Source organism: Oncorhynchus mykiss, chromosome 32 (assembly GCF_013265735.2).
Source record: "Oncorhynchus mykiss isolate Arlee chromosome 32, USDA_OmykA_1.1, whole genome shotgun sequence".
NCBI lineage: Eukaryota > Metazoa > Chordata > Actinopteri > Salmoniformes > Salmonidae > Oncorhynchus > Oncorhynchus mykiss.
The window spans coordinates 31,803,348-32,091,705 of record NC_050572.1 but is presented as its reverse complement, the minus strand read 5'-3'; the positions used below and the strand labels follow the sequence as shown (position 1 = coordinate 32,091,705).

The 288,358-nt window shown below is 42.5% G+C and overlaps 10 protein-coding genes and 1 long non-coding RNA gene across 29 annotated transcripts; 5 read left to right on the top strand and 6 right to left on the bottom strand.

Moving 5' to 3' along the window:
• Positions 1-44,603: 44,603 nt before the first annotated feature.
• On the top strand, positions 44,604-52,027 carry LOC110488307 (tumor necrosis factor alpha-induced protein 8-like protein 2). Its single transcript, XM_021560495.2, has 3 exons — positions 44,604-44,775; positions 49,864-50,188; positions 50,465-52,027. The coding sequence occupies exons 2-3, from the start codon at positions 49,871-49,873 to the stop codon at positions 50,705-50,707; spliced, it is 561 nt and encodes a 186-aa protein (XP_021416170.1). The 5' UTR covers positions 44,604-44,775; positions 49,864-49,870; the 3' UTR covers positions 50,708-52,027.
• A 10,343-nt stretch (positions 52,028-62,370) lies between these two features.
• Positions 62,371-87,430, top strand: LOC110488306. The gene is made up of 2 exons (XR_002468386.2): positions 62,371-62,861; positions 84,004-87,430. It is a non-coding gene; the product is annotated as an uncharacterized LOC110488306 (long non-coding RNA).
• Positions 87,431-123,309: 35,879 nt separating this feature from the next.
• Positions 123,310-136,041, bottom strand: LOC110488302 (GA-binding protein subunit beta-1). Of its 6 annotated transcripts, none has more exons than XM_021560478.2 (8): positions 135,888-136,041; positions 129,445-129,552; positions 129,067-129,234; positions 128,603-128,797; positions 128,063-128,282; positions 127,323-127,496; positions 124,928-125,046; positions 123,310-124,643 (listed from the first exon to the last, which is right to left on the bottom strand). In XM_021560478.2, the coding sequence occupies exons 2-8, from the start codon at positions 129,550-129,552 to the stop codon at positions 124,347-124,349; spliced, it is 1,281 nt and encodes a 426-aa protein (XP_021416153.2). In that variant the 5' UTR covers positions 135,888-136,041; the 3' UTR covers positions 123,310-124,346. The 6 variants fall into 6 exon arrangements, with proteins under 6 accessions (XP_021416153.2, XP_021416156.2, XP_021416158.2 ...); XM_021560481.2 differs by having other exon boundaries at positions 127,323-127,493; XM_021560483.2 differs by having other exon boundaries at positions 127,323-127,493; positions 128,129-128,282.
• Positions 136,012-178,469, top strand: LOC110488303 (CDC42 small effector protein 1). 6 transcript variants are annotated; one of them, XM_021560487.2, is made up of 7 exons: positions 157,336-157,596; positions 167,047-167,171; positions 168,696-168,846; positions 169,443-169,745; positions 173,401-173,505; positions 175,035-175,106; positions 175,494-178,469. In XM_021560487.2, exons 4-6 carry the CDS (start codon positions 169,572-169,574, stop codon positions 175,101-175,103), a joined length of 348 nt encoding a protein of 115 aa, XP_021416162.1. In that variant the 5' UTR covers positions 157,336-157,596; positions 167,047-167,171; positions 168,696-168,846; positions 169,443-169,571; the 3' UTR covers positions 175,104-175,106; positions 175,494-178,469. The 6 variants fall into 6 exon arrangements, with proteins under 6 accessions (XP_021416164.1, XP_021416159.1, XP_021416162.1 ...); XM_021560485.2 differs by having other exon boundaries at positions 167,042-167,171; XM_021560488.2 differs by lacking the exon at positions 167,047-167,171.
• LOC110488305 (protein AF1q) lies at positions 152,993-156,776 on the bottom strand. Of its 3 annotated transcripts, XM_021560491.2 has the most exons (3): positions 156,640-156,754; positions 153,571-153,783; positions 152,993-153,430 (listed from the first exon to the last, which is right to left on the bottom strand). In XM_021560491.2, the coding sequence occupies exon 3, from the start codon at positions 153,422-153,424 to the stop codon at positions 153,149-153,151; it is 276 nt and encodes a 91-aa protein (XP_021416166.1). In that variant the 5' UTR covers positions 153,425-153,430; positions 153,571-153,783; positions 156,640-156,754; the 3' UTR covers positions 152,993-153,148. The 3 variants fall into 3 exon arrangements, with proteins under 3 accessions (XP_021416166.1, XP_021416165.1, XP_021416168.1); XM_021560490.2 differs by lacking the exon at positions 153,571-153,783 and having other exon boundaries at positions 156,640-156,776; XM_021560493.2 differs by lacking the exons at positions 153,571-153,783; positions 156,640-156,754 and adding an exon at positions 155,063-155,103.
• Positions 178,470-181,954: 3,485 nt separating the features above from the next.
• On the bottom strand, positions 181,955-201,639 carry LOC110488301 (BCL2/adenovirus E1B 19 kDa protein-interacting protein 2). The gene is made up of 10 exons (XM_021560476.2): positions 201,422-201,639; positions 200,793-200,888; positions 200,545-200,618; positions 200,211-200,447; positions 199,687-199,884; positions 199,394-199,496; positions 199,177-199,308; positions 186,409-186,495; positions 186,024-186,122; positions 181,955-184,159 (listed from the first exon to the last, which is right to left on the bottom strand). The coding sequence occupies exons 2-10, from the start codon at positions 200,852-200,854 to the stop codon at positions 184,135-184,137; spliced, it is 1,017 nt and encodes a 338-aa protein (XP_021416151.2). The 5' UTR covers positions 200,855-200,888; positions 201,422-201,639; the 3' UTR covers positions 181,955-184,134.
• Positions 201,640-203,282: 1,643 nt separating this feature from the next.
• On the bottom strand, positions 203,283-223,731 carry LOC110488300 (exopolyphosphatase PRUNE1). 2 transcript variants are annotated; one of them, XM_021560474.2, is made up of 8 exons: positions 223,504-223,731; positions 213,815-213,919; positions 212,646-212,851; positions 212,177-212,361; positions 211,773-211,931; positions 210,771-210,865; positions 207,319-207,477; positions 203,283-206,766 (listed from the first exon to the last, which is right to left on the bottom strand). In XM_021560474.2, the coding sequence occupies exons 1-8, from the start codon at positions 223,540-223,542 to the stop codon at positions 206,281-206,283; spliced, it is 1,434 nt and encodes a 477-aa protein (XP_021416149.2). In that variant the 5' UTR covers positions 223,543-223,731; the 3' UTR covers positions 203,283-206,280. The 2 variants fall into 2 exon arrangements, with proteins under 2 accessions (XP_021416149.2, XP_036827074.1); XM_036971179.1 differs by having other exon boundaries at positions 212,685-212,851.
• Positions 223,732-226,008: 2,277 nt separating this feature from the next.
• Positions 226,009-234,910, top strand: mindy1 (MINDY lysine 48 deubiquitinase 1). 3 transcript variants are annotated; one of them, XM_021560473.2, is made up of 10 exons: positions 226,009-226,322; positions 226,622-228,240; positions 229,245-229,302; positions 229,677-229,741; positions 230,915-231,073; positions 231,179-231,281; positions 231,566-231,708; positions 231,930-232,127; positions 232,434-232,583; positions 233,285-234,910. In XM_021560473.2, exons 2-10 carry the CDS (start codon positions 227,524-227,526, stop codon positions 233,363-233,365), a joined length of 1,674 nt encoding a protein of 557 aa, XP_021416148.2. In that variant the 5' UTR covers positions 226,009-226,322; positions 226,622-227,523; the 3' UTR covers positions 233,366-234,910. The 3 variants fall into 3 exon arrangements, with proteins under 3 accessions (XP_021416148.2, XP_036827582.1, XP_036827581.1); XM_036971687.1 differs by lacking the exon at positions 226,622-228,240 and having other exon boundaries at positions 226,009-226,219; XM_036971686.1 differs by lacking the exon at positions 226,622-228,240.
• A 911-nt stretch (positions 234,911-235,821) lies between these two features.
• LOC110488297 (phosphatidylinositol 4-kinase beta) lies at positions 235,822-263,518 on the bottom strand. Its single transcript, XM_021560472.2, has 12 exons — positions 263,044-263,518; positions 250,041-251,317; positions 241,409-241,636; positions 240,913-241,146; positions 240,687-240,796; positions 240,485-240,589; positions 240,087-240,210; positions 239,866-239,979; positions 239,450-239,601; positions 239,054-239,186; positions 238,706-238,826; positions 235,822-238,561 (listed from the first exon to the last, which is right to left on the bottom strand). Exons 2-12 carry the CDS (start codon positions 251,301-251,303, stop codon positions 238,380-238,382), a joined length of 2,766 nt encoding a protein of 921 aa, XP_021416147.2. The 5' UTR covers positions 251,304-251,317; positions 263,044-263,518; the 3' UTR covers positions 235,822-238,379.
• A 1,241-nt stretch (positions 263,519-264,759) lies between these two features.
• Positions 264,760-276,879, bottom strand: LOC110488296 (DNA-binding protein RFX5). 4 transcript variants are annotated; one of them, XM_036971225.1, is made up of 12 exons: positions 276,795-276,879; positions 275,009-275,100; positions 273,632-273,781; positions 273,410-273,443; positions 273,229-273,311; positions 272,619-272,702; positions 270,978-271,115; positions 270,678-270,794; positions 270,267-270,345; positions 269,950-270,148; positions 269,736-269,830; positions 264,760-269,607 (listed from the first exon to the last, which is right to left on the bottom strand). In XM_036971225.1, the coding sequence occupies exons 3-12, from the start codon at positions 273,739-273,741 to the stop codon at positions 268,693-268,695; spliced, it is 1,854 nt and encodes a 617-aa protein (XP_036827120.1). In that variant the 5' UTR covers positions 273,742-273,781; positions 275,009-275,100; positions 276,795-276,879; the 3' UTR covers positions 264,760-268,692. The 4 variants fall into 4 exon arrangements, with proteins under 4 accessions (XP_036827120.1, XP_021416142.1, XP_021416145.1 ...); XM_021560467.2 differs by lacking the exon at positions 272,619-272,702 and having other exon boundaries at positions 270,978-271,118; XM_021560470.2 differs by lacking the exon at positions 272,619-272,702.
• Positions 276,880-277,913: 1,034 nt separating this feature from the next.
• On the top strand, positions 277,914-282,579 carry LOC100135967 (proteasome subunit N3). Its single transcript, NM_001124307.1, is given in 7 exon segments — positions 277,914-278,034; positions 278,580-278,786; positions 280,967-281,113; positions 281,392-281,473; positions 281,877-281,993; positions 282,126-282,214; positions 282,428-282,579. Coding segments are annotated over 7 exon segments (771 nt in total). The 5' UTR covers positions 277,914-277,918; the 3' UTR covers positions 282,441-282,579.
• The last annotated feature ends 5,779 nt before the right edge of the window (positions 282,580-288,358 follow it).

Below are 288,358 nucleotides of genomic sequence, written 5' to 3'. Positions count from 1 at the left end.
GTACCCTTCCCAGGACCTGTGCCTCGACACAATCCTGTCTCTGAGCTCTATGGACAATTCCTACGACCTTGTGGCTTGGTTTTTGCTCTGACATGCACAGTCAACTGTGGGCCCTTATTTAGACAAGTGTGTTTCTTTCCAAATCATGTCCAATCAATTGAATTTACCTCAAGTGGACTCCAATCAAGTTATAGAAACATCTCAAGGACAATCAATGGAAACAGGATGCACCTGAGCTCAATTTCAAGTCTCATAGCAAAAGTTTATTTTTTTTCATTTGTAACATTTTCTAAAAACCTGTTTTTGCTTTGTCATTATGGGGTATTGTGTGTAGATTGATTACGGAAAAAACGTATTTAATCAATTTTAGAATAAGGCTGCGATGAAACAAAATGTGGAAAAAGTCAAGGTGTCTGAATACTTTCCGAATGCACCGTATATGCCATAATGTATTACTGTAAATGGAGATGTAAGTGACTTGAAATATACATGATATGGAAAAATGTTCCATTCAGTTTCATTCTTCATAGCTAATATGTAAGTTTAATTGTCACCTTGGAGGCCTGAAAGAACAAAGGACATTTAAAGCTATTGGGAATGAGCCATTAATTTACAGATAGACACATTCAGTATGTCCCCCAAGGCCTGAGTTCTGGTATGAAAAGAATATCAAGCACACAACTCATCCCAGACGCCTCAAGATTTCCTTCAGTTTTAGGCAGTCTTATCATACCATTATTCAACTGAAAAGGGGTGATCCTAGATTAATGTATTAAGCAGAGGCATCTTTCCAAAAAATCCATTAGCCAATATGTCCATTACACCTGTGCAGACTTGCTTCCAGAAAATCAATATCTTTAAAACTAGCAATTTCTTGGCTAATCGAGTAATTCTGCTAATTGACAGTAATTCTACGCAAATTATTTAACTAGGCAAGTAAGTTAAGAAAAAATTAATATTAACAATGACCTGGACAACACTGGGCCAATTGTCTGCCGCCCTATGGGACTCCCAATCACAGCCAGATGTGACACAGCCTGGATACGAACCAGGTACAGTAGTGACGCCTCTGGCACTGAGTAGACCGCTGTGCCACTCGGGAGTCCATTATGCATGCATGAACTACACATGACACAGCCAGCCCAAAGCGGGAGGTTTAAAAAATATTTAGTAGTCGCCAAAGTCCCGGAGCTTTAAAAGGCTAAGCATTCGCTTTGACTTTCAACTGAAAATTTGCAACCAGACCTGTCATTAATTCACATTAGGTGAAGTCTCAATTCCTGCAGGGCTAGCCTGAGGTGATTCTCACTATCAACAGGGTGAGTCCGAGTGGAGTCTTTGTTCTCTAATTCAAATATGCAACCGAGTGTCACGCCCTGACCATAGTTTACTTTGTATTTTCTATGTTTTGATTGGTCAGGGTGTGATCTGAGTGGGCATTCTATGTTACATGTCTAGTTTGTCTAGTTCTATGTTCGGCCTGATATGGTTCTCAATCAGAGGCAGGTGTTTGTCATTGTCTCTGATTGGGAACCATATTTAGGTAGCCTGGGTTTCACTGTGTGTTTGTGGGTGATTGTTCCTGTCTATGTGTTTTTCACCAGATAGGCTGTTTTAGGTTTTCGTTACGTTCATCACGTTCTTTATTTTGTAGTGTTTGCATTGATTCGTGTTTTACGTTTGTTCATTAAAACATGGATCGCAATCTACACGCTGCATTTTGGTCCGACTCTCCTTCACATACAGAAAACCGTTACAGAATCACCCACCACAAAGGGACCAAGCAGCGTGTCAACAGGCAAGAACAGCCCAAAGTGGAGTACAGTATGGACTATACTTCTTGGGAGGAGATAGACAGGTGGGCGGTCGACCCAGGGAGAGTGCCGGAGCCCGCCTGGGATTCGATGGAGCAGTGCGCGGAAGGATATAGGAGAATGGAGTTTGCGAAGCAAGCAAGGCGGCGCGGACGGAGGCCCCATAGTCAGCCCCAAAAATTTCTTGGGGGGGGGCTCAGGGAGAGTGTGGCAGAGTCAGGAGCCAGACCTGAGCCAACTCTCCCTGTTTATCGTGAGGAGCCAAGGAGGAGACCAGAGCCGGTGTTGGAGGTGAGCGAAACAGAGACTGTGAAGGAGTTAATGGGGAAATTGGAGGAGAGAGAAATGAGGGAGTTGCTGTGTTGGTGTTTTAAACATGGAATTCGCCCGACGGAGCGTGTCGGGGATTTGATGGCACCTGGGTCAGCGCTCCATACTCGTCCTGAGGTGCGTGTTAGTCGGCTGGTTAAGATGGTGCCAGTCTCACGTACCAGGCCTCCTGTGCACCTCCCTAGCCTTGCACGTCCTGTGCCAGCACCGCTCTCAAGATCTCCAGTACGCCTTCACGGTCTAACCCATCCTGTGCCACCTCCACACCCCAGCCCTCCGGTAGCAGCTCCCCGCATCAGGCTTCCTGTGCGTGTCCTCGGCCCAGTACCACCAGTGCCAGCACCACGCATCAGGCCTACAGTGCGCCTCGCCTGTTTAGCGCTGTCGGAGCCTTCCTCCTCTCCAGCGCTGTCGGAGTCTCTCACCTGTTCAGCGCTGCCAGAGCCTTCCTCCTCTTCAGCGCTGTTGGAGTCTCCCGCCGGTTTAGCGCTGTCAGAGCTTTCCGCCTCTACAGCGTTGCCGGAGTCTCCCGCCTGTTCAGAACTGCCAGTTAGCATAGAGCTGCCAGTCAGCATGGAGCAGCCAGGGCCGCCAGTCAGCATGGAGCAGCCATGGCCGCCAGTCAGCATGGAGCAGCCAGTCAGCATGGAGCAGCCAGAGCAGCCAGTCAGCATGGAGCAGCCAGAGCTGCCAGTCAGCATGGAGCAGCCAGTCAGCATGGAGCAGCCAGAGCTGCCAGTCAGCATGGAGCTGCCAGTCAGCATGGAGCTGCCAGTCAGCATGGAGCAGCCAGGGCCGCCAGTCAGCATGGAGCAGCCAGGGCCGCCAGTCAGCATGGAGCAGCCAGAGCAGCCAGGGCCGCCAGTCAGCATGGAGCAGCCAGAGCAGCCAGGGCCGCCAGTCAGCATGGAGCAGCCAGAGCAGCCAGGGCCGCCAGTCAGCATGGAGCAGCCAGAGCTGCCAGTCAGCATGGAGCAGCCAGAGCAGTCTGCCAGCATGGAGCAGCCAGAGCTGCCAGTCAGCAAGGAGCAGCCAGAGCAGCCAGTCTGTGTCGACCAGACTCTTCCAGATCTGCCAGTCGTCCAGACTCTTCCAGATCTGCCAGTCGTCCAGACTCTTCCAGATCTGCCAGTCGTCCAGACTCTCCCAGATCTGCCAGTCGACCAGATTCTCCCAGATCCGCCAGTCGACCAGATTCTCCCAGATCCGCCAGTCGACCAGATTCTCCCAGATCCGCCAGTCGACCAGATTCTCCCAGATCCGCCAGTCGACCAGATTCTCCCAGATCCGCCAGTCGACCAGATTCTCCCAGATCCGCCAGTCGACCAGATTCTCCCAGATCCGCCAGTCGACCAGATTCTCCCAGATCTGCTAGTCGACCAGGATCTGCTGAAACCGCCAGCCAGCCAGGTTCTGGTAGTTTCTACTACCTGCCTGGGCTTCCTCTCAGTGCTGAGCTTCTTCTCAGTGCTGAGCTTCCTCTCAGTGCTGAGCTACCCATCTGTCCCGAGTTACCTCTGTCCCGAGCTGTCCCTCTGTCCCATGTTATCATTGTGGTGGGTAACCTATTTAGGGACGTTTAGGAGGGGGATTAAAACTGTCATGGAGTGGGGTCCACGTCCAGCGCCAGAGCCGCCACCGCGGACAGATGCCCACCCAGACCCTCCCCTATAGGTTCAGGTTTTGCGGCCGGAGTCCGCACCTTGGGGGGGGGGTACTGTCACGCCCTGACCATAGTTTACTTTGTATTTTCTATGTTTTGATTGGTCAGGGTGTGATCTGAGTGGGCATTCTATGTTACATGTCTAGTTTGTCTAGTTCTATGTTCGGCCTGATATGGTTCTCAATCAGAGGCAGGTGTTTGTCATTGTCTCTGATTGGGAACCATATTTAGGTAGCCTGGGTTTCACTGTGTGTTTGTGGGTGATTGTTCCTGTCTATGTGTTTTTCACCAGATAGGCTGTTTTAGGTTTTCGTTACGTTCATCACGTTCTTTATTTTGTAGTGTTTGCATTGATTCGTGTTTTACGTTTGTTCATTAAAACATGGATCGCAATCTACACGCTGCATTTTGGTCCGACTCTCCTTCACATACAGAAAACCGTTACACCGAGTACTATTCGCAATATTGATTGGTTGTTAGTGTGTCTCGCTGCTCCTGTCATGGAAATAACATCCTAAACTACTGTACACCCTATAAGAATCTGAGAGCCAAGAGCGACCAACAGGCCAAGGACTTCGATGTTTATCACATAAGAAGTGAAATAGAAATTATATGAGCAACCTATGGTCGCCCACTTCCTTTGTATTTTGACCAATGTTAAGAGGATGTGATGCAGATGAGGATGTGGTTTCTACAGAGCTAATAGCTTTTGATGTTCCAAAGAGCTTAAACGTGTGGGGGGCATGTCTTCAAGTCTGACCCTGTTAAAGTGAATGCATTGTGCAGTAACACCCCCACACCAGAAAGCTATGGGTACCAATTTGACGAGATGACTTTAAATGTTCTTTTCATCACCTTAAAGTGTCAATTAGCTCTAAAGTAGGAAATACAATTATTGAAGGTTGCGTTTCTTTGATTTTAGCCTTTGACAAACACCGCAAATTCGGCGTACATTAAGATTAGGATTATTACCATCATGCTATCAGTTTATTATCAGTAATGATGCAGAGGAAATAGTGTTGCTAGCGTAACTGTATAAAATACGCAAAAGCAGTTCAGTCATTTTGAATTGCATGAGCAATTAATTTGTGAGCAAGTAGACTATACAATTCCATGCTTACTTCCTGTGAAAAAGTTGCACCTACAATAGCAAACATCTCATTTGAAACCGAGTTGGCCAAACGGGGCCATAATCATGGCTGTTGAACTCTAGTATTAGTATTGTAATTAAACATTTGCCAAGACATGAGGGATGAAACTGACAAAGAGAACATGACTTTCTATTTGTTGTGGTCAATTATACTGTCAAGGGAATGCCAACACGGATCGAAACTAAAGGGGTTGAGACATTACATGAAGAGTTTCCGGTGTAATTATATTTTGATTAATTATGGGGAACATTGGATGTTTAACTAACACCTGTGATGGATACTAGCAGAAGGTTGGTCCTGTACATAGCACATGCCGATCAATACAAACATATTAAGGGAGAATTGATTAAGGAAATGAAACTTTTAATAAAAAATACAGTGCATTTGGAGAGTATTCAGACACCTTGAATATTTCCACATTTTGTTACATTACAGCCTTATTCTAAAATTGATGAGGATTTTCTTTATTTAATCCATCAACACATAATACCCCGTAACGACAAAGTAAAAACGTGTTTTTAGAAATTCTTGCACATTTATTACAAATAAAACACTGAAATATTACATTTACATAAGTATTCAGACCCTTTACTCAGTACTTTGTTGAAGCACCTTTGGCAGTGTTTACAGCCTTGAGTCTTCTTGGGCATGACGCTGCAAGCTTGGCACACCTGTATTTGGGGAGATTCTCCCATTCTTCTCTGCAGATCCTCTCAAGCTCTGTCAGGTGGATGGGGAGCGTTGCTGCACAGATACTCCCAGTCCCTGCTGCTGAAAAACATCCCCACAGCATGATGCTGCCACCACCATGCTTCACCGTAGGGATGGTACCAGGTTTTCTCCAGACGGGATGCTTTGCATTCAGGCCAAAGAGTTCAATCTTGGTTTCATCAGACCAGAACATTTTGTCTTTAGGTGCATCTTGGCAAACACGAAGTGGGCTGTGTGCATTTTACTGAGGAGTGGCTTCTGTCTGGCCAGTCAACCATAAAGTCCTTATTGGTGGAGTGCTGCAGAGATGGTTGTCCTTCTGGAAGGTTCTCCCATCTCTGTCAGAGTGACCATTGGGTTCCTGGTCACTTCCATAACCCTAACCCTTCTCCCCCGATTGCTCAGTATGGCCGTGCGGCCAGCTCTAGGAAGATTATTGGTGGTTCCAAACTTCTTCCATCTAGGAATGATGGAGGCCACTCTGTTCTTTAGGACCTTCAATGCTCAGAAATGTTTTGGTACCCTTCCCCAGATCTGTGCCTCGACACAATCCTGTCTCGGAGCTTTACGGTCAATTCCTTTGAGCTCATGGCTTAGTTTTTGCTCTGACATGCACTGTCAACAGTGGAACTTTATATAGACAGGTGTGGGCCTTTCCAAATCATGTCCAATCAATTGAATTTACCACAGGTGGACTCCAATCAAGTTGTAGAAACATCAAGGATGATCAATGGAAACAGAATATGCACCAGAGCAAAATTTCAAGTCTTATAGCAAATAGGTCTGAATAAGGTATTTAGTTTTTATTTTAATATGTTTGCAAAAATGTCCAAACTGTTTTCGCTTTGTCGTTATGTGTAGATTGATGAGGGAAAAAAATATTTAATCCATTTTAAAATAAGGCTGTAATGTAACAAAATGCGGTAAAAGGGAAGGGGTCTGAATACTTTCCAAATGCACCGTACACAAACAACCCCATGATGGGACTCAAGCTGAGGCGCAAAAACCAGCAGACAACATATTCAATCTGTTATTCATACAAAATGTAATAATGTCTAAAAAGAAAGTAATTCATTATAGAACCAACTATTTCTGCTGTAGACAAATAGAAAAAATATTGATATGCTATTAAAAAAAAAAAAAAAATTATTTGACCCCTTTTCTCCCCAATTTCATGGTATCCAATTGTTAGTAGTTACTATCTTGTCATCGCTACAACTCCTGTACGGGCTCGGGAGAGACGAAGGTCAAAAGCCATGCGTCCTCCGAAACACAACCCAACCAAGCCGCACTGCTTCTTTAACACAGCGCGCATCCAACCCGGAAGCCAGCCGCACCAATGTGTCAGAAGAAACACTGTGCACCTGGCGACCTGGTTAGCATGCACTGCACCTGGCCCGTCACAGGAGTCTCTGGTGCGCGATGAGACAAGGATATCCCTACCGGCCAAACCCTCCCTAAGGTTGCAAACCCAGAGTCTCTGGTGGCACAGCTAGCACTGCAATGCAGTGCCCTTGACCGCTGCACCACCCGGGAGGCCTTTGCTATTACATTTTGTATACAATAAGTCTTTATAAAATAATTCCCCCACAGGTACTTTTTGGTTCATGTTAAATCTCTAGTAACAAGATAGAGATAATTATTACTGGGAAGTCGTTGCAAACATGGCCACAATCTTTGTAATAATGGCCAAATCTATTGATCTAACAGCTTGAATACATTTAGTCAATGCAATGTATCCAAGGTATGTAAATCTGTATTGATCAAATATCCCTCGAAAGCAATTGAAAAGCTAACAATGGTCATGGGCCTGCAACTATAAATACAACACTCCATTCTATTAAACAAGTAATTCCACTTGGTGTTGCTTTCTCGTTCTCCTTTAAAACCTCTACGGGATCGGTGTCCCTATACCAGGACGGGTTAGCTAAAGTGCGCTAATGTGATTAGCATGACGTTGTAAGTAACAGCAAACTTTGTTTACATGTTTTATATGGGCAGAAAGCTTAAGTTCTCCTTTAACTTTGTCACTATAAACTGCGCAGGACTCCCACTATCTCTTAACCAGACACACATAGTCCTGTCTCTCACCTTACCTCAATTCCCCGGTAATTTCCCAGTTGAAGAAAAATGCTACATTTAATTTCAAACAAATGATAGTTCTTTTCTACTTCACAAGAAGTGTACTAAAGTCAGCCAGAGGTTTTTGGGTGGCAATAAAATGTATGTAATAAGATGGAGCTCGGTGGACTAATATTCTAAATGCCACGAAAACAACTAGACAAATAAAGAAACATTGCCTTTTTGTATGGTGCTATTCCCCTGTCTGTGACTTCAAGTGGCTTGTTAGCATGCCAGTGTGTTGTGGCTTACAATGGTGGTGCTAGCCCCCTGGGAGCTAACGGCTGTGGAGTTTGATTTCCTGTGCACACTGTCGCATTAGCGCCAAGGCTAATGCCCTGGAGTTTGTGTGTGCTGCATTATGAGGCAGAGGTTTGGCCGTCTCTCACTGCCAGCTTGAATAAGGGGGGAGTCAACAAGGGGAAAGGGAGATATGATTGATTTTGGAGTATTCACAGGCTACTTCAGGGGTGGCTAACCGCACTCCTGGAGAGCTAAAATGGTATGCACACTTTTGTTGTAGCCCAGCTCTATCACACCGGAATCTAATCAGCTGAATCAGGTGCTTTGTTGCAGGTCTGGAACCAAAGCCTGCACACCCTGTAGCTTGCCCTGGGTTACATGATCTGTGCAAGTATAGAGCACAATGTTTGCAACTGTTAGAAAATGGAAACGTGGTACCCGACCTGACCTTGTCAACTCAAGTCTGACATGAGATGCTTAACAACTTAGTGCCATTAGAAAGACAAGGGATGAGAATGGAGGAGAAAATGATTGTTTAGATACAATTGAGAGCCGATAATGAGATAAATAAGTGCAAACTCTGAACCTTTTGTTTTCACAAATGACAGACAGGAGGTAATTGATGCTTTTGTTAAGCCTGACCCACTGACCTTACCCTTAGAAACGCACTGTTTATGTCTCCACTACTGCAGAGTGGCATACAACTGTCACGGCTGTTGGAAGGATGAGGACCAAGGTGCAACGTTGTGAGCGCACATTTTCTTTATTTTAATCGAAATGACGCCAAACAAATCAATAAACACTACAAACACCAACCGTGACGCTCAAACGCAAAGTGCTCTAAACAAAGTCAACCTCCCACAAATACAGGTGGGAAAAAGGGTACATAAGTATGGTTCCCAATGAGAGACAACGATAGACAGCTGTCCCTGATTGAGAACCATACCCGGCCAAAACACAAAGAAATAGAAAACATAGAACACAAAATATAGAATGTCCACCCCAACTCACGCCCTGACCAAACCAAAATAGAGACATAAAAAGGATCTCCAAGGTCAGGGTGTGACAACAACTATGAATTATCAATCCATAGAGATCGCTATTAAATTACTAGATGGGCTATGTCATAAACCCTCAAAGTTCCAGAATGGGGTAAAAATGGTAGCCATATTGGTCAGGGAGAAATCCAAACCAATGCATGGATTGAGTAGCAGTAAAGGCATAATCCAAATTTTACTAATGCAGGAAAATAAAAGTAAGGCATGTATCAGAAATTGTGTAATAGAATTATAGTCATATAATTATAAATACACATATGGATTATATACAGGTTTAATACAGTTTTGGCATTAATAGCATCTAAAATATATGTAAACAGACCATAAATATCTACATTTTTTTGTTTTTTTTGGAAAGCTGTGAGTGCTATTAAATGATACAACATCAGTACTTGTTTACAACTTGTCTGTCCTATCATCAACTGATTTCAGCCAGTGTATGGTTGTGGATTGACGGTATTGTTTGAATGGAATGTAGGCATATTGGCAGTGAATTTAAAGAATGAATGGAATAATTCCTCTAAAACTGGATGGCTAGCTATCTAACAAACATACAGTGCAGATAGGGCTGTGGCGGTCACGACATTTGGTCAGCCGTTGTTTGTAAAGCAAATAACTGCCGTTCTCAAGGTAATTGAGTGTTAATTAACATGAACACATTTAGCACCCCCTGGACTACAAGCCACTGATGCAGACCTTGGGAACATCTACGTTTTAAAAAGTCTAAGAAATCCATTTAATATTGCCTACACCAACAGTACTCAACTCTTACCCTACGAGGTCCGGAACCTGCTGGTTTTCTGTTTTACCTGATAATTAATTGCACACACACCTGGTGTCCCTGCTCTAAATCAGTCCCTGGTCGAAATCAGTCCCTGATTAGAAGGGAACAATGAAAAAATGCAGTGGAACTGGCTTCGAGGTCCAGAGTTGAGTTTGAGGGGCCTACACCATCATAATAAATGCATTATTTATTTTAGACTGGTCTAAAAAAAACATGAAAGGAAGAAAATGTAGTATATTCAAAAGAGAAAAATAGCATACTATGCCATATAGCTGTGGGCTACACCAGTTAATTTAGTAGACAAAATTAGCTTAGAATGCCGTGGCATTATTTTATAATATGAAGAATACAATTAAACATATCTGAATAAAATAGGAAATATGTTTTCTCCAAAAGATTTCTGATGGAGTGCGAACATGTGACTATTCTGTGTTGAGAGGTTAACAAAGAACTCAGGTCCTCCTATATGCTTCAGTTAGAGTTATTTATGCAACTTCAGTTGTGATACAAATGTTGGGCTATAGGTTTTGATTTTTAATACATTCTAAGGCTGCATGATCTGACTCATGAAAGGCATGAGCACTGCTTTGTTACTTGCACAGGCTGCACACACTTCATCAGTCTCTCATTCACAATTTTACAAGCACTTGATAATGCCTCGAATTTCCCAGTGGCATCCCCCTGGTGTGGCCGTCTCCCTTCTGCGTGTTCTGAAGCACCTCTCACTCGCATGGCTCTCTCAGATCTCAATTCTTATTAGCCAATGCCCGTCACGTGATCAGGTTCTTCTCAAAGACATCTATCTCAGCTCCGAAGTAGGCTGGCTACAAGTGAAGACAGACACATTGGGGAAGCAACTGCTCACATCCTTCTTATCGAAGAACTGTCCACATTTATTTTCGTCTGCCAACAAGATGAGTAGGCCTAACGAACAGCAAAAACACTAGTCTATGTTGATCTACTGCCCCCATAGTACAAATGTTGACCTATTCTATTTGTCAACTTGTCCTTCTGAGCGAGAAATAAATATTCCGAACGTAGTCTGGGACAGTTGTGGTATGCGATATATTAATTAATACAACCACTAGCATCAAAAAAACGTTTAAAAACAACGAGGCTGATGCAATAGATCAGAACGTCTAGCTGAAAATGTTTATAAACTATTTATATTGCTTCACACTATAAGCACAGCAATGTGCACACGGCAGTAGGCTATAAGCATGAATGTTCCAAAATGCAATCAATTAGCGGGAAAACACCGTACTCAAAAGTGACCACAAATATGATTATGCATGTAATCCTGCATGTAAAGGTGTGTTTTTATGGTGAAAGTTATCTTCCCCAAACTTGAAACTCACGCTCTCGATGTTGCAGTTGTAGAACCTGTTGAGGATCTGATGACACGTGCCAAATATTTTTTGTTTCCTGAAGGGGAATACGCTTTGTCGTGCCATCTTCACGACTGTCTTGGTGTGTTTGGACCATTCTAGTTTGTTGGTGATGTGGACACCAAGGAACTTGAAGCTCTCAACCTGCTCCACTACAGTCACGTCGATGAGAGTGGGGGCATGCTCGGTCCTCCTTTTCCTGTAGTCCACAATCATCTCCTTAGTCTTGGTTAGGTTGAGGGATAGGTTGTTATTCTGGCACCACCTGGCCAGGCCTCTGACCTCCTCCCTATAGGCTGTCTCGTCGTTGTCGATGATCAGGCCTACCACTGTTTCAAACTTAATGATGGTGTTGGAATCGTGCCTGGCCATGCAGTCGTGGGTGAACAGGGAGTACAGGAGGGGACTGAGCATGCACCCATGAGGGGCTCCACTGTTGAGGAGTCGGCCAAAATCCCTGCTGCAGTGTGTGCAAACCTGGTCAAGAACTACAGGAAACGTATAATCTCTCCCCACTGTATGTGTGAAATTTGTTTTTAATTTAGAATGGTTCATTATCATGCACCTGTCTCGGAAGAGGGGCGGGGGGGGGGGGGGGGGGGGAGCATGTCATCTATGCACTTAAATAGCGAATAGAGGACACTTTTCCCATGGTTAATTTTCATGCCAGCCAGGTAGGCTATACTCCTGTTGTAAAGCAAAGCAATGTGCGTAATATTAGGAAAGTTGAGAAATAAATATAGTAGCCTAGCCTATAGAAAGCTGATGGGATCCTCCTCTTTTTAATAGAGGCCATCACTCTGTTTACTCACGCAATTGCATAGCCTAGAGAAATGTTGTGCAACATGAGCTCATGGGCTCTCATGAAATATTTGATTTGATTTTCGATTACATTTGCATTGATGTCAGAGTGATTAGAAGGACAATAAAGTGCTGAGTACCAGGCAGATAGCAAGTTTGGTAGGCTACTAATGATCATCAGCAGCATCAGAGCTTGGAGAAGCATATAGTAGTTACCGTGACTAAATGGTCACGTGGAATTTGACTGCGGTCATGACTCGTGACTGCTGGTGTGGCGGTAATGTGGTCACCATAACAGCCCTAAGTAAAGATAAAATCATCAAATTCATTATTTTACACAATATCTTATTACAACACTGGAAAACCATGGTTGACCAACTCCCTGACCAAAATGGCTGACCTTTATCCCATCATAAGAAGATTGATCCATTCTAGTATTCTAATTCCTAATTATATGTATCAAACGACATCCTGAAGTTCAACATGATGAACAACATGAATTTGCCCTGACCTGACTTCAAAGGATATTTGCCAATGACAACATAGTACATGCTGATACAGCTAGATGCAACTCAAAGCCAGCTGTACACTGAAAGACAACTTCTAGAAACTAATCTGAGGATCAATGATTCCCACACTAACCGAAAGAAAGAGAAGAACATCATTGGGTAGGTTTGAGTCTAAAATGTAATGGATTACAGTGTCCATGTTGTCCAAGATGGCTGTCGCAATCACAGTGAAAACATGTTGGACAGACTTTAATTTTAGACTGCCAAATGAGAACCAGTCATATCGTGGAGGTCACACACACATCACACACACACACACCTAAATAGAATTTGGTAGAGGAAGAAAAAGTGAAAAGCAATATCCTGTTCTCACATTATATCTGACAAGACAGTACATTTGAGATGATATTGCTTTCAGTTGAGTCCATTCAGACCAGCTTCATGCACAGAACGCAATCCAGCATCACCAGCCCTATGGCTGTTGATAAAATATTAAATGCAATTTTGCCAGGTATGCTGCATCCCAAAAATAAATGCAGTCATGGCATAAACAACATTTGCATAGGAATACAATTAAGTTCCGCCTCCTGAAGTGAATACATCATTTAGTAATGTAACGCATGAGCAGCATATTGTAGAAATACCACTGCTGACTTCAATAAACACCAGTGCTGGTGGCTCTTTCCAAAAACAGAATGTTGTTAATATACTGTAGGTGGCAGTCATTTCTATGTGAAATATAAAGTATTTTAGATGCTATTCCAAATCTACTCAGTTGATCCATTGGATCTACACCTCTGAATCACATCCTTCACAGAGGGACCAGATACTAAAATTAAGTAGAGACTGAATCCAATTCAAGTACTGGAGCATTTGACCAATGAACCACGTTTTCTGTTGTCAATTCAATTCAGAAGGACAGATTTTTTAGCGTTTCAGCTCAGGGATTTGATCTAGCAACCTTCCGTTTACAGGCCCAACACTCTAACCACTAGGCTATCTGCCGTGTTGATAAAGAAAGGGAAGTCAAAATAGAATTTGTTCATCCCGGATCCCCCCCGGAGGACACCAGGGGGGCTGCTTGGTGACAGCGGGGCCTAGGACGTTATCAAAGCTCTGGAATCAAAGCTGTGGAATTTGGGGTGGCAGGTAGCCTAGTGGTTAGAGTGTTGGGCCAGTAACCAAAAGGTTGCTGGATTGAATCCCTGAACGGACAAGTTAAGAATATATCATTCTGCTGCTGTGCAAGGCAGTTAACCCACTCTTCCCTGGTAGGCTGTCATTGTAAATAAGAATTTGCTCTTAACTGACTTGCCTAGAAAAATACATGTAAAAAAAAATCCAACTTGCTTCAGTTAAAGGCTAAATTGGGGATATAAAATCAAAGGCAGTGCTTAGTAACCTGTTATGCAAGAGTGGCTGGTTTTGGCATCCATTGTTAACAAATAGGGATGTTTCTCCTTTATTCACTGGAGGATAAATAGTATGAGTGAGGCCTATTTTGGAGGAGCAGAGGGAAGTCTGTGCCAAGCAAGAAGAAGTAGATGACCTGTGCCAAAACTGAGTAACTGAAAAGTACTCGCACTCAAACCATAAAGAAACAGAGGCCAAGATACGAAAAAGGCCTATTGTAACCTACCACTAGAGCAGTTGTTTTATAAACGATCAAAACGGTCTTCAAAATGTAAATCAACATTTCTTAGTGTTGCTCTCCTCCTACACAATGTACTGAAGCTTTGTTGAGCTGCAAATGGCAAACATCCCAAAATGCAAAGTGATGATTCAAACATAAAAAACGCCTTATGAGATGCCCAAGACTTGCTGCATTGGCAGGATTTTTTTTTTACTGCCACCTTCAAAAGATGCTGCTTCCTGTTTGAGTGTGCAACAAAAAGGCTTGGCTTCCCTAACCGAGAGATTTCCACTTTAGTGAATATGGAAGAGATTAAGTATCTGTTTTTCAAAGTCTCATAATGAACACTGGCATTGTTAACGTGTTCAATGTAAACACATCAAGATAGTTATGCTGCGAGCCATGATCAACCACAATTGAGCGGAATTAAATGATGTGATTGTGGCCAGACATCCAATTAAAGATGCTCTAGTGACATTGATGAGCCATTGTCAACTCTTTGGGAAAGATGTGTCCTCTAGTCAGGATTAATCACACGCATATTAACGTCATCACATTGTCAGCATTTCCTTTACAATCAATCTTTTATATATGTCTTTGGAATCAGTTTTATTTCAACAGCTCCCAGTCTGTGATGTTTTTCAAATGTAGGTGTTTTACCACCAATCCAACCTTTTTGCAACATTGTGTAATGCATATACTGTATATATATATATATATATATATATATATATATATATATATATATATATATATATAATGGACCACTGAAATTATTGTGTGTCTAAAGAGGCAAAGGATTACAAGTGCGTTCGCACAACGGATCATGACTCGAATTGCCTGAAAGGTTATATTTCGCTAAACAATTCAAAAATTTAATTGGCAATCAAATAAACATGGTTTCTGCTCTGTCCCACCAATATATGAACATTGTTGCAAAATTTGTCAAACGTGTACATCAGAGGCAATGATCTTAAACAATTTAACAAACCCTTGAACAACGCATGGTGCTAAACAAGCAGACTCACTCCCACAAATGTCAACCATACACATGTAGAGCTGTTTCAGTACCTGATCTATAGAATATATAGATTTCAAACATATTTTTCATATAACTCCCCAAGGCTATTTCATCAGACTACTACTTCATTAATTTCCCTGTGATTTGAAAGAAATGTGACATTTATGTCCTCAACAATAATGATTAGTTCCCAATGCGGTTTGGGCCGTTGTATGATCAGCTTAATATGCAGTCCTCAGAGCACCACAGTCACTAATTGGCTGCCAAAATGTCCAGACATTTTTTCTGCCCTTCGTCGCAGCTCTCTTCCCTAATGAACTGTTATTCTCCAAATCAAGATCTATCTGGGTCTGTGCTGACCTCCGACCAAGAAGCACTAGCAGAAGCCACGTAACAGGCGAGGCCGAGATATAATCAAATTTCTTGCGGAAGTGCTATGAAAGGAATTTATTTCTCATTTTGGTAAATACATTAATGTCTGCTCACTTCTCCCGGGTCACCTCCACATAGACTTGGAATGATGACTCAGTATTGCACTCTGGGTAACCATATTGGCCATTATTGAAAAATATATTTAGATTCCATTCAGGAGAAACTTATTACATCAATATAAATTTGCCCTACATTAGAATTGAGGTGGTTGGCAACGCAGAGAGGAGAGTACTCATTGCCATGGTTAGCGGTGCCAAGCTTTTAAATCAGACTTCCGTTTCCTACAGAACAAATCATATTAGTAGTTGTTCTCTCAACAGAATTGTTCCCTCAACTGTGGTTGTATTGTTTTTATATTGTCAAATATATATATAATATAATCTATGCTTAATCATTTCATTAGCATAACTGGTATATACAGTAGTACAATGACTTGGTTTGCAGTATGTCCGTGTAATGGAGAAGTCTGCATATGCTTGTTGACTAGCCTTTTATTGATCCATTTCACTCCAGGTAAGTGCTGTTGAAGGGTTCCTCCATGTGTACTGCAGATCCGAAACAAGGTATTCAATTCTCAGAAAAGCTCAGTGAAAAGCCTAGTTCCAAAATGTTGATTCTGCACAGAAACCGACTGGGAGATTTCTCCCCTTCAGTTCCTTACATGGTACTATTTCAGTAGAGACTTTGTGAATCACACATGCACTGATACTATCACCATGACATCAGATAGACCTAAGTGCCTGGAAAACGAGTGTCAACTACATCCCCGCCCGTGGTCCCAGAGACAATCTTTGTAATGGAAACAAAAGAAGACCAAACAAGGGAGCTCAGTTACAATGGCACCATTGTGCCAAGCTCTGCATCAGTCCCACAGTGGAAAACTGGCATCAGCCAATGATGGCATAGCTCCTGTGGAGCCACTCTCTGCTGGTGATCACCTGGGTCTACGCCCATCTCAGCACTGGCAGGCAGTTGGTGGGTGATGGCAGACAGACTGGCAGAGCATGGCCATCTGGTGAGGGTGGCAAAGCCTAGAGAGCTTTATCTCAGCACTACATTGCACACGAGGGCAGGCTTCCAGTCCACGCAAAGCCACCCCCTGTCAAACGTCTTCATTAGCATCACATGCACGCACACACACACACACACACACACACACACACACACACACACACACACACATCTTTTACACAGACATCTACACATAAAAACAAAAGAGTACTAAAATGACAAAGCCCGATTGCGACAGATAAGATTGAAAGGAAAACTGCAGGGAATATTCCTTGAATCCAGTATGCTGCTGGCCCGTCAGACACAGCTCCATCACTCAATGACTCACACTTAATCTAGAGCCCTCAAGCACAACGATGTCAGCTCTTGATTGTGTGATTGGTTTCCAGCTATAAACTGTCATTAATGTAACTACTGATGATTATTAGAAGAGATATCTCACTGGAGTAAACTGTAGTATTATGGACTTGAGGGAAATATAGAATGTGAATGTGGAAATGATGGCCCATTTAAAGCTCACTGTCATCATTTTAATAACAAAACGTCCAGTATAAAACGATATGTGAATATCCTATTGAGATATGACCAATGATGTATATAAACACTAGATTGCTGATGCTGTGTATTGGCTAATGAGAGGCCATATTGGCACTCCCCAGACTCAGCAGTCCTTCATAGGAATGAATGGAATTCTACAGTATTTCAATTAAATGTTTCAAGGACAAAATTAAATGTATTCAAGTATTTTGGCTGTGGTAAATAAATACATTTTAATTGAAATGTTTTCATATATTCTTTCATTTCTTTGTTTAACTCGTATAATTTAAAAGTATGCATTACGGTTTCTGTAATATAATAAATGTGGCAAAAACAAATGTAGATATCGATAAATGCATTTCTAAAGCTTCCAAAATATAGTTTACAATGGAGTGCCAAGATGGTGGCACGGTGGCTTTAAAACAGCACCGCCTGTTAGTCATCACCGGGGGCAAACTACCTGCCCTCCAGGACACCTACCCCACCCGATGTCACAGGAAGGCCATAAAGATCCTCAAGGACAACAACCACCCGAGCCACTACCTGTTCACCCCGCTATCATCCAGAAGTCGAGGTCAATACAGATGCATCAAAGCAGGGACCGAGAGACTAAAAACAGCTTCTATCTCAAGGCCATCAGACTGTTAAACAGCCACCACTAACATTGAGTGGCTGCTGCCAACATATTGACTCAACTCCAGCCACTTTAATAATGTAAAAATGTATGAAAAATGTATCACTAGCCACTTTAAACAATGCCACTTAATATAATGTTTACATACCCTACATTACTCATCTCATATGTATATGTATATAGTGTACTCTCTATCATCTACTGCATCTTGCCATCTTTATGTGTTACATGTATCACTAGCCACTTTAAACTATGCCACTTTGTTTACATACCCTACATTACTCATCTCATATGTATATACTGTACTCGATACCATCTACTGCATCTTGCCTATGCCGTTCTGTACCATCACTCATTCATATATCTTTATGTACATATTCTTTATCCCTTTACGCTTGTGTGTATAAAAGGTAGTAGTTGTGGAATTGTTAGGTTAGATTACTCGTTGGTTATTACTGCATTGTCGGAACTAGAAGCACAAGCATTTCGCTACCCTCGCATTAACATCTGCTAACCGTGTGTATGTGACAAATAAAACTTGATTTGATCTAGTGTATACATAGTAAATCATTGGATATGACAGGTGATATAGTGCAGGTGTTGGTAGGAAAGTAGGACCAGAAAAATAAGGAAGTAAAACAGGAGGAAGGACACTACAGGGGATCACAAAAAGAAGTAGGCAGGACATGACACAATGGGAAATGTACAAATATGAAATTATTACAAGAAAGTTGAGCGTACAGCATATATTGCGCAACGTTTTGGTTCAACCTTAGACCAAATGGCTAATAGGTCCTACATTGAAAATAGGAATGCGACCTAGAGATAAAGCCGCAAACATCCTTGCCACGGGAGACCTGGGAATAGACTATCAAATCAGTGGATGGGAGATTCATACATTAATGCTGCACCCAAAACAAGTCAACATTTCATCTGATTTATGATAATGACGGTTTGAGTCATGAAAACATGGTCATAAACTGATGTCGGCTGTTATTTCATTACGATGCCAGTGTTAAGTGTACATTATAACAGAGTGAGCTCCATCATTGACTTCCTAGCCTTTTGCACAATGATACAAGGTAATCCAGAGGCACAATCAATATCACTGACCCAGAAGAGTATTACTGGATGTGAAAGTACTTCAGGTCCTAGGAAGGCAGTTGCAATGCTAACTTAGCCAACCCCAATAATATCTAATGCAGAAACTGAATTAACCTTATGGGGTATCTTTCACTTTTCGGACTGTTTCTGAGAGTGAACTTTTGGCCCATCTGAATTATCACTAAAAAATAAACCAGTTAGAGGAACACAATTCACCTTGGCATGATGGCAATGCAAATGAACATTGGTGTTGCAGAGACTGGCAGAGTGTAATAATTGTACACTTTACTTCCAGAAAATGGAGCATATGTGTGACAGTCTTTTGTTTTTTTGCTCCAGTTGGCTGCCGTTGTCAACGCACTTTTGTAAGGCACCACTAATTATCACCCCCGCAGAGCCCTAGCAGATGCAGGCGATTACAGCACAGAACGACAAGAAATGCCCGAGATTACTTCTCAACCATCAAATTTACTCAGTGTTGCTGTTGAAACAGGAACCACTAGTATCCTGAACTCCTGTCACTCACTCCAAACAAACCCGCTGATAGTGAATCATATCTTAGGCCAGACTGCTAATTATCTATGCTGCTGTGAAAATGAAGAGTGCCACTGAAATTTCCTATAGAGAGGAGCTGGTCCTCAAGGGAACTTAGCTTAATGTATAAAACCACTTAGACCCAGAAGGTGTTGGATTTATAAATTGGAGATTGAACTATGTTTAGTTGATGCTGGCATTGTGCATTGGCGTATTCCCTCGGCCCAGGAGTAGGTTATTGATATAATCAATAACAAAATAGATTTTTGAAACTGTGCAGCATATATTTCCTGGAAAACTCTGGATGCATGTCCCTTCATAATCCTCATTACTGTAAAACACATACGGTCTTTTGTTCGCAATCAGATCGATATCAAATACTCAAGCCTAATGGGGAAACATAATGGGGGAAAATAAACATGCAATCGAACAGAGGCAGTTCCAAATGGAGACACACGCTTGTCTTGTCTATTGACTCTGCCACAGTGAATGTAAGAACAAGTGTTTCTGGTGGGAATGGCTCATGGTCTGACAAACATGTCGGGTGGGGGGGAGCAGGAAATGAGCACATCATTAATCAAAGTCCACACAACTGTCACAGTAAAAAGGCTGGCAGACCCAGACACTGTGCCTCCTGACAGATAAAGACGTCTCAATAGAGACACACACACACACAGACATCAGTGTCTGGAGGCTGGCAGGTTCACTTCAAAAACCGAAAAGCTTATCACACGCCAGCCACATCAATTAACACTAATTGATCATTTGGAAGATTTTTCACAAACCTTGTGTTAGATAGAATCAACAAAGGCTCTGCATGAGATCTGTGAGAACAGTTCTCTCTGACATATGCATCAATCCCGTAGTGGAGAGGGATGAAGAGACATAGTGGAACCATTGTGAAACACCCCAGGAGAATCTGCATGTCCTCAGGAATCTGTTTCAGGGCAGTGCCTTCAGTACCAGTACAGACACACACCAGCTTCATAAAAGTAGATGATGGTCATTGATCCTACATCTTAATAATCCTTAAGAGTCCATTGACAAACCCGTGAGTCAATCTAAGTAAAATAATGAAAAAATCCCCATCAAAATCCATCAATTTAAACTAGAGTTTTTGCATGGGCTGGGTCTCAATCCACTGCAACCGCCTATGTCGGCCTTCCGCATCTGAGGCGTTTGTCAGACCATGAGCCATCCCGAAAATCAGTCTTCTCATGAAAACGTATGTAGCGTCAAACTATTTTGACCACTCTATGGAAAGGGGAGACTGAAACGAACACGGTGGTGTTCTCCGTTTTGCTCTATGACCCTCTCAAGTGTCACGGGACTCATCTGACTGTAACCCATACAAACAAATGGAAGTATGGAGGTAGTTTTGTGCCAACAAAAATAAGGGTTTAAATATCTAGTATAGCTAGTTTTCTTATATCTTCTAGATAAAGGACAGACACTTCAAAACCTTGTTCCTTATGATATATTTTTTTTACTGTCTTTTTTGCTATTTATGAATGAGTTATTCAATGCATTTCTATGGGCTATAGTAGGAAAGGCCAAATTCAATATTTAATCATCAAAAATATTTAGATTTTTTTATATACCTTACGGGGTCCTACAATTTAAAATCAAATAGCAAAATGATTCATGGTATGATCATTTAAAAATAATTCCATATGTTAGCTTAGACTTTTAGAGGTTTAACTTACATCTTCACCAACACGGTAAGGCAATTCAGTAGTGCATTCTAAAGATGTGAAAGTGTTAAATTAATTAGGCTAAATGATTCTTACCTCTACTTAACAAACAATGTTTTGCTTAACCCAAAGTTACTTACATATTCTCCATTTGAACATTCGCTAAAGCAAATCACGTTAAATGCCTTCTCAAGGGCACAATAGCAGTTCTACACCTGGGATTTGGCCCGCAACATCCATCTGATCACTAAGTTGTCACAAGTCTATATCCCTAACCGCTGGTTCACAACCTATTGGATCACTTCCTGGGAACTGTTGCCAGGAAACAAAGGCTCTGTCAGGCCAGAACTAGTACAGGGCCTCCTACTGAGAGACGGCGGGGCCAGCCTCTCCTGTGGTTGGTCTTAATTGTGCTGTTTGCTCCAGCTGCCACCCCAGACACACAACGGTGGTCATTACTGCTGTCATCTCTAAACCCCACTGCACTGTCACTGACAGCTGTGCACATCTCGTACTTAGTGGCATGGGGGCACTTGAAAGACAAGGCTGTCTCTTAAAATCAATTCCAGATTGGGATTAAGTAATATTTTGGGACTCTTTGTTGAAGTTAGTTTCTTTTTTTCAGACACATTGGTCATTGTCAAGGAGAATCATGGGCAAATGTTTGATTAGTTGTGCCGATGCTCGTCTAGACTACATGTTGGAATAAATGCAGATTGCTGTTTGTGTAGATGAGACCTTGGCATTGTGCAACATCGGTGCTAGTCTCCAGTTCGATAGCTTTTCACTCCGAGCACCTTTTCCAAAATCGCAACCCTTCAATAAAAACTGACAGATTGAACTACCGACCCCCTGGTAGGTATGCTGGCACTGCAGAAGCGAGCATGAGTGTGAAGCTGGCATGTTGCCCTAACACCTATTATAGAGGCCCTGTCCTTTGCCAAGGTCTCTGCTCAGAGCTTTCCCCCCTCTCCTTTCAGCCCAAATGCATTACTTTGTGAAATGGACTCAGGCTAAATTTGATCACATGGCCCCAGAGACACCAAGCCTTTCACACAGGACTTTGAGGTTAAATGGATTGAGGTTTCATTCATCTCTGAGTATGTGTTTCACTATTGGGTTGTCTGCCTGGAAATAAATAAATGTAATATAAGATTAGATTATAGACTGTCCTCATTACTTATTGTGAGAAAGTGTCTCCAATAGGAACTGATTGGAACAATCAGGTTTGCCTCAATAGCACATCTGCTCATTTGAAGAGGGAGTTTGAGGAGAAGTTCAGTACTCTTGAAACTCGGCAGAAAGCTGATAACTATCTCATCAAAAGTGACATGGTGAGCAGTTTGTTGTTTTTTATTCTACTTTCTGTCCAAAACCATGACTGTCTGAATAGCAGGTGCTAATTATCCCTTGTCCTCTCCTTGGTCCCTGCTGGGTGCTTCAGGGAAAGAAGAGAGAGAGAGAAACAGATGAAGATGGCCAAGGTCAACTCCATTGAGCTAATGAGAAAACCAAGACGGCTTCTGAGCACGCTCACAGATCCACTCCAATCCCCCAAGCTCACCGGGGTTCATTAAATCAATATGTTAATGACACCAACACTACCAACTCCATGGGGGTCAGGAAAATAAGGCATGTGTTAACGGTAACAGGCCTCGAAGGATCCTTCTGGAAAATTCCATCTGCCTAAGTACACACTTCAAAGGTGTGTTCAATCAGGTCCAAAATGATTGTCACCCTTGATAAAGATAAGCAAAAAATAAATAACAAAAATACTGAGCTATATTGTATGTAAAAATTGGAAGATGAAATTATGTTATACTTATACAATTGATCAGTAAGTAAAACAAAATAAAACAAAATTATTTTTAAAAGATAGGGGTCCAAATTATTGGCACCCCTGTTTTCAATACCTTTCAATACCTCACCTAGCGAGGATAAAGGCACTGAGCCTTTTCCTAAAATGTTTTATGAGTTGGAGAACACATTGGGAGGGATCTTAGACCATTCCTCCATACAGAATCTTTCCAGATCCTTGATATACTTTGTCTGCGCTCATGGACTGTCCTCTTCAATTCAAACCGAGATGGCCATCTCAGAATGTTGATTTTGGGATTGTTGTCTTGCTGGAAGATCCACTTGCGGCCAAGTATCAGCCTCCTGGTAGAGGCAACCAGGTTTTCTTGTTGTCAAGGTGCAAGACAATATGCTACTTGAAGGAAATGAGCAGACTCTGAATCTCTTAAGCAAAATGTTTGAAATTCAAGCAGTTACAGGACAGTAAGCAGGACAATCAGGACTGTACGTCCTAAACATTTCCAGTTTAGTTTCCACCTGCAAAGTGTGGCAATAGTACACCATCATTCACTGTCATCATAGCATCAAGCCACAGCTAACAGTTGTGTGACATCTAGTAGCAGTCAACCCCACAACAACACTGCCAACCTGACAACAAATCTTTCATTTAGGCTGTTTTTGGACATTGATAAGTACAGTATTTGTTTTATGAAGAAAGTGGTGGGAAGTGCTATACCACATCGCCCAAGCTGCCACCTGCAGGGAGCTAAATGTCAGGTATTGTGAACATATACTGCGTTCTGGTGAACAGTATGCTAGGCGAGGCATCACACTGCTTTGGACTGACTGCAATAACAAACAACGGCTTCACATGCAGAGAATTCTGACCCGAGTTAAGCGGCGTATGAAATGTAATTCCCGTTTTATGCACTTTTCTCTCTTTGTGTATTCTGACCTTGAATTTAAGCATCACAATAGCTTGCTATCCACCCGCTGTTCGTTCGGGGTGGATATTTGATTTATTTTATTGAACTACTTAAGTTTATTTAGTAAGTATTTTCTTAACTTTATTTCTTGAACTGCATTGTTGGTTAAGGGCTTGTAAGTGAGCATTTCACTGTAAGGTCTACACCGGTTGAATTCAGCACATGTGACAAATAGAATTTGATTTGATTTGATCAAATAAATTAAGGTGTGGCGGAGGGATTCAATGAGATTCAAATCTGATCTCTGGCTGGGACACTCAAGGACTTCCACATTCTTGTTCTGAAGCAATTCCAGCATTGCTTTGGCTATATGCTTGGAGTCATTGTCCTGTACTCTGAAGCAGGTTCTCATCAAGGTTTTGCCTGTATTTGGTTCCATCCATTGTTCCCTCTATCCTTACCAGTCTCCCAGTCCCTGCCGCTGAAAAGCATCCCCAGGTATTGTAATGTTTTCTTTATGTTGTCATTGTGGGGTATTGTGTGTGGATTGGTGAGAAGTGTGCAGGAAAGGTGTGTGTAAGAAAGGAGTACATTTCCTATGTCTGAATATACAGTGGGGCAAAAAAGTATTTAGTCAGCCACCAATTGTGCAAGTTCTCCCACTTAAAAACATGAGAGAGGCCTGTAATTTTCATCATAGGCACACTTCAACTATGACAGACAAAATGAGAAAAGAAATCCAGAAAATCACATTGTAGGATTTTTAATGAATTTATTTGCAAATTATGGTGGAAAATAAGTATTTGGTCAATAACAAAAGTTTATCTCAATACTTTGTTCTATACCCTTTGTTGGCAATGACAGAGGTCAAACGTTTTCTGTAAGTCTTCATAAGGTTTTCACACACTGTTGCTGGTATTTTGGCCCAATCCTCCATGCAGATATCATCTAGAGCAGTGATGTTTTGGGGCTGTTGCTGGGCAACACAGACTTTCAACACCCTCCAAAGAGCCACTCCTTCGTTGCCCGGGCGGTGTGTTTGGGATCATTGTCATGCTGAAAGACCCAGCCACGTTTCATCTTCAATGCCCTTGCTGATGGAAGGAGGTTTTTACTCAAAATCTCACGATACATGGCCCCATTCATTCTTTCCTTTACACTCAGCATTCTTTGTCCTCCAAACACGACGAGTTGAGTTTTTACCAAAAAGTAATATTTTGGTTTCATCTGACCATATGACATTCTCCCAATCTTCTTCTGGATCATCCAAATGCTCCCTAGCAAACTTCAGACGTGTACTGGCTTAAGCAGGGGGACACGTCTGGCACTGCAGGATTTGAGTCCTGGCGGCGTAGTGTGTTACTGATGGTAGGCTTTTTTACTTTGGTCCCAGCTCTCTGCAGGTCATTCACTAGGTCCCCCCGTGTGGTTCTGGGATTTTTTCTCACCGTTCTTGTGATCATTTTGACCCCACGGGGTGAGATCTTGCGTGGAGCCACAGATCAAGGGAGATTATCAGTGGTCTTGTATGTCTTCCGTTTCCCAATAATTGCTCCCACAGTTGATTTCTTCAAACCAAGCTGCTTACCTATTGCAGATTCAGTCTTCCCAGCCTGGTGCAGGTCTAAAATTTTGTTTCTTGTGTCCTTTGACAGCTCTTTGGTCTTGGCCATAGTGGAGTTTGGAGTGTGACTGTTTTAGGTTGTGGACAAGTGTCTTTTATACTGATAACAAGTTCAAACAGGTGCCATTAATACAGGTAACGAGTGGAGGACAGAGGGGCCTCTTAAAGAAGAAGTTGCTTGTTTGTTGGTGACCAAATACTTATTTTCCACCATAATTTGCAAATAAATTCATTAAGAATCCTACAATGTGATTTTCTGGATTTTTTTTTCATTTTGTCTGTCATAGTTGAAGTGTACCTATGATGAAAATTACAGGCCTCTCATCTTTTTAAGTGGGAGAACTTGCACAATTGGTGGCTGACTAAATACTTTTTTGCCCCACTGTAGCGTCACCTTTGACCTCTCTGTAGAAGAGAAAAAGGCATAGATGTGGTCCTGTTCGAGTACTCTTAAAATGCATCTTTCCTTCATCCCTTCCATCCCCAATTATGTCATGTAAGTTCAATGATTACTAAGTGAGGAAGGAAGGATGCATTTTAACAGTATTCCAACAGGACCTAGTGCTCGAACTAATGGAAAACTGAGTGGTAGGAGAAGAAAATTATGTTCTGCAAAAATGTAAGGAGGCAGGGAGGTATAATCAAATCAAATCACATTTTATTGGTCACATACACACATTTAGCAGATGTTATTGCGGGCAATGTCGGAGTGGCATTGACTAAAGCACAGTCAAATAGAATACAGTATATACATATGAGATGAGTAAGCAGTATGTAAACATTATTAAAGTGACTAGTGTTTCATTATTAAAGTGACTAGTCTATGTATATAGGGCAGCAGCCTCTAAGGTGCTGGGTTGAGTATCCATATGGTAGCCAGCTTGTGATTGCTATTTAACAGTCTGATGGCCTTGAGATAGAAGCTCTTTTTCAGTCTCTCGGTTCCAGCTTTGATGCACCTGTACTGACCTCGCCTTCTGGATGATAGCGGGGTGAACAGGTCGTGGCTCGGGTGGTTGATGTCCTTTTTTTGGCCTTCCTGTGACATCGGTTGCTGTAAGTGTCCTGGAGGGCAGGCAGTGTTCCTCCGGTGATGCGTTTGGCAGACCGCACCACCCTCTTGAGAACCCTGCAGTTGCGGACGTTGCAGTTGCCTCACCAGGTGGTGATACAGCCCGACAGGATGCTCTCAATTGTGCATCTGTAAAATTTTGTGATGGTCTATTTCAGATCGTCAGTGATGTGTACACCGAGCAACTTGAAGCTTTCCACCTTCTCCACTGCGGTCCCATTGATGTGGATAGGGGGGTGCTCCCTCTGCTTTTTCCTGAAGTCCACGATCAGCTCCTTTGTGTTGTTGACGTTGAGGGAGGGGTTATTTTCCTGGCACCACTCCGCCAGGGCCCTCACCTCCTCCCTGTAGGCTGATTACCATCATTGTTGGTAATCAGGTGGTTGTGTCGTATGCAAACTTGATGATTGAGTTGGAGGCATGCGTTGCCACGCAGTCATGGGTGAACAGGGAGTACAGGAGGGGGCATACAGTGAATAGGAGAGAGAGAGAAAGGGGAAGAGAGTTTTGTAAGAATTTGCACTTCATGAAAGAAGGAGGCGGAGACACTTCTGATAAAAGTTTCATGAGTACAACTGACTTTGAGTGAATATTTCATAGTTCTACATCTGTTCCCGCACACTCAAAGCACGGAAGAGGCGGCTGCCGTTGCCACTGTTCCTTTCTCACCAAGGTACTTATAAAGTGCTGTGCCTCACTCTTCATTCGAAACACAGCGTAATACAGAGGGATTCTACTCTTGACTGCGAACTTGATATTCAGTTCAAATCCCACAAAAGAATGAAACACTCAAACATGTCAAACTCCGTTCATAGGCGTTGTACTGTAAACTGGTATAAAAAAAAAGAAGACCAATAACAGCTCGAGTTACCATTTTTATTTACTCATCAAACCACTCAGATGAACTTGTTCCAAAATATCTGCATACACCAGAATGGAACGGGCATGTGTTCTTAAAAGAGTCCCCTTCAGGAAAAGCCTATACAGTAAAACACAAACATGCTATTCCACACAAGTCACCAAGGTAATAGCTTGGATTGTATTTCTCTACAGAGGCATCCAATCCTAAACAAGGTTAAATATTGAGTGTATGGTAGCATTATGTTATACATGTGCACCCCTCCTCATACCCCTCTGGCAGAGGTCCCGTCTGGAGATAAGTGAAGCATTATTCACAGTATGAATAATAAAACATGATTGTTATTGCCAAATGTGTCTTTCCAAAAATAAACAGCAGTGATGATTTACATCTGCCCAACAGTAAGGTACTGACTTACGTAAAACAAGCAAACAACCAATGCATTCACTACAACTTTCAATGGCCTACTGTTTGCGCACCTCGGGATGTCAATGACCTCTGGGTGTTGAAATCTCAAGTCAACCAAATGACCCTTTCCTCATGACCTACACCAATGCAGACAATTCATATTTAAATATGGGCCATGGCCATTAATCCAAAATGATCCCAAGAACACCTCTGCATTGACAACAAATCCTTAGAAAACGCTTGCTTAAAATTACACCCCCAAAAATGAATAGTCTCACTGGCTGAAGCAGAGTCCCCCTCTACCCCTTTAAAAGGAATTGGTAAAAGTGGGTCTGAAACATGAAAAGGGACCCAGTACAGAGGCGTCTACTTCTTCTTATCTTTCAAAGGCCAGATAGAAAGAAAATGACACCCACTGTTCTCTTTTAACCCCCTCCCCTCTTCCAGCCATTTTCAGATGAAATATTAATGATGCCTTTTGTGGTGAACCGCCTTAAGAAAGCTCTCTCAATATTTTGAAGGGGGGGAACTGGCGGAACTAATAAAGATGATCAGTCTCTTGTGTGCAAGACTCCTCCGTGAAATACATAGAAAAGGTTTGAGTCAGGGCAAAGTTGTGGGGGGGGGTCAAGGAAAATGAGGGACGATATTACATTTAGGATGTCATGCTTCTAACAGACAGAATATAGGCATCTTCCCAAGCGATGAGACCAGAGAGATTCTACTTGATGATGCACAGCAATAAAGGAGATCTTACTACACTCAGGTACATCCTGTACTGCGTGTCAACTTATGTGCCGCTATGTTTTTCTTTGGTTCTATCTGTTGAGGCCAAACGGAAACACCAGCTAGGGTCATGTTTGCCGTCTCTGTGATGATGAAAGGAAACCGCAACATGGGGTGGTTGCTAACTGATCTCAGGTGGTGTCAGTAGGGTGGTCCTTCAAGACTATCCGTCGGCCCAGAACAATCAACACAGATTTTTTTTTCAAATCACTACGCTTTTAGAAAAAAGGGTTTCAAAAGGGTTCTAGGGCCATCCCCATAGATTAACCCCTTTTGGTTTCAGGTTGAACCCTTTTTGGTTCCATGTAGCATTCTTCTGGGTTCCATGTAGAAGGGTCCTACCTGGAACCAAAAGGGTTCTACTTGGAACCAAAAGGGGTTCTTCAAAGGGTTCTCCTACAGGGACAGCCGAAGAACCCTTTTTGTTTCTAGATAGCACCTTTGTCACTAAGGGTGTATGTTAAGATTTCTCTGGGGAGGAAAATGAGAACCAATGAAATATTGGGTTAGAGGTGGATTTCTGCACATGAATGGTTTCTAATATGCCCTCACCACATGAGCTCAGAGACTACATGCTCCTTTAACATACATTATGCATTATATTATACACTGTTTTAGATTGATCCCAATCATAACATATCCTCTCTGAACAATACATTGATATGTTCCACACCTGTCACTCATGTCCTGAGAGCAATGGACACTATAGGAACCGGTGACCTCATGACCTCAACATAAACACCACAGCTGTAAGCTTTCCTAATCAGGGGGGGGGGGGGGGTATATTGTCTGAAAGACAGAGAAACAGGGGATGGTACTGTTTCGAGAGTCCCATTGATAGCAAATTTGCGATCAGAGGTCATCCATTTTATTATGAAGGGAAGTGGTGGCCATTTTTCTCTTTGTCTTAGTCTCACCAGGACGCCCGCTTTCCAGCCTCACTTTAGCCAGTGCTTCGTCTTGGGTAACCAGAGGATTGGATCGGAGGTACACAAAGAGTCCAGGGCAGATGAGATAAAGTCGAAGTTAAAACCAGAATTAAGGTTAGTAACTGCCAATCTAATGTTCAAAAGTTTTTGCCCATCATAGAAAGTGATAGAGGATACATTTCGTACAAAAAAAATAAAGATAAATGACAAAAGAATCAACAACAAAAAAATAGTTCGGAGCACGCAAGAAAGCAGCCATACAGTACGGCGCCATCTTCATAAAGGTGTCTTCAGCTAGTGCACATAATGTAATTACTGTCACAGCATGGCCACGGGAAGTAGTTTGGGGGAGCGACAATGCAGAAGAAAATAAATCCTTGCATTGATGACGTCTATATCGGTCTGCTAATACAGAACTAGTAAAAGCCCTGATCTGTTTCACCTGTCTTTATGCTTGTCTCCACCCCCCTCCAGGTGTCGCCCATCTTCCCCATTATCCCCAGTGTATTTATACCTGTGTTCCCTGTTTGTCTGTTGCCAGTTCGTCTTGTCTTGTCAAGCCTACCAGCATGTTTTTTCGTGCTCCTGTTTTTCCTAGTCTCTGTTTTCTAGCCCTCCCGGTTCCAACCTGTTCTGCCTGCCCTGACACTGAGCCCGCCTGCCTGACCATTCAGCCTGCCCTGACATCGAGCCTGCCTGCACCCCTCTACCTTTCTTAATGAACTTCTGCCTGTCCTCAACCTGCCTATTGCCTGCCCCTTCTATTCCAATAAATAGCAGAGACTCAAACCATCTTCCTCCTGTGTCTGCATCTGGGTCTCGGCCTGTGTTGTTATAGTACAAACTGGCAATGACTGACCCAGCAGACTCTTACCGGCTCCGCAACGCTGTCTCCCTGCAGGGAACCACCATTGAAAAACTCCCTAATAGCCTTAACAAAAAGGATCAATGGATGTCTACGGGAGCGAAGGAGGGAGAGGAGGTCTGTTTTCGGCCCCATTCGTTCATCCACGGCTGCTTGCTCGCCGCCGAAGAACCCCGGAAGTCCCTGACGCCTGCATTTCCGAAGGGATCCGAATGCACCCGGGTCCCCGCGGGAACGAGCGGCTTGCTTTCTACTGTGCCTAAGCAACGGGGCAGAACTAGGTTGTCACCTCAGCAACAACTACAGAGGCTTAACTCCAACAGTTGCCTGTATTGTGATGCTACAGGGCATTACAAATACGCCTGTCCAGAAAAGACCAGACTCATCAGCTAGGTAAGAGTACTATGGTGAGTCATACTGGGAGTTTTCTAACTCCCATTACTCGTACTCTCTTCCATATTATCCTGCTGTGGGGTGACCAGTCTAAATCTCTCCGAGTGCTCATTGAGTCTGGAGCTGATGAGAGTTTTATGGACTCTACTCTGATATCGGAGCTGTGTATCTCCACACAACTCCTCTCCGTTCCCATGGACGCCAGAGCACTGGACGGACGCACCATAGGCAGGGTCACTCATAGTACGGTGCCCATTAACCTGCATGTATCAGGCACTCACAGTGAGTCCATACAACTTCTTATTGAATCTCCCGATGTTCCTGTTGTTTAGGGATTCTCATGGCTCCAGAGGCACAACCCCGTTATTGACTGGACCACTGGTTCTATCCTGGGTTGGAGCCCGTTCTGACACTCACATTACCTTAAGGTGGTGCAGCCTACCCTGGGACGTCCTTCTGCAGGCTCTGGTAAAGCCTCTGATTTCTCATGCTTTCCCACGGAATACCAGGACCTCCTGGAGATGTTCAGCAAGGCTTGCGTCACCTCCCTCCATCCTCATTGTCCCTATGATTGCGCTATTGAATTCCTCATGGGCACAACACCGCCTCAGGACGGCTATATTCCCTGTCTGGCCCTGAGACCAAGGCCATGGAGGAGTACATTGAGGACTCTCTGGCTGCTGGGAGCATTCGTCCTTCTGCTTCCCCTACCAGCGCAGGGTTCTTCTTTGTGGAAAAAAAGGACAAAACCCTGCGTCCATGTATCGACTACCGGGGCCTCAATGACATCACGGTGAAGAGTCGCTACCCTCTACCACTCCTCTCCTCGGCTTTCGAACCTCTCCAGCGGGCAACCATCTTTTCCAAGTTGGACCTTTGGAAAGCCTACCACCTAGTGAAGAGGTGATTCCGGGATGCTGGCCTTATAGGCAGAGTTCCTCTGTCCAATGTCTTTGTTCTTTTGCCCATCTTAATCTTTTATTTTTATTGGCCTGTCTGAGATATGGCTTTTTCCTTGCAACTCTGCCTAGAAGGCCAACATCGCCTCTTCAACTGTTGACATTTAGACTGGTGTTTTACGGGTACTATTTAATGAAGCTGCCAGTTGAGGACTTGTTAGGCGTCTGTTTCTCAAACTAGACACTCTAATGTACTTGTCCTCTTGCTCAGTTGTTCCCTCGGGGCCTCCCACTCCTCTTTCTATTCTGGTTAGAGGCAGTTTGTGCTGTTCTGTTCTGTGAGTAGTACACAGCGTTGCATGAGATCTTCAGTTTCTTGGCAATTTCTCGCATGGAATAGCCTTCATTTCTCAGAACAACAATAGACTGACGAGTTTCAGAAGAACGTTGTTTGCTCCTGGCCATTTTGAGCCTATAAACGAACCCCTAAATGCTGATGCACCAGATACTCAACTACTCTAAAGAAGGCCAGTTTTATGGCTTCTTTAATCAGAACAACAGTTTGCAGCTGTGCTAACATAATTGCAAAAGGGTTTTCTAATGATCAATTATCCCTTTAAAATGATAAACTTGGATTAGTTAACACAATGTGCCATTGGAACACAGGAGTGATGGTTGCTGAAAATGGGCCTCTGTATGCCTATGTAGATATTCCATAAGAAATCTGCCGTTTCCAGCTACAATAGTCATTTACAACATTAACAATGTCTACAATGTATTTCTGATCAATTTGATGTTATTGTAATGTACAAAAAAAATGTTTTTCTTTCAAAAATAAGGACATTTCAAAATGACCCCAAACATTTGAACGGTAATGAACGGTAAATTAACTATGTTATTGCTATTCCCGTCGAACGCTGTAGGCCTACTGTGCAATGTGTAAACGAACAAACACCAGAGTCTGGTATTCATGTAATTTAATTAGAATGTATATTTATTTTGTTTGGTATTGCCAACCAGTCTACTCATCACAGGTGAGCGTGTGTGAGTCATCTTCACGGCTTTAGCACAAATTGTGCACTTCTCGTTAATTGGTTTCTCCCGTTTCGGGGGTGTTTTCGTTGTCCATCAGAAACGTTAATAATCCATTAACATCATTCCCAGTGGAGCCTAATACAACTGTGCATTAGGAATTGATCTGTTTAAAGATGTGAAGGTTTATACTAGGTTAAGGCAGATCCTTTTTCAGTTAGGAAGAGTTGCTTGTATATAGGGGTTGTTCGTATACTTAAAGTGTTGTCAGACTGTCTGTTAATAAATTCAGACTATTTCCCTCTCTGAGTTTTCAGAGCACACACTGGACACTCTGGCTCAGAAGTAGGGTTGAGCCGAGCATTCTGACCTCACAGATTCAGTTTCAGATAAACTTTATTAGCATGAATGACAAAGCCACCATTGCTAAAGGGAAGTGACATAATGCCACGAACAATATATTTTTTTAATATATAATAAATCATAATAATAATGATAATAATATTGATGGTTATTAGAGAAAGGGGACAATATATATATATGTAAGGCTGTAAATATATAAGGCTGTAAATGAACAAAATGTGGGAAAAGTCAAGGGGTCTAAATACTCTCCGAATGCACTGTATATATATATATATATACAGTGCATTCGGAGAGTATTTAGACCCCTTGACTATACATATACAGTGCATTCGGAGAGTTTTACCCCTTACCTTTTACCCCTTACCTTTTCCCACATTTTGTTCATTTACAGCCTTATTCTAAAATTGATTCAATCGTTTTTTCCCCTCATCAATCTACACACAATACCCCATAATGACAAAGCAAAGCAGGTTTTTAGACATTTTTGCAAATGTATAAAAAATACAAAAATTGAATATTACATTTGCATAGGTATTCAGACCCTTTACTCAGTACTTGTTGAAGCACCTTTGTCAGTGATTACAGCCTTGTGTCTTCTTGGGTATTACGCGACAACCTTGGCCCAACTGTATTTGGGGAGTTTCTCCCATTCCTATCTGCAGATCCTCTCAATCTCTGTCAGGTTGGATGGGGAGCGTTGCTGCACAGCTATTTTCAGATCTCTCCAGAAATGTTAGATGGGGTTCAAGTCCAGGCTCTGGCTGGGCCACTCATGGACATTCAGAGACTTGTCTCGAAGCCACTTGTCACGATTCTTCAAAGTCGAACCCAGAAGCAGACCAGGACAAGGAGAGTAGAAAAAAGGTGAGTATTTATTTACAAGTGAATGGGTAGATATATCCAGGTGGTGTAGCGGGTAGCGGTGATGAGTTGATGGGAGTAAATAGGTGGATCCAATGGGGAAGCGGAATTTTCTGACGACCAGGCGGGAATGGGGTAAATGATCCGGGTGAGTAATGTTCATGGCTAACGATCCGGCAGGGAATGGATGTCAGGTCCGGGCTTATGAAGAGGAGAGATGATCAGGACCAGGTGTGCAGATAGCTGATGGGATACAGGTGCGGGTAATCAGAAACCCCAACTGGCTACATTTCCCGGCAACCAGACAGGGTGCGTTCCAGGACGCCGGAAAAACTCTCCAGGACAGAACATAGGCAAAAAACAGACTCATGAAACGGGATTCGTGACACCACTCCTGCATTGTCTTGGCTGTGTGCTTAGGGTCATTGTCCGGTTGGAAGATAAACATTTGCCTCAGTCTGAAGTCCTGAGCGCTCTGGAGCAGGTTTTCATCAAGGATCTTTCTGTACTTTGTTCCGTTCAACTTTGCCTCGATCCTGACTTGTCTCACAGTTGCTGCCTCTGAAAACATCCCCACAGCATGATGCTGCAACCACCATTCTTCACCGTAGGGATGGTGCCAGGTTTCTTCCAAATGTGACGCTTGGCATTCAGTCCAAAGAGTTCAATCTTGGTTTCATCAGACCAGAGAATCTTGTTTCTCATGGTCTGAGAGTCTTTAGGTGCCTTTTAGCAAACTCCAAGCGGGCTGTCATGTGCCTTTTACTGAGGAGTGGCTTCCGTCTGGCCACTCTACCATAAAGGCCTGAATGGTGGAACGCTGCAGAGATGGTTGTCCTTCTGGAAGGTTCTCCCATCTCCACTGAGGAACTCTAGAGCTCTTTCAAAGTGACCATCGGGTTCTTGGTCAACTGTCAGGTTCTTGGTCAACTTCCACTATTGACAGGTTCCACATAGACAGGTGTGTGTCTTCCCAAATCATGTCCAATCAATCGAATTTACCAAAAGTGGACTCCAATAAATCTGTAGAAACATCTCAAGGATGATCAATGGAAACCGGAAATACCCGAGCTCAATTTCGAGTCACATAGCAAAGGGTCTGAATACTTATGTAAATAAATTTGCAACAATTTCTAAAAACATGTTTTTGCTTTGTCGTTATGGGCTATTGTGTGTAGATTGCTGAGATGTTTTTCTTATATACTATAAAAGTATAGGGGTGTGAATACTTTCTTTAAGAGTGTGCTCCTAATCTCAGCTCGTTACATGTATAAAAGACACCTGGGAGCCAGAAATCTTTCTGATTGAGAGGGGGTCAAATACTTATTTCCCTCAATAAATGCAAATCAATTTATAACATTTTTGACATGTATTTTCTGGATTTTTTGTTTTGTTTTTCTGTCTCTCACTGTTCAAATAAACCTACCAATAAAATTATAGACTGATCATTTCTTTGTCAGTGGGCAAACTTACAAAATCAGCAGGGGATCAAATACTTTTTTCGCTCATTGTATATTCAAATTTTGTTTTATGTATGGAAATGAAATTAAGAAATAAAAATAGGAATATTAATGTGACAAACTTAAAAGCATTTTGCTTTGATAAGTAAGCAAACAAAGTGTGTGTGTGTGCGTGTGTGCAAAAGTGCAAGCACATGCAAGCACACACTACCTCAACAATCTCATGGGTGAGTTGAGGAAACTTTGCTATTGGCCAATTCATTATTTGAAACAAGTTAAGTATTTTTGTCAACTGCTTTTTCCATGATTTTTCATTATTTGTATATTTTGTAAATATCCTCAGGATACAGTCTTTATCATCACCTACAGCACTGAAAATACCACATATTTTTGCCCCTAGATTCTCTGACTAGGTCTAAACTGTTTCTGCTCCACACCAACTAAATAGGCTGCCCGGCTCCTGGAGATAGGCGGTTGTTTTTTATTAGGGCAAAATGCATTTACAAATCGATGTTCTGGGGGAAAAAAACAGACATTTTGAATAGCATTAGGCCTATTAACCGCTGTAGTAGATCCAATCACACTAATGCCGTGAGGGAAATAAGGAGAGAGACAAGATAACGATGAAAAGGCTGAGGTAAGTAATCAGTAGTGTACCGTTTCCTGTAGTATGAAGTGAGTGAGCCAGAAGAGGGACGTAATATGAAAGGTGGGCGGTGGAAAACAGAAGAGAGCTTCAAAATGAAGAAAAACACGAGCTAAAGAATATGAACGGTTGTGGCAAATGGTGTTTCGTCAGTCTATTTTTTTTCCACTTTCAGGTGTCACAAGACTCAACTGGCAAGGTACAGCGATACACAATACAACAATGTGAGGGGACATGGACAGGAATTGGTAGATATTCAGGGGAATGTTGTAACATTTCAAATATGTGTTCTCGCTCTCAGTTTTTGTCAGAGCACTGTGCTCACAGCACCGTCCTGCTTTCCTTACTGTGTGTATCAGTGTTGGTGATCAGGTGTTTTTTCTCTGCGGTGGCGATGAGCCCAGGAGCACTGGTCTGTGACTGGTTCAGCTCTACCACGGACACCGGAGACAAGGGGTGAGTGATGATAACAGAATATGGTGCTGCATGCAGCCAGCAAGTTTTCTCCCCTATCCTTATCCGCGCACCAGGCATTACTATCCTTATCCGCACACCAGGCATTACTATCCTTATCTGCGCACCAGGCATTACTATCCTTATCCGCGCACCAGGCATTACTATCCCTATCCGTGCACCAGGAATTACTATCCTTATCCGCGCACCAGGCATTACTATCCTTATCTGCGCACCAGGCATTACTATCCTTATCCGCGCACCAGGCATTACTATCCTTATCCGCGCACCAGGCATTACTATCCTTATCCGCGCACCAGGCATTACTATCCTTATCCGCGCACCAGGCATTACTATCCTTATCCGCGCACCAGGCATTACTATCCTTATCCGCGCACCAGGCATTACTATCCTTATCCGCGCACCAGGCATTACTATCCTTATCCACGCACCAGGCATTACTATCCTTATCCGCACACCAGGCATTACTATCCTTATCCACGCACCAGGCATTACTATCCTTATCCGCGCACCAGGCATTACTATCCTTATCCGCGCACCAGGCATTACTATCCTTATCCGCGCACCAGGCATTACTATCCTTATCCGCGCACCAGGCATTACTATCCTTATCCGCGCACCAGGCATTACTATCCTTATCCGCGCACCAGGCATTACTATCCTTATCCACGCACCAGGCATTACTATCCTTATCCGCACACCAGGCATTACTATCCTTATCCACGCACCAGGCATTACTGACCATGTCAGCCGTCGCTGTGGAAACAATGCCCTTTTTTTCTTCCACCTGCATCCAGGATTGTTTTTGTGGGACATTTCCTTCCTTCCTTGTCTGTAGGAAAGAGATCTTTCCCTGTCGGCAGCTGCAGCAGTGTGCTGCTGTTACTGCTGCAGGATAGAATACTCCAGATACAATCTCTGTAATTCCATCATTAAATTAGTGGAACAGCTATGGCTTTCTATTTCAAATAAAACTTGCTTTGTTGCAATAAGGCTTCCCAAGTACTGTTACGGTATATCCTACACTGCTTCGCGGTGTTATGGTAAGCACATTCTAAGATGGCAAAGATTGAACATTTTCCCTCAGAGAACTCTGATGCTGTCCCAGAAACATTCTGACAAGTGATTGCCCATTGTCCATGAACCCTGACATCCTGGCCTCGTTGAAAGAGGAAGGAACTTGGAATTATATTCAGTGCCATGGCATGCCTCTGAAAGAATGATCACAAATTGCAGGGGGTTGGATGGTAGCAAAGGTGCTGTTTGCAAATGTCCAGAAGTTCACACGTCTGGTGATAAGGCCAGGCTTGAGGAGACACAGAGCAGGAAACTAAACAGGACGGAGGATGCTAGGTAAAGAATGGGAGGAAGTGAGATGAGAATTTGATGGTGGCCTGCTACCGGGGGACACGCCGAAGGGCAAAAAAACAAAAGCATATCATCATAAGGAGATTGGGGGCGTGCCAAGATTCTCAAAACAAGAAGGGAGGAAGCAGGCGAATAAGAGAAATATACTTTTTTAAATGTTTGTTGTAATGGAGAACCCTGTGTTTTCATGTAGGCTATCAGCTTTGAAAGGTTCAGACAAAATGCTAAGAGAATGTTCACTGGAATCATGATGTCTGTAAAAAAAACGGACAAAAACAAAAAAATCTAGAATTGTTCTAATCACTCTAGGTAGTTCCCTGGAATAAGTATACTAACTGTCTCCAGATGGAACTTTCTCCAAATAATTTGAGAACTTGAGGAATAGACCAAGGATATTGTCAAATCTCAAGGTCTGTGGCCTTGGGTGCATTTCTTCCTCGACATAGCTGAAGTTCCTCAACTGTGTCTGTCTTTCCTCAAGTTCTTTAGCGCTTTCGATTTTCCCTTGAGCATTCAAAGTCACTGTCACTCAAAAGCTTAGTCATATATCTTAATGAACACATCTCCTGCCTCACTCTCTCTCTCCAGGGACCTATCATCGCTATCATCTTCCCACGAGGCATCAAAGTTTGCCAGCAAAGTCTTTTAAAGCTTCCTTTCATATGTAAACACTGACGGAGTGTAAATAGCATCTTTGCTTCCCTCTGCCTAACTGATTCCTCCCTCCAGACTTCTTCCTGTTGACACCCATTCTCGCTTTGTTGGTGGGGATCTTGAGGCGGAATGATTATGCTCCTTATCAAACAGACGAGACACTGTGAGTAATCTGGTGTCAGATTCGTGACACGCTGCATGGAAGTGAAATCAAAGCCTTCTTTTAGGCTCCCCCTACACGCTCCCTCTTCGGTTCCCAAACAAACATCTCAGTTATCAATTAAGAAGGAGCACATCGTCAGGGATGTTCAAAGCCCAAAATTAGTCTGTGGCTAGCACCGCTGTCGTGTTTGAAGGGATGGGACAAATAGGAATGACGGGGGAGGAGGAGAAGGAGGCGAGAGCTGCCGTGGTGGTAGAGCCAACTCCTTCTCGCCTCGCATGAACACAAGCGCCTTTGGTGAGGCAGTGGCTGACGGGACATTTCCACAGCCCTGAAAAACCTCATCTGTTTCGCAAAGAGAGGAAGTGTGAGGGAGAAAAGAAAGGACACGTGGAGATGTGAAGCCAAACACCTGAAACTGTCAGAGCCTCACTGCAGTCACACCGGTTATGTGGAGCTGGAACCGTCAATGTTCAGTTGTGTCAATCTGCTCCAAACCCTTTTTCAGTATGCAGCCCAGCTACAGCAAACAAACTGCAAGCTTTAAATGGTATCATCTGTTTCAACTCACACATTTAATATCGGATTAATTCTGACTGATCAGCTTGTTCAAACAGTTTATAGGCAATGCAGAATGCTATCACTTGTCTTGGCTATTTGTTGACATTATTTTGGAAAGAACTTACTCAATCGATTCATTGCATGAATGAGTTGTAGCCTTCAGGCCTTAAGAATGAGTCTGCTTCAGTATGACTCAGTCATAAACCATAAGTCCACGAGGGTTAATATGTTGAATGCCATGTTCTCTCCTAAAATAATGGGCTCGCTTATGGGAAGGACAGTTGGCTTTCTCCTTGTGAATACAGCATTACAGCATTCCACCCCACACCCACATCTTATTCCCAATTAATTAAGATCCTTAATAATTCCTTTATTGTTGTTTTTTTTAGATAAAGATATGGTAATTAGGAGATATGTTGGACTAAAGAGCTCAGAGATACAGTAGTACTTGAGTCTTCGTTTGTCGCTCTCATCCCCCACAGACTTAGCGTTTAAGCTCTTCCATAAAGGCTGTTGTATTCTTGCATTGTTTGTTTAGTTAAATCGTATTCTCTACGCTCACAGGAGGAGTGCTGGCCTCTTTCCAGTCACCTGCAGGTGTGGTTGCATGAGAGGCAGCGGAGGAGAGTCAGGGTAAGTGTTATTTTATATTGAGTGCAGCACTGGTTGCTGAAGTTAAAGTAGTCTTGCCGGCAGTCTTTCTAAAATGAAAAGGACTTTTCTATCTGTGGGCCTGGATGGATTGGCAAGCCATATCGAATTGGGAAGGAGGGAAGTGGGAAATAGACCAGTTAGCCTGAACAGCTGTTTTAAGCGAAGAGCTACCAGCACACACACACACACACACACACACACACACAGAGCGAGAGAGACACAGGCACACACACCTCATCTGTCTCCCCCTTTCCCTCAAGCTCAGGCTGTAGCCTTTGTGGTGTGAAATGGCATTTACACACTGGCTAGTGAGCTTCTCTACACTTTATAGAAAATCCCTTTCTGTGTGTGTAGGCAAGGCAGGCAGAGGAGCATGTCAGCAACGCCTTACCTGTCAGAGCTACCTCATGGAGAACCTGTCAAGTCTAGGATGAATGGGTATTTTATTTGCTCCATATTCCTCCAGGGTGATGAAGCTGTAGGTCTTTGAACGTTAGCAGAATGTTTGCAAAGGGTTGCAAAATGATGTCTGGACATTGTTGTGAATACTGTAGCTTCCTTGCCACTTTGATCAGTCTTATAGAGAACATTGCTGCAACATTTACAAACATATTTTTAACCAAACTGACCAGTGTATAGGATAGTACGTCACATCGAATGGGAATTTAAAAAGGAATGCTTCCTCTTATGTGTCCTAAATGAATCATTACCAAAGTGTTAGTTGTTTTTCATGTGTTACTTTTTAATATGTTGCTGAAAAATGTGTTAGGCCAAAAACAATTTGAGAATGTTAAGGAAACATTCAATTATGTGGGGCCCACAATGGTTGAATCAACGTTGTTTCCAGGTCATTTCAAGGAAATTACATTGAACCGTTGTGGAATAGACATTGAATTGATGCCTGTGCCCAGTGGGGCTAGACTGTTTCAGATACCGTGTTTATTTACTCAGGCCAACAGCAGTAGTTTGACAGAGCAGACCTAATTAAAATAGAAACACTGCATCGCTAGTGTTCCTCCAGTCACTCAGGACTGTTGGGGCTGGCAGGAAGTGTTGTTCAGGGTTTCCATAAAGAAGGGGAAGCTGAGAGGAGTGTCAGTATAACTGAGATTCTTTGGGGAGTGTAAAGTGCATACATTACTGATCATAGGGGGATTCATCTGCCATACAGAGATTAACGCACATGCACACAAATATGCCCTCTCGAAAACATCTGTGTGCACACAAACACACACATACAAACGTGCACGCACACATCCACGCACACACACAACCATATCTTCTCCCTCATTTGGCCTCTATTCCCCCTGCTCCTCTTACACACACAATCCTAGACAACCCCCGTTGTTGGCTGGGTTCAGTACTGTGCCATCATTCCAAGGAATGCCAAGGTATCAGCTGTAGTTCCCCCTGCAAAAAAGCTCTCCTCCTTCTCCATCTCCACGTTTCCCCTTTTCCACTCTGCCCTGGCAGCCTCTCAGGTTAGCTGCTAGTCCTGATTCCTGAAACAGAAGTGCTGCATGTGGAAGGTCTGCTGTGACCACATCTACTCGCCCACACACACATAGACCAGCTGTCACTCACTCTGGGAGAGAAATGTGTCTGGGAGAGAAATGAATGGTGTGAGTGTGAAGAAAGAGACAGAGAGAGTTTGAGAGAGAGAGAGAGAGAGTTAGAGAGGAAGAGAGAGAGTTAGAGAGGAAGAGAGAGTTAGAGAGAGAGAGAGAGAGAGAGTTAGAGAGGAAGAGAGAGTTAGAGAGAGAGAGAGAGAGTTAGAGAGGAAGAGAGAGAGTTAGAGAGGAAGAGAGAGAGAGTTAGAGAGGAAGAGAGAGGGGGGAGATTCCAAGTGTTAGGGTTTCTGTGTCTCTGTATCAGAAACTCTACAATCCACCTTGACCATTATCTTGACACTCCATCCTCTATCAGATTCCCTGGCAGTTGAGCTAGAGAGTGAGGGTGGTGACAGACGCTACAGTACATTCTGACACAGAGGATGAACACAGGCAGCTGACAGTGCAAAGGGGCTAAAAAAGTAACCTGCCCAAAGCTAACAGATTATCTCACATGCCCTCCTCTGTGGCTTGCTTGGCACAGCTGGCCAAAGAGACAGTGCTGCTAAGAGGACACTACACCACCCTGATAGTGGATCCACTCCAGATCACCTGTCAATCTGAGATCTGTCATCACATAGACCTGGGAACAAGGAAATATACTGTATCCACATCCAACTGGTTCAAGTGCAGAACATGAAAAATGCATACAAAGACATGAAGGATGTTGGTAACTTATGAAGGATGTTGAAAACTGGGAATCATGCAATATACGGAAGTATGTGGACACCCCTTCAAATTGATGGATTTGGCTATTTCAGCCACACCCGTTGTTGACAGGTGTATAAAATCGAATACACATCCATGCAATCTCAATAGACAAACATTGGCATCAGACTTTCAGTGACTTTCAACGTGGCACCGTCACCTTTCCAGCAAGTCAGTTCATCAAATGTCTGCTCTGCTAGAGCTGCCTTGGTCAACTGTAAGCGATGATAATTGTGAAGTGGAAACATCTAGGAGCAACAACGGCTCAGCCGCGAAGTGGTAGGCCACATAAGCTCACAGAACAGGACCACCGAGTGCTGAAGCGTGTAGCGCACAAAAATTGTCTGTCCTCGGTTGCAATACTCACTAACTGCGAGCCAGGCCTAATCATCCATATCAGTGCCCGACCTCACTCTTGTGGCTGAATGGAAGCAAGTCCCTGCAGCAATGTTCCAACATCTAGTGGAACGCCTTTCCAGAAGAGTGGAGGCTGTTATAGCAGCAAAGGGGGAACGAACTCCATATTAATGCCCCGTGATTTTGGAATGAGATGTTCAACAAGTAGGTGTCCACATAGTTTTGGTCATTTAGCGTGTGTGATTCAAAAATGTATAGTATAATCGTTTTATTCACATCAAACCATGTCCATTGATGTTGCCCAAGTAACATTTGAGTCACTTCAAACAGATTTGCTGGCAAAAAAAGGCAAATCCAACATGAAAACAGTGTATGAATTTGAAGCTACAAAGATGTGTGATGTCAAACCTCCTGTGAGTATGGGGGAGTTCAAACAATGGGGAAGAAGTGCAAAATGGAGCCATGAAGTTCCTGTGAATTGAGCGTTTTTTAATCACCTCTTCGCCTTGGTTACATTGCTGCTTAGCAGACACCCGCATAGTCATAGGGTGCCTTTATTTATACTGTAGCAAGACTGGGGTGGAATGACTACAGACTATGGAGGCTCAAGATGTGCGGCCTAATAGTTCTCTCTCTTGGCGCCAGCTACCCTCTCAGGACTGGCTGACGTCCTGGCTCAAGTCCTGTTCCCTAACCTCTGCTCTACACCTTTACCAATGTCTGTACCACACTGTGCTAGAATCCCCTTGAACAGTTATTCCCCAAAAATGACCAACCTGGGTATTCTTGCAGATGAGCAAGTGCCCAGAACTCTGGTTTGGGGTCAGTTTTTGAGGCTTTGAACTCTTTGCCAAATGTCACAGTATTGGTGGAATAAACAGATCTAGCATCAGCAGTAGAGGTACGCTACACCCCTGCTTTCAGTTTCATAAAAGTCAGTGGAGGATTCTAAAGAGCAACAGTGGCCCCTAGTGGACTTTGTATAGAAAGTATAGACACTGAAGCACATACTGTTGGGACCACAGTGCTCTAAAGTCAAATCAACTTAATACTTGAATCTGAGGTAAGCAAAATATGTCCATCAATACCTAACACATTCTGAAACAGCTGGTTGTTTTCTGATGACACAGCTTATTGGGTAGGCTCAATTCAATCATCCTGAATACCGGAGGGAAATTACGGGGAGAAGTGAATATCAGTGCTCAGACCAAGAAGGCCACTGCCATCTACTGGTAGACGCATACTATAATAATGATGTGTAACTGCACAAGGGAGAGTGAAATTAAATGTAGACTCAACAATAGGACATCTTCATACACGGTGGGGAGACTTCCTGCTTACAGAAATTAACAACACAATTCAAAATCTGCCATCACTGCCACGGTTACTACTCCTCAATATGGGCATGCCTCAAGAGAAGGCACAGATTTGGAAGGGACAATAGCGGAAGTCTTGTCAGATTTTGAATTCTGTAGAATTCTGTTGTTGTTGATGGCTGAAAGCAGGAAGTCGCCCCACTTTGTAGTCATATTCCTGAGTCTACCTTTAATGTGACAAATGTTAACTCAATACAACATCAAAGTAATGCACCAATGAGCTGAGAAATCACACAAAAATACTTCATCTTGGAGGATCACAGTTTATGTTCAATCTAGTGGTTTAGGGCCTTTGTTGAAGTAATTGCATGCTGATACTTTAGCTCAGGGTTTTAAAAAAACTTGCCTAATGTGCTGTAGGGGTGTGTCTAAACAGTGTTACATTGCTTCCTCTCCTCATTCATCTGCACTGATATATATGAGAGAGAGAGAGAGAGAGAGAGAGAGAGAGAGAGAGAGAGAGAGAGAGAGAGAGAGAGAGAGAGAGAGAGAGAGAGAGAGAGAGAGAGAGAGAGAGAGAGAGAGAGAGAGAGAGAGAGAGAGAGAGAGAGAGAGAGAGAGAGAGAGAGAGAGAGAGAGAGAGAGAGAGAGAGAGAGAGAGAGAGAGGCTTCTGAGGTAGGCAGAGACAGGGTGGTCGGTATAGCGAGAGGGCACTGTGATCATCCAACCCCTTTATGTGAATCCTCCTCTAGGAGACTTATCATCTGACTCAGGAGCACTGAGTCTATCTGGAGCCAAGGGTCCATAGGCACTCAGGTAAGCATGTCATAGCACTGTAATTTCCGTGGAAGATGATGTGTGGTTTGTGAAGTTAGAGGTAGTTTTGTGAGCCAATGCTAACTAGCGTTAGCGCAATCACTGGAAGTCTACGGGTGTCTGCTAGCACGCAGTGTGTGAGTGTATGTGTTGTTGTGCATACTTGTGTGTTTGTGTATAAGCAAACGTTTGTCTGTGAGTCAGTGTACAGTGCAGCCATGTGCCTTCAAATGAGCTCAGACATTTATGCCCCAAAACAGCATTGTTTAAACTCCACAGCCTCAGTTTTATGTAAGACATTAACCATAATGTCAAACCTCTTTTTAAAGAGTGGGTGCTTGGCTACATTGCTAGAGGTGGAGAATGCATGGAAAATATGAGGTCATATTTTTAGTCCCATCGGTTTAGCGACAATGACCACGTCTGTGATTATCAGAGCCACTTAAAGACAACACAAGACAAAGACAAAACCTTGGAGGGAAAAGAGTGATAATAGCTTTCTAGTAGCTTAAAAATAACTCTGTGGGCAACTGTGTGTGCGTGTGTATACGTTTGTGAGTTTGTACGTGCGCTTTTGGGATTGTTATGCTTATTCTAGTATATTACATTTGATTGCTCCACTTTAAAGTTACCCAATATCGTGGAAGGAAACAGATCATTATAGTATGCACCAATATCCTCAAGCTCCTTGGGTCTCTTACAGATGTAGGATCTTCATTTGAGCCAGTTTGCTAGAGCAGGGAAATTATCTTGCAGCAACAGGAAATGTGAATTACTATGTGGATTGAAATGAATGGACATTTTTGGAGGGGTTGATACTTGTACGGGGGAAATCAAGTCTGACATTTTTAAGTGGAATTTCAAACCTCAAATACACTACAAGTTTGAAATATCCTGAATTGCAGGGAAGTTATGCAACAGGGTGATCAAATTAAGATCATACATCTGTATCAAAACATCCTGTGTAAAGGGGTGGGGGATTGTGGTAGATATCAGAGTTAATCAGCCTTTGTAGGTCTGAATATGAACAAGAGATACAAGTTCAAGGGGATGAGTTGAAAATATGAACTTTGTGGAACTGAATAAATTTGGTGTAAAAGGATGAAGAAGAAAAAAGATTGTCAGTTTGTTCAGCTGTGACCTACAACTAAACTTAGGGGCTGAGTCATTGTGTAAAAGCTGATTTAAACACATTCAATTTGAGGTTATCCAAACATTGACAATGCAACTGGGTGTCCATAGGCATGATCTCAGCTATGATCCCATTCAAGGCAATAGATACAGTATGTGTAGCGAATGAACAAGTTAGCATGCTACTGCTTTCTTGAGACCTGAAGTATGGTCTACCCATGTGCTTCTGGCTAACCCTATGCCTAAACCAATCACTTGTTGAAAATCATTAGATGCCTAAACCAGTCACTTGTTGTTGAAAATCATTAGGCATCAGCCAATCAAGGCAACCAAACATCTCCCATTTCCAAGTCGAGCACAGGCCATGAATAATTAACTGCTTGTTGTTTTTGGCGTTACTTCACATTTAATTGCCCAATATATTTTGTGTAAGATTTGATTTCTACTTGAAACACTTGGAAACAAGTTTCTCCAGGAGGACACCAACACAGAAGGTCATGTTGCAAATTGAAATTGTCAGCCTACGTGTTATGAGTTTCTCAGACAGCTAACTATTAGCTCTGTTAGCTTTAGCTTACATTGACCCAACAGGAAATTAGACCTTCACTGTTTGAAGGAAGACAGTTACAGCATACAGGCACTGGTAGCCAACTTCTTCTATTTCATTTCAATGTCTCCATCTTATGACTGTTTCACACAGGAAGTCAGACACTTCCGTAAAAAGGTGCAACACATTTTGAAACAAAACAGCCAGACTTGTGAAGTAAGTCAGCTTTCATGTAGGTTGTTTCAAGGAATCACACATGAGGAAGGTGTGCAAATGCAGTTCAACATTTGAACTGTTCCCCAAGTTTTAACTCTCTGTAATTATTGGGACAGTGACACATTTGTGTTGTTGTTTTGATGCTGTACTCCAGCACTTTGGATTTGAAATGATACAATGACTATGAGGTTAAAGTTCAGACTGTCAGCTTTTAATTGTTTGGGGGTATTTTTTTTCATCCATATCGGGTGAACCATTTAGAAATCACAGCGCTTTCTGTCCATAGCCCCCCCCCCCCCCCCCCCCCCCCCCCCCCCCCCCCCCCGTAGTCTGAAGTTTAGTATTTGGTCCCATATCCCTAGCATACAATGATTAAATCACATTTTTGCTGTTTGTTTTGGTTGTGTTTCAGATTATTTTGTGCCCAATAGAAAAAGTAATGGTAAATATTGTATTGTGTCATTTTTGAATAAATTTGATTGGAAATAAGAATATAATATGTTTTTAACACTTCTACATTAATATGGATGCTCCCATGATCAAGGATAGTCCTGAATGAATCGTGAATAATGATGAGTGAGAAAGTTACAGATGAGCAAATACTGTATCATACCCACCAAGACATGCTAACCTCTCACCATTTATATTAACAGGGGAGGATAGCATTTTTGGGGAGGTATGACATTTGTTCTTCAGTAACTTTCTCCTTCATCATTATTCACGATTCATTCCGGATTACCCGTAATCATGGTAGCGTTCACATTAATGTAGAAGTGTTTAAAAAAAACATATTATATAAGTGACTCCAAAATGACACATTATTTACCATTCATTTCTATTGGGTACAACATCATCTGAAACACACCCAAAACAAACAGCAAATTGCATCCAACAAGTTTGTAGATTCATAAACTTGACGTAATCATTGCGTGCTAGGAATATGGGACCAAATACTAAACTTTTGACTACTTTAATTACACATATAACTGAATTTGTCCCAATACTTTTCGTTGCCTAAAATGGGGTCAGTACGTAAAGAAAGTGCAGTAATTTCTAAACAGTTCACCTGATAAAGATGAAAATACCCTCATAGGCATTGTATAATCTCAAATCCAAACTGCTGGAGTAGAGAGCCAAAATGACAACAAAATGGGTCACTGTCCCAATAATTACGGAGGGCACTGTAAGTGATCAACATGTTAATGATAATAGAGTCCCACCTGAGGTCCACATTGCTGATTTTATCAGGGTCTATTCAAATCAGAAGAGGGTGGAAATAAGTTGATACAGTATCTGTAACTTTTAGCGGGCAAAACAGGCAGATGCTGATGGGTGTGGAAAATGTACATTAAGTGCAAACCCAGAAGCGTAACCATTAGCTATGCAAACTTGAAGGGATACGCAAGTGAGTTTACAGTGTGATTTCCCCACCTATCTGACCTACTTCATTACGTGTCTGGTTTTATCTTTGTTCGCGGTTTCTAACGTATGTGGTCAACATGAAAGTCCTAGCTACGGTTTATATAACCACGTATGAGTAGGTGATAATACACACAGTCCGGAATCCCCTCTCATTCTCACACAGATTATTGAAGTAACATGGAGCTGACTGGTTGCAAAGTGGGTCTTCATAACGGATGCAATTGGTTAATTACCCTTTTACCATAGACTATGTCAAACACACCTATGACAGAGTCAGTGCATTTAAGGTAAATTGGCAGCTGCAATGTATCTTAGACGTCCTCTACTGTACAAAGGTTTTTACCCTTCAGGGTATCAGAACCATTTAGCTCCAAAGGCTGGGTGATGTGACATGCTTATCACACTTCCTGTTGGTATCCGAGCAACCATGCAGAGTCATGGAGTGTTCCATTGAAAACATCCCCTGAGGAATAGAAGATCCAACAGATTACACCACATTTACTTATTGAGGAGACACCCGTTTCTGGGAGAAATTAGATGATTGTTTGCACTTTTATCCATTTGTGCCACTGGACCTTGAGTGAAGCGATGTTAACCCCTGCAATAACAGGTCATACACACTCCTACAATTACAGTACTTTATGTACTGTGCAATGCTACATGATGAGCTATTCAGAAGATCATAGAGGGAATATGTCATCAGGAACAAGGTCATATGCCAACATTTTTGACATTAGTTCATTTTATCCTCGAACTGCTCCTTTGTTTATACTATACTGAACAAAATAATAAAACGCAACATGCAACAATTTCAAAGGTTTTGCTGAGTTACAGTTCATATAAGGAAATCAGTCAATTGAAAAAGGCCCTAATCTATGTATTTCACATGACTGGGCAGGGGCGCAACCATGGGTGGGCCTGGGAGGGCATAGGCCCACCCACTGAGGAGCCAGGGCCAGCCAATTTCCCCACAAAATATCTTTATTACAGACAGAAATGCTCCACAGTTTCCTCAGCTGTCCTAGTGGCTGGTCCCGCAGGTGAAGGAGCCGGATGTGGAGGTCCTGGGCTGGCGTGGTTACACGTGGTTTGCGGTTGTGAGGCCGGTTGGATGTACTGCCAAATTCTCTAAAACGACGTTGGAGGCAGCTTAAGGAAGAGAAATTAACATTCAATTCTCTGGCTACAGCTCTGGTGGACATTGCTGCAGTCAGCATGCCAATTGCACACTCCCTCTAAACTTGAGACATCTGTGGCATTGTGTTGTGTGACAAAACTGCATATTTTAGAGTGTCATTTTATTGTCCCCAGCACAAGGTGCACCTGTGTAATGATCATGCTGTTTAATCAGCTTCTTGCTATGCCATACCTGTCAGGTGGATAGACTATCCTGTCATTTTTGAGTGAAATATGCTTTTTGTGCCTTTACATGTTGAGTTTAAATTTTTGTTCAGGATATATAGGATGTAATATTGGGCCATTAACTCAAAATGTAATACATTTCAACTGTATATCTGACATGGTACAGTTGTCTTTTTTTACGACCATAACCATGTGTGTGAAGTGTATACTTTTGTGTTTTAAAGTAGATTTGTTTAAGACTACCAAGAATCACTCTGTGTGACCAGATTTAGCCCACTACAGTAAAAGTATAAAGGTAATTTGACAGAGAAAACCAGCGTACATCAGTGAACTAACAGGACTGGGACCAGACAATGAGATATTTCACTTAACCCATTTATTCTGTCTCATCAACTCTAATTCCTTCCCAGAGTCAAAATGGAGTCCTTCAGCTCTAAGGACATGGCCATGAAGGCCCAGAAGAAAATCCTCAGCCACATGGCCAGCAAATCCATGGTGCAGATGTTAATTGACGACACCAGCAGCGAAATCCTGGACGAGCTCTACCGCATCTCCAAGGAACACTCTGGAAACCGCACAGAGGCCCAAAAGGTGGTCAAGGACCTGGTAAAGGTGGTGGTAAAGGTGGGGGTTCTCTTTCGGCACAACCGCTTCAGTAAAGAGGAGCTCAGCCTGGCTCAGGACTTCAAGAAGAAGCTGCACCAGGGGGTCATGACGACAATCAGCTTCCAGGAGGTAACTTTACATCAGAACATTCATCAGAACTCTTCAAAGACTTAGTTTAACCCAACCTAAAGCATGCGTGATAGAACTGACATCTCCCTACAGTCATTGATTATACCTACTAAAATGTCAAACTATCTGGACAAAATCCTAAGGGGACTTACAAAAGTCTATATCCTGAAGCCAATACCATAAACTAGCACCTTAAATGGTGATTACAGCTGTTCTAAGAACTGTAATTACTACTGTGCTGTCACTAATACTTTATTTGCCATCCCTCTGGCCCAGGTGGAGTTCACATTTGATAAGGCTGTCATGATGGAGCTTCTGACAGATTGTAGGGACATCTTGCTGAAGCTCGTGGAGAAACACCTGACACCCAAATCCTTTGGACGTATTCGGCATGTCTTCAACCACTACTCTGACCCAGACCTACTGACCAACCTCTACACCCCCGGCGGCCCACTCTGGCCTAATCTCACCAAGATCTGCAATGGCCTGAACAAACTGGTTGAGGAAGGCAAGCTTTGAGTGGGAATTACGAACAACGCTGGAAAAAGGAGAAACTGTGGCAGGCCTATTAAAGAATTCTGAATTCAGTTTGCCCATGAAAATATCATTTTGGTAGCTTAATGGGGACATTGACTCAGTGTGAGTTGATGATGTAGATATGGATTTATGTTGGGATCTTTATGAGGGCATGGAATCGTCGCCCTTGCTTTACAACATAAGCCATCTGCATTAGGGCTGGGCGATATATTGTGCATTCATCATTATCACAATATGAATGTGATTGATATGCGTAGTCACATTTCACCATCAGGATATTACCTCTGCCTCTGCCTAAATGCATTTCAGTCGAATGCTGTTGGAGCTAAGTAAAGTCCATTCAAACATGACATATGAAAGAAAAAAAGGCATTTTTTTTTTGCTAAAATCACCTGTGAAATCGTCCAAATATTTTTTGTTGACTTCTTTGTCAGGACTCCCTGCTTCCAGCACGATAAGAATGCATCTGTGGTCTAATTTCAATTGACTAGTCCTCCTGTTTTAAGACATTAGCTCTTTTATTAGCTATTTTACGAGTGTGTTAAGACTACAGGATGGGGTTGGGGGGCTAGCAGTTTAAACGTTTGTTTATAACATGTTTTACAGTGTGTAGTATTTCAGCAGTAGCACTTAGTGGATGTTATGCAATGGGAGAAGAATGAGGCAACAATTAACCATGAACCATAACACTTTCCACAGGAGATACAGAACTGCACAGCAAGTGAACTCTAACGGGTGTTCCCTACCCCTTTGCAAGTTATCTGTTTTCTAGAACTGTCTTAGATTTCGAATGGGAATATCTGCAATTACAGGACTTACGGGCCAAAATATAGTTTGTATCTATCAGGCTTGAAAGATTATTGTGAGTTCTGTTTTGTTAAACTTCAGACTACAAAATGTTTGGCAAAGAAGGAAACAGGAACAGTCAAAAAGACAGCACCCTCAGGCTTTCCCCGGAAAATGGCCTCAGGAAATGAGGCAAGCATGCATCACCTGCCTGCATTGTGAGACTAGATATGCAAACATTGATTAACGTGTCATTCCAGTTTCAGTACATGCCATTAATGCAACAGGTTATCATGTTCTTAGCCAAAACTGTGAACAAAGACCAGTTCATGAAGCCATGCTGTCCTCTAGTGGGCTATAGTGAATATTGCACCTGGAGTTGGATTACTTACTGGCACTTGTAATTTACCATAATTCAAGATGCTTCTTTCAATTCTGATGAATATACAATCAGTACTATCACATAGGCAACTGTATTAATATTATTGAAAGCTACAATAAAAGCCTTAAAATAATCTGCTTCTTGTGAGGTGGGACTCCAATTTATCTTGTAGCAGTTAGGACAGAATTATTCTTCCAACATCCATTAGATATAATGATAATTTAATCCCTATTGTTTGAATCAGATCAGAGGCTTGTATCAAAACACAGATGACCAGTAAACTCCATATGTATCCAAAATCTACATAGGGGAGAGTGGGGCAATTTGAGCCAAAAGGATAAGTTGAGTTATCGTGTTAGAGGTTTTATGATGCTTGTATCTAAGCCGAAGTAAATCATTTAAGATTGTTTTATACTTCAGTTGGGGTCTCAATAAGTTTCAATGTGAGGTCCTAAATCTGGCTTGAAAGTAGCTGTGTGGGCTAATAAAATCAAAATATTTAGTCGTGCCAGTGGTTGAGCCAATGTTGTGCTGAAAAGGTATCAACAGGGCCTGGTCTATGTTAAAGGTGCATTTAAAAAGTACAAATTGTTTGTTAGGTGTTAAACCTGTGAGAAAGAGAGAAAGAGAAAGAGAAAAAGAGAAAGGAGAAAGAGAGAAATGTACCTTAACGAGGAGGTAGAAGTTTGGGCGGGATTTCCCATTGAATTCACATTAGTTGACAACTCAACCAAATGTAAATCAAAACCAGACATTGAATTTACATCTGTGCCCAGTGGGAACTATATATCTGGTCTGATGAAGTACAATTCTGAAATTGGTTACCTGCTGGTCGAGCTCGGACAGTCCGCTCAACACCATCCACACAGCGTGGGTGAGGTATTTGAGGGAGGTACTGTCTGCGGATGTCAGAGTCTGTGAAAACAAGTCAGTACATTTACAAATAATCCAGAAATGTTCATCAAGTGAAATACAAAATGTGCTAAATTCACACCTTCTCACCTCCACGTCGGATACCGACTATCCTCAGAGAGAAGTTGGTTGTCCCTTGGTTTGCAAAGTAACCCCTGTAAATAGAAATGTTTAAAAAGAAATGTTCAACCTAGGAAGCTAAAACATAAACCAGTGCCATGAAGTTAAGAAATCATTTTATGTTAGCCTATGTTATATCTGCAGGATTCAGAAAGACCATACCAATGTATGATCTAATTTGATCACTCTTTTGTTGCTGATAATTTCTCTGCACAGAAGGAAATGCAAACTTTAAAAAGTATTTTCAAGTTTGTAATTTCCACTTTGAAATGTAAGACTTGATTTGCCTTAAAGAAAAATGTATTCTGTTGCTGGAGGATTTTTTTCCTGCTGTAGCAAACTGGCTCAAATGAAGATACTACGTCTGTATAACTACGATATTGGGCTGATTATTTCAAAACAAATGTTTTTACTATAAATTTACACATGAAAGCGAACTCACCACAACATTATTTTGCTCCTCCACAAACTCCCCCTCAAACAGATATCTACTAAACGGCATTTCACTTGCAACATCAACTGAAGCAGACAAAACATTCAGCGACATCATGACAATACTTTCATCTTGACCTAACAACTTGACCCTTGACAGACAATACACACCTGTCGATACCAAAATAATGACACTTAGACACACCTGTACACACAAGTACAAATGAAAAAAAAGGGTTATTGACTGTAGAACGAGTTTTACCTGAGGAGTGCTGTCAGGGGCCTGGTCCTGGGTGGAGTGGTAAGGTGGAGGGGGACTGGGAGGGGGAATAAGAAGGGAAAAGGGGAGGAGGAGGGGGTGGCGGAGAATCATTGGGGAAGGAAGGCTCATGAGGGGTGGTGATGATGTCAGAGGTGGAGAGTTGATATGCCGTCATCTCATCTCCTGGAACCGCTCCACCGTGGTGGAGATATCCACCTGCTGTTTAACACACAACATGTGACACTGCCAGCCCAACACTGTGAAAACCACCATATTGAGAACCCCCCAACCAAACTCTGAAATAAACCTGGGCGTCCTCATAATAGGTGAACTCTGACCTCCTCCTTCTACCAAGGTAATAAAAATGAGGCAAGAGATTAGAATGTATCATTTCATTTTCTGTCAACATGTATTTATGCAAATAGGTAAATGGACCTTTGCCACTTATTCAGTGAAAAAGTGCTTGACTGCACCTTAATACCAGTCACCTCCTTGTTGTTGAAGACCACCTGGACGAGACCCTTTAAAAGAGACACAGGGAAACATTACATTTCAGGCAGGAAATATAAGTAGACCTATAGTTTGTGCATCATTTGACACAAATCAGGTGCATTTCAGAGGAAAGATCAGTTGAGGATCTCTCACCCATGGGTCCAGGATTTTTTCCTGAATGACTCTGCTCCACCACAGCTGCTTCTCCACTACACTCAAAATGCACAGGTGATGCATGTCCTCTTCATTTTGCTAACAAGAAAAAATGCCTTCAGACTCCAGACCTCTCTCTATATGTTAGCTGTAGATGTTCATATCATTTGGCAGACGATTTCAGTGTAATCCCTGGCATGATGTTCGTACGACAAGTTTCCCCTAGGTTTCAATTAGGGCCAGACATACAAAAGAAACCCCAGAGACAATTGGGAGTTCAAATACACAGATGTGTTTAGAAATGTTAAGAATATGGCTGAAGTACCAGCACTCATCCATAATGGATCTTCCAGTAATGAAAATGAAACGAACCCCAGTTCCCAACCAGCTGCAATTTCCCATAAGGAAAAGGAGTCTTCACTATTTGGCTGCAAAAAAAAAAACATCACCTAATATTAGAGATTGCTCTGTGATTAATAAGATACAAAATTGTGGCGATAGAGGACATGTTCATGTGTACTATTACTAATCATCTATGACTGTCTAATAATGTGATTGGCTATGTAAGAATATGTTGAAGATAAATACACAACGCAGAGGACGAGAGGATTAGAATTAACGATCAATGGAAATAGTTGTTTTTCAGGTCAACATCTGTTTAGAAATTTTTCAAATTGCCAAATAACAAGTATCCTGCTCCAGACTCAGACCAATGAAAACATAGCACACATAGCTATGAGTGACATCCTGAACTCATAGCTATGTGTGCTATGTTTTCATTGGTCTGAGTCTGGAGCAGGATACTTGTTATTTGGCCATTGGTCCAGTTGTTTTGCAAGGACTTCTAATTGGTCAGCCTCAGGCTAGGGTGGGGGGGTTATAAATTACATCCTGTTTCTTTGTTCTGTGGAGATAATCACTGAAGAGAATCACTGGGGAGAATCACTGAGGACAGGGGAGCATGAACATCTACCATCTACCTCCCCACATGATTCATCCTCTTTGAATGAGAATAAACCTGTTTTCCACCCCTTTATTTGATTTGGGGTCAGTGTGATTGAAGAGTAACATCAACTGCTAACAGCTACCTGTGAATGGCAATCTGAAGGTGCTGACAGTTCGTCAAGCACTAGCCTCCCAGCTTCTGTAAGGTGAAGGGTAGGCTCCTCCGTAACCAAATTGGAAGTCTGTGGAAAGAAAAGGTAAAAGGGTACAGCCATCAAACTAAGTAAATTCTCCCTATAACAGATGAGCTTTGGTTAATAATGTGTTTGGTTACCTGTGTGTTTAACACTGCAAGCTCTGTTACTAGCATTCTCCAAGCAAGGGTGAGGTAGTAGACTGGTTTGGCCTTGGAGAAGGCAGGCTATGAAGGCAAGGGAATATGTTTACAGACATTTTCATTATGTTGTTTAATAGAAAACGAGTGACTTGATGTTAATGTTTAATATCCTCTAAAGACTAAAGAGTATCAGAATGGATAGACTCGTGGAGATAGGAACATAAAAGGGTCCAGACCAAGGGATTAAAGCCAGACAGGTCCACTGACCAACCTCCTCATCCACATACTAAGGAACAAGACACGATCAAATTAAGAGTCCGTTTGAATGATAAACAGGTAGCCTACAGTATAGGACTGACATACTGGTATAAGGAGGATTGCATGAGGAGGCCACTGCATGATAGATTCTAAGACAATCGGCAGTTGAACTACACATGCCTGTGTTCAAAGGGTAAGGAAACATCTGAGGTACCTGCATATGAATGACTTCCTGTTCAATTTGAGAGGACAGTTCCTCCCATACCATCCTCCTAGCAGGAGTGAAACAGATAATAATGGGCTGCTCCATTGTGCAAATCTGAGAAAATGAGGGAACATGTGGAGGCAGGGTAGCCTAGTGGTTAGAGCGTTGGACTAGTAAACGGAAGGTTGCAAGTTCGAGCTGACAAGGTACAAATCTGTCATTCTGCCCCTGAACAGGCAGTTAACCCACTGTTCCTAGGCCATCATTGAAAAAAGGAGTTTGTTCTTAACTGACTTGCCTAGTTAAATAAAGGTATTTCCATATTGTTCTACAGAAAATGTCATGTTTAAGTTACATAAACCAGTCTAAAGACCAAAGAGTATCAGAATGGATGGATTTACAGAGGTCCAGACCAAGGGATTAAAGCCAAGACAGGATTAAATTAGGAATCAGTTTGAATGATAGACAGGTAGCCTATAGGACTGACAGACTAGTATAGGGAGGATCGCAAGAGGGGGCCACTGCATGATAGATTCTAAGACAATTGGCAGTTGAACTACATGTCTGTGTTCAAAGGCTACGGCAACATCTGAGTGACCTGCATATGAATACCTGTTTTAAGACCAGAGAGAAGACCAGAGAGTATCAGTATAGATGGATTTACAGACCTGGGAACAGACACAGGTCCAGACCAAGGGATTAAAGCCAGACAGGGCCAGTGCCCAACCTCCTCATCCACATACTAAGGAAAAAAATCTGGATCAATTTACTAGTCAGTAAAATGACAGTTTGAATGACAGATTGTTATTGACCCAATCCTGCTAATGAAGCAGTGTTGTTATAGCCTGGGTGCCAGTCTGTTTCAGCTCTCTGCCCACTCCTTATGGGTTTGTGATCCAAGAGAGCAGAAAGACTGTCACCCAGGCTATTGATAGGCCTACAGCATTCTTACCTGGACCAGGACTGGGTCCTCCTGGTCCAGAGTGGGCTGATTATCTTTATGAATAAACAATAAAGGATATTTTCTCTAAGTTTAGGAAATACCAGCTACAAGACATCAGACATTTGTCCATGTAGTTAGGCTGATCATATGTTTTACTTGTGTTTTATATTGTATGACATCAAATGTATTTATGTGTCTGCATAATATACTAACATGTTCAATTAAACCTAAAGCAAAGGTTTGGTTTCAAAGGAGCATGTTTGTTTGTTGTTGTTAATAGTGGAATACCATCGCATTTAAGGCTACACTGTAAACATATAAAATATCCTCTGGCCTTTGCTAGTCATCATCAATCTGCATCCAAAATGACACCCTCTTCCCTATTTAGTGCACTACTTTGAACAAGCGTTTGTTGACCATAGAACTATGGGTCCTGGTCAAAATAAGGTATAGGGTGCCATTTGCGACGAAACCTAAATATAGTTTCAGTCCGGACTTAATATGTATCTATTCCTATTTAGACATGGTCAATTAAGTAAACTAACCCTCCTCAACCGTGACTACACGGTCCACCCTCTCCACAGTGGCAGGTGCATCCTCACCGACTCCACATTTGCTATAAAAGTAGACTGCCGAACCGATCGTAAGCACCAGGCCAGCTGCACACAGAAGCCACTTCTCGCGGAGCAATCTCAGCGGGGTCGCTGTCAAAAAACGACTGAACATAGGCCTACTCATTATTGCCCTTCATACCGCAAAACCCGTCTGACCCTTATTTCTTAGAGTTACAGAGTTTATAGGGAACCATTAACACGTCAAATTCTTACATACGTCATGGTTGGCTATGTCACAATGGGCAATGGGATGAACGTGTTAACCAAACTGATTAAAACAAAACTCAACAGTGACATCAATTAAATTGAATTTTGGGCATGATTTGGGAGTTTATAAAAATGGTGTACTAAAAAATACTGTATCTATGGCTCTGAGTAGGAGTAGAAGAAGGGACTGCGCCACAATGCACGCTGCACTCTCCATGGTTCTGAAAAAGGGCAGGTTCATCAGCTCCGTGATGTTCTAGGCCGAACCCACTCACTGAGCCATTCTCCCTTTCACGTTCAAGGTGTCAATTCGTTCAACCACCATGCATTGGACTAAAACATAATTCAAACAGTTACTAAAAAGCACCACCTACAGAATTTTTTTTTTAAAAGTATTTTAAATCCCCTGCATAAATCAACTGAGATAGCCTACTCTTCTCATTTATTTTTTATTATTTCACCTTTATTTAACCAGGTAGGCCAGTTGAGAACAAGTTCATCATCTCTTCGCACTTGCGCCATGGTGGTTAACTGATTGATAATTTGGATAATGAATATCCAAAGTAAAATGCTGATTGTGTCATATTTAAAATGTAGGCCTAGCAGCCCACATTGCATGACACAATCCTAATCCTAAAATAGAAATCCTGGACACACAAAATATGGCTGTACAGCCGGCAACAATAATAAATCCAAAGAGGGTAGCTGTTGAGGAAAACGAGTAGACCAACACAAATCTTCATTAGGAGAGAAAAGTGATCAGAGGCTAAAAGACAGCAAAATGGCAGACAATAGAAATCGAATATGTATGTTACCGCTGGTTAGGGTTATTGTTGTAATTAGGAAGGACTCCCGTAAATATGTTGTCTCTCTAAAAAACTGTAGACTGCATATTGGTGATCAAATTGGTCAAAGCAGGGTAGTGATACTCACTAATATGAACCAGTGACCCATACTACAATTCTCACCAAATTGGCACGATTCGAAGGGTGCTTGCTTTTCACGCCAATGACCTGAGTTCGCTTTCCCGCCCCTCTATTTGCTACAATATTTTAGGAAAGGGACATCTTCATGACCAACAATCTTACTCTAAAAACTTTTGTCAAAAAAATTTGGTCAGTCTGTGAAAGTTAGAAATGGTTGGTTAGTCTGTGAAAGTTAGAAATGGTTGGTTAGCCTGTGAAAGTTAGAAATGGTTGGTTAGTCTGTGAAAGTTAGAAATGGTTGGTTAGTCTGTGAAAGTTAGAAATGGTTGGTTAGCCTGTGAAAGTTAGAAACTTCCAGCATGAATTGACAGTCATCACTCTGACCAAAGGGAATCAAGGTGGATGTACAGTGGGGCAAAAAAGTATTTAGTCAGCCACCAATTGTGCAAGTTCTCCCACTTAAAAAGATGAGAGAGGCCTGTAATTTTCATCATAGGTACACTTCAACTATAACAGACAAAATGAGAAAAAAATCCAGAGAATCACATTGTAGGATTTTTTTATGAATTTATTTGCAAATTATGGTGGAAAATAAGTATTTGGTCACCTACAAACAAACAAGATTTCTGGCTCTCACAGACCTGTAACTTCTTCTTTAAGAGGCTCCTTTGTCCTCCACTCGTTACCTGTATTAATGGCATCTGTTTGAACTTGTTATCAGTATAAAAGACACCTGTCCACAACCTCAAACAGTCACACTCCAAACTCCACTATGGCCAAGACCAAAGAGCTGTCAAAGGACACCAGAAACAAAATTGTAGACCTGCACCAGGCTGGGAAGATTGAATCTGCAATAGGTAAGCAGCTTGGTTTGAAGAAATCAACTGTGGGAGCAATTATTAGGAAATGGAAGACATACAAGACCACTGATAATCTCCCTCGATCTGGGGCTCCAAGCAAGATCTCACCCCGTGGGGTCAAAATGATCTCACCCACGGGGGGACCTAGTGAATGACCTGCAGAGAGCTGGGACCAAAGTAACAAAGCCTACCATCAGTAACACACTACGCCGCCAGGGACTCAAATCCTGCAGTGCCAGACGTGTCCCCCTGCTTAAGCCAGGACATGTCCAGGCCCGTCTGAAGTTTGCTAGAGAGCATCTGGATGATCCAGAAGAAGATTGGGAGAATGTCTTATGGTCAGATGAAACCAAAATATAACTTTTTGGTAAAAACTCAACTCGTCGTCGTTTGGAGGACAAAGAATGCTGAGTTGCATCCAAAGAACACCATACCTACTGTGAAGCATGGGGGTGGAAACATCATGCTTTGGGGCTGTTTTTCTGCAAAGGGACCAGGACGACTGATCCGTGAAAAGGAAAGAATGAATGGGGCCATGTATCGTGAGATTTTGAGTGAAAACCTCCTTCCATCAGCAAGGGCATTGAAGATGAAACGTGGCTGGGTCTTTCAGCATGACAATGATCCCAAACACACCGCCCGGGTAACGAAGGGAGTGGCTTCGTAAGAAGCATTTCAAGGTCCTGGAGTGGCTTAGCCAGTCTCCAGATCTCAACCCCATAGAAAATCTTTGGAGGGAGTTGAAAGTCCGTGTTGCCCAGCAACAGCCCCAAAACATCACTGCTCTGGAGGAATGGGCCAAAATACCAGCAACATTATGTGAAAACCTTGTGAAGACTTACAGAAAACGTTTGACCTCTGTCATTGCCAACAAAGGGTACATAACAAAGTATGGGGATAAACTTTTGTTATTGACCAAATACTTATTTTCCACCATCATTTGCAAATAAATTCATTAAAAATCCTACAATGTGATTTTCTGGATTTTTTTTTTCTCATTTTGTCTGTCATAGTTGAAGTGTACCTATGAGGAAAATTACAGACCTCTCTCATCTTTTTAAGTGGGAGAACTTGCACAATTGGTGGCTGACTAAATACTTTTTTGCCCCACTATAGCTAAAGTGGTGCTATGGTTCCAAAAGTGCTGGTGATAAAATTAACATTACTGGCATACACATTTCAAAACAAAAGTCTATGATCATGTATGTAATTTTGGAAATGTTGTTAAACCCAACATTATATATTCTATAGCACAAAGTTTGATGTCCCCAATGATAAAATGGTATGTTACTCTAATTGTCAGATGTGTTACAGTTTACAATAGGCTACTTAGGCCTACTATACCTTCATCCTGATTAAATAAAGGTGAAATAAAAAATAAAATAAATGAGAAGAGTAGGCTATCACAGCTGATTCATCCTGGCTCCAGGTCATGTATAAATCTATGCTAGGTAAAGCTCCGCCTTATCTCAGCTCACTGGTCACGATAACAACACCCACCCGTAGCACGCACTCCAGCAGGTATATCTCACTGGTCATACCCAAAGCCAATACCTTCTTTGGCCGCCGTTCCTTCCAGTTCTCTGCTGCCAGTGACTGGAACGAATTGCAAAAATCGCTGAAGCTGGAGACTTATATTTCCCTCACTAACTTTAAACATCAGCTATCTGAGCAGCTAACCGATCGCTGCAGCTGTACATAGTCCATCTGTAAATAGCCCACCCAATCTACCTACCTCATCCCCATTTTTTATTTACATTGCTGCTCTTTTGCACACCAGTATCACTACTTACACACCATCATCTGCTCATCTATCACTCCAGTGTTAATTTGCTAAATTGTAATTACTTTACTACTATGGCTTATTTATTGCCTTACCACCTCATGCCATTTGCACACACTGTATATAGACTTTCTTTTATTTTTCTATTGTGTTATTGACTGTACGCTTGTTTATTCCATGTGTAACTCTGTGTTGTGGTTTCTGTCACACTGCTTTGCTCTATCTTGGCCAAGTCGCAGTTGTAAATGAGAACTTGTTCTCAACTAGCTTACCTGGTTAAATAAAGGATAATAAAAATTAAATTAAAGCATTCCGTTTCTAGCATTATCTCCACAAGCAAGGGTATCGTGGGGAAATACAATTTAATGGGAATTAGGCCTAGTTTACATAATTTAACTCAAATATCCACAACTCATGTCAGGGAGCCACATTGTCTGACTGACTCTCTCTCTGGTAGCCTATTTCATTGAACACAATGGCAATAGTGGCCAACAGTACTACACAGTGCCTCTTCTCCCAGGAGACTAATTGAATCAAAGCCAGTAGCCTCTAACATTACTGCTAGATAGCCATGAAAATACGAACCTCAGTGGCAGAGCTACTGAGATCTTGAATAGGCTGTTGTTTACCGTAATCAGGATATTGTTTTATTAACCTTGTCCTTGGCGATACTTTCTTTGTTCTCGATTCGATGGAAACATGTCTCATATGAACACATGTGTGAGTTGCAGGTGGAACTCCAAAAAACAGAGAATATTCAGAAAAATATTAAATCCACTTTCGGTATTGAGTGAGAAATGCCTATTGCATGTGTGTAGATCTTTATTTTGGTCGCGCTACGGGAAGTGCTGTAATTAAGGCTACTACTAAAAGCGCCGCAGCGACTAGTTACTGTAAAGATGTTGGGAAATGCGAGATGTGCAGCAGCTAAAATGCGGAGGAGCTCCTAGCACTATGCAAAAAGTGGATTTCGCGAAATCTTCAGTTTTTTGGAGTAGGCTACCTGCAACCACACACATACGTTTATGATATACACGTTTCTTCCTAGGTTAAGGGTCTAATTGTAAAATAATTGTATTTGATTGAATAACTAGCCTAATCTAACTCTCGTGGTCATACACCTGGACTCTTCATCATCATCATCAACACTTTGAATTACCTAGGAATATTACTGTAGCAACTGGTTGCTAAGGGAACGAGACACCACCATTATCCTCTTGTTGTGTGACTGAGAGGCGGGATTGGAAAATTGCACGAGGAGGGGTGGGAAGCGGAGACGGAGCGTGGTTGAAATTTCACGAAATGGATAAGAGGCAGACAAAGTTTGACACGTTTATGTTTTCAGTGGTTGGCTGACACGAATGAACGAGTAAACGCTGCTTTTAGCCTAGTGGAAGTATCACAAATGAATACCTCCGTATTATTTATTCACTGCACTGAATCTCCACGAGGGCACAAGTCCGCCTGACAATTTTCGCGTAGAGAGGCAGCGCGGGAGAGCTCACTTGTAGCCTGGCAGGTATGTTCTGCTATTTTGAATAAAGCAAGCCATACATGTCATAAGTTTTAGGCTATTATTATTTTTAGTATAGCTAACTAAATAAATGAAGCTATTGTGAAGCTACGCTGTTGTGAGCTTTCACATGTAATTAACTACAACCAGGAGCCTATAACGAATGAAGTCAGCTTTTCAGTCAGTCCTATCGTTTATATTAAACATAGGTTATTATAACACAAGGTAAACACACATTTACAATAATTGTTAGGTCTATGTTATTAGCTTAAAATGTACTGATACAAGTACAGAATCATTCCCTCTGGCATAGCCAGAGGCATTCTAGGCTACACTGCAATTAACACTACTTATTATACAGGCTATGTTCTTACAGTGCTGTTTTGACTCTAAGAACTCGGTTGTTTGCCATAAAGTCTTATTATCTCTGTCTCTATCACAGACATGCATGACCAAGGAAGATAGGCGACATAAACAGATACAAATAGAGAAATAAGGCGCAAGGTAACAACACCCACCCGTAGCAAGGTAGACAGAGGAAAATAATTAACAGTGAGAGGGTAAGAATTGGAGAGTACGCTCTGTGATGGAAATGCCAGAGCACATCTGCTCCGGACCGACGCCTAGTTTGATGTAAGGAAGTAGCCTCCTCGATTGCCTCTCCAGTGTGAGGGAGATGAGGCCAAACCCGGGGCATTGTATGTGATCAGACCTATTGAAGGGGTTCGTGTATGGATGTGAGTATGAAAGTGTGTGTATTCATAGCTGTAAGTATGAGGATGTATCCGTGTAAATACGTTGCCATTTGAGTTTTGCCACAATGTACTAGTATCCGGAGTATTTAAGTGTTAAACCTCATTCCTCCTGTTCTACTTCAAAATGATGTCTTACCATTTCTTCTGTCCTCCAGATATAGGGGTGCATTTTGTTTAACATATGTTTAATCATGAATTCATAGTAACTAAACATGTGTGTGTGTGTGTGTGTGGGGGGGGGGGGGGGGGGGGGGATTAAATCTTATCTAAGTCTGACAAAAATGTTCAAATACAGGTCCAGGCGTTTTGAAAGACTGTTAGACAACTTGGATAGAGGTTACATTTTCTTTGGAATCGACCATACATATAGTTGGCCGTGACACTTCCTCAGGGGATGGCAGTGATATTTTTTTACTTTAAATATTTTATTTCAATACAGTGCCTTAACTTACTGTATTTTGTTGTATTGCTCAAGATACATAACAATACTATTAGTCTGTTCTTTGCATTGCGTTTGAATACACTTTAGTATCACACATATACAATCATCCAATGAGTGATATACTGTTTGAATCATTTGTCATCAGATGCCTATAAGTGTGAGAACAGAGTTTGGGGAGGACAAAGTGCCGGAGATAGGGCCGAGTATTTAAGTGTCAAACCGCATTCCTCCCGTTACACTTCTGAATGATTTCTTAACATTTTATTCTGTCGTCACATATCAGCCTCAGAGCATGTTATTCTCTGAGTAACGACTTGCGTGACCTGAGCTAGGTAAGACCTTTAGCTTGTTAGATGCATCACAACTGTGGCTATAGCTGGTCATACTGAAAACATTACGGGGCCTGAAAACATTGTCACGTGAAGAGAAATTAGGTTGTTCCGCTTCCAGGCTAACTCCATTAATCTTAATGCTGGAGGCTGAAACAGTTGTAGCGTAGGCTACGACTACTTTTTTCCCTACCCTGCAACCATAGCCATGGGAAGTAGTTTGTGGAAAATTCTGAAAATAATTATTACCAGAGCTGAAGCCGTCTATATCGGTCTACTAATACAGAACCAGTAAAGGCCCAGTGTGGAATATAAAAACACATGCTCTATATATGTTTCCCAGTTTCTTGAAATACTTTGCAAATGCAACTTATTTCTACGTGAAAACTAAAATGATCTTACACTAGTGAGTGCATTTTCATACTGGTCCCCCGTGGGAATTGAAGCCACAACCCTAGCATTGCAAGCTCCCTGCTCTACCAAATGAGCCACATCATCACAAACCACCTGATGCCTGAATGTACTCAATTACTGTGCTGTCCATTGTTTTTCTTCATGGTGATGGAAAGTCTACAGGTACAAACCTATAAATGACCAACCTATGTACAATACAGTAATGGACATTTACATTAAGAGGTTTGTAAGGATGCAAAATTAATACAACACAAACAGTTGTTGTTTTCTGAGTGGTGCAGCGGTCTAAGGCACTGCATCTCAGTGCAAAAGGTGTCACTACAGTCCCTGGTTTGAATCCAGGCTGTATCACATCCGGCCGTGATTGGGAGTCCCATAGGGCGGTGCACAATTGGCCCAGTGTCACCCGGGTTTGGCCGGGGTAGGTCGTCATTGTAAATAAGAATTTGTTCTTAACTGACTTGCCTAGTTATATAAAGGTTAAATAAAAAATGTGATCATGAAAAATATTTCATTTGATGTGGATGTTTTGTGTCTTTGCCCATAACTTTGCACCTTTTGATGTAAATGTTTGAGGACAGGGTTTTGTTCTTTCTGGATTCCATTAGAATGGCAATGGCAGAGAAAGGGACAGGGCAACAACTCTTGCAATTCCAACGATTGAATCCTGCCAGTTTCATTAAATAGTGCCCGCAAAACACCAGTCTCAATGTCAACAGTGAAGAGGCGACTCCAGGATACTGGCCTTCTAGGCAGAGTGGGCCAATAAAAAGAAAAGATTAAGATGGCCAAAAGAACACAGATACTGGACAGAGGAACTAGAAGGCCAGCATCCCGGAGTCGCCTCTTCACTGTTGATGTTGAGACTGGTGTTTTGCTGGTACTATTTATTATAGCTGCCAGTTGAGGACTTGTGAGGCGTCTGTTTCTCAAACTAGACACTCTAATGTACTTGTCCTCTTGCTCAGTTGTTCACCGGGGCCTCCCACTCCTCTTTCTATTCTGTTTAGAGCCGTTTTGCGCTGTTCTGTGAAGGGAGTAGTATACAGCATTGTACGAGATCTTCAGTTTCTTGGCACTTATGGAATAGCCTTCATTTCTCAGAACAAGAATAGACTGACGAGTTTCAGAAGAAAGTTCTTTTTTTTCTGGCCATTTTGAGCCTGTAATTGAACCCCCAAATGCTGATGCTCCAGATACTCAACTAGTCTAAAGAAGGCCAGTTGTATTGCTTCTTTAATCAGAACAACAGTATGCAGCTGTACTAACATAATTGCAAAAGGGTTTTCTAATGATCAATTAGCCTTTTAAAATTATAAACTTGGATTAGCTAACACAACGTGCCTTTGGAACACAGGAGTGATGGTTGCTGATAATGGACCTCTGTACACCTATGTAGATATTCCATAAAAAATCTGCCGTTTCCAGCTACAATAGTCATTTACAACATTAACAATGTCTACACTCTATTTCAGATACATTTGATGTTATTTTAATGGACAGTTTTCTTTCAAAAACAACAACATTTCTAAGTGACCCCAAACTTTTGAACGGTAGTGTATATATTTTTGAAAGACTTTTAAAAAAAAGTTAAAGGGGTACTGCAGCACCCATACTTTCCTTGGCTATGCCTGCAACCCACGGTTGCCTGTGTAAGACAGTCTGTGGCATCAGCACTGTTCAGGCCCTCATTCAGTTCTTCAGGAAGCTGTGAGCGCCGTCAGTCGCCGATTACATAAATGTATGGGCCGTTACCGGCTGCAGAGCTCACCATGCTGGCTCACCGTGCTGGCGCCGCATGAATCATCCTAAGTGACAGCTGCCATTACCGCCACAGACAAAGAACACAATGGGAGATCGATAACGACTATGCAAGGCTAATAGCAACAGTGATACATGGCAGCGCGACGTTACCGTATCCCCCAAAGGGCTCGAGTGCGGCTGAGAGGGTCAACCAAAAGCAGTCATACAGTAGCTGACCATTATTTACCACGAGTAACACAAATGTTTTAAGCATAGGGTTTGAAAGGAAAGGGATGTGAATCAATCTTAATGAAGCCAATTCTGTACTCAAACCTTACTGCTGTTGTACAAAATGAAATGTAGTAGAATAAGGGTTGTCCTCGCCTGGGGGGCCCAACGACGATGTGGTTCATCAAACCAACTTTACAGTGCGGATTTAGCCTAATAATGTCAGTATTCTCTGCATTCCTGTTAAAAATAACCATTAGGATATATTTTTATTGTTGAAATTCTCTTCTAAATGCACAGTGTACAGACATACAGAATTGATACACTGGATGAGGGAGATAAAACATTGTAGGTTTTACATGATACATTGGACGCGTATAAATCCCAGAGGAAGAGGTGCGAGCCACGTGATCCAGTGTTCTCAGATGTGAGCCCGCACACATTGTTTTCTTGGAAATAGAGCCAGAGCATAATTTTAAACTCGCAGCACGCAGCATTGCTTTGCTCACACGGCCAGTGGAGCAGGTTTTCATTGACCGCAATGGAAGTGTAGTTTCACTTGCGGCTTACGCCCAGCAAATATGTAGCAGGTCTGTTAAGGTGACCCTAGTCTACATTTACCAGAAGTCATTGATAGTCTGAATATCATTAAATTCGTGGTGCTCTCCATAGCATTGTGTTACCCATAATTCCTATCCTAACCACTGAATTATTCCGTTTTTCATTCCCTTGTGTCTGTAATTGTCACTGGAAGACTGCAAAATCATGAGATTTATATTAGTCTCAAATAGTGGACATTTCCTATGCGTTCTTGTTTCACATTTGACTCACATTTCATATGGTGTTGTAATGCATATCGACCATGAGCCATGAACTGCTGTCGAATTTGTAGAAAAAAACCAAACCAGAGGCATTTATTTCAGCGTTTGTAAAGAGCAGCCCTATCTCGTATGAGCAACTCAAATGCTGATACGTTTTTACATTTTAATTCACTGGACTGAAGTATTGATGTCATATTATGAAAAAGTATAGTTGACCCAGAATCAACTATGTGTATTCTTGAATCATCCAGAAATGCTGAAGTGAACAATATTAATTAATCACACCAATCCCACTCACACATATTCACACACCTCTCCGCATTATAGAAACCTGCGTTCTTTATTTTTTTCACGCGTAAATACTGACTATCTGCAGATAGATATGTATTCTCCCCCTCTCTCTGTCTCCCTGGCAGTGGAATAGATAACGGTAATCAAATTCCAGCCATGTTAATGTATTATACCATACTCCCAGATGGATGTTTGGGTGGGATGCCAAGAATGTGAAGTAAATGATTGGTCAGTATTCTCATCGTCTATGCGCTCTGTTGTGGAACTACATGAATGTCCTCTCAGACTGATCGTGTTGAGATGTAAGAGCCATACTTGATCCACTGAATAATGCAGTGGGTTTTCTGATTGGAAAGGCAAAGTCAATTTTCTATCCAATAGACGAAAACCTGTAGTCTTACAAGTCAGAATTAAGTATCAAGATTGTCAGATTGCCACCTGTTATTGTGAATTCATGGCAAAAATGAGCATTTATTGCACAATAATGGGGATATTAGTCAAATCAAATCAATAGCATTAGTCACATGCGCCGAATACAACAGGTGTAGTAGACCTTACAGTGAAATGCTTACTTACGAGCCCCTAACCGACGGTGCAGTTTAAAAAAAATATGGATAAGAATAAGAGATGAAAGTAACAAGTAATTAAAGAGGAGCAGTAAAAAAAAATAACAATATATATATAGGGGAGTGCCAGTACAGAGTCAATGTGCGGGGCACCGGTTAGTTGAGGTAGTATGTACATGTAGGTAGTGTTAATTAAAGTGACTATTCATAGATGACAACAGAGAGTGGCAGTGGTGTGTGTGTGTGTGTGTGGGGGGGAGGGGGGGGGGGGGGGGGGGCGATATGAATATTCTGGGTAGCCATTTGACTAGATATTCAGGAGTCTTATGGCTTGGGGGTGTTTAGAAGCCTCTTGGATCTAGACTTGGCGCTCCGGTACCTCTTGCCGTGTGGTAGCAAAGATGACTATGACTAGGGTGGCTGGAGTCTTTGACCATTTTTAGGGCCTTCCTCTGACACCACCTGGTATAGAGGTCCTGGGTGGCAGGAAGCTTGGCCGTTCGCAATACCCTCTGTAGTGCCTTGCGGTCGGAGGCTGAGCAGTTGCCATACAAGGCAGTGATGCTCTCGTTGGTGCAGCTGTAGAACCCTTTGAGGATCTGTGGACCCATGCCAAATCTTGGGGAATAGGTTTTGCCGTGCCCGCTTCACGACTGTCATGCTGTGCTTGGACCATGTTAGTTTGTTGGTGATGTGGACACCAAGGAACTTGAAGCTCTCAACCTGCTCCACTGCAGCCCCGTCGATGAGAATGGGTGTGTGCTCGGTCTTCTTTTTCCTGTAGTCCACTGACATCTGTTGTAGGCTGTCCTCCCTGTAGGCTGTCTCGTTGTTGTCGGTGATTAGGCCTACCACTGTTGTGTCATTGGCAAATTTAATGATGGTGTTGGATTCGTGCCTGGCCGTGCAGTTATGAGTGAACAGGGAGTACAGGAGGGGGCTGAGCACGCATCCCTGGGGGGCCCCTGTGTTGCGGATCAGCGTGGCGGATGTGTTGTTACCTACCCTTGCCACCTGGGGGTGGCCCGTCAGGAAGTCCAGGATCCAGTTGCAGAGGGAGGTGTTTAGTCCCAGGGTCCTTAGGTTAGTGATGAGCTTTGAGGGTACTATGGTGTTGAACGCTGAGCTGTAGTCAATGAATAGCATTCTCACATAGGTGTTCCTTCTGTCCAGGTGGGAAAGGGCAGTGTGGAGTGCAATAGAGACTGTTGGGGCAGTATGTAAATTGGATTGGGTCTAGGGTTTCTGGGATGATGGTGTTGATGTGAGCCATGACCAGCCTTTCAAAGCACTTCATGGCTACAGACATTAGTGCTACGGGTCGGTAGTCATTTAGGCAGGTTACCTTAGTGTTCTTGGGCACAGGCACTATGGTGGTCTGCTTAAAACAAGTTGGTATTACAGACTCGGACAGGGAGAGGTTGAAAATGTCAGTGAAGCACATGCAAGCTGGTCAGCACATGCTCGCAGTACACGTCCTGGTAATCCGTCTGTCCCTGAATGCCTTGTGAATGTTGACCTGTCTAAAGGTCTTACTCACATCTGCTGCGGAAAGCGTGATCACACAGTCTTCCGGTACAGCTGGTGTTCACATGCATGTTTCAGTGTTATTTGCCGCGAAGCAAGCATAGAAGTAGTTTAGCTCGTCCAGTAGGCTCGTTTCACTGTGCAGCTCTCGGCTGTGCTTCCCTTTGTAGTCTGTAATGGTTTGCAGGCCCTGCCACATCCGAGGAGCATCAGAGCCGGTGTAGTACGACTCGATTTAGTCTTGTATTGACGCTTTGCCTGTTTGATGGTTCATCGGAGGACATAGCAAGATTTCTTATAAGCTTCCGGGTTAGAGTCCTGCTCCTTGAAAGCTGCAGCTCTAGCCTTTAGCTCAGTCAATGCCATTGGAGGATTCCCGGAACATATTCCAGTCTGTGCAAGCAAAGCAGTCCTGTAGCTTAACATTTGCTTCATCTGACCACTTTTTTATTGATCTAGTCACTGGTGCTTCCTGCTTTAATTTGTGCTTGTAAGCAGGAATCAGCAGGATAGAATTATGATCAGATTTGCCAAATGGAGTGTGAGGGAGAGATTTGTATGCATCTCTGTGAGTGGAGTATAGGTGGTCCAGAGTTATTTTCCTTCTGGTTGCAAATTTAACATGTAGATAGAAATGAGGTGAAACTGATTTAAGTTTCCCTGCATTAAAGTCCCCGGCTACTAGGAGCGCCGCCCCTGGGTGAGCGTTTTCTTGTTTGCTTGTGGGGAAATACAGCTCATTCAATGCTATCTTGGTGTCAGCCTCTGACTGTGGTGGTATGTAAACAGCTACAAAGAATATAGATGAGAACTCTCTCGGTAGGTAATGTGGTCTGCAGCTTATCATGAGAAACTCTACCTCAGGTGAGCAATGGCTCAAGACTTCCTTAGATATTGTTCACCAGCTGTTGTTTACAAAAATACATAGACGACGCCCCTTGTCTTACCAGACGCCGCTGTTCTATCCTGCCGGTACATCGTATAACCAGCCAGCTGTATGTTGATATTGTCGTCGTTCAGACACGACTCCGTGAAGCATAAGATGTTACAGTTTTTAATGTTCCGTTGGTAGTTTAATCTTCCCAATAACTTGTCCATTTTATTGTCCAAAGTGTGCATGTTTGCGAGCAGAATTGAGGGGAGTGGGGGTTTATTTGATCGCCTCCTACTCCTCAGAAGGCAGACCGACCTCCAGCCTCTCTTTCTCCGCCTCCTCTTCACGCAGATCACTGGGGTCAGGGCCTGTTCCAGAGGGAGCCGTATATCCTCCGCCTCGGGCTCGTCAGAGTCGTGAAAGAAGAAAAAGTTTTCTGCTAGCCTGTGGTGAGTAATCGCAGTCCTGATGTCTAGAAGTTATTTTCGGACATAAGAGACGGTAGCGGCAACATTATGTACAAAAATAGTTTAAAAAAAGAAGTTACAAGCAATGCAGATGAACTAACAAAAAAAACACAATCGGTTGGGGCACATAAAACTAATTTTAGCATCATTACGGAGTAGAAGTAAATGTTAGGACATTACGGAGTAGAAAATGGTGGCTGTCTGTAGATTGACAAGATTGCAAACATGACAGTCTCAGCCACACAGGCATGAAGTTGAATGGCATTAGTAACATGTGGTGGGATTGGTTTGGTAGTGTTCATATTTTACAGTAATATATATCTTTCATATCTAAAAGTAGCTTTGAGATGAAGTATTTGCGTAGTTGATAAAGATGGAACGATAGGGCCCTGATTGACCACTATCGCTGCAGTTTGCGCGAGGACGTCCATCGGGAGTTGACCTGCAGGGACACCACCCTCACCTTCGACCAGCTGGTGGACCTGTCCATTCGGCTGGATAACCTGCTGGCTACCCGTGGACGTCCAGATCGGGTTCTGTCGGTTCCATCCCCCAGCACCGCCACTCCGGTGCCCATGGAGCTAGGAGGGGCTGTGCGTAGGGAGACTGGAGGAGGTTCTGTCTCGTGCACCATCTGTGGCCGCAGAGGTCACACTGCCGGTTGGTTCTGGGTTGGTTCCTCTGGGGATCGAGGCAGCAGGCAGGGCACTCTGGCTTCATCCCAGGTGACCCGGCACCATTCTCACCCAGAGCCCTCTGTTGCACACATGTTTCTGTATGTTACTTTTCCTGAGTTTTCCCCGCATTCATCGATTCAGGCGCAGCTGGGAATTTTATAGACAGATCGTTCGCCCTTAGTTTAGGGATCCCCATTGTTCCCGTGGCTGTGCCCTTCCCCGTTCACGCCTTAGATAGTCGACCATTAGGGTGGAGGCCACCGCTCCTCTAGCTATGGTGACGCAGGGGGGTCACAAGGAGAGAATCAGTCTCTTCCTCATTGACTCTCCTGCATTTCCCTTGGTGCTAGGCCTACCCTGGTTAGCTTGTTATGACCCCACTGTTTCTTGGCAACGGAGGGCTCTCACAGGGTGGTCGCGAGAGTGCTCGGGGAGGTGTTAAGGGTTTCCGTTGGTGCTACTACGGTGGAAAGTCCAGACCAGGTCTCCACCGTGCGCATTCCCCCTGAATATGCCGATTTGGCTCTCGCCTTCTCCAAAAAGAAGAATCAATTACCACCCTATCGACGGGGTGATTGTGCGATAAATCTCCTGGTAGACTCTGCACTTCCCAGGAGTCACGTGTTTCCCCTGTCACAGGCGGAGACGGCGGCTATGGAAACATATGTCTCCAAATCCCTGCATCAGGGGTACATTCGGTCCTCCACTTCACCCGCCTACTCAAGTTAATTTTTTGTGAAGTAGAAGGAGGGAGGTCTGCGCCCGTGTATTTACTATCGAGGTCTAAACCAGATCACGGTGAGGTACAGTTACTCGCTACCGCTCATCGCCACAGCGATTGAGTCAATGCCCGGGGCATGCTTCTTCACCAAACTAGATCTCAGGAGTGCTTACGACCTGGTGCGAATCCGGGAGGGAGTTGAGTGGAAGACAGCGTTCAGTACGACCTCAGGGCATTATGAGTACCTCGTCATGCCGTACGGGTTGATGAATGCTCCATCAGTCTTCCAAGCCTTTGTAGACAAGATTTTCAGGGACCTGCATGGGCAGGGTGTAGTGGTGTATATTGATGACATTCTGATATACTCCGCTGCACGCGCCAAGCATGTGTCCCTGGTGCGCAGGGTGCTTGGTCGACTGTTGGAGCATGACCGTCAAGGCTGAGAAATGTCTGTTCTTTTTGCAGTCCGTCTCCTTCCTAGGGTACCGCATTTCCACCTCGGGGTTGGAGATGGAGAGTGACCGCATTTCAGCCGTGAGTAATTGGCCGACTCCCACCACGGTAAAGGAGGTGCAGTGGTTCCTAGGGTTTGCCAATTACTACTGGAGGTTTATCCAGAGTTTTGGTCAGGTAGCGGCTCCCATTACCTCACTGCTGAAGGGGGGCCCTGTACGCTTGCAGTGGTCGGCTGAGGCGGACAGGGATTTTGGTCACCTGAGGGCACTGTTTACCTCGGCTCCCGTGCTGGCCCATCCGGATCATTCATAGTGGAGGTGGACGCGTCCAAGGCAAGGATAGAAGCTGTGCTCTCTCAGCACTCGGGTAAGCCACCGAAGCTCCGCACCTGTGCCTTCTTCTCAAAGAAGCTCAGCCCGGCGGAGAGAAACTATGACTTGGGGGGCCAGGAGCTGTTGGCTGTTGTCAAGGCTCTGAAGGCGTGGAGACATTGGCTTGAGGGGGCTAAACACCCTTTTCTCATCTGACCTGGCCACCGCAATCTGGAATACATCTGTGCAGCGAGGAGACTGAACCTTCGCCAGGCAAGTGGGCCATGTTTTTCACTTGTTTGGTTTTTTGCCTTTCCTACAGACCAGGTTCCCAGAACATGATGGCAGAAGCACTGTCCCGGCTGTATGACACAGAGGAGCGGCGCATGGATCCCACTCCCAAACTCCCAGCCTCCTGTCTGGTGGCGCCGGTAGTGTGGGAGCTGGAAGCAGACATTGAGCAGGCGTTACGCGCAGAGCCCGCTCCCCTCCAGTGTCCCGCTGGGCGTCTGTACATTCCGTCTGTTGTCCGTGACCGGTTGATCTATTGGGCCCACACGTCACCCTCCTCTGGTCATCCTGGGATCGGTCGGCCGGGACGGTGCACTGTTTGATTGGGAAGTACTGGTGGCCTACCTTGGCCAAGGACGTAAGGGTTTATGTTTCCTCCTGCTCGGTGTACGCTCAGAGTAAGGCTCCTAGGCAGCTGCCCAGAGGGAAGCTACACCCCTTACCCGTTCCACAGCGGCCTTGGTCACACCTGTCGGTGGATTTTCTTACCGATCGCCCCCCCGGTTCTCTAAGTCCTGCCGTTTCCTCGCTCTGCCCGGTCTCCCTACAGACTGCGGAGGCCTTGCTTACGCACGTCTTCCGGCACTACGGGTTGCCTGAGGATATAGTGTCTGCTCGATGTCCCCAGTTCACTTCGAAGGTCTGGAAGGCGTTCATGGAGTGAACCAGGATGTGGGCAGGTTTCTGCAGTCGTATTGCCAGTATCGGCCGGGGAGTGGGCAGCATTCGTGCCCTGGGCCGAGATGGCTCAGAACTCGCTCCGCCACTCCTCCACTAACCTCTCCCCCTTCCAGTGCGTACTGGGAGTACCAGCTTGTTCTGGCGCCTTGGCATCAGAGTCAGACCGAGGCTCCTGCGGTGGACAACTGGTTCAGGCGCGTGGAGGAGACATGGAACGCCGCCCATGTTCACCTCCAGCGGGCCGTGCTGCGCCAGAAAGCCAGCGCAGTGAGGCCACGGTGTTCGCAACGGGGGACCGGGCCTGGCTCTCGACCCAAAACCTGCCCCTCCGCCTGCCCTGCCGGCAGCTGGACCCGCGGTTTGTGGGGCCATTTAAAGTCCTGAGGAGAGTGAATGAAGTTTGTTATAGGTTACAGCTTCCCTCTGATTACCGTATTAACCCCTCGTTCCATGTGTCTCTCCTCAGGCCGGTGGTGGTTGGCCCGCTCCAGGAGTCTGAGGTGTGGGAGGTTTCTCCGCCCTCTGGACATCGAGGGGGCCCCGGCGTACTCCTTCCGCTCTATATTGGATTCGAGGCGTCGGGCGAGGGGCCTTCAGTACCTCGTGGAGTGGGAGGGGTACGGTCCGGAGGAGAGGTGCTGGGTTCCGTTGGAGGACGTGTTGGACTCTTCAATGCTGCAGGAGTTCCACCGTCTCCATCCGGACCGCTCTGCACCTTGCCCTCCGGGTCCTCCCTGAGGCCGGCGTCGGTGCGCTGCTGGAGCCGAAGGGGGGTACTGTCACGGTACCCCATTTCTTTGTGTGGGATTGTTTATTGTAGTGCTTGTGTACGTTCCCCGGGAGCGCACGATGGGTTATTTTCTGCACATTTATTCTTGTTGTTGTGGATGCCGTTGGTTTTGCTTAATAAATCTCCGGTTATTACCCAGTTCTGCTCTCCTGCGCCTGCCTTCTCTGGCACCAATATTACCAATATTTGTACTGTGTACTTGAGCTTGTGTCCTCAAAAGTGACTACACCTCAGCAATTTTTACCAGAAAGGTGAGATTTGATTGAACCTTTCTTGGAGTATGCAGCATTACTAGTTATTGTATATGGCCCTGTCATAATACATAATTACTTTTGAGGATAACATAGATTACATTATCAATTACATTTAGTTACATTCAACAGTGTTAACAACCTTTTGTGACTAGGGGGCAGTATTTTAATTTTTGGAAAAATAACGTTCCCGTAGTAAACAGGATATTTTGTCAGGACAAGATGCTAGAATATGCATATAATTGACAGCCTATGATAGAAAACACTCTAAAGTTTCCAAAACTGTAAAAATATTGTCTGTGAGTATAACAGAACTGATATTGCAGGCGAAAGCCTGAGAAAAATCCAATCCGGAAGTGCCTCATGTTTTGAAAGCGCTGCGTTCCAATGCGTCCCTATTGAGCAGTGAATGGACTATCAACCAGATTACTTTTTATCCGTATTCCCCAAGGTGTCTACAGCATTGTGACGTAGTTTTACGCATTTATGTTGAAGAATACCCGTAAGCGGCTACATTGCGCAACTGGTCACCTGATGGCTCCCAGAGTGATTCTCACGTAAAATACAGAGGTAGCCATTATTCCAATCGGTCCTACTGAAAAACCAATTGTCCCGGTGGATATATTATCGAATAGATATTTGAAAAACACCTTGAGGATTGATTATAAACAACGTTTGCCATGTTTCTGTCAATATTATGGCGCTAATTTGGAATATTTTTCGACGTTTTCGTGACTGCAATTTCCGGGCGATTTCTCAGCCAAACGTGAAGAACAAACACAGCTATTTCGCCTACAAAAATAATCTTTCTGGAAAAAATGAACATTGGCTATCTAACTGGGAGTCTCGTGAGTGAAAACATCCGAAGCTCAAAGGTAAAGATTTAATTTGATTGCTTTTCTGATATCTGTGACCAAGTTACCTGCTGCTAGCTGAACAAAATGCTATGCTAGGCTATCGATAAACTTACACAAATGCTTGTCTAGCTTTGGCTGTAAAGCATATTTTGAACATCTGAGATGACAGGGTGATTAACAAAAGGCTAAGCTGTGTCTCAATATATTTCACTTGTGATTTTCATGAATAGGAATATTTATGTTCGTTGCGTTATGCTAATTAGTGTCAGTCGATGATTACGCTTCCTCATGCGGGATGGGGAGTCACTAGAGGTTTTAAGGAGCAAAGCGTTCAAATATTGAGGCTGTCACTCTGTCCCACCATGGGTTTTTGAGGCAGCATTGACAAAATATCATTTGGAGAAAGAACTTTGATGGATTACCTGACAAAGAGCCCATAAGTGGCCTCTGAAAGGCAGACAGAGGCGAGAGAGTTGCTGCATTGGGTGACAAAGTGACAGAGGAGTAGAGTTATGAATAAATAGGCTGGGAACACAGAAGGGTATATTGCATTGGGGTAAGAGGTTATCAGATGAATAGATAGCAACAAAGACTGACGAGGATGGGGAACGTGGGGTCTGATCAACTGTGGGGGTAAGGAAGTGGTTGAAATGGAAAGAGACAGACAGTAGAGGGGAAAACAAACAGACTGACTGATGGACAGATAGACGTAGGGACAGTTTCACAGGGAGACGCAAACAGACTGATTAATAAAAACAGACACATGTAAATGTGAACAAAGAAAGCTAAAATACGAAGAGAGAAAAACATTAACAGTGATAGAAAAAGACAAACATAGACTTACAAACAGACAAAACAGAGACAAGACAAACAGAGAGAGAGCCAGACGTAAACATAAATCTGCACAGGGCTGTTGACCGTTTTGGAACATGCCCAGGTGCCCTGTGGCGCCTGCTTACGTCTACGGCTCCCTGGCGACCCCCTTCAACTCCCATTTCCCCATCACCATGACGCCACAAAGCGTGACCATGGATCAGAGACTGACTTGCCTCAGTGGAGCACTCCAGACCGCTGGCACTGGGGCCCCAGCTTTATCGCCAGTAACGTCTGCATGACAAAGCAGCTACACACTGGGGAGCACGGGGCACACTGGGGACTATGGGAAAAGACAGTAATCATAGCACGATTTATACACCCACCTGCCTATACAATACAATACCACCTGCTCATGATCCTGTTGCTCCCAGACAGTGGAACATTATGAAGCATACAAAAGGTCAGACTTCTGTTGCCTACAATTACGTAAGAAGCTAGATCTCTTTGGCATTTTGGTGAGTAAACACTTTTATGTCAAGCGTGCTGCTTAATAATCTTTTGATTTAACGATTACAGGTGGAGGATTAATAGTAATATTTGTCCAAAATATAATTTTTGCTTAAAAGCTTGCTATAATTTCAAGTTTCTGCAATTTAATAGTACTGGCCATATTCTGGGATATATATGGATATATCCCCACAAATCCCCCAAGCTTTGAGAGTAAATGTCCAGAAATAAAATTCTCTGCAATTGAATATACAGATGTAGGATGTTGATTTGAGGCACTTTGCTACAGCAGGAAAATAATCCTGCATCAACAAGAAATGTGCATTATTATTTGGATTATAATTAATGGATATTGTTGTAGGGGTTGATACTGTCGTGACGTTGTATTAGTTAATGTGACAACTGTTGCTCATCGAATGATTACAAGTTTCTAATTACGTGATTAACTGAATCAAGCAATTATTAACTCATTAACCTGGGGCACCATGGGAAAACTAGTTTTTATTGAGTTTCTATTTCCCAAATTAACTCAAAGAATATCAGAATATCGATTTTACAACAGCCGCTAATTAACCAGTTGCCTCTAACAATCTTGTTCTGAACGTCGTATAACCTGCGAAACTGCACAGACCCGGGTCCCACCAATGAATTTGTACCACACCAATCTTAGTTGAATATTTATTTACTAAAAAACTAAAATGATGGTAAAAGATACACATAGATAAAACACATTATAGGCTATTGATTAGAACTTTGTATAACGGGCCAACACACTATGACGCGTGTTACCCACAATGGGAATTTCAAAAGAGAGAGAAAAAAGAAAGTACACAAGAGAAATATTCATTTGGGTGAATTTGTCAGCTATGCTATTCTAACCCTAGCCTTGCCCCAAACCGCCGCTCTTATGGGTCAGAATATAATGATGTAATTACGTGGGGATGATCTCCGAGGATTCTCTGCGTGGACCGTTCCGCTGTTCGATGACGCACTTCTACTGCGCACCTCCCTGCTCGTCCTCCCGGTGTCAGTGTCCTTTTTTGGCTTAGGAGTCTGTTCCCTCACCCTTTTCTCTGGAAGGGGTCTTCTGAGGACAGACAGATCTATAGCTCAGAGCTCACAGCATAGGAATGAAACCCTTTAGATACCACGATTCGATGGGAGATAGAGGCTAGGTGGTTTGACTTGAATTCACCCGCTTAGACACAGCTACTCATCCGTAGCTTGGGTAGCAAATTATTTTTTTGTCCTCAAACTTCTGGGTTCGTTGACTTTTTTAGACCTCGCTGCAGCTGGGGTCACGTAGCCCTGCTGTAAATTCTACACTCACAGGTTTTATACCCTTGGGTCAGAAGTGGGCGTAGCTGCCTTTAGGGCAATTCTCTGGGCGTACCAAGTTAATGAGGTAAGGTCCAGATTTGACTCAAATCCAATTTTAGACAACTAACTTAACATTTCATCTTCCCCAAAACATTCTCTTTGATTTGGATATTTTCCATACAACGTACAATGTATAAACATCAAACATATACTAGGAAAACCCTTCACATTACAATGTTTTCGTAATAACGTAATCTATTAACCTTTAATAACAGAACAAAAATGACATAAATTTTCATATTCCATCTATCGTCATGACCACCATTGTTCCAAAGTCCCTTTAGTTCATGTTTAATGTTCTGAGGCTGGTTCTCCATAGTAACAGGACAAAGGAATTTGTCTGTGGCCTGAGATTTACCAGGGGTGTGAGGTGCCATAAAACCTCCCACATCTTCAGACCCCTAGATCTCTCCTCCTCTGTTAGGGTTGAGAGATAATCTGTAGGGTTGTGGTCTTCTGTAACCTGACCTGATCAAGACAGTCATGACAATACTTTTTCGTAAGGGAAAATCAAGTCTGAAATATCTACATTGAAATGACTAACTTCAGAAGCCTTTTTCAACCTCACATACACTACAATTAAAACATGTCCTGCATTGTGAGACATTTATCCTGCAACAGGGTGATATATATATATATTTTTTTTTTACCTTTATTTAACTAGGCAAGTCAGTTAAATAGGCACACTTAACCAGCATGGCTACCATAGCATTCTGCAGTGCTACACCATCCCATCTGGTTTGGGCATAGTGGGACTATTATTTATTTTCCAACAGGACAATGACCCAACACACCTCCAGGCTGTGTAAGGGCTATTTGACCAAGAAGGAGAGTGATGGAGTGCTGCATCAGGTGACCTGGCCTCCACAATCTCCCAACCACAACCTAATTGAGATGGTTTGGGATGAGTCAGACTGCAGAGTGAAGGAAAAGCAGCCAACAAGTGCTCAGCATATGTGGGAACTCCTTCAAGACTGTTGGAAAAGCATTCCAGGTGAAGCTGGTTGAGAGAATGCCAAGAGTAAAATAGATTTTGATTTGTTTAACACTTTTTGGGTTACTACATGATTCCATATGTTAGAGCGATTTCAAATGTTTAGATGATACAGATAAAATGTTTAGTTGAGCAAGAGTAGTGTGGAATTTTTTGTTGTTGGGGGGCAGTTATGTGGGATTATGACATTGTTTCAGTATCTTACTTTCAACAACCTGATTGGTTGAAACACATACTTGGTTGCACTGACATGAGGGATATGAAAGCATCTAACTGACAGACAATACATGAAGCTCTTTCAAAAATGTTTTTAATTTGTGTAATACAACCTTTTGCTGGTAAACAAGTCAATCATTGCGATATCTTTGTTTCATTAAAGTCAAAACATTATCATTTCCAATTAATTAAGCCATTGAGATAACGACAGCCAGGCTAATTCAAATAAACCTTCCCTGGACATTTCAACCTTAAAATTCTTCCCCCGATTGACCTGTCCTCGAGCCAAATTGGCCTCAAGGCTAAATCTGACAGCAATCGCTTTAGCACAACATACAAGACTATGAGCTCTAGAATTTCTTCTGCCATTTTTTTCTCCCGTCATTTTTTCTCACATCCCAGTTTTTCCAAATTACTGAACAGCCTGCCAGTGGGAACCCTGAATCTAGGTATTGAAAGCCTTCCTTTGTCTCAATGATAATCTCTCAGCTACATGGGTCCAACAGGCCATGTAGGTGACATAGGATCTGTCTCAAATCTGCTCAGCCACTGAGAACCAGTCTACATGTATGTCACAATACTAAAACGATAGGTTTCAAGCCCTTTCTTTTGTCTGGATTCTCCTTTTGTCATTGTGAAACATTAGACGAGAATGTTTCCTGGACACTGGTCAAAAATGTTTCTGTACAGTAAGCATTGTTATTGAATACATTTTCTAAAATGTTTGAATGAAAATGTTCTCATTGTCATTGAATCGTGCATAATACAACCACATGGCCAATGGAGATTTCACTTCCTATGTTTAGCAAAAACATTATAAGTGCAGTGCAAAGTTGGCAGTCTGCATTTTTATTTTCTTTGTTCTGCATGTGTTTGAATCCCAGCTTCATAGTTTGACTTGGTTTAAAAGCTGATCAAAAGACTCATCCATCTTGTGTCTACGTAGCCTTCCTCTGAGTCTGGTCATATGTCTGGGAAAGGCACCAAAGCCCATGTCATTTGGTTGGTGATACCACACAGACTTGAGTCAAACTTTCTCCGACTCTCTTTTCAAGTCTGTTTTGCCTGTTTGAGGAGAAGTGAACCTGTCATAACCTCATCCCTCTTTTCTGAATCAGTGAGATTATCTGTCTGTTGCTGGGCCTTTGACAACACAGGAAGATTTTGGGGTGAAATATAATGCATTTCTTCAATGCCCCAAAAAAGCCTGTACTATACTTGAGTACACTAGTGAACCTGCAACTAAAAAGTTGGGTAATGTCATAGTTTATGGTGCAAAAATATCACTTGTATATGGGAGGGATGGCTTTACAAACCGAGCACCTCATATACTCTTGTGCTCCTTTCCATAATTGGACCGATGTTGATGACATGTTTACTTCCACTCAGTCTGGTCTCATAGATAGATGTACCATAATGTAAATGAGTATGACATGATGTGTTTAGTATGGTTACATAAGACAGACAGTTACTTAAGGGTGGGGGGGGGAGAAAGTAAGGTTGTGGGTGGGTGGGCATATAATGCAAATGTCTAGCAACCCAAAGGTGACGAGTTCAAATTTCATCATGGACATCTTTAGCATTTTAGCCAATGAGCAACTTTTAAACTATTTACTACTTTTTAGCTACTTTGCAACTACTTAGCATGTTAGCTAACCCTAACCCTTTGAGCTACCCCTAAACAAATCTTAACCCTTTTAGTTAACTCTTCTCCTAACCCTAACTTTAACCCTTTGAGCTAACCCTAACCCTAAACTAATCTTAACCGTTTTAGCTAAACCTTCCCTTAACCCTAACCCTTTAACCTAACTCCTGAACTTAACCCTAAATTAGCCTAGCTAACATTAGCCACCTAGCTAGAATTAAGCAATAAGGCACGGGGGGGGGGGGGGGGGGGGGTGGTATATGGCCAATATACCACGGCTATGGGCAGGTCTTACGCATGATGCAACGCGGCATGCCTGGATACAGCCCTTAGCTGTGGTATATTGGCTATATACCACAAACCTCTGAGGTGCCCTATTGCTATAATAAACTGGTTACCAACATATTTAGAGCAGTAAAAATACATGTTTTGTCATACCCGTGGTATACGGTCTGATATACCACTTCTTTCAGGCAATCAGCATTCAGGGCTCGAACCACCCATTTTATCATTCGTAACATAGAATATGAAATGGTTGATAGAAATCCACAAATTAATACATACCATACTATTGTTCGGTTGTTCCACTAAGCAATCTGATCTATAGCCATCATACATACATCAATATCACAGAAATTATAGGGACTTAGGTGTCCAGCCTTCATAATTTTCTCCTTAAACCATCCCATTTCATTTTATAATGCATTGCTGTAAAACTGCTACACACCCACTCCTGGTAAAGAGAAAGGTTCATTCTATTTTTCAATAGCAGAAATGTAACAACTTGCACCTACTTTGTATTCTCATTTTCTTCTACTTAAGAAACTCAAGATTTCCTTTGGTGAGTTTTGCTCTTGACCTTCTTGGAGTTGGATTCATATGAGACTGGGTCCTTATCGGACCACAGTTCCTGTCTCAACTGTCCTGGCATTCCAGGTCTCTAGGGACCTCTAGGGACACACCCAGGGCTAATTACTTTCTTCCCATCGCCAAGAAACACTACCCTGATGGATCAATGAACTGCTCAACGTATTGCAAGACAATGCCTGCAATAAGAATTATTTAAAGGAAAACTCCACCCCAAAACTATATTTTGGTATTTGTTTCATTAGTCCATTGTTGATTTTGCCCCAAAAGTTTTCTATGTCAGCAAACAAGTTTCCAAGATATGTAATTTTCAATGACAGTGAGTTAACTGCTTTGTTCAGGGACAGATTTGTACCTTGTCAGCTTGGGGATTTGATCTTCCAACCTTTCGGTTACTATTCCAACACTCTAACCACTAGGCTACGCTGCCGCCCCGGCAGTATATGTATACATATATTTTTGGGCTCTCCATCCATACCAATATACATATATCAGGCACAGCTCAACACCCCCACTTCATCACTCACACTTTCCTACTTGTTTTTCTCCGTATTACGATCACAAACATCACACTGCATCGTAACATTGCACCCTTCACCATTCACACCATGCTCAGAGACACACGCAGTGAATTTACTTGGTCCAGCCCTCAAGCTGAAAGGATGGCAGCCTCTTTTCTTCGGTCTTCACAGTAGACTAATGAGGTCTTAGTGCTAACCCCATGCCACTGTTCATGCCCTCTCACACAGCAGGGCTAGGTTATTCTGAAAGAGGGAGGCAAGGGGAATTTTATTTTTTCAATCAATAAAATCAAGCGTCTCATGGCGCAGTTCGGGAGGAATAGCCCTAACAGGGAGGAAGGAGAAAAGGAAAAACTGTTGAATTTCTTATATTTTCTTGTCAGTTGGAGGTTACCTCCTGAAGTTGTAAAGAATAGTGCTTTTAAAGAACGACAACAAATGTGCAGTTTGTTATCTGAAACTCTTTTTGGAAACATTAAAGCTGATCATGAAATCATTTCAACAGGTTTTGAAAAGGTTTTTAAAAAAGGTTTTTAATTTGTACCTTTATTTAAGAAGAGAGTCACCATTGAGACCAGGGTCTCTTTCACAAGGGAGCCCTGCATAAACAATTTCATAAGATAAAAACAGAAAACATTGAAAAAAGAGAATGTATTTTTTCCACTTTCACTTACACACTACAAGACAATAACTCCTTTGGTTTTCCACAGCCGCCAGCAGCGTCACTATCCCTCTACCTAACACACTGAGTTGACCTCCTCAGTGCTTGTGTGACGGGTGGTGAGGGTGAAGAAGGAGGGAGAGTTTATCAGTGACCCAACTTCGCCCAAGATGGATGAGGATTTCCTGAGCAGTACCCTGACTGCCTCTGAATCAGACCTGTCCTCAACCTCTTTTTTGACATTGGAGGCGAAGGCGGCCTTCATCTTTGTCCTCATCCTTTTCCTCGTCTTGGGCCTCCTGATCATACGCTGCTTCCGTATCTTGCTCGACCCTTACCGCAGCATGCCCTCCTCTACCTGGACTGACTACATGGAGAAGGACACCTTTGATTACCGTATTGCCTGAGGGGCCTTCCTTATCAAAGGCTGCTGTACTGCATAGCCTGAGGTGCTGGTGACCAGAGCTGCTGCATTGCCAAAGAAGCATCAAAGATAACTATCTAAGAGAGTTTCCACGTGTCCGGATTCAGCACATTGAAACACATCTTCTGATTCCTGAGTGTTATCTTGAGATACGGGCTGACTATAGAATTGCCTGAGGACTCCTACTCTGAGGCAGGAACAATGGCAGTGGGAGGTTCTTCACCTTGGCCACAAGGGGATCACAGTGTTTCCTGAGCCCTTAAACATTTCCGAGATACTGCAATGCCAGAGGGGTCCTTCACTGGTGCTACGAGGGAAGCTGGTGTTTTGCCCAAGGGACAGGCTATAGTAACTGAAATAGAAAAGCTGTTTTTCTCTTGAAGGAACAGGGGGAGCCTGTCCTCTCCTGCAGCAAGTGATATAACTACTCCAGTGACTGAGCACCGCTTGATCACATCACCTCCTAAACCTGACCTGGCATGCTAAGAAGACCACCTTTTTGTACACAGCCCTTTCTGATTTGTGTTCTAAAATGTTGGTTGTTGGAAAGATCTTTAAAGCTGTAATTCTATGGCCTAGGTTTTAGGTTCCTGTACTTAGTCAGTCAGTAACACACACACACACACACAGTCATACAGGCCCCCTGTACAAACACACTACACAAACTATTCTCCTACACAAAGACACCCACACAGACTCGCAACACTCATGCACTCTATGCTCATATATACTCAGAAACATGCAAAGACCTACAATGACCATCACACTTTGTCCAATATCACACCCCAGGAGCCTTTCGACAAACGTGGGTTTATTCTGGCCACGTCAGGGGAACGAGTGCAGCACTTTCCTCTCTGTGACAAGGGGTGGGAGTGTGTGTCGTTATCTCTCAAATTAGCCTGCAGTTGTCCTTTTTCTGGGAGTGCATTTCAGTTCAGCCACTGACGATGAGTCTTATTACTCTGGCTGTCACTGACAGTGCAGTGACAAGCCTGAAGAAAATGATTTCCACGTCATCTCAACAAAATAATTAAATGTGATGACGTTGAATCAGAGTGGAAAACTGGTTGAATTTGCAAACAGTAATCAATGTGAGGGAATTTCTGCCTAAATCCAATGACAGTGATTTTTTGTTGTTGATTTCACGTTGAATTCACATTAGTTGACAACTCCACCAAATGTAAATCAAAACTAGACGTTGAACTGACGTCTGTGCCCAGTGGGGCAACAATTCACTGAAACACGGCTATTACTACTACACAGATGTAGAATCTTAATTTGATCAGTCTTTTGTTGCTGAGAATTGACAAGCACAGCAGGAAATGCAACCATTTAGTGTATTTGAGGTTTAAAAAGGCTTCTATAATTTATTGTTTCCATTTAGAAATTTCTAACTTGATTTATTAAAAAAAAAAGTTTTTATCAACCTTTACAAAAATGTCCATTAATTATAATCCACATAATAATTCACAATGTTCTGTTGCTGGAGGATGATTTTCCTGCTGTAGCAAACTGACTAAAATTAAGATCCTACATATGTAGCACAAGGCTCCTGAAAGTTCTGAATCCTAACTTGAAATACATTTGCGTAACTCATAGTTTCTGAACTGGGGACCTATCTCAATCGACTGAGAGTCATGTAACCAGGTGGCATTATTGATGCTGTATACCGGCACAGATGTTCACCGAATGCAGACTTTCTCTGTTTCTAATCCCTTTAATGCCGATTTTCACCGCTCTTAGTCTGTCTCCTCCTCTTTGTTAGCTCTTTGCCTTACATAAAGCTTGTTTACATTTGACAAACTGGTGGTGGAACAGCCTGGGAGCCTATAGCGTCATAAGACATGTATTACCCTTTAAGATAGTTGCCCTATTCTCTGATGAAAGTTCCTGTTATGATGAGCTGCTGCTCTACCTGCAAAGAGACTCGGATGATCTGTGTTGTTTGGTAAACTGGAAATGCGTGTTACTGTATGTGATTAAATTGGGATTTTTTTTTTTTGCAGATCCCAAACCTTAGAACATGTTTGCTCCTCCTTTGATGTTCTAGTCCAGGGATGGGCAACTTTGATGTGGGTGGGAGCCACCATAAATCTGAAGTCATTATGAGGGGCTGCAGTGGCTCACGGGTCTGCATACCCACATCCATAACCGCACATGCAGTCAGAGACAGCCCTAGACTTTTGGGGACCCTGAGCAGAATGTTTTTGTTTTTTGGGGGGAAATTCATCCGCAGGCGTGCAAAAGGACCAGTTTCCCATCCCTGCTCTAGACTGGCCGTTAGGCATGTCTCTGGATTACAGCATCTGCTAAATGACTAAAATGTAAATGTTAACCAAGGGGTGATTTTATTATTGAATTAGATCATAAGTCATTTGACATAAATATCCACACATGTTTTATTAGACAGCGATACTATGATCTGACATATTGACCACATACATATCTGTTTCATTGGAATGTCAAGAGGAGAGACGCAACTCAGTTGACTGTATTTTCCAAAAGGTTGTGGCATTTTTTTGTTTTTGCATATGTCTGTATACAAGTCCTTATTGTTGTACTCACTCATTGGCTTACTGCATTGGTGACATCAATTCACATTGACAACAAACAGGGCAGTGCATAAAATCTTTTTTTGTTTCAGCATTCAGTTGAACATGGGTAACTTCAAAAACATGACTTAAGTGAGAATATTGTGTTTACATTAGAAGTTTATTCCACTGCAACTCTGTTACTACATACACCGTCTCAATGCAAATGCTTTGATACAGATTTGGGATGGTGGTCAAATTACATTAGAAACAAGCCTATATTCCATTTTAGACTTTATGTACAGAGTTCAAATTACGACGTGTTGAATTACTTGACATGACTAGAAAAGAAAGTATCTTTACAATATATTTTGTTGTTATTGAGAGTTATTCTAATAGGATAAACCTGCTGTTTACGTACAATGGTCCAGCCTACTGTTTAATCTGTGATCTCTTTTACAAGTGTTTTTTTTTCTTCTTGTTTAGTAAATAAATAAAGCTTCTTCTTGAATTGAGTAAGATTTATGTTGTCGCTCTCTGTTGCTCACTTCTGCACGGCCTCTCATATTGCCTTTTGATGCCAAACCCGGAGTTCAGCAAAGCACGCAAGCTAGCTAAATCTGAGTGAATAAATAAATTAAAGTCTCTGTCACATGGCAGAACAAACAATGCTGACCTTTTGGACTGCGAAAAGGTTGTCTGAATTATCGATCTATGAATCAAGCAGTAGTTGTAAACAAAATTGTCACAAAATGCTACTTTGCCTATTTAATTAAATGTTCACATATCACTATCAGGAAATTAAATGTGTTGTAGTATTGGGCCACTACAATGGGCAGCTCATCTATAGACCATTATGTAATTAAATACATCTCCAAATACTATCAAAATACAAACAATTCTACAAACAGGTCATTTCCATTACAGGACCTATATAATTACGTTTCTGCATACATGGAGGAGTCTAACTCTTGGCTTTGGTGCTGGTCAGCTGCATCTTGGGAGTGTTGACGGCCATGTTAATTAAGCCCCAACAGACGGTTGGTGCGGCGAAGCAAAGAAAAGCTCGGCAAAATCACAGGGCGTCACCACAAGCCGCCATGCAAAATCTGTCACCACACTGTCTGCAGTGCCAGCCTTATCTGGGGGGTAGTGATAGTGCCAATTTGTTTTCAGTCAGTGGCACTTCTTTTTCTTGACAGACACACAGCTATTCATATCTGCCGCATAGAGAATCGGCTGTGGACTGATTCAGTGCTGAACAACTGAACAACAATTCACCGTAGAATTTGGAAGTCTTTGGTGCCCTGGGCCAGCAGGAGCAACTCTGCCAGCTGAACCTCACTGTTCCATATGACTCCAAACTGTGCTTCAGGGCTTAGGCCTTTAGGTCTTCAGATAAGTGACATATTCTTTTATCAATATGTAATATATGTATTTCTCTCAAAATAAAAATCCTTTGCCATTAGAGTGAAGGTTTTAAGGTTTTCAGCATTATTGATTTTCGTGCACAGAAACATAATGAATTCCTTGAGGCAAAGGATCTCAACAACTTGAATATTACGTACCTGTTTTATTCTTATTAAACCTTATGCTATTTAATGCTTACTTTTTTGATTATGTTTGATTGATAGACATGCAAACTAATAAGAAACATTAAAAAGATTAGTTAGGTGACAGTATTCGTATCATAGTGTTTGGGCACCACTGGAATTCACTCACTTCACTATTTTGAAAGAAACTGCATAGTCCTTCCATACTCTGACTACAATTTTAGAAACTACTGATCCCAAGGCATATTATAAGTTCTGTAGGACGTTCCTGTAGTGCTCCCTCTGTATTTATTCACCTTGTCCTTGCTTCCTCTCTCTTCAGGTGGGTGAAGAACACTAGTGAACCCCACAATGCAATTACACTAAAAGGTCCTTCATAGTGAGGGAACAATCCGCAATCACTTTGAAACAATGTTGCAGACCTACCACTTGTAATGTGAGGGTAATGAGCCCACAGTTAACGAAACACTCATGTAATTACTTAATGGAGGAGGATCGTGGGGAGGCGCAATCTGAGGTTTCCTTTCTGGTGCGGTAAGAATATCCAGCAGTTTAGTCAGGAACGAAAGCGCCCCTTATGCATAATAAATGTGTAAAAGGCATCCAGCTTAGAATTAGAAGATTCAATCAAGACGGGATGGATTTCAGGTTCAAAGTTAGTTTGTGGTTTCCTATGATGAGCGTGTTTTTGGTTTTCAAGTTAATTCAAGTTCAACCTTTTATAAACACACTATGTAGGACAGGACACAGACCATGCCTATGTCCTCGCCTAATCTGAACGATAACGATAACAATTAAAACCCTACAATTCAATTCAGAGTTTAGAGGCAAATTTTGTTGTATATATGCAGAGTATTTAAGTAGTAAGGTTTTGCTGAAGAGAATATCTAAAATGGTGGCCGTGTTGTCTAACCATGAAAGTGAGGCCACGCGATAGATATATAGTGTTTGCCGGAGCTCTTTGATTGACAAGTCCACTTTGCCCCCTCCCACACCCTACTTCCCATATCACCACAACCTGCCTTCTGTTCTACCAATCCAGCGGTTCCCATGGAAACCAGACCCAAAATAGGACCTAGTGGTAACACCGTCTCCCACTTGCCACCTCTACTACTTATCAGGCATACGGACCGGGGAAGGGAGAAAAGAAAAGACCATGACCAAAAAATAGGGTGAGAGTAAATCCATGGGAAAAGTGTTAGCATACCTGTAAACATATTCACGTAAGCTGGTTTTCTCCATTTCAGATATGTTGAGTTTTTGTTTGCTCTGAATAACTTTCCAGTAGCAAGTAGGGCAACTATCCCTCCTAAGAACAATGTCCAATTGCGGACACAAAAAAAACATTGCTCCATTGTAGGGGAGGGGGGCAGTTTCCCCCAACACAATCACCTTAACTTTTACTGCTTTATTAAAAACTGCTTAAAATTTTTATCTCTAAACAAGTGGATTATTTGTCTTTAGGCTCCCCTAATGGTATATATTCACTACCGGTCACACGTTTTTCAGAACACCTACTCATTTAAGGGTTTTTCTTTATTTTTACTATTTTCTACATTGTAGAATAATAGTGAAGACATCAAAACTATAAAATAACACATATGGAATCATGTAATAACCAAAAAAGTGTTAAACAAATCAAAATATATTTTATATTTGAGATTCTTCAAATAACCACCCTTTGCCTTGATGACAGTTTGCACACTCTTGGCATTCTCTCAACCAGCTTCATGAGGTAATCACCTGGAATGCATTTTAATTAACAGGTGTGCCTTCTTAAAAGGTAATTTGTGGAATTTCTTTCCTTATTAACACGTTTGAGCCAATCAGTTGTGTTGTGACAAGGTAGGGGTGGTATACAGATGACAGCTCTATTTGGTAAAAGACCAAGTCCATATTATGGCAAGACCAGCTCAAATAAGCAAAGAGAAACGACAGTCCATCGTTACTTTAAGACATGAAGGTCAGTCAATACGGAACATTTCAAGAACTTTGAAAGTTTCTTCAAGTGCAGTCGCAAAAACCAACAAGAGCTATGATGAAACTGGCTCTCAGGAGGACCACCACTGGAATGGAAGACCCAGAGTTACCTCTGCTGCAGAGGATAAGTTCATTAGAGTTACCAGCCTCTGAAATTGCAGCCCAAATAAATGCTTCACAGAGTTCAAGTGACAGACACATCTCAAAATCAACTGTCCTGTGTGAATCAGGACTTCATGGTCAAATTGCTGCAAAGAAACCATTGCTAAAGGACACCAATAAGAAGAAGAGACTTGCTTGGGCCAAGAAACACGAGCAATGAGCATTAGACCGGTGGAAATGTGTCCTTTGTCTGGAGTCCAAATGGGAGATTTTTAGTTCCAACCGCCATATCTTTGTGAGACGCAGTGTGGGTAAATGGATGATATCCACATGTGTGGTTCCCACTGTAGGAGGAGGTGTGGGGGTGCTTTGCTGGTGACACTGTCTGTGATTTATTTAAAATTCAAGGCACACTTAACCAGCATGGCTACCATAGCATTCTGCAGCGCTACGCCATGGTTTGGGCATAGTTGGACTATCATTTATTTTCCAACAGAACAATGACCCAACACACCTCCAGGCTGTGTAAGGGCTATTTGAACAATAAGGAGAGTGATGGAGAGCTGCATCAGATGACCTGGCCTCCACAATCTCCCAACCACAACCGAATTGAGATGGTTTGGGATGAGTCAGACCGCAGAGTGAAGGAAAAGCAGCCAACAAGTGCTCAGCATATGTGGGAACTCCTTCAAGACTGTTGGAAAAGCATTCCAGGTGAAGCTGGTTGAGAGAATGCCAAGAGTAAAATCTATTTTGATTTGTTTAACACTTTTTGGGTTACTACATGATTCCATATGTGTTATTTCATAGTTTTTATGTCTTCGCTATTATTCTACAATGTAGAAAATAGCCAAAATAAAGAACAACCCTTGAATGAGTAGGTGTTGTATACTGTGGTGTATGTATAAAGTTTATAGATCTAACTTAATTCGATTATAATTATAACTGTTTCTAAAATGCAAAATATTAGATCAATTTATCTCAGAGTTGTTTTGTTGTTGGGGGGCAGTTATGTGGGATTATGACATTGTTTCAGTATCTTACTTTCAACAGCCTGATTGGTTGAAACACATACTTGGTTGCACTGACATGAGGGATATGAAAGCGTCTAACTGACAGACAATACATGAAGCTCTTTCAAAAATGTTTTTCATTTGTGTAATACAACCTTTTGCTGGTAAACAAGTCAATCATTGCGATATCTTTGTTTCATTAAAGTCAACCCATTCAAAATCCTACTCTGTGCAATAGCTTAGGGAGTCTGAAAACATTATAATTTCCAATTCATTAAGCCATTGAGATAACGACAGCCAGGCTAATTCAAACACACCTTCCCTGGACATTTCAACCTTAAAATTCTTCCCTCGATTGACCTGTCCTCGAGCCAAACTGGCCTCAAGGCTAATTCTGACAGCAATCGCTTTAGCACAACATACAAGACTATGAGCTCTAGAATTTCTTCTGCCATTTTTTTATCCCGTAATGTTTTCTCACATCACAGTTTTTCCAAATTACTGAACAGCCTGCCAGTGGGAACCCTGAATCTAGGTATTGAAAGCCTTCCTTTGTCTCAATGATAATCTCTCAGCTACATGGGTCCAACAGGCCATGTAGGTGATATAGGATATGTCTCAAATCTGCTCAGCCACTGAGAACCAGTCTGTCTACATGTATGTCACAATACTAAAACGATAGGTTTCAAGCCCTTTCTTTTGTCTGGATTCCCCTTTTGTCATTGTGAAACATTAGACGAGAATGTTTCCTGGACATTGTTCAAAAATGTTTCTGTACAGTAAGCATTGTTATTGAATACATTTTCTAAAATGTTTGAATGAAAATGTTCTCATTGTCATTGAATCATGCATAATACAACCACATGGCCAATGGAGATTTCACCTCCTATGTTTAGCAAAAACATTATAAGTGCAGTGCAAAGTTGGCAGTCTGCATTTTTATTTTCTTTGTTCTGCATGTGTTTGAATCCCAGCTTCATAGTTTGACTTGGTTTAAAAGCTGATCAAAAGACTCATCCATCTTGTGTCTACGTAGCTTTCCTCTGAGTCTGGTCATATGTCTGGGAAAGGCACCAAAGCCCATGTCATTTGGTTGGTGATACCACACAGACTTGAGTCAAACTTTCTCCGACTCTCTTTTCAAGTCTGTTTTGCCTGTTTGAGGAGAAGTGAACCTGTCATAACCTCATCCCTCTTTTCTGAATCAGTGAGATTATCTGTCTGTTGCTGGGCCTTTGACAACACAGGAAGATTTGGGGGTGAAATATAATGCATTTCTTCAATGCCCCAAAAAAGCCTGTACTATACTTGAGTACACTAGTGAACCTGCAACTAAAAAGTTGGGTAATGTCATTGTTTATGGTGCAAAAATATCACTTGTATATGGGAGGGATGGCTTTACAAACCGAGCACCTCATATACACGTGTGCTCCTTTCCATAATTGGACCGATGTTGATGACATGTTTACCTCCACTCAGCCTTGTCTCATAGATAGATGTACCATAATGTAAATTAGTATGACATGATGCATTTGGTATGGTTACATAAGACAGACGGTTACTTAGGGGGGGGGGTGAAAGTAAGTTTGTGGGTGGGTTGGTGGGCATATAATGCAAATGCCTAGCAACCCAAAGGTGACGAGTTCAAATTTCATCATGGACATCCTTTTCAACTATTTACTACTTTTTAGCTACTTTGCAACTACTTAGCATGTTAGCTAACCCTTCCCCTAACCCTAACCCTTTGAGCTAACCCTAACCCTAAAAAAATCTTAACCCTTTTAGTTAACCCTTCTCCTAACCCTAACTTTAACCCTTTGAGCTAACCCTAACCCTAAACTAATCTTAACCGTTTTAGCTAAGCCTTCCCTTAACCTTAACCCTTTAACCTAACTCCTGAACTTAATCCTAACCCCTAGCCTAGCTAACATTAGCCACCTAGCTAGAATTAAGCAATAAGGCACGAGGGGGTGTGGTATATGGCCAATATACAAAGCTATGGGCAGGTCTTACGCATGATGCAACACGGTGTGCCTGGATACAGCCCTTAGCTGTGGTATATTGGCTATATACCACAAACCTCTGAGGTGCCTTATTGCTATAATAAACTGGTTACCAACATATTTAGAGCAGTAAAGATACATGTTTTGTCATACCCGTGGTATACGGTCTGATATACCACGGCTTTCAGGCAATCAGCATTCAGGGCTCGAACCACCCATTTTATCATTCGTAACATAGAATATGAAATGGTTGATAGAAATCCACAAATGAATACATACCATACGATTGTTTGGTTGTTCCACTAAGCAATCTGATCTATAGCCATCATACATACATCAATATCACAGAAATTATAGGGACTTAGGTGTCCAGCCTTCATAATTTTCTCCTTAAACCATCCCATTTCATTTTATAATGCATTGCTGTAAAACTGCTACACACCCACTCCTGGTAAAGAGAAAGGTTCATTCTATTTTTCAATAGCAGAAATGTAACAACTTGCACCTACTTTGTATTCTCATTTTCTTCTACTTAAGAAACTCAAGATTTCCCTTGGTGAGTTTTGCTCTTGACCTTCTTGGAGTTGGATTCATATGAGAATGGGTCCTTATCGGACCACAGTTCCTGTCTCGACTGTCCTGGCATTCCAGGTCTCTAGGGACACACCCTGGGCTAATTACTTTCTTCCCATCGCCAAGAAACACTACCCTGATGGATCAATGAACTGCTCAACGTATTGCAAGACAATGCCTACAATAAGAATTATTTAAAGGAAAACTTCACCCCAAAACTATATTTTGGTATTTGTTTCATTAGTCCATTGTTGATTTTGTCCCAAAAGGTTTTCTATGTCAGCAATCCAGTTTTCAAGATATGTCATTTTCAAAATACAGAAATCTGGCCTATGTGATGCATTTTGCATCTTATAATGCAAAAACAGCATCACGTGATGCAAAGATTTGGGGGTGTAGTTTTCCTTTAAGGGAGATATATATATATATATACAGTGGGGAGAACAAGTATTAGATAACCTGCAAAATCGGCAGTGTTTCCTACTTACATAGCATGTAGAGGTCTGTAATTTTTATCATAGGAACACTTCAACTGTAAGAAAATCAGAATCTAAAACAAAAATCCAGACAATCACATTGTATGATTTTTGAGTTATTAATTTACATTTTATTGAATGACATAAGTATTTGATACATCAGAAAAGCCAAATGTTTGGTACAGAAACCTTTGTATGCAATTACAGAGATCATACGTTTCCTGTAGTTCTTGACCAGGTTTGCACACACTGCAGCAGGGATTTTGGCCCACTCCTCCATACAGACCTTCTCCAGATCCTTCAGGTTTCGGGGCTGTCGCTGGGCAATACGGACGTTCAGCTCCCTCCAAAGATTTTCTATTGGGTTCAGGTCTGGAGACTGGCTAGGCCACTCCAGGACCTTGAGATGCTTCTTACGGAGCCACTCATTAGTTGCCCTGGCTGTGTGTTTCGGGTCGTTGTCATGCTGGAAGACCCAGCCATGACCCATCTTCAATGCTCTTACTGAGGGAAGGAGGTTGTTCCTCCCCTCAATACGGTGCAGTCGTCCTGTCCTCTTTGCAGAAAAGCATCCCTAAATAATGATGTTTCCACCTCCATGCTTCACGGTTGGGATGGTGTTCTTGGTGTTGTACTCATCCTTCTTCTTCCTCCAAACACGGCGAGTGGAGTTTAGACCAAAAAGCTATATTTGTGTCTCATCAGACCACATGACCTTCTCCCATTCCTCCTCTGGATCATCCAGATGGTCATTGGCAAACTTCAGACGGGCCTGGACATGCGCTGGCTTGAGCAGGGGGACCTTGCGTGCGCTGCAGGATTTTAATCCATGATGGCGTAGTGTGTTACTAATGGTTTTCTTTGAGACTGTGGTCCCAGCTCTCTTCAGGTCATTGACCAGGTCCTGCCGTGTAGTTCTGGGCTGATCCCTCACCTTCCTCATGATCATTGATGCCCCACGAGGTGAGATCTTGCATGGAGCCCCAGACCGAGGGTAATTGACCATCATCTTGAACTTCTTCCATTTTCTAATAATTGCGCCAACAGTTGTTGCCTTCTCACCAAGCTGCTTGCCTATTGTCCTGTAGCCCATCCCAGCCTTGTGCAGGTCTACAATTTTATCCCTGATGTCCTTACACAGCTCTATGGTCTTGGCCATTGTGAAGAGGAGTCTGTTTGATTGAGTGTGTGGACAAGTGTATTTTATACAGGTAACAAGTTCAAACAGGTTTAGTTATTAGAGGTAATGAGTGGAGAACAGGAGGGCTTCTTAAAGAAAAACTAACAGGTCTGTGAGAGCCGGAATTCTTACTGGTTGGTAGGTGATCAAATAATATATGTCATGCAATAAAATGCAAATTAATTACTTAAAAATCATACAATGTGATTTTCTGGATTTTTGTTTTAGATTCTGTCTCTCACAGTTGAAGTATACCTATGATAAAAATTACAGACCTTTACATGCTTTGTAAGTAGGAAAACCTGCAAAATCGGCAATGTATCAAATACTTCTTCTCCCCACTGTATATACACAGTACCAGTCAAAAGTTTGGACACACCTAGTCATTCAATACTTTTTCTTTATTTTTGCTATTTTCTACATCTTTGAATAATAGTGTAGACATCAAAACTATGAAATAACACATATGGAATCTTGTAGTAACCAAAAAAGTGTTAAAACAAATCAAAATATATTTTATATTTGAGATTCTTTGAAGTAGCCACCCTTTGCTCGATGACAGCTTCACACACTCTTGGCATTCTCTCAACCAGCTTCACCTGGAATGCTTGTCCAACAGTCTTGAAGGAGCTCCCACACATGCTGAGCACTTGTTGGCTGCTTTTCCTTCACTCTGCGGTCCAACTCTACCCAAACCATCTCAATTGGGTTGAGGTTGGGTGATTGTGGAGGCCAGGTCATCTGATGCAGCACTCCGTCAATCTCTTTCTTGGTCAAATAGCCCTTACACAGCCTGGAGGTGTGTTGGGTAATTGTCCTGTTGAAAAACAAATGATAGTCCCACTAAGCACAAACCAGATGGGATGGCGTATCGCTGCAGAATGCTGTGGTAGCCATGCTGATTAAGTGTTCCTTGACTTCTAAATAAATCACAGACAGTGTCACCAGCAAAGCACCCCCACACCATCACATCTCCTTCTCCATGTTTCATGGTGGGAACCACACATGCGGGGATCATCCGTAACTCTAATGAACTCTACTGAACATCCTCTGCAGCAGAGGTAACTCCAGGTCTTATTTTCCTTTGGTGTTTCGCATTAGAGCCAGTTTCATCATGGTGCTTGATGGTTTTTGCAACAGCACTTGAAGAAACTTTCAAAGTTTGTGAAATTTTCCAGATTGACTGACCTTCATGTCTTCAATTAATGATGGACTGTCATTTCTCTTTGCTTATTTGAGCTGTTCTTGCCATAATATGGACTTGGTCTTTTACCAAATAGGGCTATCTTCTGTATACCACCCCTACCTTGTCACAACACAACTGATTGGCTCAAACGCATTAATAAGGAAAGAAATTCCACAAGTTAACTTTTAACAAGGCACACCTGTTAATTGAAATCCATTCCAGGTGACTACCTCATGAAGCTGGTTGAGAGAATGCCAAGAGTGTGCAAACTGTCATCAAGGCAAAGGGTGGCTACTTTGAAGAATCTCAAATATTAAATATAAATGTAACACTTTTTTTGGTTACTACATGATTCCATATGTGTTATTTCATAGTTTTGATGTCTTCACTATTATTCTACAATGTAGAAAATAGTAATACATTTTAAAAAACTTTAAAAAACAACCTGGAATCTGTGTCCAAACTTTTGACTGGTACTGTATATTTATATTTAGTATATTTCTGTTCCTATTTCTGTTATTTCTATTCAGATTGTCTTCTGCTGCTTATTCTAATCTATAATTATCATTGCCAATTGTTAGAAAGGAGGATACCAGTAATTAGGGCCGGGATGATACCAGTATCACTATACTTGTTAGTATCATGGCAAGGAATCAAAACACGAAGCGGATTTAAATTCTATAGGAAAACAGCCCTAATGTTGGAAACAAACAGTCACATGTATTTATTTTCAAAGCTTAGCACACAGTATTTTACATACAGAAGGTTTTTAAAGGGCCAAAGAGTTTGGTATGCTTCCTGTTTTCATTCAAAAAATATTGCGATATTGGTATCGTCATGGCCCTACCAGTAATACAGAAATGCCAACTGTGTCATGCTTAGTCACAGATTAAAAAAAAAAAAACTGTGTAAGATCTAGTAGCCAAGTCATTGGAGGGAGAGTCCAGAGAGGAGTTCATAAGATGGGTTGAGGGGTTGAAGGTGGCGTGGATGAAATTTAAGAATGCTGCTCATCTGTCTTCATCACCTGCTGTCACCGTGGGGCCGAGAAATGCTCTCTCACTCCCTACAGTCTGGCTGACAGTTCGATTTGGTCCCTCTCTCTCCCAATGCCACAAACCATTGGGGAGCTTGCCTCAAGGTGCTCTCGGCTCAAGAGGCCCCAGACTGGATCAATAACCGTCATCACTTTACTGAGGCAGGGGACTGAAAAGAGGAACCAAGGGGAAGATGACTCCTGATCACATTACTACCCCCCCCCCCCCCCCCTCCACTGAGAGGGTAAGGTATTGTTACTGTGGTTGAGTGTCAGCAAAAATACTGATTTCGCCTCCATCTCTACTATCCAACTCCTCAGGGGAAAAAATGGTGTGAAAGCATTCATGACAGTTGAACAAAAGGGCAGCATTTATCCTGAAAAGGCTGGGAAGGGATGGAGGAAAACAAATCTACTCCCACTATCTTGGATAGGCTATATTGTTGGATTAGAGCATATTACAGAGGTGCTCACATGTTACTGACTGATGCTAAGCACCATTCTCTTTCTTGGTCTTAGCCTTGTAGCCAACATACAGAGTAAATTATATACTATATGTATGAGGGTTGGGGTCAATTCCATCTCAATTCGGTCATAGGGCTCTATTTCCAGCTGGTGCTAACATGCTGACCACACCAGTCGAGTCACACGAGCGTTGCAAAATAAATGTACACATACATGTTATTCAATCATTGCACCCACACTGCTTGCGGCGCCAACGAGCTTCTGTGTTGCCCAGCGCTAAAATAGAAGTCAGTTCTATTTGTGATTCTGAACCGGTGCCAGTCCTGCCTCTCCCATCTCCTCATTGGTTTATAGAAGCAGATACCCACGTGCCATCTCCTCATTGTTTAAACCCACGTGGTTGATTGAAAGATGAACTGAGGTCGGTAGGGTCGGTTGTGGTAATACTATGAAAGTCAGATGCCAATCACCATATAAAGTCCAAAGAAGAAAAAACCTGGAAGGAGGAGAGATGACTAGAAACAATTTGGTTGTCCGTTTTATGTGTGGATTAATTGGTGGAGTAGAGGACCTTGTCCATTTCAGGTAAAATAACAACATTTATATCCCAGGACAAATTAGCTAACAACAGCAAGTTGCTAAATAGTACAAATTAGCTAGTAACTGCAAGTTGCTAAATAGTACAAATTAGCTAGTAACTGCAAGCTAGTTAGCTAAATTGCCATAAATCTTTAATGCTTTTCAACCTGTCCCCAAATGAATGTAATTGGTTCAGAGTTTGTTTCGATATTTCAACCTGTGGTGTCCTGATCACGTTTGGTGTGAAGGGACAAAATCAATTTTCGCACGATGGCGCTCGTCTGGTCTGGGCATGGTAATGGAAATGGCATCCCATTTCGTTTTATTTGATTGAAAACCATGCATAGCTTCACCTCCCCTTAATAAGGAAGGCTCTTTCTTATCCTGCCCAATGCATTTGACAAACAGCCAAGTCGATCAATAAAAGGGTTTTGCTCATGAGACTGCCTTGGAATAGGTCTAAATATTCATCACCAAAACTTTATTAAAAGGTGACGTTTGGACATTATTTTATCCAGCTCCTGTTATTTTATTTGGATGTGCGTAAAGCCCCCATCCATGCACGTGACCATTATGCTCATGGAACGAGTGATGCGATGATGTTGGTGACCCAGTGGCAATTGCTTGTTTTCTGTTTAATTAGATTTTTTTTAAAACAAGCCCTCTGTAGCCTACAATAACGAAGGCTGGTTCAACAGCAATGAGTCTGTGTGTCTTTAAAAAATATTTAAAAATTAGCCATTAGCTAAGTCAATAAAGGGTTTTTCAATTATCTACTCGTAAGAGTGCCTTATATATTGTGGAGGTTTTTGCCTGCATTATTCAAATTAATCACAATTCCCATACCTGCATAGGCTCCTTCATTTAGCTTGTTCAAGTATTCATCCCAATTTCCAAAGAGCGCCTCTCGTCCGATTAGCCAAAGACGCGTCCTCCAAACGTATTTAAATTATTCAGTCCTATCATGCCACATCAACGGTAGATTTATATTTCTTATTGAAAACGTGCCTCGCACATACAATGAGCCTGAGTTATTTTGTATTTCTGGAGAAGTGTAAATGTTGGCTATGTGATGACGAAAGACATTTGGCCTATGCTACATAGTCAGTTAGAACAACGTGAACTGGAAACATGCCAAACATACTGTATTTAGCAAAACTGGATGTATTTTGCTGTTTCTATTTTTTGATGCAGTATGCTGTCTATGCAGTATGCCTTATATACTATGACAGAGCTGATTCATTTTCCAGGAAGTAGCCTTGTCATTTCTTTTCTTTTGTCGGCTTTTTGAATGGTCTTCATAGGGAAAAGAACATAACACAATAGTCTTCAGCGCAAAATCTTAAAAGGCATCTGGCAGAAGAAAAGACATCTACAAACACAAAGGATGTATGGGAAGTTGGGAATCTTGCCCAAATGTTAGAGGGATGCCACAGACTAATCTAGTCAAAGCTTCGTCACTGCTGTTCACTGGTTCCACTTTCACAGACATACCGGGCTGAACTATGTAAAATACCGTTCCCTGTGCGATCAGCATACTTCGCTCTACAGTCCTCTTGGTGCTTCGACACCTGCATTGCTTGCTGTTTGGGGTTTTAGGCTGGGTTTCTGTACCGCACTTTGAGATATCAGCTGATGTAAGAAGGGCTTTATAAATACATTTGATTTGATTTAGTTCCTACCGGTCATAAACCAGGATTACAAAAGGAAACAGAAAAATCTAATTTCCACTATGGTTCAGGATATAAATACAGCGAAGGCAGTCCACATGTGGTGACAGAAGGAGTGACAGCCCTGGCTACTCTGCAAAATATACAACATACAGTGGCAAGAAAAAGTATGTGAACCATTTGGAAATACCTGGATTTCTGCATAAATTGGTCATAAAATGTAATCTGATCTACATCTAGGTCGCAACTATAGACAAACACAGTCGGCTTAAACTAATAACACACAAACAATTATACGCTTGGAATTCTTTATTGAACACACCATGTAAACATTCACAGTGCAAGGTGGGAAAAGTATGTGAACCCTTGGATTTAATAAATGGTTGACCCTCTTTTGGCAGCAATAATCTCAACCAAACATTTTCTGTAGTTGGGATCAGACCTGCACAATGGTCAGGAGGAATTTTGGACCATTCCTTTTTACAAAACTGGGATGTCTTGTATGAACTGCTCTCTTGAGGTCATGCCACAGCATCTCAATTGGGTTGAGGTCAGGACTCTGACTGGGCCACTCCAGAAGGCGTATTTTCTTCTGTTGAAGCCATTCTGTTGATTTACTTCTGTGTTTTGGTTCATTGTCCTGTTGCATTACCCAACTTCTGTTGAGCTTCAATTTAGCGGACAGATAGCCTATCATTGTCATGCAAAATGTCTTGATAAACTTGGGAATTCATTTTTACGTTGATGATAGCAAGCTGTCCAGACCCTGAGGTGGCAAAGCAGCCCCAAACCACGATGCTCCCTCCACCATACTTTACAGTTGGGATGATGTTTTTATGTTGGTGTGCTGTGCCTTTTTTTCTCCACACATAGTGTTGTGTGTCTCTTCCAAACAACTCAACTGTAGTTTAGTCTGTCCACAGAATATTTTGCCAGTAGCGCTGTGGAACATCCAGGTGCACTTTTGCAAACTTCAGATGGGTTTTTTGGACAGCAGGTGCTTCTTCCACGGTGTCCTCCCATGAACACCATTCGTGTTTAGTGTTTTACGTATCGAAGACTCGTTGACAGAGATGTTAGCATGTTCCAGAGATTTCTGTAAATCTTCAGCTGACACTGTAGGATTCTTCTTAACCTCATTGAGCATTCTGCGCTGTGCTCTTGTAGTCATCTTTGCAAGGTGGCCACTCCTAGGGAGAGTAGCAGCAGTGCTGAAATTTCTCCATTTATGGACAATTTGTCTTTCTGTGGACTGATGCACATCAAGGCTTTTAGAGATACTTTTGTAACCCTTTCCAGCTTTATGCAACTCAACCATTCTTAATTAGGTCTACTGAGATCTCTTTTTTTTGAGGCATGGTTCACATCAGGCAATGCTTCTTGTGAATAGCAAACTCAAATTTTGTAAGTGGTTTTTATAAGGCAAACCTCTAAACATCTCCAATCTCGTCTCATTGATTGGACTCCAGGTTAGCTGACTCCTGACTCCAATTAGCTTTTGGAGAAGTCATTGGCCTTGGGGTTCACATACTTTTTCCAAATGCACTGTGAATGTTTAAATGACATATTCAATATAGACAAGAAAAATACAATCATTTGAGTGTTGTTAGTTTAAGCACACTATTATTGTGACTTAGATGAAGATCAGATCAAATTTGATGACCAATTTATGCATAAATCCAGGTAATTCCAAAGGGTTCACATACTTGCTTCTTGCCACTGTATATGTAATTGTAATTATTATCATAAGCTGTCCTTTTTAAAGGAGTTTTGCATAGTATACAGTGTCAGTCAAAAGTTTGGACACCTGGCCTCCCGGGTGGCGCAGTGGTTAAGGGCGCTGTACTGCAGCGCCAGCTGTGCCTTCAGAGTCCCTGGGTTCGTGCCCAGGCCGCGACCGGGAGGTCCGTGGGGCGACGCACAATTGGCTTAGCGTCGCCCGGGTTAGGGAGGGCTTGGTCGGTAGGGGTGTCCTTGTCTCATCGCGCACCAGCGACTCCTGTGGCGGGCTGGGCGCAGTGTGCGCTAACCAAGGTGGCCAGGTGCACAGTGTTTCCTCCGGCGCATTGGTATATTGAATATGTCACCGGCTTCCGGGTTGGATGCGTGCTGTGTTAAGAAGCAGTGCGGCTTGGTTGGGTTGTGTATCGGAGGACGCATGACTTTCAACCTTCGTCTCTCCCGAGCCCGTACGGGAGTTGTTGCGATGAGACTCCCAATGAAATTGGGAAGAAAAAGGGGTAAAAATAAAAAAAATTTAAAAAAGTTATTCTAAAAACTTATTCTAGGGTTTTTCTTTATTTGTACTATTTTCTATATTGTAGAATAATAGTGACAACATAACACATATGGAATCATGTAGTAACCAAAAAAGTGTTAAACAAAGCTAAATATATTTTAGATTTGAGATTCTTCAAAGTAGCCACCCTTTGCCTTGATGACAGCTTTGTACATTTGGCATTCTCTCAACCAGCTTCACCTGGAATGCTTTTCCAAAAGTCTTGAAGGAGGTCCACATATGCCGAGCACTTGTTGGCTGCTTTCCCTTCAATCTGTGGTCCAACTCATCCCAAACCATCTCAATTGGGTGATTCGGGTGACAATCGGGTGATTGTGGAGGCCAGGTCATCTGATACAGCACTCCATCACTCTCCTTCTTGGTAAAATAGCCCTTACACAGCCTGGAGGTGTGTTGGGTCAAAAACAAATTATAGTCTCGCTCAGCACAAAACTCAGTCCCGCCCTCAGAACAGCCTCAATTCATTGTGGCATGGACTCCACAAGGTGTCGAAAGCGTTCCACAGGAATGCTGGTCCATGTTGACTCCAATGCTTCCCACAGTTGGCTGGACTTCCTTTGGGTGGTGGACTATTCTTGATACACACAGGAAACTGTTGAGCGTGACAAACCAGGCACCATTGCAGTTCTTGACACTTCTTGGCACCTACTACTATTCCCCATTAAATCTTTTGTCTTGCCCATTCACCCTCTGAATGGCACACATACACATTCCATGTCTCAGTTGTCTCAAGGCTTAAAAATCCTTCTTTCACCTGTCTCCTCCCCTTTATCTACAATGATTGAAGTGGATATATCAAGTGACATGAGAAAGGGACCATAGCTTTCCGTGAGATTCACCTGGTCAGTAGGTGAGAGTAGGTGTTCTTAATGTTTTGTATACTCAATATATATGCAATATAGCATGTACTACTATTACTGTCATGCTGTTAAATTTTAAGTTGTATCTTGACATTTGTGTCTTGAAAGGTGGTTTGAAGTTTACACAATTGTCCTAACCTGGTGAGAAGTTAGTATGTTTTGGGGGCATGATCTTTGTGCATCTTTCGCTTTCTCACCAATCATTATTCACGATAAATTCATGATTATTCGTAATCATGGTAGCATCCACATGAATGTAGAAGTGTTCAGAAATATATTATATTCTTAATTACAATAGAAGTTACTCCAAAATGACACAATACATTATTTGCCATACATTTTTATTGAGCACAACACAATCCGAAACACACCCAAAGCAAACTGCAATGGCACCCAACAAATTAGTAGTCACAAGCTTGATGTAGTTATTGCATGCTAGGAATATGGGACCAAACACTAAACGTTTTACTAAATTGAATACACTATAGGTAAATATGTCCAAATAGTTATGACACCTTCAAATGAGGGGACTAGATACAGTACACAAAGTGCATTCATTTCTAAACGGATATGTATGAAAATACCCTCAAATAAAAGGTGACATTCTCGACTGTCACCTCATTTAAAAGTCCTCTCACATTTGATCTCATATTCAAAATACTGGCGTATAGAGCCAAACTAAAAGTTTTAGCTTAACTGTCCAAATAAATACGTATTCATGGACATTTGTGTAGGGGTTGATACATTTCTTGAGGGGGCAAATCAAGTCTGACATTTTATTTGGAGTTGTTGGGAAAACATGTGGTAGCTCCTAAAGACAGATTAGCTTAGTATTCTCTTTTCAGAAATAGGCCTTTGCTTTCCAAAATCTACGTTTTTACCTCAATTGCATTTTCAACCATAGAAATTGAATCCATAGATTGTCCGTGCCCATTCAAGTCAGGAGTTGCAGCCATCTTGAGTGTACCATACGTTTACCAGTCAAATTGCCAGTGTTAGAGGTTCCAACACCCTTCTATGGATTCTATTTCTATGGCCGCAACGCATAAAACTGCCCAAATCGCATCTTTCTCAACTATGCAAGACAGGAGTAATTATATAATTTTGTCAAATGTATGTACATTTATCAGAGGGGGCTGCAGCACCTTCAGCACCCCTACTTCCTGCAGATATGGTTGTACCTCTGCATAACACCATTCACTGTTTTCACAATAATATAGAAAACACAGAACAAAACAAAACATTAGTGTGTACTTATCCATTTGATAAGGGGAAAACAACCTTATTTTACTGTAGGATGGGATCAATTGCAAGGTAGTACAATTGGGTAGTTTGTGAAAACAACATTTTTAAACAAAACATATAACTTACTTCTTCTCCGCTCACCCTCAGAGCTGTGTCTTCTTCTTCTTCTTTGATGAATTTTCCTCCACAGAGACAGAGGGAGTTGATGAGGACGAGTCCCTGCTGCAGTCCCCTGGGTGATTCCCCCTTGCTGCTGGAGTCTCCGCCTGATTCGAGCATGTAACCTACTGCTGGTCGGACCTTACACACAGACTAACTATTTAAAGCAGCAAATGAAATAAGTAATGTAGCGTTTGAAATCATGATACTCATAACAATACAGTCCATCTTTTAATCTTAGGACAGACTAATTCTCAATTGTAATTTAAATGTAAAAGTTAATTAAAAGATTATGTACCTCTTGGGTAAGCCAGCTGGCTTTAGAGGAAGACCTTGTCTGTCTTCCTTCAAGCTGGTTATGGTGTACAGCAGCACTTTGTTCTTGTCTTCTGCCTGTAGCTCAGCTCTCAGCTTTGGATCAGCTGTGATACACATTTTAAGTCAGGACTGCCGCCCACCAGACTGCTTCTCTCTCTCTCTAATCAACTGGAAGTGAGGCTATTGTAGGCTCCCCATGCATTGCATAACCACAACTTGTCTACTGGGATATTTTAATGGCCATCCCCCACTTAAAAAAGGGGTATGAATGAAAACTGCAAAATCCCAGTTATTTTTCATGTTTTGCCTACATTGTGACACACTAGCATCAATATAAACATATTATATTGTTAAATGTGCAATCAAAATAGTAAAAAAAAAAAAAAAAAGATCCTTTCAAACGATGCTCATGTTTTAATTGCAGGTTGGATCACAACTTCAAAGTCATTTCCCTTCATCATATTGACCATGCTGAATACAGCAGTAACTATAATGTACCAACGTACCATTGGCTAATAGGCAATGTAATTACTAATATTCTTTATATTCCCTGCAGAAACTCCCATAAAAAGAACATTCAATGAGACATCGTACTCTTGTTAAAAAAAAATGTGTCACTTAGCTAAATTCTCCGGCCATCAAAGTATCATCTTAAAATCATTAATGAAATTAGTTCCCATCAGAGCCATCATTTATTGATAGAGTTGGGACATTGTGGCTTCTGCATTATGATACATTTACATGACACCACAACATTCTATTGCACCCTAAATATATGGCTCTGATTCTCATTATCTGGATTACCCTCTTCTATTACTCATTAAACTGAAAATAAAGTTATTTGATTTTGAACATATAGGCTTCAATTAATTCTACAGCAATTTACCTAAGACTTACCACTCGTGCTAGCAACAGGCTTGTCATCTTTTTGGCGTTTTCCGCTGCCTCTGGTGTTCATCGTGTCTGAAAAAAGACTACTGTTATTAATAGAGAAGGGAGGGGTGAGATGACTTCTACTCGGGCTATGTTCCCATTCTCTTCCTTTTTCCTGAAGTGTGCACTCGTTCACTCCCCCTTATGCATTTAAAAGCTTTGGATTGGTGCAGGCATGGCTGGAAGGAGTTTCCCACCATATTCTTCACACCAGTCCATTCCTTTTAAATACATGAGGGGGAGTACACACTTTAGGAGAAGGGATGAAAATTGAAATACAGCCAGAATGTAAAGTGTAACACCCTGACTACACAGCTCGTGTCGCGTACTCGGGCGTTGCAAAATAATTTTAGAAATCTATTTTATTCAATTATTGCACCCACACTGCTCGCGCGCGTCAACGAGCGTCTGCGTTGCCAAGGGCTAAAATAGAAGTCAGTTCTATTTGTGACGCAGATCGCGCTGCAAGTCCTGCGTCTCCCATCTCCTCATTGGTTTATAGAAGCAGATACCCTAGGGCCATCTCCTCATTGGTTATACCCACGTGGGTGATTGAAAGACGAACTGTGTTGTCGATCGTCGTGGTAATACTATGAAAGTTTAGATGCCAATCACCATATAAGTTCAAAGAAGAAAAAGCCTGGAAGGAGGAGAGATGACTAGAAACGATTCAGTTGACCGTTTTATGTGGATTAATTGTCAGAGTAGAGGACCTTGTGCATTTCAGGTAAAATAATAAATCAATGTTTATATCCCAGGACAAATTAGCTAGCAACAGTAAGCTAGCTAAATAGGAGAAAATAACTAGCAAGTGCAAGCTAGCTACCTAAATTGCCATAAATGTTTTATGCTTTTCGACCTATCCCCAAATTAATGTAATTGGTTCAGAGTTTGTTTTGATATTTTAACCTGCTTGTCATGATCACGTTTGGTGTAGGGGGACAAAATCAATGTATGCACAATGGCGCACGAACACAGACGGTTTGGGTTCTGTGTAAAGCAAAAGGTTTCGTAGAATAACATTCAAGCATTTATGTGGATTCTTTTTAAAGACCGTATTGCAGATGAACAGCTGAAAGCGGTCTGAGTAGAAGCCTGGTCCGTGCACTAACACTATTCTGGGAGAAGAGAGAGGGTTTCAAGTCACACTAATGTACAGTAGTGCATACACTTATGTAGAATATACACTAATATTCACCCTAACATGCTGGCCACACCGCTCGCGTAGCATTCGCGAGTGTTGCAAAATAAATTTGAACATGTTATTGCACCCACACTGCTCGCACGCGCCAAAGAGCGTCTGTGTGGCCAAGCGCTAAAATAGAAGTCAGTTCTATTTCTGATGCAAGTCCTGCGTCTCTCATCTCCTCATTGGTTTATAAAAGAAAAAAACCCACGTGCCATCTCCTCATTGGTTATACCCAGATGGGTGATTGAAGTTTGGTCGGTCGTCGTGGTAACTATGACAGTTAGATGCCAATCGCCATATAAAGTCCAAAAAAGAAAAAGCCTGGAAGGAGGAGAGATGACTAGAAACAATTCAGTTGACCGGTTTACATGTGGATTAATTGTCAGAGTAGAGGACCTTGTGCATTTTAGGTAAAATAATAACTCAACGTTATTAGTAACAGCAAGCTAGCTAGCTAAATTACCCTAAATGTTTAATGCTTTTTCTCCCCAAATTAATACAATTGGTTCAGAGTTTGTATTTTAACCTGCGTGTCGTGATAGCGTTTGTTGTGGGGGGACAAAATCAATTTGCTCATGCACGTGCTTGGCCGGTTTGGGTATGGTGTAATACCATGATAAAGGAGGTCCCCATAGTTGTCTGATGTCTTACCCCGTTGTTGACCAGAGCTTTCCACGAGTGATCGTTCTTCTTCGCAAATTTGAGTAAAAACACAGGACATGGGTTACCACGGACCTACAGTAATGTATTCACAGTTTCACATAGCATACCCCATCAGACACACAAACACAGACAAAACTTCCAATAGACCTTCATGTACAATCAGAGCAGTGGTTACCTGTAGGACTGCAGAATGTCGATTATGCCGATATAGACTAGCATCCTCTCCCTCTTGGACTTCCATGTCGGGATACCCCCCATGCTGCAAAAACATACAGGGACAACCTCCTATATTATGGACCAACACACATTTTCCTCAACTGGACAGATCAGCTTTCAAATTCTACTACACTAAATATTCAAACAACTGAACAAACTAGCTGGACTGAGAAGTGTGCGGACTGCAAAGTGGATACTTACTGGTCCTCAGTGTCCAGTGCACCCAGAGCCGTTTGCCTCTCCCTGGATGGTATCAATGGTAGTGGAGTAGAAGGAACTCTGGCCCCTCTGGTGTGCTGACCCCCTGTCTCCTCTCCAGCCAGCTCCCGAGCCACCTGCCTGCTCCAGGTTGTGGATCCCCACTAGCAGGCTGTAGTCCATGATCTCAAAGCTCTGCAGCAGCTACAGGAAGAGCAGAGGGACAATATGCAGGGGTAAGAGAAACAGTTAAGTGGGTATGGAGGAGTACACCAGGGAAAATGTGTGAAATACCGTAGGCTTGGTGTAGCATTTACAGGCTGTACTCCATGATCTTAAAGCTCTGCAGCAGCTATAGAGGACGAAGGGACAAAGGAGTCAGGACTCAAGAGACAAACAGTGAGTACCAATTTAGGATCAGTTTAGCCTTTTAGATTACAATGAAGAAGCCAGGGGAGGACGATTGCCCCCTCTCATTTGAGCCAAGAAGTTCAAAGCTGACCGCGGTACTGCAGGCATTGTTTTCAGAAAACAGGATCCCTCATGGTGAATGGGAAAATGTCAATCTTCGTGTAAATAAAAATAAAATCGAAGACAATCATGGTACCAATAATTGCTTCTATTACACCTGATGTACGGTACCAGTCAAATGTTTGGACACACCTACTCATTCTGTCAGGCCCTGATCTATTTCACGTGTCTTTGTGCTTGTCTCCACCCTCCCCAGGTGTCGCCCATCTTCCCCATTATCCCCTGTGTATTTATACCGGTGTTCTCTGTCTGTTGTCAGTTAATTTTCTTCATAGAACCTAACAGGGTTTTGTTTCCTTGCTCCCGTCTGTTCCTTTTGGGTTTGTTGCACACGTTTTTGGTTACTACATGATTTTATGTGTTGTTATATAGTTTGGATGTCTTCACTATTATTCTACAATGTAGAAAATAGTAAAAATAAAGAAAAACCCTGGAATGAGTAGGTGTGTCCAAACTTTTGACTTGTACTGTATGTCCTTGAACCAATTTATTTTAAAATCGCACAAAGAAGAAGTTCTAAGGGTCATTTAGTTGCTAATGACTGGGGGGGGGGGGGGGGGGGGGGGTCAGCCTTCAACTTGAGATACTCAATGAAAGCTAGCACTGAGCTAGACTGCAACATCACTTCCTGGACTCAAACTGCGTATGTTATGTCTCCATGAGGCACCATCTTAACTGACTTCCTTGGCTTCAAATGCTATTGAAATGCTATCCTTCACATAGGAATGAATGGTGTCAGTTGATCGATGGCTTTGTCCATTCATATACAGTCATTGGAATAAGATTATATGGACAGGGGGATCTGACTCTAAATCTGCACTGTTATTCTAAGACACTTGATACATACAGCCCCTGGACTGAGACAAACAGACACGTGGTGGTGAAGTATCTCAGGGAAGATAAGAGAAATTAAGTAGGGTTAGTGTATAGCGCATGTACCAATGGTAGGGGACCAAGTTCAAGTCAACTCCACTACAATTTTGACATACAAAATGATACGTGATGAACATATGTTATCACAATCATTAAAGTAACTATCAGGTGAAAATCTAAATTTTAAAAGTGCATATTCTGTAAACTCATACCCAAATAATGTTGTTGACTCATCCTATACTCATATTTGAGGCCAAAGCATAAGTTAGAGAGAAAAAAAACACTTAAAAAAAACACCTTTAACTTGTATCTCAAACAGACTGTTTCAGAAATGCTTGCTATTCCTTCATAGAACATCAGGTCATGTTGGCTCCTTGGCTGAGCTGGCAAATGACAGGTATATGCCCACACCATTCTGCTGTTGGGTTACGCCCACACCATTTCAAAACAGAAAAGCTGCTTTTTAACATAATAAACCATTTTAGAAGGAAAACTATTGCACTTGTAATTTATAGGTCATTTTTCATAGAAATCTGAAAACACTGGATTGTTACTTTAAAAATGTATGGCACTTCTCAGCAACATTTCCATCCCATAAAAAAATATCTATAGGTCCTGGTCAAAAGTTGTGCAATATTTAGGGAATAGGTGCCATTTGGGACGCAGCCACTCTTCCTCACCAGGCAGTCTCACTTGATGGTCTCCCTCGCCAGGCAGTCTCTCTTGATGGTCTCCCTCACCAGACAGCCTCTCTTGATGGTCTCCCTCACCAGGCAGTCTCTCTTGATGGTTTCCCTCACCAGGCAGTCTCTCTTGATGGTCTCCCTCGCCAGGCAGTCTCTCTTGATGGTCTACCTCACCAGGCAGTCTCTCTTGATGGTCTCCCTCGCCAGGCAGTCTCTCTTTATGGTCTCCCTCGCCAGGCAGTCTCCCTTGATGGTCTCCCTCACCAGGCAGCCTCTCTTCATGGTCTCCCTCACCAGGCAGGCTCTCTTGATGGTCTCCCTCACCAGGCAGCCTCTCTTGATGGTCTCCCTCACCAGGCAGTCTCTCTTGATGGTCTCCCTCGCCAGGCAGTCTCTCTTGATGGTCTACCTCACCAGGCAGTCTCTCTTGATGGTCTCCCTCGCCAGGCAGTCTCTCTTGATGGTCTCCCTTGCCAGGCAGTCTCCCTTGGTGGTCTCCCTCGCCAGGCAGTCTCTCTTGATTGGTCTCCCTCACTAAGCAGTCTCTCTTGATGGTCTCCCTCGCCAGGCAGTCTCTCTTGATGGTCTCCCTCGCCAGGCAGTCTCTCTTGATGGTCTCCCTCGCCAGGCAGTCTCTCTTGATTGTCTCCCTCGCCAGGCAGTCTCTCTTGATGGTCTCCCTCGCCAGGCAAGTCTCTCTTGATGGTCTCCCTCGCCAGGCAGTCTCTCTTGATGGTCTCCCTCACCAGGCAGTCTCTCTTGATGGTCTCCCTCGCCAGGCAGTCTCTCTTGATGGTCTCCCTCACCAGGCAGCCTCTCTTCTTGGTCTCCCTCACCAGGCAGTCTCTCTTGATGGTCTCCCACACCAGGCAGCCTCTCTTGATGGTCTCCCTCGCCAGGCGGTCTCTCTTGGTGGTCTCCCTCACCAGGCGGTCTCTCTTGATGGTCTCCCTCACCAGGCAGTCTCTGTTGATGGTCTCCCTCACCAGGCAGTCTCTCTTGATGGTCTCCCTCGCCAGGCAGTCTTTCTTGATGGTCTCCCTCGCCAGGCAGTCTCCCTTGATGGTCTCCCTCGCCAGACAGTCTCTCTTGATGGTCTCCCTCGCCAGGCAGTCTCTCTTGATGCTATCCCTCGCCAGACAGTCTCTCTTGATGGTCTCCCTCGCCAGGCAGTCTCTCTTGATGGTCTCCCTCACCAGGCAGCCTCTCTTCTTGGTCTCCCTCACCAGGCAGTCTCTCTTGATGGTCTCCCTCACCAGGCAGCCTCTCTTGATGGTATCCCTCACCAAGCAAGTCTCTCTTGATGGTCTCCCTCGCCAGGCTGTCTCTCTTGATGGTCTCCCTCACCAGGCAGTCTCTCTTGATGGTCTCCCTCGCCAGGCAGTCTCTCTTGATGGTCTCCCTCGCCAGGCTTTCTCTCTTGATGGTCTCCCTCGCCAGGCAGTCTCTCTTGATGGTCTCCCTCGCCAGGCAGTCTCTCTTGATGGTCTCCCTCACCAGGCAGTCTCTCTTGATGGTCTCCCTCGCCAGGCAGTCTCTCTTGATGGTCTTGCTCAGGGCATTGTAGTTGTCTGGCTCCAGCAGTAGTCCATCAGGCAGATACTGGATGAAGTCCAGGACTTTGAAGGTGGGCACGGCCTTGTCCCGCTCCTTAGCTGAAGCCCGTCTCTTATAGGTAGAGCCCTTCAGGTCGTACTTGAAGTGCATGCACGCAGAGGCACGTTGTTCATGACAGTGATGCAGATGTTCTTGCCCCCCGCCTGGACGCAGTACAGACCATAAAACTTAGACAAGGTTCTCTTATTCTGGTGTAGGTTCTAGAGAGGAGGAGAGGGGAAACGAGAGAGGGTGTAAGTATATCAATCAAATCCACTTTAGAACTGGTCTATTAGTGTAGAACAAAACAGAGAATAAACCAGGAAGACAGTGAAGCCTAAACTTGAATTGAGTAATGGGATTAACTTGGTAACTCAAAACACAAAACATAAGGTACACATTGGATCAAAAACATGCACACACTAGCTAACAAACTCTCTCTCTTACCACAAAGTAGCCATGCAGTAGTTATTATAAGAACTCAGCCTCTTTGTGATGCACAGTCTTAATGAGGAAGTGGTCATCGCTGGAGACAGAACTGAGATCCACTGGGTTCAGAGTTGGACAGCTCAATCAGTTCCTCATCACACAGAGAGTACTGGAACCAAAACAGTGATTAATTACACACTATTTAAATAGACCATTCCACCTCCTGCATTCACATTCCCATCAATGATTTCTCCATTGATATAATTTATACTCCACTGTTGTTTTAATGTATTTGGAAAAAGCCACAGGATGATTTTTCAATACCGTCAATACTATTTCATTGATGTTTTTCAATACATTTTGAATATTGTTGCTACTTTAAGCTAATACCTGTAGTCAACTTGAGCAATACGTCAGGAGATAAAGCAGAATGCGTTCTTCATTTCAACTGTCACATTATTTGACATTATGAAGCTTACAGTAGTTCCCCAGAACAGCTGAGCCAGTCAGGTGTTTGTTTGTAAATGGCACAATGGGAGAAAGCGAGCTGGTGAGTCCATGGCGTTCTATATCTATCAGCGAGTCTCTGTTGTGCAGTGCACATGAGGTGAGGAAATTATGCAATTCACTACTAAATGTTTCCCATCAGATATCTTATAAAGGAATTCTGGCAGAAGTCAAAAAGCTCTGGATGAGTAATCTGTACAGCTGCCATTTTTTCCCTGTGCTTCCTACTAGCGTTTTTTTCTTTCTCTGTTCTCCCATCTGCTCCATGTACACGTTCCAGAAAAGAATCCATCAAAATGTTGTTCCTTTGCACAATTTCTCTCGTTCACTTCCGCTTGTAAATGTGCACACACAGTGAAAATGACATTCGGGGGCTACTAGTTATGCTTGTATAACTTTATGAGCAGGATTTGCCTGTCATTGCAATTAGTTTATGTTCATTTTCGCTCATTAGCATTTAACTAACAGCGTCCATGTGATTTTTTTATTAGTTTGTGCTAATTCTGATAGCATTCTGGTAATAGAGGCCCAATGGGCTTTTCTTGTATTTTTAGAGCCCCCTTATGCGGGTAGTACCGTAAATCCCGGAATGAGAGAAAGACAGTATGACATATGAAAATCTGGATACCGGCCAAGCCCACATTCTACACTTGTTCAGAATGCAATATTGACATAAAAACATAATAGAAACCCATACAAGTTTGCTTCTGAGAATATCTCCCACTCCCTCTATACCTCCCTCTCCATCAACCAACCAACCACACACACACACACACACACCTGGGGAAAGAGATGCTCTCCACATCTTCAAAGTCCTTGAATAGTACATCTCTCTTTTGCCTCTGGCACAGGCTGCCAAATGTGTGGATGATGCCCAACTGGATGGCACATTTCAGGGCAGATGAGGTGGTCTGGAGGATGGCAGAGCAGAGAAAGAGAGCAAGATGGAGGAGGTGAATAAAGAGTAAAGAGAAATAAAGAGAAAGTATTCAGCAAGTGCAAAATATAGTAACACCCAATCTAAAAGATGATTAACAATGGATCACAGGGTACAGAGAATGTGCAAACAGGCAGTTAAAATAAATGAAATAAAACAAGGAGAATTTAGATGTACATATGTGAGGGATAAAATGTACAGTGCATATTTCATTAAAAAAAATCACATTTGGCCAACATTTGGCCTCCCACAATGAATACAAAATTGTTTGACGTATTTGTCCCACTGTTGGTCCACACAGGACTGGCCGAGGCAAAGCCAGCAGTGCCAAACAGTTGCTGCAAGTGGAACATGTTGAACATATGTATATATTAAATGGATACTTCAGGAATGATCTACTTCCCCAGTCAGATAAACTTGGGGATACCATCTTTATGTCTCTGTGTCCAATATGAAGGAAGTTAGAGGTAGTTTTGCGAGCCAATGCTAACTAGTGTTAACAAAATGACAAAGTCTATGGGTATCTACTAGAATACCAGCAGAATACCATAGACTTCCAGTCATTGGGCTGACATTAGTTAGCATTTGGCTCATTAAATTAAATGTAACTTCCTTCATACTGGATACAGAGACATAGAAATGGTATCCACAAGTTCATCTAACTCTGGAGAAGTAGATAAAAGGCCTCATTGTCAAAATCCTGAAGTATCCCTTTAAACTCAGAGGAGGAGTGCTCTCAAATCGGAGCAAAATGCAAAGGAAAACAAATGTTTTTATTCAACAAATTCAGGTAGGTCCCTCCCTGTTCCGTCCCACTTGGTTCCTAGTGAACCAAGATAAAATCACATAAACATTCCTGTCAGAATGCTCTTGTTTGTACAACAAGTCTCTCTTAGGTTTAATTTAGGGTCACATATGCTAAGGAAAACCCAAAGACACTTGGGAGTTGAAATACAACACATTTTTGATTTGCAGGAAGGGGAATGAAATTATTATTTTGAATGATCTATACCCTGTAATAATGTGATTGGATTCCTGTGAATGGCTATCTGCAAGTGCTGACTATTCGTCAAGCACTAGTTTCCCTGCGTGAAGTGAAGTGTAGGCTCCTCAATCACCAATTTTGAAGTCTGTGAAAAAAGAGGGAACAGGTTAAAGCCATCAAATTATACAAATTCTCCCTATAAGATCAGATAAGATTTGGTTAATAATGTGATTGGTTACCTGCATGTTTAACACTGCCAGGTCTCTCACCAGAATCCTCTCAGTACGGATGAGGTAGTTGACTGGTTTGGGCTTGGAGAAGAGGGAATATGTTTACAGACATTTCCAGTATGTTGTTTAATAGAAAACGAGTGACTTGATGTTAATGTTTAATATCCTCTAAAGACTAAAGAGTATCAGAATGGATAGACTCATGGAGATAGGAACACACAATGGTCCAGACCAAGAGATTAAAGCCAGACAGGTCCACTGACCAACCTTTTTAACCACATACTAAGAAACAAGACAGGATCGATTTAAGTCAGTTTGAATGATAGATTGTTTTTGAACCAATCCTGCTAACGAAGCATGGATTGCATGGATTGCCATGCCAATATCATATTGCCACGATTAAATTGGCAAGAGCAGAACAGACTGGTACCCAGACTATTGATAGGCCTATTCTTACCTGAACAAGGACTGGGTCTTCCTGGCCCAGGGTGGGCTCATGATCTTTATGAATAAAACAATTAAGGATTATTTTCTTTAAGTTTAACAGGTTGGTTTCAAAGTGCATGTTTGTTTGTTTTTATTAATGGCTTCTGGGCTACATTGAACAAAGTATCAAATCTCCTCTGGGCTTGCTAGGAATCATATCTATTCTATGTCCCAAATGGCACCCTATTCCCTATGTAGTGCACAAGGCTACTTTTGACCAAAGCCCTGGTCAAAAGTAGTGTACTAAATAGGGAATAGGGTGTCATTTGGGACAAACTAAGTGTCCGTCCAGACTTAAATATGTAATACTGCTGTCTGGACATTGTAAACTCTATAAACTTACTGTCCTCAACCGTGACACGGGCCACAAGGTGTTCTGTCGATCCTCGCCAACGCCGTGATATTTCCAATACAAGTAGACTGCTGAACCATTCGCAAGCATCAGACAAGCTGCACACAGAAGCGTCCACTTGCAGATCAATCTCAGCGGGCTCGCTGTCAAAAAACTAATGAACATAGCCCTACTCATTATCGCCCTTAATACTGCAGTGATTTTGACACTTATTTGTTAGAATTACAGGGTTTTCTGGGGAACCAAAAATATGACAAATTATTCCATACGTGGTTGTTTGCTGCCACAATGGGATAAAAATATTTACCAAACTGATTAAAAAACACTAAACAGTGACGTCAATTAAATTGAATTTCGGGCGTGATAGTTTATACAATTGTGAACTATGAAGCATGGTTGAGAGAATGGTAGCCTAACAGCAGATACATAACTATTTGTGGAACAATCTTTAAAATTATTAAATGTGACCTTTTGGTGCCTCTAAATCTAGGGCAATTCAGAAAGCTGATTGAGGACCTTAACTGATTGTTTTCTTTATTTTTTTTATGACTGTCTGTGTTTTCTTTCTTCTTGCATTTTATGTGTGTATTTCTGTAATTCAGGGCTCATCTGTAAAAGAGACATTGTGCTCAGTATGACTCCCTGATAAATATAAAGGTTAAATCTGGCTTAAATCAACAAAGATATTTGACTTTACCCAGAGGCCAAATCTGAGGGGGCTGGTACATAAAGCATACAGATTACATCACATACATAGTTATATACGAACTGACTATATCGATTTATCAATAAATTCAGGAACCCGCTCATCTTAAGGTGCTTGATGTCTTCTGTATTATACTATCACGTTTCAGGTAAGGCACAGATGCAGACAGTGTCAAAGTAACAAAAGTAATCCAGATAGGGTGCAAACAGGAGACAAAGGGCTGTGAGACATGGGTTTAATTCTGGAAACATGAAAAGTGGGATGTACACGGAGGGTACGAGGCAACAGAAGACGAACAGCAGAGGGGCTAATGATCTTGGAAAGGGGGAAGATTTTGCATGATTCCAACAGGAGGGGCAGATCCCAGGTGGACAGCCATACCTTCTGCCCGAGACGATACCGGGGAGTCAGGGTCCGGTGGCGATCCACTTGTCGTTGATACCTGGAGGTGGTATTGAGAAGGGCTGACCGGGCTCTCTTCCAGGTACGACGACAGCAGCGGACAAACATCTGGGCCAAAGGTATACCGACCTCTTCCTCCTGCTCAGGGAAGAGCGGGGGCTGATAGCCCAGGGAACACTCAAAGGGAAATAGACCCGTGGCAGAGCAAGGAAGGGTGATGTGGGTGTATTCGACCCATACTAGTTGCTGGCTACGGGTGGTGGGGTCGGCGGAGACCAGGCAGCACAGAGTCGTCTCCAGGTCTTGGTTGGCTTGCTTCAACTGGCCGTTGGACTGGAACCCGGAGGACAGGCTGGCTGACGACCCAATGAGTGTGCAGAACGCCTTCCAGAACCATGACGAGAACTGAGGACCCTGGTTGGAGACCATGTCCACTGGCAGTCCATGGATCCAGAAGACGTGAAGCACAATGAGCTGGGCTGTCTCTTTGGCTGAGGGTAGCTTGGGGAGAGGAATGAGGTGGGCGGCTTTGGAAAACCGATCCACTACAGTCAGGATGGCGGTGTTGCAATCAGGCAAGGGAAGACCCATGACAAACTAGAGACCAGACCCGGTGAGGGACAGGCAGAGCTTGAAGGAGACCAGCTAGAGCTTGCCAGGGAGTCTTGTCCTTTGCACAGATCGTGCATGCAGCGACGAACGCGGAGACGTCAGGAACCATGGTAGGCCACAAAAAGCTTTGTCGCTTAAAGGCCAGGGCCCACCGACTGGAGGACTGGAGGAGTGGGCCCACTCCAGGACCGAGGAGCGGACCGCGTCAGGAACGAACATCCGGTTATCTGAGCCCCCCGGGGTTCGGCTGGGATTGCTGCGCCTGACGAACCTGCTTCCCTATACCTCAGGTGAGATATTCCAATTTATTGTGGTCGGTCCACGCAACGAACGGATGTTCTGCCTCTTCCAGCCAGTGCCTCCACTCCAACGCCATCTTCACCGTGAGAAGCTCACGATTTCCCACATCTTAGTTCCTCTCCGTGGCATTGGGGGCGGTGGGAGAAGGCGGTGCAAGGATGTAACTTGAGGTCCAGGGCGTAGGCTGGGGACCAATCCACCACCTCTCTCACCTTTCCGGGATCCATCTGTACACTCCCTGCAGCGATGATGTAATCCAGAATGGGGATGGCGGAATGATGGAATTCGCACTTCTCCTCTTTTACAAAAAGCTGGTTCTCCAGGAGGCGTTGGAGAACCTGTCAGATGTGGAGAACGTGTTCTTGGGCGGAAAGGGAGAAGACGAGGATGTCATCAAGGTAGACGAAGACGAACCGGTTCAACATGTCACGGAGAACATCATTAACCAGAGCCTGGAATACAGTGGGGGCATTGGTGAGACCAAATGGCATGACCAGACACTTTTAGTGACCGCTGGCCGTGTTGAATGCAGTCTTCCACTCGTCCCCTTCCCGTATCAGCACCAGGTGGTAGGCGTTCCGTAGGTCCAGCTTGAGAACACGGTGGCCCCCTGGAACGGCTCGAAGGCCGAGGAGATGAGGGGTACCGGTTCTTCACTGATGTCGTTGAGACCCCGGTAGTCGATGCACGGGCACATGGTTTTGACCTTCTCCACAAAGAACCCTGCTCCTGCGGGGAGATCAGTTATGATCTCATGCAACATATTTTGTGACTGGCATCAGATGATGAGTTCAAGGATATTATTTGAGAGAACCTTTGCCTCGTTCCCTTCACTTTGCCTCGTAGGCAAGCACCAAATAGTTTTTCACAGTGATCTATGGGAAAAATAAGGTGAAGACATCCCAGATAATTTGTACACAAGTGATTTTTTTCCAACTCTGTCAACAAGAAACACTGCACCTAAATACTGCACAGAATTGGCAGTTTTGTACACAGTACACTATCTAGAACCCAAAAGGGTTCTTTGGCTGTCCCCATAGGAGAACCCTTTAAAGAAACCTTTTTGGTTCCATGTAGAACTCTTTTGGTTCCAAGTGAACCCTTTTGGGATCCATATAGGACCCTTTCCACAAAGGGTTCAACATGGAACCCAAAAAGGTTCTACATGGAGCCAAAAAGGGTTCTCCCTGGAACCAAACAGGGTTCCCTCAAATGGGGAGAGCCGAAGAACCCTTTTGGAACCCTTTTTTCTAAGAGTGTAGGCTATTCATCTCTCATACACTCTTACTTACGGACTACAAGAAAATAGATGTGAGAACACTGTGATCCAAGATTATTTACAGACATGTTCATTCACATAGTCATACATGACTTTATATATAGATTGACCTGTGGCTAGAAAAAGTTTTGATTATCTGGTGGTCACAAGAAAAAGTAGGACTTCTGGGAACCACCATAGTACAGCTGAACAGCACAACTACATTGGTATACCGCTGCATAATGTCTATGTAGATGAAGATTACTCTATTGTCCATTGTCACAGAGAAACAAGAGAAATACAGTGAGTTCCAAAAGTATTGGGACAGTGACACATTTTTTTATTTGGCTCTGTACTCCAGCACTTTAACTATGAGGTTAACGGGCAGACTGTCAGCTTTAATTTGATAGTATTTTCATCCATATTGGGTGAAATTTAGAAATTACAGTACTATTTGTAAATAGTCCCCCCCCCCCCCCCATTTTAGTGAACCAAAAGTATTGAGACAAATTCGCTTATTTGTGTATTAAAGTAGTGAAAAGTTTAGAATTTGGTCCCATATTCCTAGCACGCAATGACTACATCAAGCTTGTGACTCTACACACTTGTTGGATGCATTTGCTGTTTGTTTTGGTTGTGTTTCAGATTATTTTGTGCGAAATAAAAATGAATGGTAATCATGTATTGTGTCATTTTAAGAATAGATAATAATAAGAATAGAAGATGTTTCTGCTCGTCGAACATCTCATTCCAAAATCATGGGAATTCAAGGTGCTATTAGGAGCAACATGGAGTCACATTAAATCCCTCACGTAGTCTCTTTGGGCGCGATCCAAACATGTTCGAATCAATTTCAACTTAATGTGCGGATAATAGGAGAATGAGCGATGAACAAGAGGAACACAATTATTTACTCCTCTTCATTATCCACTGATGCCATTTCTGTGCTGTAGCCCCTTAGGGAGAACATTTACACGAAGCCTAAGAGCCACGGAGGGAAATAAGTCTAACTCCTTCACAAGGGATTTCTGTATTGTGAAATGTATATATCTTGACAACTTGATTGCTGACATGCAAAACATTTTGGGACTATATCAACAATGGACTAATGAAACAAATACCAAAAGATCATTTTTGGGTGGAATTTTCCTTTAACACAGATGTGAACAGGGGGTTACAGCAGCAGGCAGAAATACAATAGAAGCATCTATTACACAGGTTATTGTAGGGTAACCCGCATGGTGTTAGAAGAAAAAGCAGTTCTCATAAAAGAGTTTGCATTTATTTGATGCTTAAAAATAGTCCATACACTTCTCTTGAAATAACAAAACAATTATACAAAACCATCCTACATTATTCATTACACAACTTGTGGCAAGATCATCATTCCTTATCAAGAGGAAAGTCCCTAATAGTGTTCTGTTGATTTCAAAATGGTGTCTGCTGTGATGTCTGTTATCACAAAAACACTGCTATACTGTATCCCAATAGAGAGATCTAGTAAGAATTCTGGATCAGGTATATTCTATTATAATATGCTTTAGTGAGATGCTTTATGATAAAAGTCAAATGATTAAACATTTTGAGGCTTCACAGGAGGTGATTGCAAATCCAAAACAGTTGGAGAACTTGGCATGCACGCATCAAATGAGGGAAGTTGAAGGGAAATTACCCCCCAAAAACTATCAGTCCATTGTTGATAGAAACACCAAAAAGGTAGTTTGAGTGGAGTTTTCCTTTAAAATGTGGCTGGGCCTTTGAACCCAAGATCCACATCGCTTGAGCTTGTATTTTATATTATCTCGATAGAAAGTACAAATGCATTCTTACATAAATGACAACTTGTCATAGCGATAAGGGAGTTAGAAAATAAGTATTTAATAAAGCTTCAATATCACTGTGGGATACTCTACAGTTGTTCCACATTCTGTATTAGTAGCAAAACAACTGGATTGAGGGAAAGAAATATAGATATATGATCCCTGTTCAATGTCATTTCAGACCTCAGTCCGTTAGTGTAGTGCCACCTGCTGGTCAACATATGGAACAATGCATAAAACAGAGGAAATTGTACTGAGCCACGAGTTCTCCATCTCTGAGAAGACTGAGGTTATCCAACACTGAGGTTATCCAAGCACGTGGCAGATACCAGTTCTAACATTTTAAAGACAGTTTATCGTTTTTTAATCAAAGCAATCAAAGTACACAGTCATTCATGGCTCGGTCAAGTGGCCACAACTGTGAAAGCAGTAGCGAAACAGGTAAAGCTACAACAGTCAAATCATGGTAAATATGATTATTCATCAAATTGGTGCATACTAAACATGTTCAACTATACAATCTAGCAAAGAGATGCCAAATGAAAGATGTGCTCATATTTCATATATAGGCAGTTTACATCCCATTGCATTCAGATACACTTAAAAAAATACAATTTTATATGTACATAAGAAAAAGGCTTGTGGAGAGCTTATAAAATATAACTATTAGTCATGAAGAATATTGACTTCTGAACAAAGGAAGAGACAGGTCTTTGTTTACAATAGGTGAGTGGAGAGGGCAATAGGCCAGAGGAACGGTATTCCAGCAAAACAGCAGACCTCTTCCTCCAATAACTTCAAAAGGGGCAGTAGAGGTATTGGGGCTGGTAAGTAAAAGGGTTATCGGAGGGGGTTTCAATTCTGGAACCAAAAATTGGTGGTGTATTTCATCTGCCCAGTTAGCCATGGTGAAATCAATTGTTCAAGATGTACGCTCCTCTCAAAAACTGAAAACTCCTCTCAAAAACTTTTGGTAATGTGTATACACGCGCACACACACTACCAAAAGTATGTGGACACCTGCTTGTCGAACAGCTCATTCCAAAATCATGGGCATTAATATGGAGTTGGTCCCCCCCTTTGCTACAAAGTTGGAAACACAGAATCATCTAGAATGTCACTGGATGCTGTAGCTTTAAGATTTCCCTTCACTGGAACTAAGGGGCCTAGCCTGTCCGAGACGATTATTCCTCCTCCACCAGATTTAACAGTTGACACTATGCAGTCAGGCAGGTAGCATCCTCCTGGCATACGCCAAACCCAGACTGACAGATCGTGAAGCGTGATTCATCACTCCAGAGAACGCATTTCCACTGCTCTAGAGTCCAATGGCGGCGAGCTTTACACCACTCCAGCCAACGCTTGGCATTGCGCATGGTGATCTTAGGCTTGGGCGTGGCTGCTCGGCCATGGAAACCCATTTCACGAAGCTCCCGACGAACAGTTCTTGTGCTGACGTTGCGTCCAGAGGTAGTTTGGAACTCGGTAGTGAGTGTGGCAAGAGAGGACAGGAGATTTTTACGCGCTACAGCACTTGGCAGTCCCGTTCTGTGAGCTTGTGTGGCCTACCACTTCGCGGCTAAGCCGTTGTTGCGCCTAGATATATTCACTTCACAATAACAGCACTTACAGTTGACCGAGACAGCTCGAACAGGGCAGAAATTTGATGAACAGACTTGTTAAGGTGGCATCCTAGGACAGTGAAACATTGAAAGCCACTGAGCTCTTCAGTAAGGCCATTCTACTGCCAATGTTTGTCTATGGAGACCGCATGTCTGTGTGTTCAATGTTATATCCTGTCAGCAACGGGTGTTGCTGAAGTAGCCAAATCCACTCATTTGAAGTGGAGTCCACATACTTTTGTTTATAGTGTATCAACATCGTTAATTTTATGAGACACCCTTATTCCTGTCCGTCTCTGGGGAATGGGGCTACTAGTGATTAAAGCCACGGGGGCATTAAAACGATGGGAAGTTCATCTTTGTGTCAACATCAGCGGGAGGAAAGTTGTGGCTTGTTCAACAGTAAACCTACAATCACTACCGCACTATGGAAGTGCCACTGACGACAACTAGAGGACAAAGCTTAACGTGGTGCCACGAAAGGCAAAACACTGCCATTCACAACTTTGAAACAATTCATTATTACACTGTGAATGATGAGCCCAATACATGCGGAGAATGACTGTTGCCAACTACATGCGCTGTCATTTCTCATGTAAGAGGGTTATTTTGAAATAGGAAGTGGGCATGCTTAAGTACCATTCCCATTGCCCATGGTGGTGGGTGGTTGGATGGAAGACTGAGGCAGAGGGAGACTTTTGAGACCTGAAGGAGTTGAGACAAAACAGCGTTCTCTCCAACAAACCTGTCCTCTGGTTCTATGGATGGACGTGTCTAATAAACTTTGGATGTGCATCTTGGTCACCTTAGGACATGCTGTTGGAACCATGAAAAATGCATTTCCCCACACAACATTGACATGTCTCAGACACCATAGATATCCGAGACCGAGCGCCCGAGGCCCCGTTTTTCCCAGGGAGCATAGACGTTCTTCAGCTAGGCAACCTTACCGAGTCACAGGCTGAGCAGGTCCCGTTCCTGCTCCTCAATCAATATATTCAGCTCCTCGCTTCGCTATTTGTAAAAAATAAAACACAAATAAACACAGTTGAGGAAAATAGAACGGCAGAAAAAGTAAATATTGTACAAAAACAAAACATAGCAGAAAAATAATTAACAAAAGAGCTATGAAACCACCAACAGGCTGGCCTGTCGCCTGAGTCCACGTGTCCATTTCTCCTTCAGTCAGTGACATCAGTCTGTCTGACATTATGAGATGACCTCGGTGTGGGAGGGCGCTGAGTCCACCAGCGTCACCTGCTCCTCGGCCGAGTCCAGCCCCTCCGTCTTGATGATGATGTCTCCCTCCTGGAGCATCACCTCCTCCTGCACCTCCTCCTCACCCCCAACCACCTCCTCCTGCTCCGAGGTGCCGTTGGTATGGCTGTGCGACATTGCCTCCAGCTTCATGCGGTACTGCTCTGCTTCCTGCTCCTTGCACATCAGCTGCTGCCGGTACTCCTGGGCCTTCCGGTTGGCCTCCTGCAGCTGCCTCTGTAACTGCTCCTGGATAGAGGGATGGATGGATGGAGAAAAGGAGACCGAAATGTCAGACTGCAGGTCACACACACACTTGCACCCCACTTGTGCCAACTCCACAGTATCAAAGTACCAAAATAATCTAAGGGTTTCATATAATCTATGCAAAAACATTTTCACAGCAGATTCAAAAATCTCTAGAGCAATATTAAATAAAACTGGTTAAATCAGTTAAAATGGCAGAAGAATATCAGTTCAATGTATTGCACAAGAGAGAAAAAAAATGATCTAAGAAGTGGTCCGCCCCTGACCGTGTCTCCAGACTCCATGTGGTTGGCCGAGGCCTCCAGTTTCCTCTTGCGGGAGGGCGGGGGCTGGGGTTCCTCATCAACCACCTCCTCTGTCACCTGATTGGCTGGCATCGCCAACACTGCAAATCAACAGACAACAGTTCAGAGCCTGGAGGATCATACAGTCTCAAAAGTGACTATATGTCACTTATTAAAATAGTGCATTCGGAAAGTATTCAGACCCCTAGACCTTCCACATTTTGTTACATTACAGCCTTATTCTACAATGTATGCAATCATTTCCCCCCCTCCATCTACACACAATACCCCATAATGACAAAAATAGGTTTTTACAAATGTATTATAAAAAAAAATAATTATAAAAAAAACACACATTTACACAAGTATTCAGACCCTTTACTCAGAACTTTGTTGAAGCACCTTTGGCAGCGATTACAGCCTGCAGTCTTCTTGGGTATGAATTTGGGGTATCTCTCCCGCTCTCTGCAGATCCTCTCAAGCGCTGTCAGGTTGGATTGGGAGCGTTGCTGCACAGCCATTTTCAGGTCTCTCCAGAGATGTTCAAATCGGGATCAAGTCCGAGCTCTGGCTGGGCCACTCAAGGCCATTCAGAGACTCTTGCGTTGTCTTGGCTGTGTGCTTAGGGTCGTTATCCTGTTGGAATGGGAAGCGGCGCCCCAGTCTGAGGTCCTGAGCGCTCTGGAGCAGGTTCTCTCTGTACTTTGCTCCGTTCATCTTTCCCCTCGATCCTGACTAGTCTCCCAGTCCCTGTCGCTGAAAAACACCCCCACAGCATGATGCTGCCACCACCATGCTTCATCATTCAGGCCAATCTTGGTTTCAACAGACAAGATAATATTTTTCTTTTCTTTTTTTTTTTTTTAATATTTTTTTTACATGGTCTGAGAGTCCTTTAGCAAACTCCAAGCGGGCTGTCATGTGCCTTTTACTGAGGAGTGGCTTCCGTCTGACCACTCTACCATAAAGGCCTGATTGGTGGGGTCCTGCAGAGATGGTTGTCCTTCTGGAAGGAACTCTGGAGTTCTGTCAGAGTGCTCATCGGGTTCTTGGTTACTTGCCTGACCAAGGCCCGCCCCCCCGATTGCTCAGTTTGGCCGGGCGGCCAGCTCTAGGAAGAGTCTTGGCGGTTCCAAACTTCTTCCATTTAAGAATAATGGAGGCCACTGTTCTGTTTTGGTACCCTTCCCCAGATCTGTGCCTCAACACAATCCTGTCTCGGGGCTCTACAGACAATTCCTTCAACCTCATGGCTTGGTTTTTACTCTGACATGCACTGTCAACTGTGGGGCCTTGTGTCAACTGTCACTGTCAACTGTGGGCACAAGTGTGTGCCTTCCCAAGTTATGTTCAATCAATTGAATTTAGCACAGGAGGACTCCAATCAAGTTTTAAAAACATCTCAAGGATGATCAATGGAAACAAGATGCACCTGAGCTCAATTTCAAGTCTCATAGCAAAGAGTCTGCTTACTTATGTAAATAATTTATTTATACATTTTCAAAAAAAATCTAAAAACCTTTCCTTGCTTTGTCATTATGGGGTAGTGTGTAGATTGAATAAATAAAACATTTTCCTCATAAATTTTAGAATAAGGCTGTAACGTAACAAAATGTGGGGAAGGGATCTGAATACTTTCCGATTGCACTGTACATTAATGATGAAGTAGAACACACAGTTCTACAAAGCAACTTGCACAAAAAAATCTGCCAGAAAGCTAAAAAATGTTGTCTACAAATTCAAGATTCACATTGTAACAACAATAAGGTTTCTTGTGGGTTAAGTGGACATTCCAACATATTGCTAAACTTACTACTTTAATATTGCGTTCATAACCAAGTGAGAAGGGGGTAATTACCAGATCAGAAATCCTAAATACCAGTTGGATGCATTCACGTTCTTTGAACTCGTTGAGAAACACAGATTGGCTAATGGCCAACAAGCTGCATCAACCATACTAATAGATTGCTTTTTATAAATAATGTTTTGTTGTATTTAACAACCGAAAATGCTGTTATCGAGGTAATTGCCTTAATAGGTGACCTCAGAGGTCAGCATATGGGAGAGGTTGGAGCTCAGGGATAATGGATGAGTTTCCCACTAGTAATAGTAGTACCAGTTGGAGGGGCGATAGTGGATTTTTCCCTGTCATATGCGGTAAATACCACCTTCCCACTTATGAACACAGCATTAGAACACCAGCCTACCCTTAGACTAAAAAGAGCTTTCAATTGAGATTCTCCACTGAGTGTGCTTTTTATTCCAGGAGTAGGATCTGGGAAACTGTTCCCAAATGGATAGGGGCTATGGGAAGTGGCTACAGGCTGAAATGGAACAGGGTCACTGTTAAGTGACCAAAAGGGAGACGTTTTCTTACTCTGTTGTCCGTGCTGCATGGTGACAAAGAATGGCTGACCAAGCCCTCCAGTCTGCAGGTTGCCGTGTTGGTCGGTCACTATGGTGATAACCCTTTGACCTTGCTCATTCAGCATGTGCTGGATGCTGCCGGGGTCCAAAGAATTGGCTGCTATGGCTTCCTCAGATTCAACTGCTGTCAGACAAGGGGTCAAATAGGGAGAGAAAGGAGGGAAAAGTTCAAGTTAACTGTCGACTGCAGCTCTTGTCCTGGGAAATAGTTCATAAGCCTATATACACTGTAGTTTGTGGCAATCAACATGTCGACTCAATATTCTCGTTTAAATAAGCATTACATACAGTAACATGCTAAAGCTCAAAGGAATTCAAGCTGTGAGAAAGTATTTACATCTGAACGCTGAGAATTAATGTTTATTTTCAGCATGACCTTTTACTCCCACATATTGCATATTGTGGTGGTAGCTACCCGTTTGTGTGGGTCCAACACAGCATCAGCAGACTTTATCAGCTTATAAGATCAGAGTGATAAAAGCCAGGCACTAGATTAGAGAAAACAAAGGAGCTTGGGGCATATTGCTCTGAGGCAGGGGGATCCTTGAACTCTTATGCGGCTATTAACTGGAGACACAGTTTCCATAACATAAAAGCAGTAAGATGGACACATTTCAGCCACAAAACCTTTTGGCTTCTGACAATAGTATGAACCCTAGCCTAGTCTGTGTGTATAAACCCAGTAGCTACCAGAGTTGGCCTTGGCAGCGTTGTTGAGGAGGTCGGCCAGGTTGACCACGCCCCCCTGGAGCCTACCAGAGTTGGCTTTGGCAGCGTTGTTGAGGAGGTCCGCCAGGTTGACCACGCCCCCCTGGAGCCCTGGGATGCCCTGGATGATAAACTGAGGCTGGGCCGAGCTCCCCGTCATGCCAGCCTCTGCGTTCATGTTCACCTGGTTCTGCATTCCTTCCTATAGACAGACACATCGTCAACACTATCAGAGCATACATACAACACCGCCACAGACAGGGGAGACCGTCAAGATAGAAATCATAAGAGTTCCTACAAACAAAAGAGAGGAAGTTGTGCATTGAAATAAGTAGTAATGCAAAAACGTCTGTATCTTGATAATTATGTAAATGCGTTGTAATCCTAAAGGAGCATAATGTCAAATAAGTTCAAAATAATGTATTTTTGAGTGCAAGTCCTTTGGTACATTATTTTTGGAGTCCATAATAATTTTGCATGGAGAACTTTCAATTAAACTCCACATGCAACTTAAGGTCTCACCTGTAGTAGGAGCATAAGGTCTGCATTCTGGATGTCTCCTGCGATGTCGAACGGCGTCTTATCGAATTTACTGAGAGCGTGAACATCTGCGCCATGTTTGACGAGCGTCTCCGCTACCCTTTGGTGGCCGTTCTGGGCGGCCCAGTGGAGAGCAGTCATCTTCAGCATGTCTTTGGCATTAATGTCTGCTCCACTCTGTAGAGGGTGACCCAGGAGAAATAAGGAGAGGGGAAGGCACCTGGCAGATTTGGATGTTTTTTCGGCTTTCTTCACACATGTATCCACGTTTTCTAGTGTACTTAGATGGAAGACATTTTGGTCAGAGAAAGATTAGGTCTGCATCTGAAATTGGCATCTGGTCAAAAGCAGTGCACTATATTAGGAATAGGGTGCCAGGTCAGACCCAACCTAGATATCAGGCCTAAACACAGAATAAACAGCTAAAACCTTAGAGACGTGTGTACCCTGACTAATAGATCCACGATGACTGTGTGGCCCTCTGAAGCGGCCATATGCAGAGGGGTCCTGTCCACTTTGGTTCGGGCGTCCCTGCTGACACCTGCTCTGAGCAGCACCTCGGCGGTGGAATAGTGTCCGTGTTGGGCGGCCAGGTGCAACGGAGATGTGCCCAGCTGCTCAGAGTGCCAAAGAATAAGAGGGACAAAGAGTCAAAAGACCATATAGGTGAATTGGACTGGCACTTTTTTACTTATGAACTTGCATATCTTGTTTTGCATTTAGATCACACAAACCAGCCAAAACCCTGGGATGGGTAAAAGTAGTTCAACTGAAGCAGTTAATAAAAATTGCCCGGATAGAGAAGTTAAGAGAGGAATCATTACCCAGTCTGTGGTGAAGGGAGCCCCGTTGGCCATGAGTGTCCTGACTTCATCGTCCTGGCCTTTCCGTGCAGCCTCAAGTAGCCGCTTCCCCAAATCCACCAGCGACATCTGAGACAACACAATTACAAAGGTTGCAGTATTTGTCCCCATGTGATTGTACAACTGTTGCAATTATATTTTCCCTGATCTGGATTTTAACCTTTATTTGATGCTTTTTCATCAAACTGTCCCCTTTTCTTTTTATGTGAGATGGTCCGGCACCATCCTCAGACAACTGATTTCAATTTTGGTCCAATTCTCATTTCTGGAAAGGCTAAAAATAAAGTTTAAATCCAGGCCATGTGACATGATTAACCAAAAAACAGGGCCCTACTTGATAAAGTATTGTAAAGACCCTGGGTTTATAAGCGAGGAAATCGACTCTGCCGCTTGAGCATGCTTTTGCGGCACAGTCGATAGCGCGCAGGACCTCGGGCTCAAAGGTCGAGGGTTCGAGACCTGCTCCCTGCTGTTTCGTTACAGTATGTACTTTTATGCCTGCTTTTGAAACTCAATAATGGGTTAGGGAAGTATTCTAGTAGTAATGGAACTTACAACTTTCACTCCTCACATACTGCTGTTACCGTTTATCCTGCTGCCTAGTCACTTTACCCCTACCTATAGGCAGACACACAAAAGTATGTGGACACCCCTTCAAATTAGTGGATATTGCTATTTCAGCCACACCCGTTGCTGACAGGTAGGGCTGCACGATATATATAGTGTAACGATAGAAAAACGTCTATCATTTATTTCATTGTGTTGCAAATCACTCTTTACGGCAATAGTTTTTATCAATTGGATGACACTTCGCATGGAAATTTGCAACACAAACAAACATGGAGGAGAGTGAACGTGACACATAGCACAGAGATCGTGCCTAAGAGGGGCTACTTCGGTCACATGGACATGGTTTGGGTATGAAAAGTCTGACACGGACCAGAAAACCGTCCTCTGCAAAATATGCCGCAGGCCGGTCCAGACAACAGGCTCAAAACACCACTAACCTCTTACCACCTATGTAAGAATCATGTGAAACAGTACGGAGAGAGTCTACAGATGAGACCCAAAAAAGTAGTTGAGTGCTCAAAACAAACCCCCGACTCAGATGTTGCAAGAGGCTTTTGCTCGCCGCACACCATATGGCAAAGAATCACGAAGATAGGAGATAACAGCTGGCGTTACAACTTACATCTATCTGCAAAGACATGGTCCCAATTTACACGGTCGAGAAACAGGGGTTTTATGAGTTGGTACTAACACTCGACCCAAAGTACCAAATGCAAATTGATAAGTGACTTGTTTTAATGCCAAAATAACATGCAAAACAGGCAAGCCCCAAAAAATACATTTGTTTGAAACTATAGTTGAAGTGTTTTCCATTTACCTTTTTAGATTTGATACATACATTTTATATTTTGTTACATGCTTAATAAAAAGTGTACAAAGGTTTAAATAAAAGGAAAAATATTCAAATATGATTAAGTACCTTTTTGTTGAGTATAATTCAAAATGTAATAAGAAATAGGCCTTTACGTGTCATTTTATATAAACTATTTATTCATTGAATTTACAGAAAATGTGCTATAATCGTGATATGCGTTGTAATCGGGATATGAAATGACCTATATGGGGATATGAGATTTTGGCCATATCACCCAGCCCTACTGACAGGTGTATAAATTCAAGCACACCTCCATGCAATTTCCATAGACAACATTGGCAGTAGAATGGCCTTACTGAAGAGCTCAGTGACTTTTAATGTGGCACTGTCATAGGATGCCACCTTTCCAACAAGTCAGTTTGTCAAATTCCTGCCCTGCTAGAGCTTCCCTGGTCAACTGTTAATGTTGTTATTGTGAAGTGGAAACATCTAGGAGCAACAACAGCTCAGCTGCAAAGTGGCAGGCCACACAAGCTTACAGAGTGCTGTAGTGCGTAGAAATAGTCTGTCCTCAGTTGCAACGTTCAAAACCAAGCTGCAAACCAAGTTGCAAACTACCTCTGGAAGCAACTGTTCGTCTGGAGCTTCATGAAATGGGTTTCCGTGGCCGAGCACAAGCCTAAGGACACCATGCACAATGCCAAGCATCGGCTGGAGTGGTGTAAAGCTCGCCGCCATTGGACTCTGAACGTGTTTTCTGGAGTGATTAATCACACTTCACCATCTGGCAGTCCGAAGTACAAATTTGGGTTTGGCGGATGCCAGGAGAACTCTACCTGCCCCAATGCGTAGTGCCAACTGTAAAGTTTGGTGGATGAGGAATAATGGTCTGGGGCTGTTTTTCATGGTTCGGCTCAGCCCCTCAATACTATAGCATACAATGGCATTCTAGACGATTCTGTGCATCCAACTTTGTGGTAACAGTTTGGGGAAGGCCCCTTCCTGTTTCAGCATGACAATGCCCCAGTGCACAAAGGGGGGTCCATACAGAAATGGTTCATCGAGATTGATGTGGAAGAACTCGACTGGCCTGCACAGAGCCCTGACCTCAACCCCATTGAACACCTTTGGGCTAAATTGGAACAATGCGAGCCAGTCCTAATCACCCAACATCAGTGTCTGACCTCACTAATGCTTGTGGCTGAATGGAAGCAAGTTCCTGCAACAATGTTCCAACATCTAGTGGAAAGCCTTCCCAGAAGAGTGGAGGCTGGTATAGCAGCAAAGGGTGGACCAAGTCCATATTAATGCCCATGATTTTGGAATGAGATGTTCGACGAGCAGGTGTCCACATACTTTAATTTAATTTATCAACTGGGTGGTTTGAGCCCTGAATAGATTACAGGCAACAGTCGCACTGAGCTAAAGCGTAGAGCTGCCGCTTTCAAGGTGCGGGACTCTAACCTGGAAGCTTATAAGAAATCCTGCTATGCCCTCCGACGAACCATCAAAAAGGCAAAGCGTCAATACAGGGCCAAGATTGAATCGTATTACACCGGCTCCGACACCAGTCTCATGTGGCGGGGCTTGCAAACTATTACAAACTACAAAGGGAAGCACAGCCGCGAGCTTCCCAGTGACACGGGCCTACCAGACGAGCTAAATCACTCCTATGCTCGCTTCAAGGCAAGCAACACTGAGGCATGCATGAGAGCATTGGCTGTTCTGGACGACTGTGTGATCACGCTCTCCATAGCCAACGTGAGTAAGACCTTTAAACAGGTCAACATTCACAAGCCTGTGAGGCCAGACGGATTACCAGGACGTGTGCTCTGGGCATGTGCTGACCAACTGGCATGTGTCTTCACTGACATTTTCAACATGTCCCTGATTGAGTCTGTAAAACCAACATGTTTCAAGCAGACCACCAGTCCCTGTGCCCAAGAACACTAAGGCAACCTGCCTAAATGACTAGACCCGTAGCACTCACGTCCATAGCCATGAAGTGCTTTGAAGGGCTGGTAATGGCTCACAACACCATTATACCAGAAACCCTAGACCCACTCCAATTTGCATACCGCCCAAACAGATCCACAGATGATGCAATCTCTATTGTACTCCACACTGCCCTTTCCCACCTGGACAAAAGGAACACCTATGTGAGAATACTATTCATTGACTACAGCTCAGCGTTCAACACCATAGTACCCTCAAAGCTCATCACTAAGCTAAGGATCCTGGGACTAAACACCTCCCTCTGCAACTGGAACCTGGACTTCCTGAGAGGCTGCTCCTAGGTGGTGAGGTGAGGGTAGGTAGCAACACATCTGCCACGCTGATCCTCAACACTGGAGCCACTCAGGGGTGCGTGCTCAGTCTCCTCCTGTACTCCCTGTTCACCCACGACTGCATGGCCAGGCACGACTCCAACATCATTAAGTTTGCAGACGACAACAGTGGTAGGCCTGATCACCGACAACGCAGAGACAGCCTATAGGGAGTAGGTCAGAGACCTGGCGGTGCCAGAATAACAGCCTGTCCCTCAACGTAACCAAGACTAAGGAGATGATTGTGAACTACAGGAAAAGGAGGACAGAGCACGCCCCCATTCTCATCAACAGGGCTGTAGTGGAGCAGGTTGAGAGCTTCAAGTTCCTTGGTGTCCACATTACCAACAAACTAGAACACACACCAAGACAGTCGTGAAGAGGGCACGACAAAGCCAATTCTACCTCAGGAAACTAAAGATTTGGCATGGGTCCTCAGATCCTCAAAAGGTTCTACAGCTGTAACATCGAGAGCATCCTGACTGGTTGCATCACTGCCTGGTACGGCAATCGCTCGGCCTCCGACCGCAAGGCACTACAGAGGGTAGTGCATACGGCTTAGTACATCACTGGGGATAAGCTGCCTGCCATCCAGGACCCCTACACCAGGCAGCGTCAGAGGAAGGCCCTAAAAATGGTCAAAGACCCCAACCCCCCCGCCATAGACTGTTCTGTTTACTACCACTTGGCAAGCGGTACCGGAGTGCCAAGTCTAGGGCAAAAAGGCTTCTCAACAGTTTTTACCCCCAAGCCATAAGACTCCTGAAAAGGTAATCAAATGGCTACCCAGAATATTTGCATTTTGCGCCCCCCCTCAACCCCTCTTTTACGCTGCTGCTACTCTGTTTATCATATATGCATAGTCACTTTAACTATACATTCATGTACATACTACCTCAATTGGCCCGACCAACCAGTACCCCCACACATTGGCTAACTGTGCTATCGGCAGTGTCCCGCTACCCAACCCCTCTTTTTACACTACTGCTACTCTCCGTTTATCATATATGCATTGTCACTTTAACCATATCTACATGTACATACTACATTCAATCAGCCCGACTAACCGGTACATGTATATAACCTCGCTACTGTTTTTTTCCCACAATTTTTTTACTGTTGTTTTTGTTTCTTTACTTACCTATTGTTCACCTAATACCTTTTTGCACTGTTGGTTAGAGCCTGTAAGTAAGCATTTCACTGTAAGGTCTACCTACACCTGTTGTATTTGGCACACTTGACAAATGCCTGGCTCGAGTATAAGAAAAGCAATATACCACACCCCCTTGTGTATTATTGCTTAAATCTACATCAATTACCTCGTACCCCTGCACATGGACTCAATATGCATTTCTCTTTACGAAGCATGTGACAAATACAAAATGTGATTTGATTTTCATTTTGGCGTTTAATTGTAAGAAATCAATAGTGAAAGACGCCCTTTCGTTCTGTGGAGTGCATGTTGTGACACTACTCCGGAGACAACACAGGTTTGTTTATATTACTGCTGCATAGACTCGTGTAATACAGGCGAATGAGTAGCCATTCCCGATACATGCTTATCAGACGTTCCATTTGAGCATGACACAATGAATGTTGTAAAATACGGAAGTCAGTTATGCTACATATAACATACATCACTCAAAATCCTTTATCATTCATTGCTGACATAAGTGAAGGTAGTTATCCGTAACGTCCAACGGGTAATAGGCTAACTCTACATTTGAAAAACGTTATGATCTGTGGCATGGGCAAACAATGACCCAGCACAAAGTAATATGTTCGTAAAATGTGAATAGCAGATGTGCATTTTTTTTTGTTTTTTGTTGTCGTTACATAGTAGTTCGCTGATTGGTTATCGGTGACTAATTATTGCTACAATCATGAAAGCCCACTAACATGAGGCTCTCTTCATTGCAAAAGCGTGATGATGATGATGCCATCATTGATGGAGAAGACGAGTAGCCATCTTATGCGCCTCCGTGGTGAAAACGAACAAGAGGCGGCCATGTGTCACATTATCCGTTAATTCTTTCACTCACATTATTTAACAACCACCAACAAAGACATTTAAATACATGACAGGAAACACTGATATTAAGTTGTTGTTTTTCCGGGGGAAGTCAGTAGAGAAATTCCTATTTTACACGAAGAGAAAAAACTACTTCCACATCCGGTTAACGGCATTCTTTCGCGTATGCCTCAAATGGTTTCGCGCAATTTCAAATTTGAACGTTCGATTTATTTAGAATTGCTTGTTTGTCAAAGACGTGAGAGGCAATCACCTTTGTGTACGAGTATTTCTACCACCTATGAGCCTGATGGCGCCAGGTTTGTTATCTAACCAACCATGTAGCTAGCTAGCTAAAGTTAGCAAGTAATAACTACACCTACATTGGCTACAGTAACGTTAGTTAGCAACGTTAACGATACTTTAAAAAGTATGAACATTAACTTTTAAGAAATGAGAAAGTTCTACAAACTTTTGTGCGCGTGATGGATGGATTTTCGCACAATGTGCCAACTTCGAAACTACCACGTTGCGGAGTTACTCGGTCTCGTTGCCAGTCAGATTTAAGATGTGCTCCACATAGTTAGCTAATGCCTGGCTAACTTTAATAACAGCAAACGTTAGCTAGCTAGCTGCAGGCGGAATCCCGAATGGAAGCAAGCTAACGTTGTGTAGTTCTTACCTCGATAAGGCTTCAAATGAATGCTCTTAGGCTGCGGACATAAGTTCCTATACCAAATTATTTTCTCAACTTAGTGAATGAAAATAAACATTATTTTTGTATTTGAACAGATACAAAGATGGCGGCTACTCGACACCGGAGGTGAAAACCGAGCCTTTTGAACCTTCTTGTGGGCGGGCGCATGACTTGGAAAAGTAGCAAGGCCAGATGCGAGATCAGCCTTTCCTCCTTCAATGCCCACTTTAACGCTTTACGGTAAAAATACGAAACTGAACTAATATCAGAGCACATGATGAGACCTGCACCCCTTGCCCAAGCAATAATATATACTGAAAAAAATATATAAACGCAATAATTAACGATTTTACTGAGATACAGTTCAAGAAAATCAATCAATTGAAATAGTTTAATTATACCATCATCTATGGATTTCTCATGACTGGGGTCAAGGTCCACCCACTGGGGAGCCAGGCACAGACGATCAGAATGAGTTTTTCCCCACAAAACAGGCTTTATTACAGAAAGAAACACTTGTCAGTTTCATCAGCTGTTCGGGTAGAAGGTCTCAGACAATCCTGCAGGTGAAGAAGTCGGATGTGGAGGTCCTGGGCTGGCGTTGTTACATGTGGTCTGCGGTTGTGAGGCCGGTTGGTCGTACTACCCAATTCTCGAAAATGAGGTTGGAGGTGGCTTATGGTAGAGAAATGAACATTATCTGGCAACAGCTCTTGGTGGACATTTCTGTAGTCAGCATGTCAATTGCATGCTCCCTCAACTTCAACTCATCTGAGGTGTTGTTTGAATCAGCTTCTTGATATGCCACACATGTCAGGTGGATGGATTATCTTGGCAAAGGATAAATGCTCACTAACAGTGATGTAAACAAATGTGTGTACAAAATTGGAGAGAAATAAGCTTTTTGTACCTCTGGAACATTTCTGGAATATTTTATTTCAGTTCATGAAACATGGGACCAACACATTACATGTTGTGTTTTATATTTTGTATATATATATATACACACACACACACTACCGGTTAAAAGTTTGTATACACCTACTCATTCAAGGGTTTTTATTTATTTCACTGTTTTCTACATTGTAGAATAATAGTGAGGACATCAAAACTATGAAATAACACATATGGGATCATGTAGTCCCCCAAAAAAGTGTTAAACAAATCAACATATATTTGTTATTTTAGATTCTTCAAAGTAGGCACCCTTTGCCCTGACAGCTTTGCACACCCTTGGCATTCTCTCAACCAGCTTCACGAGGAATGCTTTTCAAACAGTCTTGAAGGAGTTCTCACAAATGATAATGCCACAAAGCGCAAATCAGATGGGATGGCTTATCGCTGCAGAATGCTGTGGTAGCCATATTGGTTAAGTGTGTCTTGAATTCTAAATAAATCACTGACAGTGTCACCAGCAAAGCACCCCCACACCTCCTCCTCCATGCTTCACGGTGGGAACCACACATGCAGAGAACATCCGTTCACCTACTCTGCGTCTCACAAAGACACAACGATTGGAACTAAACAACCCAAATTTGGACTCCTCAGACCAAAGGACAGATTTCCAATGGTCTAATGTCCATTGTTTGTGTTTCTTGGCCCAAGCATGTCTCTTCTTCTTATTGGTGTCCTTTAGTAGTTGTTTCTTTGCAGCAATTTGACCACGAAGGCCTGATTCACGCAGTCTCCTTTGAACAGTTGATGTTGAGATTTGTCTATCACTTGAACTCTGTGAAGCGTTTATTTGGGATGCAATCTGAGGTGTAGTTAGCTCAAATTAACTTATCCTCTGCAGCAGAGGTAACTCTGGGTCTTTCTTTCCTGTGGCGCCCCCACACCATAACACCTCCTCACCATACTTTACGGTGGAAAATACATATGCAGAGATAATCTGTTCACCCAAACCACATCTCACAAAGACATGGAGGTCGAAACCAAAAGTCTCCAATTTGGACTCCAGACCAAGGGACAAATTTCCACCGGTCTAATGTCCATTGCTCATGTTTCTTGGCCCAAGCAAGTCTCTTCTTATTAGTGTCCTTTAGTAGTGGTTTCTTTGCAGCAATTCGACCATGAAGGCCTGATTCACACAGTCTCCTCTGAACAGTTGATGTTGAGATGTGTGTTACTTGATCTCTGTCAAGCATTTATTTGGCCTGCAATTTCTGAGGCTGGTAACTATGAACTTATCCTCTGCAGCAGAAGTATCCCTTGGTCTTCCTTTCCTGTGGCAGTCCTCATGAGAGCCAATTTCATCATAGCTCTTGATGGTTTTTGCGACTGCACTTGAAGAAACTTTCAAAGGTCTTGAAATTTTCCAGATTGACTGACCTTCATGTCTTATAGTAATGATGGACTGTCGTTTCTCTTTGCTTATTTGAGCTGTTCTTGCCATAATATGGACTTGGTCTTTTACCAAATAGGGGAATCTTATTTATAGTCCCATACCTTGCACAACACAACTGATTGTCTCAAACGCATTAAGGAAAGCAATTCCACAAGTTAACTTTTAACAAGGCACACCTGTTAATTGAAATCCATTCCAGGTGACTACCTCATGAAGCTGGTTGAGAGAATGCCAAGAGTGTGCAAAGCTGTCATCAAGGCAAAGGGTGGCTACTTTGAAGAATCTCAAATAAAAAATATATGTTGATTTGTTTAACACTTTTTTTGGTTACTACATGATTCCAGATGTGTTATTTCATAGTTTTGACATCTTCACTATTATTCTACAATGTAGAAAATAGTAAAAATAAAGAAAAATGCTGAAATTAGTAGATTTGTCTAAACCTTTGACTGGTTCTGTATATATCCAGTGGCAATTTTACCATGTAAATATTGGTGGGGCAAAAAAATACAATAATAATTGGAGCTGCAACAGCAGTCCCAACGCCTTACCGCTTCTACCCCTGGCTATCAGTGGAACCTTATTTGCAGCAAAACAGTTAATTCAGCCTCATTTACTGCCTTTAAAAAAAACATAGCTGATATGGCAGACTTGTTTAAACAAATGTGATTTCTACTGACAATTGAGATGTACTAACAATGGAATAAGGGGACGACAAGAGGATAAGAGGCAATCCATCATTTTGATTAAGACATTGATGAGTGAGCTAGGACGGATGTAGTCAATATAACTATTTGTTTAGCACTTTTGAAATGTACAGCGACAGAATTCAGAACACGGGCTGTTCTTACAGTGTTCTTCCTGAACACCAAATCAGAACCGTAGGATAAATAAAGGGGGCATATAAGCAGACAATGAAAGCTCTTACAATATTCAATGATTACATTTCTCTAAAATAGGTAATTTTTTAAAACTAGGCAAGTCATATAAGAACAAGTTCTTAATTTCAATGACGGCCTAGGAACAGTGGGTTAACTGCCTTGTTCAGGGGCAGAACGACAGATTTTTACCTTGTCAGCTTGGGGATTTGATCTTGCAGTCTTTCGGTTACTAGTCCAACGCTCTAACCACTAGGCTACCTGCTGCCCCCCATTAATGGCTACATGTGCACCACCAAGTCAGAACAGTAGGCGAAATTAAGAGGGGAAAATAGCTTAAATTATTAGGGTGAGGTACATGGGCTACTAACAGCTTACTACACAACATACACATAGTATTGCTTTCTTAGCTACAGTATACATATCTCCCTGGCATATTACATCATTTATGCAGCAGCATACAAGACATTTTTGGACTCACCTTGTGCTCACTTGACAGGAAGCCGGCGCAACAGACTTGTGGGCATATTTTGTCATCAAACTTTTATCAAAGTCTGGCATTCTCTGGATGTACGGTGCATTCAAGACAACTGGGAACTGAAAAAAAAACAAGGTCGAATTATGATGACGTCCGTGATCTTCAGGTCGTAGCTCTAAAAAGGCCAGAGTTCCCCACTTACAAGTTGGATGACCGTTAAACATGTATTTACCCAGTCGGAGCTCGTTTCTTCCTGAGTTCCCAGTTGTCTTGAACTCACTGAAGTCAGATTTCCCAGTTCTGAGTTAACAGTTGTTTTGAGCAGTGCAGAATTCATGCTGGATTGACAGCATGGCCAATGTTGAATGTTTATAATTTTAAGCTTGGAAAAGAGAACCTTAAACCGAGAATTGGGACCACACTCCCACTCCACTGAATAGCAGGCTAGTGATTGCTTTGCCATGCTAGCAGATAGCCACTAATTCCTTACAAACCACTCATTGTTGAATTTGTGATTTCCAAGTTGTTGTGTAATGTTTATGTCCAATAGCAGATGAGCATCGATACGTTTTATCTCTTATTTCTCTTCATATGACAAAGATTAAAAAGGATTTGCCAGTAGATTGTTGACTTGATTCATGAGGAGGACTGCTATCTAAGATTTTGAAAGTATGATGTTGACATCCGTCCAATCAAAGCTACTGTAGATATAACGGGATTTGACGTCAAGTTATCTGTGGCCAATAACCTTGAGCCTTCTTAGATGGGCACTTCTAATGTAACTCTATGGCAGCACCCAGGGGCCGTGATTTTTTTTAGCTCTAACCTTAGATTTGGCAGTGACAAAGTGTCCCCATGAGTGACAGAACACTTAGTTAATCACAATGCAACTAGAGAACATTACCAACCCCTACACTCCCTATCTCCCGCTGGCTGCCCCACCACCACAGAAAATACTAAGCTAGGCTGAAACACCTGCATTTTGGAGCTGCCTTACTCAAGAAAGCAAAAAAGAGACCATGTTTGTATGGAGGCTTTATTGACTCAAAGATGATTATTTTTTACATTGTTTGCCAACTGATATGTGACATCCAAAATAACATATATAACAGGCAACCCCCCCCCCCCCCCCCCCCCAAAAAAAAAAAATGTTTCTGCTATAAATGTGGAGCTCAAAACAGGTGGGGCTCTGCCCCTTGGCTGAACCACAGCGTTTCTAAAGCCAGAGGCGCAACATTGCGAGACTTCTGAGAGCGCTTGCGAAACAGGCCTGGTTTGGGGTTTATGAAGTCATCAAGAGAAGTGCAATTGTCTTCCTTTTAGTTGTTCATTTTCTCGAAATCTAAAGGCACAATATAGATTCGAGCAAATGTCTTAAGTAGTTCTAGAGAAGCCGTTTTAGCCTATCTTCAATCTGTACTGTCTTTGGTTACACTTCTTTCTGTTCGGGAGTGTCTCCACGCTTCACTATACCATTTTTTTCCTCCAGACAATTTATGATGTAGCACACTGTGTTCAGCGAGAGGTCAGGGTTCAGCCAAAGACACGTCGCGTTCAGAACAACTAGGAACTCTGAAAAATACTAGGTCAAATCATGACGTCAGTGATCTTCAGGTCGGAATGTCAGAGCTCTAGAAAGAGTTCTGAGTTGTAATGACTGTTCAAATCTATTTTTCCCAGTCGTAGCTAATTTTTTTCTCCAGATGTTTTGAAAGCTCGGAAGTCGGCATTTCCGAGCTCCCTGAACAAGGCAACTGTCACGGTTTTCTAGGTGTGAAGGAGAGTCGGACCAAAATGCGGCGTGTCTATTGCAATCCATGTTTAATGAAGAAAACACACTAAACACAAACACTACCAAAACAATAAACTTAAACGAAAACCGAAACAGCCTATACTTGTGTATCCTAACACAGAAACAATGACATCAGGACACTAAGGACAATCACCCACGACAAACTCAAAGAATATGGCTGCCTAAATATGGTTCCCAATCAGAGACAACGATAAACACCTGCCTCTGATTGAGAACCACTTCAGACAGCCATAGACTTAGCTAGAACACCCCACTAGCTACAATCCCCATACACACCACATACAAAAACCCCATGCCACACCCTGGCCTGACCAAATAAATAAAGATAAACACAAAATACTTTGACCAGGGTGTGACAGCAACACTTGTAGGCATGAAGTCACTGTGACATTGGCTAGCTAAGCTCATGGCTTGAAACATAATGTTGGGTCTAATGCCGCGTTCAAAACAACTGGGAACTCGGAACTGGGAAACTCTGAAATCTGACTTTCAACTTCAGTGCATTCAAAACAACTGGCAACTCAGGACAAAAACGAGCTCCGACTGGTAAAAATCGATTTGAATAGTCATCCAACGTGGAATTCCAACTCGGGAACTCTGACCTCTTTCCAGAGCTCTGACTTTACGACCTGAAGATGACTGATGTCATGATTTGACCTCATATTTTTCTGAGTTCCCAGTTGTTTTGAATGTGGCACAATGGTTGTCTTGCGCCAAACTGAGAATGTACAGGCCGTCAACTCGAAACGTTTAAGAAAATATATTTAAACGTGTAAGTTTGTCACTTTCACGAGGTTGGAGTAATAACATGTTCAACTACTTAAGACATATGCTTGAATTTAGGGAGTGCCTTTAGATTTCGAGAAAATTAACAACTAATGAATCATGTTTTACTATTATTTTTTAAAATATCTCATTGACTTCTCAAACCTTGGTCTGGTCTGTTTGACAAGCGTTCCCGGAAGTCTTGCGATGTTGCGCCTCTGGGTTTAGAAACTGGTGTACTGACACTTGCCTAGGTAGGCCTGTCAAGATCCACCAAAAGGATTAACCTTTATTAGAGCAGTGGTTAGCAGGTCTTGCCTGCCTACGTGCTAGGAGACTCGGGTTCGAGACCTGCAAGGAATGTTGCCATTCGCAATAATTGCTACAGTAAAAACGCTGTATTAATTTATTGTACAAAGGCAGTAAACCATTGCAATTAACTAAATGCTGGTATTGCTATATCTACGGTTATACAGTAACTACTGTGGATTTGAACTATGTAAAATCAATTAATAAAAACAGTTTCAACATTTTACCAATGTCTGTCAGTGTAAGTGAACAGGCTACAATGAATACTAATGTGCACTGCACCTACAGTTGAAGTCAGAAGTTTACATACACTTAGGTTGGAGTCATTAAAACTTGTTTTTCAACCACTCCACAAATTTCTTGTTAACAAACTATAGTTTTGGCAAGTCGGTTAGGACATCTACTTTGTGCATGACACAAGTAATTTTTCCAACAATTGTTTATAGACAGATTATTTCACTTATAATTCACTATCACAATTCCAGTGGGTCAGAAGTTTACATACACTAAGTTGACTGTGCCTTTAAACAGCTTGGAAAATTCCAGAAAAGTATGCCATGGCTTTAGAAGCTTCTGACAGGCTAATTTACATAATTTGAGTCAATTGGAGGTGTACCTGTGGATGTATTTCAATTTCTACCTTCAAACTCAGTGCCTCTTTGCTTGACATCATAGGAAAATCAAAAGAAATCAGCCAAGAAAAAAATTGTAGACCTCCACAAGTCTGGTTCATCCTTGAGAGCAATTTCCAAACGCCTGAAGGTACCACGTTCATCTGTACAAACAATAGTACTCAAGTATAAACACCATGGGACCACGCAGCCATCATACCGCTGAGGAAGGAGACGCGTTCTGTCTCCTAGAGATGAACGTACTTTGGTGCAAAAAGTACAAATCAATTATAGAACAGCAGATGCTTTAGGAAACAGGTACAAAAGTATCTATATCCACGGTAAAATGAGTCCTATATCGACATAACCTGTAAGGCTGCTCAGCAAGGAAGAAGCCACTGCTCCAAAACTGCCCTAAAAAAGACAGACTACGGTTTGCAACTGCACATGGGGACAAAGATCGTACTTTTTGTCCTCTGGTCTGATGAAACAAAAATAGAACTGTTTGGCCATAATGACCATCGTTATGTTTGGAGGAAAAGGGGGAGGATTGCAAGCTGAAGAATACCATCTCAACGGTGAAGCACATGGGTGGCAGCATCATGTTGTGGGGGTGCTTTGTTGCAGGAGGGACTGGTGCACTTCACAAAATAGATGGCATCATGAGAATGGAAAATTATGTGGATATATTGAAGCAACATCTCAAGACATCAGTCAGGTAGTTAAAGCTTGGTCGCAAACGGGTCTTCCAAAGTTGTGGCAAAATGGCTTAAGGACAACAAAGTCAAGGTATTGGAGTGGCCATCACCAAGCCCTGACCTCAATCCTATAGAACATTTGTGGGCAGAACTGAAAAAGTGTGTGAGTGTAAGGAGGCCTACAAACCTGACTCAGTTACACCAGCTCTGTCCAGAGGAATGGGCCAAAATTCACCCAACTTATTGTGGGAAGCTTGTGGAAGGCTACCCGAAACATTTGACCCAAGTTAAACAAGTTAAAGGCAATGCTATCAAATACTAATTGAATGATACTAATAATAATAATAATAATAATAATAAACTAATAATAATAAACTAATAATAAACTAATAATAATTGTCTGATATGGCAGACTTGTTTAAACAAATGTGATTTCTACTGACAATTGAGATGTACTAACAATGGAATAAGGGGACGACAAGAGGATAAGAGGCAATCCATCATTTTGATTAAGACATTGATGAGTGAGCTAGGACGGATGTAGTCAATATAACTATTTGTTTAGCACTTTTGAAATGTACAGCGACAGAATTCAGAACACGGGCTGTTCTTACAGTGTTCTTCCTGAACACCAAATCAGAACCGTAGGATAAATAAAGGGGGCATATAAGCAGACAATGAAAGCTCTTACAATATTCAATGATTACATTTCTCTAAAATAGGTAATTTTTTAAAACTAGGCAAGTCATATAAGAACAAGTTCTTAATTTCAATGACGGCCTAGGAACAGTGGGTTAACTGCCTTGTTCAGGGGCAGAACGACAGATTTTTACCTTGTCAGCTTGGGGATTTGATCTTGCAGTCTTTCGGTTACTAGTCCAACGCTCTAACCACTAGGCTACCTGCTGCCCCCCATTAATGGCTACATGTGCACCACCAAGTCAGAACAGTAGGCGAAATTAAGAGGGGAAAATAGCTTAAATTATTAGGGTGAGGTACATGGGCTACTAACAGCTTACTACACAACATACACATAGTATTGCTTTCTTAGCTACAGTATACATATCTCCCTGGCATATTACATCATTTATGCAGCAGCATACAAGACATTTTTGGACTCACCTTGTGCTCACTTGACAGGAAGCCGGCGCAACAGACTTGTGGGCATATTTTGTCATCAAACTTTTATCAAAGTCTGGCATTCTCTGGATGTACGGTGCATTCAAGACAACTGGGAACTGAAAAAAAAACAAGGTCGAATTATGATGACGTCCGTGATCTTCAGGTCGTAGCTCTAAAAAGGCCAGAGTTCCCCACTTACAAGTTGGATGACCGTTAAACATGTATTTACCCAGTCGGAGCTCGTTTCTTCCTGAGTTCCCAGTTGTCTTGAACTCACTGAAGTCAGATTTCCCAGTTCTGAGTTAACAGTTGTTTTGAGCAGTGCAGAATTCATGCTGGATTGACAGCATGGCCAATGTTGAATGTTTATAATTTTAAGCTTGGAAAAGAGAACCTTAAACCGAGAATTGGGACCACACTCCCACTCCACTGAATAGCAGGCTAGTGATTGCTTTGCCATGCTAGCAGATAGCCACTAATTCCTTACAAACCACTCATTGTTGAATTTGTGATTTCCAAGTTGTTGTGTAATGTTTATGTCCAATAGCAGATGAGCATCGATACGTTTTATCTCTTATTTCTCTTCATATGACAAAGATTAAAAAGGATTTGCCAGTAGATTGTTGACTTGATTCATGAGGAGGACTGCTATCTAAGATTTTGAAAGTATGATGTTGACATCCGTCCAATCAAAGCTACTGTAGATATAACGGGATTTGACGTCAAGTTATCTGTGGCCAATAACCTTGAGCCTTCTTAGATGGGCACTTCTAATGTAACTCTATGGCAGCACCCAGGGGCCGTGATTTTTTTTAGCTCTAACCTTAGATTTGGCAGTGACAAAGTGTCCCCATGAGTGACAGAACACTTAGTTAATCACAATGCAACTAGAGAACATTACCAACCCCTACACTCCCTATCTCCCGCTGGCTGCCCCACCACCACAGAAAATACTAAGCTAGGCTGAAACACCTGCATTTTGGAGCTGCCTTACTCAAGAAAGCAAAAAAGAGACCATGTTTGTATGGAGGCTTTATTGACTCAAAGATGATTATTTTTTACATTGTTTGCCAACTGATATGTGACATCCAAAATAACATATATAACAGGCAACCCCCCCCCCCCCCCCCCCCCCCAAAAAAAAAAATGTTTCTGCTATAAATGTGGAGCTCAAAACAGGTGGGGCTCTGCCCCTTGGCTGAACCACAGCGTTTCTAAAGCCAGAGGCGCAACATTGCGAGACTTCTGAGAGCGCTTGCGAAACAGGCCTGGTTTGGGGTTTATGAAGTCATCAAGAGAAGTGCAATTGTCTTCCTTTTAGTTGTTCATTTTCTCGAAATCTAAAGGCACAATATAGATTCGAGCAAATGTCTTAAGTAGTTCTAGAGAAGCCGTTTTAGCCTATCTTCAATCTGTACTGTCTTTGGTTACACTTCTTTCTGTTCGGGAGTGTCTCCACGCTTCACTATACCATTTTTTTCCTCCAGACAATTTATGATGTAGCACACTGTGTTCAGCGAGAGGTCAGGGTTCAGCCAAAGACACGTCGCGTTCAGAACAACTAGGAACTCTGAAAAATACTAGGTCAAATCATGACGTCAGTGATCTTCAGGTCGGAATGTCAGAGCTCTAGAAAGAGTTCTGAGTTGTAATGACTGTTCAAATCTATTTTTCCCAGTCGTAGCTAATTTTTTTCTCCAGATGTTTTGAAAGCTCGGAAGTCGGCATTTCCGAGCTCCCTGAACAAGGCAACTGTCACGGTTTTCTAGGTGTGAAGGAGAGTCGGACCAAAATGCGGCGTGTCTATTGCAATCCATGTTTAATGAAGAAAACACACTAAACACAAACACTACCAAAACAATAAACTTAAACGAAAACCGAAACAGCCTATACTTGTGTATCCTAACACAGAAACAATGACATCAGGACACTAAGGACAATCACCCACGACAAACTCAAAGAATATGGCTGCCTAAATATGGTTCCCAATCAGAGACAACGATAAACACCTGCCTCTGATTGAGAACCACTTCAGACAGCCATAGACTTAGCTAGAACACCCCACTAGCTACAATCCCCATACACACCACATACAAAAACCCCATGCCACACCCTGGCCTGACCAAATAAATAAAGATAAACACAAAATACTTTGACCAGGGTGTGACAGCAACACTTGTAGGCATGAAGTCACTGTGACATTGGCTAGCTAAGCTCATGGCTTGAAACATAATGTTGGGTCTAATGCCGCGTTCAAAACAACTGGGAACTCGGAACTGGGAAACTCTGAAATCTGACTTTCAACTTCAGTGCATTCAAAACAACTGGCAACTCAGGACAAAAACGAGCTCCGACTGGTAAAAATCGATTTGAATAGTCATCCAACGTGGAATTCCAACTCGGGAACTCTGACCTCTTTCCAGAGCTCTGACTTTACGACCTGAAGATGACTGATGTCATGATTTGACCTCATATTTTTCTGAGTTCCCAGTTGTTTTGAATGTGGCACAATGGTTGTCTTGCGCCAAACTGAGAATGTACAGGCCGTCAACTCGAAACGTTTAAGAAAATATATTTAAACGTGTAAGTTTGTCACTTTCACGAGGTTGGAGTAATAACATGTTCAACTACTTAAGACATATGCTTGAATTTAGGGAGTGCCTTTAGATTTCGAGAAAATTAACAACTAATGAATCATGTTTTACTATTATTTTTTAAAATATCTCATTGACTTCTCAAACCTTGGTCTGGTCTGTTTGACAAGCGTTCCCGGAAGTCTTGCGATGTTGCGCCTCTGGGTTTAGAAACTGGTGTACTGACACTTGCCTAGGTAGGCCTGTCAAGATCCACCAAAAGGATTAACCTTTATTAGAGCAGTGGTTAGCAGGTCTTGCCTGCCTACGTGCTAGGAGACTCGGGTTCGAGACCTGCAAGGAATGTTGCCATTCGCAATAATTGCTACAGTAAAAACGCTGTATTAATTTATTGTACAAAGGCAGTAAACCATTGCAATTAACTAAATGCTGGTATTGCTATATCTACGGTTATACAGTAACTACTGTGGATTTGAACTATGTAAAATCAATTAATAAAAACAGTTTCAACATTTTACCAATGTCTGTCAGTGTAAGTGAACAGGCTACAATGAATACTAATGTGCACTGCACCTACAGTTGAAGTCAGAAGTTTACATACACTTAGGTTGGAGTCATTAAAACTTGTTTTTCAACCACTCCACAAATTTCTTGTTAACAAACTATAGTTTTGGCAAGTCGGTTAGGACATCTACTTTGTGCATGACACAAGTAATTTTTCCAACAATTGTTTATAGACAGATTATTTCACTTATAATTCACTATCACAATTCCAGTGGGTCAGAAGTTTACATACACTAAGTTGACTGTGCCTTTAAACAGCTTGGAAAATTCCAGAAAAGTATGCCATGGCTTTAGAAGCTTCTGACAGGCTAATTTACATAATTTGAGTCAATTGGAGGTGTACCTGTGGATGTATTTCAATTTCTACCTTCAAACTCAGTGCCTCTTTGCTTGACATCATAGGAAAATCAAAAGAAATCAGCCAAGAAAAAAATTGTAGACCTCCACAAGTCTGGTTCATCCTTGAGAGCAATTTCCAAACGCCTGAAGGTACCACGTTCATCTGTACAAACAATAGTACTCAAGTATAAACACCATGGGACCACGCAGCCATCATACCGCTGAGGAAGGAGACGCGTTCTGTCTCCTAGAGATGAACGTACTTTGGTGCAAAAAGTACAAATCAATTATAGAACAGCAGATGCTTTAGGAAACAGGTACAAAAGTATCTATATCCACGGTAAAATGAGTCCTATATCGACATAACCTGTAAGGCTGCTCAGCAAGGAAGAAGCCACTGCTCCAAAACTGCCCTAAAAAAGACAGACTACGGTTTGCAACTGCACATGGGGACAAAGATCGTACTTTTTGTCCTCTGGTCTGATGAAACAAAAATAGAACTGTTTGGCCATAATGACCATCGTTATGTTTGGAGGAAAAGGGGGAGGATTGCAAGCTGAAGAATACCATCTCAACGGTGAAGCACATGGGTGGCAGCATCATGTTGTGGGGGTGCTTTGTTGCAGGAGGGACTGGTGCACTTCACAAAATAGATGGCATCATGAGAATGGAAAATTATGTGGATATATTGAAGCAACATCTCAAGACATCAGTCAGGTAGTTAAAGCTTGGTCGCAAACGGGTCTTCCAAAGTTGTGGCAAAATGGCTTAAGGACAACAAAGTCAAGGTATTGGAGTGGCCATCACCAAGCCCTGACCTCAATCCTATAGAACATTTGTGGGCAGAACTGAAAAAGTGTGTGAGTGTAAGGAGGCCTACAAACCTGACTCAGTTACACCAGCTCTGTCCAGAGGAATGGGCCAAAATTCACCCAACTTATTGTGGGAAGCTTGTGGAAGGCTACCCGAAACATTTGACCCAAGTTAAACAAGTTAAAGGCAATGCTATCAAATACTAATTGAATGTATGTAAACTTCTGACCCACTGGGAATGTGATGAAAGAAACAAAAGCTGAAATAAATCATTCTCTCTATTATTCTGACATTTCACATTCTTAAAATAAAGTGGTGATCCTAACTGACCTAAGACAAGGGATTTTTACTAAGATTAAATATCAGGAATTGTGAAAAACTGAGTTTAAATATATTTGGCTAAGGTGTATGTAAACTTCCAACTTCAACTGTAGGTATTTTAATGAAAGTGTAATGGTCCCATGTACTGTCATAGGCAGAGCTTTTAATACCAAATGCCCCAAAGGAAGTGGTTTCATATTATTCGAATAAGAATCCTGAAAAAGCTAATAATTATCATATAACCATATATTTTACTGGGTGTCTGATGGACAAAACATGAGTCCATAGCCTACTCTGGCAGCTGGAGGTGTTCAAGAAGCCTCTTTATTTAACAAGACCTGTTCACATACTGTCAATTTTAGGCATATAAGGTGCATGGACATTGTTACACTGAAGCCGGTTTGATGAGACAACCTCGCCTATGACATGTTTTTGTAAGTGTCATGAGAAATGAAACCTTAAACATTTTGAAATAAATTGAGAAGTTAAATATTGTTTAATGCTTATGTGCGTACAGTGCATTTGGAAAGTATTCAGACCCCTTGACTTTATCCACATTTTGTTACGTTACAGCCTTACTCTAAAATTGATTAAATCATTTCCCCCCTCAATCTACAAACAATACTCCATAATGACAAAGCAAAAACACGTTTTCAGACATTTTTGCAAATGTATAAAAACAAAAGAATGGCAATATCACATTTACATAAGTACTTTGCTGAAGCACCTTTGGCAGAGATTACAGCCTCAAATCTTGGATATGACGATACAAGCTTGGCACACCTGTATTTGGAGAGTTTTTACCATTCCCACAGCATGATGCTGACCCCATGCTTCACAGTAGGGATGGTGCCAGTTTTCCTCCAAATATGACACTTGGCATTCAGGCAGAAGAGTTCAATCTTGGTTTCATCAGACCAAAGAATCTTGTTTCTCATGCTTTGAGAGTCTTTAGGTGCCTTTTGGCAAACTCCAAGAGGGCTCTCATGTGCCTTTTACTGAAGAGTGGCTTATGTCTGGCCATTCTACCATAAAGGCCTGATTGGTGGAGTGCTGCAGAGATGGTTGTCCTTCGGGAAGGTTCTCCCATCTCCACAGAGGAACTCTATCACAGTCACTATCGGGTTCTTGGTCACCTCCCTGACCAAGGCCCGTTTCCCCCGATTGCTCAGTTTGGCCAGGAGGCCAGCTCTAGGAAGAGTTTTGGTGATTCCATACTTCTTCCATTTAAGAATGGAGGCCACTGTGTTCTTGGGGACCTTCAATGCGGCAGACATTTTTTAGTACCCTTCCCCAGCTCTTTGCCTCGACACAATCCTGTCTCGGAGCTCTACAGACAATTCCTTCGACCTCATGGCTTGGTTTTTCCTCTGACATGCACTGTCAAATGTGGGACCTCATATAGACAAGTGTGTGCCTTTCCAAATCATGTCCAATCAATTGAATGTACCACAGGTGGACTCCAATCAAGTTGTAGAAACATCTGAAGCATGATCAATGGAAACAGGATGCACCTGATCTCAATTGAGAGTCTCATAGCAAAGTGTCTGAATACTTATGTAAATAAGCCTGTTTTCACATTGTCATTATGGGGTAGTGTGTGTTGAGAGGATTTTTGTATTTAATCAATTTTAGAATAAGGCTGTAACGTAACAAAATGTGGACAAAGTCTAGGGGCCTGAATACTTTCCAAAGGCACTGTATCTCCTCAAAAAATGCTGCATGTTCTAGCCCTTTAGTTTGAGATTATTGCTCACAGTAAACAAAGTGTATCGATATCCTGTGCATATCTTAATCTCCATTTATTTCAGAAAAGTCAGACCAAGTACGATGAGTCACATTTGGGAATCTACTGCTCATTGCACAAGTTAGCTTTATGATTAAAAGTATCCAAAATTTGAGTGTGTACTACCGTACTTTCAAGACCATGTGTAACATCAGTCTGACACAATTAAAAACATTCCTTTCCCTTCTTTCATTAAAACATTTCAATCCATTCTTTCCTTGACATTCAGACGGCACAGTAGTCTATGCAGAAAGTAAAGAAAACAGTTGATCAGCTCTGCATTGGAATCTCTAACATTTATCCTCAGTCATTGCACTCTGTTGAGGCCTACTTATGGTAGGCTAAAAGCAGCATACTAAATTAATTAATTGGGTGGGTTTGAGCCACCCAATGTCTGTTTCAGACACTGAACAAATCAATACAAAGTGCAAAAGACAGTCATGCTTGTGGCTCCCTAAGAGCTTCTAAAATATCTGTTCTGTGTGGAGGTGCTTTACTTTCTACTACTTAAAAATAACTACTTATAAATACAACATGCGGACACTCTCCAAGGCTCGGGTTGGCACTACCCTTCATGCCTGTTTTAGGTGATGCTAAAAATGAGACAGCACTTTACATTTGTTAAAAAATGTGATGTAGCATACTCAAGTTCTCTCACAAATTATGAATGAGTAAGTCCTTAATGTGAGACAGGAGCCTTGCAGTCAGTGTGCAATTTAACTATTTATAATAATTTTAAGGCTCACCTTATTGCCATTTCTAGTTAGTTATGTTTGTTGAAATTAGTGACCGAGTCATGTAGCCCTCATGTGGAGAAAACCTAAGCAGAACTCCCTAGAATGTCCTTTCAGTATTATTTGGAGTTTATCCTCTACGGGATCAGTCCCCCGGGACAGTTATTTTTTTTTTACCTTTATTTTACTAGGCAAGTCAGTTAAGAACAAATTCTTATTTTCAATGACGGCCTAGGAATTGTGGGTTAACTGCCTTTTCAGAGGCAGAACGACAGATTTGTACTTTGTCAGCTCAGGGAATTGGACTTGCAACCTTTCAGTTACGCTCTAACCACTAGGCTACCCTGCCACTCCTAGTTGAGCTAAGTAGGTCAATATGATTAGCATGAGGTTGTAAGTAACAAACAAAAAAATACCAGGACATAGATATATCTGATATGGGCAGAAAGCTTCAATTCTTGTTAATCTAACTGCACTGTCCAATTTACAGTAGGTATTACAGTGAAAGAATACCATGCTATTGTTTGAGGAGAGTGCACAATTATAAACTTGATTAGGCACATTTTGGCAGTCTTGATACAACATTTTGAACAGATATGCGATTGTTCATTGGATCAGTCTAAAACTTTACACATGCACTGCTGCCATCTAGAGTCCAACATCTAAATTGTGCCTGGGCTGGAATAATGCATTATGGCCTTTCTCTTGCATTTCAAATACAAAAAAGAGAAAAGCTTTTTTTTTGTACCATCTTTTACCAGATCTAATGTGTTATATTCTCCTACATTAATTTCACATTTCCACAAACTTTAAAGTGTTTCCCTTCAAATGGCATCAAGAATATGCATATCCTTGCTTCAGGTCAGGCAGTTAGATTTGGGTGTGTAATTTTAGGAGAAAATGTTTTTTTTTTTAAAGGGCGGGATCCTAAACAAAAATGCACAGTACAGACTAATACAGATTCAGTACTTCTTCTTGGGACCAGAAACTTAACAAAATCCATGTTTATCCAGATAGGGTCCGTGTGAGGAGAGGGAGGGTCTTATGACTGGGAGGCTGAGATGGGGATGGTTCTCACAGAAGCAGGTTGAAGTCGAGGAGGTCGATGCTGGGGATAGGCTCTCTCCAGTAGTTGAAGGTGGTGTACTCTGACAATTCAGCCTCCTGTGCCTCTTGCTGCTTCCTTGGCTTGGCTAAGGCAGCATTCTGTTTCTTGGTGGCCTTCTTGCTCTTCTTGGTTGGCTTGCTGTTGGTCACACCCAGGTCTTCCAGCTCGGACAGGTCCGGGGCTGAGATGGGCTGTCTCCAGTAGAGGAAGGAGTCATACTCGCTGTTTGATTTCACCAGCATTTTTACCTGAATGTAAAATAGGAAATTAAAATGCGATTTGGGATCATAGTTTAAAATAGATTAGACATACATACTGCTCTAATCTTAGTCCCCACATATACAGTATTTCATTCCAGTACTATGTCTCTATAATTTCAAATGGCTACCTGATATTTTGTCTTTATTCCAAAGGGCCCCTATACTGTAGATGCCATGGTTAGGAGAACGTTTTGTCTTGACTGGCTTTCTCCCATAGCAGAGTTCAGGTTAAGAGAAGTCTATGCCATTACATAAGAACAAATGGGCACAGGATCAAGTAGTTTTTTCTTGAGATGCAGATTTAGGTCAATCCTTGTTGCTCATTTAAACCTGTTGGTAAACTGAAGCGAACTAGGTTACATAAGCTTTCTGGTGATAGGTTTTAAAACATAGAACACTAACGTTCAAGTTGTAGGTCTAGAATGCAATAATGTTGAGTCGCACATTTGTTAACATGACCTAATTTGGCATTCCTCATAATCTGACCTAATCTTGAAATGTTTGTGTGATATACAGTATCAGTCAAAAGTTTGGACGCACCTATTCATGCAAGGGTTTTTCTTTATTTTTTATACATTGTAGAATAATAGTGAAGACATCAAAACTATGAAATAACACATATGGAATCATGTAGTAACCAAAGAAAGTGTTAACCAAATCAAAATATATTTTGAGATCCTTCAAAGTAACCACCCTTTGCCTTGATGACAGCTTTGCAAACTCTTGGTATTCTCTCAACCAGCTTCACCTGGAATGCTTTTACAACAGTCTTGAAGGGGAGCCCACATATGCTGAGCACTTGTTGGCTGCTTTTCCTTCACTCTGCATTCCAACTTAAACGCAAACCAGATGGGATGGCATATCGCTGCAGAATGCTGTGATAGCCATGCTGGTTAAGTGTGCCTTGAATTTTAAATAAAATCACAGACAGTGTCACCAGCAAAGCACCCCTTCACCAGTACACCTCCTCATCCATGCTTCACGGTGGGAACCACACATACGGATATCATCTAGTCACCTACTCTAAATCTCACAAAAGACACGGCGGTTGGATCCAAAAATCTCACATTTCGACTCATCAGACCAAAGGATGAATTTCCACTGGTCTAATGTCCATTGCTCATGTTTCTTGGCCCAAGCAAGTCTCTTCTTATTGGTGTCCTTTAGTAGTGGTTTCTTTGCAGCAATTCGACCATGAAGGCCTGATTCATGCAATCTCCTCTGAACAGTTGATGTTGAGATGTGTCTGTTATTTGAAATCTGTCAAGCAATTTGGCCTGCAATTTCTGAGGCTGGTAACTATGAACTTCTGCAGCAGAGGGAACTCTGGGTCTTCCGTTCCTGTGGCGGTCCTCATGAGAACCAGTTTTGTCAGTGCTTGATGGTTTTTGCGACTGCACTTGAAGAAACGTTCAGTTATTGAAATTTTCCAGATTGACTGACCTTCATGTTTTTAAGTAATGATGGACTGTCATTTCTCTTTGCTTATTTCAGCTGTTCTTGCCATGGACTTGGTATTTTACCAAATAGGGCTATCTTCTGTATACCACCCCTACCTTGTCTGACTGGCACAAACGCATTAAGGAAAGAAATTCCACAAAGTAACTTAACAAGGCACACCTGTTAATTGAAATCCATTCCAGGTGACTTCCTCATGAAGCTGGTTGACAGAATGCCAAGAGTGTGCAAAGCGGTCATCAAGACAAAGGGCGGCTACTTTGAAGAATCTGAAATATATTTTGATTTGTTACTAAAATGATTCCATGTGTTATTTCATAGTTTTGATGTCTTCACTATTATCTACAATGTAGAAAATAATCAAAAATAATGAAAAACCCTGGTGAATTTTATCTGTAGCATACAGGTGTGTCCAAACTTTTGACTGGTACTGTATGCGTAATACTTTTTGAACATTACTAAGTTAATTGTGACCACATAAATATAGGTTCCCCAAACGTAAGAGTGCAAACAAGGGCACATTTATTCTATTTTAAAACATCTTATTTTTAGGCTTTAAAGCACCCTCAACATTATATTTACAGTAATGGGCTACCTGTTTACAACTGCAAAACAGATCTGAAAGAAAATGTGAATGGTGTGAATGTGAATTTCCTAAACCAAATGATAACACAATAAAGTCTAACGTTATTATACAATAAGGCTACACGTCTGTGGTTAAATACAGTTAAACACTAAAAATTATACAGCAATTCAATGTAAAATGCACATAGTGAAAATGGACAACAGATCCTGTTGTTAAAATGCCATTACTGTAGCATGAAATCAACATTTAGGGAAGAAATGACCCCACCCTGTCAGTAGGTTATGCCATTTTAAATCGGTTAAGGATGATAGTCTATTGGTGGATAAAGGTCCCTGTGTCAAGTTACTCTATACATTTTTTGTTTATCCTATTGAACAAATCGTTCTTATCCATTAGGTCATAATATCGTGTAGAACGGCCACATACTGACTAAGAGCGTCACCCGTCCTCAATACGACACCAATGTATATCATTTCAACAGATACAGTAGTATGCTACAGATAAAATTCACCATATTAAGTAGACATAAAGCCTCAACGGAGCGGTTGACGCCTATGGGGCTTGAGAAGTTACAAGCCATTTTGACAGTTATTCTTTAATCATGTAAATATAGATTTACACATGACATCTCCGTTTTTGACAGAATGTCATCTGTGCGAACGATGGAGACTATTCCAGAAACTGGGTCATGCAGTCCTAAAAATATCTGAGATAATGTGCCAAGCATAAAATAAAACACGATAGAGCGTTATCTATCTACCATTGACACTCAATTCGGAGCTTACCCGTTTTTAATTGTGTGCATTTATGATTTTTATTTAACAGGCTATCCGGCCTTGCCAGCTTAATGGGCAAAATTAGGTAATAGGCTATTGTATTTAGTTTCTTTCTTATGCCTACTGGGAAAGATAAATAGTTAATTCTAACATTACTATTACAGGCTATATACATATTTTTTTTTGTTTATCAACATTCAATATTGTTAGTTTAGTCTACATGTAATTTTGTATCCACTATCCAGCACAGGTGCACTAAATGCAACACCATATCACTAATGTAGGTCACTGACAAGGCGGCAAAATTATGAAAATGCAATTAAAAAACATATCAATTTACATTTCAACAATGCAATGAAAATAAAATATTATCTTACTTCTTGAGAAATCTTGGCTGACAAGGCTCCTCTTTGTTTGTCGCTGGGTACGCTCCACTGGGTTATAATTAAAAAAAAAACGTACGCTCGTGCGAGTGCTGTGGCGACGCTGTAAAATCCTCGCGCACAATCTTGCTTTTTCAGAACCAGCCACGCCCACACTTTGTGACGACATTGGCTGTTTTTCCTACCAGAGCCAGTCTACCTCTGAAAATAACATTAGGTCCTTTGACCTTAACGAGTAACAAGTGCATTGGGTTTTTGTGACGTAAAATCAAATAGGCCTACTGTTTTATTAACTTAAAATCAAATAAAATCAAATAGGCCTTAACTAATTATTGTGCATTAAAAAATGCAATTCTTGTACATAAAGAAATAATGTGGGTTGCTATTCAATTATGGCAAAATACAGTCATTTTTGCGAAAATCGACCAATAATGATCAAGGCTATACCGATAATGTAATAATAATAATGTAATATAATGATAGGCTAATAAAGTTGGACAATTTGCTGATAAACGTTGGGCTATATCATCATATGATATTATGAAAAGCATAAATAGGCACATCCTGGGTCCATATTCAGTCCACTACACACGGCGTAGGTTTATTGAAAATGGGATTGGATTGAATGGTAAGAATAGGCCTATATACCTGCAATTGCCCTGTAGGTTGCAGTGTTGACTTTATGATGACACGAAGGAATTAATCTAATTTCAAAACGCAAAGTGCGTTTATGTCCATAAGGGGTGCTGTTTGACTTTACCGGCAAAAATATGCTTTTGAACAAGTATTTTAAAACATCTGAATTTCCTGATTGAACAACTTGGAACCACACCTCAAAAACGGAGAGAAACAGCATACGTGCGGTCGGTGCTCTATGTTGGTGTTTGAAAAGGCATCAAACGGATACTTTTGCTGGCTATCCAAATTGTTTGGGCACATTTAAGAACGAAGGTAAGATAGCTCCATACGTATGCCGCTATTTAGAGTTTCCTCTTCATGTAGGCTAGCCTACTAACTATGTCAATGAAAGTGGGTACGTGGTCATTGTTTCTCTAACTGATTAAGGTTGTAGTTGGCCAAACCCAGAGACAATTTTGTTAATGTTGCCTAGAATCTAGATCTGCCTGCACTTTGATATTTTCAACATTGATAGAATCAGGTATTTTAAAACAATGAATCAAACTCAAGTCGTTGCTATTTGAAGGATAAATTATGCTTTCCGTGGGGAAGGAAGTGTTGGTAAAGTTCATCAGAAACTTCCTCCGCCGTGGAGTTTAGTCGCCTAACCCAAGATGTACACTTAAAGAGCCTACCGTTACTCGTTAAGGTCAAAGGACCTAATGTTATTTTCAGAGGTAGACTGGCTCTGGTAGGAAAAACAGCCAAATACTCCATCTCTAAACATGAATCGATTCTCAATTGTGATATGGCTCTAGAAACATAAAGCCTTTTACTTTTTATATCACTTCAAAATAATTTAACACATTCAAAATATACACTTCCTGTACCCTGTTTAAACTGCCTTTATCACAGTTGCAACTGACAGTATTATTCAGTGACAACACGTTTCTGGCTGCCTTCTTCCATTACGCACACAGGTGTTAGGCGCATGCTAGATAGCTAATTAGCATAGGTGGTATTCTTTAATTAAAACGCGCTGTAACATGGAGATTTAGCTGTTTGGGAACACTGACCCAAAAAGATGTATCAATAAAAAAGAATTATACACTACCGGTCAAAAGTTTTAGAACACTTACTCATTCAAGGGTTTTTTATTTTCTTTTTACTATTTTCTACAATGTAGCGATTCTTCAAATAGCCACCCTTTGCCTTGATGACAGCTTTGCACACTCTTGGCATTCTCTCTACCAGCTTCATGAGGTGGTATTATACCTGGTATGTATTTCAATTAACAGGTGTGGCGGCATAAATTAAGTTAATTTGTGGAAATTATTTCCTTCTTAATATATCAATCAGTTGTGTTGTGACAAGGTAGGGTTGGTATACAGAAGATAGCCCTATTTGGTAAAAGACCCAAGTCCATATGGCAAGAACAGCTCAAATAAGCAAAGAGAAACGACAGTCCATCACTACTTTAAGACATGAAGGTCAGTCAATCTGGAAAATTTGAAGAACTTTGTAAGTTTCTTCAAATGCAGTCGCAAAAACCATCAAGCACTATGCTGAAACTGGCTCTCATGAGGACTGCCACAGGAAAGGAAGACCAAGGGATACTTCTGCTGCAGAGGATAAGTTCATTAGTTACCAGCCTCAGAAATTGCAGGCCAAATAAATGCTTGACAGAGATCAAGTAACACACATCTCAACATCAACTGTTCAGAGGAGACTGTGTGAATCAGGCCTTCATGGTCGAATTGCTGCAAAGAAACCACTACTAAAGGACACTAATAAGAAGAGACTTGCTTGGGCCAAGAAACATGAGCAATGGACATTAGACCAGTGGAAATTTGTCCCTTGGTCTGGAGTCCAAATTGGAGACTTTTGGTTTCGACCTCCGTGTCTTTGTGAGTTGTGGTTTGGGTGAACAGATCTCTGCATATGTATTTTCCACCGTAAAGTATGGTGAGGAGGTGTTATGGTGTGGGGGTGCTTTGCTGGTGACACTGTCTGATTTTATTTAGAATTCAAGGCACACTAAATCAGCATGGCTACCACAGCATTATGCAGCGCTATGCCATCCCACCTGGTTTGCGCTTAGTGGGACTATCATTTGTTTTTCAACAAGACAATGACCCAAACACACCCCCAGGCTGTGTAAGGGCTATTTGACCGAGAAGGAGAGCGATGGAGTGCTGCATCACATTACCTGGTCTCCACAATCCCTCAAACAAATGAAGATGGTTTGGAATGAGTTGGACCATGGAGCGAAGGAAAAGCAGCCAACAAGTGCTTAGCATATGTTGGAACTCCTTCAAGACTGTTGGAAAAACATTCCAGGTGAAGCTGGTTGAGCGAATGCCAAGATTGCTCAAAGCTGTCATCAAGGCAAATGATGGCTATTTGAAGAATCTCAAATATAAAATATATTTTGATTTAACACTTTTTTGCTTACTACATGACTCCATATGTTATTTAATAATTTATGTCTTCACTATTATTCTACAATGTAGAAAATAGTAAAACAATAAAAACCTTTGGAGTAGGTGTTCTAAAACATTTGACCAGTAGTGGTTTATTATTATTTGTCGCTGATATGAAAGACAAGGTCCTTTTTATGCTTCCAAAACCGTACCACAAACGATGTGTGTTAATGTTCAGACTGAGTGTCAGGGCTCTTAACAAAACTTCCTCCATACAGAAGATGCCTTCATCAAATGACTCTTATGTGTAATGGAACGGAGTAATGATCAAGGGCTTGAGTAATTCAAGCCCTCTCTCAGCTTTCATTCAATGTTTTGTTGTGTATTGTTCACTTACATTTAACGTTTTAAACTAGACACTGAGTATTCATTCCTTGAAAAGAAGAGCGCTTGACAAATTGCATAGCCTGTGCATGACTCGACAAAACATTTTTGGGCAGTCCCAAATTAGAGGTCTAAGACTTAAGGAAGTCAGGCTGGCGACAGTGGCTCAAAGTCGGTTGAATGCATGGGGTAAAGTAAGCCATTGTGGTCTATTTTCAGGAGGGCATAGTTTTGGGATGAGACTGGAAATGGTCTGACTATTGCTTCTCCATTATGGGAAAGCCCGTTGGTCAGTGCTGGATTTGGCTCCACTTCAGTACTCTGCTCCAACCTCCATGTTGAGTTCTTCAGCTTGATAATATTGTAGCGAACGGCAGGAGAGTGAACCAGGGTCGCTGGTGTGAAAGACAAACACTCAGTGCATCGCACCAATCGGGATAGTCCACTTGGTAGGAATTGTAACGTTTTTCATATAGCGAGGATTGCTACACGGTGGATGATTGTAAAAATGTCTTAATCAATCCGTGCAGAATCCAGTTTTGTTTACTATTACTTTACGTCACCTCAAATTCCAACCACTGGATTTGGAAGTTGTCTCTACTGTTTCTACTCTTTGGTATAATAGGAAACTTTAAGTATATGTAATATATGGTAGCAGTAAAGTATAAAGAGTATATAAACTTTATGCAAAGCCATGAGTATTCTGTCTGTCTTTGGTTTGTTAGGGTTTTCAGTTCATGTCTGAGGTGATCCGAACAGCCAACATGCACAGCTGAGCCTGGTATATGGGGAGTGTACTTTAGCCTTGCTAGTGTGGAACTCTGTGGTGTAACCTATGACCTGTCACACACTGGGTTGATAATTCCAACAAAGATGGCAGGAAATGTCAAACTAGCTGCATTGAGTCATGGAGGTCGAGGATCCCACTGTGACATTAACTGCATTCTTTCCTGTACATTTTACTTTGTCCTTGTTGCAGATAGGAATGTTTGAAGTTGCTCCTTTCTTTAGGACACCATAATGTACACTGTCATGTTAGCGACAGGTAGTGGGGGTGAAGAGAACATTTTTTTTGCATTTTTCTGTATTATAATCAATTTGAAGCGCAATGTTAAATTCAAATCTCCATACCATCATATCTAAGCCAGTTGAGCAGTAGCAACTTACTTTTTTTAAAAATCTACATTTCATGGTGTGCAAGACATCGGTCTGATTTGCGCCTGTTTGAGTGTACTAATCGATTGTTTACCTTTATTTAACTAGGCAAGTTCTTATTTTCAATGACGGCCTAGGAACAGTGCCTGTTCAGGGGCAGAACGACAGATTTGTACCTTGTCAGTTTTGGGATTCCCCAGCTTGGGGTTCCTTTCGGTTACTAGTCCAACACTCTAACCACTAGGCTACCCTGCCGTGGGGATGGCACAGTCCATCACTAAGGCGTGCTATTGAAATTGTGTGTAATATAACCATATACAAGGGTGCAACACTAATAAAAATATAAATTAATAACAAATTGGATAGCGGACGGTTATGAAACATCAGTGCGGTGTTTAATTGGAGCCTTTTCCTAGACCATGTTGCTATGTGCATAATAGCGAAGTTACTTAGCATATTGATGTTGAGAACAATGCGGGTGGAGGCAGCAGTGGAGTCAGGAGACGAGAACCGCCGTTGCCTTAATTGTTTAAGAAAAGCGAGCGAGATGAAACTCCAACTTAATTAGGTCTATAATCAATAGCCTAACTGTTAAATGTGCCTGGCTATCTCTGTCTATCCAGAAATAAGACAGATCCAGCTTGTGTTGCCTGTTTGAGTGTTCAAATAATGTCGGATAAACAATTTCACAAATTCGGCTGTTTTTTTCCACACAATATACACACAGCGCTTGCTCCTTCTTTTTCTTGATCTCCAATATTTTCCACAACCTACTACAATAACTATGTTGGTCTATTGTACTTCAAACAATTTGTAGGCAGGTTTCTCAGGATTCAAACCTCCTCAAACAGGCAAATTAATACTCTTCAGCGGGATAATTTACTTTAGTGTCCTGATATTAAAATAATGTATATCTATCATTAGGCAGTAGGCATATCTAAAAATACATATTGTAGTTCTAAATGTGTTTTATTGTAGTGTCACCATCTTTACTACAAAAATAAGTACAAATACAAACAACTTTTAAGATGCATATTTATTTGACATTGAACTGTCCCTTGATCAGCACAGCAATTGATAAAACAGGACCATGTTTGCAAAACAAGTGGTTTTGAGCCTCAATCAATATTACACAGATTAGCTAATGGTTACAGACATCAGGAATGCAGATAGAGGCGAATAGAACTGAGTGACGGTCCAACACACAACCACTTGTTATGTTGCACACCTTTTGACTGTAAATTTATGGGATTATTAAATATTTTTCTTAGTGACATGTATTGCTTAAATAAATTACAATTTGAAATGGAAAATAACAGGCACGTACCACATACATTACTACAAGACAAAACTGCTCACTCAATCAAGCCAGATGGTCTTGTAAGTATAGAAGCAAAGCTTGCTTTCAAATAATCAAATAATAAAAAAAACTTAAAGAATTGGATTCTTCCTCTACTTTTATCTTGTATGCAGTACAAATCACATTATTGTGGGAGCACCTCTAAGAGTATCAATTAGGCTGTTTGAGAAGGTTTGAATCCTAAGCAACTTGCCTGCACATTGTTTGAAGTACAATATATCAGCAGATCTACTGTCGTAAGTAAAAGCTGTTTGCTGGAAAACCTTGGTAGAGCATGGGTGAAGTAGGCAATGTAGTGCTCATGTGACTTACCTTTTTTTGGCTTCAGACCAATACCTACTTCTTACTTAATTTTTTTGTTTCAAATTATACTGTAAGTGAAACTTTCATGTGTACATTGACCATACTTAACCTTTCATGAGGGGAGTGTCTTACTTTGGAGACCTTTTTCAGTAGGCCTATTGGTAACTCATTATGGGTGGACAGAGCACTATGATAACTCCTGGTATGGACTAATGGTTCTCTCCCCATTCATTTGAAATTGAAACATAGTTGCACACTACACAACAGATAATGTGGACAATGGACACATCAACACTAGACCTCTTTCAGACCTGAAAACATCTAACTTGATTTTGAAGAGATCTATCATCACCTACTATATCAATTTAGGCCTGCCTGCTTTAAATTTACTGCCAGGCGGGCATCACTACACAGATGCATTTCAAATGAAAATATATTATTTGTTAAAGCAACCGCCCCAAAGACCTCAGCGTTCCAAAGCAAATATAAACACCTGAACCATCCGTCTAATCGTGGATAGCAGTGCACTGGATTCCGTGAAAGAGCCATGTTGTTCTTAAGCCGTTGCTTGAAAACTGACGTCGGACAATTTAAAAAAAAAAGGTGCCGTTAACCAGTTGGAAAGTTTTAACCAGACCCCATGAAAGGTCTCATTGTAATTCCTCCATCAAAGACCACTCCCCTCCTTTTCCACTTCTCTTGGATGTGGCTCACTGTCTAGATTTGACCTAGTTGGTAGGTAGGTAGCTGGCAGGACTATTTCATTTGCAAACGTTTATTTTATAGGGGTGTAGCTATTGAGCATGTCATCTGTTTGTGACCATTAAAGGGGCAATCTGGAGTTGCTACATACACTACCGTTCAAAAGTTTGGGGTCACTTAGAAATGTCCTTGTTTCTGAAAGAAAAGCACTTTTGTCAATTTTTTTAAATAACATCAAATTGATCAAATACAGTGTAGACATTGTTAATGTTGTAAATGATTATTGTAGCTAGAAATGGCGGATTTGTCATGGAATATCCACATAGGCTTACAGAGGCCCATTATCAGCAACTGTCACTCCTGTGTTCCAATAGCACGTTGGGTTAGCTAATCCAAGTTTATCATTTTAAAAGGCTAATTGATCATTAGAAAACCCTTTTGCAATTGTTAGCACAACTGAAAACTGCTGTGATGATTAAAGAAGCAATAAAACTGGCCTTTAGACTAGTTGAGTATCTGGAGCATCAGCATTTGGGGGTTAAATTACAGGCTCAAAATGGCCAGAAACAAAACTTTCTTCTGAAACTCGTCAGTCTATTCTTGTTCTGAGAAATTAAGGCTATTCCATGCGATAAACTGAAGACCTTGTACACCGCTGTGTACTACTCCCTTCACAGAGCAGCGCAAACGGTCTCTAACCAGAATAGAAAGAGTGGTAGGCCCCGGTGCACAACTGAGCAAGAGGACAAGTAAATTACTACCTAGTTTGAGAAACAGATGCCTCTTGAGTCCTCAACTGGAGCTTTGTTAAATAGTACCCGCAAACCACCAGTCTCAACGGTGACGAGGCGACTCCGGGATGCTGGCCTTCTCGTTCCTCTGTCCAGTGTCTGTGTTATTTTGCCCATCTTCATCTTTTCTTTTTATTGGCCAGTCTGAGATATGGCTTTTTCTTTGCAACAGTGGGTTACCTGCCTTGCTCATGGGCAGAACAACAGATTTTTACCTGTGGATAACATGGATGCTCTGTCTATGAAATCTGAGTTTTTACATTACTCCAGCCCCATCCCTCAGCTTTTTACTGAACAAGTGGCAGTTAGTATGCTTTGTTTCAACTGCAGATTGTCACTTTAAAACAGAGAACCTGCTAACAAGGGCGTAATACTGAGAGTTTTAGTCTCAATGCAGTTGTTGCTAATAAGCCTTGTTCACATTGGCAGTTTGAAGTAACTCAAATCTAATTTTTTTGTGCATATTCGAATCTGTTATTTTTCCTGAAATCTGAACAGCCAAAAGCCACATGGAATCAGATATTTCAAGATGCATTTCAAACCACCTTCGTAGGTGGTTTTAAGTCCAAATTTAAAAAAATCTGATTCCTGGCCATGCGACTTGTCTGAACGGTCAAATGTGGTTTTAGAGTTATTTGGCATATTTTGTTGCTTGCTAGATAGCTACTCTGACAGTTTGACAAGAATGTGAGATGGTAGCTTGTTAATTGTTTACAAACAAATTAGTGCATGTACTACATAGCTAAACAGCTAGCTAGTTGTCTGCTGTGGTTAGCCAAAAGGACTAGTTTTGAAAGTTAGATCTTATCCTTTTTGTGGCTTTAAAGTTGTTCTTACACAATGATTTTGAACATTCAAAGCAACTGGTAAACGTCCATGACCGGCATTGGTGTCACCTTAGCTTGCTACATAACTTCTGAATGATAGGAAGCACGAGCACCACCACCAATCGGCCTACACCACTGCGCACACACCTGTTACTACACTGAACACATATAAATGCAACATGGAAAGTGTTGGTCCCATGTTTCATGAGCTGAAAGAAAAGATCTCAGCAATTATTTCTCTTAAAAGTTGTGCACAAATTTGTTTACATCCCTGTTAGTGAGCATTTCTAATTTTCTAAGATAATCCATCCACCTGACTTGTGTGGCATGTCAAGTAACTGATTAAATGGCATGATCATTACACAGGTGCACTTTGTGCTAGGACATTAAAACAACACTCTAAAATGTGCAGTTTTGTCACACAACACAATGCCACAGATGTCTTGAGGGAAGGCGCAATTGGCATGCTGACTGCAGGAAGGTCCACGAGCTATTACCAGAGAATTTAATGTTAATCTCTATCATAAACTGCCTCAATGTCATTTTCAAGAATTTGGCAGTATGTCCATCTGCCCTCACAACCGCAGACCATATGTAAACACGCAAGCCCAGGACCTCCACATCCGGCTTCTTCACCTGCGGGATCGTCTGAGAAGAGCCACCTGGACAGCTGAAGAAATACTCCTAAATTTCAGTCTGTAATAAAGCCCTTTTTGTGGGGGAGAAACTCATTCTGATTGGCTGGGCCAGCCTCCGAAGTGGGTGGCCCTATGCTCTCCCAGGCCCACCCATGGCTGTGCCTCTGCCCAGTCATGTGACGTTCATAGATTAGGGCCTAATGAATCTATTTCAATTGACTGATTTCCTCATATGAACTGTAACTCAGTAAAATCGTAGAAATTGTTGCATGTTGCCTTTTTTAATATTTTTGTTCAGTATATGACAACAAGCATAGCCATGTCAGCAAACGACTGCTGTTTGAACACACACTTGCTGTTTTTATTTAACTGTTTGGACAGTCAGTAATTCCAAAACTGATTTGAGCATTAAGGCTTGCAGTTTGAACAAGGCTTTAGATATCGTTGAACGAGTTGAGGTTTGAGGGTCACGACCAGTGTATGAAACCCTACAGAACCTTTGCCAGCTCACATGTAGCGCTATTAGAGCTGGATCGATTAATTGGTTATCGCATTGTTAGGTTACTCTCTACTAGCCTTGGTGTGTGTTGTGAGCTGGTCTTTAGTCAGGGTTCAACATCTTTTTCATCAGTATCGCTTGTCTGTTGTATTGTTTCTCAATTAACTAAAATCCCAGCAAGTTATAGCAGGATCTCTTTTGAATATAGACTGAGGGTAGTCATTGATGTTTTTATATAAATCTGCTGTTCATTCTGACTATTTGGAAGAAGGGGCTGTAATGAAATGTGTTTAGCCACATATATCTTACATGGGGAGTATGTGGGCAGGTCTGAGGAATTTTTTAGCCACGTCAGTGTTGTTAGCAGGAAGTAGCATCACTGTCAGCCTACCCATGGGGAAATGACATGAACAAACCCATACTGAGAATAGCAGTTATGCTAACTGCCTTAGAAAGGTCAAGTTGTTGACTTTTCTGAAAACGTATTTTCTTGAAGGCAATAATTTAATCAATTTCCCCTTTCACGAGAGAAACTGGGTTAGGTGTGAACTTCTGAAAATGGGATTCATGATGCATCACATGCTACTGTAACTATATTGTGGTGTTTGTCATGTCACGCTTAGTGTCATTTAATAAGGTTAGTCTCACAGTGCTTCTTTTGTCATCCTTCTTGTTTTGGCTTTTCTGCCTGTTCAGCACAGATAACAGGGACGCCTTGTCTGCACTAAGGATCATGTTAATGTAGACTGACATGGAGTCCAGTGAATGAGGGCAGGAGGATTCCATCATGTGTGTTTTGGACAGTTGACTTTTGAAATCTACTAAGGTAATACACTCTCAGACAACCTCAGTTTTCACTCTACTTTGTGAGTTCTCACTCTGTCAATACAAAGACACACATGCGTTCGTAGAAGGTCGGCCGCTGGATGGTTTTGGCACCAAAGGGGCATTGTCTCAAGGGATCCTGGCAGGGTTATGAACTGTCAACCATTTGTACATTTTGTATGGTCTGAAAAACCACATTGGCCATTTTTAATGCTAAGATGACAAGAAGTTGGGTGGGGGGAAATAATCTCTTCTGGGGACCCAGAAGGATTCTTCCCAGTTCCCACATGGTTGCCAATGGTAGTTGAACAAATAATCGGCTGCGGACTTGGACATCTACAATTGGCACCATCGTATCAAGGTCTAACCAGCACTTTAACAGATGAGACTCCAGTAGTACAGTACTGTAATTCAACAGAACTGGACTGGCACTCTTCTGAAGAGGTTAGGCTGCTCCTCGTTGCTCTTCGGGGGAAACCTCAAATTAGAACGAGATGGCCCCAGATCTCTTGAGAGCCGGTTTATTTATACAAGATGATGAGCATACCGTCAGAGACCAGATGAGCCCAAAGCGGGAGTTTCCGTTAATCCTTACCTCACGGGACAAGTATTTCAACTGCACTGAGTTTGTCCCCCCCCCCCACCCCCTTCATCTGTTCTTGTCGTCCTGTGAATCATGGGAAGCTTGGTCATGAGGTTCCTCTCCTTTTAAATAGTGTGCCACAGGAGATATTCTGAGCCCCAGTTCTGTCCTACAGACAGTTCACAGTTCTAGCCCTCCTTCCGAGTACGGTGTTCTCACAATTCTGTGTGTCCTCACTATAATCATTAAGTGCACCTGCTTCGGGGGAATACGGTAAGAGGTCAATGTAGAGAGAAGTTCGACCCAGACTTTGCCTGTCTGAACCCCACAGAGCAAGGATGGCTCAACTAGTGTCTACTCTACAGATGCCAGTGTCCTGTTTGACTTGTGCCAGCCTGGAGGGCCTTGGTGATATAATGATGTGCCAGTGTTTTTGGCAGTGCCTGCCTTGCCGTCCATCCACGCCCCTTATATCACCATACGTGTGTGTGCAGACTTCCACCTCATCCTTGGGGGCCATGGGGGTTGAGAACTTCTCCACGTCCACTGACACCCATATTCTACAACCCAATGCTTTTACTGTACATCAGGATACTAACTTTCTGACTGCCCTGATGGACTGTTAACCAAATAGACTTTTTAGTAACTATACAGTGAGCGGCCAGTTGACTCGAAGTAGTGTCAGCTTACCTGTTAAAACCACGGTGGTGCCCATATGCCAGCAATGTGCTATCAAGCAACCCACACTGTGTAGTTTTAATCTTACTTTGCCCCGCCCAAATGTTTTCCAGAACAATGTGCTAATTTTAATGTTTGAAGGAGGTTATTTCTACAGTATTTTTGTATCGGGTTTGAGAGAGAGAGCGTGTGTGTGAGTGAGAGAGTCGAGAGAGAGACTCCACCACACACATTCCTTAACAGTTTCCTCCCTGTCTCACACAGCCTCTGGGCATGATAAAACAGAGCTGGACGAGAGCCATGTCATTATGAAAAGGGTAATCAAATGATCGGCAGCGGGCCCAAAGGAAACTGAAGTCCAAACCCAGTGGTGAAAAACAACCTGTAGAAAGAAGCTGAATCGTCACAGCAAGCGGTAACCACTACTCTCAAAAAAAAAAGCTGCAGCTCTAATTTGGCTTAGCGGATCATCAGTGACAATCTTAAACATAGCAATAAACGACGACACTAAGTAGTATAAACCAACTTTATGAAGTGTAATGGAACTTTCTTTCACACTGCAGAGGGAATATAAATGGCTTCAGGGATGGACCTCCGGTGTGTTTTTGGCTTTTCCATGGGACGAGACAGGAACAACCTAGAGGCGAATGGAGGATGCTTAGATGTTTTCCACCCTTGGAATGTCTTTCCCATGTCTAATGTGCTTGTCACTTGTTTGTGAAGCAATATGTTAGACATGTTATGCCTGATTGTGTTCCCTTCGGTTGGAACCTGGACCAGAGGGTGGGGGGGTGGGGCCCAAGTACTCCCAAAGAATTGCATTATTTTAAAATGGTGCAAAAGCAAAACACTGTTCAAGACGCTGGTTTGGGCAGAATCAAGTAAAAAGTATGCCGGTACGGCGCTGCCTTAGTAGGTTTTCAGTGATATGTTGCATCAAAATAAAATGAACTAGTAGGACCATGTTCACATTACATTGGCTATTATTTTAATAAACTCCTGTCTCAACAGATTAAACCCTAAGGACTTTAATCTGACTGGATACCAGAAGAAGGATTAAGACACCGGGAGGCTTGAGAGAATCAGGACCTGATATTTTGCAGGTGCTGGGTTTGGGGATTGACCCACTTTGGCTATCTGATGCAAGGGATCTGGATGCACCAGGACTATCCCAAGATTGAGGGTCACAGGGGCTACCTGTCTTCACCAGCCTGCAAGGCGGCTACAGAGAGCAGGGCGCTGAACCGGCGGAGCCCGGGAATGAGCGAGTTCTGGCACAAGATGGGCTGCTGTGTGGTGGCTAAACCCCCACCGGTGAGTCTGGGCCAGCTGCCTCTTATTTACTCATGTAGAGTCTTATATAAAACGTTCTCTATGTCAGGTTTCACAAAATTCCTCATCTAATAGTTGTATAGAGACTAGTAATAGACTATGGACTATACTCCACAAGCATGCTCTATGTTAGACCCTGACCACTTCTATTCAACCCTGTCATGCCACAATATGTTTGAGGTTGTAGAGGTCCCTGGCAAGTCTTGCAAGTATAGTACCCAAGGGCAAGGTTTGGGCATCCCAGGCAGCCAAGCAAGCTTACTCTGACCACACTAGAACTTGAAAACAAATATTTTTGGAGTCTTAAATGCATGCTTAGAACAGCCTAAAGTGAACCACTGCCCGAAAGACCTCTTTACCCATTAGATTTTACGCCAAGATGTTATGGGGGACCCTTTTTTTAAATGCATCAAAGTCCAATAAATCTGTTGGCAAAGGCTGATGTATTTCTGGTGTTTTTCAGACTCCATCTGCAATCACTTACCGGCTGATGTCTTTAAACGGGTGACGTTTTATAGCTTGCAGTTCAGTGGCATCCACATCATGAGCGATATCTTGAAGGAGTGCCATCTTTGATTTATTGCACACTCACTATACTTAGAGTGAATTACAGCCATTAAAATTCACTGACCATCTGACCCATAGCACATGTTCAACAAAGAGACGTTGCCTGTGCTATACAGTGTGTTTGGAAAGTATTCAGACCCCTTGACTTTTTCATTTTCTTACGTTACAGCCTTATTCTAAAATGGATTAAATAGTTCCCACAATACCCAATAATGAAAAAGCAAGTGTGTGTATATATATATATATATATATATATATATTTATTAAATTAAAAGTACTTTGTTGAAGCAACTTTGGCAGCAACTACAGCCTCGACTTTTCTCAAACACCTGTATTTGGGGAGTTTCTCTCCCTTTCACCTGTATTTGGGGAGTTTCTCTCAAGCTCTTTCAGGTTGGATGTGGAGCGTCGCTACACAGCTATTTTCAGGTCTCTCCGGGGCGGCAGGGTAGCGTTGGACTCGTAACCGGAAGGTTGCAAGTTCAAACCCCCGAGCTGACAAGGTACAAATCTGTCGTTCTGCCCCTGAACAGGCAGTTAACCCACTGTTCCTAGGCCGTCATTGAAAATAAGAATTTGTTCTTAACTGACTTGCCTAGTAAAATAAAGGTTAAAAAAAATATATATATATTTAAAGTCCGGTCTCTGGCTGGGACACTCAAGGACAAGAGACTTGTCCCGAAGCTCTAGGAAGAGTCTAGGTGGGTCCAAACTTATTCCATTTAAGAATAATGCAGGCTGCTATATTCTTGGGGACCTTCAATGCTGCAGACATGTTTTGGCACCCTTTCCCAGATCTGTTCCTCGACACAATGATGTCTCGGAGCTCTTCAGACAATTCCTTTGATTTCATGGCTTGGTTTTTGCTCTGACATGCACTGTCAACTGTGGGACCTTTATATAGACAGGTGTGTGCCTTTCCAAATCATGTCCAATCAATTGAATTTACCACAGGTTGCACCTGAGCTCAATTTCGAGTCTCATAGCAAAGGGTTTAAATTCCTATGTAAATCAGGTATTTGTTTTTTTTGTTTTTGCCAACATTCCGAAAACTTGTTTTCGCTTCTTCATTATGGGGAATTGTGTGTAGGTTGATGATTTATTTGATTTAATCCATTTTAGAATAAGGCTGTAACGTAACAAAATGTGGAAAAAGTCAAGGGGTCTGAATACTTTTCGAATGCACTATTGACCATGCGTAGTTGTGTCCATCAGTAATGTAGGCATCATATGGGGACGCACTGTATAGATAAGCATGTTCTTACTATCTTACATTCTTGTCTGATGTGGAGACCCTAACAATTGTATTGATCTGTCCAGAGAAGTATAATGCCTGGACCTAATAGTAGCTTGATGTTTCAAAGCAAAACACTTTATGGAATCCTAGTGCACATTATAGGGGTGAATAGAGGTCCTATTGATGACACAAAATATCAGTTTCACCGGAAAGTGTAAGAACTTCCCTTTTGCTCTCCAGAAGCGACCGCTGACCCTTGACCTCCTCAGGGCGGTACCCTTCCTGACCCTCACTCTTTCCTGGCCCAGGTTTTGCAGGGAGTGTTGCGTAATGGCGGGTTGTGTCCGTTCCCACTCACCAACAATGAAACCCGGCGGCTCAGGAGAGAGGATGCGGTCTGGGCCTCTGTCCCATGGGAGGGCATTTTCCCTCTCGCCTTCCTCTTTTATTTTTAGGGCCTGTGTTTGTTCTATTGTGGGGGGAGGACAATACAGAGACATCGCTTTCAATAAACACAGGCAAGGATTTACATGTAACTGTCTCGAAAGGGTAGGGGCGTGTCAATTTTGGAAGAAGACTATTGAGACCCTTTTTACTCATGTTCTCATGAGATGTTGGTAGTTGGGGTATGCCTAACTTCCTAAATGTAAGTCATGTAATTGCTACCCACTTTTCTAAGCATAGCCTATGCCAAAGGGTTACTGACACCAAGTGGTTGCTATACACAACATATGCTGAAGGCATCCCCTAAAATAAGTTGCTAGGCGACTTTCTCTTTTGCAGCACACACAGCTGACCAATTTAGCTAGACATCCATGAATCAGCCACGGGATGGCATTCCTCCCAATTAAGCGACATTATAGTCCAGGGCTTATTTCTGAGGTTTGGTATGACTCATGGCCTGCATGGCTGCAACTTCAGTGGATGCCAACCAGCTGGGTATTTGGTTAGGTTGGGTATGCCTTGTAATGTTGCCGTATTGATACTTCGAAGTCGATATACACAGATGTTCCTACTTGATTTAACAAAGAATGTCAAAAGAGTATAGATTTACCTTATGCTGCCTAGATTTGATTACATATGTTCATTGATTTCAATTCCTGGCATTGCTGGGTGTTCACTGACTCAATTTGGTAGCAAAATATGCTTGCTAAGATGGTCATAAGGCTGTCTTTATGAGTCTGTGGGAATGACACCTGATTTTCCTCTGCAATGACGATGTAGCAACAAGAATGGGTGGGTGAAATGCCTGATTCATTGGGTATGTATGCATGCGCCAACAGATCCTCAGAATTCAAGATGACGTCAAGAAGAAAAGTCTATGGCATCTGCCAGTCTGCATAAACTAATTAATATAATGAAAAATTAAAAAGCCTTTATTTTTTTATGGCTTACGCATCGCAAGAAGATTAATTTATTATTCTTGTTATACATAAGCCACTTTTTTGTTTTGTTTTAAATTACTTTTTAATTTTCCCGCTGGATTACTTCTGGAAGTTTTTTCTCAGAGGCTTTTTCGACATGGTTTACTATCAAGCATAAACTTCTGTTTGTTCTGTAGTATTTCATCCCATGATCAAAAAACACCTCATGGTATACATATATAACCAAATAAGCGTTCCTCTCCTGTATCTCTAATAGTACAAGCTGCTTATTTGGAGACAGAAAAATGGTAGATCATTGTTCGGTTAATTGCATGTTTATGTTATAATTTCAGAGCATCTTCTGAATGAAAATCACAATTTGGTTGCACAGCCACTGTCCTATGCAGTTGTCTAGTCATATTTTAATTACTATAGGTCACTGGTCACTGACCTCCTGCATTTGTTTCAGAAGAAGAGGAGGAGGAAGATTGACCGCAGCATGATCGGAGAGCCCACAAACTTTATGCACCTCACACACATTGGCTCTGGGGAGATGGCAGAAGGTTTGCCGCCGGTATGTATAAGGTTTTGGCTACTTTAATGAAAATCATCCTTTTACACATTTCGTAATCATTGTTTTAGAAGAATGATGCGCCAGTCAGTGATCATGACCGATCAATCTCTTAACAATTGCCGTTGGGCTGCCCATAGTGAATTTGTTATTTGTCCTTTGCTTTACACACAAATTGCATGTCAAATTAGTTTAATTTGCACCATACCTGAACTGTTATTTCAACACTTGGATCAAGTCTTGTCTGCAGCAAAATTGTATAATTGAGTGAAATGGAGGATATTGCGTAAAACATAATTGCAGCATGTTACAATCCAGGTAACTGGTATCGTCCAGAGGTTTTCTTTGGACAACAATTAATACAAAAACACTAATGAAGCTTTGATACATTAACTGCTACACTAGTCCCACCCCCATTCGTTGGCTAATAGACATTCAGTTAACTGGCCCATTGCCAGCCAGCCACCTGCCCACTTTTGAACAAGGCTCAGCCTGTGCAAGAGGCGGAAGTGTTCCTACCACTTCATGCCATGATGTTCGCTAGGTTCTATTGCTCAGTCCCTCCTCCCTCCCTGGGAGGGATTCCAGAGGGCACACAGAGAAGGGACAGTGACACAGCTGGAAGGCCTTGGCTGCTAAATGAAAGGCCCACTCTGTGTCCCACGACACTGGTAAATGATTCCCCCCAATCGTCTAGCACAGGAACGCAAAACAAGAGCTACTTCCTGTGCCTGGATGAAATGGAACTCTGACATCCCGCTGAAAATCAAGTCAACTCACCAGGGACCAAGTCTTGTTTGCTTAGCATTGACGACCTTTAAACGCATTAATGAGCTTTTAATGCCGAATGAGAGTCGTGTATATGTTTTGTGTTTGCACTAAGCCAGCGGCTCCATTGCAAACAATGACAAAACCCTGATAGTGATAGAAGGCCCATTTGAATTGGAGTCAATGCACTGGAACAGTGCAAACAGGTGTGGTAGACAAACACGGCTGCCTTTTGTTTAAGCTGGGCTAAAGTGCGTTTGAGCATACCTTTTTTCCCCCTGCTGCCTATATCTTATTGTGCAGCATGATTACATAACGCCATTATGAAACATCTCTGTGTAATCTTGACACTGCCTCACCTTCTGTGCCGTCAGTGTTCCCACTACAGGTTTGTTTTAAGTTTGAATGTTGCAAAGTTAGTTTGTATTTACACATGCGCACACCTAGTTTATCCATCAACTATTTACTTCTGCTAGGGATTGTGGGGCTACAGTGTGTTCCCATTCGGGATATGAAATATCAACATATCGTTGTGAGTGAACAAAGGGCACTTACTTAGCAACCACAGTGTTGTCCCAGTATCATGAAGGTGCTGTCAACCAACTCTTTAATAGCACTTTTGTGACACGATTGACTACATGTCATATAATACCAGAAAGCAGGTCAGATTGTCAATATCCCCGATTCTTGCTGGCTGATACTCCCCTGTATTTTACATAATTCTACCAGGGAGTGATGTTTGTGACTTTTTGTCTCCTCTGCAGTCAGGGTCAGTCCAGGAACAGATGAGGTCCAAAGGACCCAGCACCAATGGCCGAAGCAGCCTCTTATAGCCAGTAAGTACCTTCTATATATTCCAGTACACCCACTTGTGCACACACACTCACTCTGGATAATACTTAGGGGTTAAATAAATATGATGAAATTCTGGGGAAAATTTGGAAAGTCCAGCTGAAAGTGTTTGTTTATTTTAGATGGGGGGGGTGTGTATGTTAGTGAAAGCCATCCATTCACATTGCTTGACAATCTTTTGTACTTCCCCAAAAGTTGACAATGAACTTATCCTAAGCTCTAGGAAAATGTGTTTTAAACACTTAACTACATACTCTGTGGATTTAAGATCATTATTTTGGGGGGGGGGATCTGATATTATTCAACAATGTTAGACTTTTTATTCAGAAACTGCTGTTGTCCAATGACATGAGGTTTTGTTGCGGTTTCAGACAAATGGACCAATCCAGAGACTCGATGTGAGTTCCTCATTTCCCCCTTCCTCGGACCCAGCCTCAAGCCAACCTGCATGGACCAACTCTGCATATTGCACTTAGGCCCACAATGACCACCGCAAATGGCAGAATAAAAAAACAAAGATCTAAAACAATGACTTTATTTCCCAGAATCCCTTTCAGCCCCCATCACCAGTTTAAAATGGGACATGACTCCTGCCATGAAGAGGGGAAAGTACCCTGGATTCTCACTCAGCACTGGGGACTGGATGGGATTATTTGTGGGCTTTTATGTTGCTTTGATTAAACATAGGAGGGTTCAGCTACTGGCGGATACGGAGTTTCCCATTTTTGTCTCGGTCTCAAGCAAGGGATTGTCCGAACATTTCATATTTCTCTAACAAGACCGTCTCACAAGTGTGATACTGATCTTGCAATAACGCAAACAAACAGGTCTTCTTTATTCTTGACTCGGAAGTGGTGCGTTTGCCCTTTTAAGTGTTGTGCCTTTAACGATTATAATGCCTTTATAAGTAGTGCATGGTGGAAATTGAGTCCATCTGTTTCCTGACAAGCACGCATTTTTCATATGTATTGCTAAAGTGCAGTGGCCAAATTGATATTTTTGGAAGTGAAGTTTCTCAATTGACAAGCAGGATGTGGCATCTACCTTGGCTCCACCCACTACTTGTCTGTAGTAGTTTGAGATCCAATCCTAGCAGCACTGTAGACATCCAGGGGTGGGAGTGGTCACTTGTAGGCCTACAGTGCTAATGTTTTGGCACTTTGCATGTTTCACGTGGACAGTTCTTAGACATCATCTCACACATTCCACCATTAGTCACTGTCTTTCTTACAAACACGCCAAGTTTCTCATAGACACCCCCTCGTGTACATACTTCTACCTTAAGTGTTATTGCCAAAGTTATGCCTTTTATATATTAGGTGCTTTTTTTACTACCATGCATGATTTAACACCAGCCAATCTGAACACTGGATAGCATTGGCAGGTAGCCTAGCCATTAGGGAGTTGTGGCACTAACCCGAAAGGTTGCTGGTTTGAATACCCAAGCTGACAAGGGGGGGAAAAAAATCTTATCGATATGCCCTTGAGCAAGGCACTTAACCCAAATTTGTTCTACTATGGCTGACCCTGTAAAAACAACACATTTCTCTGCACCTATCCAGTATGTGACATAACATTTTATTTATATTTTCATTACCTTCTGTAGTGTCCCTGTACGCTCGCTTGGTGTTTAAAGAAAATGTGTGTGGTGTGCACAATTCTACACTGAATGCTTATAGAATTGACCCATCCCGAATTCTCCTTTTTATTTGGGGGGGGGGGGGGGGGTAGTAGTCTTGTTGAGCAGTCCACTTCTAAACATTTGCAAGCTGAACGTAAGATGCAGTAACTAATCTCGATCTCAATTGGCTTTATCTAAAAGCTCTCAGGCAGTTGGACTGTCAGTTCAGCAGGGTTATGTCAACAACGCCACAAATTGATCAAAAACCATGGCAACTTGGCTTTGGGTCTCCTATTGCACAGTGTTAGTCTTAGAATTGGCCCCTGTCATTCTAAGCTGAGACATGCTCATTAGCTTTTTAGCTATTCTGAAAGGTAACCTTATGGGCTTTCTGTTTCAATGACAATCTACAATTCAGGTTAGAGGAAATGGCAGAGCCTATAATACTGCAGAGAGAAAGTGATGGCTGATTTTTGTTATACGAAAAATAACAGGTCACAAGTTGTCTTGACTCATGACCGCTAAATGGACCAACTGTTGTCATATTCTATTTAGATGCCTACTACAGTTCAAACGCTTGCAGTATGAGTGAGTTTGCATAGAAATTATTATAATTATTTGTTTTTAATGTTTTACGACTGCCCTTATTATTATCAGCTTTGGAGCCAGATTTTTAAGTTCTTTGTTAATGTTTTGTTTCATATGCTGAAGATTTCTAATCTCAGACAGTAGAGATTCCAGGATGCAATGTACCTACTTTTCAGTCTCTCTGTTAATGTTGCAGTCTTTTCCTGGGTCTCCCTCTTTGCTCTGTTTTTAATTGGTCATGTGTTACACAGTCCTCCTATGAGAACGTTGGTGGACAGATGTGTGAGAGGAGAGTAAGTGTTTCGCAAACCTTTGAGTGTTTTCTCGGCTTCTGGCCTTTTTCCCCTCCTGAAAATACAGTCAATATTTTATGTATGTGTTTGTTTACTTAAAAGAGCCATTTACTTTTGAAGGTGCACGTCCTCAAGTGTATAGGAAAAAGTAATTTGTCTGTCTGTCACTTAAGGAATCCTGCACAGACAAATTATACCCAGTTGAACAGTTTAGGGATAACTGTAGACTGTAGAACTGTTAACTGTATAATATTTTAGGGAAATCAAACATTTTCAAGTTTGAATTAGTCTTCAGACTCAGATTGACAGCAAACATCTCTAAAGAAATCACTGTTGATAATAACTTCTGTTACATTTGCTGTGAGGAACTAAACTCAAATTTAAGTTCCCCTGTTTCAGTCTGAGTGAATTTCACTGCAAAGTTGCAGGAAGATACTGTTACGAGAGGTTTCACCCAGCCTGTGCACATTTCATCCTCCATCTTGTGTTTTATTACAAGCAGCTGTTTCTGATACCACAGTAATCTCAACAACCTATAATAATGCTTTTAGTCTGAGAAGCCCAGAGTCTAACCATGGGGCAGAGCCCAGGATAACACATTCATTACCTACTTCACTAGGGGGGGGGGGGGGGGGGAGTGCTCATGGAAAAACTGAAGATGTGGTAGGTGTAGTAGTTTGGTGGGAAAAGTCTGAAGCTATTGTCTTTGCAATGACTAGTGTAAACTTGACACGGCAAGGATGAGTGTATAAACAAACTTCTGGCTGGCCATAGTTAGCTATTTGTAATGTATCACAACAGACTAGAAATATATTTCACTTGAAAGTAAATTTGTTTGGGAACCATAAAGTATCACTTACTATTTCCAGATTGTCCAATAAAGATGGACAAAATAGATTTTAAAAATTATCGTTAAAGGTTTTTGAATGTTGAGAGCATTCTAAACTTCCAACTGAACCATATGAGACTAAATGTAGACCGGATATTCGTCACTACGTGTTCCTTTGCTCAGCATCACCCCTTTTACTATGGGCCCAATACATTGGAATCTCTTTTGCACCCAAGAAATTGAAAATTCTATCTACCCCAAAATAGTTTTTTTTTTTGTTTTTTTTTTTGTTTGTTTTGCCCAGTGATTTCTCTCCTGTCCTCACCATGTGCTTTTCAGCTTCTCTTGCCTGTCACTCTTCAAGGTGTTTCTAGAGGATATTTAAACCAACAACACTCCCTCTTTCACAATGGACTCTGTTCCTATATAAAACATTGGGTATAGGCAACAGTCTCAGGCCTTGGCTGCATGTATACCACTGTACACACACACACACACACACAGGGCCTGTCCTTGGCAGAGCTCAGCAAAAGTCCATCGCCTGAATGAAGGAAATATATGGCCCATTGTGCTTCTTGATTACACTAAGGGCAGCCGGCAGATAGGATCGGGCCTGGAACAAGATAACAGTGCCTTTATCAATGTTTTTCAGCATGAGAAGTTGGAGCTGTTGGTTAATATGTAACATGGGGCTGTTTTTATATCGGGCCTCCAAATAATGACTTCTGTAATGAATCTTACACAATGACTGATGGTAGGCATCAGACTACTGAGCCACTGCGGCACTTACTGTACTACAGGTCCTGTTTTAGAGCCCAATTAATGGAACATGCTGTATTGACGGATGAAGTTATCATAAAATTATAATGCGTTAAACTAAGGATTGAAGGATCCAAAATGTATGTACATTCGTTTGACTCATGCAGAGACATTTATCATATAGAAGTGTGTGTGTTTGCAAATGTGTGTTGATATAATACCCCATATGGTCATTGAAAACACAAGCTAAGGAGATACTATCTGAAACTAACCATCTACGCCGTATTCAACCGAGAACAGTATTACATGTTTTTCTAATCAAGGGCTTGAAAACAAATATTGATGCATGCTAAGCAAAGAAAGTGGCAACATCAGTAAATTCTCTCTAGATTCAAAACACTTTTAAAGGCTGAATCAATCAAACTTTGGACTTGTTTTTCCTAGATGGGATCTGTCAAGCCTGATTTCCCCCATAAACGGCAATTATCTGTCACTTTTCGTACTCAAAACTCTAAACATCAGCCTCTTCCCAATCTCACACTACTTCATACACTGTTCTCTGTTCCTGTTTGAGTTTCCCCACAGCTACCTCACTTCCTTTTCACTGTCAGGTTCCATTTCCTGTGCATCCGGTGAATTCGCACAGCCAGTCTCACCTTCTGCGCTTTGGGCCAAATCCCCCTTTCCCTCCCTCTTTCTCCCTCCCCCTGTGCTCCTTTTATTAAGTTCTGTGTGGAAGGAGAGGAAGCGGGTAGAGGCTAAACACCCTCCCTCCGTACCCAACAGCGCTCTTAAACAACCCATTCACTCATGCACTGGAAAACAAGTCCCCATGTATAAGGAGTTCTATTGAGAGAATGACGTTGAACACGAGACAATCGGGTTTATTCATAAACGTGTCTATCGCATGGACTAGTTTCCTATTTATAGGAAAATACAGCAGACTTTGGCCAAATACAATTTAGTAAACTTAGTATTTTAAAGTGTTAGTATAATCTATAGAAGTGCTGTAGTTGTATTTCCAATAGATTTGATGTGTTATTTACACTTTTTTTTTTTTTAACTAGGCAAGTCAGTTAAGAACAAATTCTTATTTACAATGACGGGCCTACCCCGGCCAAACCCTAACCTTGACAACGTCCCTATGGGACTCCCGCTCACGGCCGGTTGTGATACAGCCTGGAATTGAACCAGGGTCTGTAGTGACGCATCTAGCACTGAGATGCAGTGCCTTGGACGGCTGCGAAACTCGGGAGCCATATTGTTTTCTCTTGGTAGACAAACATTTGAGAAAGTTATGCTATTAGGACGAAAATAGAAAAGGACTAAATAAATCACATTTGAAAAGAAACGTCCCAGCCAATGCTTCCATCAAAGTCAGTCAACTCATTGTCAATGAGTCATATGACAGCTTGCTTATCTAGCTTTGTAGACACCAGCTTTCTCAGTTAATTTTGTATTATTGCAGATTAAGGAATCAATAAAGACCATTTAAACACACATCCTTATCAATGTTGACTTGGAGCATACATTTTTTTAAATATTTTTTATAATCCAATAACGTCATGAGTGGATCACAATTTATCTGATAAACTATTCACTGGTGTAAAGTGAGATGAAAAGATCAATGTCGCCAGAGGAATTAAAGCCAGTGAAGTCATAGGTTTTACATTGTAGCTGAGCCAGAGCTTTGGCAGGAAGTCATTGTCAATCTGCCCAGTAACAGTAATGAGAGCCATACTGTATCTGATGCCAGTGTAGTTAAAAAAAAAAAATACAGTATAAAATCCTTCCAATATTACGCAATAGTTGGGAATGAATCTGTGATTCAGAACTGTGTTTAAAAAAAGGTCCCTCCTTTATACATTGATGACAGTAAGAAAGGGGACCACAGGGAGTGATGTCAATCTATAAAATTTATTTTGTAACTGAGAAAGATGTGAAAAGAAGGCCTCACTTTAGTGTCCTAAAGCCCATGTATTTACATGGTCAGTGGTGATTTTAGCTCACAAAAAGGTGGGAATGCCAGCTAAGCCACTTCACAACACTTAACAATATATTCATTGCACTATAACAGTGCCCACAAACTGTTAGGGCCTACATAAAGCTGTCCCAACACCTTACCACTGCTACGCCTGGATATCAGAGGAGCCTTGTCTGGCAGCGAAACAGTTAATTCAGCCTCATTTACTGACTTAGCTGATATGGCTGACTTGCTTAAACAAATGTGGTTTCTACTGACAATTGATGTACAAACTATGGCATAAGGGGACGACAAGCAGATAAGAGGCAATCTGTAATTTTGATTAATACAATGACCAAGCTAGGGTGGACATGGTCAATATAACTATTTGTTCAGCACTTTTGAAATGTACCGCAACATAATTCAGAACATGGGCCATTCTTTGGTTCTGACTTGGTGTACAGGGAGAACACTTAGGATAAATAAAGGGGGCATATAAGCAGAATGAAAGCTCTAACCATATTTGATGATTTCATTTCTCAAAAACACTTTATAGGCTACATATGCACCACCAAATCAGAAGAGTTTGCGAAATAAAAAGGTGAAAATAGACAATTATTAGGGTGAGGCACATGGGCTACTAAAAGCTTACTACACAACATACTTATGTATAGTGTAGCTAAGAAAGTAATACTATCTCCCTGGCATATTACATCATTTATGCAGCAGCACACATGTCACGATCATCGAAAACATACTAGGACCAAAGCGCAGCGCGATATGGGTTCCACATGTTTATTCAATGAAAGGCACAAAAACAAGAACAAACTAAACGTGATGTTCTGGAGTGCTCACAGGCAACACAAAAACAAGATCCCACAAGACACAGTGAGGAAATGGCTGCCTAAATATGATCCCCAATCAGAGACCGATAAACAGCTGCCTCTGATTGGGAACCATACCAGGCCAACATAGAAATAAAACAACCTAGATTACCCACCCTAGTCACACCCCCACCTAACCAAAATAGGGAATAAAAAGGCTCTCAATGGTCAGGGTGTGACAATACCAGACATTTTTGGACTCACCTTGCTGTGCTGTGCTCAGTTAAACAGGAAGGTGGCGAGGCGGTCCTTCATGAGCAAATTTTGTCATCAAACTTTCATTAAAGTCTGGCATTCTCTGGATTTATGGTGCTTTCAAGACAACTGGGAACTCCAACAACAACAAAAAAGTTCAATCATGATGACGTCAGTGATCTTCAGGTCATAGCTCTAGAAAGAGGCCTGAGTTCTGAGTTGGGTGAAAGTTCAAAATGTATTTTCCCAGCCATAGCTCGTTTTTCCCCGAGTTCCCAGTTGTCTTGAACTCACTGAAGTCAGATTTTGCAGTTCTGAGTTAAGAATTGGTGTGAGTGCGGCACAAAGCATGCTTCAGTGACAGCATGGCCAATTTTGAATGTTTATAATTTTAAACTAGGAAAAGAGACTCTTAATCGTAGACCACATAACCACTCTACTGAATAGCAGGGTAATGATTGCTTTGCAATGCTTGCAGTTAGCCACTGATTCCTTCCAAACCACTCATTGTTGAATTTCCGATTTCCAACTCGTTGTGTAATGTTTATGTCAAATGGCCAATGAGCACCGGTACATTTTGATCTATAAATTCTCTTCATTATTTCTCTTCATATGAGAAGGATTAAAAATTATTTGCCAGTAGATTGTCGACTTGATTCATGATGATGACTGCAAGCTAAGATTTTGAAAGTATGATGTTAACAGTCCAATCAAAGCTACTGTAGATATGTGGTTTGATGTCATTTTATCTGTGGCCAATGACCTTGAACCTTCTTGGATGGGCACTTCTAATGTAACTCTATGGCAGCACCCAAAAGGCTTACATTTTCTAGCTCTACCTTTAAACTTGGCGGTGACGTAGTGTCCCGATGAGTGACAGAACACTGAGCCAATCACGGCGCAACGCTCCGTATTTTCTGCTGGCTTGCCCCACCATCACAGAAAGCACTGAGCTAAGCTGAAACACCTGTACTTTGGAGCTGCCTTAGGAAAACAAAAAAGAGGCCATGTTTGTATGCGGCTTTATTAACTCAATGATATTGTTTTTTACGTTGTTTGCAAACTGATATGTGACAAGTATTAACGCCATAACATGAAGAACAGGAAAGCCCCAAAAATGGTGGGGCTCTGCCCCACTTGCCCTGAATGATGGGTCGCCACTGTACATGGTAGTAGATAGTAATGTAATAATTAGTGTATGTACACATTGTTACATTATACTTAAAACTGAGTGTACAAAACATTAAGAACACCATCCTAATATTGAGTTGCACCCTCACTTTGCCCTCAGAACAGCCTCAATTTGTCGGGGCATGGACTCTACAAGGTGTCGAACGTTCCACAGGGATGCTGGCCCATGTTGACTCCAATGCTTCCCACAGTTGTGTCAAGTTGGCTGGATGTCCTTTGGGTGGTGGACCATTCTTGAAACACAAAAGACACAGTTGAGAATGAAAAACTCTGCAGCATTGCAGTTCTTGACACAAACGGGTGCGCCTGGCACTTTAATCATTTGTCTTGCCCAAATCCTTCTTTAACCTGTTTCTTCCCCTTCATCTACATTGATTGAAGTGTATTTAATAAGTGACATCAATAATGGATCATAGCTTTCACCTGGTCAGTCGACAGTATGTCATGGAAAGAGCAGGTGTTCATAAAGTTTTTGTACACAGTGCATCTACTTGTGGTCCTTCAGTAGATACTTTGCCAAGTGATGTATGACTAAAGTTATCTCATAGGACAACAGATATCAGATTGGGCAGCCCGGTTCATCCTCAGAATCAAAGTCATGGGTTGCCAGATTTGAGCCTTTTTAGTCCACATTTTTGGCTTTGTGTACCTAACCTTATACTGTGTTCCAGATCACCATTCTGAACGTGTCACCTGTCCATGTTCTCGTCAAACCTATGTGAATGGAAATAGATTGAAAAAACTATAAATACAGTGCCTTGCGAAAGTATTCGGCCCCCTTGAACTTTGCGACCTTTTGCCACATTTCAGGCTTCAAACATAAAGATATAAAACTGTATTTTTTTGTGAAGAATCAACAACAAGTGGGACACAATCATGAAGTGGAACGACATTTATTGGATATTTCAAACTTTTTTAACAAATCAAAAACTGAAAAATTGGGCGTGCAAAATTATTCAGCCCCTTTACTTTCAGTGCAGCAAACTCTCTCCAGAAGTTCAGTGAGGATCTCTGAATGATCCAATGTTGACCTAAATGACTAATGATGATAAATACAATCCACCTGTGTGTAATCAAGTCTCTGTATAAATGCACCTGCACTGTGATAGTCTCAGAGGTCCGTTAAAAGCGCAGAGAGCATCATGAAGAACAAGGAACACACCAGGCAGGTCCGAGATACTGTTGTGAAGAAGTTTAAAGCCGGATTTGGATACAAAAAGATTTCCCAAGCTTTAAACATCCCAAGGAGCACTGTGCAAGCGATAAGTATCAGACCACTGCAAATCTACCAAGATCTGGCCGTCCCTCTAAACTTTCAGCTCATACAAGGAGAAGACTGATCAGAGATGCAGCCAAGAGGCCCATGATCACTCTGGATGAACTGCAGAGATCTACAGCTGAGGTGGGAGACTCTGTCCATAGGACAACAATCAGTCATATATTGCACAAATCTGGCCTTTATGGAAGAGTGGCAAGAAGAAAGCCATTTCTTAAAGATATCCTTAAAAAGTGTCATTTAAAGTTTGCCCCAAGCCACCTGGGAGACACACCAAACATGTGGAAGAAGGTGCTCTGGTCAGATAAAACCAAAATTGAACTCTTTGGCAACAATGCAAAACGTTATGTTTGGCGTAAAAGCAACACAGCTGAACACACCATCCCCACTGTCAAACATGGTGGTGGCAGCATCATGGTTTGGGCCTGCTTTTCTTCAGCAGGGACAGGGAAGATGGTTAAAATTGATGGGAAGATGGATGGAGCCAAATACAGGACCATTCTGGAAGAAAACCTGATTGAGTCTGCAAAAGACCTGAGACTGGGATGGAGATTTGTCTTCCAACAAGACAATGATCCAAAACATAAAGCAAAATCTACAATGGAATGGTTCAAAAATAAACATATCCAGGTGTTAGAATGGCCAAGTCAAAGTCCAGATCTGAATCCAATCGAGAATCTGTGGAAAGAACTGAAAACTGCTGTTCACAAATGCTCTCCATCCAACCTCACTGAGCTCGAGGTGTTTTGCAAGGAGGAATGGGAAAAAATGTCAGTCTCTCGATGTGCAAAACTGATAGAGACATACCCCAAGCGACTTACAGCTGTAATCGCAGCAAAAGGTGGCGCTACAAAGTATTAACTTAAGGGGGCTGAATAATTTTGCACGCCCAATTTTTCAGTTTTTGATTTGTTAAAAAAGTTTGAAATATCCAATAAATGTCGTTCCACTTCATGATTGTGTCCCACTTGTTGTTGATTCTTCACAAAAAAATACAGTTCTATATCTTTATGTTTGAAGGCTGAAATGTGGCAAAAGGTCGCAAAGTTCAAGGTGGCCGAATACTTTCGCAAGGCACTGTACATACACAAAGGCCATACATTTTCATGAACCGTCACAATAGAAGGGCTCCCTGTTTTCTCGCTGTAAGTGAATAATTTTATTTGCTCAATAGTAGTTAGAGTGATTAGGAATAACTCTATATTAGTCACACAATACATATAGGTGTTGGGCTTTTCTATTCATGGATTCATTAACATAGCTCTTTGTGAATGTGTGAGAGTGTCTGATGAGGTCACTCACTGTCTGACACAGTCGGGGATCTGCACACGCTCAATAGGGATGTGCTGGGACAGCTCCTGAAATCTGTCGATAAACTGAAGCTTGCGACTGAATTTGGAGCTGTGAGGAGGACGGGACCAGAAGACATTCGTTTTATGTGAGGCCACAGAGCCAACATGTCAAAAATAAAGACAAGAGTAGTGGACAGCATGATTTAGATCAAATATATACACAAAATGTGTACTCTTACAGCTACCAGATCAGGGCGGCTGCTCTAACAGTGGCCATTGTTCTATCGCTGTCCCTTTTTGCTTCATGTAGTAACAGGGCCCATTTGACTCAACAACAATAACAACAGCAACCCTGAAAGACTGGACTTGGTGTCTCAGGGGATGGTGGTCCTCACCTGATGAAGGGCTTGATGATGGTGATCAGGGCCTTGATGTACCAGGTCGGGTGGACAATGTATAGAGCTTTCAGACTCTTCCTCAACCTATGAGAAAAACATAATCAAGTGTAAGAGTAAAGGTTACAGTTGTTCTTTCAATCTGTCAGCATATCTACTGCGGTTGTCCACTACCTCTCTCACACACCTGTCACATCACCATGATTGACGGTTTAAACCCTTCCGTAAGACCTGTATCTTTACCAGAGGTTCTTTGGGGCCCAGTCTGTGTGACTCCCCAGACAGGCGCAAACTGCTGAGTAAGGAGTCTACCTCTCACACTAACAGGGGCCAAGCCAAACAAGAGGAAGTGAGAGGGGAAGTTGGATAGACACTGTCAGGTGTCAAAAGGCAGACCGCTAGCTCTATTGGTAGAGAACACATCACAAAGGAACATGTCTGTAGACTCTAAGGGCCGCTTTGCCAGACACGGGTGAGACCTACTCCTGGACCGAAAAGCTTGTTCTATGTAGAACTATTGAAAGAAGAGGTCGACCGATTAATCGGAATGGCCGATTAATTAGGGCCGATTTCAAGTTTTCATAACAATTGGAAATCTGTATTTTTGGACACCGATTTGGCCGATTTTTAAAAAATGTTTTATTTTTTACACCTTTGCTTAATCTTTATTTAACTAGGCAAGTCAGTTAAGAACACATTCTTATTTTCAATGACGGCCTAGGAACGGTGGGTTAACTTCCTTGTTCAGGGGCAGAACAACAGATTTTTACCTTGTCAGCTCGGGGATTCAATCTTGCAACCTTACAGTTAACTAGTCCAACGCTCTAACCACCTGCCTCATTGCACTCCACGAGGAGACTGCCTGTTACGCAAATGCAGTAAGCCAAGGTAAGTTGCTAGCTAGCATTAAACTTATCTTATAAAAAACAATCAATCAATCATAATCACTAGTTAACTACACATGGTTGATGATATTACTAGTTTATCTAGCGTGTCCTGCGTTGCATATAATCGATGCGGTGCGTATTCGCGAAAAAGGACTGTCCTTGCTCCAATGTGTACCTAACCATAAACATCAATGCCTTTCTTAAAATCAATACACAGAAGTATATATTTTTAAACCTGCATATTTAGCTTAAAGAAATACAGGCTAGCAGGCAATATTAACCAGGTGAAATTGTGTCACTTCTCTTGCGTTCATTGCACGCAGTCAGTGTATATGCAACAGTTTGCGGCGCCTAATTTGCCAGAATTTTACGTAATTATGACATAACATTGACAGTTGTGCAATGTAACAGCAATATTTAGACTGATGGAGGCCACCCGTTAGATAAAATACGGAACGGTTCCGTATTTCACTGAAAGAATAAACCTCTTGTTTTTGAGATGATAGTTTCCGGATTCAACCATATTAATGACCTAAGGCTCTTATTTCTGTGTGTTATTATGTTATAACTAAGTTTATGATTTGATAGAGCAGTCTGACTGAGCGATGGTAGGCACCAGCAGGCTCGTAAGCATTCATTCAAACAGCACTCTCGTGCATTTTGCCAGCAGCTCTGCTGTTTATGACTCCAAGCCTATCATCTCCCGAGATTAGGCTGGTGTAACCGATGTGAAATGGCTAGCTAGTTAGCGGGGTGCGCGCTAATAGCGTTTCAAATGTCACTCGCTCTGAGACTTGGAGTGGTTGTTCCCCTTGCTCTGCATGGGCTGCGGTTTTTGTGGAGCAATGGGTAACGCTGCTTCGAGTGTGGCTGTTGTAGGGGCGAGGAGAGGGACGGAAGCTATACTGTTACACTGGCAATACTAAAGTGCCTATAAGAACATCCAATAGTCAAAGGTATATGAAATACAAATGGTATAGAGAGAAATAGTACTCTAATTCCTATAATAACTACAACCTAAAACCTCTTACCTTGGAATATTGAAGACTCGTGTTAAAAGGAACCACCAGCTTTCATATGTTCTCATGTTCTGAGCAAGGAACTTAAACGTTAGCTTTCTTACATGGCACATATTGCACTTCTACTTTCTTCTCCAACACTTTGTTTTTGCATTATTTAAACCAAATTGAACATGTTTCATTATTTATTTGAGGCTACATTGATTTTATTGATGTATTATATTAAGTTAAAATAAGTGTTCATTCAGTATTGTTGTAATTGTCATAATTACAAATTAATTTTAAAAATCGGACGATTAATTGGTATCGGCTTTTTTTGGTCCTCCAATAATCGGTATCGGCAGTGAAAAATCATAATCGGTCGACCTCTAATTGAAAGTGCTTTTTCATCCACAAACACTTCATCTTGTCCCGGAAACCAGTTCTTAAACACTGTGAACTTGGCAACCTATGTAAAACATGATGATGTTAGTACATCACTGTCCCCTGTTTTCTCAGGGGCAGCTGTAAGTGGCGGTCATGTCAGCAGAGGTACCGTCGCCGAAATCAAAGACGGTTCTGCCGAGTTCCTCTGTGGCGTTAATCGAGGAAATATAGAGAGGAAGGCTCCACTCTCTCACTTGAATATCTTTGTTATTTTCAGATTCTCATGTTGCTCTTTTGTAGCTTTTCAACTATACAGAACCAAAATATAAACGCAACATGTAAAGTGTTGGTTCCATGTTTCATGAGCTGAAATACAAAATCCCAGAAAAATTCCAAACGCACAAAAAGCTTACTTCTCTAAAATGTTGTGCACACATTTGTTTACATCACTGTTAGTGAGCATTTATAACCTTTGCCAAGATAATTCATCCACCTGAGAGGTGTGGCATATCAAGAAGCTGATTAGACAGCATGATCATTACACAGGTGCACCTTGTGCTGTGGACAATAAAAGGCCACTATAAAATGTGAAGTTTTGTTACCAACACAATGCCACAGATTTTGAGGGAGCGTGCAATTGGCATGCTGACTGCAGGACTGTCCACTAGAGCTGTTGCCAGAGAATTTAATGTTCTTTACCATAAGCTGCTTCCAATGTTGTTTTAGAGAATTTGGCAGTATGCCCAAATGGCCTCACAACCACAGACCATGTTTAAGCATGCCAGCTCAGGACCTCTACACCCGGCTTCTTCACCTAAGGGATCATCTGAGGAGGGGTGCTGAGGAGTATTTCTGTCTGTAATCAAGTCCTTTTGTGGGGAAAAACTCATTCGGATTGGCTGTGCCTGGCTCCCAAGTGGATGGGCCTATGCCCTCCAAGGCCCACCTACTGTATGGCTGCACCCACACCTTGTCATGTGAAATCCATAGATTAGGGCCTAATGAATTTATTTAAATTTACTGATTTCCTTACATGAACTGTAACTTAGTAAAATCTTTGAAATTGTTGCATGTTGTGTTTATATTTTTGTTCAGTATATGTGTGTGTGTTTTCTATCCCAGTTCACTCCTCTCCGTGTAGGCTTTAGACGCTCCACCTCCCCTTGACCATCTAATTTAGTGTACCCTCCATGCACAACCCATGTGGAATTCTTGGACTCCGCCAGCGTTTGGAACTGCCAATCTGTGGTCAAGAACACAGTTAATCTCAGCCTATGCTGCCCTTCAGTCCCTTGACCTTTTAGCCCTGACGGAGACATGTATCAGCCCAGACAACACTGCTACTCCAGCTGATCTCTATTCATCTGACTATGTGTTCTCTCATAGTCCGTGAGCATCTGGTCGTCGCGGTGGTGGCACATGGCTGCTCATTTCTCTTAAGTGGAGATTTTCACTCACCTCTCCATCTCCTCATTTGAATTCCATGTGGTCACTGTCACTTGTCCTCTCAAGCTTAACATTGTTGTCATCTATCATTCACCAGGTGCCCTTAGAGTTCCTCAATGAGCTTGATACCTTGATAAGCTCATTTTCTGACCATGGCTCACTGCTCCTCATATTGGGCGACTTCAACCTCTCGACGTCTTCCTTCGATTCATTTCTCTCCAACTCTTTCTTTCCCCTCCTTTTGCCACTTTGACCCAATCCCAGTCCCCTCCCACTGACAAGGCAGGCAATACACTTGATGAGCGCAAACAACACTTCCGGAGGACCTATCATCCCTTCACTCCCTCCTCTCTAACTTCTCTTCCTCTGTATTCACTGTTTAAGCCACTTTTTATCACTCAATTTCAAGATCTGCCTTTAACCCTAGGAAACACTTTTCCACCTTCTCCTCCCTCCTTAATCGTCCAGCCACTCCCTCCTCCCTCTCTGCGGACAACTTTATCAACCACTTTGAAAAGAAGGGTGATGACATCAGCTCATTCCCTCAGCCTATCCACTGGTCCTACTCACGCAGAACTACCGTAAGCCTTGACCTCTTTCTCCCCTCTCTCTCCAGATTAAATCCTGCGACTAGTGAGGTCCGGCCACCTGACAACCTGCCCGCTCAACCCAATCCCCTCCTCCCTTCTCCAGACCATCCCTGGAGACCTCCCACTCCTCACTTCCCTAATCAACTCACTGGCTGCGTCTCCTCTGAGTCTCTCCCCTCCACAAGAAACCAATGTCCGACCCCTCTGACATCAAAAACGACTGACAGGTATCCCTTGTTTCTTTTCTTTCCAAAACACTTGAGTGTGCTGTCTCTTACCAACTCTCTCGCTATCTCTCTCAGAACGTCAGGCTTTAGGATTGGTCACTCAACTGAGACTGATCTTCGTTGTGTCACAGAGGCTCTCCCTCTCCACACTAGCAAAGCTGACTCTCTCTCCTCTGTTCTCGTCCTCCTATATCTATCCGCTGCCATCAACACAGTGAACCATCAGATCCTCCTCTTCACCCTCTCAGGGCTGGGCACCTCAGTGTCTGTATGATTACATCCTACCTGGCAGACTGCTCCTATCAGGTGAGGTGGAGAGGATCTGTGTCTGAACCACGTATTCTCACTACTGGTGTCCCCCAGGGTTCGGTTCTAGGCTCTCTCCTCTTCTCTCTACTGTATACACCAAGTCACTCGGCTCTGTCATATCCTCACATGGTCTCTCCTATGATTGCTATATTGATGACACTTTTCTCCCCATTCTGCTACCCAGGTGGTGATACACGTCTCTGCGTGTCTGGCAGATATCTCAGCTTAGATATCGGCCCACCACTTCAAGCTCAACCTCGACAACATGGAGCTGCTCTTTCTTCCGAGGAAGGCCTGCCCGCTCCATCATGGTTGACAACTCTGCGGTGTCCCGCTCCCAAAGTGCAAAAAACCTTGACGTGACCCTGGACAACATCCTGTCATTCTTTGCAAACATCAAAGCAGTAACTTGCTCCTGCAGGTTCATGTTCTACAACATCTGTAGAGTACGACCTTACCTCACACAGGAAGTGTGTCCAGGCACTTGTCATCTCTCGTCTGGACTACTGCAACTCACTGTTGGCTGGGCTCCCCGCTTGTGCATGAAACCCCTGCAACTTATCCAGAACGCTGCAGCCCGACTAGTGTTCAACCGTACCAAATTCTCCCATGTCACCCCGCTCCTCCACACACTCCACTGGATTCCAGTTGAAGCTTGCATCCACTACAAGGCAATGATACCTGCCAACCGAGCAGCAAGATATACCGGCCATCGCATCGGCGTTGTCGCATCGGCGAAGTCGTACCCACAGCAACTATTAAAACATCGCAATTCAACGGCTCAGACACAAGAGGTATGTGGCAGGGTCTACAGTCAATCACGGATTACGAAAAGAAAACCAGCCCCGTCGCGGACCAGGATGTCTTGCTCCCAGACAGACTAAACAACTTCTTTGCTCACTTTGAGGACAATACAGTGCCACTGACACGGCCCACTACCAAAACCTGCGGACTCTCCTTCACTGCAGCCGACGTGAGTAAAACATTTAAGCGTGTTAACCCTCACAAGGCTGCAGGCCCAGACGGCATCCCCAGCCACGTCCTCAGAGCATGCGCAGACCAGCTGGCTGGTGTGTTTACGGACATATTCAATCAATCCTTATCCAAGTCTGCTGTTCCCACATGCTTCAAGAGGGCCACCATTGTTCCTGTTCCCAAGAAAGCAAAGGTAACTGAGCTAAATGACTACCGCCCTGTAGCACTCACTTCCGTCATCATGAAGTGCTTTGAGAGACTAGTCAAGGACCATATCACCTCCACCCTACCTGACGCCCTAGATCCACTCCAATTTGCTTACCGCCCCAATAGCTCCACAGACGACGCAATCGCAACCACACTGCACACTGCCCTAACCCATCTGGATAAGAAGAATACCTATGTGAGCATGCTGTTCATCGACTACAGCTCAGCATTTAACACTATAGTACCCTCCAAACTCGTCATCAAGTTCGAGACCTGGGTCTCGACCCCACCCTGTGCAACTCGGTACTGGACTTCATGACGGGCCGCCCCCAGGTGGTGAGGGTAGGTAACATCTCCACCCCGCTGATCCTCAACACTGGGGCCCGACAAGGGTGCGTTCTGAGCCCTCTTCTGTACTCCCTGTTCACCCACGCCTCCAACTCAATCATCAAGTTTGCAGACAACACTACAGTGGTAGGCTTGATTACCAACAACGACAAGATGGCCTACAGGGAGGAGGTGAGGGCCCTCGGAGTGTGGTGCCAGGAAAATAACCTCACACTCAACGTCAACAAAACAAAGGATATGATCGTGGACTTCAGGAAACAGCAGAGAGATTACCCCACCATTCCACATCGATGGGACAGTAGTGGAGAGGGTAGTAAGTTTTAAGTTCCTCGGCGTACACATCACGGACAAACTGAATTAGTCCACCCACACAGACAGCGTGGTGAAGAAGGCTCAGCAGCGCCTCTTCAACCTCAGGAGGCTGAAGAAATTTGGCTTGTCACCAAAAGCACTCACAAACTTTTACAGATGCACAACCGAGAGCATCCTGTCGGGCTGTATCACCGCCTGGTACGGCAACTGTTCCGCACACAACTGTAATGCTCTCCAGAGGGTAGTGAGGTCTGCACAACGCATCACCGGGGGCAAACTACCTGCCCTCCAGGACAACTACACCACCCGATGTCACAGGAAGGCCATAAAGATCATCAAGAACAACAACCACCCGAGACACTGCATGTTCACCCCGCTATCATCCAGAAGGCGAGGTCAGTACAGGTGCATCAAAGCAGGGACTGAGACACTGAAAAACAGCTTATATCTCAAGGTCATCAGACTGTTAAACAGCCACCACTAACATTTAGTGGCTGCTGCCAACATATTGACTCAACTCCAGCCACTTTAATAATGTAAAAATGTATGAAAAATGTATCACTAGCCACTTTAAACAATGCCACTTCATATAATGTTTACATACCCTACATTACTCATCTAATATGTATATACTGTACTTGATACCATCTACTGCATCTTGCCTATGCCGTTCTGTACCATCACTCATTCATATATTTGTATGTACATATTCTTCATTCCTTTACACTTGTGTGTATAAGGTAGTTTTTGTGAAATTGTTAGGTTAGATTACTCATTGATTATTGCTGCATTGTCGGAACACAGGCATTTCGCTACACTCGCATTAACATCTGCTAACCATGTGTATTTGACAAATAAAATTTGATTTGATTTGATTCCCTACCTTCAGGCTATGCTCAAACCCTACACCGCAACCTGAGCACTCCACCACCCCTGGTCTCTTGAGTCCAAAACCATATCACAAATACAGTTGAAGTTGAAAGTTTACCTTAGCCAAATACATTTAAACTCAGTTTTTCACAATTCCTGATATTTAATCCAAGTAAAAATTCACTGTCTTAGATCAGTTAGGATCGATCACCACTTTATGTTAAGAATGTGAAATGTCAGAATAATAGTAGAGAGAATTATTTATTTCAGCTTTTATTTCTTTCATCACATTCCCAGTGGGTCAGAAGTTTACATGCACTCAATTAGTATTTGGTAGCATTGCATTTAAATGGTTTAACTTGGGTCAAATGATTCGGGTAGCCTTCCACAAGCTTCCCACAATAAGTTGGGTGAATTTTGGCCCATTCCTCCTGACAGAGCTGGTGTAACTGAGTCAGGTTTGTAGGTCTCCTTGCTCTCACACGCTTTTTCAGTTCTGCCCACAAATCTTCAATAGGATTGAGGTCAGGGCTTTGTGGTGGCCACTGCAATACCTTGACTTTGTTGTCCTTAAGCCATTTTGCCACAACTTTGGAAATATACTTGGGGTCATTGTCCATTTGGAAGACCCATTTGCGACCAAGCTTTAACTTCCTGACTGATGTCTTGAAATGTTGCTTCAATATATCCACATCATTTTCCATCCTCATGATGCCATATATTTTGTGAAGTGCACCAGTCCCTCTTGCAACAAAGCACCCCCACAAAATGAAGCTGCCACCCCCGTGCTTCACGGTTGGGATGGTGTTCTTCGGCTTGCAAGCCTCCCCCTTTTTCCTCCAAACATAATAGTTCTATTAGTTACATAATAGTTCTACAGTTCTATTTTTGTTTCATCAGACCAGAGGACATTTCTCCAAAAAGTACGATCTTTGTCCCCATATGCAGTAGCAAACCGTAGTCTGGCTTTTTTATGGCGGTTTTGGAGCAGTGGCTTCTACCTTGCTGAGCGGCCTTTCAGGTTATGTTGATATAGGACTCGTTTTACTGTGGATATAGATACTTTTGTACCTGTTTCCTCCAGCATCTTCACAAGGTCCTTTGCTGTTGTTCTGGGATTGATTTGCACTTTTCGCACCAAAGTACGTTCATCTCTAGGAGACAGAACGCATCTCCTTCCTGAGCGGTATGACGGCTGCGTGGTCCCATGGTGTTTATACTTGCGTACTATTGTTTGTACAGATGAACGTGGTACCTTCTGGCGTTTGGAAATTGCTCCCAAGGATGAACCAGACTTGTGGAGAGCTACAATTTTTTTCTGAGGTCTTTTGATTTTCCCATGATGTCAAGCAAAGAGGCACAGAGTTTTTAGGTAGGCCTTGAAATACATCCACATGTACACCTCCAATTGACTCAAATGATGTCAATTAGCCTATCAGAAGCTTCTAAAGCCATGACATAATTTTCTGGACTTTTCCAAGCTGTTTAAAGGTACACTCAACTTAGTGTATGTAAATATCTGACCCACTGGAATTGTGATACAGTAATCAGTGAAATAATCTGTATGTAAACAATTGTTGGAAAAATTACTTGTGTCATGCACAAAGTAGATGTCCTAACTGACTTGCCAAAACTACAGTTTGTTAACAAGAAATTTGTGGAGTGGTGTGAAAAACGAGTTTTAATGACTTAAACCTAAGTGTATGTAAACTTCCGACTGTATATGAGTGTCTGAACAAAAGGCCACCTCTCGAAATCTTTACACATATTTGATATGTGACTAAGTATATTCAGGTAACATAAAGGGACATGAATAGTCAAGTTTAGACCTTCAGTTCAACAAGATACTAGGTTAGTGTGATGGTCTTAGCAGTTGTTTTCCTCCTGCAGTTCACTTGAAACCTTTACTGGGTCCAGACATTTAGTCACATTATTAGGATCAAGGAGACCCAGGTCAAGGTTTAGAACATCAAAGCTTTCTCGAAATGTATGTTAGTGGCCATACTGCACACAAGCCTTTGGACACTGTTGTAACCATCCTGAAAAAAATAACACTCATGACAAGGTTGTGTTCATTAGGGCACGCAATGTCAAACGTTTTAAAAGTCCATGTAGTCCGTACCTGTTTCAGTCCATTTTCTTCCATTTGGTGCCTAATGGACACGACCCTGGAATCTACTTCCTCCTAGCCTGAGAACTATAGGTTGGCTGTGAGGGAAGTCAGGAGGAAACTCATAACTACACTTTGGCTTTGACGCCATCCTCTGGCTGAAGAAGGAGGAGTTACAAAGCAGGCTCTTGTGAACTTGTTGGATGCTAAGGCCCAATGGGACACTCTTATGGCCAGCTACCAGCTGTGTGTTGCTTCCTATACTGTACATACAGTATGGTTGCTACACTGCACATTCAAACTCTCATACACAATTTGTTTAAGTATACAGTACATGGCATTACTTGGGAATATTTACTGAGGGTTTAACTGCAGGTTTATTCTTTAAGTTGTTTTTTTTGTTTTTTAAAAGTTGTTTAAAAAAAAATACAAGTACTGGTAGTGGTATAAAAGTAACCTACTGGTATTACTTTGTGATAGTATGGTTAAATATTCATTACATAGTAATTACCTAATGAGGGGCAGACTTGAGTTAGATCACGATGAGTCACAAATTTGATGACTTGAGACTCGACATGGTAGCTGATATTCTGTTTCACTAAAGGAGAGCGCAGCAGTCAGGATGGGTGTTCAGGCTACTAACCTGGATGTCACAACCCATGTGACTCACAGCGCAGGGAGAGCTTTGACCACACTGGTCTGATTGGTTCTCTCAAATGTAGTTATTTTCCTCGGGGGTTGAGATCTCTTGTTGTTTGGATTTGAAAATCAAAACATTGTAATGAAAGGGGCAGCACTCTGGGGCTGTGCCTGTGGGTGTTTGAGTGACAGACACAGAGTAGAGCCAACCTGTAAAAGCACAGCCCCCATCATTGACGCATTGTGACGACAACATCAAAGAGCCATTCCTGACTCTAGAGGACTTTTGAGTGTTATGTGTTAGCCAGACTAATCAACTACTAGGCTCACATGCCTTTGAGTAGGGACACTACTATATCATTCATACAACAAATTGCCCAGCTGAATAAAATATGTAATATAATGATATAATTTATTTTAATGGACCATAGAATACTACAAATTAACAGGTTTTGGGTGGACTGTTTTGCCCTGATTTGCATACAGACAGATCATATCAGAGCAAGTTGGACTTTAAGGACTACACCCTGGATCATTCACATTCGATACAATAATTATTCTTCTACACAACTTCCTAACACAAACAACACGTTCCCACTAGCCGAGTCCTACATTTATTTCACTAGATGCCAAGTTGGGGAAATTACAAGTTGGGCAATAAAGAATATACATATACAATTTGCGCAATGCTGCTACAGCAAGACTTTCGAATCAGCAACAAGCTTTATGTAATGATCGCATGCGTCCATTTTAGAGGAATTGCGGAAACATTTGTTTCAGAAGTTTCATTCTAAATTATCGTTCTTCCACCTGCTTTACTCTCGCTGTGTGGAAGTGAAGAGGAACATATAGCCACCGCTTCCGCTTTGACGGAACTGCATTGTTTTGAACGTCAGAATGCTGGGCTACTCGTGAAAATCGATTGATTCTAGAGAATAGCGCTGAAATTCATTGTCTCCACAATAAGACATCGTGGGAATTTCGATTTGAAAACACATAGCCTATATTTAGATTCATTGCTGAACATTTACATCTTCATTATGCTTGATGACTTCATTGCGGATTCACAGTGAAAACGTTCTAAGAATCAACTTTCTGAGAGGGGCAGAGGACGCGTTCTGTGTCGTCCCACTTCGTTGCCAGACACAGAGTGCCATTTTAGGGGAGGAAGGGGTCTGTTGTAACACTTTGCCATTTTCTTAATTTCTCAGAATGAAATTAGACTTATTTTATATATATATATATATATATATATATATATATATATATATATATATATATATTAAATGTACACTTATCAACTAATTAGGGAAAGTGTATAAAGAAGTAGGCTTAACTGATACGGTCAAGGCCTTAATCAACCGGTTGTATTTTAATTGTAACTGGCAATAGGCCTACAAACGTAACTAATTCTAACATTTTGAAAAAGTTTGTTTTTCTTTGGTAAGTCTCGGAATCTAGTATTATTAATTTAATATGGGTTGCCTGTGCAGTAAAGACCAACGTGTTCAGAAGGCACAGAGAGAAGCAAACAAAAGGATTTAATAAACAGCTACGAGAAGACAAGCAGAATAACCAAATAACTTGCCAGCGCCAGTTACTACCGTTAGGAGCTGGTGAATCTGGGAAAAGCACGATAGTAAATCAGATGCCATATTTACATGTGGAAAATGCATTCCATACAAAACAACAGTAAAAAGGCTTCAGGGATGTGAGATGTTTTCAAGGTTTAATTTATCTAATGTTAGAGGTCAGAGATACAAAAGCAGAAAGTGGATGCAATGTTTTGCTGATGTGTGGGATGTTCTTTTTGTGGTGGACAGCAACAGCTATGACATGGCGATGCAGGAGGCACTAAACCTCTTCAAGATCATCTGGAACAACGGGTGGCTAAGGACCGTTCCTGTCTGGGTCTTACTGAACAAACAGAACCTGCTAGCAGAGAGGGTTTCGGCGGGAAAATCTAAAATTGCACACTTGAATATGCAACACACTAGGCACTATTGTCATCCAGTTTTCACCTGTACAGTTGACACGGAAAACATCCTGCTCTCCTTCGAAGTCTTGAGATAGCCTGCTTAGTTGATTTTCCACTCTGATACATATTTTTCACAGACTGAGACAACTTTCAACGATTTTGATTACTTGAGACTTAATTACTTGGCATAAAATAACTTGAGACTTGACTTTGGCTGCATTCCATGCCAACTACATTGCAGTTTCCAGATCTCACAATGCCTGGATAGCTGTTAAACATATCCACTAACCACATCCTGAGCATTCTGATTGCACAGTTGATGACGGTAATGTAGACGGCTTGGAACGTGGTCTACAACTTGGAGACTTGACTGACATGAGAGACTGATGAGTTGAATGATTTTGTACTGTTTTGTTACTCACTGTGGCATATAGTTTTCTGAAATAGGACCACAAACTAAGCCCATTTGAGTAAACAGAACTAACCTTCTGTCAATGGTGGTATAACACTCTCTGAGCCAGCCAATGCCGGGGAGCTTGTTGCGCTGGGCCATGGCACACAGGTACACAATGACGTAGTTCTCCGCCACCATCAGGTCCAATGTTCCCACAATGTACCTGCAATGTTTAGTGGTGCTGGGGTTAGTTATGTTGACCTGAAGAGTGGCCAATTCAGATTGTGTTTTACTATTAGCTCTCACACCTGAATAGGTTGTCCATGACATACTGGTAGTTCTCCATGGTGTTTTCAGGGAGATAGCAGGAAGAGAACACAATGATGTCATTAGACCCATCTCCAAAGTAACCTGGAAGGAAAACAACATTTGGATGAGGGAAAAATAAAGATGAAAAAAAAAAAGTTAAGATGCTCTTTGTGTCATCAAAGTTGATCTCACAACAAACGCTCACATTAGCCAAATTCCATTGGCCTGAAAAAAACTCACATTCTCGCATAATGTCCGATAGGTTAAGTAAGTGCTGGGAATCTGGACTCACCCCCATGGGACAAGACTCGAAGGTAAGGCTCCAGTACACTCATGTTGACCAGACTCTCCTGAGGAGGGTCTCCCATACAGAACCTGCGCCACCTAGTGCCCTGGCTGTCCACCTGGTCTTGGTCAAGAGAGCCCACTCCTATCTGCTCTGGTACTGACCCACGGGCCTTATGGCAACATGATGCCACTCCCAGATCATCTTTGAATGGGAATGATGTTTCAATGGTAAATTTCCCATAATGTCTGGTAGGTAACACAATGCATAGACAGAGAGTGGTTGTGTACTATCTATAATATATTATATATATGAGGTCAAGATCACCTAATACAAAGCATATATAAAGATAATAGCTATATTATGTATTATCCAACATTTGTGTCTTATCTAATGTGAAAAATGTCAAATATAATCAAAGTGAAAGTGGTTCAATAAGTTAATGGGTTGATATTGAACCTGTGAGAGTGAAGAAACAGACCAAAGATAAAGGCTGTTAGTCTGTCCTGTCCCCTGCACCCTGTCCTCACCCTCCAAATCCATGTCGTGCACTGGAAAGTGGAGGGACTCGCTGTCCGAGGGCGTTTCCATGGCATCCAAGTCGAAGTCCAGTCCCAGGTCGTCGTCGGGGGAGGGAATGAGGGCAGCGGTGGCATAGTCGTCGGACACTGCCGAGTCACTGCGATCCAGTGTCAGACTTAGGGCAGGGGCCATCAGGCGTTTCTTCCTGGGTTGGGGCTCCATCAGAGCCAGGCTGCTGGGCGGGTCTATCATGACATTTAATTACTAGGATTTGTATTTATATGTAGCTTTATAACAGTGACTGTTCTGTTACAACATTGCCATTTTGAATTGAAGTGTTACCTGGTCTGTCATCATCAGCTAATGTGGGGTTCCCCAAGACTTCATTTGTGCCATGAGCATTCCTGGGAGGTGACCTACAATGTTAAGAAAGGTCAACAATTATATATCTACGGATTTGTAATTAGATATAGATGTTTCATTGTACAAAAAAAAACAGATGTTTGGATATTTAGTATGTTGATAATATAACTGATGTATTGAATTTAGTCCAACCAAAACAATTCAGTCTGATGACCATAACCTCTGACCTGGGAATGTGCATGTCCTTCTCCTCCTCCTCCTCTTCTTGCACCTCCTCTCTTTGCTCCATGTTGTTGCTGTGTAGGTTCACAGTGGCAAGTTTCCTGATAGTAGCGGTGAACACAGTTGATGTCAGAGTATCAGCAAACCAAGTCCAAACAGCTGTTACAACTGAGGAGCAACTTTTGCTGTAACTTCATATTTTAATTTGAGAAGAATAAAGAGTGTGAAAAGAAATGACGATACAAAAAAATATAACACCAACAAGTTAATGTCTGATCAATTCTGCCAAATTATTGGATACTGAGGGATTCTTTCCTATGCTGGCCTCTAGTGGAAAACGTAGAGACGTACACTGTTCAGTTTTATGGATCGCAATAAATGTACTATAGTACGGTATCTAAGGCAAGGCATTCAACACCCCTGACTTTCACCGTTTTGGACTTTATTTTTCAAAACTTGCATTACAATGGAAATGTAAAATTACTTTTGTAAGACCCTTAAAAAACACATTTAAATTGCCCCAATATCACCACGTTTGTCTTGCTTAGATTCATGCGATGAAGTGGTAAACACAACTTGAGACATGAATGCATGTGCGTAGATACAATACGAAGCAACACATGTGTAACATTACCTTGTTGATGGTATTTGGTTCACGGGCCGACAAGCTTTTCAATGTCTTTGTAAAAGTACAGTAACTTTTCAGTGAAAGAGGTAAACGTTATGGCTTTGCTGAACTCATAATTGCGCGGACACAATTGCCACACCTGAGAGTCAGTCAAGGTGTGGTGTATTTATTGCCAGTGGAGCCCATCCCTGTAACCAAGGCAACATGGATTGACTGCACAAACTCTAGAGTGAAAACGTGTGCATGCTTGTTCAGTAATCAGGCTATTGGACTGTGTGACATCTAGAATCAAACAAAAACGTCAGCACTGAAACAAATGATTACAACATGGGCAGAAAAAAAGCTTTGTCTCAATGATATTTATACTATAAAACACATACAAATATCATAACCCCTATTCTGATACTAAAAGGTATGTGCTTCTGTAGATTTGAAAGGCCCGTAGAAAATTGACATAATAGATTTTGTACCCAGGGATGTTTTGGGCACAAAACATCCTTGGGTTGTCAACTAATTTGAATTAAACCAAAACACTCACCATGACACTGGATTTTAGTTGGGTGTAACCTTTACAAAAAAAGATTGCAGTTTTGAAACTGCAGTAAATGTGCAATAACTGCAGTCTGGTATTTTGGATGCAATAATTGCAGAATAACTGCAGTGCACTGCATTTGAACTGCAGTTATACTGCACTCTCACTGCAGTTTCACTTCAAAATTACTGCAGTAAAATAAACAGTGTTATTTTGGATGAAGTATTTGCTGCATACTGCAGTTATACTGCACTCTGACTGCAATCTTTTTTCATAATGGAAAAAACCTTTTCCACATTGATTCAACGTCATCACATGACAATATTGGGGTTGATGACGTGGAAACAACATTGATTCAACCAGTTCTAGCCTACATGGGTCCCATTATGTATGGCGAAAACCAAAACACTACATTCCATAGTAAGAACCTTATACCAACGGTCAAGCATGGTGGTGGTAGTGTGACGGCTTTGCTTCCTCAGGATCTGGATGACTTGCCTTAATAGAACGAACCATGAATTATGCTCTGTATCAGGTCATTTTACAGGAGAATCCGTCTGTCAGGTCATCCATCTGTGAGCTGAAGCTAGAGCGCAGCTGGGTCATGCAGCAAGAAATTATCCAAAACACACAATCAAGTCTACATGAAAATCGCTAAAAAACCACACATTTGAAGTTTTATAATGGCCTAGACAAAGTGCAGACTTAATCCCAATTGAGATGTTGTGGCAGGACTTGAAACTAGCAGTTCATGCTTGAAAACCCACAAATGTCTCTTGAGCTAAATCAGTTCTGCATGGAAGAGTGGGCCAAAATTCCTCCAGTGATGTGAGGAATTGCAGGTAAAGATGGCACAACCAGTTATTGAGTGTAAGGGTGCAATTACTTTTTCACACAGGGGCATTTGGTGTTGCATAACTTTGTTTATGAAATAAGTATGAAATTGTTGCGTTATTTGTTCACTCAGGTTAACTTTATATAATATTAGGTTGTGGTTGAAGATCTGATAACGTTAAGTATTAAAAAAAAATGTAAAAGTGGACAAAATTAGAAATGGGGCAAATACTTTTTCACAGCCCTGTATATTCACACAATAGCATGTTGGGACATAACCAGGAATGGCCGGGCGTGGAAGCACACAGCATATGGTGGGGAAAATGGTGAGAGCGCACTCTAAACAATGTGACACAGCTGACTGGAGGGGTGCACGTTAGTGACAGGACACTAAAGATTCCAATAGTGCCTTGCAGAAACGTTAGCTTTAGGTTATGATTTTGAATCAGCTCAATGACCCAGAATCAGCAAGAAGCCTGAATGAAACTGGACTACAACACAAACTCTTCAAATCCATCTTTAATAGAACAGCATATTTTTACTCTTAGAATATTTTCTTACACGTGGTTTTCACATTCAGTTTTTTTCTCACTTAAATAAAGGAACCACACAGCAAACACTTCATATTGCATACTTGAATACAAGGGAAGTTGAATCCTGATTGTACTGCATAAAATTCACAAAACTACCCATGCTGAAAGGAACTGCATGTTGAGGGGGGGCATCTTTTGATTTAAACCATGAGAAACTGAAAAAGGGAACCAATTTGGTAAAAAAAAAACATTGTGAATGACTTGTCTTTGTTCAACCTGTTTAGAAGCTAAACAAGTCGAGCTAGCTAACATTTCAAACCTTAAACACATGGAGAAATTAGAACACCACAGAGCACATACAAAAACATGTAACCATGACAAATGGTATAGGAAAGGCATTCAAATGAAAAGGCAAACTAGTGTTTAGTGTTCATATTAAACTGCACAGTCACTGAGCCATTGCATTGTAAATACATTTCCCATGAAACACTTCCACAAAAGGTATGTGGACTGGAGATTTAAAAAATAACACAAACATAATTAGCTTTGCTTTTTTGTGACCCCTCTTGGGAACAATGGATTTGGGATACAAGATACAGTACATTGGTGTTGACATTGTCAAAAACAAATTTGCTCATGCATGTTTAGCTGGCAAAACATTTTTTACATTTAAAAAAATCTAAGCTTGCTGAACATCTACAAGCCAATGATTGCCAAATCCTTAATACCTGAGGCTCAATATAGAAATCTTTCAGAGTATGTTTATTAGCAAACTCATTATCAATACCATGCTAGCATGCTACTATGAACGAGATGACTGAACATACCTTCTCACTGTGATGTAGGGAGGTTATCAATGAAACTGCATGGTTGATTTATATAATCAAGTATCTTCAACTATACTATCTTAATTTAATATCTTAATTAAATGGTTCAACACAGTGCTAGTCAACACTTAAAGATGTTTTCTTTTGTCAAATATATTATATCAAATTATAACAAAATACAATTTTAGTCCCTACCATCCTCCCTGCATTTGATCCAAGATCCTAAAGGACTGGATAGGTGAGAGTAGTATGGTGAAAGCTTCACATAGCCTATCAGAGGAAGCCATCATCTTATTACTTCCACGTGACGAAACATTGTGATCTGGGAACACTGAAAGGGTAGGATCCAAAGGAAGAGACAAGAGACTGAAATGCAATAGTGTCTCTGTCTTTTGCTCAGTTTCACTTGGTCAACTGAATTTGAAGATTTTCACACCAACTAGATAACATTAGAGCTGCAGTGTACTGTATGTAGAGAACAGAGGTCTAACCAAACAGACATATAATGACTCCACATCCTCAACGATTAAAACATGGCAAGGCACCAGCCTGAACATAATTACCATGCATAGCAGCCAATGTGTTTGTGTCTATGCATGTGCATGTTTGCACGTCTCTGTGGTACAGTAAGTTGAAAACTACTCCTCAGCCCCAACTACAGCCAGCTAATGAAGCAGACATCTGAACTAATGTTAACTCAAATTAACTGCCACGAGGCTCTCTGGGTATGCGACACAGATTACAGATCAGAGCAATTCATCACTAACTCGGTCCCAGATCTGTTGGTGCTGTATAGTCAACTCTGATGATAGGGGTTGGCAAGAATGCAAACAGATCTCAGATCAGGCTAATTCCTCACTGGTAACATAATCAATGGTGATTCTAGATGATAAGTATATTTGGACAGCTGAAGTAGCATTGCGATATAAATCTCAGTCAGAGAGAGAGAGAGAGAGCAAAGGTGACTGAGTATAGTTAGGTCTCTGAACGGGGGCAGGTTCGTATGCATGAGGTTCGTATGCATGAATGAGCAGCAGAGTTGCATCCATCATCTGGTATCTATCTATCCACCTCTCTCTCTCTTTGTGGGGAGGATGTGAATTCTTCCACCCTTTTCAGATGGATCCCGACAATGAGGAGAACTTTGTGACTGGTGATAATGTCATCAAGACGTCCCACTAACCATGAAAACTCCACACACACGAAACAAACACATGTGCTCGCACACACACGTCAAGAGATATCACGCGTCCAGTCATCAGCCCAATAATGCACATATGAAGCTGTACATAGATTGGTTGCACTAAAAACCAGCAGATTTAGCAGTCTTCCAGGACCAGGACTGCTGAAACACATGCTGTCATAATGGATGAAGTCACTCTCCACTGCAAGATTCTCCCCCCTCATCATAAAGGTTCACTCAAATGCCTGTGACATTGAAATAGGCCCTTCAAAGATGAATTATGTTAGTCCATTATGTATTCTCCACATTTCCAATCCACTCCCCCTACACTTGGAGATGGCACCAACTAACCAACGAGGCAGTCCCATGTACTCAGATGCGATACAGAGAAAACACACACTTCATTCAACCTCCATCTGGAGTCCTTGATACAGTGCTACTAGTTATCCCCTTTTTTCTTCCGGTTGCCATTTTTTAAAAGAATATCCTATTCTTCATAATGTTCTATGGTGTTGTTAGTCCTGACTTGAGTAAAGCATCCATAAGAGCTTGGTGATCAGTCTGACAGCCACAGTAGTCCAGGGTTGTGTTCATTCGGGCACACCGCAGCAAAACGTGTTGCAACGGAAAACAAAAACAAGCATTTCTTAGTTCAGATGGTACCTCCCTGTTTTGTTCCGTTTTGTTCCTCCTGAACAGGGCCCTGTTTCCAGTTAATGTCAACGGAGCTGCCGATAGCAAACCTAGGATTGCTATATAACCAGTGAGTTACTGAACATGGCCCCTTTGGATTGTCATTATAATTTGCTATGAGATGTCCCTTATGAAACATACAATTGATTGATATGCTTCTGAATATGAACTTTGAACACTCCTTCTTATAGTCTGTTGGTTGGATTGAGGTGCATGAGGACAGTCAGCCAGGGGTACTAGGATTAAAAGGCATCAACAGAAGGTTATTGTTCACCTGGCCAGTTGCCATCTTTATTTTCCCCTGCTTCCCCTCCCATGCGGCTGAACTTCTCCAAAATAGCTTCCGCGCTGATCCGGGGAAGGCCGGCGTCCAGCGGACAGCCCTCCACCAGGCTGTTCATGGGAGTGGCCGGCACCTGGAAGTCCTCCTCCATCCCAGAGTCCTCGGTGCCCAGCAGACGGCGGCGGTGGTGCCGGGAGGCTGAGAAGCAGCGGGGGCGGGCGTCGTCGTCGAAACTAGGCGACCCCGTGGGGTCAACGTGGTCGTCCAGCTCCTCAAAGTCCTCCGCCTCCCCACAATGCACTTGCTTCTTGTCCCACTCTTTCAGGAAGTTCTTGAGAATAGGCAGCACTTTCTTGCGGGAGGCCAGTGCGTTGCCTTGGAGATAAGACTTGATGTTGTTGAAGGGGCTGCTCATTGGAGAGAAGCTCAGAGAGGGGTTGCACGACTTTTCTAATGCTTGGCTCACCTACAGCAGAATGAGAAACACACAGTGTATTGCTATTTCATAGTTGCCTTTTTAACATTGACTAATATTCTCAAATTGTCATGCCTGCATTTGTCCAAAAGGCAACTTTGATATATCTCACTTACAGACATATCAAAGAATAATACATAACAATACCATTTATTTTCACACCAAGGAATAGTTTCTGAGGGCCAATATTAAACTAACTAAGATAGGTTGGTTGGCACAAAAGTAGACCATTTTTGGGGGATATTTTTAAACAGTGGGGAGGAAAGATTCACATCGATATTCAAATGGCCTCTTTACAATAAACTGAACTCCTATAAAATACCTTTCATGATCATGAACACAAATGTGCCGCATATTTAGGAAAGCACAAAATGGGTCAATTCAGCCAAGTCTATTAGAGGGCTACGTGGAACTACTACTTATGATATAACTACCCCTATCAAATCTATTATATTACTACCCCTATAAATATTAAATCATTACACATCATATGGCTTAGGGGTCAATATATTGTAAGAGTGGGCATGACAGTGCAGTTCATACCTCCTCCCTATAGAGGGTGCTGGAACTGTAGACCGCCAGCTGCCGATGGGGCTCACTGCGTTCGTTAAAAGAGATTGTCATGGCGACCACCGCACCGAAACGATGTTTGTGACAGAACTCACAAAGCTCCTGTTGTAGGCTCCTCCGCTGTAGGAACACCTGTCGAACGAACGGGATGACGTACAACAGCAAACAAAAAAACGTTATTATATAGAGAACAGAAATTGGTTCAAACACAATTCAAAATCTTTACTTTGAGCGTTTGCTTGGTTCCGTTCCAAAGACCAAGTTCAATCAAGTACAGATACAGTATAAATTATTTCAAATAGTATTTCAACCGAGGTCTGATAGAGAAATATTCTGGCATGCAACAAAACTGTGTCATGCATGTGTGTACAGTCAACGCATGATACATGTGATGGCATGGGGCTGAAGCCAGTAAAATAGAAAGTATTTGTAAAAAATAATATATTTAGCCTCCTGAATGGCGTAGCGGTCTAAGGTACTGCATTGCAGTGATAGAGGCATTACTACAGACCCGCGTTCATTCCCGGATACAGAAATGAACCCTGGAGTCCCATAGGATGACGCGGCTTAGGGGAGGGTTAGGCCGGTGGGGCTTTACTTGGCTCCTCATGCTCTAGAACTTGTGGGCTGACCCCGGTCGTTGCCGTTTCCTCCGACATATTGGTGCGGCTGGCTACCGGGTTAAGCTGGCGGGTGTTAAGGAGTGGGGTTAGGTGGGTCATGTTTTGGAGGATGCGTGACTTCGCCTCTCCTGAGCCCTTTGGGTAGTTGCAGCGATGAGACAAGCTAGAAAAAGCGGTACATTTTTTAACATTCTGGGATCTACTGCATTGCAGCAGCGACGGCCACTCGTGTTCTTAACTAACAGACATGACTCCTGTCACTATTGTTTAGCCTGGTCTGAAGCAACACAGTAGCTACTGATCTATTTTGATTACGCTAATCAGACTCTACATTTTACACTCAGAGACGTTTAATATAGGTGTCATTTTCTGATAAGGGAATTATATATTTAAAGGTAATGATTAAAAAATTCCGCCCTGAAACGTAACTATTAGTGATTATTAGTTTATGTAGCATGTATAATGAATGATTAAAGTACTAAACGTACATCCAATAAGGTTTGGTAGAGACATGTGAGGGAGAGAAATGTGTGTGTGTGTGTGTGTGTGTCTAAGAAAATACCAAGAACAATTCAACTGTGTTTGAACCGACCAGGCTAGAACTCTGAGAAACTTATGATAGGACAGGGAATCCTTTCAAGGTTCCTCTAATCTCGGGGGAATGGAACTGTCGGCTTGGTAGTGATAAACAGTGGTAAGAACTATGGGGAAAAGATACAACTCATCTACTGTTCGTGTGTATGTATGTGGGTAGGATATCTACGGTTTGTGTGAAGGTATGTGCGTAAATAGGGAGTGAGTTATAAAATTGATGTTTTTGAATTATGGACTTCAGAGCGCTCTCGTGAATGAAGTATACGAGCCTTTTACATAAGCTGAGTCTTTGCCTAATTATTATTAAACCCAGGGTCTTACAAACCTCGGGGATTGGTCAAAGCTTATTGATTGTTAGTTATTATCATTGGGATTGAAAATTCACATGCATTTCACTCCTAGATGGCATGTCACTGCATATACACACATACCAAAAGTATGTGGACACATTGCTTGTCAAACATCTCATTCCAAAATCATGGACATTAATATGGAGTTGGTCCCCCTTTGCTGCTATAACAGCTTCCACTCTTCTGGGAAGACATTCCACTAGACGTTAGAACATTGCTGCAGGGACTGGCTTCTATTCAGCTACGAGAGTATTAGTGAGGTCAGGCATTGATGTTGGGAAATTAGGCCTGGCTCGCAGTCGGTGTTCCAAGTCATCCCAAAGGTGTTCGATGGAGTTGAGGTTAGGGCTCTGTGCAAGCCAGTCAAGTTATTCCACACCGATTGTGACAAACATTGTGACATTTCTGTACGGACCTCGCTTTGTGCACAGGGGCATTGTCATGATGAAACAGGAAATGGCCTTCCCCAAACTGTTGCCACAAAGTTTGAAGCACAGAATCGTCTAGAATGTCAATGTTTGCTGTAGCGTTAAGATTGCCCTTCACTGGAACTAAGGGGCCTAACCCGAACCATGAAAAACAGCCCCAGACCATTATTCCTCCTCCGCCAAACTTTACAGTTGCCACTATGCATTGGGGCAGGTAGCGTTCTCCTGGCATCCGCCAAACCAAGATTTGTCTGTTGGACTTCCAGATGGTGAAGCGTTATTCATCACTCCAGAAAACGTGTTTCTACTGCTCCAGAGTCCAACGCTTGGCATTGCGCATGGTGATCTCAGGCTTGTGTGCGGTTGCTCGGCCATGGAAACCCACTTCATGAACGCTCCCGACGAAAACAGTACTTGTGCTGACATTGCTTCCAGAGGCAGTTTGGAACTTGGTAGCGAGTGTTGCAACCGAGGATAGACGTTTCAGCACTCTGCGGTCCCGTTCTGTGTGCTTGGTGTGGCCTACCACTTCTCGGCTGAGCCGATGTTGCTCCTAGACGTTTCCACTCCACTATAACAGCACTTACGGTTGACTGGGGCAGCTCTAGCAGGGCAGAAATTTGACAAACTGACTTGTGGGAAAGATGGTATCCTATGACGGTGCCACGTTGAAAGGTCATTCTACTGCCAATGTTTGTCTATGGAGATTGCATGGCGGCTGTGTGCTCGATTTTAAACACCTCTCAGCAATGGGTGTGGCTGAAATAGCCGAATCCGCTAATTTGAAGGGATGTCCACATACTTTTGTCTATATAGCGTAGCCGCACCTCCCTGAGGCAGAGGCTCCATTGCCAAAATGAATTAGAAAATTGATATTCTCCCAAGATTATAGACAAATTGGTAACATTGTTGCATTAATGAAGACTTAAGATTATAATAGTGGAATACAATTCTCTCAAAGGAGTAGGAAATATGACTTGGTGAATCATCTGCAAACCCAAATTTGTTAAAGAGTTGGTTGGTCATTCAAAGGCAAATTAGGCAATTCTAATGCATTGTTGTTAATTGGGAAGAGTAAATGTTCACATACACCCAGTGTGATCCTGAGAGGGTGCTGTTAAAGGTAGACTCAGCCATATTCCTTTACCACAAGGAGCAGGGCAACTTCCGACACAAAGACCGCGTGAAGCAGGAGGCATTTGTTGTCAGGCAGCTGTCACAATGCATTAGAGAGATGCAAACTCCTGTGCAGATGTTTAACAGTGTATGTGTTGGTGCTGACGAGTGCAGCCACTCTCTTTTTCACTCTCTTGCTGCACTGCTCTTGTGATTATTAATGTCGTTGAGTCTCAGTTTGAAGCATGGTGGCTTAAGCATGGTGGTGGCAGAGTGGATTAATTGAAGTAACAGCATGGCTAGACAGTACGTACATCTAGTGTCATATACACAGTGCAGACTGCCAGTCTCAGGTCGCCCCCAGAGACAGCCTTCATGTCCTTTAGCAGGATCTGCTCTGTAGAAAGACCTGTAACACAAACCAATGGGACAAGCAGTATTACAATGGCATTACAATGGAATTGGGTATAGACACTACAAACACCACATGACAAACACTACAGCATATCATAAGTTACCATGTAGATCATATATACATATATTCCACTTTGACATTATGGGATATTGTGTGTAGGCCAGTGACTAAAAATCTAAATTTCATCAATTTTAAAATCAGGCTGTAACACAACAACCTTTTGAAAAAGTCAAGGGCACTGTATAACATAACACAAACCTGGAATTTGGTCAACACAAGGCAGAACGACCATCACCTCGGATTGAAGCTATGGAAGATCAAGGCCGACCGACCAGAAAACGGAATTGCAATCTTTGTGTGAATACATTTTTTAAAGAAGACAATAGTGGTACCAATATCATGGTACCCCGGTCGGCCTTCAACTTGAGTTACTCAATGAGAGGGGGCAGCACTGAGCTAGCCTGCAACATCACTTCCTGGAATAGCTCAAACTGTGCATGTTAATTCTCTATGAGATGCCATCTTAACAGACTTTATTTGGCTTCAATGTGCTATTGAGTTTTACATAGGAATGAATGGTGTCATGTGATCAATGTCTTTTTCCAGTCATTGGGTCAACAGAGCAGAGGTTCCCACCTAAGGGGTTTGACATATTACTTTGTTTACTTCTAGATGGTCACTCCACAACATTCTTTTGAGGTTGTGTGAAATCTCAAACTTACTCTACACCATTCACTTGAAATAATGATACATCTTTATTCGAATGATATATGTCATAACAGTGTCATAATACTGACATAATAATGTCATATTGTCATGACATCTTATGTCAAGTGACAAGGCAGATTCATTTTGTGCACCTCAACACCTCTCCCATGGCATGTTTTTCCCACCTTTTTACCTGAGATGTCAAACTTGGCGCTTTGTAGGGACTGGAAGAGGGCGCCCCTGGGCGGCAGGTCAGGGAAACGCGACTCCAGCAGGCAGGACAGTTGTCTGTCCTTGGGTGTGACCTTGCCCGCCTCAGGGGCCATGTTGACACAATCCAGCACGATGGCCCCTGTGTGGGCACACTGCCAAGTATAGGTGAACTGAGCCAATGGTTACTGCTGGTATTGACAAACAAGTGCAACTACAAGAGAATTGTCGGATTCAGTGATAATTCATCCTGCCATATTCCCCACTGCCTAGTTCTGAGGTATACATTGATTAAAAACCCTGAGACATTGTGGCCCTCGAGGACTGGATTTTGACACGTTATAGAGAATGCTGGATGTAAGAGAATTATTGCTGTGGCAACCTTACCGTATAATAATTGAGCCACCTGTCTGTCTAGCACTTCAGGTGCCTTGTGGTGAATGTGCTCTGTCACCAAGGTAGCACAGGAACCCACGGTTTCCACGGTGACGGAACAGGACATGGAGGGTGTCCTCTCGAGGTGGTGGTGGTCAATGACTTCCACAACTGCATCCTCCAAGTCGATGTCGGCACTACAGGGAAAAGTCAGGGTTGAGTGAATGTTGTGAAATACGTTGTGTCATTCATCTTTAACTATGTGTTTCCTCAATCTTGGTCCAGGAAACTGTCCCTCCACATATCAGGCACTTCCCATAACTTTGACCTGTGTTGTCAATACTACTTGATACTGTAGGTATCAGTGGAAGAAAATCTGAGTGAGAGAAAGGCAAAGCGATGGCAACGGAGAGAACGAGAGAAAGAGAATGAGAGTTTAGAACAGAAAATAAATAGAAAGAGTAATGTTGCAACCGATGACCTAGGAAGCACGTTGTGGTCCACCAGGGTGAGCATCAACCTCTTGGCTCTATGGAGCCCTGCCAGGTCCACCTCGTCACGGAACACCAGAGCCTCAGGCGGAACACCGCTCTCCTTCAGTAGGAACACGTTGTCAGACCGCAGGGGGAACTCAGCCCTCGGGATGTTCAGCACCGGCACCACAGTCTTACTTGAGCTGCCAGACGTCTGGGAACAAAGGGGGACGAAAGAAGAGGAGGAGAAAAGGAGGGAAGGATAGAAGAGGGAAACCAGATCAAAACAGATATCTGACACCAACGCACCTTCCTGCTGAGGCTAGCTGGGATTCCTCTGCAATGTTTTTGTCCATCTTCTCAGGCCTTGGGGGATCTTGAGTATCTGAGGTTGTGTGAATATTTCATGAGTAGCGGGGGCGTATAGGCTAGCGAGCAGCTTAAACCAGGGGTTAGGGAGGACGGATGGATCAATGCAGTAATGAAAGATAAGAAGAGACTGGTGCCCGATGGCCAGGGCACCGACACTGTTTTTATGCTTGAGTGACTCTGAGGGTTGTCTGCTCCTATTTTGGAAAATGCTGTGCATTTTGATTACGCTTGGTCAAGCTATTCATGGCCCTCAGACTTACAAATGAGTCACTCAGCGCAAATTCCGCGCCTGCGGTGCTTCAGGACTTTGTCCCAGCTCTCTCAACTCTGTTCACAAGTCAAAGAGAAGATACTTATTCATTACCGCATAGCAGGACGTATTCGTCCACCAATTTGCTTTCAAACAACTGCACTATAGAGTTGTCATTTTGCTTGTATGGGACTTAAAAGGAAAATTCCAGTCAAAAACTATCTTTTGGTATTTGTTTCATTAGTCCACTGTTGATACAGTCCCAAAATGTATTGCATGCCAGCAATCAAGTTTTGAAGATATAGAACTTAAAAATATATATTGTTCATAATTACATAAGCTCATTCTAGAAGCCTCTGGATAGGCTAAAATGTTGTCAAGGGCCCGCGGGCCCCAATTTCGGCAGCCCTGAAGTAGTGTCAATATTTATTACCGTATAAAAACCTAAACATATGAGGGGAATGAATAATTCAGGTATGCTAACTTATTTCCGACCTGGGTTGAGGGATTCCCTAATGAGAGGCGGTACAGGCTAGAAGCTAGCTTTGGACTCACTTTGGACAGAAAGTAGGCAAAGGCAAGGGACGACACCATGGAGTCGAGGTCACAAGCCTCGTTGCCAAGGATGACGTGGATCCCAGAGCTTCCCTCCGCACTGCCCTAAGGAGGTTATGAAAAAATAAAGGAGGAAGAAAAAGAGCAAGAGGGTGGTAAAATTCTGTCAGCTTTATACTTTGCAGATTTGTAAACAGTTTTTTTTAACACAGCCAAGGCTACACTAGTTAAAATGTAAAAAGTATTAGTATAATCTAAACCAAGGGTTTCCAACCTTTTATAGCATGAGAGTTTCTTCATGAAATGAGAGCTACAAAATTATAAAACGTTGCGAGCTACTCATACATTTTCTCTAGCTTTCAAATAGGCACACTTTATACTTTTCCAAATTCGTTTTTCTTGGTTTTACACTCTCAAAATTACAATTGTTCATAGGGAAACAATGGAATTGGATGTTCTGAGCCCATGTCAATGCTTAAATCACATCAGAAGACCATTTTTGAGGGCATTTTGCTAAAAAGTCCTGTGCTTGTCTAACAATTATTTTGCTGCTGCATATGTCATGACAGAGTTTGATAAACAAAAGCCAACCCGATTGACAGAAATAATCATGCCATAATTCTGCCAGGTAAGTGTTACGCTCGTCGAAATGATCGGACCAAGGTGCAGCGTGGTAGGCGTACATTTTGTTTTTATTAAAAATGAACACCTAAAAACAACAAAAGGAAAACGAACGTAACGTTCGGTAGGCTACAAGAGCTGTACCAAAACAACATCCCACAAAACTAAGGTGGCAAAACAGGCTGCCTAAGTATGATTCCCAATCAGAGACAACGACAGACAGCTGTCCCTGATTGAGAACCATACCCGGCCAAAACAGAAATAAAGAACATAGAGTTCCCCACCCGAGTCACACCCTGACCAACCAAACATAAAGAATAAAAAGATCTCTACGGTCAGGGCGTGAAATTAAGCCTACTTTTCAGTTAATATTTAATTAAGACGGTGTTGGAGAAAGTCTTTCTGTCTACGCAGAAGACAGTTATCATGATTGCTAACTAGCTACACGAAGTGAATGGTAGAGACAAACGCGTGCACCACACAAAACATACAGGGTCAATATAGCTTGAAATTAATTGGCAGATATAGTGTTATGTTTGTCTTTTTAAGCCAATTGTGGCTAACTAGGGGCGGGATAATGAACTTAAGGTGTCTGATACTTGTGAGATTTGTTTATGACAGTTTGTGGTGGAACACGTGAAAAATACATGCACTTTCAGAATTGTTTAGTGAGTTACTTATAGGTGTGCTGCAAGCTTCTGGTAGCTCGCAATCAACCTGTTGGAGACCCAAACAGTCGTCAGAATGTTTGATACCTACCTGCAGTCAGTTATTGATTAGCCAAAATGTAGCCTACTGAAACAAATCCTATTTTGACAGCCTGAAATGGTTGCCAGTCAGGCTCACAGTAGTTAGTTAGCATCTAGCCTATGCTAACATTTTTGGACTGCTGATTATAATCTAATTAGGCGTATCAACGAACATCAACTACCTTAAGTTTAATAACAGTGAGTGAATGTGCAGCTGAAACTGTGATATAGCCTTATTGGACTCAGCGGGATGTTTTCATTTGGACCATTTAGCTTTCGGTTGATAGACCCACTGTGATAATGAGTGTGATTAGTCTTGCTTTATCTGTGACATGATGTAAGAAACAGTGTTATTACTGACAACGTGGGGGAGATGGCCTTGCTGTGATGTGATGATTCAAAAGCAGTGAAAGCACTAATTTCCAGTGTGTGTGGAAGCATTCAGTATAAACACAAAAAATGAAAAACAGCCATCTGGGTTCAGCAAAGTTCTTCTGACCCCTATCCCCTGCATTGTGAACACTTGAATGACCTAGTTCAGTTAGTTTCTCAACCTGTATTTATCTGTAAATTAGGAGAAAAGGCCCAAACACAAACGGTTTAGCAGGTATGATATGCTAACAACTACTTTGCCCCTTCAGGCCACCATAGATTTAACAATGAATCTATAAGGTGGGTCCACAATTGTACTTTGTGAACCAGCGTAACAAGGATAGGATCTCTCCTGTTGATCTCAACATATTGGGAGTTGATGTGCATCCTATTGACTTCAATGGTAAATCAAGAAATATAGCCAGGTCTGTCTCCTAGACTGGTTTTTCTCACCATCAGTATGGGGTGTCACTAACTGGGTGGAGAGAGCCATTCCGCCCCATGTTAAGGGCCCCAAGGGTGACGGTAACGGGCAGCCAGTGTGAGTGTACTACGACATGGTGTCATGGCCGCCCAGCCTCCCCTTCCCTCGCATCTCCCTCTTCCCAGCATGCCTGTCACCTCCTATAAGCCGTAGTAGTGGTCAGACCCGGGCAGGCAAGCAGGAACCAAAAGGAGGCTATATTTAACCACAGAGTGTGTGTGCAGCAGAGCTCTCCAACTGTGACTCCACGACTGTTCCATGGCAAATAGAACGATTCAGGGCCACCTCTACTACAGCTATAGTAATCCAGTATTGCAGTATCCATTCAAGGACAAGGCCAGAAATATAAACAAGGGTTAGATAAGAGATGAACAACTTGGTTGGTGGGAAAATGTAGGCCTGTGACACAAATATGGAAGTGCAGAGGGGGAATGTTATGATAGTAAAATGATCATGATAGGATGCTCTGATTCACGCAGCTCTGAACTTTATGCATGTCCCTGTGCGACTGTTTTGTTCGCCATCAATTGTAGATAATGGCGTTAATGGGAAATGCTAAGTGTTTTGCAACGGGCTTCATATGCAGCTCACTCTATTACTGAGAAATGTCAATTACTGTTTTATAACAGGGCACTGCTGTTTTCTAACAGTTATCCTCATATCCCACGCTAATGTGAATTCTACCACTTTAACAGAACAATCCATGTAGGCCTGCATTTGAGTGCAGCGTTCTGGGCAAGGATCACTGAGACACTTTGTCAGCTTCATTGAGTTGATATTGATGAGTCAACAGTGTTCCATTATTACCCAAGCACAAATCAAATGCAGTAACGCACACTGGCTACTCTCACTTGTCTCCCTTTCAGAGTGACCTATCATATCTCTCATTCCATCTGGTTAATGTAAAACCACACCACACTGAGGCATTCTCTCTCCAATCCACTTAGAACAGGCCTCAGGGATTTGGAGAGGTAAGGCTAACACCCTGTTAAACCGTGGAATTGGTGGACAGAGTCGCAAGGCGTGTGGAGAGAGGGAGGAGAGACAAGCCCTATTCTTCCTCATTCTACATTTCTTTCTCATCCTCATCATCAGTATAACATTTCAGTTAAATACATTCCACTTTGAGTCCCCTTTTGTTGGGAATAGTGTTATTTTATGTAGGTAATGGTGTAATTTTAGGTAACGGTTATGAACTTCGGTAGTTGGAAATACCTTAGATAGGCAAACATGTATTTTAATCTGTCTGTCGGCATATTTCAAGACATGACATATGAGGGTGCAGTGAGATACCCGACGGGTTGGACGATACTTTTCTCGTCAATCATATTTTTTTAAAACGTATACTTAAAAACTGGAAATGAACCAATCGTTTGTCGTTAACGGAAGTGTGTGGTCTACGGAGAGAAACAAAAATGGTGCAGTTTGAGGCCATGTGGCGGAAAGTGATGCGGGCGCTGGAGATGGGGGTGTGTGCTCCTGGGTAGTTGATGTTTGTATGATGTTGTCGTTTGTATGTATATGTTTTAATATTGCGTTTGTATTGTTTATAAAAGATCAAATCAAATCTTAGGAAAAGAAATGGACCATTTCAACAATGTCAGAATTTCCCAATACCAATATATCCTGCCGGTAATTACAATGTCATAACAACAGAATTATGGCACACATAGTCAAGGAAGGAAATGTCTGACCTCTACAGATCTCTACTGTCTCGATCTATTGAACATACCCGTAGTCTTGCCCCATCACTGAAAAGAAAGACTGCTGCAGCCAATAACCTTATATTGACTCTAAGTGTTCTATTATGGGAAAGGTGAGCATGTTGATGAACATGTGGATGAGCATGTTGTGGGCTCCCCAACCCCAGTGTGTGGGCATGAGACAGGACAGGCGTACAAAACGTTAGGCTAGTTCTCTTATACTAGCTCCACAGTAGGCAGAGTAGTCAGGGATGACCCCAGACATAAACATTAACACATAGGGCTGGTTTCCCAAACACCGATTAGTCTAGTCCTACAACTAAAAATCCCATTTAATTAAGAATCTCCATTGATATAGACTTTCAGTCCAGGACTAGGCTTAATCCATGTCCAGAAATGTGTATTTATTGATTTTTATTTAACCCTTATTTTACCAGGTAAGTTAGCCGAGAACACATTCTCATTTACAGCAACAACCTGGATGAATGAGACCAATCCCTTACACCATGAGGTATGAGGGAAAGACTGGGAATTTAGCCAGCCCTACTCTTAAGATAAGTGCCATTGGATTTTTAGTAACCACCAAGAGTCAGGACACTCGTTTAACATCCCATCTGAAAGACAGCACCCTACACAGGGCAATGTCCCCAATCACTGTCCTGGGGTATTGGGATAATTATTTTAGGCCAGAGGAAAGAGTGCCTCCTATTGGCTCTCCAACACCACTTCCAGCAGCTTCTGGTCTCCCATCCAGAGACTGACCAGGAACCAACATTGCTAAGTTTCAGAGGCAAGCCAGCAGTGGGATGCAGGGTGGTATGCTCCTGGCCCAAACCAGCCCTTAGTCTCCAGCCATGTGAGGAAGCAATAATGTGAAGTGACAGTGGCTAAACTAAGGTTGCCCAGTGCCCACCAGAATACAGAGACCTCCTGTATGGCAGTATCCAGACATAACCTGACCTAAGTGGTCTATATGAACTAGAGGTCGACCGATTATGATTTTTCAACGCCGACACCGATTATTGGAGGACCAAAGAAGCCGATACCGATTACTCAGACTATTGTTTTTGTTTATTTGTAATAATGACAATTACAACAATACTGAATGAACTTAACTTTTTTTTAAACTTTTAACTTACATCAATAAAATCAATTTAGCCACAAGTAAATAATGAAACATGTTCAATTTGGTTTAAATAGTGCAAAAAACTAAGTGTTGGAGAAGAAAGTAAAAGTGCAATATGTGCTATGTAAGACGAGCTAACGTTTCAGTTCCTTGCTCAGAACATGAGAACATATGAAAGCTGGTGGTTCCTTTTAACATGAGTCTTCAATATTCCCAAGTTAGAAGTTTTAGGTTGTAGTTATTATAGGAATTATAGGACTATTTCCCTCTATACCATTTGTATTTCATTAACCTTTGACTATTGGATGTTCTTATAGGCACTTTAGTATTGCCAGTGTAACAGTATAGCTTCCGTCCCTCTAGTTAGCACGCGCTAACTAGCTAGCCATTTCACATCGGTTACACCAGCCTCATCTCGGGAGTTGATAGGCTTGAAGTCATAAACAGCGCAATGCTTGACGCACAATGAAGAGCTGTTGGCAAAACGCACAAAAGTGCTGTTTGAATGAATGTTTACGCGCCTGCTTCTGCCTACCACCGCTCAGTCAGATACTTGTATGCTTGTATGCTCAGTCAGATTATATGCAACGCAGGACATGCTAGATAATATCTAGTAATATCATCAACCATGTGTAGTTAACTAGTGACTATGATTGATTGTTTTTATAAGATAAGTTTAATGCTAGCTAGCAATTTACCTTGGCTTACTGCATTCGCGTAACAGGCAGTCTCCTTGTGGAGTGCAACGAGAGAGAGGCAGGTCGTTGTTGCATTGGACTAGTTAACTGTAAGGTTGCAAGATTTGATCCCCCGAGCTGACAAGATGAAAATCTGTCGTTCTGCCCCTGAACAAGGCAGTTAACCCACCGTTCCTAGTCTGTCATTGAAAATAAAAATGTGTTCTTAACGGACTTGCCTAGTTAAATAAAGGTATAATATATATATATATATATATATATATATATATATATATATATATATATATATATATATATATATATATATATATATATATATATTTTTTTTTTAATCGGCCCCCAAAAATACAGATTTCCGATTGTTATGAAAACTTGAAATCGGCCCTAATTAATCGGCCATTCCGATTAATCGGTCGCCTCTAATATGAACCAAACAGAAGCATCTGACTGGAGGGCAGAAACATTCAATCTAACAGGCGACAAGAGCCAGGAAGTATGCCACAAAGTTTTGATTACGCCCACATAAAATGGGAAATCATACTTGGAGGATGCCAGGAGTGAAGAACTTTTAAGTGAATAGATCATAGCCTATTGGCTTGGGAGTAATGGTGGGTTAAGGAATGCTTGCCCCTTGCTCGCTGCACTTCCAAAAGAAAATAGGCACTACAAACTACAACCTGGGCTACTACAGTCCATACTGTACTACAGTGTCATACAGGGAGGGTTTTAAGAAGGGAATTCAATTCAGCCCATTTCATGTTTTGATTTGTGTTACGTCATGTCTCAAATGTGTTCTCCCACCACAGCTGTTCTCTAACGGAAAGAAAAAAACTAAAGTGAAGAGCGTTAATGGTGACTACTAAAAAGAAATGGCCGACCCCTTGAAATTAGACACCTTCCCTTTAAACATTTGCTGTGCCTGACAGCCAAAGACAGTGGAAGGAAGGGGGGATGAGATGTCTGCCATCCAGGCATAGTGACAGAGGTGCCACCTAATGTCACTATTAATGTCACATGCACAACAGTAAAGCAGTTGGGCCACAGGAATTTGGATGTGAGAGCTTTAGCCCAGACTACGCCCACCTAGACTACAGAAAGTATTCAGACCCCTTGACTTTTTTCACATTTTGTTACGTTACATATTCTAAAAGGGATTAATATATTTTTACAATTCCTCAGCAATCGACACACAATAGCCCATAATGATGAAGTGAAAACAGGTTTTTAGACATTTTTGAAAATGTATTAAAAATAAAACACAGAAATACCTTATTTACATAAATATTCCCTTTGCTATGACACTCGAAATTGAGCTCAGGTGCATCCTGTTTCCATTGATCATCCTTGAGATGTTTCTACAACTTGATTAGAGTCCACCTGTGCTAAATTGATTTGATTGGACATGATTTGGAAAGGTACACACACCTGTCTAAATAAGTTCTCACAGTTGACGGTGCATGTCAGAGCAAAAAACAAGCCATGAGGTCGAAGGAATTGTCCGTTCTGCAGCATTGAAGGTCCACAAGACCACAGTGGCCTCCATAATTCTTAAATGGAAGAAGTTTTGGTGGACTCCCGAGTGGAGCAGCGTTCTAAGGCACTGCATCTCAGTGCTTGAGGCATCACTACAGACCCGCATTCGATCCCAGGCTGTGTCACAACTGTCCGTAACTGGGAGTCCCATAGGTTGGCGCACAATTGGCCCAGCGCCATCCGGGTAAGGGGAGGGTTTAGCTGGGGGGGCTTTACTTGGCACATAGTGCTCTAGTGACTCTTTATGGCAGCCAGGTGCCTGCATGTTGACCTCGTCGTTAGTTGAACGGTGTTTCCTCCGACACCTTGACGAGGCTGGCTTCCAGGTTAAGCGGGCAGATGTTAAGGAGTGCGGTGGTGGGTCATGTTTCGGGGACGCATGACTCGACCTTTGCCTCCCCCGAGCCTGTTGGTGAGTTGCAGCGATGAGACATGATCGTAATTGAAATTGGGAGAAAAAGAGGGTAAAATACCCCAAAAAATGTATAGAAGAAGTTTGGAACCACCAAGACTTCATAGAGCTGGATGCCTGGCCAAACTGAGCAATCAGGGGAGAAGGGCCTTTATCAGGGAGGTGACCAAAAACCCGATAGTCACTCTGATAGAGCTCGAGAGTTCCTCTGTGGAGATGGGGAAACCTTCCAGAAGGACAACCATATCTGCAGCATGCCACCAATCAGGCCTTTATGGTAGAGTGGCCAGAAGGAAGCCATTCATCTGTAAAAAAAACTCATGACAGCCCACTTGGAGTTTGCCAAAAGGCACCTAAAGACTCTCAGACCATGAGAAACAACATTATCTGGTCTGATGAAACCAAGATTGAATTCTTTGGTCTGAATGTCAAGCGTCACATCTGGAGGAAACCTGGCATCACGTATGGAGGAAACCTACGGTGAAGCATGGTGTTGGATGCATCATGCTGTGGGGATGTTTTTCAGCGGCAGGGACTGGGAGACTAGTCAGGATCGAGGCAAAGATGAATGGAGCAAAGTACAGAGAGAGATCCTTGGTGAAAACCTGCTCCAGAGCGCTCAGGACCTCAGACTGGGGTGAAGGTTCACCTTCCAACAGGACAATGACCCGAAGCACACAACCAAGACAACACAGGAGTGGCTTTGGGACAAGTCTCAATGTCCTTGAGTGGCCCAGCCAGAGCCCGGACTTGAACCCGATCTAACATCTCTGGAGAGACCTGAAAACAGCTGTGCAGCAACGCTCCCCATTCAACCTGACAGAGCTTGAGAGGATCTGCAGAGAGGAATGGGAGAAACTCCTCAAATACAGGTGTGCCAAGCTTGTAGCATCATACCCAAGAAGACTCAAGGCTGTAATCGCTGCCAAAGGTGCTTCAACAAAGTAATGAGAAAAGGGTCTGAACACTTATGTAAATATGATATTTCCGTTATTTTTATTATGAATTTACACACATTTCTAAAAACCTGTTTTGACTGTGTCATTGTGGGTGATTGTGTGTAAATTGATGAGGGGGAAAAAAACAATTTAATACATTTTAGAATAAGGCTGTAACGTGACAAAATGTGGAAAAAGTCAAGGGGTCTGAATACTTTCCAATTGCACTGTATATAGACAGGCGAACCCACCACACATGGCAGCTTTCGTCTTGATTGGGCACACACTGAGAGAATACATGGTCAGTAAATGCCAGGAATGGGGCAGATAGGGAATTGCTTAAGAGATTGTTTTCCATGTCTAGCTCTTTGCACTTGACTCAAAGTCACACAAATGATTAACCCTCACGGCATCGGTTATCTGACTCTACTGTGACAACACTTTGCTAAATATATTGAAAACATACCAACGAGGCCTGGTGTAGGGTTTGCTGTGCAAGAACTGCATCATGCAATATTCGACAATGACTGTAATGGAAGTTACGGTGGGCAATATTCTACCTCTTGCTCTCTGACAACTCATCCACACACTACCCCCTCATTAGTCATGGCGCTCTGTGGTTTGTGTATGTTAGACCTTTTACAACAGGAAGATGCAAAAATATAATTGAATATTGAACCAAACTGCATTTGACTCTATGTTCAATCAATAAACTCTCAATTTTAGTTGACAGTTGGCTGTCAAGACTAAACTTTTACATTTCACTCCGTGACAAGAGTAACTGACTCAAAGCCACAAGAGGGTAGAATACATTTCAAACGTTACTTGTTAGGGGGAGGTAGTTGCAGAAACGTTGGAATGGTTTAGTAATAGAATAGTACATGATGAGTAATATATTAGTAATACGCTAGCTAATTCAATAGGAAAAAAACAAATATGGCATGACAGACAGCAGAGAGAGCACGCGATGGACAGGGCTAGTTATTGAGCAGAGCAACTGAGACATTTGTAAAACATGCAATGCATAGTAAACGTGTTCGTGTGTTTGCCTACCTTTATTGCAGCACTACATCGCTGTAGAAACCCCTCCATTTTCGCCAGCGTAGAGCACGCCCGGGATATTCTGTAAAACAGAATGTTTACAGACCTGGGTCCTGTGCAAAGACAAGTTGACAAATATTTCAACACCACGTTTTGAAAAACAGCAGCTCCTGAAGTGTAGCGGCTATAATGTAGAAAGTGGCAGTGGTGGGTCCTTCGCGAATGAACGACTCTTTTTGGTGAACGTAAGGATCCGAATTGCATCTGTGAAAGAGCCGTTCATTTAGCTCCCTGATTTGCATATTGTTACTGCTTTTTCAGCTACAGCCAACGATTATCTGCAGATAAGTTATAAAAACATTGTATGAAGAGTGTAATTCCTCACTGCAGGAAGAATAAATAGTGAGGTGAGATACGTTTTCAAGTCCACACGCATTTAGCTGTACATTCCTTTTTTTGCAGGTCATCTAATAATATGCTCCGGTAAAAAAAAATATTTGAATACATACAATCTGACACAATGGGAGGTAACTTTGTTGGCTTCAATTTGATATTTGCATGGTTTTCATGGTTTTATGTTTTTTTTTTAAAGCGCTACTGAACGAAGAGCCGTTTAGGCGCCAAATGAGCGGCTCTTTTAGCTTAACGGAGGCAATGAGCCGGTTCACTGAAAAGACTCGGAACGCGGGTAAATATTCCACTAAATTCATGATGTCACAAACGGAGTTGGCCAAAAAGCAATCCACTACAGAACTGTGTGGTAGATATATATATATATATATATATATATTTATTTGATAAGTTAAAACATAATACAACCACACATGCATGTAAAATGATCGAGAATGACATTAAAAAAAGTTTGAATTGTGGTCCTCTTAAAAATGTCTCAAAACATTTACGAACAAATAACATCGTAGGCCTAGGCTACGCAGTAGATCTAGCGTACTAGGCATACTTAGGTATATTGATGAATAACATTTTTAACTTATATTGCGATTTTCAAAGAATCAAAAAAAAAAGAAGCAAACAAACAAAACATGTTAATGATGGAGATTGAAAGTCAGTCGGCTTCGGATGAAGTTGAGGCATTTGGGGCTGGAAAGGCAGTCTAGGTTCATCGTAGGTTCAATAGAGAGGGCATTGATGGGACAGGCAAGGATAAACAATGACAATCTGACAACAACAAAAAACAGGTTAACAACGCACCACACCTGCTTCTCGGGAATGGTCAGTCGTTCCATTAGAGCCACTCCTCTGGTACTGGTCCTCAATTGCCAGGAATGTAGCACTCACCTGGGTGATGCCACGGCTGCTAAAAAGCTCACGAAAAGATACCACAATTTGGAAGTGGTTAGGAGCAAGTCCCTGAACTTCCTCTGCTACCTCTGGACACAGCATGCTGTCCATGGTGTAATAGTTCCAAACAGATTAAACAAAATGCCACATGATTTGAATTCAAACAGCCAGCTACCTAGCTAGCTATCAAGTCAAAATGTATACTTTTAATCACGATCCTGCGTCTCTGAGCGTCAAGGTAGGATATAGTGATTAAACTCTAGAGCAGCCCGAAAAACAAAACAAAAATACGCTTCAAAATAATTATAATATATTTATTCAGAGCTCCTATGGCTATGTATGTGTCCCTTGCTTTTTGCCTAATGACAACATCAACAGAAAATATTTCCAGAACTTTGCTAAGTATTCTACATTTTGCCAACACAAATCCTATTATTAGAATCACATTGATGGTCAAGACAATAAATGGAACAATTAAGCTGTGTGAGAATTTGACAAATATACTATTTTATTCACTTCAGGTGTTTATAGTCTTTATACACACACAGTATGTGACATAATTAAGCAATAAGGCCCGAGGGGGTGTGGTATATGCTAACATCCCACGGATAAGGGCTGTTCTTAAGCACGAAGTGCCTGGTGGTATATTAGCCATATACCACAAACACCCAAGGTGCATTATTGCTATTATAAACTAGTTACCAGTAAAAATAGGCATTTTGACATACGGTCTGATATTATTATTTTTTTACCTTTATTTAACTAGGCAAGTCAGTTAAAGAACAAATTCATATTTTCAATGACGGCCTAGGAACTGCCTTGTTCAGGGGCAGAACGACAGATTTGTACCTCGTCAGCTCGGGGATTCGATCTTGCAACCTTCCGGTTACTGGCCCAACGATCTAACCACTAGGCTACGCTGCCGATATATCACAGCTGTCAGCCAAACAGCATTCAGGGCTCGAACCACCCAGTTTATAATCCATAATACAAACACATTTTAGACTTTTGTCTCTGCAATGCTGCGCACTACGCAGCAAGAAGAAGACATGATGCTTATGAACACTACCAGTATATTAACACCTGCAGTTCAGTACTCCAACCACTTGTGTCCCCATGAAGATTAACTTCAAAATAATTTAAGGTAGCTGTTTTTTAAATTAATTCGCATATTTGCTATGTTTTTTTCTTCAGTTTTTCTGAAATATCTTTGGTTGGCATATTATACGCCATGTATTTTATGTATGTAACTTGGTGCTTGACATCTAAAAAATAGTTTCCCCCCTGTGGCTAATACAGCTCGTGACATCATTGTTTACAGACTGGTAGAGGAAGTGGAGTAAAGCGAAGTCAAGATTGCGAAGAGACCGTGGAATGTAAATATCATGCCCGTTGTCAGCCAGCGAAGCTCGTTAATGTGGACAAGTCGGTCAGTATATTTTCGTAAAAATCTCAATTTGCTCTTGATTGGACCAACACCTGTCTAAATTTCACGACGTTTTGCCAATTTACGCTGTCAACTGGCTTTGATGGTAAGTTGTTTTATTTTCTGCTGGTCAGCTAGCAAGCTAACAAGCTGCCACCATCATCAAGATATTTGTTGCATGTTAGTGATGGGCGCTACCAACTTCTGAGCGTCAACACGAGGGTATAACGTTAGCAAGCTATGGTCAGTAGCCAGTTCTGGTGTCACTTGACAGATGCAATATTTTCTACCACGGTTTTATAGTTCCGTTCTCAGTATTTTGTCAACCCCAGGGTCAGGAATGAGATGTGTTGTTGGAGAATAGCGTATTATTTCACGGACTGATCACTGATCTTTTTCTTGCAGGTCTGGTACAATTTAAGAGTATGGTTACTCGCATTCTGGGACGAGGTTAAGATGACAACCATGCCGCGTTAATAACCTAAAAACCTACGAGTCATTCATGTCACAAGACAAGGGGCAAGCTTGACTAGCGCCATCCCGCTCTTCACTTGTTTTCGCTGCAGCTTTTCTGTCAGTCTTCAATTGGTATATTCCCTTGTATCGTCAGGAAAAGCACAACTTTTATAACTAGTTAGATAAGTTTTGCATCCCCCCAAAGATAACTTTGCTCTAGTTTGCAGCTGTAGCTTGCCAGAAGCTATCAAACCAAACCTATTTGACAGGGAGCTGTAGGTATCTTACTCTATAACGTTAATGGACAGCGGCAGTGCTGAAAATGATCTATAAGATATTTGTTGTTAAAGTTTAAATGTGTGTATATATATTTTGTGTAAAGATAATTATTTATTTTTTGTTGGAGGAAAGCTTGTAGTTTTACACTTGCACTAAATTTACCAGAAGCCCATGTGCAATGTTGAAAAGATAGCCTATTTGTTATGACATCCCACACTTGAACTGAAAGAAAATGTGCAAGTAGATATTTAAGGCCGTATGAAATCCACTCTCTCTTAGTCTGTATGACATAAAACAGACAGAGCCACTGTGGATTCTGCTGTAGCCATCCATCAACCCCGTCTTGCAAACTAAGGACACTGTTACTCAGGAATGCCAGGGAACTGATCATCAAGATTTCCTTCAAGGTTCACCTATAAGGTCACTGCCAACTTTTAAATCTGGGAATATACTTAATGTAAAGGGCTGAGTTTGTTTTTCTATTCGTATACAACCTAAGCCTGAAGTAGTCTTTACCGACGACTTGGCCTTATTTTCAGTTGATTAAGTGCTACATTGAACATTGCCCAGCTATGGCGGATTCTGGCACAGAGATAGTTGGAGGAGATCTCCTGAGCGTTGTCAAAGATGACTGCTCTCTGACAGAGGCCATTTCTAAAGAGGGCGGCCTTACAGCAGGATCGTCTGCGGCTAAAGAAATTCACGAAGCAGAGCCCTTGGACCATGAAGACTCCACCAAAGACCCATCAGTTAAGACTCCAATTATGGAAGCAGAAGGTTTTGACAGATACAGGGAAACCTCACTCACACCAACCACCACGTGTGCGGCCATGTCTGAAAACGGCACGACAGAAGACGCTCGATCCACCCTGCAGAGCCAAACTCTGACAGAAGGGAACGGGGAGAGCTCGGAGGCCACATTTGGAAGGTCAGACGAGTATAGCCAGTCAGCAACCACCGACTCCGCCTCCTTCTCCATCCCCAGCCTAGAGTTCTTTGAGGGCAACAACGGGAACGACGAGCCATTGTCCTCCTACTCTGCCCTGGGCGTCGAGGGCAGCTCCCTGTCTGCCGACGTCCCCTGCCTGGCCGACGATGTCCTGGTTGGCGTCGCTGCTGCCGCAGCCACAGGAGGGGCCACCGCCGCGGACCTAGAGCCCATGATGCCGGCCTACTACTTTGTGAAGTGGATCACCTGGAAAGAGAAGAAGACCCCCATCATCACACAGAGTGAGAACGGGCCCTGTCCCCTGCTCGCCATCATGAACACCCTGTTTCTGCGCTGGAAGGTAAAGTCGGACTGTAGAACCAGCTAGCTGGGACTAATGGGGTCCGTGACTACGCATCTCAATCGTCTTAAGTGGCTTTAGGCCTACTTCATCTGCACTGATGTCAAACCATATGATAGGGGAAAGCACTATATTGGAGGACTATTGGGGGATTTTGCATTCACTGGTCCAGATCGGTGCAGATCAAAGAAATGAGCCAAGAGAGGAAGCCACTTTAGGCTATTGAGATGCACTTTTGCTGTTGAGGGACTTCAGTGGCCTTCTTAAGGTGACTGAGAATAAGGATGAGATTGACACACTCTGAGGATGACACAGCCGAGGTGTGTAGGCAGGCCAGAATTAGTGATATGACACTGGAGGGAGGGAAGTTTCTAGAGTCAGGAATTACAGGTTCATGTTGGGGAGTTGTATTAAGAGAGGACAGAGGACTTCTGAATCCAATAATCTTGTTTGTACTATCAACATGAAAGCAGTCTGTCACTTTTAGCTTTTAAAATCAAGCAACGCAGAATTAAAGTTTATGAAGGGCCGCATGTCTGTGTCAGAGAATGCATTTTTTTTGTGACAATTTCAATTTATTTTTAAATTTATTTTGTTAGGGGGGGGTTAGAGGTACAGTATTCCAATTCATATATAATTTCATATTCCCTTCATATTACATTTCTTCCACATATATTTATTTCACTCAGAAGAGAAAAAGCCCTCCCCATTCCACCCATTCCCGTGGGCCTGAAAGTAAAAAGATACAAATAGGTATATATATATGTGTGTGTACGTGTTGGGCTTTATAGTTTGTTTCTATGTGTGTTAGGCTTTAGCTGAGATCGTTCTTCAGAGTCAAGTATATTTGTCCAGGCCTCGATTGTTCCTTGACCAGCACCATTCATTCTAATGTTATAACTTCCAATAACATCTGTATCCAACTTCACAGAATCTGTTGATAAACAAACATGGATCAAGGAAAGGGCTTATGAATGAAAATCGTGTGTGTGATTTGTCCCCAGGCCAAGCTACCTGCCCAGACAGAAGTTATCACCACAGAGGACCTGATGGCTCACCTTGGTAAGAAACATGTGTATTATTATTACGTGTATTATCTGCACTTCCATACAGACTTTAACACTGAAGCTATTGTATTTTTCACACATTTATACACTGAGGTTGTCACTGGCACATGAAAATGCAACCAATGCATGAAAGAACAGGCAACTAAAGAGGTTGCTTATTATCAGGCCGTAAACAAAAGCTCATCCCTGGCCCTGTGCTCCAGGAGCCAAGGGCTTACGCCATTGAAATATCTAGCAGATTTGATAAATCTGACCATTACCATAGGGGAAATAAATTATAACACACATTCCTGTTTGGTCTCTGACTGTCTGAGAACCACATTATCGTTAAACAACCCACAATTTGTCTTTCTGATGTTTCTGCCACAGGAGAGTGTGTATTGTCCATCAAACCCAGGGAGAAGGCTGAGGGAATGGAGCTCAACTTTCAGCAGGTAAACTCACCTGTATTTAACACACAAACACAGCAGGTAAACTCACCTCTGTATTTAACACACAAACACAGCAGGTAAACTCACCTCTGTATTTAACACACAAACTCAGGCCGGTGTCTGTCCACTTACTTGACACTCACTTATGTGTGTTGTCAGAACATTTTTCTGAAGCTGTGCGCATGCGTGTTTTTCTGCAGGTGCTGTCTTATCTATTTTGTAGCTGTGTGGCACAAAATCGTTTGTGGTTGAGACTGAGTCATTTTTAAGGGGAAGCGGAGTTCACTGCAGAGGCAGAAGCCACACAGGGGCTGTTCTCACAGTAAAATCAGCTGTGTCATCGATGCTAAGCCTCACCAGCTGCCACTAGAGTACAAGAATAAGGAGTTTAGGGAACAAGGATTAAAACATACTATACTGTACCAAGGTGGCAAGATGGTGCCTGTGTGGATGCAGCCAATTAACTTAATGATGTGGTCATTAGCAGCTTTTTAATACAATGTGACTTACAGTCAGCCCATTCTATTCAGTATGTGTGGCTGATTGCAGGAATCAAACCCATTGTCCTTGGTGTTGTAAGCACCATGATCCAACCACCTGGCTCTGACACTTGAAGCTCAATTAGATGTGCTGTTTCGACTGGAAAGCTTTTGTTTTCTGACATCAGAGCTGTGGGTGTGTATAACCACAATCTGGTTCATTATTCATGGCTGAGCTCAGAGGATTGTCATTCGCTGCTCGACAGTGATAAAGAAACTATAGGCAAAACCGATGTGGACCGGTATGATTGAGTGCCGGTCCCTTACAAGCCCTTGTGAATTTTGTACAACAAGATTAACCTGCATATCCACTTTGCCTCTTCGCACATCAATCTAATTTCCATACCGTACATGTCACTGGAACCGTGGTGTTAACCATATGAGAAATCAATCTAGGAACAGCTGATACTGGCCTTCTGTGCAACCAACTCTACGTGTCATGCATGTACGATTCCATTCCAGCTCAAAATATGAATTCAAAATGGTCTGATCTCCAATTCACGAAGTTAACCTTCGTTCAATCTCTGAATCGACTGTAATCGAAACGGAAGTAACCCCCTGACCCTGGTTTCCAACTCAGTTTCCAACCTCTGTATAGTTAGTTATATGATATGTATTTTTATCTTTGATTCCGCAGAACATGAGCGATGCCATGGCAGTCCTGCCAAAGCTGTCCACGGGCCTTGATGTCAACGTGCGCTTCACGGGCGTGTCAGACTTTGAGTACACTCCAGAGTGTATCGCCTTTGACCTGCTGGACATCCCACTCTACCATGGCTGGCTGGTGGACCCTCAGGTAAGCGACAATGTAGAACATGTGAAGGTAAAAGCCCTCCTTTCACAATTAATGCCCCAAATCCCTTGTTTTGGGCATCAGTTTCAAAATATTTTCTTTCTCCAGAGCCCTGAGATGGTGGCAGCGGTGGGAAAGCTAAGCTACAACCAGCTGGTAGAGAAGATCATTGACTACAAGCATTCGGCCAACAGCAGCCGTGTCAGTGAAGGTACAGGACTTTCCAAATCCTTACTTCACATACATTTGAGTTGTCACTAACCCTTGTCCTGGTGAGCTACACGTGGTTCAGACTTCAATTCAAGCCCAGCTCTAATAAACTGGTTTTATTTACGAGGGTCTTGATGGGAAGTTGATCATTTAATCCCAATTGCATTCTGTACTCTCTCCCCCCTCTTTCTCACAAGCATACATGTTCACTTGGCCATTTCCTCTGTAATACAACCATTCCCCTTGCTTTATTATGCCTCTACTTCTCCATCTCCGTGCTGTCAGGTTTGGTGGCAGAGCAGTTTCTGGAGTCCACAGCGACCCAGCTGTCGTATCATGGACTTTGTGAACTCAACACTACGGCCAAGGAGGGCGAGCTGTCTGTGTTCTTCAGAAACAACCACTTTAGCACTATGATAAAGCACAAGGTGCGTGTGTTTGTTTACCAATCTATAGTGTGTGTGTTTATCAATCTATAGGGTGTAACATATAGAACCTTGCAGATAGAAATGTAATATATAGAACAGACTATTCTACATGAGGCACGTAGCACGTTCTGTAACGTTCCCTCCTCAGGTGCCCTGCAGTAGCACAACATTCTCTAAAACGTTGCTCACTCCCCTCCAGTGAATTACTTTTGACCCCACAGGGCCACCTGTACCTGCTGGTGACAGACCAGGGCTTCCTGCAGGAGGGGGGGCTGGTGTGGGAGAGCCTGCACAATGTGGAGGGTGACGGCAACTTCTGCGACTCAGACTTCCGCCTGTGCCACCCGCCCCAGAGGAGCGTCCCCGTGACACAGCCCGAAGACCTCACGCCCCAGCAGCAGCAGAGACAGATCGACCAGGTCAGTGACCCCCCCCACTCCACCACACAGCCTCACCGGTTTCAGTTTGAGGATACCTGTTATTTGAGAAGCACCCAGATGCAGTATCTAATGCACTACTGAGACAATCTCCGTATCTTAAGCTGCATCTAGATACTTATTAAGGTTTTTTATGGGTAGAACTGCCACACTGTCTGTGTCTAACTTGATCCTAACTTGAGATCTCTATGTACAGGGAATCATGCATTGATATTAAGGATTTAAGCCTCTCTGCACATTTCCATGACTACACGTTCACTCACCCTGTGGTGTATGCTTGGTTGCCAGGACTACCTGGTGGCCATGTCTCTGCAGCAGCAGCAGGGGGTGGCCCCGGGGCCCCTCAGTGACCTGGACCTGGCCAGACAGCTGCAGGAGGAGGAGTACCAGCAGCAGCAACAACAACAAGGAGGTCCCTCCCAGGCCCCAGCACAGCAGGTAACCAACCACACTGTCTGGGCATATACTAGAAGGAAAGAGACTCCTCTTTAGGCTTTAATTCAATACTTCAACAGTATGAAAGATAAATACAATACACCAGTATAGACCAGTGGTATTCAAAGTTGAGGGGGAACTGCAGTGGGGTCGCCATATTTATTTTTGTACAAACTTTAAGAACTAAAATGTAAAAGTAAAGATTATTGTATGGCATAATATACAAATGTTTTTGAGAAAGATTTGAAAAATGTAACTGAGTAAATGTATTTATTTGTTTTAATTTGGGTAAGCAATGAAAATGTAATGAATTGAAGGTTATTTCTTGATGTAAAAATCTACATGTTCAGATTTTGAAGATTTGTCATTCGATTTGGGGTGGGGTCACGAGAAATTATTGTGGTAAAAAATGGGGTCCCCAGAAATTCTGGTGGAAAAAGTGGGGTCCCTGCTGTAAAAAGTTTGACCACTGGTATAGGCGATTGGTAAAGAAACAGTGCCCACTGGTGCTTTTTCAATTACACTACAATTTATTTGAGCAGAAAACACATTCTCTCACCACAGAGCATTATTGTACTTTTCTGGTACTGGGCTTCTGTTATCTTTGATTCACATCTGCTGAAAAAGTCCCATTGATCATCACAAAATACCTACATAGAAGCTTCTCCACTTCCTTACTCTATGACGGTTTGTTTTGCTTCAAGGTGAGAGGTCAAGCGGCGGCCCAGCCGGGAGGTTCGAGGAGACGGGAGAAAAAGGATGATTCGGACTGTGCCATATTATAGCGGCATCTAAACTTACCCTAGTCTCCATGATCTCCCTATGATTTTAGCCTGCCCTTCTTTGCATTAAGCCAACCCCTAACACACACACACACACACACACACACACACACAGAGAGTTAGGGGATTGTGCCCCTGCCACCTCAATGCCAAACCCACCCCTCACACTGTTTCCTTTGAACATCCAGGCCAGAAGGTGGCAGTACTAGTCACGCTTCGCAAAACCATAGAATAGAATATAAATGTCAATTGAGGCACCAGACAGGAAATCCTTTGCAGTTGGTGGGTTGCCGCAGCTGAGTTGTCCAAGACCCATTACAACCCAGGTAGAGTCATGAAACACATCTGTAACAAATGTGTAAAGAAAGCTAAGATCTAAATTAAAGGGCAGTCACTACAGCTCAGACCAGATGATGTATCTTAAAATGGATAATGCAGCTTTTTAAATTGTGTATAGGAGATGCAAAAAAGTTTGGTTAAAATTAGAGCACAAAGACGCTCCCCCCCTCTCTGCTACACTCTTTTGCCATCCTCACAGCCTTAGAAAGCCCGGGTTTTTAAGCAAACTCTGGGGAAGTCGCCATCTGCATTTACGCCATGATGGAAACTCGAGTACATTCCTGTCCTATACAGAACGGTGCACAGTTATGCTTGGCTCGAGGGCCCGAGACGAGGATTCTGCGAGCCCAAACAAAGATATGGCTTTGAGGGCTGAGTTCCCAAAGGTCCTATCTGCTAGACTAAGCATTGGCCTTACTTTCCCTGTCCGATAGTGTACTGTGCTGTAGTTAGTAGCAGGGAGGAATTATGCAAAAGGTGAATGGATAAGGACAGTGAAGGTGTTCTTCTGGAGCATCTGTTATGGACGACTTAAGACCAGTAGGGGGCGGTGTTAAAGATAACTATATGGGAGTAAGAGAAGTCCCATTAAAGGTCCAATGCAGCTGTTTTTTTTAATCTCCATTTAAAATTGTTTCTGGGTAACAATTTAAGTACCTTACTGTGATTTGTTTTCAATTAAAATGGTCAAAAAGAAACAAATAGCAAAGAGCCATTTCTCAAGCAAGGATTTTGATAGGACCGTTTTCCCCTCCCCACTCAAGACCATGTTTGATGTCACCAGGCAAGCCAAAACTTTCTCATCACAGAATGACATTTCAGGCGGTTTTTTCAAATAGCCCTTATTACTAAAACGGCATTATAATCTTTCAGAATTTCACAATATTATTCCAACCTCAGTGTGGAAATATATAACACAGGAAAAGCACGTTGACTGCACTAGATTTTTAAGCAAACCTGGCACTTGAACCAACTGTAAGAAGTCTGCATTTGATTTACAGTACTTAGGAACAAAGGCCAGGTCAGGCGGTTACTGCAGTTTTGCAAAGGTCAGATATACAAGCCCTTTTGAAGTAGCTTTAGGGTGGAAGGGCTTTTAGCAACGCTACAGTACTAGACCACACCTTGACGCCAAGTCTTAATCTTCGCCACTTCTTCATTTGTATTTAATTTTTCATGTCAATAAAGGAAAATCTAAACAAACTGTCATGGTGTCCAATGACTCATTTATTGTCTGGTGAATGTCATTATTTCACATCAACTCATAAAACCAGCTCCGTATCCTTATCTGCTGTTTTCACCTGCAAAACTTCATTTTCCAGTTCTTGTGGGATAGTTTATGTTAAAGGGGTACAGTGGAACTGGACACTAAAGTGGAAGTTAATCACACGCATACAAACACTTCCACTTGTTGCAGGACCATTGCATTTTTTCAAAATCAATCATAGGTTTTTCTTGTTTTAGCTTCTGCTCTTGCAGCCTCTTCTGGCTTTGTTTTTGGTTTCTTCCTTTCGAGGTCCTCCTGTTTCTTGTCCACTTGAACCCGTGTTTGTGTAAGTTTGTCCCACTCATTCTCTCAAAAGCAGCCAGCTACTTCGACTCCTTGACCCTTTTATAAAACATTTTTTATTGAAAAACCTCTCAACTTCTCTGCCCCTCTTTCATTTCCATCTTTGGATGGGAGTCCAAGAAAGGCATTAACACCTCTTTTCATGACCAGATGAATCCTATCATCCCTTTGAGGTCACTTGTTAAATCCACTTCAATCAGTAGATGAAGGGGAGAAGACAGGTTAAAGAAGTATTACGCTTTAAGGCGTGTGATTGGGCAAGAAAAGAGCCTTTGAACGGGTTATGTAGGGGACAGACGCACCGGTTTGAGTGTCAACTGCAATGCTGGTTTTTTCACACTAACAGTCCCCGTGTGGATCAAGAATGGTCCAAGGACACCCAGCCAACTTGATACAACTGTGGGAAGCATTGGAGTCAACATGGGCCAGCATCCCTGTGGAACGCTTTCGACACCTTGTAGAGTCCATGCCCTGACAAATTGAGGCTGTTGTGAGGGCAACACAATAAAAGGTGTTCCTAATGTTTAGTTTGATGAATTTTGGATAAATGTGCAGAGTGGAATGTCATTTAATTGGGAAACTAGAAACCTACTGCAACACAAATGACTAGTCTGAATATGTAAATTATCACACGTTAAAAAACTATTTGATTTATTGAACGAGTCATGCATTTAGTCTCAACCACAAATGAAAAGTTAAACAATCAGACAGCTTAAGTGTTAGTGTTTTGATACAATGCAAAGTAGACAATTGCTTCCCCTGTACATTCTAAATGTCTTTAGTATCAAGGACAAAGGCACTCCATATCAACCACAGTTAATTACTGGAAAAAAATGCTTTGCTTTGTGTGGACCAATTCTGTATAAAACCCATGTCTCTTTCAGGAGGGCACAATGTTCAGAACTTAGAAGGCAAAAAAAACATTCATATAGAGCAGACATCACTTTCTATTTGAAAACAAGTGATCTATACAATACATTTCTATCTGGAGCAGTCTGAATTTAGCCCTTGGCCTCAGTGTCATCTGAACGGACAAGCATGTATCTGGTGTGACACTGGACAAGGACAAAATTCTGCTTCTCAATGGGGAGACATCAAAATCAACACAAAGGTTTGACGGACAGCACCCGCTCCAGCAAAGATAAAATGCACTTTATAGAATAAGGTTAGGGTTGGAATTAATGAAGGGAAAAGCAATGCAGTAGTAGTGTTTAGAGAAGAGTAAGCAGGAGTGTTCAACTTCTGATAAAAGCACTTCCTGGGTCCATGACCTGCATGCCCTTGTCCCAACTGTTGCATTGATAAAAGTTGTACCTCTTGTACGTCAAGGCATCGGTTCTCTCACAGGAATGACTGCATGAGAGAAAAGTTGTCACTTTTGCTACACACAAAAGCCCCCCCACCAACGACTCAGCTTTCAAACATGAGACATGAGCAGGTAATATAAGTTATAGGCTATCCAAGCATGTAGCTCTTGAAACCACTCTCTTCAATACTGAATACGTGTGTTTGAGACCGCAAGAAAAAGAAAAAAAAAGTTTATAATTAAAAAAAAGTCACAAAGGAAGTAGACTTGTGATAGTGAGCTCATACTGTTCAAAACAAAGGAGAAATAAAACAGACCAAGACAAACGGACAGGAATGAGAAATCACTCCCATTATTTACATAATCTGCTCAAGGACAACCCTCGCTCTAGATTGGCCCGTGTTATTCACAGGAATACATCTGAGCCAACCAGAGAGGAAAGTGTTGAGCATTCTTTAAATATGCAACCTAAGTTAACAAAACATACAATAATAATGCATTAATAATCACATTTCGTTAGAGATTAGTGGAACATCAATGTTGAGTGTTTGCATAAATTTAACCACAGGTAGCCATTTTGGTTCAACATAACTCAAGTGCATGAGGCTCATCACTATGCTAGCGTTCCTTCAAGTATGGTGGTTTAAAGAGTGAAACAAGCAAAGCAAAGTTCTACATGATTCATGTTGGTATAACACAGTCGGCATATTAAATGGTAAAACATTCTGCCCTTTCCTGATCGTCTGTGATGCTTGGTGCTTATTCAGTAAGGACAAGAGTCCCTGGAGAACTGAGATAAAGAACTTTCTATTTCATGGTATTTCTATCTATAACACTAAATGTGTTACAGATGTGCTCTACTGAACGAGCCCCAGTTGTCCAAAACCCAGATTGAAATGAAACTGCACCTGTTATCAAGGATGGGAACAAAAACACATACAACCAGCAGCTTTGCTGCATATGCTTGGACCCCTAATAAGAGAGGAGTTGGTCCTAGTTCATAACTTTCCAGTTTAAACATTGTTCAAAATGCATTAAACCTTGGATTAAGGAGTTGTTTTCCCTGACAGATAACACTCATACACCAATGGTTTTTAATAGTCCTTTTTTCCCCCCCTCTCTTCGGGCTGGCTCATTCTTGATAACCATAGGAATTTTCAGAGAACAAAGAGAATGTCCATTAGAAAACGTCCGCAAATGATATGTCTTGTGCTTTCTTTGTCGTTACACAGTGGCTTCTCAAAGTCCATTATGCTGTCTAAGAACAAAAATAAGTCAATATATTCAATATGCACTGCTTTGTGACGCTCTTGCACAATTGGTCCACAGTTATTCGTCTTTCATCCATTCTGATAAGTCTTCTTGACTCCTCTGAATATAGACCACACCCTCTCCAGTGTTGCCCCTCCCCCTTTCAAATGAAGTACCTCCTCCGATATTGATACATAAATCCTTTTCGTGTGTGTGATTTGAACTGTGCGTTATGCCTCGTTTTAGAACAGTCAATGCGCTAAAAGTCCTATGGATAGGAGGACAAGAGGGAGAGAAGGTGCGGACTCCCCCCTCCACAAGGCCAAAACAAGGAGGGGGAAAACAGAGGTCCGTCTAAGACAAAGAACATACATAGTTCACAAACAGGACCTTGTTGCACTTGTCTATACAAGAGTCCATTTCCCTAAATGTGCTGCTATGGCAAGCACACATGCGTGAGTCCATATGCACAGGTTACCACCATCTTTATATGCATGTTCGCTTGCTCGCACATGTGGTTGTCCCATGTGGTAGAGTTTGGTGGGAACTGTTCACATGATGCCGTTGGTGAAGTACTGGAAGCCGTCGTAAAGCTTGGTGGTGATGGAGCGCATGGAGCCATCCACCATCTGCTCCACCAGCACCTGTAGCTGCTCCTCCGTCAGGCTCATGTGGAAACGCTCCTTCAGGTGGCGGATGGTGCTGGAGCCATGGAAGCAGGGCAGGTGAGAGCCTGGTGGGGTGGGGGGGGGGGGGGCCCAGGGAGAGGGAGTCAGAGGAGTTGCAATACCAAGACCACAGAGAAAGATAGATCATGTTTATGGAAAACCAACACAACACACTGATCATGCTAATATACGGTTTTAGCTAACAGTACCTTGCTGCATGATCTCCACTATTTGGACCACCTTCTCCATGTGTTTGCGAGCAGCGATCAGACCCTGGAGCATCAGCACCTTGTAGTAGTTGAACATGTCTCCATCCAGGCCTCCCATCACCTGAGAGAGAACCACAGACAAGAGGTTAGTCTTTACACATACAAAACCAGCAGGCTACTGCAGCTAACCAGCAAACTCATTGTCGCCAATAGTGTCTTCGAACACTGACAAATGTATTTACGCAGATTGTTAGGGAGCTAGTTGTATGATCAATTCCACAGTGTTTTCCGGTTTACACTTTTATATGACAATGCAATTTTGCATGCAGTAGGATTTATTTGACTCACATCCACAAATTCACTGGTGAGCTTAAAAGCAGAGGTCTCAAAGCCCAGGTTCCTGGGAGAACTGGACAGGATGAAGCCAAAGTCAATGTGGATGATGTGGCCCTCCGAGTCTAGGAGGATGTTTCCATTGTGTCTGGAAAAATGGAGATAAGGGATAGGGGGACTGAATAAACAGTTTAGGAATACAGGAGAGGGTGGGACGTGGTAGTTGAGATCAGACCACAAAAACAGTTTACACAGGCAGCCCACTTCTGCCTAATTATTGGAAAAAGATCAGAATTGTGCAGCCTGTGTAAACGCAGCCAAACAGGCTCAAAGACAAAGGAAGAGGGGAAATGGAACATGAGTAATAGAACTAGTGAAACTGAAGAGGGGTGAGAAGGGAGGGCTGCCCACCTGTCTTTAACCTGCAGCAGGTAGCAGATGAGACTGTAGCCGGCGCAGCTCTCCACAAAGTTGCGCCGGGCGGTGAGGAAGGCCTCGTTGGTGTAACTGCCATGCTCCTGCAGGAAGTAATCCAGCAGAGACAGCTGGCTCTGCTTCCTCACCTGGAGCACAGAGATAGCATTTTGCATAAAATAGCAACAGACACAGTAGTCCATTAGAAAAAGCTACCGACACGGCATTCCATTAGCATTAGCAACCGACACGAAATTCCAGTGTGTGATCAAACCATTACTAATATTACCAAAATCTGTCATCCCAAGAGGAACTGGACTACAAAGCTAAACAACTCGGCCTGAAGTTATTGTTAGGCAACTTTGTCATGAGAGCAAGTGCCCAATTTGGTCCATTTCATTTTCTCTGCTCACCTGGTGCAGAGACACAGCGTTCAGCACAGGCTCAATCATCCCGCTGTCTGATGACATCACCAGGATCTTATAGGGCTTGATCCACAGGGGGACGCGCTCCTGCTCCCAGATGGACTGGAGAGGAAAGAGGGGAAGTGGAGTGAATTAGTGAGTGAACACTAATAATACTACCACAGAGGACTTTTCTGTGGAATGGGACTCTACTGTGGAGAGTCAAGTACCTGTAGCTGGCTGAGCACCTGGAAGGCCAGTAGCTCTTGCCTCAGGTCGTCCCCACACTTCACAATGACTGACAGCAGCCGCCAGTTTGGCAAGTGACCGTAAGGGGAGCCCTCCCTTATCCGCCTGAGGGATGGAGAGAGAGGAAGGAAATAGTAAGGACACAGCAAATTACTTGACAATGCATTGTTCTTCGCTGAACTAAGGGAGGTGCACAATTGGCCCAGTGTCGTCCAGGGTAGGCCGTCATTGTAAATAAGAATGTTTTAACTGACTTGCCTAGTTAAATTAAGGTTAAATAAAAAAGTGGGATAGACATGCATCCTCAGTGGGAGATGGTGTATGCCCACCAATTTTTTGTATCTTCTAGTAATTCCATTTCTATGTACCAATCACCCACCTGACTTTCTCCTTCCAGGGCTCCTTGAGCGCCACAGCGGACGGGTCCTCTGGATCTTTCCGGAACGTTGTGGGGGTGTGGGCCAGGTTCTCTGACAGACGTCGCCTAAGACAAAAGAAACATGTGGTTGTAAAACTATAACAAGAATGTCTTAAAGAGAAACAAGCTAGCAGAGAAATTCTGTCTGACAGTGACACTATACCTGATGTCGCCGGCGGCCATGAAGACAGGCTCCTTGCTCTCCGTGCTGGTGATGCTGTCCACAGAGAACTGGGAAATGTTGTCACTGCTACTGGTGTGGCCTTCTGGGAGCTGGAACCATACGACCCCAGGGTTAAAGTACATTCAAATCTGATTCCCTCCCTCCTTCCCTTACAGCCTAGTCATCAAAATGTTACTTGAAGAAGTCACATTGTGCCACACGGTACCTCCACTTCCAGCTCGCCAATGTCATCCACGGACCAGGCCTCGTCGTCGTTGTCGTAGTTGGGCACAGTGGAGAAGCTGACGGCGCGCTGCTCGGCTGTGATGCCAATGCACTCCGGGAGGAGGTTGTCCGCAGAGCGGGCACTGCGGATGCGTGTCTCTGGGATGCGCAGGGGAATGCCGGATGTCTCAAACCTCTCGCACTCCAGCACCTCCACGTAGATGATGTATGGGGCCTGAGAGGAAGGGGAGAAAGAAGAGGTCAGAAGGCATACTTAGGGACTGGAGTTCTAGACCTATTTTTCTAAGACACATTTAAGCAGGAAGTTCCATTGACAAAGAGCATTGGGGCCCACTCCATTTACACTCAAGGCTCCTCAGGAAATTAATAATAACAAAAACTAACGTGTCAAACTACTAGGTTTTCTGGTCACCTTGTTTTTGGAGCCTGTAGTATGTGTTTACCTCATACATATATATTACAACAAGTCGCCTCACCTTGTCTTTGGAGTTGAGCACCACGGCCTGTGTGTGGGGCATGCGCACCACGTGGTGGTCGAAGGCTGCAGTGGGCAGCCAGACGCGGGCGGGCAGCTTGTGGTTGAGCTGTGACAGCTCTGAGATGAGCTGCCAGGTCTTCTGCTCCTTGGTGGGCAGTGTGGCCAGCTGCTTTCCGATGCTTATAAGAGACTTGATGAACTCCCTCTGCGGCGTCAGGCGCAGCGGCTACAGAGAGGAGGAGAGGTAAAGGAGGAGAGTTAGAATCTCGATCAAGACCGATGTCTTTTTGTGTTCTGAAGAAATGTACAATGAGTTACAGCAAATAACAAGTGGCACAACTTTCAGGTCCTTTCTTGAATGACTACAAAAACAAAATTAAAAGGCTGAGAAAGGAGGGAGGAAGATGGGTATGATGGGAATTGAATGGAGGATGTTTTAGGAGCGGAATCAGAAGAGAACCAAGGGAGGTATAAGACTAAGAATGCATGGGCACAGGGAGAAGGAAGCAAATCAATTCTGTCAAACCATTGCAGTACCACAATAGTTAAAATGATAGTGTTGAGCGACACCCAGATACCTTAGGTCTTGGAGATGTTTAGTCAACTTATGGTGTCATATCTAAAGTATGAGCAATATTCAATACCATTATAATAGGTAAAACGACACTGAGGAAGTTATTTCATTCTACAGTCCACCATTTTGGCTACTTTGAAATTAGATAACCTTATGATTGAGATGTTACCATTTAAAAACGTACTTAAATGTAGTTTTTTTTTAATGGAAACAATGAAACAAGCTCCAAGTAGGCTAACATATGGGACGGTTAACATTGTTAAAATACTTAAGAAAAAAACGGTAGACTCAATGAAATTTGTTGCCACGAGCAGCACTGCAGATATTGAGATGAGCGAGATACAAAACTTTGCGCTCACACAGTCGCACTGCTACAGCACGGTAGCCAGGTGACCAAAACAACGAAGATGTTGAGCCTCGCGCTTCAATACTCCTCGTTGCTGCGGAAATTCACCCACAATGCAGTTTACTTTCTGCATCTACATCATACCGCTGAGTCTACCTTTACTACCAGGTAGGACCATTTTTGCAACATGAACTACTGCCAGTGGCATGATTGTGGCTTAGGACTACCATATAAAATGTGTAAACATTGTGTGTCAACATTGCATGTGACACAGGATCAAGGACAACAACCACACGAGCCACTGCCTGTTCACCCCGCTATCCACCAGAAGGCGAGGTCAGTACAGGTGCAGCAAAGCTGGGACCGAGAGACTGAAAAACAGCTTCTATCTCAAGGCCATCAGACTGTTAAAACAGCCATCACTAACAGAGTGGCTGCTGCCAACATACAGACTCAAATCTCTTACCTTTTTTTAAAATTAAGTAATCTTAAAAAGTGGTATCACTAGTCACTTTAAATAACACCACTTCAATAAATGTTTACATACCCTACATTACTCATCTCATGTGTATATACTGTATTCTATACCATCTACTGCATCTTGCCTACGACCATTACTCATCTCATATGTATATACTGTATTCTATACCATCTACTGCATCTTGCCTACGACCATTGCTCATCTCATATGTATATACTGTATTCTATACCATCTACTGTATTTTTTTTAAAAACATGACGCAAGTTATCCGATTACAGAGCGAAAATGCAAGGGGTTAGAGACCATTGAACTACATGCCAATGTCCATATTAGTATCCTACAGAGAAATCATGCCCAATGCATACATTTTTTTAGTTGGTGTAGACATTGAAACAGAGCCTTAAAAAGGTGGCGTTGACATACATGGGTTAGGCCTTGGGCTGTATTACCGCCACACCGGCAGTCACGGGTCTTGACCGCAGTTAAATTCCATGACCGTTGGGAATGGTAATCCCAATCCAAAACTGCACAAATTAATGGCACTGATGGATTGCCTACCAAACTTGCTAATGGCCCGGAACTCAGCACTCTATTGTCCCTCTAATCACTCTAAACACATGATTGAATTTGCAATAATCTAAATAATGAGGACAAATAGTGACTGGAGTTAAAGTTCCCGAAATGGACCAGACCCAATATGCATATTTTTAAAACATCTTCCCGAAAAGACAACTGGTTCGAGCAGAGTGAGGGAAGCAGCAGATCCAATTGCTTTGCTACTTTATTCAACCAGAGCCATAGAGACAGAAGCTGTAGGCTGTTAGTGAGTGGAGAAAGTTCGGTGTGTGTGAACATGTGAGTAAGACACGGGAGGCTCGGAGCACTATGAGCTTGGAGGCACAGGAGGTAGAGACCGTAACCCCTTAACTTCTTGCTAGTCATTCATCCTCCCATCTGATTACACAGTACCTGTCTTGACTGCTCAAACCTAGAGAAGCAAGCTAACTAGGCTAATTGAGGCTAGCCATAAAGTTAAACACGCTTTTCACCGTCCTACAGTTAGCCTACATATAACTCCACTCAGATTATAGCGTAAATAGCAGCATACCGGTTGGCTTTTGGTCGTTGTAACCCTTCTCTCATTTCCCTTTTAATTCCATAGATTAGATCTCCCCGTCTTACAAATCATCAAGATACAGAGCTGCATCATGCAGCCCATTTTGAATTTTAAGACATTCCCAGGTTTATAGGCCTATCACAACTAAATAATGGATTTTATTGTGATGGCTATATAAAATGTATTAGACTTTCTAAAATCTAGATGTCCCAAAAAGGCACACTAAACATGTTTATGTGAGAACGGCAGTCATTTGCATGACTATTACCGCCTGACAATTTCATGACTGCCACAGCCCTAGTTGGGCATATTCAAAAGCACAGATTTTCCAGAATGAGGAACCCATATTTCATAGGATTTCCTTGGTCTTTTTGTGTTGACAGGCAAACCAAGCAGCTTCCTTTGTGTTTTACTTTTGTAGTCAAATGTCAAAATGCCTTTCCTGTGAAGATGTGTATTTTTCTGGATCATGACCAAACGGCAGACTGCCTGAGCATTATTTCCAGTGGACAGGACGTCCTGTTGAGGAAGGGTCCCTGAGTGTTCCTGGGACCCGATTCAAACCAATCAACTGTTATAAACAGAAAAATAACTAAACTGATTCTGGACCAGTGCTTAATGAGGCAAAAATAATTTGTTTTCCAAACAAATAAAGTGGCTGGGTAATACTTCCCTAAATTAAATTCATAGATTTGAAAAGGTTGAGTGGATACCTGCTCTATCATAGAGTCGAGATTAGGCCTGGCTTGCAGTCAGCGTTCTAATTCATCCCAAAGGTGTTCGATGTGGTTGAGGTCAGGGCTCTGTGCAGGCCAGTCAAGTTCTTCCACACCGATTGACAATTTTGTATGAACCTCGCTTTGTGCATGGGAGCATTGACATGATGAAACAGGAAAAGAGCCTTCCCCAAACTGTTGCCACAAAGTTGGAAGCACATAATTGTCTAGAATGTCATTGTATCCTGTAGCGTTAATATTTCCCTTCACCAGAACTAAGGGGCCTAGCCTGAATCATGAAAAACAGCCCCAGACCATTATTCCACCTCCACCAAACTTTAGTCGGCACTATGCATTTGGGCAGGTAGTGTTCACCTGGCATCCGCCAAACCCAGATTCGTCTGTCCGACTGCCAGATGGTGGTTAGCCTAGTGGTTAGAGCGTTGGGCCAGTAAACGAAAGGTTGCTGGATCAAATCCCAGAGCTGACAGGGTACAAATCTGTTGTGTTGCCCCTGAACAAGGCAGTTAACCCGCTGACGGTAGGCCGTCATTGTAAATACAAATTTGTTCTTAACTGACTTGCCTAGTTAAATAAAAAAAGGTGAACGCGTTTCCAGTGGCGATGAGCTTTACACCACTCCAGCCGACACTTGGCATCACGATCTTAGGCTTGTTTGCGGCTGCTCTGCCATGGAAACCCATTTTATGAAGCGCCCGACAAAGTTATTGTGCTGACGTTGCTTCCAGATACAGTTTGGAACTCGGTAGCGAGTGCTGCAAGAGAGGACATACAATTTTCGACGCACTTCAGCACCTGCCACTTCTGTTCTGTGAGCTTGTAGCGCCTACCACTTCGCGGCACACCCGTTGTTGCTCCTAGATATCTCTACTTCACAATAACAGCGCTTACAATTGACCAGGAGCAGGGCAGGAGCAGAGCAGAGCAAGGCAGAAATTTGACCAACTGACTTGTTGGAAAGGTGGCCTCCTATGACGGTGCCATGTTGAAAGTCGCTGAGCTCAGTAAGGCCATTCTAATGCCAATGTTTCTCTATGGAGATTGCATGGCTGTGTGCCCGATTATACTTTTGGTGCGTAATGGTCACAAAAATAGGTTGAGCTACTCGTGTCGCCCTCTTGTGATGCATTTCAGGAGTCTAGCCAAAATGAGCAATTAGATGCGCCCCCAATAGACATGTAACCAAAGTACACGTTGCTGATGACAACTACATTGGGGATAGAGTCGACAGGGAGACAAGAGCCCGAGGCTTGGGTTACCTGCAGAACGCAACAAGGTGTGGCAGAAATACATGGTCTGTGCATATACGTCAGCAGTAGAGCACATGTCCTTTGCACCTGCAGTCCAGGTGATTTTTGTAACACGTTGCGCAGTGCTTAACACGGTATTCTGAGGGTGGAGCTAATCTGGTGACAACAGATAGGCTAGTACAGAGGAGCTGTCTGATAAGGAAGTCAGTCTAAAGACTTACAACTGATTTCACAGCAGTCAAATCAATGTTGAGGCATTTGCCTTCCACCAAATGTCTTGATGTCCAAGTCAACAACGCAGGGCTCGACATTAACACTTGTTCCGAACGGATAAGTAAAACATTTATATAAACACATACAAAACCAGTCAAAAGTTTTAGAACACCTACTCATTCAAGGGTTTTTATTTGTACTATTTTCTACATTGTAGAATAATAGCGAAGACAAAACTAGGAATTAACACATGGAATCATGTAGTAACTAAAAAAAAAAAAAAGTGTTAAACCAATTAAAATATATTTTATATGAGATTCTTCATATAGCCACCCTTGCACTGATGGCGGCTTTGCACACTCTTGCCATTCTCTCAACCAGCTTCATGAGGATGTCACCTGGAATGCATTTCAATTAACAGGTGTGCCTCGTTAAAAGTTAATTTGTGGAAGATAGCCCTAAAAGTTAATTACACAGAAGATAGCCCTATTTTGTAAAATACCAAGTTCATATTATGGCAAGAACCGCTCAAATAAGCAAAGAGAAACGAGTCCATCATTACTGTAAGAAATGAAGGTCAGTCAATGAAGATCAAGAACTTTGAAAGTTTCTTAAAGTGCAGTCACAAAAACCATCAAGCTCTATGATGAAACTGGCTCTCATGAGGGCCACCACAGGAAAGGAAGACCCAGAGTTACCTCTGCTGCAGAGGATAAGTTCATTAGATTTACCAGCCTAAGAAATTGCAGCCCAAATAAATGCTTCACAGAGTTCAAGTAACAGACACATCAAGAATTCAGAGGAGACTGCGTGAAGCAGGCCTTCATGGTCAAATTGCTGCAAAGAAACCACTACTAAAAGGACAGCAAGAAGGAAAAGAAACTTGCTTGGGCCAAGAAACCAAATGTTTTTTATTTTTGGTTCCAAACGCTGTGTCTTGTGAGACGCGGTGTGGGTGAACGGATGATCTCCGCATGTGTATTTCCACAGTGAAGCATGGAGGTGGTGGTGTGATGGTGCTTTGCTGGTGACACTGATTTATTTAGAATTCAAGGCACACTTAACCAGAATGTCTACCATAGCATTCTGCAGCGATACACCATCCCATCTAGTTTGGTCTTAGTGGGACTATCATTTGTTTTTGTACAGGACAATGACCCAACACACCTCCAGGCAGTGTAAGGGCTATTTGACCAAGAAGGAGAGTGATGGAGTGCTGCATCAGATGATCTGTCCTCCACAATCCCCCAACCAAATTGAGATGGTTTGGGATGAGTCAGACCGTAGAGTGAAAGAAAAGCAGCCAACAAGGGCTCAGCATGTGGGAACTCCTTCAAGACTGTTGGAAAAGCATTTCAGGTGAAGCTGGTTGAGAGAATGCCAAGTGTGCAAAGTTGCCATCAAGGCAAAGGGGGGCTATTTGAAGAATTTCAAATATAAACAAATCAAAATGTATCTTAACACTTTTTTGGTTACTACATGATTCCATATGTGTTATTTCATAGTTGATGTCTTCACTATTATTTCTACAATATAGAAAATAGTAAAAATAAAGAAAACCCTTGAATGAGTAGGTGTTCTAAAACTTTTGACCGGTAGTGTATGTTTACATTGAAACCCACTCTGGGGAAAAAGGGAGCCATCTGAATCCACCAGTGCCCCAGCCCAGTAGCTGTTGCCAAGACAACACGAGGGGGCAGGAAGAGGGAAGTAGTGAGGCAGAGAAGGCATGCTGGGCACTGACAGCTGAGCCCAGACTGTAAACAAAAGGGCCGTTATGCAACACACAACCCAACCTGCACTGTGGGGGCGGTCCCACTCACATTACAGTTCGGCTCAAAATGGTGGACATATTTCACAGCATTCCTCTTCCTCTTCACTGTGATTGGTGCCTCTTGGTTTTTCCTCACTATTGCAATCCAGCCAGAGGCCAAGTAAAAAGATCAAAACAAAATGAGTCAGTTCTTAGGCAAATAACCAGGACTAACAAGATGGCGAGTGAAGATTTAGCAATAAGGACTATCAGTACAGTATTTATTATTACAAAGCTAAATGGACTGCTTGCCATCCAACTAGTGATCACTAGTTTCTAAACAGAGGCGCAAACAGCGAGACTTCCCGTAACGCTTGCGAAGCAGACTCTGCAGACCAGACCGGAGTTTGGCAAGTCAATGGGAGAAGTGACAAATCTAAACTTCGTTGTTAAATTTTTTTTAAATCCCAAAAACATAGATTCGAGCCGAGCTTAAGTAGCAGAAACTGTAATTACTATAACCTCGAAAGTGACACGTTTTTATTTCCAACAAAACCAACTTTATATCAAAAGGAGTGCCTTTGATTTGACAGCTTGCACGACCGTTAGGTCCTGTGCAGAAACACATTGGGTCTTCGCTAGCTAACATTACCATGACATCACCTACTAGGGTGATCGGGTATTTCTATTGGAGAAGCAGTTTCTACCCATCTTTGCTAACAAATCCTAAAGAGCAAAGTCAATTAAATGAAGCGCCCTTGAACTCCTTTGGGCTGTGGATTGTTATTGTGCCCTACACGATTCTTCACAGCACCGACACAGATTAAACAGGGATCACTGGCCACAACGTCAGCAGGGAGGTTTGATGCAGGCAGAAGTGGGGAAGGGAGGGGAGGAAAAGAGAGAGGGAGAGTGAGAGGATATTAGCTGAGAGAGGGATTGGTAGAGGATATTAAAAAGGATGACAAAAACAGGCACAAAAACAGAAGAGGTGGGAGGGAAAACATTGGTAGTAGCGAGATAATGCATAACGCAGCAAGATGTCTTGGAGGCCACTTGCCCAGAAAGTATTTTATTTTTTTAAGGCATGTAACTGTGAGGACAGTAAAATATATCAAGGAGGGGAGAAGGACCATCTCTCTGCTCTGGTTCAGGACATTGTCCCATCTAAAAACTACCCCATTTTATTTCTCATAAAATAACTGATCCCTGATGAGAGAGAGGACTGGCAGAAGGCTGCAAGCCAGAGAAACAGTGAGACTGAGAGAAAGGCCAGACAAGGGGAAGCACACAAACTCTCCATCATTCTTTCCCTGTGCACTCAAAGCAATCATAGGGAAACTAGTCTGAAAGTATCTCTTCCAACCAAGAGGCATGGCTTTCATACGATTTACCACAAGGACTATATCACTCGTCAACACTGACAAATCCTGCCAACACACAAACATGCTCACAAAAGCATCTGCTAAAACAATCCATTGTCTGCAATGATAGAAAGTGACCCATTTTTTCACCATCTCTCCAGTCGAGAGGGACCCACCCTCAACCTCACTCTGACCTCTGACACCAGCTGCAGAGCAATCTGGCTGAGAAGTCCAGCCAAAATGGAGAGGGAGGAGACTGCACGCCCAAAACAATAGGGAGGGAACTCTGGAGATGTGGGACAGATGCTACCTAACCCCAACCCCTTTATTAGTTAGGCTGAGGGTAGTCTGGCTAGACCATAAGAAAGAGCTGGAATAGAGCTCCTCAAGGTCCAACACGTGTAATCCCGGGCTCCCAGAGAATGTTAAATTTTGACAGAAGTGTTTCCATATGGAAGAGGCCTCACCTGCGAATAATAAAAGTATTGCTGGCACAGCACAATCCAGAACGGTTGAACCAAGTTTCCCAGTGTTATGTAGGACAACTACTTACTACTGACACAGATTGAGAAAAACTTGGGATTCAGGGTAGGGGTTCAGATTCCTCAACTAAAATCCACACAGGGTTTACTGTGCTTTATCATACATAGGGACTATAAAAAGTGAGAACATGTATGCAACAGGCCTACTATTAAAAGACATGATTAAAAACAAAACATAAAGACATTCTATACTCAACAACTGACACCACTCTCCCGTCCCTCTTAGCATGGCAAAATATGTTAAGCCACTCACCTCATCGTAGCCGCTTTCCACCTTGGGGTTGCTGGCTGTTCTCTTGAGGCTAGTCCCCAGGCTCGTGCAATGCGTGGCGTCTGACTTGGACCGCTGGTGTGTCCGCTTGGAAGGCGAGAGGTAGGCATCGGTGGGGTTGATTTGGCTGTCGGGGGCCAGGGACGGCTTCATGGTGTGCCGCTGGTGGTGGTGAATGCGGGCACCGACCCGCAGGCCAGGCCTGGCATCCGCAGCACCCACACCTTTAGAAGCTGCATGGGGCTTTAGTTCATCTGAGAGGATTAGCTTGCGCAGCTTGGTGCCGCGAGAGTGGCGCTGGGTAGAGATGTGCATGTCGGAGGAGTAGGCGCCGAGCAGCCATGCCGTCTGCAGGGAGAAGGCAATGCTCTGGCGGCAGCGATGCACCACATAGGGTCGGATGGCGTCGCCCATATCCTCGTCCATGTGGACGTACATGTTGAGCAGCTGGGGCAGGTGGAAGTCCACGTCTTCGTCCGAGAAGCTAAAGAGGCGGTTGCCAATGTAGGCCTGGACACCGGGCTCTTTGGACTTGTACAGGTAGGACATGGCCATGGAGACGTCGAAGAGCTTAGATTCAAAGAGCCGCAAAAGCAAGGACTGCTTGGCCGCCGCAGAGGACTGGTCGCCATTCTGTTGTTGCGACTGAGGGCATGTCTGCGTAATTTGTCGGGGAGGGTCACGCTTTTCTTCTTCCTCCTCCTCCTCCTCTTTAATTGAACCTGTGTCACAAGGCTGTTGTGACGGAGGGCATTTCTGCGTTATTTGTTGAGGAGAATAACATTGTTCTTCCTCTTTAGTGGAACCCGTGTTGCAAGGCTCCATGTATACGGTCTCTTTGGGCAGCCGCCATTGTGGGATGCACTTTTGCAACAACTCCGGTTCTTCCTCAACCTTCAGGAGTTTAACCTTCTGCAGGACCTCCTGGCAAGCCTTCAAGGCCACTTCGGGATTGATGACCAGGTCCAGCACCACAGCGTCCTCAGATATGATGTCCAGAGGAGGGCTGCAGCCCCGCATGCCATCGCTGTCGCTGCTGCTGCAGCCACTGGGGCTGGAGCTTCTGGGACTGGAAGACGACTGGTGCTGGTTGGGGCAGTCCGAGGAGCAGTCTGAGCAGGAGAACGAGGAAGAAGAGGATCCAGGTGAGGAAGGGCAGGAAAATGTGGAGGTGGAGGACAGCGAGGGGCTGAGGTAAAGTGCCTCGATCTGGGCAGGGGAGAGAGACACTTCCATGTCAGCCATGGCGGCAGTCAAATCTGGAAGAAGGAGAGATGAGTCAGTGAACCAAGAGACCAGTGTACAAACAGGGGGGAAAAAATGACATCACATAGATTTGTTAAGTTATGCTTTGGGCTTGCTCTTGAAGTCATACATACATTTTATAATTTTACTGAACGAGTCAGTTTTTCACCATTTGAAAAATGTTCATTATCTGGAATATAAGATGGGTGCCTTTCTCCATGACCAAGTATACTGAACAAAAATATATTTTTAAATGCAACATGTAAAGTGTTGGTCCCTTGTATCACGAGCTGAAACAAAAGATCCCAGAAATGTTCAATACGCACAAAAGCTTATTTCTCACATTTCTGTTAGTGAGCATTTCTCCTATGCCAAGGTAATCCAGCCACCTAACAGGCGTGGCATATCAAGAAGCTGATTAACAGCACAATTATTACACAGGGTCACCTTTTACTGGGGACAATAAATAGGCCACCAAATATTTTAGCAATTTTGTCACACAACACCACAGATGTCTCAAGTTGAGGGAGCATGCAATTGGATATTCCGGCAGTCAGCATGCCACCAGCATGCCAGATAATTTAATGTTCCTTTCTCTACCTTAAGCCGCCTCCAAAAGTTTGAGAATTTGGCAGTATGTCCAACCGGCCTCACAACCGCAGACCACATGTAACCACGCCAGCCCGGGGCCTCCACATCCGGCTTCTACACCTGCGGGATTGCCTGAGACCAACCACCCAGACAGGTGATGAACCCGTGGGTTTGCACAACCAAATAATTCCTGAACCAACTGTCAGAAACCATATCAGGGAAACTCATCTGCATACTTGTCCTCCTCACCAGGATCTTGACCTGACTGCAGTTTGTCATCATAACCGACTTCAGTGGGCAAACGCTCCCCTTCAACAGCCACTGGCATGTCCCCAAACCAGGGACCCTCTGCACACGTCAACAACTGACACCCACGAAGCATCATTACCCATCGCTCCACAAAAGCCACAGCCCTTGCAGAGCAAGGGGAACAACTACTTCAGGTCTCAGAGCGAGTGACGTCACCCGATTGAAACGCTATTAGCGCGCACCACCGCTAACTAGCTAGCCATTTCACATCAGTTACACGAACACAACTGCATTTTAAGATCCTGAGGCCCATTGTCGTGCCATTCATCCGCCGCCATCAACTCATGTTTCAGCATGATAACGCAATGCACCATGTTGCAAGGATCAGTACACAATTCCTGGAAGCTGAAAATGTCCTGAAAATGTCCCAGTTCTTCCATGGCCTAAATACTCAGACATGTCACCCATTGAGCATGTTTTGGATGCTCTGGATCGACGTGTACAACAGTGTTCCACTTCCCGCCAATATCCAGCAACTTTAGACAGCCATTGAGAAGTGGGACAACACTCCACAAGCTACAATCAAAACCCTGATCAACTATGCGAATGAGATGTTGCGCCGCATGAGGCAAATGGTGGGCATACAAAGCACTGACTGGTTCTGATCCACTCCCCTACCTTTTAAGGTACAGTGGGGCAAAAAAGTATTTAGTCAGCCACCAAATGTGCAAGTTCTCCCACTTAAAAAGATGAGGCCTGTAATTTTCATCACAGGTACACTTCAACTATGACAGACAAAATGAGAAGGAAAAAAAAAAAAAAAAAAATCAGCATCAGAAAAAGGATTTTCAATATATTTATTTTGCAAATTATGGTGGAAAATAAGTATTTGGTCAATAACAAAAGTTTCTCAATACTTTGTTATATACCCTTTGTTGGCAATGACAGAGGTCAAATGTTTTCTGTAAGTCTTCACAAGGTTTTCACACACTGTTGCTGGTATTTTGGCCCATTCCTCCATGCAGATCTTCTCTAGAGCAGTGATGTTTTGGGGCTGTTGCTGGGCAACACGGACTTTCAACTCCCTCCAAAGATTTTCTATGGGGTTGAGATCTGGAGACTGGCTAGGCCACTCCAGGACCTTGAAATGCTTCTTACGAAGCCACTCTTTCGTTGCACGGGCGGTGTGTTTGGGATCATTGTCATGCTGAAAGACCCAGCCACGTTTCATCTTCAATGCCCTTGCTGATGGAAGGAGGTTCACTCAAAATCTCATGATACATGGCCCCATCCATTCTTTCCTTTACACGGATCAGTCATCCTGATCCCTTTGCAGAAAAACAGCCCCAAAGCATGATGTTTCCACCCCCATGCTTCACAGTAGGTATGGTGTTCTTTGGATGCAACTCCGCATTCTTTATCCTCCAAACACGACGAGTTGAGTTTTTACCAAAAAGTTCTATTTTGGTTTCATCTGACCATATGAGATTCTCCCAATCTTCTTCTGGATCATCCAAATACTCTCTGGCAAACTTCAGACAGGCCTGGACATGTACTGGCTTAAGCAGGGGGACACGTCTGGCACTGCAGGATTTGAGTCCCTGGTGGCATAGTGTGTTACTGATGGTAGGCTTTGTTACTTTGGTCCCAGCTCTCTGCAGGTCATTCACTAGGTTCCCCCGTGTGGTTCTGGGATTTTTGCTCACCGTTCTTGTGATCATTTTGACCCCACGGGTGAGATCTTGCGTGGAGCCCCAGATCGAGGGAGATTATCAGTGGTCTTGTATGTCTTCCATTTCCTAATAATTGCTCCCACAGTTTATTTCTTCAAACCAAGCTGCTTACCTATTGCAGATTCAGTCTTCCCAGCCTGGTGCAGGTCTACAATTTTGTTTCTGGTGTCCTTTGACAGCTCTTTGGTCTTGGCCATAGTGGAGTTTGGAGTGTGACTGTTTGAGGTTGTGGACAGGTGTCTTTTATACTGATAACAAGTTCAAACAGGTGCCATTAATACAGGTAACGAGTGGAGGAAGTTACAGGTCTGTGAGAGCCTATATTCTTGCTTGTTTGTAGGTGACCAAATACTAATTTTCCACTGTAATTTGCAAATAAATTCATAAAAAATCCTACAATGTGATTTTCTGGATTTTTTTTCTTCTAATTGTCTGTCATAGTTGAAGTGTACCTATGATGAAAATTACAGAACACTCATCTTTGTAAGTGGGAGAACTTGCACAATTGGTGGCTGACTAAATACTTTTTTGCCCCACTGTATCTGTGACCAACAGATGCATATCTGTATTCCCAGTCATGTGACATCCATAGATCAGGGCCTAATGAATGCATTTGTAACTCAGTAAAATCATTGAAATTGTTGCATTTATATTTTTGTTCATTGTTGATACAATCTAGTTCAGTACATTTACCAAAATCAATTCACAAAGCATGCAGTTCCAATCAGCATAAGATCTACTGGGTCACAAGGTCAGAGTCTTCCAGACATCTGTGATCACACTCATGCTATAACCAAGTCCAAATCCATGACAAACAGCACTCTACACAGCTGCACGGCCAAGGTTTCCCAGAATGGGTCTGAGCCAATGAATCAAAAGCCTCACAGATGTGCTTGAGGCCCTTTCCAATTCCCGGGGGAACGGAAAGGGTTAGAGCATTACGCAACCAGGCAGATTCAAGGGGAGAGGATGGTACTTATGTGACAGTGTCCATGACAGCATTTCCAGTCAAAATGTCTGGGAAAGTAAGCTCAAGATTTCACATCCATTGTGTGTCCATCATTCATAAATAGAAATGTCAGGAGAACAAAATGCTGGTCATTTTCAGCAAACAGGGAGATGGGCACTTTTCATAAAATCTCTGCTAAAGCTAGGGTTTTGCCTTAAAATACTATCATGTAGTATTTAATAGGAATTCAAGGGGGGGCTAAACGATGGAGGCTAAAACCAGGCCTTTTTGGATGGATAGATTTCTATAATGAGAATTTGGGGTGAAATGTACTCAATTCTGGCAAAAATGTCAAATGTATTCAAAATAAGACCCTGTGCCATAAACTAGGCATCAGTCTTCAGAATTACAGTGGTTTGTTGCAAATACATAATGGTATTCTAACGGAATTTGCTACTGCCATTGTTAAAACTGGTTTAATGAGAATCACCCGCATGCGTGTCATTCAACAAGTTTCAGCATGCAGTCAGGTACAGGGCTGGAAACTGTGTGCAAATGTCACCTATTTATACCACAGGTCTGACCAATAACAGTGAAAAAGACGATAAATCCCTTATTTTATCTGTACCTTCAAAGTTTGACACTTATAACCGACTGAAAGTGGACCTATGGCTTCCACGTCATCCCCATTTGCTGCCATTACAGCTTCCACTCTTCTGGGAAAACTTTCCACTACATGTTGGAACATTGGAAGCAAGTCCCCGCAGCATTCAGCCACAGGAGCATTGTATGGACCTCCCTTTGTATACAGGGGCATTGTTATGCTGAAACAAGAAAGGACCTTCCCCAAACTGTTGCCACAAAGTTGGAAGTACAGAATTGACTAGAATGTCATTGTATGCTGTAGCGTTAAGATTTCCCTTCACTGGAACTAAGGGGCCTAACCCAAATCATGAAAAACATACCCAGACCATTATTCCTCCTCCACCAAAGTTTACAGTTGGCACTATGCAGTTGGGGAGGTAGCATTCTCAAAGCATCCGCCAAACCCAGATTAGTCCGTCGAACTGCCAGATGGTGACGTGTAATTCATCACTTCAGAGAACACGTTGACACTGCTCCAGAGTCCAATGGCAGTGAGCTTTACACCACGCTTGGCATTGTATAGGCTGATTTTAGGCTTGTGTGTGCCTGCTCGGCCATGGAAACCCATTTCATGAAGCTCCAGCCGAGTAGTTCTTGTGCTGACGTTGCTTCCAGAGGCCGTTTGAAACTCGATAGTGAGTGTTGCAACTGAGGACAGATAAATTGTTATGCACTACGCACTTCAGCACTCAGTGGTCCCGTTCCGTGAGCTTATGTGGCCTACCACTTTGCGGCTGAGCCGTTGTTTCTCCTAGACGTTTCCATGTCACAATAACAGCACTTACAGTTGACTGGGGCAGCTCTAGCAGGGCAGAAATTTGACAAACCTTTTGTTGGAAAGGTGGCATCCTATGACAGTGCCACGTTGAATGTCACTGAGCTCTTCAATAAGGCCATTCTATTGCAAATGTTTGTCTAGGGAGATTGCATGGCTGTGTACTCAATTGTTTACGTTGAGTACACAGCAACGGGTGTGGATGAAATAGCCAAATCTACTCATTTGAAGGGGTGTCCACACACACACAATGTTGTGTAGAGGTTGTTCTCTCCAGCGATGTCTGTCCAAAGGTCCCGTCCGTCCCTGCAGTTTCAGAGAATCAGAGGGCATTGATACGCCACAGCTAAGCTGAACAGTTTGTGGCAAACACATTGCCATTCCAGCTTCAACTTTGAAAGAACACAAGTAATCTACTTCCCTCTCAATGTTTGCATTTTAACACTTAGCCTACATGTTAAGCACAGACCACAATACAATATTCTGACACTTATTTCAGGTCCCAAGAACACATTGTGCTATTAGCCTAAGCCTGTTCTTATTACTACAGCTTTAGAGTCAAAAGGTATAAGCTAGGCCAAGCCTAATTAATTCAGCCAGCCAATGTTGTTTTAGAAGCAGATCTGAGATTAGCACACAATGGAGATTGACTTTCCCATGCCTATAGGCCTAGAGTATCAATTAACAGTGACACGTGCCCAAAGCTCTGATTTGGTACTGATAAGATTACACATTGACCTCCAATGACATTCCCACAAATGTTACTACAGCACAGAAAGCTCTTTAAAAAAAAAAGTATTGCTCAGAGATATGGATAGACCTGCCTAATAGTTATTCAGATAAATGTTTAACCGACTTTACAAGCTGTAACCTAGGACACGACTCATTCTTGTGGGATGTGCTTGATGTTCCGATTTCATGAGTGATGTGCCAGTTGACACCATCAGAAATTCTTTATGCGGAATTTCTGGTAGTAAATATTTAAAGCAATTAAAAAAATATATATTTTAAAAAGTGCACTTCGACAAGTGAAGGCCATGCGAGGCTCTGTGGTTGTAATGGTTGCACACTCGGCCAACTGTATAATACAGCACAGATGCGAAACGGTCATGATTAAACAAACATTATGAAATAATGGAGCCCGTGTCGGCTCCTCCAGGCAGTGTATGGGACGATGGCTTCCAGATGTGGGGTTTGGAGGATGTAAGAGTGGGCGTCTGCCTCCTTTCTTCCTCCACACAGCTGCTGCACTCTGCAGGAAATTGGTCTGCTGTGCCACAGAGCAAGTCAAATACAGTACAGGCAAGAGAGCCTCCAACAAGAAGAGAGCGTCAACAAGTGTGGGTGTGAGCATGTCAGAGGCAGTGAGAAAGTTATTTACCAGACCAAAGGTTTGAGGCAGATTTGCACTTGATAATTATGAGGACTCATGCTGGCACCTCTGTTTCTCATTTAAGGAAAGTATTACAACTGCCAACTGGGCTGGAGATATTTGCAGGTAAATGTAGGCCAAACCATGGCAGTAGACAACTTGGCCTTCAAGTCTATGTAATGTAGCCCCTTAATGTGTTATGCACAAATAGTCAGTGTGCCAGCCTGAATGGCTTTTATTGTGGATGGGTGGTAAAGGCTGGAGTGAAATGCAGGGTGCTCACTGTTACCAATCTCACTCCAAACACAAAAAACATCTGACCTAGTTGGACTGACCAACCAGCGATGTAGCAGGAGGAGCCCATCTGCTGTCCTTCCCTCCTGAATGCCAACCCTCAGTTATCGGGAATCTACAGTTGAAATTCTGTCTTCAGCCAGTGTACATCACCCCTTAAACAGCATGTAAAACCTTGTTGGAAAACGACCATTCCACTGACCCCGTAACATACAAAAGCTTGTATGTATAGAGCATTTTCACTGCCACAAATTACGGCATTTAGAGAAGGTGAAAATGAGTGTGACAGGTGGTCCTGTGTAGCTCAGATGGTAGAGCATGGTGCTTGCAATGTCGGGATCGTGGGTTCGATTCCCGTGGGGGACCCGTATGAAAACGTATGCACACACTACTTAGTAAGTTGCTATGGATAAGAGGATCTACTAAATTACTCAAATGTAGGAGAAATAGAATTTCAGCCTGTATTTACTATCTTTAATTTGTTTTCATGTACAGTGCCTTGCGAAAGTACTCGGCCCCCTTGAACTTTGCGACCTTTTGCCACATTTCAGGCTTCAAAACATAAAGATATAAAACTGTATTTTTTTTGTGAAGAATCAACAACAAGTGGGACACAATCATGAAGTGGAACGACATTTATTGGATATTTCAAACTTTAACAAATCAAAAACTGAAAAATTGGGCGTGCAAAATTATTCAGCCCCTTTACTTTCAGTGCAGCAAACTCTCTCCAGAAGTTCAGTGAGGATCTCTGAATGATCCAATGTTGACCTAAATGACTAATGATGATAAATACAATCCACCTGTGTGTAATCAAGTCTCTGTATAAATGCACCTGCACTGTGATAGTCTCAGAGGTCCGTTAAAAGCGCAGAGAGCATCATGAAGAACAATGAACACACCAGGCAGGTCCGAGATACTGTTGTGAAGAAGTTTAAAGCCGGATTTGGGTACAAAAAGATTTCCCAAGCTTTAAACATCCCAAGGAGCACTGTGCAAGCGATAATATTGAAATGGAAGGAGTATCAGACCACTGCAAATCTACCAAGACCTGGCCGTCCCTCTAAACTTTCAGCTCATACAAGGAGAAGACTGATCAGAGATGCAGCCAAGAGGCCCATGATCACTCTGGATGAACTGCAGAGATCTACAGCTGAGGTGGGAGACTCTGTCCATAGGACAACAATCAGTCGTATATTGCACAAATCTGGCCTTTATGGAAGAGTGGCAAGAAGAAAGCCATTTCTTAAAGATATCCATAAAAAGTGTTGTTTAAAGTTTGCCACAAGCCACCTGGGAGACACACCAAACATGTGGAAGAATGTGCTCTGGTCAGATGAAACCAAAATTGAACTTTTTGGCAACAATGCAAAACGTTATATTTGGCCTAAAAGCAACACATCTCATCACCCTGAACACACCATCCCCACTGTCAAACATGGTGGTGGCAGCATCATGGTTTGGGCCTGCTTTTCTTCAGCAGGGACAGGGAAGATGGTTAAATTTATGGGAAGATGGATGGAGCCAAATACAGGACCATTCTGGAAGAAAACCTGATGGAGTCTGCAAAAGACCTGAGACTGGGACGGAGATTGGTCTTCCAACAAGACAATGATCCAAAACATAAAGCAAAATCTACAATGGAATGGTTCAAAAATAAACATATCCAGGTGTTAGAATGGCCAAGTCAAAGTCCAGACCTGAATCCAATCGAGAATCTGTGGAAAGAACTGAAAACTGCTGTTCACAAATGCTCTCCAGCCAACCTCACTGAGCTCGAGCTGTTTTGCAAGGAGGAATGGGAAAACATTTCAGTCTCTCTAATTTTGCACGCCCAATTCAGTTTTTGATTTGTTAAAAAAGTTTGAAATATCCAATAAATGTCGTTCCACTTCATGATTGTGTCCCACTTGTTGATTCTTCACAAAAAAATACAGTTTTATATCTTTATGTTTGAAGCCTGAAATGTGGCAAAAGGTCGCAAAGTTCAAGGGGGCCGAATACTTTCGCAAGGCACTGTATATAGTGTGGACACTGGACAGTCAATAACAGGAAGGGCAGTTATATCAAGCGCACAAAGCCCTACATCTCTCATGTCCCTGTTTATTATTTAATGAGGTAGCGGCACACTGGCCGCAGAAAACCCTGATTGGGGTCTCGCTTACGCTCCGAAACCGTGACCAGGAGGATCAGTTACTTCGGTCTTTCCATCACAGCACAGATGGTAAAGTTCCTCTGCTATAGCAGGGGAGTGAGTAATCTGGCACCGGTTCAAATCATGATCTCTCACACATTAGGACTTCACCAAGAAAATCCCCTGGCTATTAGAAGACCTACATTGAATAAACTGAATGATATTACATTTTAGAGTGGGAATGTGTGGTTGTGTCATCAATAAATCAACAAAAACCATCCAACATACATCTCCAGTAGGCAGCTTGTCCATATAGGTCTAGCCTAGTAAGATTTTATTCAATAGAAGCGAGCAACCAAACAGGAAGAGAACTGGCTGGCTTATTCTTTTAAATTACTCTTCCATGTCCATATGCCGGTAGACAGCACTTCCTGATACTAACTGTCCTTTTTTGTATTTCTCTTGTGTTTTTGTTCTATTACATTGTTATTGATCACTGCATTGTTCGGTTTAGAGTTTACAAAAACGGTATTTCACTACTTGTGCATGTGACATTGAAACTTGTGCTCTTGAAATTCAGTGTTCGATTGAACACAGATGGGCAGGTAGGTAGGTATACAATGCCTGAACTAAATGTCACATTGTCACCAGCTAATACAAGTAATGTTTGCAGTGAACTTGGTCTATCTTGTCTGGATAAAACACAATCCTGATTTATACACCATTTTGGTGTTTCTTTTAGGGGACATGGGTTGGTATCAGAGTAAGTGAGTTGAGTGGTCGGAAATCACGTTCATCGCTCATGGAGCAGTACTTACACACCGCTCCAGCGTTCCACCACTCCGCTAAAAAAAAACGTTCCTAGAGCAAATGGAGAAAAAAATAACTGCCATTAAAAATAACTGCCATTCATTAAAAAAAAAAGAAATCACAATTTAACCAACACCCATCTAGTTGTGTGACTACCTGGACATACCATTTGGTTTTGAAATAATGAAACCAAACTATATGATTTGAATGAAAATTAGTTTAATAAATATGAAAGGGTGAATGTAAGAAGCAGTCATTTCAAATAGGCTACATGTATTAAAAAGCATATAAACACTAAATTGGTTAGGAGACAGGAAGCCTAAGAAGGAACGAAAAATGAATGATTATTTAGGCTATTTTCTTCAAGGCTATAGCCTACAAAGAAATACATTGTGAAGCATTTGCGAGTGCGATACTGGGCTGGTAGGGCCATTTAGTTGTATTAAATCCTTATTAGTCTATAAAATTTACATATATGCTGTGACTTCGAATTAAATACAAATTAAATGAAGAATGCCTTATTAGGCTGTCTACAGTGTCGTTGCATTAATTATTTTGAAACACAAGTTAGGCCAGGCTCATGCGATGGTGCCAGCAGCGGAGAATATCCTGTCCACATTCTTGCCAGGTGAGCAGAGAAAGAGAGAGAGCTATACATACACGTTTTGTTTAGGCAAAATAACCTAATCAAAACAGAAAGTGAGAATATGCCATGGCTATTGGGCCAAAATAAATGTATAGATAATAACAAAAATGAAGTAAACTTAACTTTATTTATTTTAGCATGTGCAAGTAGCAAGTACACCATCATGCTTTCGGGATATGTGCATTTTCTGATCCCACAATGATTGTTTCGTTGTGGACACTACATCACTGCTCTCCATCTTGGTCCTTATCTTTGTAAGTCACCTTGATTTTGGACCTGTGTGTTTCATCAGTTTCTTTATGAAAATATTTAGTGAACTCCATGACGAGTAGCTTAATAAGCAAGGGACTATAGCAGTATACATGCAGACTACAAATGCATGCTACCCGGGCATGCCCTGAAGTGAGCGCTACTGGAACGAAATCGGAGTCGCTCCAGGCTTTGGAAATCTCGCCCAGCGCTCCAGTCAAATGGGGCACGCTCCGTTGGTTTGTATTGCAAATGCTTGGTGCACTGTAAGATAAACCACCTGAAAGTGAATCAGTTTGCTTGGACATGACCAAGGGAACAAAGTGCATTATTCTATATTCTTCAGTTACAAATGACCAGGCAAATAATCAATTTACCTAACTAGGAGGAATGATGACATCTCCATGAAACTCATAGAGGGGTCAATTCTCGAGCGTTAATGATGGACAGCCGTGTGACGTCTCGTCCTGGGCAAAGTGTCAAGAGGCACGTGCAGTTCAAAACAGTGCACTAAGGTAACCATCCGTCATGTTAGACTCCTAAACCGGCATTATATATATTTTTTAAATGTTTAAAGTACATAGACGATAGCTAACTGGTTACGCTTTAAAGTCAGTTGTTGGCTATAGCCAGAGAGGAATAGGCGAAACCAATCAACTATAATATACTTACTATGGAGATTTAACTTAGGCAAGAATCTGGTTTACTAGCTATCAAGGCGTGCCACAACGCCATCGGCATTAGTCACAGCAGCTAAGTAGCTAACGTTACCTATCAAACAATCAAAATCCACGTCACTGCCCAATGCACACCTGAGCATGACTATCTGTATTCAATGCCCCGTCTCCGTCGTACGTACATTGTTCGGCTAATGTTCACAGAAGGCCAGTTCAACAATATCTCACATTATCCGTTTTTTTTGGCACTAACGTTAGCTAGCTGCGTGAGAGAACCAGGCTAGCCGCCCCCATAGCCCAACACTTCTGCTAACTAGCTACCACTTAAAATATCCTGAATGCTATAAATAGTAGGCTAGATTCTTCAAAATCACTGGCTTCAACCTCCAGTCGTAAAAAAATTTTTTTTTAAAAAGAGACAAATCCATTCATATTGCTAAACTCAAAGAGCAAATAAAGGCTTGCTTCTCTGACTGATTTGCTCGCTAACGTTACTGCGTCGCCCAGGAAGAGAAAACATTCCTTGCTAAACAGACCAGCTGGAGCAACAAATATTAGTTGTTGAAACACTAACGTTGGGTAAGTAAATTGATTAAATACATTAAAACAAACTTACCTTCTTGACAAACAATGTCGATTTTAGGGTCTCAATCAATCCATTTGATTTGTAATTCCATTTGGAACGACTCTAGCTCCCCAGCTCGAATCTCATTCTAATGCTGCGCAAATTCCGAAAGAAATGCCTTCCTCCAGCTGACGGATCCGCCTCAAAATATTTAAAAGAACTGTTGACGCCAGCGTTATCACATCAATGGGCAGAGAATCTGAGCGAACACACATCCCTTGGCATGAAACCAACGTTTGATGCGTCATTGGTCCTATCTGTTCAGTACCAAAGTCATACATACATAAACCCAAATGATGGTTTATGGTCTCTACTTTACATTGTGTGATTTGAAAAGAAAAGCTCAGAATAACCAATGTTGGAAATAAATAACATTGGAATATCAACTTGCTATGTCACAACTTTCTCCAAGACTCAACCTAGAATAAAATCACGAGTCTTTGGAATCTTCCAAACTGAGTTGTGTGACTTCTCTCTGCGTATCAGGAAGATTTTATATTTGTCTTGTGCACTCACTGCGTTAATTTGCATATGTCCGTGGCAGTGGAGTCTGGTGGGAGGAGCTATAGGAGGATGTGCTCATATTTGCGTTAACTAATTGTATGTATGTGGCAGTGGAGGCTGGTAGGGGGAGCTATAGGAGGATGTGCTCATTGTAATGGCTGGATTGGAATGGAACAGTATCAAACACATCAAAGATATGGAAACCACATTTTTGATTCAGTTCCACTAATTCAATTCCAGCCATTACAAAAAGCCTGTCCTCCTATACCTCTTCCCACCAGCCTCCACGGGTCTGTGCATAGTATGCCACCCGGTGGTCAATGTGGGAAGAGACACCAGTCCTTGGCCTGAACCCTCATTTCCCTTTTACTCCACTGTGGTACAGTAAAATCACTGGTACCAGTAAAACGGGTGAATTTCTGTAAATTGGTTGATCATTGGGACCAGAAAGGGCATTGTGGTACACTACCCAAACTACAAGGAAATTAATAGACAATACATAACATACCTTTCATAATTCAGGGCTGCAATTCTGAAAATACTTTGGCAGGAAAAAAAAACATTTTGGGACCCCTAGCCACTGTGGCCAGGCAGAGCAAACTTCAATTCAATCATTGATTTACCTCTTGTCAATCATTGACTGAATTTGATTCATATGACTGTAGAATCTCCTTACTCTCCAGTGATAGCATCTGGTCTGGAAGAGCTTAATATGGGTTCCGAGATTAGGAAGAGCTCAAAGTAAAGGCCTCTTGAACATGAATTATACGTACCCATTAATTATTGGAAGAATATAGCTTCCCACTGGGCACAGACGTCAAATCAACATCTATTCCACGTTGGTTCAACGTAATTTAAATGAAGTGGAAACAGCATTGATTCAACCAATTTGTGCCCATTGGGTTATAAATGCCTCATGAGCTTAGTTCAACTCGCATACCCTCCCAGAACCCAAAATATAAGCTTGTTTTACTCCCAAAGTAAATATACACTGTATAGCCTCAAAACATGACTAAAACTATAATTGTGATATCATGGATTGCCAGTCCTTGCATCCATAGCTCTGTCTATGAAGTGGTTACATTTCTCTAGCCCCATCCCTCAGCTTTTTAGCAAAACAGAGGACACTTTCTTATTGTTTCAACTGCTTATTGCCACTTCAAGAGAAGAGTTAAAAAAAATGACACAGAAACGATCAACACCTACTGTAACATCTCTCCAGTTACCTTTAACAACATTTATTACAGTCAGCATAGGAAAATATATTCACATTAGTCGTTGGCATCATTTTGTTTAGTTGTGTTTTTTTAAAGGAAGCATAGATGTAAATGTCACAAAATCTCTGAGACGATGATTTACAAAAAAAACAAATTGGAAACAATTTCAAACAAGGGCATTCAGAGTCGCATGTATAAAATTACTAACATGTAAGGTGTGACACTTATTTATCAAATCAGGATTCTGTTTTTTATGTGTACACCAATTATAAATGACTTAGTCTTCCGGTATGAATAAAGTGCAAAACACAACCTGGGGGATTATACATGTAAACTAAAACAGATAATACATCCCATTTTTAATAAACCCCCTAGTCAATACATTTTATGTTTTGACATGTTTCTAAGCTAGGAGTAACAGTGTTTTTATTTTTTATTTTAGAGTAATAGAATCTCTGTCACATAAAACCATGCATGGATAGGTTTCTTTGAACTCTAAGTGTCTTTGAAATTCAAAGACATTCATGTTAAAACAGCACATCAAGTGACCTGTACAATACATGAAACTTCACAGACGTATATCAACAAAAGCACATATGATAAAATGTTTTCGTAGATTTGATAAAACAACAATATTAACAAAATTACTCATTTGCAATCTTTTTATTTGCATGAACTCAAACAAACTGCAAAGCAAAGCTATGAAGCTACTTAACCCCTACATAGCTAGCCGGGCTAGTTTAGAGTGTTACCACCATCAACAGAGCATCTGCAAAGCTTGACCGTGGTCGGTCATGATGTGGTTTAACCGGCAGTTAAGGTCAAGGCACTGCTACCCGTATCAAGATCCTTATCTTTGAATCTCTGACCCGTTTCTTTTGAGCACCGTGGCTCCACAGTGAAAGTTCTCCCACTCACTCATTCACTTACTGCAATACTCATTTAAATGCACACTAAAGGACATGTACTTATTTATGGAAGAGGTTCCCCATGTAAGTCCCCTGGGCCTGCAGTTAATCTGTAGTCGTCCTTCAAACCTACCTCTTTTACTGATATTAACTTGATCTGTCGATTGACTAATACAACTCAGGAGATCATTGCTAGCTCATAGTCCAATGTCATGAATGAGGATAAGGTGAGTTACTATAACCATGTACATGTAATTACACAATTAACAGACCAATAGAATATACTAGATCAGGGGCGGCACACCGTCCTCACCGGGGAGCTACAAAGTGTGCAGGATTTCGTTCTAGCTCTGCTTTAACACAACTGATTTAGCTAATAATGAGCAGTTGATTAGTAGAATAGAATCAGGTGTGTAAGAACAGTGCAGGGACAAAAGCCTGCCTACAAGAAGGTTGGCCACATGTATGTCTATGGTTGGTCACCCCTGTACTACATACAGGCAGGGAAGAAAATCGTCAGGGTTTGAAGACAGACATAGGGAATCCCTGTTTTCCCGGGAAAATAGCGTAGTGTGTAGACAATCTTGAGTCATCACCATTACAGCACCAAATGCATGCACCATGAATTTACATCCAGTTTGTCTCTTCATAAGCCCATAGTTTACAGAAGGACAATAATGTGGCATAAACTAATAATAAAGTATAATTCTGTTGTGCTTATTCTCAATTCAGTCAAACCATCAACTCCATTGAAAAATAAAGCTAACATTGCTTGTTCCAAAACTACCTCAAGCATAACAATCATGTTTTTAATCGTAGTTTAATTAAGAAATAAGGCCCGAGGGGATGTGGTGTATGGCCAAAATATCACGGGCTAAGGGCCGTTCTTAGTCACGACGCAACGGGGAGTGCCTAAACACAGCCTTTAAACATAAACCCCCGATGTGCCTTATTGAATTTATAAACTGGTTACCAACGTAATGTTTTGTCATTCCTATGGTATACAGTCTGATATACCACAGCTTTCAGCCAATCAGCATTCAGTGCACGAACCACCCAGTTTATAATTTCTAGTAATCATTACTATTATTAACTAACAGGCTCTTCCCTTTTTGCTTTCTTCATATCAGTGCAAATATTCTTGACATCTGTTTCAATTTAATTCCAAAAGGGCTAAGGCTGGAGATTACAAATTTAAATCTACCCTTGTCAAAGGATGGAAGGTATAAAAAAAAAAAAACACATAACCAGCCTATTTAAGGTTGATCATACTTTGGATGATATGCTGGATTTGGAGAGAAGGGTATCAGTATCTTACATTATCATGTACTGCTACGTAATGCATATAAGATGTATGCACCCCTAGGCAAAGCCAGAGTTTAAACGTTTGGCAATGGTGGCTAAAAAACAGTTGTCTCTGCCAGACAGTTTGAATTTGTGAAAATTATATTATAGTACTAGAGTGTATACAGGTACTTATAAAAAAGGGTTTGGCAACCTACATTAGCATTAGCATCAGGCTAAATTATTTACTAAATCAGCTCTAATATTCCATTAAGTCTCTTTGCCACGCTCAAGGTTTTACACTAGGCTCGCAGGTTTGTGCTTTAATGCTTTCGTCTGAGGTGCTGTAAATTCAAAATGCAAAGGCAAACCTAAACGACTGTTTGTCATAGTCTTGCCTATATGGTGTCTATAATCTTTTGTCATTTACACTAAGTCGCTAACAGGAAGTGCTGTAATATTGGAATTACGCCCAGGTAAGTGCTCGCTTTTCCGTCATACTCTAGTTTAGGGGTTTTGGGGAAGGGGGGCAAACTCACAATCTTGTCACACAATGTTTTAGAATACAGTCGCAGATCCAGTTCCGATGCCTGACAGGGGCATCATTTAAATGTAGTTCCACCAGCAGTGTCATGCCTTCTCCTTTCTTAAGGCGTCAGCATGCTTCAGTCTGGTTGGCGACTAGCCACACTTGGCTTGGCAAACCCAACGAGTGTGCAGCAATAGTACTTTAGTACTAGTAGTTTGTCCATTTTGAGATGCCGTAGCCAGTATACACTTCCTCTAAATAGACAGAATTAATCTAAGATAACTCAAGAAATCTGTCATTAATTTGGACGTTTTTACAAAGATCTTAGTCGCGCAATTTTACATCTAACTAAGATGTTTGTTGCAGTATTTCTCAATGAAATAATGTGCATGAAAATTAGTCGTCTCTCGTTAAATGACAACAAAGACTTTATTGAAGAATCCCGACTGTTGACCAATTACTGACGAATGGGCGTAGACTTCGGCTACCGACTTTGGCTTGCCTCTAGAATTTTTTGGGGTGTTCCCGAACAGCCGAAAAATCCTTACCGAAGTCCAAAATGAACAGAAACGTCACAAAATGTCATCATAATATATGCACAAACTCTTCCTAACTGTTTAGTCTGGGAAGCATGCGGACGCCTTTACTCTGGAAGTCTATTTGAAAGCACAACTACAAACATCAACATAACACAACCAAAGATATAAAAAAAATAACGCTTTGAGGGAAGTTCCTCTCGGGGAGAGTAGCACTTAGAACCTTGAATGGTCTGAACCCGTAAATAGCCCCTCCTCGTCATCAGAACTACAAGAAATCCAATCTCAGGAGTATGGAGCCGCCTTTGTCTATATCTTCGCTCACAATTACAAAGAAAAACATGCAGTTAGAGTCACAGCAAAGAGTTATAAACGGCCCTTTTTACATTGTCAAATGCAAGGGCTAATGGAAGGTCAACAGGGGTATGTAGCGGTTTGGCTTCATCAATCCTTCTTGGCTCTCTGTGCCGCCAATCTTTGATTTCCACCAATCGGTAAGATGGGAGAGGGACTGTGTGGAGCCAGATGAAGCTTGCTACCTGGGAGAAGATGATTGGGGGATTGGGGGTGGTTATCTTCATGCTGAGGGTAGTATAAAGTCCAATAGTGCTCCCTAGTCTCTGGGACAAGGAGGGTGAGGTTCGGGACTGGGAGGGCCAGTGCTAGGGTCTTTCAACCTTAGTGCTGTCATCAGGCGCAGGGCGGCCCTCCGAGCTAGCCTGGGTGGTGGGGGTCGGCAGATCTTCCGAAGGCTCCATGGGGGTGAGGGTGATCTCCACCTCACCTCGATCCTCCAGCAAAGTGGGCAGGGGCAGGCGGTGCTGGGGGATAGACTGGGAGTTGTTGTTGTTCTTGGTGGTGGGGGGTCTCGGTGCCCTCTGGATGACCTCTACCATGGCCCTGCCCATGTCCCAGTTTGCGTGGCTGGTCCCTGGCAGCAGCAGCAAGGGCCGTGGGTCAGTCTCGAGCACCACATCCCGCTGCTCTGGGTTGCCAGAGTCCGCTACCGAATGTAGCTGGCCGAGCACCACGGCATGCTGGTCCTGGAACACGACCTCCACCACCTGGGAAGAGGAGGAGGACGAGCAGGCTTTCTGGATCACCCCTCCAGTGAGGGACTTCATGATGTGGGCTTGGTTGACCAAAGGTAGGGACGGAGGGGGCGGTTGTGGAGAGGTGGTGTCCTCTGGCCGTGGCTTCCTGGGTCGTCCTCGTTTCCGTTTGGCCGGCGTGCCTCCCGGCTCGGGGCCCCCGCAGGTTGCAGTCGGAGCCTCGAGGGCCCGTTTGGTCACGGCACGGGCCCTCTGCACCACCGACGTTGGTGCCACGGGCACCATGGTAACCGGCGGGGCTTTTTCGGGGTAGGATAGGCTGACGGTGTGGGGGAGGATCATGACGGTCCCGCCTTGGGACTTATCCGGGACGGAGCTGCGAGGCAGGATTCGGGGCAGGTGCTTCATCAGAGCCTCCACCTGCAGGTCACGATCCCCCGGGCGTACTGACTCCGCCCCTTTGGTTGGCTTGTCACTGGACTGCAGTGTCCCCGGCGACGACTGATCCCCAACTTCTTTATCTCTCTGAGAGAAACAACATCATTGTGTTACATAAAGTCGATATGAGTAGATATGGCTCATTATTACAACTTCGAGAAGTATGTTTCTGTACTTTGCATTTAGTCTTTGAAAGGGTATTGTTGATGCTCTACCTTAGCATCAGAGCTGCTCCCTTCTGTCTCCGGCCCACCTCCTTTTGACGGTACTGGGTTCTTCTTGATCACCTTGTGGGGCTTTGCAGGTCCTCCTGTGAGACACAAAGAAAAATGACTGATGGTTACAAGAAATTCCAATCATGAGACGGTTGCGGATGGTATTGGAGATGACTGAACACAGTGTAATGGAGATGAGGAAACTGAGACTCACCTGCCATCGCGGCAGAAGTGACGAGTTCAGCCTGGCTGCAGCGTGGGTTGACGATGTGCTCCTGCACAAGAAAACGGGCAATCTCGACCACTGTGTCAAAGGAACGTTTGAGGATCTTCTGGGCCCAATCACAGATGAGCTCACAAGCCGCCTCCGTCACCTCTTGCTTGTAGGTCTGCACCAGCTCCGTCAGCTCCGACTATATGGAAGAATAGTTTTAATCACCATTGACTGTCATTTTTGCACACAACTATAGCAAAAGCAATGGTTGTGTCCTATCATATAAACAGGATGTGCAGTTGACTAGTCATACGTACTGGGTCATTTTTCAGGTCCAGGTTTGGCAACAGTGGCATGTTTAGCACTGTCTTCCTACGAATTCCACTATAACAATATGTGTCAGCGGAGGAGTTAAGGATGAACTGTAAACAGAAAGGGGAACCGCAACCTATTGATAAGTGGAGAGGGTATGGTAATACTTGTTTGATCCTTCGTACTCGGTGGCATCATTCTATCCACATTTCCCACATTGTGCAACAATATAAAAATAGGATGCAAATAGGATGAATTGAAGTATAGGTGAATCCCTGAATTCCATCTAGCATTCAGGGAGACGCTTGAATACTTAATTTGCAGGTGTCAATGCAGTTGTGGCAAGCAAAAGTAAAATTGTGTTAAAATACTTAAAGGGCCTCCCAAAACAACCTCCTGACAGACTAAAAGGATATTTGGACTGTCCCCTGCCACCGAGCCTCCGGGCTTTGATGTTGGGGAAGATGTCACGGATGATCTTCCCAAAGTTGGCAGCACTCAGAGGCCGGTGCTGCAGGTTTTCACAGTATCTCCTGGGTTATTACGGGGCAATAGATCATAACATTAGCTGTGTCGATTTCATTACGGCACACCGTGGCAAAGCATTTGCAATGGAAAACAAAAAACTAGTATTTCTTATTGATGTCCAGGTAGTCCGGGTTCACAAGTACATTTCTAATTCACAGTCACAGCTGTGCCTCATTACAATAACTTACTTGTATGTCTCGTAGACGTCTTGCTTGGGCAGGCAGGTGTCTACGTGCTCCTCCAGGTGGCTGCGGATCCAGTTGCAGGTGTGCAGCTGGTCAGCTGTGTTGAAGGAACTGGGGTCACTGCTGCTGCTGCTGCTGCTGCTGCTCAGGACAAACATAACCAAGCTATCAGTATATCTCAGCAGCCATCTTTTGCTGATAAAACAATATATTTTTATTGTGGAGGAAAAAAGTGACAGTTCAATGTCGACATTTTGAAACTACACTGAACAAAAATATAAAACGCAACATGCAACAATTTCAGAGATTTTACTGAGTTACAGTTCATATAAGGAAATCAGTCAATTTAAATAAATTCATTAGGCCCTAATTTATGAATTTCACATGACTGGGAATACATACGTGCATCTGTTGGTCACAGATACCTTTTTAAAAAAGGTAGGGGCATGGATTAGAAAACCAGTCAGTATCTGGTGTGACCACCATTTGTCTGATGCTGCGTGACACATCTCCTTCACATAGAGTTAATCAGGCTGTTGATTGTGGCTTGTGGAATATTGTTGAAACCGGGATTCATCCGTGAAGAGCACACTTCTCCAGCGTGCCAATGACCATTGAAAGTGAGCATTTGTCCACTGAAGTCGGATACGACACCAAACTTCTGTCAGGTCAAGAACCTGGTGAGGACGACGAGCACGCAGATGAGCTTCCCTGAGATGGTTTCTGACAGTTTGTTCAGATATTCTTCGGTTGTGCAAACCCTACAGTTTCATCAGCCGTCAGGGTTGCTGGTCTCAGACGAGGTCCTGGGCTGGCGTAGTTACACCTGGTCTGCGGTTGTGCAAACCCTACAGTTTTATCAGCCGTCAGGGTTGCTGGTCTCAGACGAGGTCCTGGGCTGGCGTGGTTACACCTGGTCTGCGGTTGTGAGGCCGGTTGGACGTACTTCCAAATTTTCTAAAACGACGTTGGAGGCAGCTTATAAAATGAACATTCAATTATCTGGCAACAGCTCTGGCGGACATTCCTGCAGTCAGCATGCCCATTGGACTCTCCGCCTAAAACTTGGTGGCATTTGCACGTGGAACATTTCTTGGATCTTTTATTTCAGCTCATGAAGCATGGGACCAAGACTTTACACGTTGCCTTTATATTTTTGTTTAGTATAGTTAAGGTGGTGATTTTTTTTTTTTAAATGTAAGAAGATATGCACATCCCAAACTTTTCAGAGCCCCAGAACATGTTAACAAATAATAAGATGAAAAGCCAGCACACGGTTCATGTTGCTGCTGTTTTATTCCAGATCAAACATGCACTGTGGAACTGGCAATAATAATAGTCAATGTGCACTCACATTTTGACATGCACCAAAATAACAATCACACAATTTCAATCATTGTGTCATAACTGTTTTTAACCGATTGATAAACTATTAACTAAATAATTAAGAGTTTATAAACTACTTATAACAGCATTTATAAATATTTTTAAGTGTTACTGGGGAAAAAGTCTATGTGACTGGGTCACTGGTTATCAAACAGATGTAGTACATCTCTGACCTTTATTGAGCTTTGTATGCTCCTTGAGTTTCTGTGTGTACATGTTGACAATAACACCCTTGAAAATGTGGATCTCTTCCCTTACCTTGGCAGTGTTCTGTCCTCCAAAGCTGACATCGATGCAGAAATACACCACCGCCTAAGTTGTGCCAGCGGGGCCATTGCCAGACTGAGAAAAAGAGTTTGTGGAATTTGGAGATGTGTGCATGTTCGAGATACATAGATCTGCATGGTCTGTTGAAATCTGTTGATCTGTGCAGAATCTTTGCATCTCAAAAGCACACAATAACATCCAGATCAAAACTCCTTCTCTACAAACCTTAAACCACCAGTAGGTAGGTACAGTACACCCCCTCTGGATGGAGCACTGCTTCAATGCTTGATTGCATGACACCTATTGCATCTCTAACAGACTGAACGGAAATAAAACAAATGGGGAAGGCCATCCACAGTGGGGCTGCACAACATGAAAAAGACCTCAACCATGCCACTGGGGACAAGCGGCAACAACAATAGGAGAGGCTAAACATCAACCACTATCAACCACTACCGCCACATACACTGGCCTCTTTAGTGGGATTTGTGGGTCATACATCAGCCTCTTCAGTCATCTGAAGAGACACAAATATGTCCCACCAGGAGGACAATCATAGAGTGCTAGACCCAGAGTGATTGCTGATGATAATGATGCTCACCTTTTCTCCCCTGAACTGGGGCCAGAAGGCAGCTGGAGGTAAAGGTAGAGTTTGTCGTTGTCAGAGAAGCGCTGCACATCTTGCTGTGGGTAGGAGAGACATAGGAAAATCTGGGTCTTAAACCATTCATAGACAAGGCCATTCATACACAATACAATACCAAAGATGTTTCGGCACTCACCAGGATAACATCCACTTTCCCCTGTATATTCTTACTACGAAAAGAAACAACAATTACTGTTATACACAAACACATTTCTGAAGACTTTCTAATGACACTGATGGATTAGCTGTATGAGATAAATAGCAGGTAATGTTGGAGAGGGTGCTGATACGACACATACTTTATTGTCCATTTTGATCATTTAAGCAGTGGCTGTGTGGACAGAGGGGTGGGACTTACGAGATGTTGCTCTTTAGTTTCTGCAGCAGCAGGCTAGGCTCTGTGTCTCCCTCTCCTGAGTCCAGACCCTCCCGCTTGGAGGGGTCTGCCTTCAACCTGTCCTCCGTCATTGTTTGCTCACACAGCGGTGGCAAACGCACCCTGAGGCCTCTGAAATTAGGAGAGGAGGGAAAATGTGATAAAACTGTTCCAATGCACAATGTTAGTGATTTTTCATCTGATAAGCTGCCCAAGAACAGCAATGCTGCCCAGGGCATTGGACTAGTAACCGAAAGGTTGCAAGATCAAATCCCCGAGCTGACAATGTAAAAATCTGTTGTTCTGCCCCTGAACAAGGCAGTTAACCCAGGCTGTCATTGAAAATAAGAATTTGTTCTTAACTGACTTGCCTAGTTAAATAAAGGTTTAAAAGAAGAAGCCTTCAATTGAAATCTAAATGCAAACTGACAATAGCAGCTGTTTAGGAAGGTAAAACTTGAGGATCATACCTGACTATGATGGTAGTACTGATATGAGTTGGCAGGGTTCAATGTAGCTGACTAAACTAAACTCCATGGTGAAGGAAGTTTCTGATAAATTCCACCAACAGAGTGGAGCAAAGACAATGCTTTGTGGAATTCAGCTCAGACAACATGCCCACAGTCAATAAAAAAAGTAAAAATATTATGCAACGCTTCCATTTACCTATGTTTATCCTCTAGAGTTGCGTGCCTTTGTTAGGTTCTGACAAACACAGTGAAAAACTAACAGACAACCAGTCAAAGCTCAAACCAAGTTTATTCACCCATTGGGTCAAACAGCTGAAAAGACATGTTTACACAGGCCCATATATTTATACCCTCCTTCTAGGTGGAGGCTCCTCCTTGCACATCTGGATAGCCAATACATCTCGGCCCACATTCTTCACTCCTCCCTAACTCATGGCTGTCCTGCCTTACCAGTGACTGAAACCAGGCTGTTGCCCTTCTCCTCTCCAAAGGATACATGAGATTTAACAATAACATGTTCTGATAGAATGTAAACTTTTTGCACTCCCATTTCTCACTCAGTAGATTTCCATACACCCAGTTCTAATATGGTAACATGAATAAGGGTATTTCAAGTTAGAGCCCAACAACTTAAATCCATACTTTTTCAATAAATGTTAGTCAAATACAACCACAGACTGTTTGCTCATCGCTGTTGCACTAAGATGGCAAATCAGAAACAAGTGTGCATGTGCCAAATGAATCTCAACAAGGAACAAGTCGGCGGTTTTTGATTAAAGTATATTAAAAAAGTATGGATTTCAGCAAACAAAGAAAGACACACAATTACAGAGGACAAACATATGTACAAGGTAAGCATTTCATAATTGAAATGTTTTGAAGTATTGACCTTGAGCGAATCGATGTAGTCGGAGCTGAATTCCACAAAGCCTGTTCTCTGCTCCGCTCCGTTGGTGGAGTTCATCAGAAACTTTCTTCACCCTGGAGTTGTCAGCCAGGTTCAATTATAAGATTTAATGGAATGCAATGAAGTAGGGTGTTCAATCAAAACCGCATATTCTGACCAATGGATCAAATAATCTGTTCCAAAGTATTCCCAAGCATAATAGAGAGAGAGATATGTGACTAATAAAATTGGATTTGGTATGATTTTGTTTAACAAGTAATACTTTTTTTCTCAAAAAGATAGGGGTCAAAATTACTGACACGTCTAAAGATTCTTATAAATAAAGTAGTCAAAAGATTAGAATTTTGTCCCATATTCATAGCACGCAATGACTACATCAAGTTTGTGACTACAAACTTGTTGGATGCATTTCTACTTCGTTTTGGTTGTGTTTCAGATACTTTTGTGCCCAGTATAAATTAATGGTAAATAATGTAGTGTCATTTTTGAGTCACTTTATTGTAAATTGGAATATAATATGTTTCTAAACACTTCTATAATAACCTAATGTGGATTCTACCATGATTACGGATAATCTCGAATTAATAGTGAATAACGATGAGTGAGAAAGTTACAAAGGGCCAAAGATCGTACTCCTCTCCTGTTATTGGTAATGGGGAAAGGTTAGCATGTCTTGGCTGGGGGTATGATATTTGACCCTCTGTAACTTTCACTCTCATCGTTATTCACGATTAATTCAGGATTATTCATAATGGATTGTACTGCAAAAGTGAAATTGAATATATTAACAGGAAAAAAATATTCTATGTACTATCAATATTTGCATTTTATTATTTTTAAAAAATGATAAAAGTCTGGTGTGTACTGTATAGCCAAGATCTAGTACAATGAAGCGTGCAACTGCTACAAGGCTTTCACCAAAATAGAAAACACATCAGTCAATTGAACAGCCAGGGACACTCCCACTACGGCACTATCAGTGTCTGGAATAATAATAACAAATGGGAGTAAAACATGCACGATGCTGTCTGCGTTTCCAAAACATGACAATAGGGCGATTAAGTAGGAGAATTAAAACAGAAGTGTTCATTATTATAAAGCTTGATAGGCATAATGCAATGGCGCATTGAGCAATGACAGAGTGCAGCCGCTGTGAAGCTGGCTCACCAGGCTGTCACTACAGTAGCACGGTGCCGAAATACTATAAGAGGCATGGTTTTGGAGTAACACTACCAGCCATGACGGGTCTTTATCTCACTAGCGTTGCAAGCTATTCGCTTCGCCTTCTTAGCTAGCTACCAACTTTCATTATTTGAGACCGTTAACAATGTATGTTTCATGTCTCGGAATATGCAATTCCACAATTTGCATACTTCCCGCTTTTTGGGTTTATCGACACAACATGTTTCAATTCACTGTGGCTAGCTAGCCACACACTGGTTGTCAGTTTTCGGGGGATTTAAATGCACATATAACAAAGATAACAAAACAAATTCGACAGGCATTTAACACTTGTAGATTCACGGAATGCTGTTATTTAATCTTAGCAAGTGACTGACGTTAGCTAAGCTTAATAGCTAGCTAGCTGGGCTAGCTTTAAATGCTAACATTAGCAAGCATTGAAACATCTTTTGAAACATGAATTGTAACAGAATTCAAACTTTTTCAACAATATATCAAAGTAATGTTTAAATTGCACATACTATTCTGTGATATATATGATAAAAACCTATTTAAGTATTTATTTTATAAAAGAAAAAGAAAGTACCTGAGCCAAAGCTACAGCAAAAATCCCCTTTCAGAATTTTTTGTGATTGGACAACTATGTTATGTCTGCCTGACTACAAAGCAAACGTCAATTCCAATTGGTGGATTGTTCTAATTCTACTCAGATACCAAGTGCAACTTAAATTCTATTGGTTCAATTGCTTTATTTTCTTGCTAAAGATTATTCTGATAGGAGGCGTTATGACTGGTCTGCCCAGTAACTGAGCTGATGGCTCGTCTGGCAATATTCTGCCTAGTGACAGAAACTTGATTGGTTTACACGTATGGGAATATGTTATTTCCTATTGGGCCGGATTTTCAGAATCAGTTTACTACGGGTGCGTTCGTAAATTCGCTCTGGCTATCCGTTTTAAAAGCACTCTCGACTGAGGGTTTATTTATTTTATTTAACCTTTATTTAACTAGGCAAGTCAGTTAAGAACAAATTCTTATTTTTGCCAGAGCGCACTGCTGAATTTACGAACACCCAACACCCGTCAGTAAACGTCGGCAAAAAAAAGCGTAATGAAATTGTTGCACAGTTACAGTCACCAACGCTCAGGATAACATGAACACTGCCTAACCAGCTCTGCTAGGTCGAGGAAAATGGTCAGAGTGAGGTGTTCTCTCATTTATGTCTGGAAGTAGATAGCAAGCTAGCTAACTTTAGCTTGGGTGCTTGACAGCTGTTGTGAGGTCAAAACACTCGGATCAACTATACTCCCCGTCCAATGTGCGCTCTGAATGCTCCGAGAGCTGAACGCTCAGAACTTACAAACGCCCAGACCACACTTTCAGTGCAATCTGGCACCCCTGAGTGAATTTACGAACGCACCATATGTAAACTTGACCTTCTACAAGCATTCAGCACAATTTAACTCCACTCTGTTTCTACTCCTTTCATTTGGACTAAATCATCGAACATTTATAATAAAACTAATACAGATATTGTTGAGTTTCTTGTTGTATTGATTATGCTACTGGTAAACGTTTACATGTGGTTAGAAATAAGATATGTAATTTTGTGCTTCAGTTAAAATTATCTGCCTCCTGTTTCCCACAATTCCATATTCTTTGCAGCAGAACACGAAACAAGGTTTGTCGTCACATCCGCAAATTTGCAACATGGATTCAAGCGGGTTGAAACTCAATTTCTGGGAAAATGGACCAAAACCCGGACAATTTTATTCATTTCCAGGCAGTAGTCTAACCCCAGGATGCGGACCTATCAAACACACGCTGTAAGCGAATCATTTTGAGTAATTTGAGTAGAGATCCCTAATAATGTCCTCACGCTTTCAATTTTCTCGGTAAGCTGCATCATCATGGCGGAGCAAGCCGATGGAGCTACTCTAGCTAGTTATGTTGAGCTACTAACGCTAGCTAGGTAACGTTATCTAACTAAACCTGATATGCTCTCGGGATTTCTTATTCTATTTCCAACAAATTGGCTGATGATAAATTGCCCATCTATGCCTCGCTAGCTGGCTACCTAATCATAGTCACCAGATTGTCTGTAGTGCTGCCTCAAGCACTCAGATGTAGTGCCTTAGACCGCTGTGCCACTCGGGAGCCCAATACGTGGTTAATGCTAGCTAACAAAACTCACCACAATAAAGGATACTATTGAAGCATATTATTTAACTAGTCCTACTCCCGGCATGGTTTCATTATATATGCATGAGTCTAAATAAACGTCCAGCATGCATCGCTCTGTATTGCATTGTAGTGTAACGTTAGACTTACTCATGACAAACTTTCACATTTTTCCCACCCTGAACTCAAGAAACCCCATGGTGACGGGAACATCAGTACTGGGAGTGAAGTTTACAGGTGGCGTCATAATCGCAGCTGATATGCTAGGCTCCTATGGTTCCCTAGCACGGTTCCGTAACATCTCTCGACTCATGAAAGTGAACGACAGCACCATTCTGGGTGCCTCCGGCGACTACGCAGACTACCAGTACATGAAGCAGATCATCGAACAGATGGTGTAAGTTTAAGGTTTCTTTCAGAAACCTAAATCTTTTTTTTATTCCTTTATTTAACTAGGCAAGTCAGTTAAGAACAAATTCGTATTTACAATTACAGCCATCACTGGACAAACCCAGACGACACTGGGGCCAGTTGTGCACCACCCTATGGGACTCCCAATCACGGCCAGTTGTGACTGGATTCGAACCAGATTGTCTGTAGTGCTGCCTCAAGCACTCAGATGTAGTGCCTTAGACCGCTGTGCCACTCGGGAGCCCAATACGTGGTGAATATCTCCATTCACAATCATGGACCAAGGCACATGTATAGCAAATACACAAGCAGGCACATACACAACAAATAGAGTAGTTCATAGTATATGTAGTGGCGATTCCCTATGAAAAGTTACTGGCACAGGAGAGAGCCGTCCATAACACGTCCACAAGAATCAGCTTTACAAACGTTAACCTTTTCGGGTGAAGTTCCCATTTTATTGCACATATGAAATATAAATAGCTCCAATACACATTCCTATACAGAAGGTGCAGAGAGATGCATTCTATAAGCTGTATCTGTGATACCGTAAGAACTGTATGTCCTGTTCTCTCACCTGTGCTAATCCTTCCTAGTCACCTGTGCTAATCCTTCCTGGTCACCTGTGCTAATCCTTCCTGGTCACCTGTGCTACCTACAGTGCATTCGGAAACTATTCAGACCCCTTGACTTTCCACTTTTTTTTACATTACAGCCTTGTCATAAATAAAAATGTAACTAGGCAAAAACAGGTTTTTAGACTGGGAAAAAAAACTGAAATATCTCATCTACATAAGTATTCAGACCCTTTACTCAATACTATGTTGAAGCACCTTTGGCAGTGATTACAGCCTCGGGTCTTCTTGGGTATGACGCTACAAACTTGGCACATTGTATTTGGGGAGTTTTTCCCTTCTCTGCAGATCTCTCCAGAGATGTTCGAACGGGTTTCATTTTTATATTTTTATTTTATTTAACTAGGCAAGTCAGTTAAGAACAAATTCTTATTTTCAATGCCAGCCTAGGAACAGTGGGTTAACTGCCTTGTTCAATGGCTGAACTATTTGTACCTTGTCAGCTCAGGGATTTGAACTTGCAACCTTTCGGTTACTAGTCCAACGCTCTAACCACTAGGCTACGCTGCCGCCCCGGGTTCAAGTCCGGGCTCTGGCTGGGCCACTCAAGGATATTCAGAGACATGTCCCGAAGCCACTCCTGCATTGTCTTGGCTGTGTGCGTAGGGTCTTTGTCCTGTTGGAAGGTGAAACTTTGCCCCAGTCGGAGGTCCTGAGTGCTCTGGAGCAGGTATTTTTATCAAGGATCTCTCTGTACTTTGCTCCGTTCATCTTTCCCTTGATCCTGACTAGTCTCCCAGTCCCTGCCACCGAAAAACATCCCCACAGCATGATGTTGCCACCACACTTCACCGTAGGGATGGTGCAATTGGAGGTACCGGTTGGAGTTGGGTGTGATTCTGCAAATGGAGAGAAATAATAGGGCCAAATCCTAATTTATTTAGATTGTTTCAGAGGAACATTTGTAATCTGTGCAGGTCAACTTGACAGTTGCATGCCATGACAAGGAAGCTTCTGTATTTAGCCAAGTAGCAAGTGAATGCAGAGCAAATTGAAGTTTGGGAGGCTTATTCCACCTGAGGTCTTTTGTCTCTGTAATATGGATTTTTTTTGTTTTGTTCCTCCAGATACATGGGAGTTTAAGGAGTACATTTTATTTCAATCTCCATCAAGTGGTGTTGAAACTGGGGGGAAAAATATATATTAATGGATGTTCAACCACTGAAATGTGAAATTGTAAGATGTAGTCCATCTGTTTCTACATCTTCTAAATACTTTTTATTAAAATGTCAGTACAATATTTAGCAAGGAAGGATACATTCAGACAATGTATAAAACATTGGACTACTGGGGGATGTATAGGAAGAGACGACTCTGGGTTATTGTTCAGTGGTAGTAATGCAGACTTCCACCAATTGATCTTGTGTCCTGCAATTTTTCTAGAAGCATTAAAGATATCTTAAAGGTGGGGAAGAGACTGAGAAACATTCTGGAGGGGCTGCTTTGTTTGAATGGTTTCTGGCATCGTTTCCTTTGCTTGGTTATCTCCCTGAGGACCACCAGTGATCAGATCTCTCTGGTTGTGTCCCAGGATCGATGAGGAGCTCCTAGGTGACGGCCACAGCTACAGCCCAAAAGCCATCCACTCCTGGTTGACGCGGGTAATGTACAACCGCCGCAGCAAGATGAACCCACTGTGGAACACTGTGGTCATCGGTGGATTCTACAATGACGAGAGGTGGCTTGAGTTTCCAGCATCTTTAACTAGTCATTTTTTGTTGTTGTCCTTATCAGAGTTCATGCCAAGAGGTGGAGCTCTTAAAATTGCTTAGAAATGTGGGAGTGCCCGTTGTCATGTTAGACTATTTTAACCATGATCCTGGTTAGTTTTTGCTTTTAACAAACCTCCTACCCTGGTTTCGAAGTTAACATCAAACTGACTGGGGATCTGCAGCTATAAATAATTATAGTAGCTAGCTACAATAAAATAGATTAATAACTTGTATTTTTCTCTAGCTTCCTGGGCTACGTGGACAAGCTGGGTGTGGCCTATGAGGCACCTACAGTGGCTACAGGGTTTGGCGCTTACCTGGCACAGGTGAGAGGACAAATGAGCTAATAAACACGAGGGGACTACTACTGTGTGGCAGTATTAACTTCTATACATTTCATAGTTTTATAACTTATCTTTAGCAATTGAAAGATAAGATGCCATAGTTTATATTTGAAAGATTGGCTAAAGTTGTAATTCCTTTTCCAAGTTGTAGAGCTGAGCTACACTAGTTCATATTGAAATAGTGGCAACCCCTTCTGGGACAAGAAATTGTATGAATATAATTGGAAGTAATCTGTACTGCATGATGCTTCTGCATAAAATTAAGATGTTACCTCATGTTGATACTGTATGTAAAAATGGATGTTCCACAGTTGGAAGTACTACACAGAACCTTGCAGTATGTCTGGGTTTGTTTAGTGTACGGTTATTCTTTGTGTCCATGCAGCCCCTGATGAGGGAGGTGGTAGAGAACAAGGTAGAGATCACGAAGGATGAGGCCCGGGCTCTGATTGAGCGCTGCCTCAAGGTGCTATACTATCGCGACGCTCGCTCCTACAACAGGGTGAGTCGTTAGTCTCGGGAACTGTCCAGAATTTAATGTTATTTTCAACAGCACATTGACATTCCCAATGTTTCTATTTTGAAGCTACCAGTCTCGTAGCTATTTGTGACGTTACTGTTTGTCTATTTCTAGCATGAAATTGCCATTGTGACAAAAGAAGGCGTGGAGATTGTTGGCCCCATGTCCTGTGAGACCAACTGGGAAATTGCCCACATGGTCAGGTAAGTTATAGCCACATAACTTGTTTCGACTGTCCAGTCAGAAGTGTCAAAGGCCCATAGAGTTGGCATTGTAGTATCACTTCAGGAAAATTGTTTAGTTGTCATTTCTTTGTCCTAAATTGAACAACTATGTAGAGCTTGTGGAATATTTCACACAGCATGTGCCTGTTATATATAATATGACAATGTAATAATGTACATTTTCTTTTGCAGTGGGTTTGAATGATGACGATAAGGACTGTACGTTAAGCCACACTATTGGTCTGTCCATTCTACAATGTTACCGCTTTGATAGAACTGCTATGTAACAAATTTACACCCCCCCCCCCCCTTTTGTAATATGAAAAATAAATGTTGTAAACTTCTGAATGGGTGAGTTATTTAAACTTGAATGACAGTCAGGCTTAAATTAAATCTGGTGAAATTGAGATTATATTCATATACTGTAATTGGAAAGGTCCACACAAGCAGAGCTGCAGGCAAACATTCATGAGAAGAAATGACATCTTTGGACTTCTGTAATACCCAGATTTATCCACATCAGGGGTAAGAAGACCCTGTGTCAAGAACAAATCTAGTCTGTTTCCATGTTAAACACATTTTTGGTTCAACCATACAGAACTGCACCAGACTATATGCTGTTAATACCACAAAGAGAAACCCACCATTAAAGCAGACCCAACACTTTATTTCATATTTTAAAAAATAGTTAATCGTTCAGGTGGAGAAAATAAAAGACAAACCTGAGAGGTAGACTGCCATCTCTTGGATTCCATCCTAAGGCATGATCTGAGATTTCCTGTGAACGGCATGGTTGGTCTGAGGTAATTTCTCATTATGGCTACATTTCTTTCAATAAATTGAAACGATGGCCAATTGATAAGGGATGGGCTGTTTGTCTTAGCAAAATCCATCACAGCTTTATAAATAAAGTAGATCGGAAGATGTCAGAGCTCTGGCACCATTTCTACATCCACATACAGTCATACATTTGAGTTAATAGAATATCAAACATTCCCTACTAGAAGTGACATTCTGATCTCACTGATAAGAAATTAGAGTACAAGTTATTTACAAAGCGTGTAGTCTAGTGTTGACAGGAAGAGACTGTTTTTAATTGCATAAGACAATGAAGGATTTTTATCAATAATGACTAAATGTATACATTTGGCGTCGAGTTATAATTCACGGCGTGGTCTGTTAAAGAATGTTGGTACATAGGCCAAGAGGAAGGGTCAACAGACAACTCATGATCACAGTAAAACAAACAGTAAAGATGTCTGGTCCCCAACCAGGGAGGGGAGAAACCGTTGGGCGTGCAGTAGATTCTGTAACATATGGTAGCAGAAGATACGCAATGTGTATGTGTTGGAATTGAATTGAAAAGCAGCTTTGTCATGATCCAGGAGGAGGGACATTTTTGTAAGACATGACGTTATGTGTGGTATATAAACAAATTTTATAAAAAATAAGAACCTTAATTCTTAAGTGGACAAAGTATTTTGCTTTGTCACAAGTGAATTGGTTAATGAACATAGAGGAATTTAATTCCTCTAACAGACAGGTTGTATTAGTCATTGCTGAACCTTATAGGGTTACATGTAAAACACAGCAGCTTGTCATTGAAAGTTGCATCACCTTCCCAAGTGAAAGGAACAAGCATGTGCAGTTTAACGGGTCCGGTACAGTCTTCAGAGCTATCCCATCTCTGCTTCAAATGTCACAAATCCCTTGGTTTGAAAGTGTCAAAAGATCCAAGTCTGTAGTCTGAGGTGTCGGTCCGCCAATGATGAACAATCAGTTTCCTCAAAACCGTGAAAAGACTCCAGATCGCTGTCCTTCTCAAACACGTGCTTGCGGTTTGGGTGGCGGCGAGGGCAAGGTGTACGCCGACGTAATGTCCGAGCTCACCCCTTTGTCCTTCATTAGCACTTCAGCGCTCTTCGACCTTGCTGGAGAAAACATGACAAGAGCCTCGGTCAGGCTCTGCACCAGTTCTGCCGGACCTTTCTCTCCTTCCTCATGCGGTGTGCAAACCATCATGAAGGACTGCTGGAAGATCTGGGGCTGCGTTGCCAAGCACGAGACCACGTCACCTAGACATTCCACCAGCAGTAAGGCCAGGTCACCTGGCCCCAGAGTCACAGCTCCTTCATTCTGGGTGTGCATTGCACACCAGCGGGCCTGTAGAAACTCCTTCGTAACAGGCGCCACGCACAGCTCCAGGGGCTGCAGGCGGCATGAACAGCCGATGGGGATCACCGCCGGCAGGGTGTTGCTGCTGTTGAGGGCAGCCAGGAAGTCGTCAGCCAGGTGGCCGTGGTGGGTGTCCATGATCAGCAGACCTTTTCCCCCTGCCTGGGGGTTCACATGCTTCTGCCACACCTTAGAGAGCCACAGCTGGAGCCGCTCGTTGTCCGTAAAGCCTTGCGGGCGCGCCTCCAGGAAGACAGAGTCCGGGATGGCCTTCGGGAGGTGTGGAGGGTTGCCTTTGAGGAACACCATGGTGGGCAGCATGGTGCCGTCGGCCAGCCCTGCTAGGACCACCTCTATCAGGGGCTCCCCAGTGCCGATCAACTGAAACGCCTCGGGGTCTGTCTTGAGCTTATCCAGGTCCACGAACACAGAGAGCTCGTCAATGCATCCAATGGAGGTTGGCCGGAAACCGACATCTTTGACTTGCTTGCAGACAAAGCGAGTGAAGATGCGGACGCTCTCGTAGACGTTGCGTGGCAGCGGGTGCTTGGCCGAGCAGGTGGCCTGCAGGCTGAGGTTGTGGCGGAGCATGAAGTCCACAGCCCACTCGTAGAACTCACCGATCTCATGCGACTCCTCCAAGGCCTGCGCGGCTGTCTGGAGCAGGTTTTCCTCTGTGACTGGCAGCTGCTGCTCCCGCTGGCACATCACCCACTCTGCGATGCGGTCTGTGCTCCAGATCCAGTCCTTCTGGAGGCGCTGGATCTCCTGCTGCAGCATCCAGGCCTGGATGAGCTCTGGCTGGGTGCCAAAGCGCAGGGATGCCTGGGAGAAGCCATTGCACAGGGCATAGAGCATCACCTTCAGCTGGTGCACCGTTAATTTGGTTGACCCTTCTTTCCTGGATTTGTCCATCCTGGCCTCTCCTCCGTGGAAAAGCTCTCTGTGGCTCAGCCCCTCGGACCCCACCCCTTGGCCCAAGCCACCAACCTTGGGGGTTGTCCAGACACCATTGGATGCAGCAGGGACAGTGGAGTGCATGGTTTTATTGGGACCAAGGACCGTGATGGTCATGCTGGGTTTGGAGGATAGGAGCGGTTTGATAGAGAGCAGGGTGGAACTATTGCCAGCTGGTAGCAGATGGATAGGCACAAAATACCCCCCTTGACCTGGGTTGATTTCTGGAACAACAATGCTACAGGGGGAAAAGAGAAACATTTTAGTTTTCAGGAAGCTCAGTCAATGACACACATTTGATGAAGAAGCAATGGAGTGTCACAGTGCAACCAAAGTGTAACTAGGCTTCAACTTGAGAGCCAGTTCAATTCTGTCCTACTAAGTTATTTCACTATATATAAAGAGGATATTAAATACCTTTGAGAAGCCTTCTCGGGCACATCTGAATGAGAGAGAAAAAAATCAACAAAAAGGTTGCCATATAGAAAGGATTGACCTTTTACAAAGATAGTTAAATATCAGAAGGTGGAACTCAAAACTTAATAACCTTCCACCTCCAGGTTGCTGAAGCTTGCAGCATCATGGTCTGGGTGATCCACCAGGTGGTTGGCCATCATATCACCCACCTTGGTTCTGTAGTTACAAGACATGCACCTCATCTCATCCATTCTGAAATGGGACCAAGAGGGTTTTGAGCAATCAGGATTTTAAAAAAAACACTACATTCAATTAAACACTACCCCCCAAAAATTGAGGAAATGACTTACCTTGAGTATGACTCGTACATGGCCAGATATTGGGTGGTGCTCTTGTGAGTCACGTGGTTACTGCGAAGAGAGACAGAAAACGTGTCATACACCTTTCTCCAAACCAACATTTCAGGAATCTTCAGTTGAACAATGTCACTCACTTGATCATGTGGTTGGCGTAAGCTCTGGAGCAGCAGGTGCAGTAGCGACACAATGAGCAGTGGACGTAGCTGGGGAAGTGGTTGGCAAAGTCGGGAATCTTAAAGGTGCACTCCATGCAGTTCTGTTGGGCCAGCGATGCACTGTGGGGAAGGAAGGCAGAGACAGGTTACCCATGGTGCACAGCGATGGAATGTCAAGCTTATCCATTTTTGATATTCAATTTCTAGCCGCATCATCCTAGACAACTGCTCCAAATGATAAAATGGTCAACAATTTTGCTATACGGCAAAGCTAAACGCTAAATTCAATCGAGTCTGAATAAAGCTTGGCGTCAATTCCATTTCGTGCCAATACAATCAGGGGGAAAAACATCAACCCTCTACCTCATCTGGAACTTAGTGAGCAGCTTCATCAGGCTCTCAACAGGCTTCTTCTTGGGCTCTGGTTTTTGGGGAGCAGACGGAACATCAATCACTTTGGAGGGTCGGCGGTCTCCTCGGCCCGAAGACTCCTGATAGTAGTACTGCTTGCCCTGCAGCGCGTAGGCCCGGATAGTCACCTGGAACACAGAAATATTCTTAGACCACTTAATAAACATGACTAATATTCCCATAATGCACAGGGAAAATGCATAACATTCACACCACTATATACGTTTGAATCACGGAGAAGAGGCAAAAATATGTATTTTTTGGTCTATCACACACAAAAATTCAGAATATCACATCCTAGCAATCACTCACGAATGTGTGTGTGTTACCCCCCCCCCCCATTCAAAGGTTTGGGGTCACTTAGAAATGTCCCTGTTTTGTCCATTAAAACAACATCAAACTGATCAGAAATACAGTGTTAATGTTGTAATTGACTATTGTAGCTGGAAACGGCAGATTCTTTATGGAATATCTACATAGGCGTACAGAGGTCCATTATCAGCAACCATCACTCCTGTGTTCCAATGGCATGTTGTGTTAGCTAATCCAAATGTATAATTTTAAAAGGCTAATTGATCATTAGAAAACCCTTTTGCAATTATGTTACCACAGCTGAAAACTGTTCTCTTGATTAAAAAAGCGATAAAACTGGCCTTCTTTAGACTAGTATCTGGAGCATCAGAATTTGTGGGTTTGATTACAGGCTCAAAATGTCCAGAAACAAAGCACTTTCTTCTGAAACTCATCAGTCTATTCTTGTTCTGAGAAATGAAGGCTATTCCACGCTGTGTACTACTCCCTTCACAGATCAGCGCAAACAGGCCATAACCATAATAGAAAGTGGAGTGGGAGGCCCCAGTGCACAGCTGAGCAAGAGGACAAGTACATTACAGTGTCTAGTTTGAGAAACAGACGCCTCACAAGTCATCTGTGTGTTATTTGGCCCATCCAAGCCATATCTCAGACTGGCCAATAAAAATAAAAGAATAAGATGGGCAAAATAACAGACACCGGACAGAGGAACTCTGCCTAGAAGGCCAGCATCCCGAGTCGCCCCTTCAAGGTTGACATTGAGACTGGTGTTTTGCGGGTACTATTTAATAAAGCTGCGAGTTGAGGACTTGTGAGGCGTTTGTTTCTCAAACTAGATGCTAATGTACTTGCCCTCTTGCTCAGTTGTGCACCAGGGCCTCCCACTCTTTATACTCTGGTTAGAGCCAGTTTGCGCTGTTCTGTGAAGGGAGTAATACACAGGGTTGTATGAGATCTTCAGTTTCTTGGCAATTTCTCACATGGAATAGCCTGACAGTTTCAGAAGAAAGTGCTTTGTTTCTTGACATTTAGAGCCTGTAATTGAACCCATAAATGCTGATGCTCCAGATATTCAATTAGTCTAAAGAAGGCCAGTTGTATTGCTTCTTTAATAAACACTACAGTTTTCAGCTTATGCATCATTCCACTGATATGCATCAGTCCACGGAAAGACAAATGGTCTATAAATGAAGAAAGTTCAGCAATGTTGCTACTCTCCCTAGGAGTAGCCGTCCTGCAAAGATGACTGCAAGAGCACAGTGCAGAATGCTCAATGAGGTTAAAAAGAATCCTATAGTGTCAGCTAACATCTCGGTTGACGAGTCTACGATACGTAA

What these genes read in the sequence shown, in the direction of transcription:
- LOC110488296 (XM_036971225.1), bottom strand. Translation starts at nt 273,741, where the DNA reads ATGACGGAGGACAGGTTGAAGGCAGACCCCTCCAAGCGGGAGGGTCTG. An exon ending in AAACTAAAGAGCAACATCTC is followed by an intron (nt 273,444 to 273,631) that starts GTAAGTCCCACC and finishes TTCTTTTCGTAG; the next exon opens with TAAGAATATACAGGGGAAAG. An exon ending in CACTTCTGCCGCGATGGCAG is followed by an intron (nt 269,831 to 269,949) that starts GTGAGTCTCAGT and finishes TGTGTCTCACAG; the next exon opens with GAGGACCTGCAAAGCCCCAC.
- LOC110488307 (XM_021560495.2), top strand. Translation starts at nt 49,871, where the DNA reads ATGGAGTCCTTCAGCTCTAAGGACATGGCCATGAAGGCCCAGAAGAAA. An exon ending in CGACAATCAGCTTCCAGGAG is followed by an intron (nt 50,189 to 50,464) that starts GTAACTTTACAT and finishes CCTCTGGCCCAG; the next exon opens with GTGGAGTTCACATTTGATAA.
- LOC110488301 (XM_021560476.2), bottom strand. Translation starts at nt 200,854, where the DNA reads ATGGAGCAAAGAGAGGAGGTGCAAGAAGAGGAGGAGGAGGAGAAGGAC. An exon ending in ATCATCAAGCCCTTCATCAG is followed by an intron (nt 186,123 to 186,408) that starts GTGAGGACCACC and finishes TCCTCCTCACAG; the next exon opens with CTCCAAATTCAGTCGCAAGC. An exon ending in ATCCCCGACTGTGTCAGACA is followed by an intron (nt 184,160 to 186,023) that starts GTGAGTGACCTC and finishes CCATTCACATAG; the next exon opens with GTTTGACGAGAACATGGACA.
- LOC110488305 (XM_021560490.2), bottom strand. Translation starts at nt 153,424, where the DNA reads ATGCTGGTGAAATCAAACAGCGAGTATGACTCCTTCCTCTACTGGAGA.
- LOC110488302 (XM_021560478.2), bottom strand. Translation starts at nt 129,552, where the DNA reads ATGTCGCTGGTGGATTTGGGGAAGCGGCTACTTGAGGCTGCACGGAAA. An exon ending in CGCTGCCAAGGCCAACTCTG is followed by an intron (nt 127,497 to 128,062) that starts GTAGCTACTGGG and finishes CTTGTCTGACAG; the next exon opens with CAGTTGAATCTGAGGAAGCC. An exon ending in CATGCAGCACGGACAACAGA is followed by an intron (nt 125,047 to 127,322) that starts GTAAGAAAACGT and finishes GTTGATTTGCAG; the next exon opens with TGTTGGCGATGCCAGCCAAT.
- mindy1 (XM_021560473.2), top strand. Translation starts at nt 227,524, where the DNA reads ATGGCGGATTCTGGCACAGAGATAGTTGGAGGAGATCTCCTGAGCGTT. An exon ending in TGGAGCTCAACTTTCAGCAG is followed by an intron (nt 229,742 to 230,914) that starts GTAAACTCACCT and finishes TTGATTCCGCAG; the next exon opens with AACATGAGCGATGCCATGGC. An exon ending in CAGCAGCCGTGTCAGTGAAG is followed by an intron (nt 231,282 to 231,565) that starts GTACAGGACTTT and finishes CCGTGCTGTCAG; the next exon opens with GTTTGGTGGCAGAGCAGTTT.
- LOC110488303 (XM_021560489.2), top strand. Translation starts at nt 169,572, where the DNA reads ATGCAAGGGATCTGGATGCACCAGGACTATCCCAAGATTGAGGGTCAC. An exon ending in TGGTGGCTAAACCCCCACCG is followed by an intron (nt 169,746 to 173,400) that starts GTGAGTCTGGGC and finishes CATTTGTTTCAG; the next exon opens with AAGAAGAGGAGGAGGAAGAT. An exon ending in TGGCAGAAGGTTTGCCGCCG is followed by an intron (nt 173,506 to 175,034) that starts GTATGTATAAGG and finishes TCTCCTCTGCAG; the next exon opens with TCAGGGTCAGTCCAGGAACA.
- LOC110488297 (XM_021560472.2), bottom strand. Translation starts at nt 251,303, where the DNA reads ATGGCTGACATGGAAGTGTCTCTCTCCCCTGCCCAGATCGAGGCACTT. An exon ending in CTGCTGCAGGTTAAAGACAG is followed by an intron (nt 239,187 to 239,449) that starts GTGGGCAGCCCT and finishes CCATTTTTCCAG; the next exon opens with ACACAATGGAAACATCCTCC. An exon ending in TCACCAGTGAATTTGTGGAT is followed by an intron (nt 238,827 to 239,053) that starts GTGAGTCAAATA and finishes GTTCTCTCTCAG; the next exon opens with GTGATGGGAGGCCTGGATGG.
- LOC110488300 (XM_021560474.2), bottom strand. Translation starts at nt 223,542, where the DNA reads ATGGAGGGGTTTCTACAGCGATGTAGTGCTGCAATAAAG. An exon ending in TTGCCTACTTTCTGTCCAAA is followed by an intron (nt 212,852 to 213,814) that starts GTGAGTCCAAAG and finishes CTTTGTTCCCAG; the next exon opens with ACGTCTGGCAGCTCAAGTAA. An exon ending in GACCACAACGTGCTTCCTAG is followed by an intron (nt 212,362 to 212,645) that starts GTCATCGGTTGC and finishes TTTTCCCTGTAG; the next exon opens with TGCCGACATCGACTTGGAGG.